Genomic DNA, 207,774 nt, shown 5'->3' on the forward strand with positions numbered 1-207,774 from the left:
GACACTTCAAGTGTGCAGGTTCCACCTGGATGCTGCAGAAAGGCAGGACTGGTGCCTTGCAAGCCAGCAAGAGGGGTCAGATGGGGGCGGGGTGCGGCCCTCCAACTGTGTGCTCCAGGGAACCCATTCCCCCAGAGGGTTTCCTCACTGGGAAAAGACTCAGCCACCTCAGGAGGTGCTGTGAGGTTTGAGGTAAAGTGAAAGGCAGAAGCGTTTACAATCAGAAACCACAAGACACGTGCACAATATCATGAGCCCCATTTATTGTAGCATGTAGAGCCCACCCATAGCCTATGTGTCCCAGAGACCCCAGGACACCGCCCAGCCCACACCTGGGAGCCATGATGGGTGCTGGCCCACAACCCGCCCACCTGCAGCAGCTCCCAGCATTCCTGAACCGCAGACTCACCAGGGCCCCCATGGGGCACTGTCCCTGAGGGACCTATGGTGGGGGGGTGCCAAAGATGGCCCCCACACCTTTTGACTATCAGGGTTTAAGAGGTTTTTCTCATTAGCTGCAAACAACTTGAAACTCGGGATAGTTCACATGAAAAATCTAGCTTCTTGGCTTCCCCAGACTTCTCCCATTAGACAGACCTACCTACATTCTCGCTGTACAGCCATTAGCTCCAACGGAAGGACAGATACCAATTTCAGGTGGGAATCTGTGGTTTGCCACAGTCCCCACCACCCCTTGATGTCACTCAAGGCCAGTTGCCCTTAGCGACTCAGACTCAATCATGCAAGTATTTCTCAGCACAAAGCAATGTCTCTCTATGTCCCATCTCCAGGAATAGTGGGAAAAATTAAGTCCCAAAGGCCTCACAACTCAAAGGCCTACTTTATTTTTATAACCCACCCGGCCCTGAGGGCATCTAAGTTAAGAGACTGGGCACTAGGCCAAACCTCTCCTTTGATTCACAAATACTCCACACATACCGCTTTGTGCATATCTGAGAACAGCAGCCAGGCTTCCCCAATCTGAGCCACTCTGCTCCTTTAGAAGCTTGTAAATTCCCTGAAACCCAAAGAACTAGTAAGCAGGGTGGACACACCAGGCACAGGGCTGTACTGGGTGGGGTTGTCCTAGGAAAGCCAGACCCAGGTAATGCTGTGTGGGCACGCCCTCTAGTGGTCAGGAGGCAACTCTACAGGCCACTGGGAAGATTTTGAACTGAATTCCAAGCGAGGCTAGGAGTCCTACCATCGGTGGCCCTCAAACAGGGCTCTCCCCATCCCCATGGATGACAAGCTCAGGCTTCCAGCTATGTCCTGTCCAAAACCTTCCTGATCTCCATCCCACCCTCTGGCCACTCTCCTGGGCACGGTGGCACCCATCTTGGCCCCCAGGAGGGCCAGACCCTTCCCAGGCTGCGGCCTCTTCGGGGCAGGCTCCAGCCTCCCCAATTCTTCACCATCCAGGCTTCGATCCAGGGTTGGCCCACAGCAGCCTTGCAGCATTTGCAGGGGAAAAACTTGCAGAAGTGGAGGAGGCCAACTCCCGGCCTCCAGGGTCAGGCAGGCAGGACACTTGGGTGAGAAGAACAAGCCAGGTGGGTCCCTCAGAGAACAGGAAGCGCACGTCCCAGGAGACGAAGCTATAGAAGAGCTGCTGTGGCCAGATGGCCATTCTTCACAAGATGCTGGGGATCTGGACTTTTACATGAAATATGCCAAGTTTTAAAGGTTGGCTCATCGTATGTACTACCCAGGCCAAGAAAACATGTTGGCAGGGTGGGTCCGGGTTGGGGCCCCAGGCGGACGGCACGGCTGAGGCCCTGCGGCCCATGGAACCTCTGAGATGGTGGGCGTAAGCCAGTGGTTTTCAAGGTTTTGTTTATTTGAGTAGTTTGTAGCCATCATCATGTTTGATCCTGAGAGGCAAACAAAGGAGAAAAAATTCTTGGACCCATTCTAAAGTCTGACACATTGAGGCCAAAGGGGGCTTCTGGCAGGGTCAAGGTCCCAGCTAGTAGAGAAGACAGCTCTGAAGCTGAGTGAGGCTGTGTCCCAGGCAACAGCCCGCCAAGCCTGCCCTAATAGCCAAGCACAAAGCAGTGTGTCCCAGCCTGGGCAGGGACAGGGCAGGCCCCTCCCACCCCACCCAGCCAGCACCCTCTTAGCTGCTTAGCTGTGCCATTCCTAGTTTCCTGGAGAGCCCGCCACCCCACGGCAGCCAAGATGGTGCTCCCTGTGCACATTCACAGACACACCCACCCTCCATGCACATAGCTCCAGGACAGGCAGCATGAGCAGAGGCACACAGCTGTCCCCATGGACGTACAGCGCACCCACACTCAAGCCCCTTGGACCCCTTGGTCGGGTCCAAGCAGAAACACCTGCAGCCTTGCCCATCATGGGTACGGTGGCAGGGGAAGTGGGGGTCCCTGGGTAGGCCAGGCAGGTAGCCATGGCCAGTGTGGCAGCCTCACCAGTTGGCCTTCACTGCCTTGATGTCACTCACAAGGTTCTGGGCCAGGCAGATACCAAAGATCTGTAGGGACAAAGGGGCAAAGTGAGGGAAGGTCTGCTGGCAGGGCAGGGGTGTAGGGGGCATGCTGGGCTGAGGCAGTACCTGGAGGAGAGCGATGCCCACAAAGACCCCAGCCACAACGATCAGGTTGTCCTGCAGCCACTTCTCAAACTGGCCCACACAGCCTTTGGTGTGTATGGAGCCCTGCTGCTCCAGCTCCTGGGGACAAACAGGCAAGGGGCTTGGCCCACCCACTCCCACAGGCCTCCTCTCAGTCCAGCTTGCTAGGCTCATCCCTGCCCCAGGGCCTGACATCTTAGCACCTGCTGCCTAGATGGAGCTCTACCACAGGGCCTTTGCATGACAGGCTCCTGCCAGTCATCAGGGTCTCAGAACGGATGTCCCCTCCTCCAAGAGGCCTTCCCTGACCACCCAGCCCCAATCCTATCACCTCCCTTACTTTATATTCTTCCAAGTTCTTGGTTGAAAATGTCACATTACTGTTCATGTGTGTTTATTTGGGAGCTCACTGTCTTTCTCCCTCTACTGGAGTGGGAGCTCCTTGAGAGCTGGGGCTCTGTCTGCCTATCTCCTAAGTGGGAATTCCCAGCATCCAGGGCTGCCAAGTGTGAGCACCAATGCGTGCTTGACAAAGAACTGAAATGAGCAAACACTGATGTGTCTGTGCCCACCAGTCCACTGTCCCCATGACTGGCAGTACCAAGCCGAAGGTGCCTGGATGGTTCCTAGGACTTAGCAGCCCTGCCCCCAACCACAGAATCCCTGAGGCCTTTCAGAGGAGCCTATGAGAGGCTAACCTTCCCTTCTCAGTGCCCCCAATTCTGTCCCCAACCCTCTCACCAGTTTGAGCCGGACATCATAGCCACACTGGGTGTTGAGGACATCTTCCTGAGAAAAAAAACAGGCCAATGAGTGACTTGGTGAGGGGGTACCCCACAGGGGCGCAAGGCGCCCAGCGCTGCAACGGTTCCTGCTTCTCAGGGGAAGGAGATGGAACCACGGACTCTGTCCATGCCCTGCACTGCTACATGAGGCTCACTGAGGCCCACGCACCTCTTTCCCTGGTGCCAGAACAATGTCAGCCTGAGCTGCCTCCTATTTAGAACTCCTGTCTGCTCATGTATTGTAAGAATGGGAAGAGTCCTGGCCCTCAGTGTTCCAGGTGAACTATGATGGGAGAGATGTCCCTGGGAGAAGTTTCTGCTCTGAAGAAAGCCATAAAAGGGTCAGAATCCCTATGCCCTGCCACTCCAGAATGGTGGCCCAGTGGTGTGGCAGCTGGCTCACCACCATTGAAAAGACAGGTTTGGCTGAAGGGTGTAGCCCCTCCCCCAGCAGGCCTCACTGCTGCCCACTGACACAAAGTCTACTTTGTGTCTACTAGGAGGACTTCCCCCAGCACCCGAGGCCCCCAGAGCGGGCCAAGCCCAGCCAGCCCTGTGGGGGATTTTTCCCCACGTGGCCCGTGCACTGCGATGTCCCCGCCCATCCCCACCAGGCCCCACTCACCGCAGGGTCCCTGACACAGCAGGAGAAGGGCACCCCGCAGCGCTCTCGGCTCGGGTTCAAGTCAGTGCAGTTGAAATAGATATTGAGGTTCCAGTCATTAGGCCCTCGGGCTCCGCAGCAAGACCACTAAGGAGCGAGAGGAGAGCCACAGGTGAGCCAGGCCCACACCAGGAGCCCCATCTGGCTGGGAGCCTGGGCTGCTGGAGACAGCATAGGGCCAGGCTGTGATGGGGGTCAGGAGGCCACTAGGCAGGGGGCTTCTGTGGAGAGGGGAGGTCTTGAACTCGAACACATTCAGAGGCCAAACAAAGAACATAAACAAGAGAAGAGGGCCGACGGGTATAAAGATACAGAATGGCAGAGACGATGGCAAACAGAGAGCCCCTGTACCAGCAAAGTGGACAGCAACATTGTAACCCCGGCCAACACGAGCAGTCCAGAGTTTCTTAGAAGGGGAAATCTGTATTTTTCTATCAAATTTCTTCCTTTAAATGTGTTGTAAACCCTGGCCTAGGAGCTGCCAGGTTGGAGCCTCCGGCTTCTGTACCCCAACACCGTGTTCCCACAGAACTAGGCACATCGAGGACCTACAAGGATCACAGAAGCTGGCTTCACCTCAGACAAGGGGTCTGGCCCTTTCCCCTGGGGTGTGAACACAGGAAGCTTGCTCTCTCCCACATCTGCCCAGCAGCAGACTCCCGTAGGTGGAGCCCGCTGGCGCAGGACTCACATATTCCTGAGCAAAGTCAATGAGGTTCTGGAGGTCAATGTCATCCCGATAGGCCTTGACGTTGTTGTTAATGAAGAAATTGAGCTGGTCTCGAATCCAGTCCTTGAATACGAAGGCCAGGATCCCTGTTGCCAGCTCCAGGAAGAAGATGAGGCCAAGGAACACTGAGAACTGGGGTGGGGGACACACAGACGGTTGGCGTCAGAGATGCAGGGCCTTGGGGGGAGCATGTGGCGGAGTTCCCCCCACCCCGCACCACCACCCCAAGACAGCCGAGAGAGTCCCCACCTTCTCTCTTATTAGTATTGTTTTATGATGGCAAATGACATCGCGGCTCTGACCTACCCACTCGTTCTGCTTCCGCAGGTAATCACCCTGGTGTCTTTGAGAAACCACGCCCCCACGTACACATTCAGCTCCTCAGGCCCAGCCATCTCCACCTCCTTTCCCATTCCTGATAGAGGACTGGGCATGCGCCGGAAGCCCACCAATCAGAGCACTACCTCTCCCGGGGCCACAGGGATTGATCCAGAAATAGCCGATCTGCCCACTGGTTGGGAAGAGAGCGCCTCAGCCTCGAGTGGGAGCCCCCACCCATTCGTGGGAATCCTTCCGTCCCACGGGGAATGGAGCCTACTGGAAGGACACACTAGAGAAACAGAGAGACCAGGCCAAGTGACACTGTGATGGCCCCTGGATCCAAATGTGTGGTCACCCAGCATACCCCTGGCCTTTCCTTGGTGAGCCCATAAATACCCTTTTATGCTTGGGACACAGGGTTTCAGGCATAACAGAAAGGATCCTATAATTACAGATAATACAATTCTGATTATTTTTTGTTATAATAACACAACAGTAATAAAATGGCCATTATTAAGTATGAACTATATGAAGAAGTCAGTGGGAGGAGGTTGGGATCCCCAGCGGATCTAGGTGGGGGGTACACTCACAAACTTGAGCAGGAAAGTGTTCTCCCGGAGGGCCCCGATGCAGCCAGCAAAGCCCAGCACCGACATGACGCCTCCAACCACTACAAACAGCCACACAGGGTCGAGGCCTCCCAGATCGGTCAGCGCAGAGATGTTGGAGAGAACACCCTGTGCCAGGGGAGCAGAGGCAAGTAGTCGGGCTGATGGTTCCATCGTCTCAACCTAGGGCAGCCCCATACCCGGCTCCACTGCCTTACCTTCTCACCCCAGGCCCACAGGCCGATGGCCAGGAACAGGGCTCCCAGCACCTGCAGAAGCAGCAGCAAAGAGTTAAGCATTGGAGTGTCAGCATCCTTCCCCACCCCCAGGAGAGTCCCTCACTGTCTAGTAGTAGGGGTCTTGGGAAAGGGGAGGGGTAAGGGAACTGGACTATAAATGGGGTCCCGGGTCCTTTCTACCTCCCCAAGAACACATTTCAGTCCTCACCCTAGCGCTTTCTGGAACTCAGCACTGCGGCAGAGGGTGGCCGGGACACTCCTGCCAAGCAGCAACAACAGTGATGTGCTGAGCCTCTCCTCCCACCAAGCCTGTTCTAGCTTCCGGGCTGCTAGCCTCCTTCCAGCCTCCTCCCAATCTGGCCATCCTGCTGCCCGGCAACTCTGTGAAGGCCGCCCTGCTCTGCTCTGTTTTCAACCCTCACAAGCAAAGACCCATGAATGACAAGGAATCCTGATGTGAGCAGGATCCAGCGGAGGGACCCCCATCTGGCAGAGGCTATGACCTTGAAAACATTTGGCCACAGTTCTGCCTGGACCTTCTAAGCACCACCCACCATCCTGCCTCAGGTCCTTACTGTGCAGAGTCCTGGATGTCCAGGCCATATGCTTGAGCCTGAGCAGGTCCCCAGATATCCAGTCTCACATGGAGAGTGGCCCTTCTGCCCCAGCACAAGGCCATGACCCCGCCTCTTCACACCTTCCCCACCCCCCCACTTTCCCAGGTTCCTTCCCCTTCCCCCACCAATTCCAGTCCATTCCACCATGACCACCCACTTTTAATGCTTTCCTCTCTCTGAAGACTCTTCTCGCTGCAGTACTCTTCTCGAAAAATGTCTTTCCTTCCCTCCCCCCACACTAGATCTGGGATGTGAAACCAAACATCACTGTTCCCACCTCATCCCACGGCATGGCCTTGCGCTAGGGCACACCTGCCTGAGGCAAACACCTCTGTGTTCCAGGCTCGGTTCCATGTGTGGGAACTACATCAGCAAACAGGACAAATGAGCTCTCTGCCCTCAAGGAGTTTACACTCCAGTGGGGAAAATCCACAGTGAGCAAACAACGAATTACAGATACCAATGGATCCTTTAAAGAAAAGCAAACAGTAATGTGGTGAGGAGTGACTGGGGGTGGTGGAGGTGTGCTTTCGTTAGGGAAAATGGGGACATTTTAGCTGAGCTCTGAATGATGAAGAAGTGTATCAAGGAGAAGAAAATTTCAGGTGGAGGGACTGCTGGAAGCCCAGGGGTAAGATGCAGTGTGGCGGTGCAAGGGACAGACTGAAGGGCAGCAGGGCCAGACCCCAGAGGGGACTAGAGATTGCTGGAGGAATCTGGACTATATTAATCGCTGAAAGGTTCTTAACAGCGTAACACCAGGGTCCATGTTCCATTAGAACAAACAAAAATCTCTGGCACCTCCCTCCAGCCACCTGGACCCAAGGTGACTTCCCTAAGGGGCCTAGTCCTGTCAATTCAGCCTCATAACTTCCCCTGGAGACTTCCTCACTCCCCACCCCCCCAGCTTCCCCCCAGCCCTCCTCCCTGGTCTCCCAACTTCCAGGCCCTCTGTATGTCCCCCCTCCCCCCAAAGAAGGCAGACAGATCTGCCTCCAATACAAAAGCCAAAACAGACCCATCACCTAGCAATGAAGCCCTCACTGCTTTACACTGTACTCAACGTGAAGCTCTAACACCGTCCCAGACCTGGGGCCTTTCCTGCTCTGGCTCCCCAACCGCACTCCCCTGCAAAAGTGGGTGTGCCTGGAACAATCCTGGGCTTCTCTCACCTGTCCCCCTTGGCATCCGGGGACTCACTCTTCTCCATGCTCTGCCTTACCCCACCCACTGCCCCCGGTTTGTACCTTGGCTCTACACTTAACTAGCCTTGTGACTCTCCGTTAAACGACTTAACCTGTCTGTGCCTATTCCCTCATCCATAAAATGTAGATAATAAATAACAAAGTAGCTGTGTGAATACAAGTTAGAATTCATTTAATCTGCCTAAAACCCCAAGGGGCAGGCTTTAGTATCACCCCTCCCAGGTAAGAAGGCCAGAGTCTTGCTGAACAAAACTGAATGGGCCTGGCATTTTGACTGAAGGCAGCAGGAACAGAGACTGTAGAGGCAGCAAGGAGCCATAGAGCTGGGATGCGGGAGGGAGAAGGGAAAGATGACTTGGCAGAGCCCTGGGGCAGGTGCTACTCTGGGAGGGCTCCACTAGCAGCTCCCTTTTCTGGCAGGGGCAGCACCGCCCCAAAGGCTCGGTTTTGTCAGCTGCGGAATGTTGAATTCTGTTCCTCCAGGGTCAGCTCCGGACGTCTCAACAGGGGAGATCTCCTGTCCCCAGCAGAGTAAACTAGAGCTACTGGCCCTGCCAGCCCGCAAGCTCTCAGTATGGAGCAGGCTGACCTACCCGCCACCCTCCCATCCGCCTTGCAGGAGCTTAAGGCTAGACGAGGGGATCCGGCCCTTCCTTCACTGAGACACTCCTCCCTGTGGACGAAACCAGGCGCGGAGCTCAGCGCACAACCACACTCTACACTCCAGGGTAGTAAAGGAGCTGGGCAGGAGACAGGTCCGTGGGACCTTCAAGGAAACACCTCCCCTTTTTCCACCAGGGCTAGAGAAGATACAGGGAGACTCCACCTCCATACCCTACCCCCACGGCGCCTGGGGCCCCGCCTCCAGCAATCCGGGCCTCCCCGGGGTTCCCTGGGGTGGTCCTGAGAGTGGGCGTGAAGGAGGGTGTGGGAAGAAGGTGGGGGGGTGACGGTCCCCAGCCCTTAAGGCAGGGAGTGGTCCCTCCACCATCACCACCAAGTAGGGAACTGAACCTCCTTCTCCCGCCACCCACAACACGGGGCCCGGAACCCACCCCGCTCTCACCCAGAAAACAATGTTGAAGCCAAACAGGAAGTATTTCCCGCAGCAGCCGACCTCGGGTTCCTGGAAGTGCTGGTGTTTGCCCGGCATGGTGAGCAGCCGCCCGCCGGCCCGGGAACCGGAACCGGAGCCGGGGCCGAGATCGGCCCTCCACGGGCCGCCCTGGGCTGGAGCCGCCCGGGGCCTAGCCCGGCGGCTGCGGCTTCATGCCCAGGGCCACACAGAGCGCCGATCCGGCCCCGCCCGCCCCGCAGGGACCGCCCCCGGCGACCCGCTCGCCCTGCTCTCCCCGCCCACACAGTCTCGTCGGAACCCCGCAGCCTCTAGGCCTGACTCCGCCCCTGCCCTGCTCCGTCCCCTCCGAGCCCCGCCCCCAGGCAGGCTCCGCCCCCTACTCGGAGCCCCGCCTCCAAGCCTGACCCACTCCGAGTGCTGGCAGCTGCGTAGAGCTCCCCAGCGTCCTGCGGACCTGCTTGCAAAGCCTGATGATGGCCCCGCAAGTCGCAGTCACGAAGCACCCCCAGTCACTCCTACCCTACAAGGCTCAGTACCAGAGCCACCCCAGTCCCCAACCTTGTTGTCGGAGTCCAGTCCAAGAGAGGAGTAACTGCTGCTCTAATGAGCAGATGGGGACGGTGATACGGTGTTTTTAAAACACGTGCCGTCCGCTTTATTACAGTGCAGTCGAATCAGATGCGCTTTTCACTCAATGGAAATTCATCTCGACCTCTCCTGGCTCAGACTCAGGCCAGAGGACAGTTGGGTCTTGTGAAGGCCGCGCCTGCTGCTCCCTGACACTCTGGCATTGCCAGGGGCATATATATACCCGACTCCTGGTCTCTAACCCCTCAAACATGGAAACCTGTCCCTCACTCTTCCCATCTTCCCTGCCTCTCCCCGTACTCGCTTGAACCTGATTGGGCCCCGGGGGTCTCACATGAGCCTCCTTAAGGCCGGACAGGTGATTATGGTTTGCGGGGGGCCCAAATCTTACTCCATTTTAGAACTCTCGAAAATAATTCTAATTTTATTCAAAAGTGTTTATTTAGAACAGGAACAGAAAAAGGGCTTAAACTCCATCACCTTTCAGCTAATCCACCTCAAGCAGAACCATGAGGGGACCTAACCACCGTTGTCCTCCATTCCTGGGCGAGGACCTCGTCTGCCTACCCACCTCTGCAGCCTGGCCCTGAGGCAGACAAGGCCCAGACACCCCGGACACAGCTGAGGACAGGGCAAGAGGGCACACTTGTCTCTCTGTGAGATAGAGGCTTGGAGGCAGAACCCCACTAACACTTGTGACCTCCCATATAGCCCTGCTCCAGGGACCCACCCACATCTGGTCAAGGGAAGGCGCAACATACAGTACAAATCTCATGAGAAGGCAAACACATAAAAAGGCTTGAAGTAGAGTGATTACAAAGACGAGAGCCCAACCCCAGGCCCTGTTCTTGAGCCCCAGCTCTCAGTGTCTGGGGCCTTGGGCCCTCTCCCCCAAAACAGAAGATTCACCCTCAGGCCACCCAGCCCTTTTCCCAGGAGTACCCAAAGTAAGTGCTGGACTGTAGGATTCTCTTGTCATCTTTCCACCCTCAGTTGAGCGCTGCTTCCCCCAGTGACTCACCCCAACCCACCCTCTGATGAAACAAAAACACCCACGGCTTTCCTCCACCTTTCCTGCGTCCTCAGGCTGGCTCCCTGACCACAGAGCTGTCCCCTAGGCCTGAGCCCCAACTCAGGCCTAGGGACATGCTCCTATTCACTCCAGGACATGGGAGTTCAAAGAATGATCATATTCACTCCAGGACATGGGAAAACCCAGTTGTCTACCTCCCAGTCTTGGCCAGCATCAGCACTGTAGCCCAGCAACACTTACACACACACACACACACACACACACACACACACACACACAGAGCGAGAGAGCAGGGAAGCTCAGGGACAGTTGAATGGAGAGGAGGGGAATGGAGGTCTCATCACACCACAAACTTATTCTTAGTTAGGGAGTTGCTCTTGGTGGCTGTGTCTGCGTGGGCTTGATACCCAATGACGATCTTTGTGGAGAGGCCCAGACGCTCTTTGTAGACCTGCCTGGATGATGCGTAGAAGAGAAAATGAGACAGAGTCACCAGCGAGCGGGTCGTGGAGATAACCTGGGACCCCGGGTCCTCTGCCCAGAGCTCCCACCCTGGTTCCAGTCACCCTTACTCTCTCTGCATCTTACCTACGTGGAAACCCCAGATAGCACTCTTTAATGCAAAAGAAGAGTCCTGTTAGAAATAGCTTGAAATATGGATTCCAAACCCCCATAACAGGTAGGTAAGGAAGGAGGAGAGGACACAGAAAGTTCCAGAGGTCTCCCTCACAGGCCAAGCCACCACCCATCACACACACTCACCTTCTCCCCTGGAACAGACCCTGTGCCAGAGCTACCCCTCACCCAATGTGCAGCACGCCCGCCTGGTTCTCTGCCTCCCTCGTCCACACGGCGATCTTGTCCCCCTTGGTTCGGATGTTGATGACAGCCCCACACACCTCCCGGCTGTGCTCCTCGAAGCTCTCCCCTATCAGGCACAGCAGCTGGGGCCCAAAAGGGAGGATGGTGAGACCTCTGAGTCACAGGGAGTGCTCCCACTATCCTGGAGACCACTGACACCACATCAGCCCAGCCTCTTCTAGTGGGGGACACTCCCCAGCCCTCCCTCCATCTCCCCATGGCCACTCACAGTCTCCAGCCACAGGCGGTCCAGCTCGCTGTGGCGCTGCTGCTTGGCGAGACTGACCAGCCAGCGGCCACCCCTCTTATTCCTGCTGTCCTCCCACATGGGCTCAATGCCATCCTAAGAGGTGGGATAATCAGTCAATAGCCTCCCTTTGGTCAAAGGGAAAGATGGGCCCAACCACCTTCCCAGGCCCTGCTCTGGCCCCTAAATCAGCCTCCATAGGCGAGGGTCCCTTTTGCCTCCAATTCCTGTGAACAAGCAGGTTCCACCACCAGCCACTCAGCCCCCCAGACCCTCCTATGGGCTCCCCAGGCCGCTGATACTCGACACTTGTCACCTTTTACAACCTTGTAGATATAAATATATGTTTGTCTCCTTTACCAAACTGAGTTCCTTGAGGCCAGGGTTCAAATGCCGGGGGCAGGGGGTATTAAGGAAGCCTCAGGGGCCACCGTAGTATGTACATAAATCATCTGGGGAGGTCTTTAAACACGGAGGGGAGGGTCCCACCATGCACACCTGCTGGGTCAAGACCTCCAGAGATGAACACTGATGAGGGCTTGGATATTGATGCAGAGTGTTCCCGGACAATTTTGAGGCATGGCCCTAGTTAAGGAGCCCGGCCAGAAACCTGGGCTTCTTCCAAATTCCCCTTATCCCCCATCCCCTTTCGGACACTTCAAGGTCCTACAAGGCACAGCTCTAGCCTGACACGCTGCCCAAGCTTCTGTATAGCATTTCCTTGGACTGGAAGTCACATCTCAGCTAAGGAAGGCTGTCTGTGGCCACCCCCATCCCCAAACCCTCCACGAGGGAGGAAGGCAGCAGAAGCTGAGAAGGATCAGCCCTCTTGGGGCCTGAAGGGTCCCCAAGTGGGGAAGGGAGAGGCAGAGCTTACCTTGAACAGGGCGTAGTCACAGCCGGAAGAGAGCTTACTGGCCAGTTGGATGTGACTGTACATTCTGGAGAGAACCCCCACCCCACCCCACCCCCAGGCTGAAAGTCCAGACTTTTTACGGCCTGGTTCCAACTTGCCTTGTCCCCCACAACTTCTCACCAGAATCCACTACTTTCCATCCACTCTTCAGGCCTCCAAGACTTTGCTCACACCCTCCCACCCCCTGCCTGGAATCCCATCTCTACTTACCCAGACCCTCAAATGCCACCTTCTCCCTGGAGCCTTCCCTAATCATCCAACTACCTGGGGAGGCTTTTAGAGCTCCCAGGGCTGGGTGGGAGAGGGGGAACAGGCACCCCTCCCCAGCTGAGCCCCAGACTCTCACCTGCCCCTCAGGTTTGTGTCACACCTTTCAGATTCCTTCCCTTGATCACCCACGGTCAGACCAGATGGTCAGAAGCAACCGGGCAGCCTAATCCTTCCTTTGTGGCTGAGACAAAGCTCAGAGAGGGAAAAGAACCTCCCCAGAGCCGCAAAGCCTTGGAGCTGCAGAGTCTGGGGCAACTCCTGGCTTCTCCCACCTCGTAGCCTCTCTCCCGAAGCCCCGAGAAGGTTTCGGGGGGGTCCATGTCCCAGCCCCCAGGGTCCCCACCCCCAAGCGGAACCCACCAAGCCCCAGCCCTCAGCAAATTTTGAGAGGTCCCAGGGAGAGCTGGGAGGAAAGAGCTCCATGGAGGGGTGGGGCCTGGGAAGGATCGCCCTCTCACAATCCTCTGGCTCTGGCCTCCCCAGCCAGGAGCAGACACTCACGCCCAGAAGTCCTCCACAGTGTCAAACTTGGTGACCAGATGCAGGTTGTCCTGCCAGGCTCGGCTGCGGTCATTCTTGAAGAACCACAGCGCCCACCTGTGGGGAGGGGAGGCCAGGAGGAAGCAGAGAGCCAGCCCTCTTGGGCCCATCACCAGCAGCACCTGTGCTGGCGGGGAAGTCATGCTCCTTCAGGGACAAATGATGAGATGGGATTTGGGCACAGGACACCCCCCTCCCAACCCCGCCACGGTGAAAGGCTGGGCAGGATGGGGGAATTTAACACAGAATCTTAGTTGGGTTAAGGCCAGAAGGGCCAATAGGGCCCAAGCCTTATGCCCACTCTGACCTTTCTTGGATGAGGAACCGGGGCTAAGAGAGGAAGGTCTAGTTTAAGGCCACAAGACCTGCCTTACCTGTTCAGCAGTGGGTGTAACTCCAACTTGACCCCCTGGGGGCCCCCATCCTGGGCCTTCCTCCTCTGGGACAGCAGGGCCCCGGAGGGATTCAGAGCCCCCTCTGCCATCAAGACCGGCCCTGCTGCCCCCTCTTTCTCTTCCTTTTTCTCCTCCTTCTCCCCGCACTTTCGGATTCCACCCTCAGCCTCTCTGGCCTGACCGAAGAAAGAAATCAGGGTGAGCAGCAAGACCCGCCCCCCCCATCCCCGTCCCTGCTGCATGAGGGGCCGGGAGCTGGACTTACAGGGCTGGTGGCGGTGGCGGCCATAAGGCAACCTGAGCTTCATTGCAGTTGGCCCCCAGCTGCCGGCTTTTAACCCACCAGCGCTGCCCCACCCCTCCCCCAGAGGACGGGATGGGGAGGAGCCGGAGTAGTGTGGCTGGCGCTCAGAGGGGAAAGGGCTTGCACTATGAGTTTCATCAGCAAGCATTTAGTGAGCACCTTTGCATGCAGGCAGGTGGGAGGGGGACAGGTGTGACCAGACAAACCCAGCCACCGCACACATGGCCATGGGCTGGCTGGGTCACAGAAGGTAAGGGTCAGTATTAGGGATCTGCCCTTTGTGCAATCACAACCCCTGGAGCATGGGCCTACAATGGGCGCAGTAGGGAGGGGGTGGGGTGGGAGAAGGAAAAGCTCTGGCTCTGGCTACCCTTCCCCTTCCTTCCCAACAACACTCTTTTCTGCAGGAGCTGAGGGCTCCCCAAATTTCTCACCCTCCTCTTGGCTACTTCTAGGGTCTGAGATCTATAAAGAGACTAGTCTCCTCCGCCTACACCCAGGGAAGCCCTTGACCACCTGGAGGCTGACAGTCAATCTGTCTCCAACCCACATGCCCTAAACTCCAGGTACCGGCCAGGCATGGGACTGGATGCCGGGAAGCACTGAGGGGTCAAAACTGAGTACTCCTGTGCTCTGCTCTATCAGGGGAAGCCAGAGAGCAGGGACTCTCACAAACACCTGTATAGTCACAGATTCAGACCTCGGAAGGAAGGGAGTTCGCAGATGGAGAAAGATAAGTACATGACCTGAACTGGGGGCTTTCGAGTGGCAGTTCTCCAGTGCATGGATCAGAACCACCTGCAGGCCTTGTTAAACAGGCTGCTGGGCGCTGCCCTCAGAATCTGATAGAACTGGCATTTCTAACAAGCTCCCTGAGGTTGCTGGTCAAGAAGCCCATTTTGAGAACCACTAGCTTAGAGGCAGTTCATGGATGAGGTGATGTTGGCGCTGATACCTAAGGCATGAATAAGAGTTAACTAGGTGGGTAGAAAAGGGCATCTCAGAGACTGGGAGCAGCATGTGCAAAGGCCCAGGGGCAAAGGGAACATGGGGCACTGGAGGAAAAAAAAAAAAACACTGGTGTGGCTGATGCCCAAAGGAGGAAAGGCTGGTAGGTCTTGATCTTGGGAAAATGGAGAGCCACTGAGGACTTCAAGTGGATACAGATGGGCTGGGGAGGTAATCAGATGGGCTTTCCAGCAAGTTCTTTGGGCTTCTCTGCAAGAAACAGACTCTGTGGTATCGAGAGGAGGAGATCTATTCATTTGCTAATATAGTTGTCCAGGTGGCAGATCTGGTGACAGGGAAGGAGGAGAGAACATGACAGATGTCAGAAGTGTTTGGAAGGAAGACTGTCTAGCCTCTGGTGATGGATTGGCTCTGGAGAGGTGGGCCACAGTGTCCCAACTACCTGTTGCCACATCACAAGCCACCCCAACCTTAATGGCTTAAAACACCAACAGTCCTCTGTTTGGCTCACCAATCTACAGTTCAGGTTGTGCTCACTAGGGACAGCTCAGCTTTGCTCCAAAGTGCTGTCAGTCAGAGTGGTGTATGGGCTGGGGCTAGAGTCATACGGTCCCTCCCTGGGACAGTTGATACCAGCAGTCAGCTGGACCTTCAGCTGGCAGTGTGGGCTGAGACAGCTCTATGTACCTCTCCATGTGGCTGCTTGGCCTCCTCACGGCATGGTGGCTAGGTTCCCAGAAGCAGCATCCCAAGAGACAGGAAGCAAGAGCTGCCAGCTTCTTAAGGCCTGGGCCCAAAACCTGGCACGGCATTGTGTCCGCTGTATTCTATTAGTGTCCCAGGGCCCACATTCAAAGACAGGGACATAATCCCACCCCCTGATTGGAAGAGTGTCCAAGAATTTTGGACAGAGGAAGCACTGGAGGAGGGCCAGGATTGGGGAGAGATCATGAATCTATATTTGATGGAGAAAAAAGGAAAAAGGACCTTCCCTGAGTGCCAGGCTTGGTCTTAGCTGCCTGAGAGTCCTGGCCCAGAGCCTGGCATAGAACGCCCCTGCCAGCCGCAGTGCCCCTTCCCACCTTCTTCCACACCTTCCTGCATGGTACAGCGTGTGGATTCTGGAGTTAGATCACTAAGGAAAGACCCTAGGAATAAACCTCTGACCTATGGGGTCCTGGTCCCTACTCAAAGCCCTCCCAAGTCTATCTATGGAGGACTTCTATTTTTTTTTTTAAGATTTTATTTATTTATTTGAGAGAGAGACAGTGAGAGAGAGCATGAGCAAGGAGAAGGTCAGAGGGAGAAGCAGACTCCCCGTGGAGCTGGGAGCCCGATGCGGGACTCGATCCCGAGACTCCCGGATCATGACCTGAGCCAAAGGCAGTCGTCGTCCAACCAACTGAGCCACCCAGGCGTCACTCTGTGGAGGACTTCTGCACAGTGGGCTTCTGCACCCCAATCCTACCATACTATTCCGAAAATATCTTGAATCTGCCCATTCCTCTGACTCCCCACTGCCCCCACTCTAGGCAAGCCTGCCATCTGTGGCCTGGACCACTGCCCAGGTCTCTCCTAACACTCTCCTTACTTCTACTTCCTCCTCCTTACAGAACATTCTCCACTTGCCTCAGAGGGCTCGTTTAAAATAATCTGACCACTTAAGTCCTCTATTTAAAACCCTCCAGGACACCCAGATTGTGACCCAAAGTCCAGGTTGTGGGCCTGCAGGTTTCTGCATGATCGAGGCTCACAGTGCTCCAAGCACACCGAGCCTCCAACAGGCCAGACTGGCTCTTGCCTCAGGGCCTTTGCACTTGCCATTTGCTCTTTGCGGGACTGACTTCTTGTCCTTTTGGACTGGGCTCAAATGTTGCCTTCTCAAAGAGGGCCTCCCAGTGTAGCCCCTCCTAACACACCATGCATTTCCCTTATTTATTTTACTCATCTGCCTTCCTCTACTAGAACAGAAGAACCATTCACAGCTGTGCTCTCTAGTACCTGTAGCTCTTAGCAAGGACTCGGAGGGCTAAGCGAGGAGGGAGGGTTGACCTTTAGATTTAGCAGGTGGACATCACTGATTTGGACACGAGCAGCACCATCTAAAACATCTCGTCTGGTCACTGGTTCATTGGCTGTCTATTGCTTCCTACTAGAATTTCAGTTTTAGAAGAGCAAGGACTTCATGGTTTTGTTTTCTGCTGTATCTCTGGTACTAGAACAGGGCCTGGCACCTGGTAGATAGATACTCAGGAGAAACTGACTGGAAAGAATAGATGCCAATGGCGGGTTATATGACTTCCCCTCTTTGGGTGTTGGCTCCCTCATCTGTAAGCGGCGGAGGGGACTGAAAATGCCTGTTTTCCAGGCTTGGTTTTAGGGATTAATACAATTAATACAACGGAGGCCATGCCTGCAATGTGCTAGGCGTGCGGTGAGCATCGTTCACTCCTCTCTCTGTTTTCAGTGCTCACCCTGCCTGCCGGCCTTCCTCCCCAACCTGAGGCCTCCGGACAGCAGGAATGTTGATAAATGTTTAATCACGCTGTCAGGCACCACACACAGATTTACAAAGACCCAGCTGGATTTTCAAAAAACCCAGGCAGGGCTGGGATCACCAGGATCTCCGTGATCCTCTTAAGAGAATACCCACCGCTCCCCAGCTGCTCCAGCCCCTCCAGCTGCTCCAGCCCCTCCAGCTGCTCCGCTGGGGATTTTCTCCCAACCCTTCCCCACATTCTCCCACTCTTCCCTCCCCCAAGCTCCCACAACCATTCTCAGTACATTCTTGGGAAGAGGGGAATGGAGAGCCCCATTTTCCTGGGGGAGAGAAAATGGAACCGAGGAGAGGTCCCGGAGAATTCACAGGATCAGGGCCTGGTCAGAAGGAGGCCCAGAGGGGCCTGGGCTCTGCCATCCTGTACCCTAAAGGGGAGAGAGGGAGGAGGTGGGCCGCAGTGTGACACAGGGTGAAGAATCTCTTGTGCTGGTAAGTGGTGGCCCAGTGGCCACGCAGCCTTCTTTCTGGAGACAGTACATAGAGAGGACAGTACATAGAGAGTCAAAGAAAGATGTAGCAGATGTTAACACCTGGTGAATCTAGCTGGAGAATATTCTGGTATTCATTACATTACAATTGCAACTCTTCCAGAGATTTTATTCGCTGTAGTGTGGTCCTCGCAAATTTTCTCTAGGTTTGAAGTTTTTAAAAATAAAAAAGCTGGGTGCAAAAAGAAATAGTGACAGCGATGCTAGTGGCCTTCTCAGTAACCATGCTCCCCCTCTCATACTTTGATTCTGGGAAGTCATAGGCCCAGTTAGATTGGCACACATTTCCAGCCTCCCTAAAGCAAGGCATAGCCTGGAGACATGCAGAAGTTGTTAGCTTCTGAAAACTCCTTGGGAAAGAGACAGAAAACTGGCAGCTGCCCTTTTACCCTACTTCCTCTCTTCCTGTCTTCTGCATAGATATGATAGCTGGAGCTGCAGCAGCTGTTTTGGACCATGAGATGACCTTGAAGGTAGAATTTGTGTACTAAGAATGATGGCACAGGTCCCACATCGGGCTCTCTGCTGGGCGGGAAGCCTGCTTCCTCCTCTGACTCTCCCTGCCTCTCTGCTTACTTAAGATCTCTGTCAAATAAATAAATAAAATCTTTAAAAAAAAAAAAAAAAAGAATGGTGGCACAGGAAGGTAGGAGTCTAGATTCCTGAGGAATGTGCAGTTGTCAAACCAGCTGTGGCCTGCCTACCACTAGGCTTCTTTAAGTGAAGGAATAAAAACCTGCTTTGCCTAAGCTTCTGTATTAGCAGCCAGATGAACTGTCTGCCTGATTCACAATGTAGCCCTGTCTTCTGCTCCCTTTTCACCCTGGACTTTTTCACCTGTTGAATCTTCTGCCAAGAATGTTCACCATCACTTGTGAGGTTCTTCTCATCTTTCAAAACCCAGCCTGAATATCACTTTCTCCTGGAGGCTTTCTGGAGGTGCCCCTTCCCTCCTAGGCTCCCATAACCCCTGTGCTACTGTTAATGTCCCTGACGGCCCACTTGCTGTGAATCTGAGGGCTCATTACTCCTTGTTGCTTTTGGCCCCTCTGCAGCATTTAACCAGCTGTCCTCTCATCCCCTTGGTTTCCCAGCTACCAATCTGTCCAGCTTCTCGTCTTCCCTGTGCTGCTCCTTCTCAGTCTCTTAGCCAGGTCCTCTGCCCCTGGCCACACATGAAGTTTGCAGTGCCTCAGGATTCTGTTCTGGACCCTCTCCTTGTCACTCTCCATGTTCTCCTGGGCAACCGCATTCCCTCCCACCACCACCACCACCCCCCGCCCCGCCATGACTCTAACCACCACCTGCATGCTAATGACTCCAAATCCAGTGGGATATTGGGCTGCCTTAGACCAGCTCATGAGAGCAATTATTACAGTTTCAGGAGTTTGTGAGCCAGGTATTAAGGTCATTATTAAAAATTAAGTTATATAAGCTTATGGTTATATAGATTATGTTTAAAACAGATGATAAATGCTCAAAAAATAGCTTTCTAGTTATTTTATTATTATCAGTGCTTTTAAGATTGTTCTTATTAAATTTATCTGTATGATGAAAATACTGTAAAAGGCCATACTGTGGCCCATCTCTTTCCAGTTCTCGCTCTGTGACATCACACTGACAGTGAAATCAATCACAAAGAGAGAATTCACACCATGGATGTGAGGAACTTCTACAAATCAAGGTATCTCCCTGCTTAAGAAATCCACACGTTAAAGAATTCCAAGTACACAGTGGCCCAAATAGATACCTGCAGCCAGCCCCAAGTGATGCCCTCAGCACCAGCTCAGATGTCCATCTGCTGGATACCTCCTTCAGTTTGTCTATCAGGCACTGCACAATGAGCTTTATTAAGCCTCAAACATGCTCTCCATCCCATCCACCCAACCCCAATCCTGGAAGCTGCCTCATCTCCTCTATTTTCTTTCTTTCTTTCTTTCTGATTTTATTTATTTATTTGACAGGGGGAAAACACAAGCATGGGGAACAGCAGGCAGAGGGAAAGGGAGAAGCAGGCTTCCTGCCAAGCAGGGATCCCGATGCAGGGCTGAGATCCCAGGACCCTGGGATCATGACCTGAGCTGAAGGCAAACACTTAACCAACTGAGCCACCCAGGTCTCGAGCCACCTCAATGTCTAATTCATTTTGCAACAGCATCTCTCACCTGCTGTCCTAGCCAGGAACCTGGGAATCTTCTCTCATCTCATCCCTCTGCCTCTTCCCCAACACATAATAGGTTACCTCCTAAACAACACCCAACTGTCCCTCCAAACCTGTTCCAGCCTCACTGAGGCTTTTCTGGTTCGGGCTCCACCATCAGTCCTGATGGATTCTGCCCCAGATTTCTCATGTGTCCCAAACCCTCCGACCATTCACCTCCATGTGGTCCCACAAAATGCAAATCTCATTTCAGTCTCTCTGGTGCTTAAAACCCTTCAGTGACCTCCCAGTCCCTACGACAGAAATACAACACCCTTCGTGTGGTCTTTCTCTCTTCCCCCCTCCCTCCTCTTTGCTTCTTCATCATCTATTTTGACATTCTGGGGTTCTTAGTTGAGAGTCACAAAAATCGTTTCTGGCTAATTTAAGCAGATAAGGTTTTTATTATCCAATACTGGGCAGCTCAGAAACTCTCCAGGAAGGCCAGAGAGTCCCCCTTGAAGACAGCGCATCCTGGATTAATGCTCCAAATGACACTGCCAAGCACACTCTAGAAGGTTCCCCCGGTGTTACAGCTGGGCATGGACAACGTGGTTGCGCTATTGGTGCTGGATGCACCCAGAAGCAGTATCACTGCTGTCCGTGGTCCCTAGTAGGACCTGCCACCACCAACACCACCAGCCCTCGCCAGAGCTAAGAGTCCTCCTTCCCTGCTAATTCATGTTCAAGGCTGGGGCTGAGGTGTCTGGGGCTGAGGTCACAAGTCTAGGCTTCGAGGAAGGCTAGGAAAGCACTTGTCAGCTCCCAGAGGGGGAGGTGGGCCCTGCCTCAGAATGTGGGGGACCTCCCCAAACATAAGAAGGAGACAGTTCCAATGCTGAGAGGCCAAAAACAATAAGAGACATCACCCATGATAGCTTTTAGCCTGCTTCCCCTCTCTCTCTCTCTGCCTGCCTCTCTGCCTACTTGTGATCTCTGTCAAATAAATAAATAAATAAAATCTTTAAAAATAAATAAATAAAAATAAAATACTATTCAAAGTAAAATAACCAAACAGCATAAGAAGGAAGGTGATAAAATGTAAAAAACTTCCCTCCTTGAGTGCTCTCAGCCCCATTTGCCAGGGGCAACTGCTATAACCCTATTTTGGAAGTCCTTGTTGGCATGATCTTTGTATATCTAGATGTAAGTATGTATATATGTGTGTATAAGGGGTCTTATGTAACTGTGTGTGTCTATGTATCAAAACTGACTAGTTCCCCACACTGCAGTTTAGTACCTCCCTCTCTCACTTCACACCATTTCTCCATACACTGCCATGTCAGTACACATGGGTCCTGCTCATCCATTCACCGGACAGATGTCCCACAATTAACTAGCCAGTCCCCTACAGATGGACATTTGCATTATTTTCAGTGCTGTAGTGAACATCCTTGTACAAACAGCTTTGTGCGCCTGTGTGAGCAGATCCAAGGAATGAATTCCTGGAAGGGGAACTGTTGGCTCAAAAGGAGCATGCATTTATGTTTTTGGTAAACATTGGCAGACTGCCTTCCAAAAACCATGCACCAGTTTGCAGCTATTCATCAGTGGCCTATGAACACTTTCCCTCCCAGGACCTTGCACTGTCTGGCTGCCTCCTCACCTCATCCCCTGTCATTTACCCACCCTGCATTTCCAGCCACAGTGCCTTTGCCCATGCTCTACCCATAGCCTAAAATGCCGTTCCAGCCTGTCTTCCAAGTAAAAACTTATCTCTCCCGTGAAACGTAGCACAGAGGTCACCTCCTCCGTTCAGACTTTCCTGATTCCCCTGATCTGCTGTAGTCCTCTTCCTCTGGGATCCCATAATTTCTTGGGCATAATTCTGTCGCTGCTCCAACTGAGCACCTATGTGTGCCTGGCATTCTATGGCCATTTGACAATCTCCACCATAACCACACATCAAAAAATGGTCTTGTCTAATCCTCATTCATGCCTGGCTATCCAGCTGTACTTCCTTTTATTTGTTCCTAAGCACAGTCCTGTCTCAGGACCTTTGTATGTGCAGCTGCCTCCCTATGGATCTTCCCCATATTGGCCAGGATGCCTCTCTGGGGTCTCTGCTCCCACTGGCCTTCCCTGGCCACTCTGTCTCAAGCACCCTCTTCTAGTCATTCTGTTACATCACCATTCCATTATCTTCATAACATTGCTCACAAGCTGAAACAACCTTGTTAGGTTTAAGTGCTGACACGTTTGTTTTCCCATCTCTGCACACACACAAACACATCGTTGTAAACTCCCCAAGGGCAGGGACCTTGGTTTCCTTTTCCACTGTCCCCAGCCTCAAACCTGCCTAGCATCTGTCTAAACGTTCAATCAACATTCGTTGAGCGAGTCATCTATTATTTTGCCGAAAAAGAAACTGGCGTTCAGATAGGAAGGCTGAGTAGCCCAAGGTCCCACAGTTAATAAGAAGCACCCCTGAGATTCAAACCCATTTGAACCCCAAAGCCAACTGCAGACAGTATGTCTTCCCTACTCTTGGCGCTCTGCATTGTCTCTCCTCCCCGATTAGACTCTCGGGGGCTGAATGCGGGTCTGACGCCCAGAGGTCCCCAGCGGCGCGTCGGGGGCCGGCCCCGGGAGGCTAGCGGGCTCCGCGGAGATGTCACCCTCCCCGCCCCCTGTCAGTCAGGCTGAGGGGGCGGCGCGGCCGCCAGAGGGGGCGCTGAGCTCAGAGCTGCCGCAGCGCCCGAGCGGGAGCCCGAGCCGGAACCGGAGCCGGAGCGTGCTGTCCCGCAGGGCGCAGGGCGCGATCCGCGGCTGGCGACGCACCGAAGGCCCGGGCATCGCTGCGCCCCGGCTCAGGGCCCGCGCCCCGCCTGCTGCCGACCGACCTGGGCACTTAGCGAGGCCCCGATTCCTCCATCCGCCCCAAGCCCACCCCAGCCCGGCCTAGCCGAGCCCCTGCGTCCGCTCGCCGCAGCCGCAGCCACTCCTCCATCCCCAGCCCGGGCCCAGCTTGCAGGTGAGGCCGCCGCGCTCCGGACGCCGGGGTCCGGGAAGGGGCTGGGGAAGGAGAGGGGACTGGGCGGGATGGGGAAGCGGCTGGGAGCGGAGACGGGGAACCCGCGCGAGAACGCAGAGAGGGTTCCGGTAGGTGCAGGTCGGTGTGCGCCCTGGGGTGTTTGTGTGACTGCTGCCCTGTGCCCGCAACTGGCTGGGTGGCCGTGTGGTCGTGCTTCCAGGCCCGTGTGTTCCTGTGTGTCAGGGCGTCCGTGCGCGTTTGAACGTCTGCGTGTCCTGTATGTGCACGTGAGCGTGTCGGTGGAGAATGTTTGTGTGTATGGTCGTGTGACTCTGTCGTGTATACAGGCAGGCCCCCGGACTTCGCGCCGAGCCCAGCACCCCGATTGCGCGGGGCTGCAGGTTGCAATGCCCCGAATAACCGAGGCAGTGGCTCCTCCCGCGTCCCCGGGTTTCAAGGACGCGGGACTTGTCGCGGTCCTGTGGCCTCCCGCTGGGGAGGGGGCATGACAAGGAGGGGGCCCGGCCTGGAAGGGCGCCGGGGTCTCAAGAGCGAAGGGAGGTTGGGTAACCAGCGTCCCAGAGGGAGGACTGGGGTGAGGGTGCGGGGCCAGCGCACCCGTGCCGGTGTGTTTGCCCTCCCCAGGCCGCCAGGATGGACGTGTTCATGAAGGGCCTGTCCATGGCCAAGGAGGGCGTCGTGGCCGCCGCGGAGAAAACCAAGCAGGGTGTCACCGAGGCCGCGGAGAAGACCAAGGAGGGCGTCCTCTACGTCGGTGGGCAAGGGGCAAGGCTTCTGGGGCTCTGCGGGGTTTGGGGGTCCTTCGAGGGAATGGGGCCAGGGTCCTTGGAAGGAGGGAGTTGTCCACGGAGGGGTCTGGGTGGGAGAATATGAGTCAGCAGATGGGGCGGGGTCAGTAGGGGTCACTGGGGACACAGCCAGCGGAAGGAAGGAAGCCTGGGTCAGTGATGAGACCTATGGGGAGAGGAAAATGGAGGGAAGAGTTGGGGAGAGTGGGGCTCAGCTGAAAGGCCGGGGACAGATGCATGGGTCAAAGCAGACAGCCTTGTTCTTACTCACATGATTACTAGTTCCTGGTGTTTAGCCCTTATTCTCTGCCGAGTACCCTGGGAAATGCCATAACATCCATTACCTCACGTGGTGCCCCTCACCCATTCCACAGACCAAGAAAAGTGGGCTTCCCAGAGGTTTAACTACAGTGCTCAAGGTCACACAGCTGCTGAAACCTGAAGCTGGAGTTGGAGCCAAGCCTCATAGACTCTAGAGCCCCTGTGTTATTGGGACTGCCCCTTAGCCCTCCTCTCCTGCGAGGTCCACCTCAGAGCCGCTGTTAGGGTCTTCCCGCCTCCCGATGCCAGGAGCTCCATCCTTGCCTCTGGGTCCCTCCTCTTTGCCGCTTCCAGCTGTGTGAAGAGAAAGGCCGAGTGATTAAAATCTCTCATCCTAAGTGTGAGAGGAGAGGGAGCCCGCAGGGGCATTTGCATAAGGGGATGCAAGGCCCCAAACTGACGATTAGCGAATTTCCGTGGTGATTCAGGGCTTACCGGTGTGTAGTAGGCAGAATGATCCTTTGTGTGGGCGGAAGAGGGCTGGTTAATTTGCCCATGGTTGTGGCAGATTTGGGATTGTGGCAATTTGAAAAATACCGACTTCTTACTACACGCTAGTAGGTGCCGACTCTCCTGATAGTGATACAGAGCACTCCAGTCGTGGGATCTGACATCCAGCGGCTGGGATGGGGACCACTGCAGTAGCGTAATCATAGAGGCTAGCATTTGAGCTGAACCCCAAAGAATAAGAAGCTGGCTGGAGAATGGGGAGTTGGAGGAAGCAGAAAAGGGCTGAAGGAGACAGGGTTAGAGAGCAGAGGGCAGGAAGCAGTGGTGGGGGTTGAGATCAGAAAACCCGGGGAGTGACAGCTCACAAGGGGGCCTTGATGCCCAGGCCAAAGGATCATTATGACCTGCCAGGAGAGATTGTAAGCTAGGGACTGACATGATCTGACTTCAGCGTAGAAAGTTTCCTTGGGTCTCTGCGGAGAGACCAAATGCAGGGAGGACTGGTGAAGGGTAGTGTAGCCAGCCGATGAGGGTGGCTGGAACTAGGGCACAGGTGATGGAGGTAAGTTGGAGGCTTGAGCCCACACCTGCCAGGCCCCAGCTCTGGCCGCCCTCCTCCTATGTATCTTGCCGCCCTTTCGCTCCTATGTATCCCTGGCACCCAGCTCGGTCTTCCTGCTAACAGACTTGAAGCACCCCCTTCCCCTTAGTTTGGCACCTCCTGCTCAGGAACCTGCCTGCCCAGGAACCTGCAATGGCCCCCAGTTCCTACACATTAAAGCCTCAGCTTCCTGCAGCCTGTAACTCAACGCCATTCTCGGTCCTGCCTCAGTCCGTGTGTCCATCTCTCCAGGCGCACAGATAGCACTGCTGGGCTCTGTGCAGCCCAGGTCTGTCTCTGTGCAGACACCTTTCTGTGCCCTATGGGTGGTTTCCTGTGCCTGAGATACCCTCCCCAGTCTCCTTTCTGCATATCCCCCTGCTCCCCATTTGTCAAGGCCCAGGCACTGCCCCTCCCCTACCATGTACCCCTTGGAGGCTGGATGGAAGTCCTTGCCCCACTACTTGAGGTCTAGGGTACCAAATCTCTTCTCTTACCCCATCTGATGGTGAGCCTTTGGCCTAGGACCTGGCACAGAGCAGGTGCCAACAAATGTTTGTGGGAGGAATGACGGGGTGCAATGCAGCACACCCCCCCCCACTGTCTCTGTCTGGCTGGCCAGAGCCTGGGGCATTCCTGCCTTCCTTCCCATGCCGTCCTCTGCTTCCACTAGCCTCAGCCCTCCCAGACACCCATTACCCATTTCAGGGTCTACCAGCTGTTGTCTGTATGGCTACATCCCCAGAATAGGAGACTCCCCACTACTCTGAAGCCTCCTGCCTACCTCCCTGCCCACGTCGGATCAGACCATCTTGCCTCTCCCAGCAGTTACCCTCCCGAGAAGACCCAGCCAGTGCCATGGGTGTCAGGCACCCTCGGACCCAGACCCATCACATACTTGAGAAGCTCCTCACTCTGGCCAGAAGAAGGAACTCACACCCCAGTTAGAAGAAATGGAGTGGGGGCTGGTGGGTGTGAGGGTCGATAGGTGGGATGTGGGCAGTCAGGCATCAAGGGCACCAGAGGAACCTTTCCAAATACACACCACTACTATCGCCACCCCCCCCCCCCGCTCCACCCCTACTCCCACCCTCACCTGCTCAAGGAGGCTGAGAGGTAAAGGAATGCGCTTTGAGCAGTGTTGGCTCCCAGGCAGCAAGCATCCCCCCAGAAGGCATGGAGCTCCTTTCAGGTGGAGGAGGGGCCGGCAGTGAGGGAGAACTCAGGGAGAACTCGAAGTCCTCAGGAAGTAGGTGTGGAGGGCTCAGTGCTGTGATGGGGGGGGGGGGCATCTGTGGGATTTGTGATGGCGCCAGGATGCCCACTGCTGACTGGGTCCCTCTGCCCACTCCATAACCACCACGCTTGCCAGAGGCTCTGTTCCCTCAGCTCAGAGTCCTGATGTGTGCTCCTTTTTGTCTCTGCAGGAAGCAAGACTCGAGAGGGGGTGGTTCAAGGAGTGGCTTCAGGTACCAGCCCAGCCCTGGCACAGCTCCCTTCCCTCACCTCGGGCCTGGGATCTGGCCGGGATCTGGAGGGGGGGTGGCAGTGGAAGAGGGCATCCCCAAGGATTCCTGAGAGTGTGCTCCATGAGGGAAGCCAGCTGGAACACCATGTGGGAGAGAGACGCATTTCTTTCTGCTTTACCTGGGCCCCCAACCCCCTTCCCCAATCGTCTCCCTGCTCCAGTGGCTGAAAAAACCAAGGAGCAGGCATCCCATCTGGGAGGAGCTGTGTTCTCCGGGGCTGGGAACATTGCCGCAGCCACGGGCCTGGTGAAGAAGGAGGAATTCCCCGCTGATCTGAAGGTGAGCTGTCCTCTCGCCATACACACGCACATGCACACACCCACGCGTGTATGCACACACATGGCAGGCACAACATAAACATGCCCCAGTCAGCCGGAGGCACACCTGACCTTACGTTCTACGGAGCTCTACGAGACTCGGCTCAGAATGAGTTCACAGGGTGGGTAGGGGTGCGGTAGTCCCTGTGACTGTGCCCCCAGTTCTGGCTGTATACTTGTATCCTGCTTCTGAGTGTGACCCGGACCACTTTGGGCCACGTCCGCATGTCACGGATTGTTTGTTCTTTCTTGTCTTCAACAAGTATCCATGCCAGAGAGGAATTATTCTAGAAGTTGCCATGGCGAATAAGTTCCTATGTTCAGGGAGCCGATGCTATAGTGGAAGAAGATAGATAACCAATGAATGAGATGGTTTTAGACGGGGCTAAGTGCTATGAAGAAAAGACAAAGATGATATGGTAGAGAGTCAAGGCGTAAAGAGACTGCTGTAGTTGGGAGGGCTTCTCTGTTGAGGTGACATTTGAGCTGACCCCCAAGGGATGAGGTGAGCCTTGTGAGAATTGTATTTCAGGCAATAGAACAGCATTGGCAAAGGCCCTGAGGCAGGCATCAGCAAGTGTGGGCCACGGGGGAGGGCTGTGTTGTCCATCGCATACTTGTGCAGACAGGAGAACAGTACCCCCACGTGCATGAAGGAAGACACCTTCATTGGGACCCACTATAGCATAAGACCTGTGAACTCTGAAACGCCAGAGTTGGATCCAAGTGCCACCTCCACTACGTCCTGATTCTGTGACCCTGGGCAGAGTCCATCACCTCTCTGAGCCGGCTTCTTTGCCTATAAGACAGAAGATGAATGCAAGAGGGCTTTTACACACATTAGGTATTTATCAGAGGTTCTCAAAACTTCTGTGTCCATCCAAATCAGCAGGAGGCCAGGTTAAAATACAGACCGTCTGCCGCCTCCCTAGAATTTCTGATTCAGTAGGTCTGAGGTGGGACCTGAGAGTTTGCATTTCAAACAGATGCCAGAGTGATGCTGGTACTACAGGTCCAAGGACCACCCTTCATCACAGGCCTTTACACATTGACCCTTTCGCCTGTCACTAGTCTGGGACCAGACTTGGAAGTTCTGGCTTAGGTCCCGTGTATGCGTTTTACCAGCTGTGTGACTCCCCATGTATTATTGTTCCAAGGATCCTTCCTGTTCACTGATCTCTTATGTGGGCAGGCAAGGTTCTAGACTCAGTACCTGGAGTAACTCACTGAATCTTTATATTCCCTGGGAAAAAGGTACTACAGCATGTCCATTTTACAGATGAAGGAGCCGAGGCCCAGAGAGGTGAAGTGACTTGCCTGCCTCTCTAAGAAGGTACTTGAGAGGAGAAGCTCAGGTTTACGGCAGTGAAGTTGCTGGTAGCCGCCTCAGGGCCAGGGTCCGTGCTGGGAGCTGGGGTGCAGAGAAAGCCAGATCTGAGCTCTCAACCTCGAGGGCCCTTTGCCCAGAACCATTTCTCTCAGGCCTCCTCTTCCTACCAGCACTTCTGACACCCCAAGCCTCTGCTCACAAGGGAGCTCAGGATCATGGACTTACTATTTAAACAGCAGCCCTTTGAGGCTACGAGGCATGTAGAACCCACGCAAGCCCAGGGTGCACATTTCCAAGTGTCCCCACCTCCCATTCTGCTTCGGTGCCTTACCATGCGACCCTCCCTGTCCCCCTACAGAGCAGACAGCACCATCGCATTTCCCATCTAAGGCAGCTGAGTCCAGAGGTGAAGTGACTGACCTAAGCTAATGAGTGGCCGGGCTAGGATGTTTTTAAAGTAAACTTTTTATTGAAGTACAACATACATACAAAAAGCACACAGCCCCAATAAATTTTCACAGAGCGAGCCCCCTGTGTAACCAGCACTTACATTAAGACACAGGACATCAGCCCCTCAGAAGTCTGCCTTAGGCCTTCTTCCAGTCCCTGACCCCCGGAACCAAGACAAGGGTAAGATGAGGGAGGATACTGGGGCCCAAAATTTGAGGGGGACACCCACTCTGGGGTCTCATGTGCTTGGCCCTACGAGTGGGGGCCTTCTTAAATGTGTACCCTAAGTGCCTTATTCACCTTCCCTTGGTCCTTGCACTGCCTCCCTCACCAAGGGTCATTGCTCCTTGACTTCCATCAGCACAGATGAGTTGGGTATGTTTAACCCCATTTCCTTGTTACCACAAAGCACACACTCTTCTCCTGGCTGCTCGTGCTCAACTGTGCAGCAATTCAGCTGGGCGTGATAGGTGCGGCCCTTCTCCCCTCTCGCTGTGCGCCATCCATCCCTGATGGGCCATACTGCCCACCTCCGTTCTGCTACTGCTGGACGTGTGGGTTGTTGCCAAGCGATGAGTTCCAGCTGGAATTTTTAATACTGGGTGACTTGGGGCAAACTTCCAATTCACCCACCTCCTAGGCCTTGATATACCCATCTGTACACTGCGGAAAATGAGCCAGGGCAGTAGCTGTAAACTCGGGTGCCCACGGGGCCCACCTCCACTGGCCACGTGAGGGAATTGAAGCTACCTGGATGGGGGTCAGGCAAGCCTTCTCTAGGCCAGCCCTCCAGGCTCCCAGGATTCTTATCTCTGCCCAATAGGGAGGGACAGTGGTTATATGTGGGGAACGGGGAGGTGGTATAACCTCCTACCTCCAGGGGCCCAGGAATGTGCCACCCACATGTGGCCGTGTGCAGCCGTGCATGGACCCCAGGTGATTGTGGGTGGGCGTGTGCAGCCAGCTCTGTCTCATATGTGTGCACACACGTGTGCTCACACACAGGTGGCTGGCCATGTGTCTGGCAGCCCCCCTGCTTGTGTGCCTGCTGGTCTGCACCCGTCTGGGCAGCAGATGCAGGGGGGAGGGGAGAGTCTTAGCTCACACATCCAAGCAACACCATGAGCTGTTGCTTCCAGCTTATCTTAAAATAGCAACAGCTGAAGAAACCAGGCCACACAGGACCCTGGGGGAGGGATGGATGGAAGGTGGCAGGGGAATGGCTCCAAGCTCCTGCCTGGCCCTGTCTCAGAGCTTCCATCTCCCTCCAGCCCAGAGGAGCCTCCAGGGTTCTCTCTGGGGTCCCGAGGCTCAGCAGAGCCTAACACAAGACAGGTAAGGATAAGTCGGTGATGGAGTATACTGTCTATCTCCCCATCCCATCCAGTCCAAATGATGGAAGGCTACCAGGCTACCAGGCTCTGGGGAGAGGTGTATGGACAGCCCCTCTTCTCACCACTCCCAGCTTCATGGTGATCTAGGGGGATTTCACCCCTCGTGCCTTAGTCCACTTCCAAGGCACTCCAAATAGACAATGGAATTCTGGTTATACAGCCAACGAAGCCTAGCCTTCCCCCAATCAGCCAAAAAAGGTTCCCAGGGTAGGAGAATTTAGGGGAGCATCTCCCAGCTGCCCTCATGGCCCTGTCCCTTCTCTGCCAGCAGCCAGAGGAAGTGGCCCAGGAAGCTGCTGAGGAGCCACTGATCGAGCCCCTGATGGAGCCAGAAGGCGAGAGTTATGAGGAACCGCCCCAGGTGAGTGGTGGCAGGGCTGGGTGGGGCTTTGGGCATCCCAGAAGATTGCCACCATTCCCAGCTGGGGTGGGAAGTCCCTGAGAGGATAGGGTTGGGCCAGGAAACTTCACACCCCCTTTTCTAGAACCCAGGCCCTAGGAGGTGGCAGCAGAGAGGGAGGACAGATGGGGCCAAGCACTGGGGCCCAGGCACCCCTGCCCAGGGAAGTCCCAGCTGTCCCAACTTCCAGGTTTTTCCCCTGCCCCAGGGAGAGGGGCATGCACTGTTCCTCCTTGAGGGGGAGGAGCCTCGGGGCCAGAACATGGCCACTTGGTCTCCAACCCCTTCCTCTTTTGCTCTTCCCCACTCCACCCCCATCCCTCTGATGCAGGAGGAGTATCAGGAGTATGAGCCAGAGGCGTAAGGGCCCAGGACGGCCCCCCACCAGCAGCACAATCCCTTCCCTGTCCCCTGCCCCATCCCCCAGAACCAGGGCTGTCCTTCTACCCCTTCCCCCCAAACACAAGATCTTCCTTTGCTCCAAGGGGCCCCCTTGGAGCCTGTGTTGGTGTCTGTCCATCTGTCTGTCCTACCCGCCCGCGTGGATCCCTGGGGCCTGGACAGGGCCGGGGCTGCAGCCGTGGCTGGTAGCTCCGCCCCACCTATGTTGCCTCCAACCCACCCTTCCCCGTCCAATGTCTGCGCGGATGTAGCATGTTCTATGTATTTTTAAAAGAAGATCAGAAAGCAACGGCTCCCCCACACACTCCCAACAGAGGCTCTCTGAGGGTCCTCTGGGCAGCCCCAGAGTCTCCCACCCGACTCCCACAACGACCCCAAGAACCTTTTTTTTTTAGCCAAACCAGGAGCCAGGCTGTGCCATGCCCCCTCCCTCAGCCAGCCCAGTCCGAACGCGGGCGTCGTGTGTCGTGATTGTGGCATGGAGAGCTCCCCAACCCCCGTGTGAGCGTGTCCTGGGTGGGCGGGCCCGGGTGCCTCCCCGCTCCGTGTGTCCACGAATAAAGCCAATCTGTCTGTAGCCGCCGCCGCTCGGGCAAGGCAGGGTTGGGCGGTGGGTGGGGGCGGCCGGCGGGCTTCCACGCCCCAGACTACTCCACGCCGCTCTTTGGTGCCTGGCACCTTCAGCCCAGGTACAAGACTGACCACTTCCGGCCTCAGTTTCCCCCACCCCGCCCGGGATGACTCAGGGGAGAGGGTCTACCCAGACTGGGAATCGGGGTTGGCAGGGAGGCGTGAAGGTGGCCTCGGGCGCCACCTGCTGGACTGTAAAGCGCCCGCTGGGGGTGCAAGGCCAAAGGAAGCCCCTCGCCACCGCAGCGCAGGGTGGACGGGCTCACGTCTCGGTACACGCAAAGCAGGGTCGCGGATGACAACGCACACGCAGACATGTGTGTGCGTACACTGGTCCTGGCGCGCCCGCCTGAGTGTACGCACCTTGGCAGGGGCACACGTGCAGACACGCATGCACGCTTGCTGACCAGCACGTGCGGACTCGCGTGCGCACTCAGTTACGCGAGCCGCCCAGGAGCCCTCGGAAACCAGGAGCACGGGCACTGAAAGAGCCTTTTACGCTCAGGCAGAACGTTTACAGGCGCTCAGCCCTGCGCACAACTGACCAACGCAGAAAGACCCGTCCAAGGGCAAGGGGAATGGACAGTTGCCCCAGAAGGAGGCAGAGCGCGGGCAACCGGCGCCCCATCCCTCTCGGAAAAGCGTTCGGAGGCTTGCGGCCTCCGCAAAGGTGGGCAAGGGTCCTCAGAAAGCTGGGACGCCGGTCCGAAGCCCTGAGCAGATAAGGATCAGCACTAGAGGGCCCCCAACACCGCTTAGGTGTGGGGAAGAAGGGGGCGGAGACGCCGCGGAGAGGCGCAAAGGCCCCGCCTCCGGCGAGGCGAAGGCTCTTCTCTGCTCAGCTTTGAGGCTCCCCACGCCGAAGCTCCGCCCCCGCTAGTGACAAGCCCCGCCCCCATCGGTGCGGCGCTCGGGCCTCGTTTGCCGCAGCGGCTCTCTAACCAGGCTTGTACGAGGCCCCACCCCCGCTCATGCGGAAGCCCCGCTCTGCTTTGCGGCAAGGGCCCCCACCAAGTCTGTGCAAGACGTCACCCTTTTTCTCCCGGGTGCGACCTCCTTTCCGACTTTAGCCCTGTTTCGCCCTTCAGCCCCAGGGCCGGAAGGAGCTTGCTCCATTTAATCAACCCCCGGGTGTTAGCGTTTCGTCCTTCCCTGAGTCGTTGGGGGCGAGAGATGGTGCCTGGGTAGGCCTTGAACCCTGCAGGAGGCCGGTCCACTCGGGTCACCTTGGCCTGCAGTGTGCAAGCCATTATTTCCGGAAGTAGGAGGCAGCTGGCGGACGTGCGTGTAGAGAACAAACCGGTGGGCTCAGATCCTCTGATTCAGCATGCAGGTGCCTGGATCTCAGATCCCTTTTGACTGAATTAAGACCCTATTTACAAACCCATTCTTCGCGGGGATTGCAAAGTCGTGGCCCTCGTGTTAAATTTGGCCTGTAGGGATGTTTGTGCTAGCCCAAAGTTTAAATTTTTCTCATTTGATTCCAGTTAGCGACAGCCCCTTTCCCTCCCTCTGGTCTTCATCTCATCCATTTTCCTCATTTTTATGAACTACCTGGCTGGTAAAGAATTTGAGTTTGCCACCTCCCCTCCCGCTACCAGCACCTGATTTCCATTTTTGGATGCTGAAACCAGGTTCACCATCTGGCTTGTGGGGAGGTTTATTCTTCCTTCCTGGGTGCCAAGCCATGCACCTGGTTTCCTGCTCAGAGACCCATGTTCTCATCTGCCAGGGTCACTTTAAATGCATTCCAGGCATCCCAGACGCATCCTCAGAAGATGCCAGCCAGCCCTGTGTCACAGGGCACTCCTGACTCTGGGTACACGTGTGAGAAGACACAGCTCATGGGTTTCTCTCTTATGAAAGGATGAAGCCATTTCTCAAGTGCCCAGTAGGTCCCCAGCATCCAACACTTGACTCCATTAATTTTATTTGAAACCATCCTCAAGGATTCCTTGTTATTCTAACTCCCCAATTTATGGAGGAGTGAATGGAGGCCAGAGGGGCGAAGCTGCCTTCTCTGGGTCACATTGCTGGGGAAGTGGCAAAGACCACATTTCAGTCGCATCTTTGAGTCTGAAGCTCACCTCCTTCGGAATTTTCCAAAACGGACTTGCTCTGAGAGAGACAAAGAACACCTACCATAGGGAAACTTGGAAGCGGTTGCAGCACAGAAATCACAGACACGCAATTTCACGGGCGTTGCAAGCGAGGAGGGGAGGGATGAGTTGGGGGTGATGCAGGTGTATCTGTGTCCACGCGTGTCTGTGGATGTTGCCCGAGTGTGTTGTGTGCTATTATTTAGTCCTTTGATGATGCCTGCCATGTCTGAAACACGAGGGGCTGCAGGCAACAGCTGTGACAGGACTCACATCCCACGGGTCAGCAAATACTTGGAACAAGATAATCTGGAGTTCCACGACCAACAGAAAACAGTGATGTGAGAGACGATGACAAGGAGGGGGTGATGACCAGTATTAAATTGGGGTGGTCAGGTCAGGTATCGGAGGAGGTGAGGTTGGAGCAGAAACGTGAACAAAAAGGGGGATCGCATGGGAAGATCTGGGGAGAAGAGCACTGCAGCAGAAGAAGGGCCCACCTCTCTGTGTCTGTGTCCATGGCGGGCGGACAGTCAGTGAGGCTGAGCCCGACCCAGCCTCCCAAGTCCAGCCCCACCTCACCTTCCCTTCTTGGGCCTGTGCTCTTTCTTCCACCTGGGTAGCTGCCCTCAACTGTGCCTGTCGAAATCCTTTCCTCCACTGATCTTCCCCTCCTTCTCCAACCACAAGTGATTTCTTATCACCCCATTCTGCTCAGCTGGGCACTCAAGGCCCCACCCCCCACCCCTGCACCGCCCCCATGTCAGCCCTGGCGGGCCTTTGCTGGCTGGCTCATCTGAAAATTGTCCTCTTCCCCTGACGAAGCGCTGAGGGCTGTCCTGGTGTTCCTCCCATTTGCCTGTCTCCCTCCCAGTCTCCCCCCCCCCCACCCCTAGTAATCTGGCTCCACAGCTTTCTCTGGAACTTTATTTTTGTTTTCTCCCTTCCCTATTTATAGCTCTCTCCCCTCCGAACCATCCCTGCATCCATCCCGTTGCCTAGAAACTGGCTCTGGGCTGAGGGTGGGGGAAGGCCAGGCCGAGCCCAGGCAGGGGGGAAGGAAGAGCTGTCACCCACACCCCACCCTCAGCACCACCCCCAGGCTCCCAGAAGCCCACCCCGCCCTCTGCCCAGCACCCATGGGTGTTTTTTAAAAGATAAAACAAAATGTGAAAAACAGCAGCTATGGTAAAGCCCTTCACAGCCGCTAAAGGGCAGGCTGCCTGTGATTTCACTTGGGCTTCTCAGTGGCCTACCCCCTAGAGGCCTGGACCCATTTTCTCAGATGAGAAAACTGAGGTTTCAGGAAGCAAAGACCCCACAGCTGAGGTCTTCTCAATAGCAACACCACGGCTCTGAATTGTTAGCTTTGGGATATTGGCCTGAGACACTGAAAAGGAAGATTTAACAGTATAAAAAATTCCATAACCGTGAGTTGCAGAGGGTAAAGAGAAACATTTTGTCGCGATCCTTCTGCACACTAAGGAACCGAGAATGCCTCTGCCATGCCCTCCACGGTGCTCCTTCATGCGGGTCCACCAGCACCCCCTTTTCTTTAGAGGGGGGAGGGGCAGAGAGAGACTCTTAAGCAAGCTCCACACCCAGCATGGGTGCCTGATGTGGGGCTCGATCTCACAAGGCTGAGATCATGGCTTCAGCCAAAATCAAGAGTCGGAGGCTTAGCCGACTGACCCACCCTGGCACTCCTACCATGCCCCTTTTGATGCCCCAACCAGGCCTTCACCATACCACACTGCTGTCCCCCTACCATGTTGCCCCTATACCCCACCATGTCCAGTTGTAGCTCTTCTCTAGCCCTGATGCTTATCTTCCACAGGCTGGACAGGGAATCCTGAGCTTGATTCCTGGCTCTGTCATTTCACCAACTGGGTGACCTCGAATAGTTCATGTAACCTCTCTGAACTTCAGTTTGCTCAGCTCAAAAGTAAGGATATGAATTTTCACCCCATAGCACTGATAAGAGAATTAAATAAGATACTGATGAAAAGGTGTTTTGCAAACTATAAAGGGCTGTACCATGTGAGTGATCAATTAGAATCGTAAATGTTGTTATTGTTGTCATCATCAGGGCCAAGAGATGGGGCAGAGCAACCAAAGTGGGCCCTCAGATCAGAGAAGGAGCCCATGCCCTGTGTTGGGGGAAGAAAGAGCTCCTTCCCTGGCAGAATAAAGGCCAAGGGTAGGGACTGCCTGAGAGCACCTGCAGGCCACTGAAGAGCAGAGTGTGCTCTTGTGCCTGATTCCTCTTTCTCAAGCACCCCTATTCCCTGTCCCCATCCCCTACTACCCCCTCTTCTTGTCCCCCACCCCATGGCCCACCTCTGCCTTCAAAATAGCCTCTTTGGGGAGAATGGGGGAGAGGGCTGCCAAGGAGCAGCTGGGCCATGATTCAGCCTGAGTCACCCATCCAAATCCTAGGGCCGCCCCCAGCTGGGCCAGGGCCTGCAGCTGCCAGAGGGAGGGGGGGTGTGGCAAGGGAGGGAGGGGGCCTATGTGGGCAGCAGATTTTGCTCAGAGGTGCCTAGTCTGGGGGCTCTCTGGAATATCAGGGCAGAGCTGGGAGGGCCTGGGAGTGATGCATACGAGGAGGTCAGGGTGGGGAAGGTCACCCCACAGACATCAGTTATCTGGGCTGACTGAGGAGGCAGGGTTTGTGTGTGTGTGTGTGTGTGTGTGTGTGTGTGTGTGTGTGTCTGCACAGGCACGGGGTGTCACAGGTATATGTGTTGTCACTTTCTAGCTCTGTGACCCTGGCAAGTTACTTAACCTCTCTCTGAACATCTGTTTCCTCACTTAGGAAATGGGAAACATATTATCAATCTCAGATGGTTTTCCTTAAGTATTAAATGTAATAAGATGACCTAGGCAGTCAGTCAGTGAACGGAACACCACTACCACCACCGCCATCATCTAGGGTAGAGTGGATTATATATTGCTTGTGTGAGAATGGATACATATCTGAGTGCTTGTATTCAGGGGCGTGGGTATAAGCCTCAGTGGGGAGAGGGTCTGGATGAGTGTTTCTTGAACTGGGTGAATGTATTCTGTGTGTATGTTTCTGAAGCACAGATAAGAATTCTTCAGAAAGTGGGTTTATGTGGCACTGTCTGCCATATGGTCCCACCCCTTCTCTCCCTCTCCCTACCCTTTCACACACATATATACACTCACACACACACACACTTCACACCTCCCTGAGAGGCCATGATTTGCTGAAATTCAGCCTAGACCAGGACCAGTGCTCAGGCAAAGGAGTTGAGAAACTGTGGACGCTGCTATATTGGCAATCTCAGACTTTCTTAAAAAGCCTTTAACCTCAAGCAAAGCTGGAATGAGTGTGAAAGGGGGAATGTGTGTGTTGGAGTGGATATGAACATGAGAGAGCATGAGCTCTGTGTGTGTGTGTGTGTGTGCATGCACACACGCGTGCACACAGGGGTGGAATTGGGGGGTGGCTGCATCTCTGCTCTGGTACAATCTGCTTGTCTCCATGGCGCCTGTTGCCACACACGCTTGCTTTTCAGAAAGTCACTGGGATTGTTTATTCCACCCCCAGCCTGGGTGCCAGCCAAGGAGCTGCAGGCACTTGTTTATCTTCTGGTGCGTAAGAGTGTGTATGGCTTCCCAGCAGCAGACCAACCCGAGATACGTGCGCACACACACTCACACGGGTGTGATGACCATGTTAGTTATCACAAGATGAACCTGAGCCCCAGGGTGAGCCACAACCCGGGCCTGGGCATATTTGCTCCACATGGGGACAAAGATGAACCCCCAGCAGCTCCACGTAGACACACCACCAATTTAGCAACCCCTAAAGGGCCAGGAAAGTGTGAGAGCCAGTTGCCCTGATTGTGGTCTTGGGCTCTAGCCCTACCCCCAGAACTAATCACTGCATGGTGGTTGGCCAGTCCTAGGTCACTGCCCACCCCTAGAGCTGACAGTGAGGCCCATCTGATGCCACCACATAGACTGGGGTGGGAAGGTAGCCCCCAAGGAAAATGGAGGTGCTGTGCTCAAAAAAGGGTGCACAGTATTGGCCTTGCCATAACCTTAACGTCTATTATGAGTGCTATGCTATGCTTGGTGCTTGGTGGCTTTATCTCTTCCTTTATCCTCTTCAGAGCTCTGAGAGCTGAGTTACATAGGATGAAGTTGAGGCTCAGACAGACCTCAATCAAGGTCACACAGCTAGTGCTGGCAAAGTCAGGATCTGAACCCACACTGCCTACTTCCATGCCCTTTTTGAGCTCCCACTGTGCTTTAGCAAGTGTTTTGTTGTCTGGAAATTTTCATTTTTAAACATGTTTATATCAATAAGTCCCCATGAAACAAACATGGTTGGAGAGTGTGACAAAGGGCGCAGATGGAAAGAGGCCCTGACTGTGCTCATGAGGCAGACACAGCTAGAGTTCTGACCACATCCCTTCAGAGGCCCTTACAATTTCTGCACCCACCAGCAAGACTCCCAACAGGTGGTCCCCGCACCTTTGTCAAAAATCTCCCCTTGGGCTTCGGAACCCACTTTACCCACATAAACTGTGTGCCATAAGTGCCTGGGAACTAACACATAGCTCCACGGACTGACCCTTCATCAGTGTCCGCCAGGTGCTGGGATATAAATATACCAGCTCCCGTACCCTCAGCCAGGGGAATTCTGAGGTGTACATTTACCCCATTTTCTAAACTTCCTGCAGGATTACACTTCACCCACCCACTGGGATAGCTGGCTTAACAACCACCTCTTACTGGATGCCTTCCCCTCCTGGGTCACCTTCCCAGTCCGCTGCTGACACCACCTAGGGAGGTGTCTCTGCACCTCCCAAGTAAACCACTTTCCCTCAATCTTCATCTCAGGATCTCTGGGCTGCCCCAGGGCTCTGGATCCCATCCTCTTCTTCCACCCTGAGCATCTGGGCCCAGCCATTGTGCTCTCCCTTTCTGGCATCTTCCCTTTCTCTCACTCCTGGCCGCTCTCATCAGAATTTAAATGCCTCCAAATCTCCTCAATTTAACCTTCCATCCCACGGTAGAGCTTATGATATTGCCTGTCTCCCTCCAAGCCCAAATCTACTGAGAGTCATATGCTTGCTCTCTTTACTTCTTTACTCCAATTTACTCATCAATTCCCCCGCCTCAAGTCTGCCTTCCACCCCCATCACTCAGCTCACTGCGTTTTCATCAAATTTCCACTACCTTCTCTGCAAAGTCCAGAGATCATCTCTCAGGCCATATCTTGTCATCCTGATGCAGTTGACCCTGTCTTCCTTCTGGAACATTATCTCCCCTTGGCTTCTAAGGCATCATTCTCCAAGTTTCTCCTGGTTTATCAGATTACCGTTTCTCACTCTTCCTTGCAGTCTTCTTTTCCCACCTGGTACCTTAATGTTGGCATTCCTCAGGATGTAAGATTCTTGTCTCACCTTCTTTGGTCTATACTCACCTTTCATGTACTGATACCCCTCTCATGGCTTCCATCACCCTTGTCTGTCTCCAGCCTAGTCACTCAGGAGCTCAGTTTTAGACTCAGACGTCTCAGCATGGAGATCCCACAAGCTCCTTCTTTCTCCAGGGCTCATCAGGTACCTGTCCTCCATATGCTCAGCTCTCCAAGTCAGAGCTTCAGACAGGCAACAGAATCCTCTCTCCCTTCACAGCCACAACCACCCATGACCAAGGCCTGTTGACTTTACCCTTAAATAGGTATCAAACCCAGCCCTTCCTCTATCCCAACAAACACTGCCATGTTGGACATCATCATCTCTCACCTGGACAACTTCATGGCACCCTAACGCATGCCCTGGTTCCACTCTTATCCACCCTCGTCCTGACCCAGGGGGAGCTTTTTAGATCACAGGTTGGTTCTTGCCAATTTTGATGTCTTGAGCCTCCCCAAGACTTGATGTCTTCATCTGTGTCATGGGGCCAATAATGTTTACCTGGAAGGATTGTAGGGGTAGTGGAATGAAACAATGAATGTAGAATAGGTGTGAAGCAAAGAGCTCTTGTGGGCAGCAATTGAGGAATTTTCAGGGCCTGAAACATTAGGAAGCATTCCTTATGTTGGTGTTGTCCATGGTGCTGAAAACTTGTTCTGCATCCTGAGGATGCTGGATGCTGGGAATCCCTGGGATACTGGTTCCCTGGGATGCTGGCTGAAGACGTTGGTCCGATAGATTTTCATTTGCTGCCTGGATTTTGAAAAGATCACGGTGATGTATGGTTCATCAGGTAAGTGGGAGGAATAGAAGTTAACGGTTTAGCGTGAGGTTTCAGGAGTTAGCTCCACTGTTAACTAGCTGTGTGAAAACGAAGTAACGCATCAGTATCTCAGTTTTCACACCTGAAAAATGGGGCAATAATAAATATTAATTCGCTCCTAAGTAACTGGAAATGAAATTTTGTGACACCTGTAACAAAAACTTAGCACGGTGTCTGACCCTAAATAAATGTTATATTAGTTGTTACCATTTTTAATAGGTGGCTTCACTGTACAGGTGAGAAGGTCATATCATCTCTTGGCAATTACAGAATTATTTGTTCAAATCTGGGAGGTCAAGGAGGATGGGACTATTTCTCTGAGAAGAAAGGTCCAGAGGGTGGTAGGTAAAAAGGCCTCATGTTCTTGGCAGTTCAGACTCAACTGGAAACCCCTGAACACCTACTTTGGGCTCCTTCATCTTTTCAAGACCACTGCGAGGTAATTAATGATAGTCCCATTTTACAGATTGGGAAACTGAGGCTCAGAAATGGGGGAATATCTTGCTCAAGGATACCCAGAGGGAAGAGAGCCAAGCTTTCATAGCCAGAGACTGGGCGGGCATCCTGGCTGGGGAGGCCCGTAGCGCGGGAATGGAAGGAGCCTCGCTCCCACCCTACTCGTGTCCCTTCAACTCGCGGGAGCGTGGGCGGTGGCGAGACAAAGAGGTGGGGGCGGGGCGGGGTGCTAGGAGAGAAGGCCGGAAGTGCGGCCAAGGCGGAGGCGGGAAATTTCCGTGCAGGGGGAGCTCGGAGATCGCGCCGACCTGCCTCCCTATACAGGCGCAGCGTGCCCTTGGACAAGTGGCTTTCCTTGTCTGAGTCCCAATTTCCTCCTCGGTGAAACTAGTAGAGGGAGTTCGCGGGGCTGGATTGAGTGAGATCTGACAGGCTACGCGCCCCGCCCGCAACAGGCGCCCAGCAAATGGGCAGGCGCTCCGCCCCTCAGTCTCCCTGTCTGTGAAATGGGAACCGGGTCGAGGAGGGCGGGGAACCCAGGAGTCCCCGGACCTTGGCGAGGAGCGCCAGGCGAGGGGCGCCCCTCCCTCCATCCACCCCTCCGGCCTCCTCTTCCTCACCGGCACCGCCCCCTCCCGGCTTCGGAGGCCTCCAGTCGGCCAGCGCGCATGCCCGGGGCGGGGCGCGAGGCGGGAGCGCGGAGCGCGGAGCGGGCGCGGGGGACGGCGGCGCGGAGTCCGCGGGTCCGCCCGCCAGCCCCGCCGGAGGCAGCCGAGGCCGCTCGGGCGGCGGCGGCAGCGGCGGGAGCCGGAGCGCAGCGCGCTAAGGAAACGGAGCGGCAGCACTGTCGGGTAAGCGCCTAGCCGGCACCTGCTGCCCGCTACGGGCGGGCTACATCGACCCCATTTCTCCGCTCAGGGCGGCCCCGGAGCCGCTGTCCAGGGTCCTCGAACCACCTGGGTGGCGGGGCTCGCGCACCATGCGTGGCGTGTGCCCAGCTTTCGCCCGGGGTGTATGTGTGCGCGCGCGGCCGGGGGCGGCGGGTGTCCATTTCCAGGCTCCTAGCCGGGGCGGGGCGGGGGCGGGTCCCGCAGCAGCGGGCCTGGCACTGGAGGGGCCCTGAGGGCCGGCCCGCCCTGTGTGTAGGACCCGGACCCCGCGCCCCGCCTCGCCGCGTGCGGCCGCATTGTTCCACAGGGCTGTGCGGGAGGGGGCGCTTCCCGCCACCGCGGGGAAGGGGGTCCGCCCGCGTTGATTCATTCCCCCCGCCCCGGAGAGAGCTCTGTGCTCGAGTGGCTCCCCTGGAACCACCGGCACCACTGAGCACACTCGCTGTCGCACACTCAGTGTGCCACACACTCTGGGGCACCATCACACACCCCATCACACACTTACCGCGTTCGCACACCAGTATCTCTCTCCTGGATGAGGCCACGATCTTCACACACACACACACACGCCCTTGGTCATTCCATCACACTCATACACACGGCCACCTGTACACCCACCCAGTACACCAAGTAGGAGCCTTGCGTATACACCCAGGCATAGCTACGCATTCATACCAGATATTGCCTATCACAGCACACTCAACAATATTCCCTTATCACATCACACTCCCAGCCACCCTGCTCTGGCTTGCTTTTCCCTATTCACACTTGCTCATGGTGTCCCTCTTGCAGCCCTAGACCCTGGAGTAGGCTGTGCACACACTTCCTCTCCCATACTCCCCATCTCTTAGCTTGCTGCCCTGCACTCCCTTAGCTCAAGTGTGCACACCCCTGCAAGTCTACTCTTGCCCTCCTGTGGATGAATGGATGGATGGTCTGAGGGCCACTTCTGGAAAAAGGTATGGGTATCACCCTTTGTTACACTCTTTCTCCCCTCCAGTCCCAGGCAGGAGGCTTTGCTGCACCAAGGCTGCTGGGAGCCAAGGGGCCAAGAGAGTGAGGGGCAGCAGACCAGGATTGTCAGAGACACACACAGGCACACACTCACACCTGCTGAAGCACTGCCAGCCTTTGTTGGTCTTGTCACATGGGAGGGGGTGTTTGCAGGTGCCTGGCAGCCTGGGCTTCTTATTGGGAAGAAATCCTAGAGAAGAAGGAAAGGGCTGGCGTGGTCCCGGGGCCAGAATAAACATCCACAGAGGCTCTTCTGCCTAGGAGTGGGGCACAAGGCCCTCTGTGTACATCCAGGTCAGCTCTCTGTGAGAGACCCTGAGGTCTCTCATGCTCACACCCACAGGGTCTAAGTGGCCCCCACAAGATGTAAATGCACAAGACATTCTGCATATATGAGTCGCATGTATACACACCAAGGTCTTCTTCAGCAGAATGCAGGAGCCAGGTCCTGGCTTTCCAGGCTAGCCTAAGCTGGCACGGACATCGACAAGCAGTCTTCACATTCCTCTGCATGCCAGGTGAGCTGGCCCACACACCTTGGGGATCATTTCAATCTTTTACCCGAATCAGGTCACGTAAGCGTGCAGGCTCATCTGTTCATCTTGGTGGTGTGTGCAAATGGGGACATTCATGCTTCCTCGGGTTCAGGGGATTGGGAAGACCCTTGGTCTGGCCCCAAAGAACAGAAAGGAGCTTTAAGAGCCAAGCATCAGTGTCCAAAATCTTAGCGGATACAAGCAGGAAGAACCCAGACTTCGGGTTCAGACACAGCAGGCTTTGAACTACAGCCTCCTGCACCAGCTGCGTACCCTTGTCGAGCCTTTTCTCCCTCTGACCTCAGTGTGCACATCTGTGAAATGGGATGATAATGCCCCTCCATAAAATCATGGTGGAGTCCAGATGACCAAATGAGCCTGAGAGTGCTGGGCCCATGGCTGAGCCCAGAGCGGAAGAGTGATGGAACTGGGTTCCAGTGGGAGGGCTGGGCACAAAGAGGGGGCACCCCAGGCCTGAGCTGCCTCTTGGAGAAGTGGCCTGAGGATACTGAGGATCCCTCGAGAGCCAGGAAGCACCCAGTAGAACTGTGAGCAGCAGAGTCTGAGAATGGTTTCTTGGCAGATCTTAAACCCAGGGCTGGGCCAACAATTCTAGATATAACTACATCCCTTCCCCCATTTCAGAGACTGAGGCCCAGACCATGGAAATACTCACTCAAATTCAAGGAGCAAGTCAATGACCAAACTGGTACCTGACCCCACCTCTTCCTTATGCCCTGGCCAGGCTCTTCATCCCTACCCCAGACCTCCTTCTGTGTCCGAGAACTGCACACTGGGAACCAAGAAGCCAACATTTTCTAGGGTGGTTTTCAAAGGAGACGTGTTACCAGCCAGGCCATACCTGCCTCTCAGTTTCCTCTTCTGGAAAATAACACAGCACCTGCCTGGCAGGTGGATGAGGTCTGCATAGAGTAAACGTACTAAAGGCTTGATGTGTGAGGTCACCACTCACCCTTCTCAGCATCTAAGTCAAGGGTCAAAACTCAGGGGGCTATAGGCCAGGCGGATGCCTATGGGAGGGGCTGGCTATAAGAAAAACGAGCCAGTGATAGAGAGCAATGTGAAATCTGCCCCGGCATCCAGGACACATAGGGAGGGGTGGAGATTGGGGCTAATTGGGGAGTACACCCCCATCCAAGAAGGCAGCCACTGCTTGGCTCCTGCTGACTGTTGCCACGCAGGAAGCATGCTCAGATTGCCAAATTTTAGTTTTCCAAGAGAATCTGGAAATCTGATTTTCACATGAAATCTTTGAATTTTTAAATGTTGACGGTTAACGCCTTTAAAAATTTCCTTTTAGCACTCTGGGTCAAACAAGCAGGTCTGAGGGCTAGATTCTGCCAGTTTGCACCTCTGCTGCAGGCTGTCCGTCCCCTGCCCCCTCTGGGGAGCACAGCTGGGCTCTGACAGGCTTGAGTAGATAAAAACAGGCCTTCCATGTACACAGCCCAGCCCTAAAGCGAGCAGAGCCCCACACACCCCTCATCTTCTCTAATCCTCACAGCAGCCTCGTGGGAGCAGGGGCGGCTTTCTCAGGGTCCCCAGTGAGGAGAAGAGACTTGTCGCAGCTCATAGAACTGCTAAGTAGGGAAATGCCGCATCTCTCTCCCCTTATCAACCTCACTCCAGCCACTCTGGCCTTTTCACGGCTGCCTCAGATGCTGGCTCCTCAGAGGGGCCTTCCTCAGCCAGGTGTGTAAGTCAGCTGCTCCCCACCCCCATAGTCCCACAAGTCCCTCGGCTTAATTTCCAAAGCCAGGTGCCCCATTGTCCTCTGCAAGGGGTAGACTGCTCCAACTCTAGTGTCCCCATATTGGTGATGACCCCCCTCCGCCCCAGTCCCATAAGCCCGAAGCCTGGGGGACACAGTAGTGAATAGTATCAGCTCAATCCCCATCGAGTGACTCAAGGTCTAGGCAGGGACCTGGAGGTCTAAAGGACAGAGTGGCATGTGTCTGGTTAGAGGAAGAACAAGAGGCCATAGGAACTCCTAGGAAGCTGGTGGGCAAAGAAAGCTCACTGGAACAGGAGACATTTAAACTGGGACCTGAAGGTTTAATGGGAGTCATGCAACTGTTTAGAGGCTGGGGTGAGAGAAACTGTGAAGCCACGGATGAGCCCAGAGAGGTTATCACACATGCAACACCTGTGTGTGCCCACACGTGTGTGCGTGTTTGTACCTACTTTGAAGAATGTGTCCTGAAAGATAAAGCTTAGCGGGTAAGTGAGTACATGGGGGCTTGGGAGCACATGATAGGATTGGACTTGACCCTAAAGGCAATAGGGAGTCTTTAAGGTTTCTCCCCCAACCCCCATTTAAAAAAAACAGAAGTAATATATGCACACATAACCACAATTTCATGCATTGCAAAGGGGCATACCAAAAAAAAAATTCTCTTCCACCTCCAGATCCCTGGTCTCACTTCCCAGAGGCAATTGCTACTAAGTTTTATGGGTTTCCTTCCAGAAATTTTCTCTTTATAAATAAACCCATATATGTGTATCTGTCCTTTTTTCTTGTCTGCATGCATGGAATCCCACCAGTCCTAGCTTTTTTCACTTAATTTATCTTAGACATCATTCCTTATCACTCCACACTTTCTGACAGCTGTGAGGGGGGATTCCGTGAGGCTGTCCCATATTTAATGAACTGGCTTCCTGTTTTTTTTCTCATCACCAGCCATGTTCTCGTGCACCCTTGGTGCACCATCCATCCATCTTCAAGACCGTTCCTGGAGGTGGGCTTGCTGATCTAAATGCCAAGTGCATTGTAAACTTCTATAGGAACTGACCAACGTCTTGCCAAAAAGATTACAGCTAATTTACTTCCCTAGCAAGAGCAAGGAGGAGTTGGAGACAAAGAGGGGCATGGTAGACCAACATCTTAAAAAGATCATTCAGTCATTCATTTAACAAATTATGTCTAGGGGACTACTTGCTTACTATATGCCAGTCATTGTTCTCAATCCTGAGTGTATATAAGTAAATATTACAACGTTCCCATCCTGCTGGAGCTGACAGTCTTTTTTTTTTTTAATTAAAAAAAATTTTTTAAAAGATTTTATTTATTTATTTGACAGAAAGAGAGAGACAGACACAAGTAGGCAGAGAGGCAGGCAGAGAGAGAGGGGGAAGCAGGCTCCCTGCTGAGCAGAGAGCCCGATGTGGGGCTCGATCCCAGGACCCTGGGATAATGACCTGAATGGAAGGCAGAGGCTCAACCCACTGTGCCACCCAGGCGCCCCTGGAGCTGACAGTCTAATGGGAGAGACAAACCATGTGTAATAAACAACGGTATGTAATATATCACTGGTGACGGGTTCTATGAAAAAAAGCTGAGCAAGGCAGGGGGGATGGAGAGTGCCAACCGGGGCTGGGGAGGAGGGGGTCAGGAAAAGCCACAGGGAGCAGACCATGCAGATTTTAGGAGGGTAAGCATTCCAGGCAGAGGAAAGAGCCAGTGCAAAAGCCCCAGGGCAGCGTGCATCCAAGGATCAGCAAGGCAGCCAGTGTGACTGAAGCAGCATGATCGAGAGAAAGTGGTGGGAGACAAGGCCAAGATCAGTGATGGGGCCAGAAGGTGCAGGGACATGTAAAGAGTTCACTTTTACTTGGCATGGCATGGGGAGCTACTGCATGGCTCTGAGCAGAGGAGAGATGGGCTACCTTGGGTCCTACTGAAACCCTTCCAGCCGCTGTGTTGAGGTTGAACCGTACGGGTTGAAGGAAGAAGCCAGGATAAGCCAGGAGGGAGACAGTCCAAGTTCAGCTCAGGAGAGTGGCCAGGTTCCGGCTGTATTTTGAAGGGAGATCTGTCATGTTTTGTTAATGGATGGGACGTGGGGTGTGCAAGAAAAGTCAAGGGTGATTCTAGGGCTTTTGGCCTGAGCACTAGTGAGATGGCTTTGGGAAGGAGGGTAGGTGGAGCAGGTTTGGGGGGAATCCAGCGCGCTGCTCACTCCGGCTGCCGGTGTGTAGTAGGGACGAAGTGGCTCACAGATCCAGCTGCCTGCTAGCCCCTCTTCCCAATGTTCCCCAGACACTGCACACCCAGCTTGTCTAAAACACAGCTCCCCATTTCCCCAGATTTCCTGCCTCACTCCCACCCCAACCCTGGCCAGAATCCCACAGGCCACCCCTACTGCCACCCTCTGCAGCCGGCTGGCTCCTGTCGGTTTTCCCCAGGATCTCTCAGTTCTGCCAACTCTCATCTCTTGGACCTTTACTGTGCCAGCTCTCATCTAGATTATTGCAGAGAAGGGCTGGATGAATGAAGGAAGAATTGGAAGAAGGGGAGATTAAAGAATGGTTGGCTAGCCCCTCTGGTCCCGCCTCCACACCATCCCAGAGCGGTCTTTGAAATCTCACATTTCAGACTATGTCCCTTCCCAACTATAAATCATCCACATCTTCCCAGGGCCTGCACAGACCAAAACTGCAGTCCACAGATATATTTTATTTGACCCACGTGGTGTTTTTCTTTTTTGATCTTGAATTAGGATATTTTACGTTGAAGTCCTGGATCTCCGGCTACTCACTGATACTACCGGGATGAATATGTCCGGAACAGTGATTGGCTAGCGGAGGAGTGGCTCCCGCCTTAGGGCATACCTTCTCTGCTTTGCAAACTTTCCCTGCCACTCCCTACTGTTCTCCACCCAGCCTGTTTCCCTCACTTAAATTACCCTCCTGGCCCCTATGGCATCAGAGTTTGTAACCTGCGTCCTAGAAGATAAAAGCGTCACTGCAGAGTAGCATGCCGAATGCGGCGGGCTGACAAGGAAGACAAAGGGTATCTGCTGCATGGGGTAAAGATTGATGACGATGACGTTGAAAAGTCAGACCATGAGGGCCCCTGGGTGGAACAGTCTGTTAAGTGTCCGACACGTGGTGTCAGCTCAGGTCGTGATCTCAGGGTCATGGGATCGAGCCCCCCATCAGGCTCCTAGCTCAGTGCAGAGTCTGTGTGAGGCTCGCTCTCTCTCTCTCCCTCTGCCCCCCTCCATGTTCTGTCTCCCTCTCTCCCTTAAATAAGCAAATTTTCTTTTAAAAAAGGAAAGAAGTTACACTGTGGCCAAGTTGTGAAGGGCCTTGAATGCCATTTTAGGAAGTTTGACCTTTATCTAGAGGGCCACGGGGAGCAGAGAAGCAGGGGAGTGATGGGGTGGGACAGAAGAGGACCAGATGGGGGCAGAGCACCCAGGGAGGAGGCCCAGCTGCTAGGAGAAGGGTGGGAGGGAGGAGATAGAGGCTCCTCGTCACGGGGTCTTCCCTGAGTCTGAGTCTGTTTTCTTTGTGTTTCAGAACCAGATAGAAGCCTGGGCCACAAGTACGGTTAGGAGGGCAGTTGGGCAGTGCTGAAGACCCAACCTGGCTCCAGCTTCTTTGGAAGAACTCCAGCCCCCCAGCACCTCAGCCCACAGCCCTCTGCTGCCCACAGGATGGGAGCCTGGGGGCTGGGAGCCCAGCCATGAGGGACTGCTGCCCCTCCCAGCAGAAGGCCAGCTCTGCACCCCCTAGGCACAACCCTGCCCCAAGCCCAGGCATGGACTCTAGACACAGCAGCTCCAGTGGGGCTGGGGAAGGGGCCTCTTGTTCTGAGGGCCCTGGTGGGAGCTTGGCCTGCATCCCTCCCCAAGAGGCAGCCAGCAAAGAGACACTGGGGGCACATGGAGCCTTGATCTCAGGGACACCAGACGCCAACTTCTCTGAGAAGCCAGAGCCTGTGTCCTCAGTGAAAACTGATCCCTCATCCTTGGAGAACAGAAATCCTTTGTTTTTGGAGAAGATGGAGTCCAAGTCTTCAAAGCAGGCAGATTCCACTTCCACAGGAAAGGAAGCTGCTGGGTCCTTGAGAACAGCAGATCCTGTGTTTATAGTAAAGACAGAGCCTGCAGTCTTGGGGAAAGGGGATCCTGTGGCTTCTGGAAGGATGGATCCTGTGGCCCCAAGAAAGGAGGATCCTGGATCCTTAGGGAAGGTAGATCCTGTGTACTCTGACAAGGTGGAACCAGTGTCCCCAGGAAAGGAAGCCCCTGTATCCTCTGCTACATCGGATCCTGAGTTCCCAACAAAGGAGGAGCCCTGGTGCTCAGGAAAAGAGCTTCCTGTGGCCTCAGAAGAGGGATCTGTGGGAAAGGGAGATCTTGTGTCCTTGGGAAAGAGAGTTCCTGGGCCCTCAGAAAAGATGGATCCTGGGTCCTTGGAAAACACAAATTCTGCAACTGCAGGAAAGCTAGATCCTGCCTCCTTGGCAACACCGACTCCAGGGCCATCAGGCAAAACTGGGCCTGTGTCTCCAGGAATAGTGGCTCTGGGGTCTTCAGGAAGGATGGAGCCTACTCACTTGGGGATGACAGATTCTCTATCTGTTGGAAGTGCAGAAACTGGGTCCTTGACAAAAGAGGACCCTCAGTTCCCGGGGAAGATGGAGCCTGCCTCCTCGGGAAAGGAAGATCCCATGTCGATGAGCGTGACAAAAACCATGTCTGCTGGGCAAGTGGATGCTGTATTTTCAGGAAAGATGGAACCCACATCTTTGAAAAATGTGGATCCTGTGTCTTCGGGCAAGGTGGGTCTGGTGTCTTTGGGAAAGATGGATCTCGTGTCCTCCGGAAAGCCAGAGCCCTTGTCTCCTGGGCAGGTGACAGAAACTGTCTCATCACGAAAGGAGGACCCAGTGCTCTCCACCAAGGTAGATCCCATTTCTGTGGGAAATACAAAAACATCATCTTCTGGAAAAGCGAATCCTGAATTGAAAGGAAGGTTAGACTCTGTGCCCTCAGGTCCAGGGAATCCCAAATTCTTGGGAACAGTGGGACCCTCATCCTCTGTCAAAGCTGACACAGTGACTGAGAGGAAAACAGAGCTGCTGTCCTCAGAGAAGGCAGGTCCTATGGGCTCTGGAATGGTGGGTCCCACAGCCTCAGGGAAGGCTGACGCCATGGCCTTGGGCAAGGCAGACACTGTGAGCAGAGGGAAGGCAGAAGGTGTTCTCCCTGGAGAAGTAGACTCTGTGTCTTCTGGAAAAGTGGCCCCTGTGTCTCTAGAAAAAACAGCCCCGGCACCCTTGGGAAAAGGAGAAGCTGTACCGGAGGGAAACATGGATCCTTTGCCCCCAGAGAAGGGGAATCCTATGAACTCCGCAAAGGTGGATCCCAGGGCCTCAGGGAAGGCAGATCTCAAGTCTGAGGGCAAAGCAGAAACAAAGCCCTTTGGGCAGGAGGGCCCTGCTTCATCGGGAAGGGCAGAGACTGCACCTCTGCGGAAGGAGAAGCCGCTGGCCTTGGAGAAAGGGGAGCCGGAAGCCTCAGGAAACGTAGACCCTATTGCCTCTGGGAAGGTGGGGCCTTTGATTCCAGGGAAGGCTGAGGCCGTGCCTTCAAGAAAGGCAGAGTTCCCCTCTTCCGGGAAGTTGGGTCCCCTGCCTGTGGAGAAGGCAGAGGCCTCCTCCTCCTCCAAGCAGTCAGATGGCAAACCCTGGGGCCCAGGCCCTTCTCCCGCGGGGACCGGGAATGGCGGAGGCCTCTTGGAGTCAGTGCCAGAGCCCAGCGCAGAGGCCTCCAGCCTAGGCCAGAAAGACCTGGCGGCCGCTGGGGTCGAGAGAAGCCCCGGCCCGGAGGCCATTGGGCCCCCACCCGGGCCGCGGACTCGCGACAACTTCACTAAGGCGCCGTCGTGGGAGGCGAGCGCCCCACCGCGCGAGGACGCGGGGACGCAGGCGGGCGCCCAGGCCTGCGTGTCGGTGGCCGTGAGCCCCATGTCTCCGCAGGACGGCGCGGGCGGCCCGGCCTTCAGCTTCCAGGCGGCGCCTCGCGCGCCCAGCCCCGCGCCCAGGCCACCCTCGCGCCGGGACGCGGGCCTGCAGGTGTCGCTGGGCGCCGCCGAGACGCGCTCCGTTGCCACGGGGCCCATGACGCCGCAGGCGGCTGCGCCGCCGGCAGCGCCGCCCGCCTTCCCCGAAGTGCGGGTGCGGCCCGGCTCGGCGCTGGCGGCTGCCGTGGCGCCCCAGGAGGCGGCCGAGCCGGTGCGCGACGTGAGCTGGGACGAAAAGGGCATGACGTGGGAGGTGTACGGCGCCGCCATGGAGGTGGAGGTCCTGGGCATGGCCATCCAGAAGCATCTGGAGCGACAGATCGAGGAGCACGGGCGCCAAGGGGCGCCCGCGCCGCCGCCCGCCGCCCGCCCAGGCCCTGGCCGTGCAGGCTCGGTGCGCGCTGCGCCCCCCGAGGGTCCCGCCAAGCGCCCGCCTGGCCTCTTCCGAGCGCTGCTGCAGAGTGTGCGCCGGCCCAGGTGCTGCTCCCGAGCCGGACCCACGGCTGAGTGATCTGCTCCCCTTTTGTACGCCCGGGTTTCCAACCTTTTCAGGCTCCCTTCTTGACCCCAAGGTCCTAGAAGGGAGCCCCCTCGACGGGCGGGAGGCCCCCCTGAGAGGTGGGCAGCCTCTAGGGCCTTCTCATCCTCTTCTTCCCCTGCCAAACTCACCAGTGAACCCTCTCTACCCGGCCCCCTCATGGTCATGGGACCACGAACTCAGCCCTGACACCCCCCTGTTCCCTTCCAGCCCTCATCACTCCCTCCCTCCCTGTCACAACTCGGGGATCTGCTCAGCAGGCCCAGCCCTGAGAGCTGAGGCAGGCTCCTGAGATGTCCAGACTGGTAGGCTGAAGTCTTCAGTGGCCACCAGGTCCCCAGAACTGGAGAGACTATATACAAAAGCTCCAAGTATGCAAGGATTGGTGTGTGAGACCCCTGAGTGTGCAAGGCTCCAAATATGGGGCCCCTGGAAGAGTGTGTGTGTCCATGCAGTGGGCTGGCCCCCATGGCCCGGGCATGTCTTGCATGCTGGTAGTCATCCCCAAATCCTGTCGCCCCCTCATCTGGCCCAGTCCCCAGCCCTATCCACCCTCCCTGGACACTGTTCACAATTCCTGACAGCAGGAAGGCAGCTGCAGGAATGCCCGGGGGGCACAGATGAAAGGAGAGTCTCAGACAGGTCTGGGAATCACAGTCAGAAGCTCATGGAAGGTCTTGAGTCCCAGGCAGCCTGGCAGCTGGTCTTGGGTATTGGGGGCAGGACAGAAAGCTCACTTTATAACCATAGTCCTCCTTTAAAGGCTGCCCTCTCTCCCTCGTCCCTGTGTGTTGTGAGCCCCACGAGTCCCTTGTGACCACTCAATACCCCTGTCCCCACCCCTCCAGCCACAGTTTTTGGCTACAAACTGTCACAATATACATTGGTAATAAAATTGTCCCCCAATTCTTGGCAGGTGTGATTGCCTACAAGCAGAAAGGGACAGAGTAGCATGATATATTAATGTATTCAGAGAGGGGTAGGTGTGGTTTGGGGTGACAAGACTTCTTCCGACGTAGATCACCATGTGGGGCTCTGCAGCAAAGGTCCTGTGGCAGGGACATCACAGGTCTGTGGTGTCCAGGCCAGCATTGGTGAAGGACAGCTCCTGCTGTCCACCTCTGTCCGTCTTCCTTCCTGACAGCACCATGCCCAGAGGCTCTGTATCTAGCTCCATCGGACTGTGTAGGGCTTCCTTCTGTGGGGAGAAGGAGGGAAGGTATGAAGGGTAGAGATGGGGTGATTTTCCCAGTCTGTAAGGGACTCTTCAACCCATGACAGATGGCTGCTTAACTGCACACCCACATGCTCTTCCTGGGGCCTGTTTCTTGGCTGTGTCCCAGAGGTGACCATGGTCACTAGTGGTGCAGATGGGCTCAGGTGAACAGGTGAAGGGGTGGGCCTGAGGGGGGAAGTCTCCTCTGGCCTTTGCCTGACCCACGGACACAGCAGGACTTCGGTGTTGTTCTCAGTCCTGAATAATAGCAGGCTCAGTGTCCTGTGCCAAGGAGTCAGTCCAATCCAGTTCCTGCCACCTGTACCCCAAGGCCAGCACTGTGCTGGGCGCAGCCCATGACCTGAAGTACCCACAGGGGACCCCTGAGGCAGGGATCCTGTACCCCACTTTACAGATGTGGAAACCGAGGCTCAGAGGGCTCTCATGGCCAGGAAGAGGCAGAGCAGGGTTTGGATCACTGGGTCTTGTTGGCCCTAAAGACTGTCCGTTGCTGCCCCTGGTTGAATCTGGCATCTCCCTATGCCACCCTCAAAGGGCCACATCACACCCAGGGTCCCACCTGCAGCTCATCACGGCACACTCTCATCTCCCTGCCTTTCCTCTTCCCCCTTCCCTTGCAACTTGCCCCAAACTCAAACCTCCTCACAAGGGCGCCCTCCTGTGAAGCCTCCCCCAGGCTCAGCTCCACCAACACAGAGACACCTCTGGGGGCAGAGCCCCTGCCACCATTCTCCCCAGGGCATTCCACGGGCTTTTTCTGGACTAGGGCTTTTCCAGTCCCTGATAAACGGGGAACATCCAAGGGGCCCCAGGAAGGACTAAACAGGGATCCCCTGAGTCCTCACCGTAGAGCCCCGGTGAGAGCCATTAGTGCAGTGCAGCCTAGGACAATTCAAACTGTCCTTGGAGACAGGAGACCTGAGTTCTGGTCTGCCCTTGCCTTGCAAGCTTTCTGACCTCAGGCAGGTCAGCCCCCAGAGCCTTCTGGCCTTGGTTGCTTGTGAAGGTTGCATTAGATCACCTCTCAGGTCTCTCAGACCTTCCACACAAACATTTACGGAGGTTTGGGGTGAGTTAGGGCACCAAGAGATCCTCAGAAAAAGGTCCCACCTGTGTTCCTCACCCAGAGACCACAGCGCCCACCCACTGTTGAAGGAGAGACGTAGAGTCTGGGCAGCTTCTCTGAGTTATAAAAACCTCTGTCATCCTAGGACGGTCTTGACTCTTTTCTGGCTTTTGAAGGCTCTCAGTGGCCCAACCTCCCCTTCTCTAGACTCATCTCTCAGGCTCCCTGCCCCTCCCAGCCCACAAGCCCAGCCCCACCGGGAACCTCCAATGACACTCCCCTATAGGGGTCTGCCTTGGCCTCCACCAGGGGCCACCAACCTGGCCACGAGTTCTCACCCACAAGACTGTTCTCTTCTTCCTCTGTTCCCCCCAGAAATATTCACTGAAGTTTTGGCCCCAAACCATCTTCAACCAGAGATGAACCGTCCACCCCAATACCTTCAGCGCTGCCTGGCCACCCGGATTACCATCTGTGACCTCCATCTTTGGGGGCCCATTTGGTGGCCTCCATGCTACAGCCAGATCCCTGTGCAACAACCCCCCCCCACACCCCACCTGCTGATCTCCTCCCTGGTTCTCTATCCTGCACATTAGAACTTCAAGAGCTTTAACAACACACTCAAGCATGTTGGATCCCCACCCACTGAAACAGAATCTCAACGTGGCTGTGACACCACGTTGGCATTTCTAAAGAGTTTCCTATGCGATTCTAGTTAGCAGCCCAGGCTGTGCGAACTCTTGATCTAATTGAACCATCTCCCCTACTGAACAAATAACAGCACTGCTATTTATTTGAGCCTCCCTTCTCTCCTTTACTAGTCTATGTCCACCTCTGGATTTCTTCCCTGCACCCCGCCAGCTTTCATACAAAGGTATGAACAGAAGGAACCAGATTTTTTAGGTCTTGCTTCATACCAGGTGGTTTTCATACCTGCTCTAACTTCACTCTCAAAAAGCCCTGCATGTTTAGTGTTCCAATCTCCATTTACAGAAGAGAAAACCGAGAACCAGAGGGAAATCACCCACCTCAAGTCTCAGTGAACCAGTAGAAAAGCAAGGGTTGGGTCCCATCAAAGGCTCTGGGCTTCTCAGGGCCTGGTGTGGAGACATTCATGTCAGCAGCAGGTCCTGCAGCTCTGTCCCGCACCCCACCCCTTCAGAGAAGGACCCCATGTCAAGAAGCCCCAGGCACCGACTCATCCCCCAGCTTGCCTTGATTATCTCCTTGTCCTTTTCCAGGTCAACAGAGTTGTCATCCAGGGAATTGAGACTGTGGGAGAGATGATGGAGCTCAGTCAGTAGCCCCAGTCTTCCCTGTCCATGGCCAAGAACCACCATTGCCTCCACCATCATCACCACATGACCGTCTCCATCTCCACCACCATCACCTCCACCTCCACCATTACCATCACCTCTACTACCAACACCACCACACCACCAGCACCACCAGCACCTCCACCACCAACACCTCCACCATTGCCACCACCACCTCCGTCACCTCCACCACCATCACCTCCATCACCACCACCATCACCATCACCACCACCATCACCACCATCACCAACAACACCACCATCACCACCGCCGCCGCCGCCACCACCACCACCACCACCGCCATCACTGACCAGCATGGCTGTGAGGGTCTCTGCTCACCTCATGTGGTCTAGGTCACTGGAGGAGGATTGGGAATTGAAGTTCAGGTCCTTGGTGGGGAGGTCCAGCATAGGGTTGGCCCTGGAGAGAAGGCTTATTCAAGCAGTTGTGAACCTCAGACTCCCCATGGAGCTTCTTACCCACTCTCTGACCCCCGCTCACCGCTCAGTGGTGTACATGTTCGTCCCAGGGATGGCAGAGGCCAAGGGCATTACCCCTGCCGCTGTCTTTTGGGCCTCCTTAGCAGCCTTCACAGCCCGAAGCTTCCGGTGGTAGCTGTGGAGAGCCAGGGGCTGGGAGAGTCACTACTTTGCCTGCATGCCCACTGTGTGCCCAGTGCAGGTACTGAGAGTGTGGCTTCACAACAACCCTGGCAGGTCAGAGGGTTAGTACCATAATACCGAGGGCACAAGTGAGAGCCAGGGAAAGGAAAGGACTCATCAAGGGCTGGCCAGTGGCAAGTCCTGGAGTCAAATCCAGATGTGGCTGCTGGCCCCAAACATATTGCAAAAGGAAAAAGAGGCAGCATTTATGAAAAGACTAGCATTTTCCTGCTTGCAGGATGCACGTTGCGTCCTTGTGCACCTTGAGGAATCTAGTGTTGTACTCATTCTACAAAGGAAACCGAGGCTCAGGGAGGGGAGTTGACCTATCTGAGTGATCACAACAGGTTTCAGGGGACTAAATACAGATATACTGGATGTCTAAAGCCAAGCTTTCTCTACCCACCAGATGTCTCAAAGGGTGGGAAACGTAGGGCTGGAGACACAGGGGCTGATGGGAGTAATACCTCTTCCGGATACACACGAGGGCCGTGGTCATGATCACGATGACCAACAGCAAAGCCACTCCCAATCCTGTGATGACACTGACGAGCAACTTTGGCAGGTCTGACTCCTGGCTCTCCTGGGAGCCCTGGAGAAGAGGTGGGAGGGAGGTTGTGGGTGGACCTTCCCCCTCCCTGCTCCCCTCATCATCTCCCCTGCGCTGACACTCACCAGTACCACCAGCCCCAGCTGCAGCAACTGCATCAGTGAGTCCTGGTCGTTCCGGATCATCCTGGCCACAGAGTCCCACTCAGACCCAAGGGATGTCGGCATCCCCCAGGGTTTTGCTCACCCTCCTGCCCACCCAAGGGGAGCCCCACTCACACACTCAGCTCATCAAGAGTCAGGGCTGTCCCGTTTGAGAAGACAAAATAGGCATCAAGGTAGGAACGGCCCCGGGCCCTGGAATGGGGCAGGGGTAAAGAGGAAACCGTCCAGAACCACCCAGCAGGCCCCTCATGCTGCTGCTTCTCATTTCACTCCAACCACTGAGCCTGTGGGCACTCACCGAGCTGTGGATTCCATGTCCTGAATGCTCACAACATAGACAGTAGTCCTGGTGGCCTGAGTGAGAACCCTGCAAAGGGGGCAGATGTCACTGAGGCATAGGGTAGGAGCCTTAGACCGGGTCTGTGGCCAGGACTCTGCCAGGGGAATTAGGAATTGTGTGAATTAGAAAGGGACACCTCCTCTGGACAGCTTCATTGGCTACTCAGGTAGCACCTCTGTGCAGATTAGACAGGGTAGCCCCTTCCTCTGGGGTTGGGCTTATGACTTAGTGAGCAGAATGCCCCTGTGCAGCACACAGCCTTCACAACCATACATGACGGTCCTATTTAGGCCTCTCTCTCCCCAGCCAACCCTATGCTTCTAGGAGCATTGAGAGAGGAAGTGCAGGTACAGGTACAGATCAAAGACAAGGACAAAATCAAGTGTAGGTCAGGGACAGGTTTGACCTACATTCTGTCCAGGTCTTGTCAGGGATCAGACTCTCGGGCCCTGTTCTTCCCCACAGCCCCCTATAGGTGTCCCAAACCTACGTGATAATCTTCTCCATGTTGGCGCCCACCTCCTCCTTGTTCATGGAGAACTGCAACCTGACACGATAACTTTGGTCCACAGTGAAGAGCTACAGGAGGAAGGAATGGGGAAGATGAAGCACAAGGGACCCAGGAGCTGGCAGAGGGTACCGGGGGCTAGAGGCAGGACCCAATACTCACATTCAGGGTGATTTTAGCTTCCTGAGCAGGACCCACTGAAGGTTTGTCCTGGGCCTGGACTGTTACTTGGTAGGTGCCTTGGAGAGTGGAATCAAGGTTGGTCACCAGCCTATTGAAGGTAGATGAGCATGGCTCAGTCTTGGAACCCAAACTGGAGTCTTCTGGAACTCACTGTCTTGAGGCCCCGTTGACTCCCGCCCATCCAGGGGCTGCCCACAGTTACTCAATGTTGCCAATGAACATGTCCGCCTCTAAGGTGGTAGTGACCCGGAAGTAGCCCTGGAAAGGGGTCGTGGCCCCATCCTTGGCGATGAAATCCACTTGGAGGATAGAGAAGAGGATGGCCCCGTTATTCCCTGAGTCATTGTCTCTGGCCTGGGAGAAAGAATGGACAACACCTAGGGGCCAGGCCAGACAACCCTTCACCCACAGCAGAGGTGAAGGGCTTCACTCTGACTGATGAACACTGAGCCATTGGCCAGCACAGAGAACCAGCAGGTGAGATGGCCTGGGCTGGTCCCAGTATTTCTATCAGCCTCCTCCAGGCCACCCCAACTAAGCAAACACCTTAAACAGTTGGCTTGCTCTGCAAATCCAGGTTTGGACAAGTCCCTGCTTCTGGCCCTCTAACTCAACAGGTTGCTGTCCAAAGTCTGTCCCATGTGGAAATCCTGTCCTGCTTTGCCCCAACCCAAAGCCACACACAAACACACACACACACACACGCACACATTTCCTGAACACCTACTATGTGCACCTTCCCTTAAATCCCTCATTTCAGTGTTCACTGACATGAATACAAATTCCCTTAGCAGACCATGAAATAATTGGAGCGCGGGGGCCCCACAAATGTTCTTATTCATTCTAGTGCCTTTTAGAGATATGTAGAGCCAACACATAGACCTGTGAGTCTACTGTTCAGAATGAGACCAAAGCTGGTGTTTAAGTTAAAAAAAAAAAAGTCAATTTAAAGAAAAGGGCTCCAGGCTACGGCCACTCATGACATTGGAATGTAATGAAAGATTGGAAGACTCTTTAGGGCTTGAAAGAAACTGGAGAGAGAATTACTATCCCTATTTTATAGAGGAAACTGCGGTGAGGACTCAGCTTGAAGCGGGGAATGCTGGCCTCTTTCCACAGCATATCACCCAACACACATATCACCCAACCTCTTCATCCCCACACATCACTGCCAGGAACTGCCAGCTTCTTCCAGGAGGGAAACTGAGCCCCAGAAAGGCAGGCAGCTCCCCAAGTCAGTTAAAGGGCCCACCAGAGCCCCAGTTCCTGGCCTGTGTGGGAGGCCTCGCTCGCCCATGTAACACACCCAGCACCCTCTAACAAACATACTCACATCCCACATCCCTTGTATAAAAATACACAGAAGTATTTTTATAATTTCACTCTGGAAATTATTTATCTGCAAGGAACTCATTTAATTTACAGCTGTTATGATTTGTCTGTATGACTCAAGAATTGTGGCATAGTGAAAAAAAATCTAGCCTGCAAATAGTTTTTATGATCATGAAATTTTTATGACAACAAAACGATAATTAATGGAGTTTAAATCCTACCAATTAGGCAAGTGCTCATCTCCATTCTGGGGTTTTCTTTTGATATGTTGGAGCCAATAAATGTCCTTTCTTGTGTTAAAACAGTCTGGGGGCGGCCAAAAGGCCTGAAGGCCTTAGTCCTGTGTCTCCTGGGGCTAATGTGATGGACAGAGGCAGGAATCGAGGGCTTACCTGGACAGAAGCCACCTGCTGGTTGGGGACCACAAGTTCTGGGATGATAACTACAAGTGTGAATGAGAAAGAGTCAGTGGGGTCAGGGCCAGTGCCCACCCAGCTGAGGGCTGATCCTAAGTCCAGCTCAGGACACAATCCTCCTCCAAATCTTTCTTCAACCTCTCTATCATCAAAATCCCCATTACAACAGCCTCTGTGCCATCAAATTAGCAACCCATCCACCTCTCATTGTGCAGATGAGGAAACTGAGGCCCAGAGGGGAGGGCCTGGCCCGGGGTCCGATATTATGAGTTGGGGCAGAGCTGGGCTGAAAACTCAGATCTCCCCACTTGTTGAAACTTTGGGGGAGAGGTGGATTGGAGGCCTTCCTTTCTCTCCACGGGCCAACCTGGGGTCGGAAGAGGGCCTATGGGAGCTGCCCGAAGGAAATCCTGGCAGAGTATGGAGGGAAAGGCTGGCCGCTTACCGAAAGTCTTATTTTCAGGCAGAAAATAGGGGGCGTTGTCATTCATGTCCTCGATGGTGATGGCAAGACTTCCTACAGGAATAAGTTTGGCTGGTTCTGGCCTCTGGGTCAAGGCCTGACCCAGAAGGCCTGGGCCTCAGCCATGCTTTCTGCTGCCTCCCTCCCACGCATCTCCCATACACACCCCCTCCCCTGCTCCTGCCCAGGGATGCCCACTCAGTTTCCTCTGGCCTTTGTGGCAGGAAGTATCCTCCCCATACTTCAGAGAGGGGAGCACTTGTCCAAGGTCATCCGGCAAGGACTGAGCCCGGCCGGGGAATGTCCCACCTCTTACTCGTTAGCTGTGTAAGCTAGGTTACTGGCACTGTGTGCCTCAGTTTCCTCATCTGTAAAATTGAACAGGGTCACCTAGCCTACCAGTAGTGTGGGAAGGACACACAGGAGGACTTTTATGGTGCCTGGCACAGCTCTCAGGGTCAGGACTGTCTCGGAGTAGGCTAGCTGTTAGTGCAGTTCCTCTAGCAACCACAGTCAGAGGTGGGCTATGAGCACGGTGACAGCTGCCCTCCCCTTCACCCTGCCTCACAAGTGGCTCTGGGCCAGGCACCATGCTAAATGCTTTACATGTGTCCTGGCCCCTGTGCAGCAGCCTCCTGGGCCCTGCAGGCTGGGCCACCTCACCGTTGTCACTGTGGGCCAGGAAGCGGGGGTCCGTGGTGATGTCCCAGGCCCGCACAACCAGCGTGACCAGGTCACAGGACTCATAGTCGATGGCCTCACTCTGACTGATGAACACTGAGCCATTGGCCAGCACGGAGAACCAGCCACGGCACAGGCTGCCCACGTTGACCCCGGCCTTGGTACAGATGACGTTCACAAGTTGTATCTCCAGCTGGGACAAGGTATCCACGTCCCAGGCCACCACCTGGGCCACCAGGCCATGCTGTGAGCCATTCTCAGAGACCCGGATGCCCTGGAGGGAGGCTGGGTCCAGAGTGGGGGGCTCATCGTTCACGTCCTCCACGGCCACAGAGACTCCTGCTGTGGCCTCTCTCCCGTGGGGGTCTGGGTTCTCAGCACTCACAGTCAGATTGTAGGAGGCCTGTGTCTCATAGTCCAGGCTCACATCTGAGGGCAGCCAGAGGCGGCCCTCAGCCCACCCGGACCCCAGCACTAAGCCACGCAGCACGAAGTTGTTGGCGCCGCTCCCCGACAGGAGGAAGCTGATGCGGTTGTTAGCTTCCGTCTGATCCGCGTCCCAGGCAGTCACCACACCCACCAGCTCGCCTGTGGAGGAGGGCAGACTGCACAGGGACCCCGGGCGCAGCCACCGGAGGCTTCCCCTGCCCTCGCCTCCCTCAAGTGCCCCCGGGAGGGATTCAACACCTCGCCTGACCCCTGCCCCAGTGCCCGGCCTGACCCAGAGAAGACTTACCTCGGTCCCTCTCCTTCACTGAGAAGGAGTAGACGGACTGGTTGAAGATGGGCAGGTTGTCATTAATGTCCTGCAGGCAAAGGAAATTCTGAGCACATGAACCTTAGGAGTCCCCACGGTTCGGTCTCCCCAGAGCCAGTCTGAGAAGCTCGTGTTTCCTCTGACCCAAGGCACAGACTCTCTGTCAGCATCTCCGCACTTCACCAGTGAGAAAAGTGCCTCTGAGAGGACAGAACCAGGCCAGGGCGCACACCTGGAGCTCACAGGCACAGCCTGCACCACCCCTGTGGGGTGGCCCCACTCCTCCCTGCTTCTCTGACCACGACTCAGAGCCATCTCAGACTCTGCTTTCCAGAAGGGGAGTTGAGCTCCTATCGGCGTCCCCGTCTGGCCCAGCCAGACAGTGTCAGTCTCTGTAGGTGTAGGTGGCCAGGGCCGGAGAGGGTAGGCAAGAATGGAAGACAGTGGGTGTCTAAGGCCAGGACCAGGCCTGAGCCTTGGCAGGCTCCTGGAGTTCAGCTCTGCCTGAGCACAGAGCAAGGGTCCTGGGGTCAGCTGAGCTCAGGAAGGATAGGCAAAAAGAGGGGACAAGGGAAAGCCTGGGCCATGGGCCTTTGTGGAAACAGTGAGACCAACAGAATAAATCCAAGACATGGTGAGTCAAGCTGGGCCAGACAGGGACATCCCAACCCAGTGACACACAGGGGTGCCCTGTGGGGTGGTGCAGGCTGTGCACTCCACAGGCCTAGGGGGCACCATCCACATCATAGACATTGGAGAGGCACACATTTGTTACAACACTTCTTTAGAGGAAGGTGCCCTGGGAGCTGGTGGCAGCCTAAGAACCAGACAGATCGGGTTCAAAACCCCATTCTGTGGCTCTAGGCAAGACTCTCACCCTCCGTGCCTCAGTTTCTTGGTCAATAAAATGGTATTCACCATCTCTATCTTGCAGGGCCAGGTATGCAGTAAACCCTGTAAATGCTGATTTTTCACCCCTTCTCTTTGCCTGTGAATGGTGGTGAGGCGATAGGAGAGTTTCAGTAGAACTTCGTGAATTATAGCTAGAACCAAGAGTAAATAGTTCCTGCTTCATCTGTGGGAGAAACGTTCCAAGACTCCCCAGCAGATGCCTGGAACCTGGTACTGAGCCCTATACGCGCTATTTTTTTTTTTTCCTGAGCAAACATACCCGTGATAAAGTTTAATTTACAAATTAGGCATAGGAAGAGATCAACAATAACTAATACTAAATAGAACAATGGTAACAATATACTGTGATAGCAGTCAGTGTGAATGTGGTCTCTCTCTCTCCTCTCTCAAAATATGTGATTGTCCTGCACTCATCCTACTTGTCATGCTGATGTGAGATGATGACATGCCCCCATACATGAAGAGAGGTGGACCACATGGGTGTTGTGACGTCACTAGGCTCCCGACCTTGTGATGACCTGATACATCATAAGGGGGATCATCTGTTCCCAGAACTCTGTTGACCGCAAGTGACCCAAACTGGGGAGAGTAAAACCATGGAATTAGGGGGCAAATGGAAACACTGAGGACCTCCCCTGGGTCCGGCACTCTGCAAAGCACCTTCCACTCGTTAACTCACTTTCTGGCATTTTTGTCACCATTTTACAGATGAGGAACTTGAGGACACAGAGAGGCTGAGTGGTTGCCTAAAGCCCCACAACAGAGCCAGAATCTTAACCCAAGAGGCCTGCTTCCAGAACTCTCTTGCCCACCCTACCACAAAGGGCAGAAATGTGACTCCAGCTGGAGGTGTGGGGGTGCCGGGCACCTGTTGGGAGCTCCCTAACACGGGGCCCATCCTGGCATCCTGCCCACAGCTGAGCCAGGCCTCACCTCCACGTTAATGGTGACGTTGACTTCAGTGCTGAGGACCGGCTTGCCGCAGTCAGACACAAGCACGGTCAGCACGATCCGGCCCCCCAGGGCAGGTTCAATGGCCTCTCGGTCCAGGGGCCCCAGGTTCCTGAGGATCCCTTTACCGGGGTCTACCGAGAAGTTATGGCTGTAGGCGCCGGGCAGCAGGCTGAAATGCAGACGGCTGTTGTTGTTGTGGGGCTGGTCATCGTCCCGAGCCTATGCGAGAACCAGCATCCAGCATCAGTTATTGGGGCTTCCCAGCTCCCCAGCGCCTCCCCTGCAGCCTGGCCTTCCCTTCCAGCACCGGCCCACAAGGACAGTAACCAGGCCTAAAGCCGGTGGGACACAGGCTCATCTCTCGGCCTCAGTGTCCCATCAAGGAGGGTCACATCAACAGCTTGCAGGATTCTGAGGTATTCAGCCCTGAGCTTGTTCCTCGATCCCACAGACATTTACTGCACACTCCCAGGTGTCCGGCCCCGTTCTAGACACTAGAGCCGTGATCAAGACAGTGCCCGTAGGGAGCTGAGGTCCTAGTGGACAGCAGGCGTGGGGCAGCATATCATAGATACTCAAAAGTCAAAAGCAAACAAGTGTAAACGGGGTGAAGTCCAACAAGATTCTGATTTTCCCACAACGACTACTTTAGTGCTGTAAAACAGCTAATTGATTCTTCACCCAACTCCTGTGTGTGTGTGTGTGTGTTCTTGTCCTGACAGCGTCCTGAACGTGTGCTTGGTTTGCCTTTGGGGTGACCCAGCATGAAGACTACAGCAGGTTCCATCATGCTCCCGGGCCTTTGCATAAGCCTTCCCCTCTATGCCTCTCTGCCTGACTCCGGGCCAGGCTGGTGATTCCCCTGGGCCTCCACTTCCCCTGAGCTATCTTCAGCACAACACAAGTGACACCCTTGGGTGACTCTCCAGCGCTCTTCCCCTAACTGAGAGTCCTGTGTGGTGGGCATTATGGTGGATTCGTCTCAGAGGACAGGGACCCAGCAGAGAGCCTAATGCATAGCAGGTTCTTCGGCAAACGTGGCTTTGAATCCGGAGCTGGGCTACTCTGACTTGGAACCTAGTCTTTTCCCTCCCCCATTCTTTCATCTCAGATCCTTTGGGATGTTGTTTATTAAATACCTCCCCTACAGACAGCCAGAGATGATTTTTCCAGTAGCCTGATCCTGTCTTTTCCCCTCTTAGCACTTTGAATTCAGGCCAGTTAATTCACCAAGCTCGTCTCAGGGCTCCTATTAGTTACAGCGGCAGATCTGAAATGCTCCTGCCCCAAGGAACCCACAGACCAGAGGAGCAAGAAGCAAAGGCCCAGGTTTCCCTGGCAGAAAGTTCTGTGCTCTGGTTTCAGGGCTGCCACCTATTGGCTATGCCACCCAAAAAAGTCGCTGAACTTCTCTGAGCCTCAGGGTTCCCCTTCTGTGACCTGGGGACCATCAGAGCACCTACTTCCCACGTCAATCAAGACACCAGAGATGGGAATGTGCTCTGGAAACCTCACAGCTCCAGGAGTGGGAGAGCGCTCTGTGGCCACATGATTGTCATTCTGAGCACCTGGTTTCTTTCCCACTTCTTCCAAGGCCCCCTTTTCAGATGACTCTGGGAGACACGTGTCTCTGATATGTCTTTGGAGCCAATCGTGGGTTTTTAATCTCATAGACTCTGCGAACCTGGCCGCTGTTATTTCCCTTTTTGCACTGGCCATCAGAAAGCTCAGAACTGAATGTTCAGCTGCCCTCCTGGCAGTAGCATGGTTCTCTGTTCTAACTTTACTTTTGTGCCCATTAGCAACACCGCTCTCATTTTCTCTTTTTCCTTATTTCTCCAATTTTTTTACCTGAATTTTTAATCAAAGTCACCTCAAATCCTTTCTGGAATGAGAGAGGGGCTGGAATTAAAGGGGCTAATATATTTTTGAGTGCGTGCTCTGTGCTGGGCTTTGTGCTGAACACTTTACACATATTATCTCATGGATCCCCAGTGACCCTGGGAACAAGGACCATGATTGTCCTCATTTTCCAAAGAGGAGACAGAGGCCCGGGAGATGGATTAACTTTCTCAGGAACCACAGAGGAGAGCCCAGATTCCAACCCAGGGCCGCCATGATCACAGAGCCCGTCCCTGTCCTATCCACACCTGGATGGTCACAAAGACGTCGCCCTCCTCCTCCTGCACAAAGATGTTGTAGGAGCCGCTGACCACAGGCCTGTTGTCGTTGATGTCCAGCAGGACAATGTGCAGCGTAGTGGAGGCTGACAAGTTCCCACCGTCCGTGGCCTGCAACGTCAGGTAGTACTCGGCCTGCTTCTCTCGGTCCAACGCCTCACCGTTCCTCACTGTCACTGTGCCTGAGCCCTGGTCCACCTCAAAGATGTCTGCCCTGTGCAGCGTGGCCAGAGGGAGGCAACAAAAATACAAGATGCCCACTTGAGTTAGAATCGCAGATAAACTGTCAAAAATATTGAAGTATGTCCCCTGCGATATTTGCCATCCACTTATACTAAACAGATTATCTGTTGTTTATCTGAAATTGAAATGGAACTGGGTGTCCTAGAGTTTGCCTGCACCCTAGCCCCATAGCAAGGCAGCGAGGCAGGCCCGGGCCCCACTCATCTGCCTGCTGCCCCCCCTCCGCCCACCCTGAGACCTTACCCGTTCCCTGGAAGCAGGCTGTAGGTGATGCGGCCCCCCTCTCCTGTGTCAGGGTCAAAGGCCTGTGGGGCAGAGAGTTAGACAATGGGACATGGTTTGGAAATGATGGTACTCGCTGCCAGCCAAGCGCTCGAAGGGGACAGGACTGTACTGCTTCCTGTCACAAAGGGAGAACGCCTGACACACTCCGATTTACAAATAGACACCCCCCACACACACGTGTGCATGCTGGCTTGAGCCTGAGGACATCAGATGATAGACATGGGCAGGGTCACGGTCCCCAGGTCCGTGTTTCTTCGTGTCTCACCGAGGCCAGCCCCACAGGGTCATCCTCACTCACATGAATGCTGTCGGTGACCACAGTGCCGTCTGCACTGTGCTCCCAGATACTGAGGTTGTAAAAGCTGTAGGGGAATGTGGGCCGGTGGTCATTAATGTCTCTAAGGTGGATGGTCACCAGGGCGATGGAGGCGTTCCCACTGACTGAGTCAGTAGCCACGACCTGAGGATAGAGGAAGAATCAGCAGTGTGGGGACCAGAGGGCCCATGGGCTGAGCTCCCTGCTGGCCCAGAACACCCCTCACCTGCACCAGCATCACTGTCTTATCCTCATAGTCCACCAGCTCGGGGGCTCTCACCAACACCTGCACGTCCGTGGAGCCTGCTGCCCGATCTGGGGAGACGCTGAAAGCTTCAGCATCAGGTCCCCCCACAGATAGCAGGAAGGTGCCATTGTTGCCCTGTGGAGATGGGTTTAAGGTATAGTAGAGACCCCAACCCCTGCAATGCACCACCCTGCCCCTTGCCCCTAATCCTGGCTGTAGGTGCATATGTCAGGAGGCCCTGCCTCTGAAGTCCCATGAGGGGAGGCTCTCAAGAGACTGCGGCAAGAGGAACCTGGGGAAGCGGGGCTGCTCACTGTTCCCTGCAAAGGTGGGCTCGTTAGAAGACATCTGCAGGTGACTGGGATCCTGGTTTGGGCTGGAAAGACAGAGCCTGGACACATTCCCCTCACTCCCAGAAGACATTCCTGGGTCTTCTTTACCAACCCCCACTCAACACAGTCAGCCACCATACCAACACCAACCACCAGCAACATCCAAAGTCACCCCATTACCCACATCACCCTCCATTCCACACCCTTTCCACTCCACTCAACGCCAACCACCAACTCAACACACCTACCCATCTACCACCACCCGACACCTCCTCCACCCACATACTGTACCAACTCAATATCACCAAATACTACCAAACATTGTCTATAGGTAGTCATTGTTCAATACCACCCAGACTGCCCACCACTCAGTATCAATGTCCACTTAAGAATACACCTCCAGGGGCGCCTGGGTGGCTCAGTGGGTTAAAGCCTCTGCCTTCAGCTCAGGTCATGTTCCCAGGATCCTGGGATCGAGCCGAGCCCCACATCGGGCTCTCTGCTCAGCAGGGAGCCTGCTTCCTCCTCTCTCTCTCTCTCTGCCTGCCTCCCTGCCTACTTGTGATCTCTGTCAAATAAATAAATAAAATCTTAAAAAAAAATAAAAATAAAAAATAAAAAGAATACACCTCCAACTTCATACCCACTTAGGCTACTTTATGCTCAACACTGCCACATCCCTCAACATCCCTCAACTTCACCAAGCACCCATCACCACCCTCTCCTCGACGCCACTCAACATTACCTAGCAAAATATCAACCCCCACTCAGTGTTGTCTTTCTGCTTACCAGCACCTAGCACCGCCCTGAGCACAAAACTACACATCGGTGTAACATCACCCAACATTTCCAAATGTCACCGAACAACTTCGATTTTCCACCGCCGCTCATGACCATTACCACCATCCCCCACCCTCCGCTCCCTCCCCACTTCACATCTGGGTACCTTGTCCTATGGGTCACTCCCCACCATCTCCCCTAGCCATCTCCCACCATGACCCTCACCCAGCCACCCCTTGCCTGGGCGCCCCTACCTTGTCTGGGTCGTAGACCACCATGGTGAGGCTGTCGATGGGGATGCGGGTGGAGGCATGCTCATCCACGTAGCCGGTGAAGTTGACTTGGGCCTCTTGGGGGGAGAAGGTGCAGGCCGGGAGGCTGCAGTTGTAGAACTCAGGTTTGTGGTCATTGACATCTGTCACCATCAGCGTGACCCATGTGCTCACCGTGGCATTTTGTCCATAGATGTTGGGGTGCATCTCGGTGGCCTGGGACCCGAGCAGAAGCCAGAAAGCAGAGGTCAGAGAACCAAGGCTCAGAGAGAACAGAGATCAAAGGTCAGAAGTTGAAGTTCGGGTACAAAAGAAGCAGTGGACCCCTCACTCACCGTGACCTGCACCTTCACCTCCTCATCCTCCTCCAGCAGCTGCTCACGGTCCAGGGAACCGGTGACCCTGATCACCCCATCCGGCCCGATGTCAAACCAGCCGGGCATTGTGGAGTCTGGAGAGAGGCAGTGGGAGCTGCTGCTTCCAGTAGCTCTGACAGAGCTCCCATCCCTTCCTCCACCTGGGGACACCCCCATTCTCACTGGAAATGCTGTAGGTCACCGGGTCATTAATGCCTTTGTCACTATCCACAGCCTCTACCTTCAGCACCGATTCTCCCTGTGCAGAGAACCAGCTGAATAAGAGTCCCAGGCCCTTTTTCTGCCTCTTTTTTTTTTTTAAAGATTTTATTTATTTATTTGACAGACAGAGATCACAAGTAGGCAGAGAGAGAGGAAGAAGCAGGCTCCCCGCTGAGCAGAGGGCCTAATGTGGGATTTGATTCCAGGACCCTGAGATCATGACCCGAGCCGAAGGCAGAGGCTTAACCCACTGAGCCACCCAGGCGCCCCCTTTCCCTGCCTCTTGTGTCCACCCAGACCCCCCCGGGTCCTCCGGCACACCTGGGGTGCATTCTCAGCCACAGAGGCTGAGTAAATCTCCCTGACAAACTGGGGGTCCAGGTCTGGCTCATCGACCACAGAGATGAACAGGAAGACATGTGAAGAGTTGCGGATGATGAAGGTGTTGTTGTATATGCCACCTGAGTCCTGTGGGGAAACAGGTCTCCGTAAGGCCAGGCCTCAGGTTGTGGGGCCCCTCCATCTGCTCCTCCACCCCCACTCACAGAGGCCTTCAGCTCCAACTGATAGAAGGCACTCTTGTTGTTGTAGCTGAGGCTGCCGTTGAGGATGATGGAGCCATTGGGTAAGATCTTGAAGAGGTGCTGGCTCTCCTCAGTGCTAGGGATGACCTAGGGCAGAGCACAGTCAAGCCAGAACCTCTTTCAGACAGACTGGGACTTGAACCCTAGCTCTGCTATTGATCAGCCCTGCCACCCTCACCAGGTCACATAACCTCTCTGAGCCTCAGTTTCCACCTCTGGGAAATGAGCTCAGATATGTCAGCAGCGGGTTGAGAGGAAAGTCAAATGGGGTAATGAATGTGCTAGGCTCATCATAGGCACTTGGGAGATAGGAGCTATAGCTAGCAAATATAGCTAGCAAACTTGTCTTCAGGAGAACTGGGGTCACAGCCCCCGCTGTCTGTGTGACCTTGGACAAGACACTGTACTTCTCAGTTTCCTCTTCTGTGTATCAGACACCTGGTGATGTCACACGAACCCAACAGGGATGCAGACAGTGCCCCAGGCAAAAGGGTGGGGAAGAAGGGAAGAAGGGCCCTGTCCACAGAAGGGACCCTTAGGTAGCTTGGCCAAGTGAAGTTCAGAGGGGGCCAGCAAAAGGTTTGGAAGCCGGGGCTGGGCCACCACTAAGACCCTGTCCTCACCCCAACACTCAAGGTTCCTGTAGGCTGTGTGTGACATGCTGCCCTCTGGTGGCCATGAGAGGCAGTGGGGCCCATATTCCCACAGGACTGGCCCATGCTCACCTTCTCTATGGAGTACACCACCACTCCTGCAGACCCCGTGTCTGGGTCCTTGGCCAGCACAGAGAATACCAGGGAGCCGACTGGCAGGGTCTGTAATGAGGAATTCCAATCCATCCCCTCCATGACCGAGCACTCATGTCCACCCCTCGAGCTTGTGTCCCCAGTTGTACCATAGACATAACACCTTCTAGAGCCTGAAACCCAGTGTTCCCCTTTCTTTCCCACCTGGGCTGGGCCTCTGGAGACAGTTTGGGGGAGAGAGGGCAGGGAACAGAGTACAGCCATTCCAGAACCAAGGATGTGCCACTGCCCAGCTCTTCCTGTGGGCTTTCTACAGCCTACAGCAGTACATTCCAGACAGCACTCTGCAGAGCTGGAAGGTTCTCTGGGGAAGCCTTTGCCCCCTGTGACCTGTCCACACTTTCAGTATTTCTACACAGTGGCCAACGTGATCTTTGAAAATCCTGAATCAGACCACATTACTCTTGTGCTAACCCCCCCGCAATGGTTCCCCAGAATGCACTCCACCCTGCTTCTATAGCCCTTTGAGGTCTAGGCCACTGGCTAATTCTCTGAGCTCACCTTCTCCTCACCTTCTACCCTCCATTCACACCAGCTTCCTGGCTATGCCTAGAACACTCCAAATTCATTCCCAGCTTGGAGCCATTGAATCTGCTGTTCCCCTGCCTGGAACATTCTTCCCCTGGAGCATCCCACAGCTGGCGCCTTCTTGCCATGTAGGTCTCTGTTCAGATGTCACCTACTCAGAAAAGCCTTTCCTGGTCGCTCAACCTGAGCCAGCCCCCTTCCATGTCACTTTCTTTCATTTTACCCTGTTTTATGCTCCTCGTGGAGCTTAATGCCACCTGAAATAATCCTGCTTATTTATTTATTTATTTTTAAAATTTTATTTATTTATTTGACAGAGAGAGATCACAAGTAGACAGAGAGGCAGGCAGAGAGAGAGAGGGAAGCAGGCTCCCTGCTGAGCAGAGAGCCAGATGCGGGACTCGATCCTAGGACCCTGAGATCATGACCTGAGCCGAAGGCAGTGGCTTAACCCACTGAGCAACCCAGCCACCCTAATCCTGCTTATTTAATGTTTCATTGATTATTGTCGATATTCTTCATTAGAATGCAAGCTACTGAGGGTGGTAAGACTAGGTCTGCCTTATTTACCGGGTAGTCTCAGCACCAAGGACAGTGCCTGGTATCCAGTGGGTGCTCCATCAAAGTCTGTCAAATGGCTGCCTGGACCTCACTGGTCTTATGCCTGACCTAGTGTGGGGCCCCACATCTCATACATCTTCAAAGCCATATGGTTATGAAGATCCAGGAGTGGTGTTGTGATTGCTGCTCAGGGACCACTGGGGAACCTCTTCCCCATGCAGGTGGTTCTAGTGGGCTTGCCCTCCCCTGCTAGGTGGGGGTGCCTCATGATGTAGACCTGGCCAAACAGAGTATTCTGAACCCCTAGGTTGATAGGCACATGACCCCAAATGGGCCAATGATAGTCAATCCTGGAGTTTTGGCCAGGACAATGGAGAAAGAGACAGTCTGTGTCCAACTTACAAAGAGTGGAGCTGCTCTCTTATCACCACAAGAGAGAATGGCCCTCTTACCCAAGGATGGAGGCAACAAGATAAGCAGAGCTGAGAAGTAGAGAGAAATCTCTTCTTTTTTTCCCCCCTTTTTTCTTTTTTTTAAAGATTTTATTTATTTATTTGACAGACAGAGATCACAAGTAGGCAGAGAGGCAGGCAGAGAGAGAGGGGAAGCAGGCTCCCTGCTTAGCAGAGAACCTGACGTGGGACTCGATCCCAGGACCCTGGGATCATGACCTGAGCTGAAGGCAGAGGCTTAACCCACTGAGCCACCCAGGTGCCCCGAGAAATCTCTTCTTGCTGGCATGGCTTGAGTACCTGGATTCATCATGCTTGAAGTTAGTATACCTCTAAATTTTTCAGATACATGAAAAAATAAATTCTCTTTGTTTTTCAAAAAAATTTGCTTTCATAACTGGAATCATTCTCATCCAGTCTTGTTGTTTGTAACATGTTGCTGTAAGTATTCCCTGGGGTTACATTCCCCTGAATTTGGTTCCTGCAGCTACCCCTTTTGAGGGGTGCTTTTCCCCGATCCTGGACCCCCCTGCTGGCTGTCTCTGGTCCTTTGCACCCTGAGAAGAGCTTCTGGGAAGCCTGCATCACACACACACACACACACACACACACACACACCCCTCTAGGGCAGATGTTACCTCATTGATGCTGGTGGAGAAGCCAGTATTCTGGAAAACAGGAGCATTGTCATTTCTATCCTCCACAATCACCTGCATTGGCCTCTGCACCTGCAGGTGAGAAACCTCAAGTGAGCCTGGAAAATGCAAGAGCTTGAGAAGACAAAAGGAGTGTCTGGCTGAGACTGCAAGTTGGCTTCGTTTCTCAAGCACTTTGGCAATAGTTGGGGTACTCTCGTTTTTGATACAATTTCAAACACCAGAATATATACACAAAACTCCCAAAACTCTTCACCCAGATTTAGCCATTGTTTGATCTCTCTCTCCACATGTTTACAGAACCATTTCAGAGGAAGTTGCAGACATAATTAGGTCATTTTGAAAAAATCTGCAATGTGTCTGTTCTTCTACAGGAATGTTCATTTCAGATGTGTTTGCCATAGTTTTAAGCTGCGGACAACCTAAGTGTCTGTCCAAGGAGACCAGCTAAAGCATCATGGTATGTCCCCAAATGGAAAATAGTACAAGAAACGGGCAGCTCATGAGGAGACACGGCAGAGCTCCAAAGCTGATTGTTGAATTGGACAGGGCAGTTCAAGATACTATGTTCAGTAGGATCCCATCTGGGTTTCAAGAAATGCACCAAAACTACAATCTTTCTTCCAGGGATGCATATATATGTAAATGCATAGTGAGGGGTGTGGCAGAACTGTGACTGGACGTTTTGGCTGGGAGCGGGCTGGAAAGGGTCTACCCAGGGGACTCAAGCTTGAGCTGCAGCTTTTGAGATGTTTACAAAGAGAATATATTCATGAATGTCCAAGTCATTAAAATGATTTTTCTTAATGGACAGGGCTTGGGGAGTGTATTTTAAAGACAAAATCCTCAACTTTCACAGATGTAAGGTACAGTGGTGTCAGTGTGTCATTTAGAAATCTGAGTGCTGACACGAACACGTTTAGCCCAGAGAGTTGAAAGTACTGCCTCGGAAGAGCTAAGAGAGGGAGGTATTTAGCACTTGTTTTTTATTAATATTTGTATTAACATAAATTAATACAATTAAACTTATGATGTAGGTGAGATCTTTATGTAACTAAAGTAAATTAATAATAATGTTAATATCTTGGTAATATTGTGTGGCCCAAAATGGATGAGTATAATTTAGATGAAAATAAACATTGAATTCAGTTTTTGTTAACTAGGGCCCTCTCTGCTTGCTTGAGGTAGCGGATGCAGGCCGGAGGGGCCTCTAGTGCCCTGCTCTCCGATTCCAGGGCCACCTCCCCTCCCCTCCCCACTTCCAACTAACTCACTGGCTTGTTGTGATGGTCGGTCACGGAGATGATGATGTGGAGCAAGTAGGCGGTCTGCAGCAGGTTGGGAGAAGAGATCCCAGGTGAGCCTCTGCTCAGGGTGAGGGCACAGGGAGGGCCCCCACCTCCCCATGCCCCTCCTGGGGTCTTCCAAGGCTGCTGCCGTTTACCTCATAGTCCAGAGGGTTAGCCAGCTTCACTTCCCCGGTGGTCGGAGTGACAGAGAAGACGGAGGCATCTGGGCCACTAATCCCATAGGTCAGTGTATCATTGTCCTGGTCCTGAGCGACCAACCAGAAGGCCTCGGCACCTGGAGGTGGGACAGGGAATGCCCACAGTCCATGGTCACCTCTTTCAGCACTGGCCTGGCTGAGCTGGGCTAGGGGGCCTGTCTTCTCTGTGTGCAGAAATCTGGGACCTCCCAGCCACCAGGGCTCTGGCCATGGTGGCCATAAACGTCAGGTTTGATTTTGTTGCTTGGCACCTGCACAATGGCTTTGATAACAACATGCTGATTTCCTCCAGGGGATGACCCCTTCTGCCCTGGACATGGCAGGGTGGGCTGCGATCCAGGCATCACCCTTTCTCCTGGCCCTGGAATTCCCTGCCTGGCATTTTTTGAGAGGAGACCAAAGACACCTGGAGGGGAAGTGTCTGGCGTGCAGCTGCTGGGGACATCCTTGGACAGGGGACTCCTGAAGTCCCTCTGGGGGTGCCTGGGTCACCTCAAAGCCCTCCCTTCACCCAGAGAGCTTGCTCAGAGCCTGCCAGAAACACCACTTGGTCCGGTGAGCATCTACTGCTAGCCAGGGGCCCCCATTCTTTCACTGTGCCCCAGAGGGCATGTCCCTGGGCAAGGCAGGGGCTTGGAGATATCGGGGGACTCGAAGATCCCAAGGCCATCGACTCTCCAATCTCAAAGAAACTTTTACAGATTCATCCAGCCCTGCTCCAAGACCTTACCTCCATTAATCCACCCAGCCTCTGCTCTGCCACCAAGAAACGTTACGCTCTTCTCAGCCACCTCCTTCCATTGTCAGACAACTGTCCCTTAGCAAGGGCTTTCTCCATTTCCCCAAAGTGTGTTTCCCTGTAAGTCCCAGCTGTGGGAACCCAAAGGCCTCATCTGTTCTGTCCATGAGGTATGGAACCCAGGGCCTATGAGACTTTTAGGAGACCTACAAGAATGTTTCATTTCTATCATAAAATATAATTTTAATATAGAGTCAGGGACCCATAAAGTTCAAAAGTGCCACAACAAATTCCATGGGACCCTGCGGCCCCATGCTCAGCCTGAGGGCCTCAGCGGACCAGCCCACCCCTCCTGTCCATAATAGCTCTTCAGCGACAGGTTCCATGCTGTGCCCCCAAGGCTGCTCTTCTCTGGCCCAACAGTCCCTCCCACAACAACTCAGAAAGCTTGATTAAAGTCCTTCCCCACCAAGACCCCCTCCTCTAGGAAGATCACCAAACCAACATTCTACAAAGATGATGTCGGTGTCTATTTTATGTTTCCTCAATTATGAGACACACTATCAATGTAATGACTGCTTCTGGGGGGAGAAAAGTCACTCTGTGTTAAATGACTACCTCAATGGTAAGATAAACCCGATTCAGTTAAAGTGCAAAAAGATGTGACCTTTATACCGAAGGAAATCCAGGAGGTGTGTGGATGGGCATAAACCCTTACGTGTATATATTTGACTGGGGGAATAGAAACATGCATCAGGGAGGAAATGCTCTTTTTTCTTTTTTTAAGATTTTTATTTATGTATTTGACAGAGAGGGAGAGCACAAGAGAGGGAACACAAGCAGGGAGAGTGGGAGAGGGAGAAGCAGGCTTCCCACTGAGCAGGGAGCCTGATTTGGGACTCAATCCCAGGACCCCGGGATCATGACCTGAGCCAAAGGCAGATGCTTAACTGACTGAGCCACCCAAGTGTCCCAGAAATGCTCTTTAAAAGTTGACCTGAAGGGGAGTTGGATGGGTCAGTCAATTAAGCCTCCAATTCTTGATTTCAGCTCAGGTTGTTGTCTTGGGGTTGCGGGATCTGGGTTGTGGGATCAAGCCCCAGGACTGGGCTTTGTGCTGAGTGTGGAATCTGCCCGAGAGCCTCTCTCTCCCTCTGCCCCTCCCAGCTGCTCACACACTCTCTAAATAAATAAATAAATAAAATCCTTTTTTAAAAAGTGGCCTAAAAAAATTAAATGTAGGGGTGCCTGGGTGGCTCAGTTACTAAACATCTGCCTTCCGCTCAGGCCATGATCTCAGGGTCCTGGGATTGAGCCCCACATCAGGCTCCCTGCTCGGTGGGGAGTCTGCTTCTCCCTCTCCCTCCTCTCCTGCTTGTGTTTCCTGTCTTACTGTCTCTCTCTGTCAACTAAATAAACAAAATATTTTTAAAAAATTAAATGTAATTTTTATTTTTAAAAAATTTAATGTAATTAAAATAAAATCTATAAAAATAAAAGACCTATATTAGGTCTCTGCATATTAAGAATTACATATGTTTGGGGCGTCCAGGTGGCTCAGTCACTTAAGCAGCTGTCTTCGGCTCAGGTCCTGATCCCAGGGTCCTGGGATTGAGTCTGCATCAGGCTCCCGGCCTACTGGAGAGCCTGCTTCTCCCTCTCCCTCTGCCTGCTGCTCTGCCTACTTGTGCTCTCTCTCTATCAAACAAATAAATAAAATCTTAAAAAAAATAAGAATTATGTATGTTTGTCACTAAACTAAACTTGGTACTTAAAACATCATAATTATATATTTTTTAATTTATTATCATTATTATTATTATTTAATTTTTTTAAGATTTTATTTATTTATTTGACAGGCAGAGATGACAAGCAGGCTGAGAGGCAGGCAGAGAGAGAGAAGGAGGAAGCAGGCTCCCTGCCGAGCAGAGAGACCGATGCGGGGCTCGATCCCAGGACCCTGGGATCATGACCTGAGCCGAAGGCAGAGGCCCCAATCTGCTGAGCCGTCCAGGCGCCCCTATATATATTTTTTAAAAGTCTGCCTGATGAAACAGATCTGTGGTACAGTGTTAGTGTCAGGAAAAGAAGTCTTGTGTAGGGAAGAAAGGACAGGAAGCGACCGAGGGACGAGAGAGGGGGACCTGGAGCTTTTGGCAACATTCTAGTTCCGGATCCAGTGGTTATTCCATGTGATTCAATGCACTTTCCTGCACATATATTATACTTCAAAATAGAAAGTCTAAATGGCATACTTGAAAAAAAAAATCTCACAGAAAGTGCTTTCCCATGGTAAGAGAGCTATAGAATTTATCTCAGGAAGAAGGAAATCGCCCTTTGGTTTAAGAAAGCCCAGAGCAAAGCCATGTGGTTATCAAAGATCCTCATTTGATCTGGCTCGGGGAGGGAGGTGCACTGCTCTGAACAATAAAGCTATTGGTTTTCTGTTTCAGGGGTGGGAGGGTTGCGGAGGGCAGAGTGTGCAGGAGCCCCAGGGCTGGGGAGTCGAGGAGACATCTTTCATTTCCGTTTCCCCAACCCATATCCTGCCTGCTGGGAATTAGGTCTTCAGTCCCTGCAGCTTCTTCCAAAACGATGCTTCCCAGATGTCATTCTCTCTTGTACGCTGCCGTGATCTTTACCATATCCAGTGTCTCGTTCTTTATGATCCTTTTTTTAATCGACTTAGCATTTCATGTAAATACATTTATATTAAATAAGCTTTAGGGATGCCCGGGTGGTTCAGTCAGTTAAGTGTCTGACTCTTGGTTTCAGCTCAGATCATGATCTCAGGGTTTCGGGGCCAAGCCCCACTTTGGGCTCCACACTCAGTATAGAGTCTGCTTGAGATTCTCTCTCCCTCTCCCTCTGCCCCTGTCCCCATGCGTGTTCTCTCTGTCTCTCAAATAAATGTTTAAGAATCTTTTCAAAAAAGAAAATAAAAGCAAGCTTTAGATTGTGGCTGTAAATAGAAATCCATTTCACTTGCCATAGATAGAAAGCAGCTCTGTGAACAAAGGCAATGGAAGTAAAACACAATATTCACTTCCGGTGAGAAGTCTGTGAAAGGCTTTGAGCCTGAGACCTGCTTCCTGTTTAGGGGGGAGAAAAGCAGAGAGTGGAGGGAGGTTAGCAAGTGTGAGAGGTGGGAGAGAAAGAACGGTCCCAGATGGATCCTCTCTCTTTGGGGCATCGGAAACACCAGCCAGAGATGGGAAACAGGAAGAATGTTCTCGTGCGGTGTCTTGGTTACTTGACGCCATGTGAGAGCCCTGACACAAAAGCTGAAGAGAAGAAAACAAATTCTAGAACAAACTCCCTCCAGGCCACCCTCGCCCCGTGATGAGCCACGGGGCTGCAGGATGGGAAGCAAGCCCATAAGGGAGACCCTGGGACCCTCTGTGGGTAAGGGCTTGGCACAGTCTGTGCACAGGGATGGTCACTCACCCACTGGTAGGTCCTCAGGCAAATTCACTCTTGACATGTTTCCTAAGAACACTGGGGCCGTGTTGGCTGTCACTGTAGAAACAGAGAGCACTTAGAACACTTGGATGCCCCTGTGAAGCCTGACCCCCTCTGGCCCTCTGTGGGAGACCATACCAGTCCCAGCTTCAGCTCAGCTCACCCGCCTGGGCCTGGACTCCTCCCTAGGCCTCCCCAGGGCCACCAAGCAGGGGTCTAGGTCATAGGAGCTGGGAATTTGCTGATGAGGCAGTGTCACTCTCTTCTAGAGGGTCTTGCCAAGGATCCGCAGGCTAGTGTTACTCTAGTGGGGGAGGGGAGGTACCCACCAGACACCACGAGGGTAAGAAGCAGGAGGCAGGACAGCCACGGCCATGCCATCATGTCTGGAGGACCTGAAGGAAGAAGGAACAAAGAAGGGGCTACTGTCCCAAGGCCTCCCTCCCTTTGGTGGACCCTCCCTCTGTCTGGGTCTGAGCTGAGCCCACCCCCCACTCCAACTCAGCAGTTCCCCAACCTCCAGGGCTCCTGTCACTCACAGCCCTTTTCCAGAAGTTCCAGAGTAGTGGGGGGGAAACCCACAGGGGTAGGCAGGGTAGCTGAGCCTGGTCCAGAATTCCAGCCTGAGAATGACCCCGAGCTTGACTCCAGAATTCAGCGTCCTGTGTAACAGGGACAGCTGTAAGCACATTGTATGTGTAATCTCGCTATCGTTGCAACTGTGAGGTGGCTGAGAGAGGAAAGGGCTTTCCTGAGGCCGCACAGGGCATCAATGACAAGACTTTGCTCTGAACACAGGAGTTTGGGACTCTAGAATTCATTCCCTCAACCACTAAACTACCCTGCCTATGTCAAGTGTCTAAGCTAATAGCATACTTCAAAATCAGGTACCTAAAGAGGGACTGTGACTTATTGAGGACAATCCAGATGTTCTATGGGTGGGCAAGTTCCCTTCTCCTACTTGCTGATTCATTTAATAGCCGCCTTGGCAGCCTTTCCCAAAGTGTGCTCCCTGGAACCCTGGCCCTGTAAGATGCCGCACAGTGGGAGGGTTCCCTAGTCAAGTCAGTTTGGGAAGGACTCCAAAGCCATGGGAGAACCAAGAGAAAATGACCCCAATCTATGGCTTATTCCAAAAGATGCGGGTCCTCCAAGGGGAAGAGAAAGAAACAGCAGAGCAAGAAGGGCTGCCACAGCTGAACCTTGACAAAGAAACTGCATCAAAACCCAGAAGTCTTCTCCCTCATGCCATGCTCCCCTCCTCCCAAGTTCCCGCCTCAGGAATGCACCCATTTGCCCAGGTCACCCTTGACTCCCCTTTTCTGGAGTGCCCCTATCCATCTCTGATGACCCCTGCATTTGTCTCCATCCCGCAGTGGCCACACTCACAGCCACCTTCCCCCCTCGCCTGGCTCAGCCCTCCTCCAGGCCTCCCTCCCTTCAGTCTCTAGTCCAGTCCGCTCAGCTCAAGTAATCCTTCCTCAACCCCTCTGATGACCTCCCTCCCCATTCCAAGCCTTTTTTTTTTTTTTTAGATTTTATTTATTTATTTGTGATAGAATGAGAGCAAGTGAGAGAGAGAGACAGAGCACAAGAAGGGGGAGCAGCAGAGGCAGAGGGAGAATCAGGCTCCCCACTGAGCAGGGAGCCCGATGTGGGACTCGATCCCAGGACCCTGAGATCATGACCTGAGCCAAAGGCAGGTGCTTAACCCACTGAGCCACCCAGGCACCCCCCATTCCAAGCCCTTTAATGGCTTCCCACCGCCTGAGTCCAAACGCCATAGAAGGGCTTTCATAGACCCTCCATGTCTGACTGCCACCTCCCTCCCCTGGGTCTTTTCTAACCATTTCTAACCATGCCCCGTTTCACCCCTCATGCCTCGCCAGGCCACAGGTACACCCCGTTTTCCTTCACTGCTGGGAAAACCACAGGCGTATCAGGAGGGTTGGCATCTTAAATATCTGCTGACATTTCCTGAGCACCTACCATGTTCTGGGTACCCTGATTCATTCATTCATTCATTCATTCATTCTTTCTTTCTTTTAATAATTATTTAGGGATGTCCATGGTCCCCTATGTGCTAGACCTTTTTCCCAGCACCGGGAGAATAATTACGAGCAAAAAGAGCCAAGGGGATGCCTTCATCGAGCCGACAGCTTAGTGAATAAGACAGACCCTAAACAGGTAAACAAGTCTAACTGCTTGCTGCCTTCCGTGCTATGAAGAAAGAGAACGAGGCTACTGTGAGAGCCTGAAGAAGGCTGCTACTTTAGGCAGATAAAGAGGGCCACAGACCTTCTGACTCTGCTCCCAGCAAGAGATGAGATGTTTTTACTTTCTCTGTTTATGAGGTTTTAATATCTCGGGGGCCTCACCATCCTTTCCCAGGGGAGCTAGTTCCTAGAGATGGCAAATGACTTGCCTGCAAACACTCCTCTCCTATACAAACCAACCAATCCAGAGCCCACACTCCAACTCCCTCCTTTGTTTAACTCACACACCAAGTCAGAATTGTTCCCTGCCCTGAGTCTCCCCAGGACTAAGCAATGGGTAACTAAGGACGACCCCTTCAAGAGCCAGTGCAAATTATTCCAACTGTTCGGTGCTCAGCTTGCTCTACTGGTTGACCTGCAACTTCCTTCCCACCTTCCTCCCCATGGAAAATGCATTAAGGCTCTAGATCATGCTTTCTCCGTTCTCCTTCTGCCTCCTGACCCAATGCTCCCCCCATGTGGCCGTGCATGGTATGGCAAGCCCCCTTCTCTAGAAAATCGAGACAAAAATCTCTCAATGGCCTTAGGCTTTCTTTGTTGTTACACAGCCATCTCCATAAATTAAAAATCCCACCGGTTGGGTGCCTGGGTGGCTCAGTCATTAAGCATCTGCCTTCGGCTCAGGTCATGATCCCAGGTCCCTGGGATGGAGCCCTGCTTTTCCCTCTCCCACTCCCCCTGCTTATGTTCCCTCTCTCGCTGTCTTTCTCTGTCAAATAAATAAATAAAAATTTTTAAAAATCCCACTGGTTTTATAATTAAGACCTCTGGGCAGCCGCCATGACTGATGGATACAATATGGCCCCAGAGACGCTGTGCCCTTTCCAGGGGCACAGAAAGAAAACCCCAGCAGTCTCTTGAAGAAACTCACGTGGACAAGAACCAAAGCCCCTGGCCAACAGCCCAGTTGAGCTCCCAGCGAATAGCCAACATCCACCCGTTTGAGTAAGCCGTGGGCATAAACCATCCCAAGATGGATGCTCTCCCTCCTAATGAGCCACCCATGCTGAGCAGATTTCTAGTCATAATAAACGACTGCTGCTGCTTACCAGTAAGTCTTGGGGTGGTGTGTTATGCGGCAGCAGCTAATGGGAGCATACAGGGCGGAGTCTCTGAGGAAGGGACATGTCTGAAGGGAAGAAGAGGGTATCCTGTGAGGAGTGGAGGAGGGAGCTTCCGGTTCAGCATGGAGGATTCAACATTTATCTCCACTTCCTCCCTCTCGAAACCTCATTAAAATGGTGGTAAAGATTTTAGAAGTTCAACAGAGTTGATAAGAGATGAGCAACTTTTCAAGCTAGTGACAGTTACAATTTTTTTTCTTTTAATGTACTCGACAGAGAGAGAGAGAGCACAAGCAGGCAGAGCGGCAGGCAGAGAGAGGGAGAAGTAGGCTTCCTGCCAAGCAGGGAGCCCGAGGCAGGGCTCCATCCCAGGACCCTGGGACCATGACCAAAGCCGAAGGCAGACCTTCAACCGACCAAGCCACCCAGGTGCCCCAAAGCTAGTGACAGTTAAAACTAGAGGGGGGGGCGCCTGGGTGGCTCAGTCAGTTAAGTATCCGACTCTTGTTTTCAGCTAAGGTCATGATCTCAGGGTTCTGGGATTGAACCCCGTGCTGGGCTCTGCACTCAGTGCGGAATCTGCTTGTCTCCCTCTCCCTCTGCTCCTCCCCCACCTCATAACAATTAAATAAACAAACAAACAAATATAAATAAATAAAACAAGGGTAGGGATGGCACCCACAGGAAGCCAGCTCAAAACCCTAGCAAAGCTGAAGTATTGAAGCTTCTAGAACCCTCTGAAAACAAAGGTGTGGGGTGGCCTAAAAGCAGGAAAATTGGTTAAAAGTATCCATGTGAGGCGCCTGGGTGGCTCAGTGGGTTGAGCCTCTGCCTTTGGCTCAGGTTATGATCCCAGGGTCCTGGGATGGAGCCCCATATCGGCTCTCTGCTTGGCGGGGAGCCTGCTTCCCTCTTTCTCTCTGCCTGCCTCTCTGCCTACTTGTGATCTCTCTCTGTCAAATAAATAAATAAAATCTTAAAAAAAAAAAAGTATCCATGTGAAGTCATTAGACTCCCAGATACCACTCCCCACTCCATGCAGTCAAGGGCTGACACCCTACCCCCCAACACTAGATAATGTACCTGGAGAGGCTGAATCAGAGAGCTCTGGACTCCAGGGCAGTAGGACTGGTGGAGGTGGGGCCCCACAGCAAAACAGGGGACTATGTGAAAGACTGCACAACAAATGGGGACACTCTCAGCCCCTCTCCCTGTCTCAGTCCTTAAAGCACTGACAGATGATAGGACATTTCCCCGTTGCGTCACCCTGGGAGGCTCAGTCAGTGAAGCATCTGCCTTCCCTCGGGTCATGATTCCAGGATCCTGGGATCCGTGTGGGGCTCCTTGCTCAGCGGGGATCCTGCTTTTCCCTCTGCTCCCAGCTCGTGTTCTCTCTCTCTCTATTGCTATCTCTATCTTTCTGTCAAATAAATAACATCTTTAAAAAAAAAAACAAAAATGGTAGGGGCACCTGGGTGGCTCAGTGGTTTAAAGCCTCTGCCTTCAGCTCAGGTCATGATCTCAGGGTCCTGGGATCGAGCCCTGCATCAGGCTCTCTGCTCAGCAGGGATCCTACCTCCTCCTCTCTCTCCCTCTCTCTGCCTGCCTCTCTGCCTACTTGTGATCTGCCTGTCAAATAAATAAATAATTTTAAAAATCTTAAAAACAAAACAAAACAAAAAAAAATGGACACCTCCCCAAACCACCAGAAAAAACAAAACAACAACAACAACAAAAACCAGATAAAATGGACCATTCAAGAGAAAAAAAAAAACACAGATTCTGAAACGTGGGGGCCTCCTTTGGATCACTTTATGAAGTGGCTTCCAAAAGACAAGCTCCCCCCCAACCCAGGGACATCACTGGACCCAGAGCCTTGTTCTTTATCATGAACAGGGAGCATCAGACACTGAGGGGAAGACGGTGCCATCACACACTAGAGCTGCTACTGAAAGCCGCCATAGCTTCAGGAAGTTTAGAAGCTGGTTGGCATTATGTTCATGGTTTGAAGTGAGCCCGGGTGGAAGCATTTCCACCATGGAAATAGGCAAAAAGAACACATCACAGAAACCTGAACACTAGGGACAGGTGCCAAAAAATCCAAACCAAATCAAACAAAAATGTGGGAAAAGCCAACTCAGAGGTGGATTGTCATTATAAATCTTGTAGTATTATTTAAATTTTTTAAAATTCAGTTCCCAGTGGGTAAAGCATGCGACTCTTAACGTGGGGGTTGTGAGTTCGAGTCCCATGATGGGTGTACAGAGTACTTAAAAATAAAATATTAAAAAAAAAAATTCAGTCCCAAGACACCTGGGTGACTCAGATGGTTGACCTTTTGCTTTCGACTCAGGTCATGATCTCCGTGTCCTGAGATCAAGCCCCCAGTGAGCAGGAAGTCTGCTTCTCCCTCTCCCTATGCCTCTCACCCTGCTTATGGGCTCTCTCTCTCTCTCTCTCTCTCTCTCTCTCTCTCTGTGTGTGTGTGTGTGTGTGTGTGTGTGTGTATCTCTGTCTCAAATGAATAAGTAAAATCTTTTTTAAAAATTCATTCCCATGTTACACTGCTAAAGCGAGCACTGTTACAAGGTTGCTCCGGGTAACTCTGCCAATATGAGAGATGGCCCCTGGCCAACTAAGAACCAGGTGTGTTCCAGAAATTGGAATATGGCTGGAGCAAAGGGAGAGAGGGGCAGGGAGAGAGGCGGGGATGGGGAGGCAGGCAGAGGCAGATCATGCCTGGCCCCATAAGACTCGGTGAGGACGGTCTGCTTTAGTCTAAGAAAAACAGAGGGTCATTTCAAGGTTTAAGCAGGGGAATGACAGAGACTAATTTGCTTTTCTAAAAGATCTTTCTAGCTGCTACGTGCTGGTGGATTGAAATGGTGGCAGCAGGGCTGGAGAGAAGAGGCAGGAATAGAAATGTGGAGAGATTTAGAGGCAGAACATTTGAAATTCACATAATTTAATCTCCCCAGGAACCCATTTTGCAGACAGAGAACTCAGAGGAGCTCACAGCTAGAAGGGAGAGGGACTCTCCCATACACAGAGGGAAGGGTGCAGCCCTCACCTTCCCCCAGGGCTCCAGCAGGAGAGGAAAACCCCACATAAGCTGTGAACCCCAAACCTTCAGAAGATTTGTCCTCTCTGACCTGGTAATCCAGCTAACCAAAAATAAGGAATCTCTTGCTGTGGCAAACTGTTCATCACAAGCAGTTATTTATAATCATGGAAAACAGAACTAAACTAAGCGTGGAAACACTAAGGAATGGTCAACAAAGCTGTCACCAAGGTGTCAGCGGATACGTGGCAGCTGTTAAGGGTCACGAAGGAGCAGCAATACCTGTCATAGAAGGAATGTCTACTTTGCGTCAGACACTGAGCTGGACACAACTTAACCAGAGAACACTGGAGATAAGCTCTACTAGATGATGAACGTGGAAAGACAGGTGGAGCTGTTGGAGGCTGCAGTGGGATGGTGGTGGGATGATGGCGTGAGCGCACGGCAAGCCCACAGATGTTAGACACCAGTGATGGTTCATCCATCGTGTGAGCAAACTCCAGGTCACCTTAACCCTGACTGGATGCAGCCAGCCCTGACGTCCTCTCTCTGTGCAATCTTGGACCTCACCTCTCACCTCTTTTGTTCCCCTCCTTCCCCTCCTTCAGAGGTGAGTCAGTCCCACAGGACAATTAGTCATTGAACATGATGCCACAGGCATGCAAAGTGTTCTCTTCACTATGACAAAGTGCAATTGGGAAAACAGGAAACTCCTGCCCTCAGGATCCAGTCCTCGAGTGGAAAAAATAGTCAGGATGAGCCAGGTGCTGTGACTGGCACACCCTGAGCCATTCAGCATTCTGCACACCATGGTCCAGGAGCAGAAGGGACATGATCCAGTCACTAATGGGATCAGAACCCAGAGCGGGAAGTCTGTGCTCTCTCTTTCCCACTTCCAGTTTGCTCTTCCTCATCAGCCAGACTTCCCCTAGACACGGAAGAACACCCTAGGGGAAGGTAGAGGGACAACAGCCTTAACAGGCAGCTTGGCCCTCCAGGGTCCCTGACGCCTCCACCTCCAGGCCCCCTCCCTAGAGCCAGCTACACTCATGGCTCATGGAAGCTTCTTCCAACTTCTCCCTTCCATTCTCACGGGCCTCTAGAAGCCTGATAATCCTTACTCGGGGCAAGAGTGATGACCCTCTACATTAGAGTAAGGCAGACCTGAAGTCTTTCCTCTGCATCTAGTCCAGACCATCCTCCTAGAAGGCAGAGGTGGCTGTCAATCCCCTTTATGCCTGAGCTGGGGGTGGATAAGGCTCCTGCCCCATGCCCCCAAGCCAGCTGGGGGCAAAGCTGGGATGCCGCCCCTCTGCCTCCCATACCTCCCAGCCCAGTGTTCTTTCTTGCTGTGGTCCTGCCTCTCCTCCCCACTTCATGCCTCCGAGCTCGGTTTCCCACAGTCTTGGCCCCTTGTTCAAGACTTTTTACACACACACAGACACACGCACTCATTTGATCATAATGAGGCCAAAGTTCTTCGGTCCAGAGTGTCACCTTTGGATTTGGTCATTTGAAAAAAATTCACAGGGCCTGTGTGAGCTAGAGAAGGAACAAGAATGAACCTGCCCCACCAGTGAGCCTTCCCACTCACTGGGCACAGCACAGACCTCTGCCAGGGCTCGGGCTGGCTGGGCGACACACTTCCTGCCCCTCAGCCTGGCGGGCTAAGTCCTCATAGGTCCTGACTCCTCTTCCCACACAAGCTCCTCCCCCTCCACCTTCTCCTGTGGTCCCGAGGCGTTGAATGCTCCCTTCTCAGTCCCCACCCTCTATTTTCCTCCCTCCAGACATTTGCATATGCCGTCCCCTCTGCCCAGAATGCGTTCCCTGGCCTTCTGCATCTGTGCAAATTTTCTCCATCCTCTGAGGCCAGGTCAGGTGCATTGACGGTCCCTCCTCTGGCCCCGAGGTTCCTGGCCTCCCAGCAGGAGCAGGGGACAGAGCAATTGCAGATGAATAAGACAGGAATGGAGCTGCCTATGGGCTGGGACTGGGGGAGATTTGGACGGTGCCCTGGCCAGCCCCCCTGCCCCAGGCTTCCACAGTGCCAACCCACCCGGGCTTTCCCTGGGCCGTCCACCCAGGGCCTCTGCTATGCCGGAGGTGGGGGGCCTGGGTGGGAAGGAGGCAAACTCACCCCATCCCCAATACCATGCAGCCACTCCCAGAGGCTCTTCGTTCCTCCTCTCCACCCCTCAGTTTGCCTTCCAAAAACTGGGACTATCTATATCCTAGAAATTCCAACTTCTTTCCCCCCACACTTACTCTCCTTACTCTCAAAAAGGGCTGCTTGGAGAAGCGTCAAGAAAGGACACAGAGGTGAATCGGGTGCTCCTGAACCCCTGGGGAGGCCCCTCAGGTTTGGCACAGGTGCACTCACCCTGGGCTTTGGCAGCACCGGTTCCTTGACCCCAGTGGGCCGAGGCACCAGCCACAGCCCCCAACAGCCCGGGGCTCCCAAACTTTCTCCCACACTGGGAGGACCCCAGGTGTGCCCAGGGCCTCTAGGACGGCCAGAGAGGGAAGGGCCTTCATCATCCACAGGCCACCAAAGAGTGAACTTGGCCACCAAGGCCGCTGCCGCCTCCAGCTCACCACATACTTTCACTTCCGCTCTGTTTCCTTCTCACAGCTGTGCCCCTGCTGAAGGCATTATCGTCCCAGGGCCCAGGTGAGAAACTGAGGCTCAGAGAAGCTTAGAGAGGGATGTCCAAGAACAAGGGACAGAACATTAGACCCGGACTAGCTCCAATTCCAGGAGTCCCTGGGTGAGCCTTGTTCAGAGCTCCACTGGACTCCATGGAGCCCTCTGTAAACCCACAAGGCAGACACCAGCCCACCCAGGGAGCACTGGTGCAAAGATGTGGACCCCAAGGGCACTGGGCTCCCTGCCATGGAACCCCTCCAGTGCCCATCACCCTGGCTGCCTCAGTGACAGACAGGTACTGGGGTCAAACGGCCCTGGTTCAGATTCCAGAATCTTTCTTACTCACTGTGCACCTCCCCTGCCCCCTACCACCAAACCCCAGGCAAGCCCTTACTCCCTCTGGGCCTCAGTTTCCCTACTGAGAAATGGGGTGACATTAAGAACTACATAGTCCACACACAGCTTTCCATCCATGATCCCACTATTCCCTGAGCCCGGGCGTCTGCTGCCCTAGCCTGGCTGTGCCTGCCTCAGGGAAGAGGCCCACCCTGCCCCTGGCTCTCAGCTGAGTCTCCACCTGGCACACCAGGCCTGGAATGAGCCAGAGCTGAGGGCCAGCCTACACTCAGTGCCAACCGGACACATCCTAGTGCTGGCTAAAGTGGCCGTCCATCCACGGTAGACCACTGGCCCACCTCTGCCTCCTGGTTCTCCAGTTTCCTTCCTGTGCTGGGATCAGCCTGCTTCTACAGATGTGGCAACAGAGGTCCAGAAGAATTCCAGAGCCCCCCAAAGCCAGGATGGATCTGGGATCTGGACCCAAGCAGTTGGGCTAGAGCCTCATTCTTTCTCCTTGAGCTCTGAGGCCCCCCAGCTCGGCCCCTCTGTCTTTAATCAACAGCCCCACCTGAAGATACAGACAGCCTGGAACTCAGCTCCAGATTCGCCCAACTCAGCACCAGCGCACCCACTCACCTGGGTGGGACCCCCTGGGTTCCCCTGGGCCCCTACTCCTGACCAGAAGACTCCCCAGCCCCTGCAGCAGCCAGGCTCTGCAGTCCCTACCTGGGCCCCAGAAGGGGCCGCGGATGCGGCAAATGGGCTCCGGCGGGCACCGTCTGGAGCCTGCCACAGCGCAGCAGCCGGCAGACTTTGGCACCATCTCCTCCTCCCTTGAACAATCATTAACGCTGCCAGAGACCACACCCCCCCAGGAGGGGAAGTATGGGGCCAACTCCTCAGCAGGTGCTGACCATGGCTGGTGAGGGGGCAGGAGGGCGGGATGGAGGCAGCCCGCCCCAGTACTCTCAGGACAGGATGCTCGGGCGCCAGGAGAGAACGCCCGGCAGAACCTGAGCCCAGAGGACCTGGGACCCAGGCCCAGCCCTGGAGCAGGCAGGAGGTGGGGAAGGGGACAACAGAAAGTCCTGACAGGCGGAAAGTGACACCTAGCCCCTTCATCCCCACCAGGCTATAAAGGGCCTCAGTGACAGGGAGCCTGTGGAGAAGGGGAGAGAGTGGTTAAGTCAGGAGAAGGAACTAATAAGCAATCAAATATGGAGATTCCAGAGGGCATCTGTGAGGTTTTCAGAGAAGCGTGATAGCAGTCCTGAACTTGGATAAAGCACTCTCCTGCCTATTGCTAACATTCCCCCTCCCTGAGGCCCTCAGAAGGTATCTCCCTTCCGCCAGGGGTTCATCCACACCCAGGCTGGCTTTATTTTTTTTAATTTTTAAAAAAGATTTCATTTATGTATTTGACAGAGAGAGAGAGAGACAGCAAGAGAGGGAACACAAGCAGATGGAGTGGGTGAGGGAGAATCAGACTTCCCACTGAGCAGGGAGCCCAATGCGGGGCTCAGTCCCAGGACCCAGGGATTGTGGCCTGAGCTGAAGGCAGAAGCCCAATGACTGAACCACCCAGGCGCCCCCAGGCTGGCTTTAAATACCATCCAGGTGCTCAGCAGGGTCTGAGCCCCCACATCCCCCCCCAGCCACACAGCCCCAACATCCCTGCATTGACACAGGAGAAAGGGGACCCCCGGTACAAGATCACCAGCCTCTTCTATGGTGGCCTCTCCTTATGGGTGGGAACCACTCCAGACTCAATAGAAACGGACCCGATGTTACTATGGGTCAGGGGCTTTCAGGGGGATGTTTGCTCACCATCCCCACCCCCACGCCCCCCAAATTTAAAGTAGATTATCAAAGTACACATGCTTTGTGTATACTCACGTTCGCAGCCTCCTTATTCTCATCAGCTAAAACGTAGAAACAACCCAGTGACCATTGACAGATGAACGGATAAACAACATGTGGTGTATACACACAACGGAGTTTATTCAGCCTTAAAAAGGAAGGACATTATCACACACGCTCAAACACGGATGAGCTTTGAGAACATTATGCTGAGTGGAAAAAACCAGTCACAGAAGGACAAATGCTGTATGATTGCACTTACATGTGGTATATAGTCAGATTCACAGGGACATAAGGTAGAATGATGGTCACAAGGGGCTGGGGGAGAGGGAAGAAGTTATTTAATGGGGACAGAGTTGCAGTTTCGCGAGAGGAAATGAGTTCTGTGATGAGTGCCCGGCATTATAAATGTGCTGAATACCTCTGAACTCTACACTTGAAAATAGGGAATTATGTGTTATGTGTATTTTAGCCCAACTAAAAAAGTGGAAAAAAAATATATGCTTCCACAAGCTTTAAAAAGGTGAAGAAACCAGGATGAAGGGAAAGGGTATACGAAACAAGGAGAATATAGGCCTGAAGGAAATCCATAAAATATTTAAATATTTGCCTTGGAGTTCTGGTTGCTTGTCAGAGGTGAGTCCTGAGTTGCACTCCGAGCGTCTTGGCAGGCAAAGGGAAGAGAAGAATATGATCTACTGATCCATTAAGCCCAGCATCCATCCACTAAATCACTCACACACACACACACACACACACACACACACACATACACACGGAGGGGTGCAGGGACAGGGGCAGGGGATGGCGGAGAACCTGCAAATGTCAGGATCTGGGAGCCAAGGCGATCGGAGTTCTGGTAACCGAGAGGTCCTTCCTTCTGTGCGACTCCTAGGAACGGATGCTGCCAAAGGTGGATGGCACTTGACACGACTATCACAAGATGGCTGTTGAGGGGGCACATCGCTGGCCCAGTGTGTAGAGCATGTGACTCTTAATCTTGGGGTTGCAAGTTCAAGCCTCCCATTGGGTGTGTGGATTACTTAAAAATAATAAAATCTTAACAAGGGGGCACCTGGGTGGCTCGGACACTTGGGCGTCCAACTTGATTTCGGATCAGATCGTGATCTCGGTGTCATGAGACGGAAGCCTGCATGGGGCTCTGAGCTCAGTGCCTAGTCTGCTGGAAATTCTCTCCCTCCACCCCTCCCCACACCCTCGGGCTCACTCTCTCTATCTCTTTTAAATAAGTAAGTAAAATCTTTAAAAAACAAAACAAAACAAGGTGGTCGTCTAGAGATTTGGCTCAGTGGCCAGAGAGCCAGGTTCAGTTGTGGTGGAGCAAGTTCCATCACCTCTGTAAGCCTCAGCTCCCCTGCCTGTAAGTCGTGGATAACGTAGGAGACCCATCTCAGAAGGGGGTGGGGAGGGTGAAATGAAGTTCTACATTTAAAGTCCCAAGCATGATCGTGGGATTGAGCCTCATGTCAGTCTCTGTGCTCAGTGCAGAATCTGCTGGAGATTCTCTCCCTCTCCCTCTGCCCCTCCCCACACTCATGCTCTAAACAGATAGATAGATAGACAGATAGATAGATGATAGATAGATAGATAGATAGATAGATAGATAAAATCTTTTAAAAAATAAAGTCCTGAGCACAGTATCCAACACAGGGTAAAATGTCAATGTTTCTGTTGTGATGTGGTGGGCTTTCTGGTAACCTAACTATTAAGAAGGCCAGGCAGCTCCCTGCAGGGCTCCAGGCTCCAGACCTGCCCCAGACCAAGGGAATCAAGGCTCCAGGTAGGGAAGGCCCCAAACCCAAGGCCCTGGTCTCTCTTCCTGCTGTGACACCAGGGGCCAACAGCTCTGAGTCATTGCTCCTGCCCCAAGAGGGCATATCCTGGGCTTCCAGACCTTTGGACAGCATCTAGATGGGCCAGGTGAGGCCTATTCGTGCCCTGCCCATCTCAAGCAGCACCTGTCTGCCTGCCACAGTGTGGACTGAGAAGCTCACTGAGCTCCAGTCTGTGAAAATCCTGTCTGTGAAAATCTGAGTAGGAGTCTAGGATCAGTTTTAGGGAAAGGCAGGCTGCCAGTCAAGGAGCGGGGCTAAGAGGCCAGGATGTGGATTCAGATGACTTGGGTCCTAACCCTGCCACCCACTGACCAGCTGGGGGCCTTGACTATCTTCCTGAACCTCAGTGTCCTCATCTGTAAAATGAGTGTAATGGCAGAACCCAACACAAAGGTTTATTATAAGGGTTAATCAGGTAGGTGCAGTTCTCTTGAGCTTACCCACTCTCATATCAGGAGAGTGTACTTTTTGGTTTCATAGACCTTCCCGCTTGTGTTACTCGTCCCCTATTTGGAAAAAAAAAAACAAAAACAAAAAACCCTCAGGGAATACAGGGAAGCACTTAACACAATAGCAAGAGATAGAGATGTGCACATGGTATAGTGATTCAGACACACACCAGGGCTCTGTCCTAGCCACTGTTCTAGGTGTGTGGGTTCTTTTTTTAAATTTTGTTCAGAAAAGCTTCCCATTGCCTGTCTTTGTTGGCAACCTACTGTCTGCACCCACTATGTGCCTGGAAATTGATCGAGTTGAAATCAAGTCCTCACTTGCCTCCAGCTAGCTGGATGACATTGGGCAAGTCACTCCTCTCAGACCTTCCCCTTGTTCATCTGCATCATGGAGACACCATACACCTCCCCTTCCCACCCCCCATCCCTGCCACATGGTATAACCTCAGGAGTTGAGCTGGAGAGCCTGAACTGGGAGTGTCCATTTGCTGTGGCTGTGTCCAAATCCTCCTCAACTTCCCAGTCATCCCTCTACGCTGCACACAGCTTTGCAGAGTACAAGATTTCTTCCTTCCTCCATTCTACAGCCCAAGAACAGCCCCTCGGTGTCAGAAACTCACAGCCTCCAACCCTAGAGAGAATTTAGGACCCAAGAAACCAGCTCCTCCCCAACCCCAGACCCCTGAGCCCCTTTCCCAGACACACATTCCCTCTAAAGTACCCTTTCCAAGTGGCTGCTTTGTCATGCTTGCATGCCTCCAGTGATGGGGAGCTCACCTGCTTACATGGCCTCCACTCCAAGACTCCAGCCATACATGTCTCACTGAGTTGAGAGCTTCCCTGACCACTTCCATCGGGTCCACCTTCTGAGAGTACCAGATCCTGCTTCCTGTCTTCCAGAGCTTTCCCTCTGGAGCTTTCCCAGGCCCCTCCAGCCTCTCCCCACTAACAACAGAGGCAGGAGTAGCGGCCATGCAGACCTAGGTTCACATTCCAGTTCTGTCCCTTTTCTGGCTGTGTGTCCTAAGGAAAGCCACTCTCCTCCTCTGAGCTTTATTTAGCTTCTGCATCAGGAAAATAAGGGAAACGAATCATGTGGCTATTTCCTTTCAGAAGTTTCACTAACCTCAGTTAGTGGAGTTCTGAGATGGAACATAACGCCTCTGAGCCCTCTAGGAATGTGACTTGATGCCTCATGGTCCTGCTGGGTCTCCTTGACACTTCGGTGTTCTTTCAACAGACAGGGATTGAACACTTGCTTTATGCCAGACACTGTGCTTGGTTGAAGGGGACCAGGTATTCCTGCCCCACAGAGGAATAATCTGAATGAGAGCAGAGTAGGCCAGGCCAAGAGGAAAAAAGGGAAGCCCAGGCACACAGAATAGGGTGTACAAAATCCCATTCCAGAAAGAGCCTGACCCTTGAGGGGAGCTGAAAGACCAAGACTGGAGCACAGAGGCCATTTGTTCAGAAGACTGGGTTTCAAAAACGATTGTACATTTATACAGAGGAATACTATTCAGTGACTTAGAAACATCTCTGTGTCCATGGCAGTATTATTCACAGTAGCTGAGACCTTGGGAAAAACCTAAGTGTCCATCAACAGATGAATGGATAGAGAAGATGTGGGATATATACACAGTGAAATAGTATTCAGCCATTAAGGGGCGCTTGGGTGGCTCAGTGGGTTAAACCTCTGCCTTAGGCTCAGGTCATGATCCCAAGGTCCTGGGATGGAGCCCTGAATCAAGCTCTCTGCTCAGCGGGGAGCCTCCTTCCTCCTCTCTCTCTGCCTGTCTCTCTGCCTACTTGTGATCTCTGTCTGTCAAGTAAATAAATAAATAAAATCTTTAAAAAAAATAAAAAATTAAAAGTTAAAAAAATGATTCCACATATTAATGACATGATGCAATATTTGTCTGTCTGGCTTGTTTGACTTAGCATGATGCCATCCAGGCCCATCCATGCTGTCACAAATGGCAGGATTTCCTTCCTTTTTTTTTTTTTTTTTTTAAAGATTTTATTTATTTATTTTTTTGGCAGACAGATCACAAGTAGGCAGAGAGGTAGGCAGAGAGACAGGCAGAGAAAGAGGAGGAAGCAGGCTCCCCGCTGAGCAGAGAGCTTGATCCGGGGCTCCATCCCAGGACCTTGGGATCATGACCTGAGCCTAAGGCAGAGGTTTAACCCACTGAACCACCCAGGCGCCCTAACTTTTAATTTTTTTAAAGCTTTTATTTATTTATTTTAGAGAGAGAGAGAGAGCACGAGCAGGAGGTGCAGACGGAGAGGGAGAGAGAGAGACAGACTCTCAAGCCAACTATGCACGTAGCAGAGCCTGATGCAGAACTCGATCCCAGGACCCTAAGTTCATGACCTAAGCCGAAACCAAGAGTCGGATCTTAACCCACTATGCCACCCTGGTGCCCCTATACGTGGAATCTTAAAACAAAACAAAACAAAACTGAATATGTAGAAACAGATTGTAGAATGTGGTTGCCAGGTGCCAAGGGCTGGGGCATCAGGGAAATTGGGTGATGTTGGTCAAAGTGTACAAACTTTCAGTTATAAGATGAGTAAGTTCCAGGGATTTAATGTACAACATGGTGACTACAATTAACAATACTGTATCTTATTTTTGAAAGCTGCTATGAGAGTACAGCTTTAATGTTCTCATCTTAACAACAACAAAATGGTAATTATATGAGGTAATGGATGCATCAACCAATGTTATTGTGGTAACATTTTGCAGTATATACATGTATCAAATCATCAAATTGTACACCTTGAACTTACACAATGTCCTATGTCAGATATATTTCAATAAAGCTGGAGGAATGATGGGAAGTATCAGACTACTCATACACACAATAGATAGGATCTCAAAAACATGAGGACCACTGAAAGGAGGCAGTATCTACAGAGCCAGCCATTCCATTGATCTGAAGTTCTAAACCCATGTAACTAATCTATAGTGACAGGAACCAGAGGAATAGTTATGTCTGGAGGGAAATGACTTGAAGTAGGTAAGAGGGACCTTTCTGGGGTGATGAAAATGTTCTCAATCTTGACTGGAGTTTTAGTTATACGGAGGCATACATTTATGAAAAGTTCACTAAGCTATACACATAAGGGCTTGTGCATTTTAGCGTTTATCTGTAAAATATATTCTAAATTACGCCTTACTGTAGATGTAGTTCTGATGAGGGAAAGGGGAAGGAAGAAACAGGTTTGTTAAAGGATGAACCGGAGTAAGGCAGAAAGCAGGCTCCAGGTGTCAGGAGTGAGTAGAAATCTTGGAGTCTGCCACTTCCTAGCAACATTTCTTCACCTCACTAATGCCTCGGTTTTCAAATCTATAGAACAGGGATAATAATAATTTTCTCTCTCTGAGTTGTTAGACTTTAAGGAATAACGAAGTTAATTCATGTTAAGCACTTAGAACATTGCTTTACACGTGATAGAAACTCAACAAATGGAAGCTTTAAAAAATAAGACGGCCTCCAAGCATCTGGCAGAGGAGCCCATCCCCGGATCGTGGGGCAGCCTCTGCCAGGCGAGGCCTGCAGGGACTACAACGGGATCGACCTGGCGGGCGCGGGGCAGGCTGGGAGTTGTAGCTGTAGTTCTCGCCCGGCTAAACCGCCCACGGACGCGGGGCCACCAGGATCAAGGATCCGCTCTGGGAGTGGGGAATGTCCGACCAGAGGAGGGGGCGGTCAGCTCTGCTCCGGGGTATCTCTAGCGATGGGCATATCCGTCCTATTGTCACTGGAGTCTCCTAACCTCTCGAAAAGGGAATCGGCGCTCGCAGTTCGAAGACGAGAAAACAGGCTTAGAGAAGGGACCAAAGCTGGGAACATCTACGGACAGCAGTCTTTACTCTGTATTACTGACCCTACCCCCCCCAATCCGAAGCCGGGGAGGGGGACAAACTCTCCGGGCAGCAAAGGTTCTTTGAACGGGCATGGAGTCGCGTTATGTTCTGCATTTCACAGACAAGACAGAGTCACTCGCTCGCCCAACATCACGCGGGTATTAAGTGAGCCGCTGGGATGCCAAGCCCTAGGTGCTTCGCCCTTGCACGCCCTTTGCCGCCGCACTCTGAGGGGCGTGGCCTAGAGGCGCCCCGCCTCCTCCACCCTCCGCTCTTGTGCACTTGGTGCGGTCCAGGTAGTTCCACACGCGCACAAGATTGGGGGTGAAGCTGCGCAGCCGCCGTAGGCCGCGCGCCCGGGTGGTGAGGTCTGCGGACGGTTCCACTGCACGGGGCCAGAGGGGGGGCCGCGGCAGGCGGCGCTCAGGCCGCAGCGGGACCCGGACCCCGGGCTGCAGCGGGAGCGACTCGCCGGCCGCCCGGTTGGGGTGGAGCCCAGCCGCGGTCCCAGGTAACGCCTGGCTGGGACCCTGCGCCATGCGCCTCAGGCTCGAGGCCAGCGAGGACGGAGCGATAGGGGGCGGTCGCGGGCTGACAGAGTAGCTCAGGGACTTCCAGCGAGGCCTCTGCCTGCGTCTGCAGTGCTGAGCTCGGTGTCCCGGGACCGGGAGCCGGAGGTGCTCCGCTCACCAGGGCGTCCGCCCGCCCGCTAGGTCCTAGTGCCCCCGTTTGGGGACAGCCCCCCACGAACTACGAGTCCCAGAGTGCCCTGCGCCCCGCACGTGACCCGACCGGCACCCACCCCACCCCCACCCCGCGCGGGTTCCGGCTCGCGCAGGGGCCCTGTTGTCAGGGAACAGGAACTAAAGTGGCGCCGCAGTCCTCCAGCTTCGTAACGTCCTTCCAAACATTTTACCAGCGCTCCTTGTGCCAGCCGCTGGGGAGCCAGAGCTTCCCGAGCCTTGCCCTGGAGCCTCTGCGGGTCCGAGGAACAGGCCACCACACCCCAGCGCCGTAGATACAGCTTTCAGAATGGCAGAATGAGGGGGCGGGGGCGGGGGCGGCGGTCCAGAGAGGGTGTGTGTCTTAGGCAAGGTCACACAGCTTCCGTTGCCTAAGGATCTCTAGACTCGAACTTGAAGGGCTGTCGGGGGTCAGGGCGGTGGTGTGAACAGGACGGGGTAGGAAGCCTGGCCCTCAGGAGAGAAACTTACATGGAGAGAAAGTGGGGAATCCAGTTGAACTCATTTCCTTGGGTCTGCCAGGTGCCGCACTCCTGCAGGCCCCCGGTTTTCATCTCTGGATGATGTGATAGTACCTGCTCCCACCTCTGCAGACCCCGGGAGTTACAGCGGCCAGAGCTGCAGCGGGGAGGGAATCAGAAAGGGGAACCCCTTCCAACACCGTGCCCACAAAACTCACACACTCAGGTGCAGACCCAGACTCAGAAAGTTGGGCAGGTCGGTCAAAGATGCGCACACAGTGGGAGAAACTGTTGACCCACTGAGGTAGGTACTGTCCCCTCCGTTTTACCCCTGGCCAAACAGCTGTAAAAAGGTGGTGACTTCCTCAAAATGACATAGCTAATAAGGGGCAGAGCCAGGCTCCAAACTCAGACAGGCTGACCAGAGGCTCTGTATTTAACCATCAGTGTGTGCCTGTCCTCAGTAGCCTGTAGGAGATGAATAATAGTGGTACACACTAAGTGCTCAGTAAATATCATGTGTCACTAGTGTTATTGTCTTGATTTTACAGATAAGACTAAGGTAGAGAAAAGCCAAATAACTCACCCAACTTAGAACTAAAAGTACCCCTGACCTGAGCCCCAGGCCCATGAACACCTTAATGGACGCCCTGCCCTACCCCCATATGCACAAACAGCCACTTCTTTTTAGGGGAGCCAAAGCTTGGAGCTCAGATGTGAAGGTGGTGTGTTCAGGCGTGTCCTGAGCAGAGAGGACTTGGCAGGGAGGCCATCAACCCCCAATGTGGGGTGTGTGAGGCTCTGGGCTCAGGTCCGCAATGCTCAGTGGTAGCTAGGAGGTCTTTGTCCCAGGCTGGCTCTACCAGGCTGTGCTGTGTGACCCTGGGTGATCCCTGCATCTGTAGAAGTTGAGGAGTCTTAGAAGAAAGGAGTGGGGTGCTTTCTGACCCTGAGGGAAAGGAGGCAGCGAGCTGTCCAAGTTCTTAGGAAGGGCAGGGCCCCAGCAGGAATCCATGACCACCCCCCTTTCTGCCAAAGTGGAATCCCTCCCATCTGAAGAGGAGGCTTGTGGGTGGAAGCTGGAATGTAACATCCAGGGCTTTGCCTTGGAGGGACTGGGATTTGAATCCTCTGCTGCTCATGCACAAGTCCTTGAGCCTCCATGGTCTATTTTTGCCTTGGTGTATCTGTTCTTTTTATTATTGAGCAACCCTTGGGGACTCTCTTTTGACATTTGTATTGCATGAACCAAACTTAATGTGAGATTAGAATGTGATCCCAGGTTTGCCCCTTGATGGCTAAGTCATTCCCCTCCTCACCCATTTCTTCATCTGCAAAATCCTGGTGCCTAGCTCTTTGGTCATCGGGAGGACCAGTGAGATGATCAGGATGGGACTTCCTTAGATTGTGCAGGAAACCCTAGAACCCGAATTTCTCCACAGAACCTCACTGCACGTGCTTGCATAAGAATGAGCCGCCCCCTCCTGTGGCCTCTGGAATCCACTGAGGCACAAGGAGAGGCACTTCCTGAACCACTTTCCTCATATGTGAGATGAAAACAGAACCAGAGGCACTTCCTGAACCACTTTCCTCATATGTGAGATGAAAACAGAACCTGTCTTCAAGTGGTGGGGGTGGAGTAGGGTGGATGCGAGTGGGGCACACAGTACATGTGCAGGCCATATCACCACGTTGGGGTTCCCAAGCAGACCTGTAGGTGAACCTGAGGGGATTTCACCGGAAAGCCCAGACTTCTGGCTTCTCTGGGAATCTGGTAAAATTGAGCCTCCTGCCCACTTGCTCCAGGGTGATTCTGCATGTGCCCAGGAAGGTTTTTCAGATCAGGAGGAGAAGTGTTACTGGCCTCTGGCCCTGGGGGCACCCTGGGGGTCTGTGGGTGCTTGCTTAGGGCCTCCCAGGGGAGTAAGCCAGAAGGTCATGCGTGAGAAAGGACAGAGCAGGGTTTTCCCAGCCCTGTAGCATCAGAGGTGAGAGTCAAACTCCAAGCCCCTTCCTTAAGCATCTGCTGCCCAGTGTGAGCCAGCACCTGCTGGGGTGGGGGAGCAGCCCCATGGAGACGGTTTTTCTGCCAACCTGGTGCAGTGTGGTAACAGCTGTGCTGTGCATTAAGGAAGCCAGGGCAGCTGACTGCAGAAAACAGGTCCAGGGAGGCCTCGCAAAAGCAGTCTTGGAGCTGAACCCCAAAGGCTGAGCAGGGTTCTGCTGGAGTTACAAGGTGGTGGGGAGGTTTTAATTAGAGTTGTACAGTCAGAGGTTTGGTGGCTTCAAAGTACCTGGCTTGATTGTGGCTGAAGAATTGCGTTCTGAGGGTGCAGGAGTGGTAAGGTAGTCTCTCTCCGGCAAGTCACTCTTGGGCAAGTCACTTCTTTCCTTGAGCCTCATATCCTCACCCATAAACTGAGCCCTTCTGGTGAAGGCTAGATGATAGTGCACTTAAAGATGATGAATTCCCTTAGGCCAGCTGGGGGTTATGGAGTGAGACATGAAGTGAAGTGACCGTGACAGGGCTACGTGCAAATCAGATGATATGAAGTGAAGACTGGGGTACGTCTAGCCCTGAGTTCAGAGATGGGGGAGGTTCAGTACATGCTGGAGACCCCAGAGCTTCCTATAAGAAGTGAGATGAGAACAGAGCCCTGAAGGACAGAGAGGAGAAATAGATTGGTAGCAAGGAGGAGAGAGGGCATCTGAGGGAGGCAGTCCATCTAAGCACAGGCAGGAAGATAGCAGGCAGGGAAGGCCAGTAGGTGCTCCATCGTGGCTGTGGGAGAACTGGGGAGAGGTGAGCCTGAAAGGCTAGGGGAAGCTGGTTAAGGACAGCACCAGGGGCAGACAGTAGGGAGCCATTGCAGGTTCTGTCCCTACACAGGCAAGCAGGGGGTGGTCTTAACAATGTGGCATCTTCCAATGAGGGGAGGATTTTCTAGTTGCTTTTACATAATGGGGAGAAATAAAAGGTCAGAAGGGACATAGGAGAAGGGAGAGTTGATGAAAAGGAGTTGCTTAGAGAAAGGCATCCCCTCTACACCCCCATTCATTCTCATGCACACATAATTAAAAGCATGGTTAGAGTTGGGCAGGTAACATCGACAGTACTGCATCATGAACTTGCTCTCCTGTGCTTAGATATCTGCAACGTGCCCCTGGGAACCATCTTCAGTCATTGCATTACTGGCTGCACATCCACTGTGCAAGTATAGATTGTGGCTGGTCTAAACAAAACTTGAATAAGTATCTCTGTTCCCCAAACTTCTGGGTTGTTTCCACTGGATAACTTTCCTGAAGGGGGATTTCTGGATTTCTTACTTTAAGGGAACAGAAGTTTTTATGGCTTAGAAGATTTTTAAAAAATACTCTTTCACAGTAATTTTTAAAAATTTAATTTTTAAAAAAATATTTTATTTGAGAGAGAGAAGGAACAAGCAAGGGACGTGTCACTCAATCCCAGAACCCTGGGATCATGACCTGAGCCAGGAGAGAGTCTTAAACTCCATGCTGAGCACCGAGCCCAACACAGGGCTCAGTCTCACCACCCTGAGATCACTACCTGAGCTGAAACCAAGAATTGGAGGTTTAACCGACTGTGCCACCTAGGCACCCCTGTGTAGTTTTTTGTTGTTGTTTTTTAAGAGCAAATGTACATAAGCATATACAATAAAAAGTCTTATCCTCCGGATCCCATACTCTCTTCCAGTTCTCCCTGAGGACAGTTGTTTCCTGTATCTTCCAGAAGTATTCTGTGCAGATATATATCTAGTTTTCAGGAAAATGGATACATTGTAACACCCTGTTCAAGCAAATTGCTTTCCATTTTTATTTTTAAATTTGGAGTTATGAAGTACACCAAAGCAGCATAGAATATGACACCACCCCACCCTCAGTAGTTCTACACACAGGCTTTAATAAATGTTAACATTTTGCATTGGCATCTTGTTTAGTGGGTAGCCCTATGTCAGTGCAGCCCCACGCGGAGCAGTCCGGTTATTGATCATATGCACATGATTCTTTTCAGCCTATGCCCAGCTCTTGGATATTTAGAGCATTACTGATTTTTTTTCTTAAATAATCGATGTGGAGGTAATACCCCACTTTGTATAATGTTGCCCCTGTATTAAGGCAGAGGAGAATGAGCTCGGCTGTGGTTTCGGTTCAAATACCTATTCGGCCACCCTTCATAGCTGTGTGAGTTGGGAGTGAGTGGGTAACGCCCCCCTTGACCCTCCTGACCCATCTGTAAAATCCTGTAGCAATCCTTCCTTCTCATCGTCGCTGGGAGGAGTGCAGTAGGAAACTGAAGACTTATTTGGGCTTAGTTTTCCAAAACTCTTAAGCAGGGAGCCCTCTATGGAAGAGACCAAGCTCTCCCAGCCACGCGCCGACTGCTACCGGAGCGCCGGACTAGAGCAGCTCCTGCTTCAAACTGTTCCCCGCCCCTTTCCCGGGCCACGCCGGGGGCGGGGCGGTTAAGTGTCTCTGTGGCGTCGGCGCACGCAGGACCAATCCCCTTGCCCTGCAGGCGTTAGCTCGTTTGTATGGGTCACCCGCTATTGGTCCGTTGGGCAACCCAGGTGTCCCAGCTTTTTAAAGCTGCCGCGTAGTATAAACAAGGAGATGCAGGGCGGCCAGGCCATGATGTCATCGCGGCGCGGTAGCTCTTGGGGCTGACGTCATCTCCGGGGAGGTTGCCGACCCAAGGCTGTTAGAGCCTTCCTAACCCAGTTGGGCTGGTTTAAGAGGCCCCTCCTGCCTCGTCGAAGGTCAGTCCCATTGCACTTCAGTATCCCAGGAAGCGCCCCGTCCCCGAAGAGAAGACCATGACACAGTAAGTCCGGGCTGCGGCTCTTCTAGGGGGACCCATTTCTCCGGCAGGGAAACTGAGCCTCAGAGGCGCGAGTGGTTCACGAGTTTGCATAGCAAGTTCGAGTTGCAGCTGGTTGGCCTTGCCCACGCCGGGGTCTCCCATATTTAGCTCAGGCCATGTGGCCCCGCCCCCTGCTTGTGATGAGGGCGGTCACTTTAAGTGCGAAGGTGGGGGCAAGGAGGAGGTTTTAAGAAAATCTGCCTTTCAAGATGGCGTCCCATTAATCACGTGCCGAGTCGCGGCGAGCGATTGGCTCTCATAGCCCCCGCGGGGCGGAGCTCTTGGCTGGGCTGCCGCGGGCAGCAGCCGGCTACTGTTTGCCGGAACCTCCCGGCGCGCCCCCGCGAGCCCCCCTCCCGCCCGGCGCGCGACCCCGCCGCTTCGAATGTTGTGAATCAAATGTGGGGTTTGTTACATTCCGCTGCCGCCGCGGACAGTTCTTAAAGGGCCAGCCGCCTGCAGCTGCGCAAACCCGGCTGCGTCCTGCGCCGCCTCCCGCTCCCGGAGGGCCTGGGCTGAGAGGCAGACCGCGCGTGGGCCTCGCGAGGCAGACGCCGGCGGACCGACAACAAAGAGAGAGCCCCGGAAGGAGCTGGACTGCCCCCGGACCGGGGGGGTGGGGAGGGGAGCACATTGTTCCGCAGGGCGGGGGCTCTTAAAGGGTCCAGCAGCCCCCCTCCCCTCTGTCCAGCTTGGCCGTCCTAGATCGGGAACAAAGGAGCCAACGTGTGGCCTGGCGGCCCAAGGTGAGTAGGGGCCAGAGCCCCAACTCCCTATTTCCGCATCCCTGGAACTCCTGTCCCTCTCCCCTGGGATTGGGGGCTGTGATCTAGCTGGCTCCGCAGGGGTTAATCACGGGCGGTCCAGAGGGGATAAGGAGAGACCTCTAGAATCAAGGAGGATCACCCCCCCAGCCCCCAAGGCCGGGTCGAGCCTCCCTTCTCTGGAGGCTGAGTGCTGCGGAGGCTGAGTGCTGCGGTTGGAAAGGAAGGAGCCGCCCCCTCCCCATGCCGCCGCCACTTCCTTTGTTGTTGCTTTTGTCTCACGCCGAGCACATGGTCCGGGAACCTCGGCTCTTAAAGTCACAGCGCTCTGGCCCCAACGCCGCAGTCCGGCCTCCCGCCCCCCATGTCCTTGCGAGCGCAGCACAAATGAGTGAGGGGGGACGTTGGGGGTCTCCTCGCCGGGCGGGTGTCTGTACCTTGGCCCCCCATCCCCGGGGAGGGGTGGATGAGGAAGCTCCCCGGAGCCCCTGCGCCTGGCCCGCGTTGAGGAGGGGCAGGTCCTTCAGGAACACTGGTTTCCTCCCCCGCTAATGTGACCACCTGGTTTCTTGCGTCTTGGTTCTTTTGGCTTTATTTAGGCGTTCTAGGAAGGAGAGATTTCCACCCCCATTTCACAGCTGTGACAACTGAGGCTTACAGAAGCAGAGAGATTTCCTTGACCAAGGTCACCTAGGGAACTTGGGCTATCCAAGGACTCCTAGCTCTGAGGCTGATGGTCCTACTCTCAGCTACCTCCAGGCAGCACACGTTCGGAGAGCTCTGCTTGCCTACCAGGCAGTAGTGGCTTAGCCTGCCCCTGGCGGGGAAGGGGGCTTCTCATCCTGCTTAAATCTACTCCGGCTCTCAGGCAGACATCCCCAGGGCAAATGAATTGGCAGGGGTTTCCTAGACTTGGACTGGAATAGCTGCATGGGGCACTGGAAGTAGGGAATTGGCTGCCTCCTGGGGAAAGAGGTGGCTGCAAAGTGTGGTGCCTGCTTCAGGCAAGATTGGGTTTAGGGATGGGACCCTGCAGACCCATTTATCCACACCTCATTGAAAGTGCAGCACCAAGGACTATGAAAAGACAGAAATTGGGGGTGGTCACCTGGCCACCCTTGCAGTTTGACCTTGAGCAAGTTGCTTCCTCCAACTCTGGGTCTCAACTTGCTTCATTCACCACAATAGTTAGTCGTGAGTGCCTAAAACAGAAAACTCTTGATCCCCTTTAGGTACTGAAATTAGTTGGGATTAGGTGGGTTTGGGGGCTACTGATGCTAATGAGAGTGTCAGGGGTTGGGGGGATCTGGGCCTTGGTGGCCAGCAAGGCAGAACTAGTTCTGTCTCTCTCTGGCTTTGTGGGCTAGAACAAGTTACTTCCTTTCTCTGGGTCTCAGTTTCCTCAACTGTGAAGTGGGTGTGTCCCTTCCGCACAACCTCTGTTCTTAGTAGGACTTCCAAGAACCAGGGGTCCTTCCCTTGCCAGCTGGGATTTCCCCTAGGGAGGCATATTTCCCAGTATCTCTTGCAGAGCTTGAAGTGGCACCTGTGAGGGTGAGAGTGGAGGTTAACCTCTCTTAATTTCTAATAGTGATCACTCACACATGCGCTTTAGAAATCACCTTTCCTTTGCACAGTCCTTGCCAGTCCACTTGCAGGTGGTTATCTGGCTGTTCCATCTTACAGGTGAAGAAGCTGAGGCTGAGAGGGGAAGTGATGTGCCCAATCCTCAGCCAGGACTGTGGCCAGAGTTGGGGTATCGTGTAGAAGAATGCAAGGGTTGACACTTAAAACTTTGGCACAATCATCTACAGCGGGAGGCCCTTTGGTCTGCTGGTTTGGTTTCTCAGCTCCTTGCCACTTCCCTTTCCTGAGGAATGGGTGTTTTTGAAGGGGCTGACCAGAGCAGATTCCCATGTGCCTGAGCGCCTATGCCATCCACATCCCACAGACTTCAGCAAGGCAACCTGGAGCCGTTAAAGATGCTGCCTGGGCCATATCCCAGTGTACTCCAGCTCTGGCTGATAAGACTCTGGACCTCACCTCACTGAGCCTTAGTGTCCTTACATCTGAGGGTTGCTATGAGGACTCAGGATGGCATGTGAGAAGTGTCATAGTCATTACTGTTACTATTCTTTATCAGCAGGACTGTCGGCTCCCAGGATCTCCGAGGTCAGTTAGAGCAGAGGTGCCCAAACCTGGCTGTGCCATAGAAACTGCTGGGGAATTTGGTAAAATATCTCAATGTCTTTGTTTCCCAACCCTCCAAAGATTCTGATCCAGAAGGTCTGGAGTGGCCTAGGAGTCTCTCATTTCAGATATTTAGCAGTATACTAGGAGTCTCTCTTGGCCTTTTTGCTAGGCTGGATTGTCAGCAAGAATCAGGAAGACTGTGGGTGTACACATGTGTGAAGGATGTACACTTGGCTCACCCCAGGGGTTACAGACCTAGTCACCTACGGTGGGCAGGTAGAGAATGGGCTTTCGGTGGTCTGGAGAGAAAGCTTCCGCTCCAGTGAGAGGAACCAAGCAGAAATGAAGGCCTAGTGGGACCAGATTTTCTGCTTTTTTTTCTCTCAGGAAGGAACAGATTTTTATGTAATCTCCCAATTTTTAATCATAGGCACCAATTTCCCTCCTGCCAAACTGTGTGATGGGCTCTCGAGTGTATTTACCACATCATTGCTGGACACAGGCCGGTCACTGGGCTCTGCCCTCCCTTCTGCCAAGTGCCAGAACCCAGGTTAAGCAGGAGAAATGTGAATTCCAGCTCTTACACGCCTGGCTGTGGCCATGCCAGGTGCTATCCTAGCAAGTGAAGAGCTTCCCCTGGACGCTGGCTATGAGAGTTAGGGCCCTGGTTTGTAAAGCCGAGCACAGAGGAGGTGTTCTTGCCACTGCTGGCAGGAGGGAATGAGGTATTGAGGGTATGATGCACTGGCTCCCCAGCTGTGTCAGCAGGGAGGGAACACTGAAAGCTGGGTGTCGGAGATGCATAGGATTTCTGTCAGATGGAGAAGGGGCGGTTGGAGGAGGCCTCCCCGTGGCAGGAACAGCAAAGGGCTGGTCCTATTTGATGCACCCTTCAGCTTTGCACGGCCTGACAGGTTCCAGAGTTTTCTCCGCCAGGGCCTCATCCCAACCTCTGGAGTTAATAAATGGTCCCCCCAGCTTATCCCACCTGGACCCCCCAACTCCTACCCAAGGGAGGACACCTGCCCCACCCCTTTCCCACTCAACTTCCTCCTTTAGGTTCTCACTTCCCCTTTTTTCTCAGCAAGCCCCACCGCCACTTGGGGGCTGTGTTAGGCCCCCAGAGCAAGGGCCTGGCTGTATGCCAGACGCACCCACCCACCAGTGGCCACTTGATCACCTCCTGCAGAGCACTTGGGCTGGACCCCTTCTTGCTAGCATCAGGGTGCCGTGAGAGGCTTGTGGCCAGCTCACCTCCCAGCTTTGACACTTGGCCAAGTCTCTTTCAATCTCATTGACCCTCAGTTTTCTAGTCTGTGAACTGGACCTTGAAGAGTAGATGAAGTCACATGTGGGTAGGCACTGTGGCAACTGGTTATGAAAAGAGAGAAAGCTGATTTGAATTGAGAACCCCTGAGGGCAAGAACTGGGTCAGAACCTCTTACCTGGCAATAGTGGAAAGAGAAGGCCTGATTGGAGTCCCCCTAGAGCCAACACAATGGAATGGAGGAAGCTGGAGTGCCCTCCCAAGGACCCCCTGCTTCCTGGAGGTTGAAGTTATGGACCACCACACCAGAACAGGGAGCCCTGGGGACTCCAGCTTGAGGGAACCTTATTGGAGACACCTGGCCTGGAAGCATGCTGGCCAGCCCTCTTAACTCACCTCTTAACTCACCATAACCCTGAAGGGGAACTTGATTCCATTTCATAGAGTAGGAAACTGAAACCTGGGCTCCCTGTCCCTGATCTGTCATCCTGGATCCCCAGTGCCCATGAAGGCGCCCAGACCCAGAGTGCACACTGCGAAATGGAGTACAGTGGCGTGGTGGACATAGTAGCCCTTAGAATCAGACTGCTGAGGTTTGATTCTGTCTCCACAATCCCTAATGGGGCAAGTGACTGGACTTCTGTGTGCCTGAGGTTGTTTATCTGTTTGCTTCCTAGGGTTGTGAGCCCTGGCCCAGCCCCTCCACCCCTCTGCCACCCCTGATGCGACCATGGGCTCTGGCAGTGACTAGGTGGCCACCCTCTGCCCCTGTGGGTCAGCGGCGATTCTCTGTAGGACCCGGCACTACCCCGGGCCAGCTCCGGGGAAGGTAGGAAGGAACCTCCTAGTCCTACAGAGCTTAGAACCCCTGGTACCAGCGCTGTCAGCTTGGGTTGGGGCATAGGGGCCAGGGGTGGCAGGGCACAGGGCCCTGAGCGGTCTTCCTTCCCTAGTGGGTAGTGACCTTGGCTTCTCTCCATGCTCTCTGAATGAGTGGCTCCCCTCAGTCCTACTGGGGCCTCCTCTCTGTGGTGCAGCCCCAGCCGCGAGGGCCCCCTGGCCAGCCTGCCTGCCCAGGATGAGCGCTTACCCTCCCAGCAGCCACCACCCCGACCACCACACCTCCCTGTAGAGGAGCACCGAGCCTCGGCTCCTGCCGGCAGGAGCCCCCGAATGCTGCACCCAGCCTCCCAACAGAGCCCGTTCATGGTTGATCTCCACGAGCAGGTAGGCAGAATACCCATCACCTCCGTTTCCCCACCCTGCTGGCCCCTCCCCACCAGCCTCTGGCAAGCCTGTCTGAGGACCAGAGGTAGCAGAACCCTGATTTCCCCTTGCTTTACTCATTGCATGTTCAGTGAAGCGTTATTAGCCCTGTTTTACAGGTTGGTAAATTAAGGCCCAGAGAAGGGAAGGGCCTTCCTTAGGAATACACAGTGGGTGAGTGGTAGAGTTGGAAGCCCCTCCCAGGTTCCCAGAGGGTTCTCTCTACCCTCTAGGGCTTGGGACAAGGAGTACCGGCAGGTGGGTACCTAGGTAGGCCCCAGCTAGAGAAGGGAAGGGAGGTGGCCCAGTAGGGCTTTCTCATTTGAGGGCAGCAACATGGCTATTTCTTCCTTACACTTCCCGGGTTTCTCTCTGCCCACAGGTGCACCAGGGACCTGTCCCTCTGTCCTACACAGTCACGACAGTGACGACCCAAGGCTTTCCCTTGCCTACAAGCCAACACATCCCTGGCTGCAGTGCCCAGCAGCTCCCAGCATGCTCCGTGATGTTCAGCGGGCAGCACTACCCCCTCTGCTGCCTCCCACCCCCGGTGAGTGAGTGCCTCCACCTCCTGCTCCATCCCCACTTCAGAGCCTCAGACAAGGCCAGCAGCAAAAGCAAACTGAGCTTATGACACCCATCCACACTATCAGAGCGCCTGCCTAGCTCTAGGCTTCCACCCTGCCCAGAAAGGCACGTGTATATTCGCAGATAGTGAGGGAGCACCTCAGGGTTCAGGGACCTTCCCAACCCAGTGCCTACCTTGTGGTTTGGAATTGTAACTGTGGGCCTTAAGAGTGTAGTGTCCTGCCTGGGTGGCCTCTGGCAGGGGTAGGAGGGGCCAGAAGGCTTCAGTGAGGTTACCTCTCAATGGGTGGAATGGCCCCTGGCCCTTGGCCCAGGCATAGGCGCAACCCAGAGCCTAGAACATTCTGCAGCCCCCTACCCCCTCCCTCTCTTGGCAGCTGATCCAGGCGTGTACCATGCAGCAGCTCCCCGTGCCCTATCAGGCCTACCCTCACCTCATCTCCAGTGACCACTACATCCTGCATCCCCCACCGCCAGCCCCACACCCCCAGCCTACCCACATGGCACCTCTTGGGCAGTTTGTATCGCTGCAGGCCCAGCACCCGCGGATGGTGAGTCTGGACAATGGGTTTGATGCTCTAGGGGATGGCATGGGGGCCACGGCTTCCCTTGTTAGTGAGTCTGGCTGCCCACCGCCCCCACCACCCCCCCTTCTTCTTCCAGCCTCTGCAGCGGCTTGACAACGATGTGGACCTGCGGGGGGACCAGCACCCCTTGGGGAGCTTCACCTACTCCACCTCTGCCCCAGGCCCAGCCCTGTCCCCATCTGTGCCCCTGCACTACCTGCCCCACGATCCACTGCACCAGGAGCTGTCCTTCGGTGTGGTAAGTACCGTCCCCAGCCAGACTCTAGAGTGATCAGGAGACAGGTCCACTGGGCTGATCTGCACCTGGCACCCCTCTCGTAGCCATATTCCCACGTGATGCCACGGAGACTGAGCACTCAGAGATACCGCCTGCAACAGCCGCTGCCCCCACCACCCCCACCGCCACCCCCGCCACCGTATTACCCCAGCTTCCTGCCCTACTTCCTGTAAGTACCAGTACATCTGCCCCAGAGCCATGGTGCTGTGGTCTCCTGGGGCCTCCAGTTGTTGGACCCAAACAAAGCCCCATGGGGTGCCTGGGGCCTCTGAAGCCATCTGGCATCTCCACCAAACCATATACATTCTCAACACTCACCAACTGGGTTCCTGGCCCTCCTACAATGTCCTGGGACAAACACTGGAGTCCCTGGTGTGAACGGTGCAGAGCTCTGGGCTTTGTTTCACAGAGGGAGTCGGGAGCAGCTCTGCACCCCCTACACCTACTGACCTTGACCCTGGGCCCCCCACACCTGTCTCCCCCTCCCCTAGCTCGATGCTGCCAATGTCACCAACAGCAATGGGGCCCACCATCAGCCTGGATCTCGATGTGGATGACGTGGAGATGGAGAACTATGAGGTCCCGTGGAACACTGTCCTGGGAGGTGGGAGCCTGGGGGACCTTCAGCCCTGAGTATTAATGACCTTCCCTTCCCGCCTGGATACAGGCCCTCTTGAACCTGGCAGAGCGGCTAGGAGATGCCAAGCCCCGAGGCCTCACCAAAGCGGACATCGAGCAGCTCCCATCGTACCGCTTTAACCCAGACAGCCATCAGTCAGAGCAGACACTGTGAGTGCTGTGCCCCTATCTCCTGTCCCCCTGTGAGCACAGGGAGACTACAAGGGGACCCCTTTCTCCGGGGGGTTTTGTACTATGTGATGAGCCTCCCCCTGCCATCAGTGACGCTCTGTGCCCCCTCCCAGGTGTGTTGTCTGCTTCAGTGACTTCGAGGCACGGCAGCTGCTGCGAGTCCTCCCCTGCAACCATGAGTTCCACACCAAGTGTGTTGACAAGTGGTTAAAGGTAATGCAACCCAGGCCAGATGCCAGATGTTCGTTATGTGGTAAGGGAGGGGGGTGGATGTTGGAGGGTTTCCCTTGTCATCATCTAGAAGTTCAGGCTCTTTTCAGGGATCAGATCCCAGAGGTAGAATAGACCCAGCTGGGGTGGGGGACAGGCAAGAGTGGAGCCTGATGTGTGGCTGCTCCCCCAGGCTAACCGGACGTGTCCCATTTGCCGGGCCGATGCCTCCGAGGTGCCCAGGGAGGCTGAGTGAGGCTCACAGCTGCCCAGGATAACCCTGCCCGAAGCTCTGGAAGCTTGGGTTGGGGGACCTGGGGAGGACGGGGAGGGAGTGGCCCAGGCCTGCCCCGTCACTCCCGCCTGCATCTCCAGAGCTGGTGCCAGGTCAGCCCCAAGAGAAGTCCCTGCAATAAGCCCCTGCATTTGCCAAGCTCCAAAGACTCCTGTCCCAATCTGCCTGCCAGTCTGCCCACCACGGAGCTGCCTGAGTTTCCTTCACTCAGTCTCCCTCCTGTTTGCCCTCAAGTCTGTCTCCTTTTCCTGCCAGCCCTGGGAGCCAGGAGTCCATCCCCTCACCCTCGACCCCAAGTGCATCTGGGGGAGATCCTCAGCCCCAGAATGGGCAAAGGGGGCTCCATCCTGGGTTGCCTGGTCTCTTGCACTGAAATGGTATGCTGCTTGCGGACAGAGGGTAGCATGAGGCCATTTCCCAGGCCTGGGTCCTCCTGCCTTCAGCCCAGACTCAGGCAGCCAGCCCTACCCAGGCTGCTGTGAGGGTTGGCTCCCTCAAGGACCCTCACCCCAGTCACAACATTCCAGCCCACCCCCAGGCTGGAGGGTATCAGGGCCAGCCTCCTGAGCAGATGGGAGACAGGCCCTGAGCTGGGGTGGCCTGTGACCTGAGAGGGCCTGGGCCATGCAGGGGAGACGTGACCTCCTGTGTTCCTGGCGGCCACCCCTTCCTGGCAGTGACGGCAGCCAGACACACGCCCAATCTCCCCTTTCTGTTGTTTTGCATGAACGTGAGGAGCAGCAGTTTTTGTTTATTCATTTGGCCCAAAATCGCGTGTAGGATTTGGGGGTGTGGATTTTTAAATAATTTGTTTCCTTTTGGTTTAATGGGGGATATAGGGACCAACCAGGACCAAGCGCCCAGGGGCCGGGAATGGTCTGGTGGTGCCACCTGGTCTGCATGCATGTGTGCGGCTGGGGCTGGGCTGGGCAGCTGGCAGTCAGGGCTGGGGTTGGGGGGTGGTCTGTGCTCAGCTGATAACTGCCATGCACTGTACTGCACACGTCCCCAGAGCCTACCGGGACCGTACGCTTTTCAGGGCATTTCTCCCTCCAGCCAGGGCCTGTCTCCCACCTGACGGGGCAAGTCTCCTCCAAGGAAGTCCCAGGAGGACAGGGACCAGGGAGGGCGTGGACCCCACCTCCAGGGGCCCCCTCCCAGCCTGAGCCCTGCCCTCCAAGGTCTGGAGGAGGTCCCCGGTAGGGTCTGGCTGAGCTCCCATCTTCTCTTTCCCTAGTCCCATTCCTTTCCTGTCCTACCCCCAGCTGGGGTTGCTGCCCCGAACGAACCGCGTGTGGGGCCGGCACATCCTAGCAGGCAGCCCCTGGCGCCTGCTGCCTCAGGGATGCTCCAACCACCCTCGTTCTCCCTGCAGCGGCCCTGGCTCCCTGCCTCCCCTCAGCCTGCCATGGGGCCCCATCAGCCTGGCCCCACCCCCATGGAGAACCCAAAGTCTTACTGTATATAACTCCAGGTGATGTTTCTATATTTATAGCAGTGTTGAAACCCCATGTGTTTTACAGAGAACCACCCTCTCCAAACCCCCCCTCCCTTTCCCACCCCGACAAAAGGTTTTCCAGATCCTCAAGGTTCCTGGGGCGGGCGGAAACAGGCTCACGGGTTGTGTGTTGGCTGCAGCAGTCATTCCGATGAGCAGCTTTGGGGGGGAATACAACATTTAAAAAAAAAAATCATTAAAAAAAAGATTTATAAAACAATTATTTAGGATGTTTGTGATTTGCCGACCTTGCTATAGATGCCATGTTACCAATGATTTCCTGTGGTGGGGGCTTGTCATTGTTTACTCTTTTATTTACCAACTTCTGGCCTAGGCATGACAGTGGGCACCATCCCCCAGCCCTGGCTGGGCCCAGCACCTGTGTTCTGTGTTAGAAAGGTGTTTTATGTATATGTGTGTGTGTGTACACACACACACACACACACACACACACACACACACACATATATATATAAAATTACATATATATATATAAAAATACATGTAATTTGGGGGGCCCTGTTCCTTGCACATTTTACAGTTACCTCATTTTTCCCATGTATGTATTTGAGAAAATGCTAATATATAGAGAAAAAAAATGGTTCTTAAAGCTTAAATGTGTGGTTTTTTCCATTCCATTGGATTCACATTGGTTTGTAGCATTTAACATAACTAGTATGTTGTATTATATATATGTGTATACTGATTGAAATTTTTAACAGATTTGTACTTTTTTTAAAATGAAAGTTGCTAGTTCTGCTTGACCAAGTAGTGCAATCATTATTTTTTTTAATATTGTTGCTGATTTCAGAGGGATATTCACTAATAAATGTATGATGTATATCAAGTATTGCCCAAGCTGCCTTTGGCTACCTGTGTTCTTTCTGTGGGAAGTAGGGGTAATGTCAGTCTGAGAGTGGGTAGGGGATAGGGATGAGGTGGGCAGAAAAGACTGTTCTCTGCTGTGGCACCTTGGGGGTACCTCCTGATCAAGAGGGTCTGCCAAGCCAGGTTAGTGATAACATTCTGGGCCATCTGCTTCACACTCAAATTAGGCAGGATTCTGTTGGCAAGTGGCAGGATTCCATGAAACTGGTTTTAGGCAACTGTCACTTGTTGGTCTCTCATTTCAATTCTGGAGGTAGGTTCTGCCTCAGGCGTGACTGGATTGGGCTCGGGCATGTTATAAACCAAGGTCTCCTGTCTCCTGTGTGGTGGTTCTTGGCAGCTCTAGTTCAGTTTCTTCTAGTTTAGCATCATTCATGGGAAAACCATTTTTTCCCCGAAATTCTAATGATATTTCTGGGATGGAGTCTTGTTAGACCTGGTTTGGATTGTGGGTGCATCCCTGAGCCATTCATTACCATATCAGGGAGCTACACCAGCATGATCAGCCTAACTTGCATTACACACCCTCCCACACCCAGGAGACTACCTGGACTTGAGTCCCTCATCTCCAGGCTCAGTGGGAACTAGGGGCCTGAGAACCTCCCAGGGGACCAGGTTGGTGACGCGATTATATAACCCTTAACCCATGATGGTGTATGGTGCTGCAAGAGTATCGGCTGATTGTTAGCATGTCAAAGCAACATGGTCTGGAGCAGGAGCAGTGGGCTGGGGTCAGGAAACCCAGGACCTGGTGTCTGTGTGATGCCACTGTCTAGCCTTGGTCAGGTCACTTCTCTTTCAGCCTCTGGATCAACTGCAAAATAAGGGACAATTAGTCGAGTGGTTCCCTGTGTCTCAGAGAAAGGGTTATGAGAGCATAAGGGGGGTTAAGAAGGGTTCTGTTAAACAAGTTTGGGAAATTCCACACTAAAGGTAATAGGAGCCGACTGGGTCTTGGCCAAGGTCACATAGCAGGAAGTGCCTGGTTCACTTTGTTCATATATTTTTTTTCTAACTCCAGGGCCCATTCTCTTAACTGCTCCACTATTTTCCTCTCCTTTGAACTACAGCTAGTTTTCCTCGTCAGCAAGGGGTAGCGAATGCCAAAGGTTTAAAAAGAAATTATGGGGGACGCCTGGGTGGCTCAGTTGGTTAAGCAGCTGCCTTCGGCTCAGGTCATGATCCCAGCGTTCTGGGATCGAGTCCCACATCAGGCTCCTTGCTCGGCGGGGAGCCTGCTTCTCCCTCTGCCTCTGCCTGTTATTCTGTCTGCCTGTGCTCGCTCTCTCCCCCTCTCTCTCTCTGATAAATAAATAAAATCTTTAAAAAATAAAAAATAAAAAGAAATTATGGGAGGAAAATTTTAAAAAACCCTCATCATTAACATATTTCCCCTGCAAATGAAGACATTAACATCATTCTGTTTTGTCAGAGGAACACCCAAGATTAGGAGTATAAAATGCATTTCACTGGGCTGCCTGGGTGGCTCAGTGGGTTAAGCTGCTGCCTTTGGCTCAGGTCATGATCTCAGGGTCCTGGGATCGAGCCCCGAATCGGGCTCTTTGCTCAGCAGGGAGCCTGCTTCCCTCTCTCTCTCTCTCTGCCTGCCTCTCTATCTACTTGTGATCTCTCTCGGTCAAATAAATATATAAATGATTTTTTAAAAATCATTTTAAAAAATGCATGAAAAATGCATTTTAAAAAAATTTTTTTAATGTATTTTTTAAAAAAATGCATTTCATTGCAGCAAGTTTTGAAGACCCCTGAGCCAGACAGAATGACATTTGGCATAGAATTCTCAGGTATATTCGTCTCCCCATGGGACAGGTATCCTTGCCTTCCCAACAAAAAAAAAAGGTAATAGGAGCCTATGCTGCAGGGCTTCTCTGAGCCATGGTTATGCTGATGAGTGTTACAAGCCTCTAGAAATGGATACTGTGAGCAGCAATTGCTATATTGGGCTTGTCTGGCTAAATGTAGTGCTCCAATTGCATTCTCTGGGGGCACACTGGGAAGTGCTGGACTAGACCAGTGATAGTGATGGAGTTCCAGGGCCCTAGTCTGAAGTCTAGGGAAGTCTCTAAGCTTTTTCCAGTATTTACAAAAAAAAAAAAACTTACAGGAAAGTTGATCTTATCAGTTGATTTAAAAAAAAAAAAAACTTGGCAAAATTGAACATTTATTCATGATAATAACTCAGCAAGCTAGAAATAAGAAGATAACTTCCTCAACTTGGTAAGTAACATTCTACAAAAAACTCAACAGCTAACAATATAATGGTGTGAAAGACTAGGTGCCTCACCCTTGAGATCAGGACAAGGCAAGAATATCCACTCTTACCACTCCTTTTCAATATCATATTGGAAGTCCTAGCGAGCACAATAAGATAAGGCAAAAAAAAGGAAATAAAATTAAACATAAGATACTGAAAAGAAAATTGTCCCTATTTATAAATTTGATGACCTATAAATTATCAAAATCCCATGAAGATTTTGAAAATCCCAAGGAATCTAAAAAAATGGAACTAAATGAGTTCATCAGGTCATAGGTCACAAGATGAATATACAAAAATTATAGTCTATATAGTAGCAATGAACACATGAAAATCAAAATTTAAAACTACAGAGTCACTCAAAAGGTGAAACCTAAATCTAACAAAATAAGATTTGTGTGTTAAAAATAAACACTGGATAAAAGAAATCAAAGACCTATATAAATGGAGAAACATGTCATGTTCTAGAATTAGAAGACTCAGCAATAGGTTAAGATGTGATTTCTTCCCATATTGATCTATGGATTTAATGTGATTCCTATCAAATTCTGGCAGGTTTTTGTGTGTGTGTGTGTGTGTGTGAGATGACATTCTTCAAAATTCATATGAAAAGGCAAAGAAACAAGCAGCTAAGATAACTTTGAAAAACAAGAAGAAAGAAGAATCACCATACCTGATTTTAAGAGTTACTGTAGATCTGCACTAAGACAACATGGCAGAGGAACAAACAAGTAGATCAACGGAACAGAAAAAAGATTCCAGAAAGAGACCCGCACAAGTAAGGCCAGCTAATTTTTGAGCATTCAATGAAAGATAGGCTTTTCAATAAATAATACTGGAGTAGCTGAACATCCACTAGAAAAATTAAAAAGAAACTTAAGTCACAATACAAAAAAGAACTCAAAACAGATCAAAGATTTAAAGGTAAAGCATAGGGGCACCTGGGTGGCTCATTCAGGTAAGCATCTGCCTTCAGCTCGGGTCATGATCTCAGAGTCCTGGGATCAAGTGCCTCAGCAGGGAGCCTGCTTCTCCCTCTCCCTCTCCCTGCTACTCCCCTTGCTTGTGCATGCTCTCTCTCTAATAAATAAATAAAGTCTTTTTTAAAAAAAAATAAAGGTAAAACATAAAAGTAGAAAACATTTAGAAGAAAACAAGTGAAAATCTTCTTTAGGACCTACAGTGAAGTGAAGAGATCTTAGACATGGCACTGAAAGCAATCCATAAAGGAGAAAAGTAATAAACTAGACTTCACCAGAAATTAAATGCTTAATTTGAAAGTCACATATATGAGAAATGACTCATGTCAGATAACAGAACTCTCAAAACTCAAGAAAAGATAGTCCAATGAGAATATGGGCAAAAGACATGAACACATTAAACAAAGAGGATATTTCATTTGTTCACCACCATAAGCTATTAGGGAAATGCAAATTCAACCACAATAAGATTATTACACACCTGTAAAAACAATGAAAATAACAAATAGTGTCAATATCAAATTCTGGTGAGGATGCATTGCATCCTCCTACATTGATTTCTCCTACATTGCCGACAGGAATACTAAATAGTACAGCCACTCTGGAATACAGTCTGGCAAGTGTTTGATACAATCTATGATAAATAAGTCAATAGAGGTTCCACTCTGCCACTGAAGCATCTGTGAAGAGCCCTGTACCATTCAACTGATAAGCATCTAAAGGATGTCCCATCTTTCATCCCAGCCACCACACACACCTTCCATGTTCCTGTCTATTAACTGCTTCCAAATCCAGATGACCAAATAGTTCTTTATCCCCTGAGTAAACTAAAAATGGTTGGCTACTCATTCCAGGATCTGCACCCCTCCTAAATCCCAGGCAAATCATGAGAGGTATAAGGTTCCAGGAGCTGGCAAACTGGCCCCCCTTGAAGGGATGCTGCAGCCTCTGCTTGGCCTCTTTGCTCAACTTCACCATCACGACAGCCTGGTAGTTTCCTCTAAAACTAAACATATACTTATTACATGACCCAGCACTCCTAGGCATTTATCCCCCAAAAATGAAAACATGTTCACACCAAAACACATACATAAATGTTTATAGCTCCTTTACTTATAATCACCCCAAAGAGAGAACAATGTACACATCCTTCAGTGAGCAAATGGTTGAATTGTGATCCATCCAGATCACAAAATACTACTTAGCAATAAAAAGGAACAAACTAGGGGTGCCTGGCTGGCATGCTCACTCAGTGAGCGTGCAACTCTTGAAGTCATGAGTTCAAACCCCACATCTGGTGTACAGTTCACTTAAAAAAAAGGAACTATTGATACATGCAACAACTTGGATGGATCTCAAGGCAATTATGGTGAGTGAAAAAAGCCAATCACAAAGGAGATTATATATATATATATATATATATATATATATATGACATTCTTCAAAATTCATATGAAAAGGCAAAGAAACAAGCAGCTAAGATAACTTTGAAAAACAAGAAGAAAGAAGAATCACCATACCTGATTTTAAGAGTTACTGTAGATCTGCACTAAGACAACATGGCAGAGGGACAAACAAGTAGATCAACGGAACAGAAAAAAGATATATATATATATATTTAAATATATATATATATATATTAAAATATATATATATATATATTCAATATTAGAGATGGAGAATAGATTAGTGGTTGCTAGGGGTTGGGGATGGTGGAACAAGGGTGTGTGTATGTGTGACTATAAAGGGGTAGCAGGGATAAGATCTTTGTGGCAATGCAGTGGTTCTGTATCTTGATTATAGTGTGGTTACATGAATTTATATAAGTAACGAAACTGACAATACAAATACACACAAATGGGTGGATGTAAAACTGGTGAAAACTGGATTATATCAATGTCAATTTTCTGGTTTTATGCAAAATATTATTGGTGGGGCGCCTGGGTGGCTCAATCAGTTAAGCGTCTCCCTTTGGCTCAGGTCATGATCTCGGGGTCCTGGGATCGAGCCCAGCATTGGGCTTTCTGCTCAGCAGGGAGCCTGCTTCCCCCTCTCTATGCCTGCCTCTCTGCCTACCTGAGATTTCTGTCAAATAAACTAATAAAATCTTTAAAAATAAAAATACATACATAAAAAGATGTACTCATTGGGTTATATAAGACATTTTTGTAATATTTTTACAAGTTCCTATAAATTTATATTTATTTCAAGTAAAAAATTTTTTTAAAAGCCTTTGGGAAATTGGGTAAAGGCTGACATTATGAATCAGATTAAAATCCTATCATTTTTATAAGATACACAGAAAATCCTAATGACTCCACCAAAAACCATTAAAAGTAATTAAAGAATCAAGTGGCAGGACATAAAATTAATGCCCAGAAATTGGTAGTGTTTCCATACACTAATAATGAAGTGGCTGAGAGAGAAATTAAAAAAAAAATCCTATTTACAGTTGTACCAAAAAGAATACCTAGGAATAATTAACCAAAGAGGTGAAAGAACTATACTCTGAAAACTATAAAACACTAATGAAAAAAACTGAAGATGACACAAACAAATGGAAAGATGCTCCATGCTAATTGTTTGGAAGAATTAATATTGTTAAAATTTCCATATAACCCAAAGCAAGCTACAGATTCAGTGCAATCCCTATCAAAATACCAACAGCATTTTTCAATGAACTAGAACAAAAAATACTAAAATTTGTATGGAAACTACAGAAGACCTACAGAAAATTTGATTAAGAACAAAAAAGCTGGAGGTATTCCAATACCAGATTTCAAGACATACTAAGAAGCTGCAGTAATGAAAACAGTATGGCACTGGCACAAAAATAGACACATAGATCCATGAAACAGAGAAAAGATCCCAAACATAAACTGACAATTATACGGTCAGTGGTCAGTTAATCTATGACAAAGAAGGAAAGAATACACAATAGGAAAAAGACACTCTTTAATAAATTGGTGTTGGGAAAACTGGACAGCTACATGTAAAAGAATGGAACTAGAATCACTAACACTATGTACAAAAATAAACTTGAAATGGATTCAAGGCCTAAATATGAGACCTAAGACCATAAAAATCCTAGAAGAGAGTACAGACAGTAATTTCTCTGACATCAGCTGTAGCAACACTTTTCTAGATGTGTCTCCTGAAGCAAGGGAAACAAAAGCAAAAATAAACTATTGAGACTACATAAAAATAAAAAGCTTTAGCACTGCAGAAGAAACCCTCAACAAAACAAAAAGACAACCTACGGAATGGGAAAAGATACCTGCAAATGATACATCTGATAAGGGGTTAATTTCCAAAATATATAAAGAACTTATAGGGACGCCTGGGTGGCTCAGTTGGTTAAGCAGCTGCCTTCGGCTTAGGTCATGATCCCAGCGTCCTGGGATCGAGTCCCACATTGGGCTCCTTGTTCAGCAGGGAGCCTGCTTCTCCCTCTGCCTCTGCCTGCCATTCTGTCTGCCTGTGCTCGCTCTCTCCGCACCCCCTCTGATAAATAAATAAAATCTTAAAAAAAAAAAAAAAGAACTTATACAACTCATCACCAAAAAACCCAATCTGATTAAAAAATGGGCAAAGGACCTGAACACATTTTTCCAAAGATGACATAGAGATAGACACAAACACATGAAAAGATGCTCAACTCAACATCACTAATTATTAAGGAAAGGCAGAGTAAATCTACAATGAGGTAGCACCTTACACCTATCAGAATGGCCAAAATCAAAATGACAAGAAACAACAGTATTGGCAAGGATGTGGAGAAAAAGCAACTATTGGTGGGAATGTAATGTAGTGTACAGCCAACTGTGGGAAACCTAGAAGGTATTATACTAAGTAAAATAAGTCAGACTGAGAAAGACAAATACCAAATGTTTCCACTCATAAGTGAAATATAAAAAATATATATATTAAACAAAAAGCAGAATCAGACCTATAAATACAGAGAATAAACTGATGGTTGCCATAGAGGGGGAGGTTCATGGGAGGATGAGCAAAATGGGTGCAGGTGAGTGGGAGATACAGGCTTCTAGCTATAGAATGAGTAAGTCATGGAAACAGAAGGCACAGCATAGGGAATATAGTCAATGATGATTGTAATGGCATTGTCTGGTGACACCAGCTACACTTGTAGTGAACATAGCATAATGGATAAACTTGTTAAATCACTGAGCTGTACACCTGAAACTAATGTAATATGGCATGTCAACTATACTCAAATAGAAAATAAGTTAAAAAAAATTTTTTTTTGTAAATCCTATCATCTTGGGACTCTTGGATGGCTCAGTTGGTAGAGCATGCGACTTTGGATCTCAGGGTTGTGAGTTAAAAAAATAAATATTTTAAAAAATCCTATCATCTTTGAGCTGTAGTTCTGTTACTTAAAGGTGTGTTGCGGGGTTGGGGGTGGGTAGAAGTTCATTCTGGTTAGCGCGCTCTTCTATCAGAAGCTCTGCCTGCCAGTAACTACAACTATGCCTGACCCATGGTAACCATTTCTTGAAGAATGAATGAAGTGGCAGTCAAGTGTGTCTTTACTTTAATAACGGTTGATAGAATTGGTAATATCTCACCAAGGGCTGCACACCACAGGTCCTCAGAGAGAAGAAGGTGGAGCTCCAGGAACAGATACTTTCTCTCCCCTTTGGCTGTGGTGCCTCAGCACCATTTGAACTCAGCCTGTATGCTCATGGGAAAGACTTTCACGGTTCTTCTCTGGGCACAGGTGTAAAAGCCTACATACTCTATAAGGGCTGTTTAACTGTCACTGAGTGCTCAGCACCTTGTGGGTTGCTTTGCATGTTGTTTGTGCTAAATAAAGTCATTCAACAGAACTGGCTGAGTGTTTCTGCCCAAAGTCATGCACTGTTCTAGGCAGTGGGGGAACTCCACTGAATGAGACAAAGTTCCTGCCTCCAGGAAGCTGGCATTCCAGGAGAGACAGACAATATATAAGTAAAGAATAACCTCAGATTATCACAAGGGTCATGAAAATGGGGCGGTCTCCCAGAGGCGACATTGAGATCAGTGAGGCCTGAATGATGAAAAGGAGCTACCTAGTCAGGAGAAAAGCATTCCAGGAGGAGGGAACAGAACATGCAGAGGCCCAGAGGCAAGAAAGAGTTTGGGCAAGAGCACAGGGTGAAGTTGAAGAGGTGGTCATGGGCCAGGACCCAGAGGGCCTTATAAACCATAGTGTTTCATTTGCTCTTCAGCTCCCTGAATTGAGGCATTATCATCTTTGGTTTCCCGCTGGAGGAGCTGCAGCTCAGAGAGGCCCCAGGCTAGCCCTAGGCCCACGTAGAAAATGGCAAGAATCAGGATAATCTGGTAGTCTTTCCACTTCTGCATTCTCCAAGTCAGAAAACCCACTTTTGAAAAACCCTAACAGAGGTCTTCAGTCCGTTTCCCTCCCCCCACTCCATGCTCCACTGCTACCTTACAGCCTCCTGGGATGCAACAGAAAATGGAAGTCCTCTGTCCCTTACGGGGTTTGTAGGGATGACAGCCACAGAAGGAGTGTTGTCTCCTCTTTTTTTATGAATGGGGAAACTGATTGCAGCCCTGAAGATAAACCCCCTTTGTCATTTCACTGGAAGATGGGTGATGTCAAAGAAATGGGGTTCCATACTTGTATTTTCCTCCTTTCCCCTGCCTCTCCAGCTTCCCTGTGGGAGGGAATGGAGGCAGTAGAACTATTATCACAATCTCGTCTCACTCTTGTCAGCCCCTGAGTCTCCCCTCCTTCCTTCAAGTCAGACCAGGTTCTCATGGTTTCCCCAACATGTTGTTTTTACCCATATTGTGCATGCTGGTCCCCCTGCTTGGAAGACCATTCACATTTCGTGAATGCCTACCATACTGCTGAGTTATCCTTCACGGAGTCCTTCTGTTTTCTTTACTGTAAAACTGTTACTACCTTCCTCATACTTCCTGCTGAGGAAAGGGAGGCCCAGGAATGGGAAAGGACTTGGCAAAGATCCCAGAGCCAATACACAGCAGAGCTGGGATCAAGGGCTCAAGACCAGGTCGGTCTACAACCCCTGAAGCCTTTGCCTTGAACCACACTATGTAGCCTCAAATGCCTTAATATTTCCAGGTAATCATGCTCCTTTCCCAAAGTCGAGTTTGAATGCCTCTCCTCAAGTGAACTTCCCCAGATCCCTCCCTCAAGCCAGAGCAGGCCACACTTCTACTCTGTTTCCACAGCCCACCATGCAGACAGCTTTCCCCCACACGTCTCACCTGTTATGATCAATCCAGTTGGCTGCCCATGTCTCTGCTTCACTAGACCAAGGGCCATCACAGTCACCATGTTCCCAGATCCTAGCAAAAGGGCATGGACACAGTAGACATCAGTGAGGGTTTTCTCAACAGGTGATTGAATAAGTGAACAAATAAGCTGCTGGGAGGGAAAGTATGTGGGAAGTTGACCCCAGCCCCAGGGCCCAGGTGTTTGCCCAGGCCCTGCCCTCTCTTCTTTCCATCGTCCCAGCATAGTAAATTAACTGTTATCTGTCCCGTATCCAATGATCTTTCTGTACGATGATGATTCCTCGAACCATCCCCTCCCTGGCCTCCAGAGTTCTGACAAGCTGAGGCAAACTCATTGGCCTCTGCTGTTATTTCAACCTCAGATCAAGCACACTAGGAAAGGCCTCTGAAAAACAGAGGGCTCACTGCTGGTCAGTGCCCAACACAATGGCAGGTTGCTCTATCAGAAATTAGCCACATGGGGCGCCTGGATGGCTCAGTGGGTTAAAGCCTCTGCCTTTGGCCTAGGTCATGATCCCAGGGTCCTGGGATGGAGCCCTGCTTCGGGCTCTCCGCTCGGCAGGGAGCCTGCTTCCCCTTCTCTCTCTGCCTACTTGTGATCTCTGTCAAGTAAATAAAATATTTAAAAAAAAAAATTAGCCACATCTGCTGAGCATGAAGGGATTTATTTTAGCAAATGTATAAAGATTTGATGCGATTTTAACCAAAGTATATCCGGCGGGGGGAAAAAAAGCTTGAAGCAAATATGCTAAAATATTAATAATTTGGGGTAGTAGAAATGTGAATCAGGGTTATTTTCTTTTTTATACTTTTCTGCAATTTTTAAAAAAGGCCCTGCCATATATGGGGTGAAACTAAGCACAGAAACCCCAATCTACTTGCCAATTATGTTCCTCCCTCCCAAAGGTGGGAGTCCTGACTTCCCAAGGGTATCTTCTACCTCTGACAACACCCTCCCACCAACCTACCCCTTCTGAAACCTGGACCTCACCCTTTCTGTGATCTGACTTTCAGTTCTGGGACCTACACCATGGTCTTTCAACACATCAGTTTTTCCCCTTAAATTAGCTACAGTGGGTTTCCTGTTTGTTACTTGCAACTAAAGATCTCTAATAGAGGCACCGAAAGGTAAGAGCTACCTGAAAAGATCCAGATGTATACAATTACTGTGTTCCTAAATTGGTATACCATGCTAATTATGATTTATATCTCCTCTCCTTGCTAGTACCTGTGTTATAGTAAGCCAGAGTCTTATAAACAGGATTCTGGAAGACCAGAATCATGTGGTCTAGGCACTGCCTGCTGGCCACCAGACGAGTTTGAGGAATTGACAGAGTGTCTTAAACCATTTCTCTTGTGGTGCCTGGGTGGCTCAGTGGGTTAAGCCTCTGCCTTCGGCTTTGGTCATGATCTCAGGATCCTGGGACTGAGCCCCACTTCGGGCTCTCTGCTCAGTGGGAAGCCTGTTTCCCCTTCCCCTCTCTGCCTACCTCTGCCTACTTGTGATCTCTGTCAAATAAATAAATGAAATCTTTAAAAAAAAAATAAACCATTTCTCCTGAGTGCCAGTTGTGTTAGTTTATCTTTAGGCAGGAAATGCACGGTATATTTAGGGAACAACCAAGAGATCCATAATCATTAGTTAGTGTGATCATGAACAGAAAAACAAAGCTATGAAGTTCTGCAAGGGCCCAGAGTTGAAGTCTCCAGCTCTAGGTTGAGGAGCTGGACTTTGACCTGGGACAAAGGAGGTGCTGAAAACTGAATGGCCGCATATGACCCATTTTCAGAAAGAAAATTGGCAGCAGGAAGGAAATAGACTGGTGACAGGGCCTGGCTTTTCGTGTCTTTCCCTACTATGTATTGTGGTTTGAGTCTCGCCTGGGCTGTTTTTCCAGAAAGCCACCTGTCTTCCTATACTCGGGCCTGCTCTCTAAAATGTCTATTTCAAATCTTCTTCAGTCCTCTTAGACATCTGACCTCATCAATCCCCACAACCTGACAGAACAGAGCCCATCACATGCACACACTCTCAACTTTTTGCCTTCAAATCTACAAATACCTTGACTTGTTCCCATCCTTCCTCCTAAGGCCAACCCTTCCCCCACCCCAGGGGCATCTTTCTGTTTTCCTCTCTCTGTGGATCTTCAACCTTTTCCTCTAAAATCTCATTGCTTTTAACATTTACACTTAATGAAGTCTCTCCCACCTTAAACAAATGACCTTTTCTCATTCACAGCTCCTCTCTGGCCTGTTCTATTTCCTCCAATACCTTCTACCTACAAAGTTCCCAAGAGCTACCTATACTTCATCTCCCATTCGTTATTTCTACCTTCCGATACTGTACTCCCCTGAAATAGCACCTGTGAAAGTCACCAGTGACTGTCTGTTCCTAAATGCAGTTGTCAGATCCTAGACATCACCCTCAATTTCTCAGTCCATCATCCTCCATATATTATCAGCCTCCAGGTCCTCTCTGGTCATTTTGCTTCCTAAATAGTTCTCATTTCCATCATTAACACCCCCACCATTCCCAAATCATTTCTGATTCAGGACTCTTATCATATCACCTCTTAGTCCTGGCTCCCTCCCATTCAGTCTCCCCAGTGACAGAATCAGCTTTCTAACACCCAAATCTGATGCATCTCCCTTGCTTAAAGCTCCTCAATGGCCCTCAAGATAAAGTGTGATTCCCTTACATAGTTCACATAATCTGACCCCCAATCTGTGGGCCAGAAACAAGGGGACACTTGAGTCTGTATAAGGTACCAACTGGGGAACTTTTATATTTACAGAGATCTTGTAAGAGATCAATTAGGCGGGTGCCTGGGTGGCTCAGTGGGTTGGGCCGCTGCCTTCGGCTCAGGTCATGATCTCAGGGTCCTGGGATTGAGTCCTGCATCGGGCTCTCTGCTCAGCAGGGGGCCTGCTTCCCTTCCTCTCTCTGCCTGCCTCTCTGCCTACTTGTGATCTCTGTCGAATAAATAAATAAAATCTTAAAAAAAAAAAGAGAGAGATCAGTTAGGAGGTTATAGCTGACCATAAGAGATGGTTAGTGGGGATGGAAGTTCAATCAAAAGGAGGTTAAGAAAGAAGTGGAAGCTGGTTGTGCAAGTCATCTTGGCAGGAAAGGAGGTAGGATGGTAACTTGTGGGTAAGTTTAAGGTTTTGCAAGGGAGGAGATGCCAAACATTTTTAAATGGAACATGAAAGGAGACTCAAGTGATTGAAAAGGGGATAGTTGTTAGTAAAGGTTCTGGCAATGCTGACACAAATGGGAGACTGAGCACACAGTGCTGGCAGAGTTTGCTGGCAGAAATATAACTTTTCTGCACTACAATTTGGAAATCAATCATTTAAAAAGCAAAATTCCATCCTTTTGTGACTCAGTAATTTTGCTTCGATTTCTTTTTTCCCCTGAGAAAACAAACATGGATGTGAACATTTATCACTACATGGATGCTTATTAAGTTATACATAGAAAAGCAAAAAAAAAAAAAAAAAGTTGAACAACCTAAAATGTCATAAGAGGATTTTTATTAGTTTATAGTTTATGGCACATCCATTCAGTGAAATGCTGTATAGTCATTTAAAAATATATAGAAGATGTGAAATTGAGATAATACAGTATTTACAATGCCATCCCCTTTTTTTTTTTTTGGCCATCCCATTTTTCTTTTCTTTTCTTTTTTTTTTTTAAAGATTTTATTTATTTATTTGACAGAGATCACAAGTAGGCAGAGAGGCAGGCAGAGAGAGAGAGAGGAGGAAGCAGGCTCCCCGCCAAGCAGAGAGCCCGATGTGGGACTCGATCCCAGGACCCTGAGATCATGACCTGAGCCGAAGGCAGTGGCTTAACCCACTGAGCCACCCAGGCGCCCCTGGCCATCCCATTTTTGTAGAAGAAAAAGTTTTTAATAGGTAACGTCTGGGAAGACATACACTGGAATATTAACGATAGATACCTCTGGACAATGTGGTATTATACATTTGTTTTATTGTTCCTTTGCACTTCCTTAAGTTTCCTATCATGAATAGGAATACTTGAATAAAGAAATCAATTGATGGGGCATCTGGCTGGCTCAGTCAGCTCAGTGATTCGATCTCAGGGTTGTGAGTTCAAGCCCCATGTTGGGTGTGAAGACTTATTAATTTAAAGAAAAAAAACCACACACACACAACAGGAGCACCTGACTCTTAAGCATATGACTCTTCATTTTAGCTCAGGTCATGATATCAGGATCATGAGATCAAGCCCTGTGTTGGACTCTGTGCTGGATGTGGAGCCTGCTTACAATTCTCTTTCTCCTTCTTCCCTTCCCTCCTCTCCCCCACCCCAATTCATGAGCTCTAAAAAAACAAAAACAATTTATAAAATCACACACACACACACACACAATGAGTCCATTCATATGAAGTTTAAGAACAAGCAAAACTTCTATGTAAAAGAAGCCAGAATAGCGGTTGTCTCTGAGGAGCTATAGACACACAAGGTAACTTTCTAGAGTGATTAAATATATTGCACCTTGATTTTGGTATACACATAAAGAAAAAATATAATCATGTTGTGGATTTAAGATTCGGGGATTTTATGGTGTTTTATCTCCTTCAGGAGAAAACAGACCTACAAGATAGAAAAGAGAGGAAACAGGTAACAACACAGAACCATTTGGAAGTGAAAAAGAGGATGGAGTTCTGTGACAAGAACTTGAATTTCTCAGTAAGTAGGTTGCTTAGCAGTGGACTTAGAGTGAAAAGGATGCATTAGGGCTTGGATTTGGGAAAGGGGACACACTAGAGCAATACTTATGAGGCAGAAACACATGGGGAGTTTCCCAGAGCTGGAGCACAGAAGTGGGCACCAACACCAAGGCTCCTCAGTTTACTGTGATATATAAGCTAGGACTTTGCAACTTAAGGAACAAGAGGAGAGAAATAAAATGGTTCATTTAATTTGGGGAATTGTGACAGCACTGGATTATAGTGGAGAGAGGAATGAAGCCAACAGAATTCTGGTAGGGAGAATTAAGAGGTGTAGAAAGGGACAGAAAGGCCTTATGGGCAGTGTTGGGACAATGGAACTGGAGCACTAAAGGCTATGGTCAGTAAGGGTTTGGTTCTGAGGTCTTGAGGGTGAAGCAGTTCACACTGAAGGCTAACCTCAAAGCACAGCACTGCTGGGACAAGAGCGAAGAAAGCAAACATTTACTAAGCATTCTTCCACCTACCACCAGGCACTTCACAGCAGTCCATTTAAAGAGCACCTAAACTTTGCAAGGATGCACTGCCTTGATGTTTATAGATGAGGAAACACCCTAGATTACTCAGCAAGGGGTAGTTTCAAATTCAGATTTGACTCAAAGCCTCTCTACTACATTCAGCAGCTGTATAAGTCAAATCAGGAGAAGGACCAAAATTTTAGGAAATTCACATATATAAGATAAGAGTCACCTAGGTTGCTGGTGGAGAAGAAAGTACCAGTTGCCAGTATCTGGGAGAATGTCCAGTAGCAATCAGAACAGTACAAAGTAGTCCAAGGAGATGGCATGTGCTTCAGGAACACCATCCTAGACAACAGTGGATCAAAGCAGCAGAAGAGAAATGCAGACCCATTTTCTGGTTTCTAGTTTTGAAGGAAAATGAACAGTCCCTGATTATGGGTTTTTCTGAAGTGGTATCTTCAAGAGAAAACCAGGTTTCAGCTTACCAGGGTTAAAACCTGGAAGTTTGGGGCATCATTCTGAGAGTTCCCAAGAAGGGCAGACAGAAAAGGGGAGAGTTAGAGCCATGAGAAGGAAGAAAGGCTCAGCACAGAGCTCACGGTCAGGAAGAAGAGACTTTGGGGCTGGTGGCTCCATCAGGGTAAAAATACATGGTGTTACAACACCGGAGGCATGGCAAGAAAAAAAGTGTTGGACATTATCCACCCCTAAGCAAAGCATCAACTTAACCCCTCCCCTTTTGCTCTCCTTCCTTTATCTGCATCTAGGATGGACTGTTAGCAGTGGGCAAGCTACAGACTGTGCTGCAAACAGTAATCAGAGCTATTCCTTAGTGAACACCTATTGTGTGCCAGGTCACTGCAGCAGCAATTCACTTTATCCTGACTGCAAGGCTACAACTGGCCCCATTTTACTGATGATGAAACTGAAACCTAGAGAGCTAAGGTCATTTGGCCAAAACCATGGCCACAACCAGGATTTGAAACAAAGTATATCTGGCATCAGAGTTCAAATCATCCTTTAATCTGTCAATCGATGGCAAAAATTTTACACATAACCTTCACAATCAATTGTGAAGTGTTCGTTTTTATTTATTTTTATTTTTAAATTCATCTTTAAAAGATTTTTATTTATTTGACAGAGAAGTAGGCAGAGAGGCAGGCAGAGAGAGGAGGTGGCAGGCTCCCCACTGAGCAGAGAGCCTGATGTGGGGCTTGATCCCAGAACCCTGGGATCATGGCCTGAGCTGAAGGCAGAGGCCTTAACTTAACCCACTGAGCCAGCCAGGCACCCCTATTTTTTAAAGATTTTTATTTATTTATTTGAGAAGAGAAGAGAGAGAGCATGAGAGGGGAGAAGGTCAGAGGCAGAAGCAGATACCCCGTGGAACTGGGAGCCCAACATGGGACTTGATCCTGAGACTCTGGGATCATGACCTGAGCCAAGAGCAGATGCTCAACCAACTGAGCCACCCACGCGCCCACAAAGTTTTTATTTTTAAAAGTGGATTCTGACCAAGGTGAACCAATGTTTCTTGCAGACTTACAAGACTGAGCAGAAGACATTCTAGTTTACACTTAAGATCTACATTTAAAAAAAACGAACAAGCAGTGCCTGGGTGGCTCAGTCGTTAAGCATCTGTGTTCAGCTCAGGTCATGGACCCAGAGTCCTGTGACTGAGCCTTGCATCAGGCTCCCTGCTCAGCAGGAAACCTGCTTCTTCTCCCTCTCCCTCTCCCCTGGCTTGTGTTCCCTTTCTTGCTGTCAAATACATAAAATCTTAAAAATAAAATAAAATACACTCACACACAAAACCAACAAAAAGGAAGCCCACATCTTCAGATAAGCAACAGGGTAGACTATGAAGATGACAAGAATTCATAGCTCACAGGAGTGAGTTCTTTGAGCAAGGTCAGAGAGTGGGGAAGAGAAAGGAAAAGAACCAAGGCTTGCATTTCCTCTCAGAAATTAAAAAACAAGCAAAAATACCTTAGGAGGGGAGTTCCAACAGTCCAGACTTTGTTAGATCAAAGATGACTCTTCTTTAGGCACTCATTCATTCACAAGGAAATGGGAGTGTTCTAGCAGGAGACATGGCATCCCTTTTGAAACTGACAGTTAAAACTGCAAGAAAATATTCCTTCAGAACACACTTCCATGGAGAAAAGGAACAATGACACCTGTGTTGGGCACTTCATATACATTTGACTAACCTACAAACCCATCTTGACACAGATGGTGTTAACTTCATTTATTGTTAGAGGCAACTAAAGAATTTGTCTGAGGTCAGAAAAGCCCACTCAAACCTGAATCTGTCTGCTTCTTCTGCTATACCACACTGTGTTGCCTCCTTTCACTGGAATACAGTATTTTAACTCCATAGTCTTCTTTGATTCTCTCTTGCTTTTCGGCAATGCAGTACCCTGTTCCAACCCCCATGGTTTCCCAAACTTTCCTTCACACATAGGAAAATACCTACCACATCTCTCCTGGACAGAAAGACCCACAACTTGTTTGGAGATTTTTGTTATAAAACATTTAATGTTAACCTACAATACAATGTAAACTTTTATGAAAAAAATTTAAAGTACACTAGATTTCTTCAGTAAATTATCACATAACTATTCAGGTGCAGTACAAGTTAGGGCACTGCGTCCTTTGTGGATGGATTTCCTGTTGCTGCATTCCTCACAAGTCCTAAAAAAACCAGTTGTAAAGTGGAGCTCCTTGTTCAAGCACCAGATAATACTCCCCTGATTTTGCATTCTGGGGGTTATCACTTCTTCCCACAGTCATTTTCTGAAACTCTTTCCTTGGCCTTGGCACCATTAGCAATTTTCATAATGACTGCTCAGTTGAAGATTCTAGGTTCCTTTTTTTTTTTTTTTTTAAAGAGACAAATATTATCCTCTGCTCATTTTTTTATCCAAACTCATAGTGGAAGAAAGCAAGGACAAAGAAGTATTTGCTGCAGGAAATTCTGTAGAAGTGGAAGAAAAGACCAGAAAGGCCCCACTGAGGCTGCAGAAATTCAACTGACTCCAACAGGTGTCTTGGTCATTTCCCATGGTTTTTCAGCTGAATCTACAACTTGTTTTGGGACTGCAGAACAAAAATTGAAACAAGTGTTTTTGTTAGGTTGATGACTTGCTGTTTGATAAACAGCTGAAATAGCCCAGAGGTGATCTGGAAATGAGCAAATCCTTGCAGGTACTTCTCAGTTATTTTCTCCCTTACAGGTCCCATTGAGTTCCCAGAGGTCCTTGGGAGTAACATACAGATTGTACTGGCTTTAAATGACAAAACGTGCATCCTTCACGGAAGAGGGAGATGGCACCTAGGCAGCAGCCCTAGGGTCAGCAAGGAGACAGGAATGGGGTCTGAGCAAAGCAGGCCCATTTCAACATGGACTAGGAAGGAACATGTGCTCCAGATAAAACCTCCTGAAACCTGAAGTAATGGGCAGGCCATTCCAAGAACTGTACCGACATAGACTTTTTCTTAATATTCTGGCATTTGACCTTCACTGAACAAGTTTTAAAAGGGCAAGAGACATAAAGTGCACATTGTAGAATAAGATGCAGACTGAATTAAGGAAAAAGTTTTACAACTTCCCAAAGAGGTGTGGGCAAGACACTTGGTACCCCAACCTAACGAAGGCCCTTAACATCCTCCCCTCTTGTGTACTGCCAGGGAAACAGCTGCAAGATCGACAGGTAAGGAGGCTCTGAGTTAAGCGGAAAAATTCCTCTTTGCATGGTTGTTATCAGGAAGCAGAATTCATATAAGGTTGGATGGAGAATATGCTTTATCTTGGTACTCACTCCAGATTCCTTTAAGGCCAACACAACAGTCAGACAGTGATTTCCCACTCCTGCTTGAGGAAGCAGGAAACAATGGAATAATAGGCAGTCAGGAGCAGAATTAAATTTTCCTAGAAACAGTGTTCTAGAAACCTGTGCTAAAGCTACTGGGAATTTCCTAGGCTTCCCAGGTGCTTTGTGTGAGGCTCCTTACTCTGTTCCTTGATGTTTACCCAACCCCTGAGGGCTGCAGAGAGTAGAAGACACATCACTGCTACCTAAAAGAGTGGCCCTTAGATTTTAGGAAGCAAGAGAGAAAGCCTTTGGAGGCTGGAAATCTATCATGTTTTATCTTGACGTGAACCCCTGGCCTCACAGCATGCTAAGAACTACAGTTACTTCAGTAGGTAGCAGTGTTACATGCCTGCACCAGTCTAGCTGTAGAACACTTTGGAGTATTTGCCAGCTCATGCTGGCATCTGTTAATACATGGCCTGACCCATGCACCCATTACCATAAACTCAACCAGAGAATAGATATTCAGAGGTTAAAAAACCCTATTACTTCAACACAGCAATAGAGAGGATTAAAAACTGCGTCTAGCAGATGGCTACATCAGAAACTAAATGTGCCTTCCAACAGTTTACACAGGCTGAGTGTTGGCTTGGCTCCCTTCAAGGTCTCTAGTTCTATCCTTAAACCACCACCACCACCACCACACTCCCACTGAGATAGGCAGGGAACTCTCATGGGGTTCCTTCTGGCTCTGCCACAGGTCCTGCCAGTCCTTTGGGAAAGCACCAAACTTGGCAATTCAGGAAAGCTCAAGGCTGGGCAGGAAGAGCATGCACATGTCAGAAGAGGAATGAAGAGCCGCTATCCTTTGGTTCAGATCCCATAACCACTTGGTACAGATTCCAAGGGAAAGTTGCAGTCATGTGTATACTCAGTATACGCAGAATTCACGCCATGTATATGGGTCTATCTGTATAGACTTTTTGGGGCAATGAACCCAGATTTCCTCCTAATATTCCCCAGTGGGGCACAGAGATGGCAAGAAAGGACAGCAAGAGTTGGACCAAAAAGAATCACCTCTCTGGGAATGTGAGAGGGAAAATGGCAGAAATAAGCATAAACCAGCCCAGGCCACCTTTATTACACTCTTGTGGGCTAAGGAGCCCAGGGCATGAACTCATGGGCTTAAGAATTGGCTCTCATCAAATAAAGTTGAGGAAAAAAAACGCCTATGTCAGCCTCATTCCTTTGGTCATTACAAAGCAACAGAAAACATTTAGAAGTTATTCATAAATTGTGGGAAGTTCAAGAACATCTCTGTTCTGTGCCTTCTCTTCCCTCTCTTCTCTGGTGGTGGGAGAAGCAAGTCCTCAGGAGATGCTGCAGTAGCTGGTTGATGGACGTCTTTTTCACTTTTATTTTCCATAAAAGCAAGAATGAATGAGAACTAGTGGGAATGTCCACCCTTCCCCAGTAGGGACAATGACTGGGTTGGAGGTGAAGAGTCTCCTTTTGTTGGAAGGTGCGTGGTGCAGAGGCAGTAGGAAAGGGTGGCCTTGCCAGCGGGAACGTTCAATGCTGACCTCGCACGCACACACAGGTGGTGACTCTTTTAGGCAGCATGGTTTCTGATCCTTCCTCAGGATGCAGCAGTCTTTTAAAAAAAATATCGTATTATAATAATAATAATATGAATTTCTCTCTTGTTTTTTTTTGTTTTTGTTTTTCCATTTCTTTTAGGGATTAGGGTAGGAGGGGGGGAGGAAGAGAAAATGTCATTCATCTGTTAGGTCCTGAACAAAGAGAACTTCTGTGTGGCTGAGTCCGGCCTCCTGCAGTGTTGGGGGGTTGGGCCACTCCTCTGAAGGGATGCAGGGCAGCACCCGCCGGGGAAAGTTGGCTTCAATCTGAAACTTTTCCGGGCTTTCTTTCAAGGAAAATAAGAAGTCATGGATTACCTGCAGATCATACAGAAAAAGGACAGTTAGAGCAAGTCACAGACAGACAACACAACTATGAAATCAAATATCCCCTTGCCAGCTCTCTCCAGGATGACTCGGAATATGAAGTCATCGCATGACACTGGAATTCTATTATGAGGTCCTTTGATTTCACAGAGCAAATACATAGGGCAGCTCTTAATTTTAAGAGATTACATTCCCCAATGCTAGTCCTACTTCTGAAGGAATTCATCTGTTTTCTTGACAACTTGATATAGAGCTAAAAATTTACTTAGAAATAATCAGAGTTATAGAACAGTGGGAAGTACAGAACATAAAATTTTTTTTCTTTGAACCAGCTGAGAATGAGCTGCCAGCCTGATGGCCCATCACCCCTAAAATACTTGTGTATGTCTTATAAACAGGACAATCTCCTACATAACCATGATATAGCCCTCAAAACACAGGAAATTTAACTGGCACATTAATGCTGTAACAATACATATTAAATCATTATCAAAGTTTTCAGGTTTTGCTAGTTTCCTTTCTTAGCAAAAGCATCTAGTTAGAATTATGTGTTTCATTTCACATCTATATCTGAACTTCCTTATATATATGTACACAGAAAAACCATGAGTTCATTTCCCCCTCCTTACCCAGTTCTGGCTTTAACATCCTACACCCCACACCACACCAGAGGCCACTCGGGCTCTGACTCTGTGCACTAGGCAGTCCTCACATCTAGACCCTCTCCTTAATTTGGTCAAGATCTGACATTCTTCCTGCAGACCTCTCTTCTATGAGAATGCCCTTCTCACCCTGCTCTGGCTCTGACAGAATAAAGGTAAATTCTTAATGAGAAGTAAGATGACATCAAGAAAACTCCCATTACTAACACTTAAAATGTGAGGTACTATGAATAGGCCACCTTTACTGTTCCCTGTCTCTTGACACCACACATTAAGTACTGGCATACTGGATCTATTCTATGGCCCTCTTCAGCCGGCATGCTACTTCTACCAAAGAGTCTGAAGGATATGTTGTGAGGGGCAGTGCTAATCTCTTTCAGGTCAATCCCGAAGATCAGGAACGTAACACTCAAGTTACCCTATTTGGAGGGAATCTATTTTCTTTTTGTTCTACCTCTCATAAGTTTAGTCCCCTTTGTGTAAGCACTCCTTTTTCATTTGTCTTAAATTTACCTCTTTAGAGCTTTTAAGAGGCTACATATGACTCCAGAATTTAAGAAGTAAATCCACGCTCCTCTTCCCTAAATCCATTCATGATTTTATAAATTCATATACTTTAATCTATCAACCTCAATCATTTACAGTTCCTGTCTCTCTGTGCAATTTCCATTAATATTATTTTCCTTATGCTGAGATGCATCAATTAGACTTGCAACAAATACTACTGGTATGAACCCAACACAGACCTTAAACAATATTTTGTTTCCTTTTTAATCTTGTTGAAAATATTCAACCCTGGTATAAAACTGGCATCTTCTGTTTACCACTGACACTGCACATCACCTTCAGAGGTCACTTTTGGTTCCTAACAGATAGAAAAATGATTTGGAGTCTCTCTAACATGCATTCATTTAACAGAAAGTCAGCTGCCACTTTTCTGCCCACTCATGAAACCTGGAGATTTTTTTCTACAGTTTATTCTTTTTTATCTTAGCATTTTACTACTATCAAGAGCTGAGCTTTGTGCAAATTGAGTATTCCACTGCACATTCACTTTTTGGGATTATTTACAAAGAGGAGATCTTACAGGAAGATGATACAAAGTCTGCAAGAACATGAAAAACTATTAATTTCTACTCAGTTATATGTATAAACTCCATGGATGTTAAAGGCCCAAAGCATCACTACACTTTACATTTCTTTCCCGTCTCTGAGCTTTGTCCCCACTTATGATCAAGTATTTCAGTCAGAGGTTTGTTTTTTTAAAAACTGAGAACCTATTTAAGAGTTAAAGGACTGGGGAGGTCTGGGTGGCTCAGTTAATTAAGCAGCTGCCTTTAGCTTAGGTCATAATCTCGGGATCCTGGGATGGAGCCCCACATTGGGCTCCCTGCTCAGCTTGTCTCTCTCCCTCTACCCTCCCCCCCCCCCAACTTACACACTCTCTCTCAAATGAATAAATAAAATCTTAAAAACAAACAAAAAAAGTCTTTAAGGATTAAATAGCTAACAGATGGGCTGGTTCCCCTTAGGCCAGAAGCCTATTCTGTTCCACAATTCTAATAGATTTTTCTTCTGAAACTCTCAAGAGAGTCTATTTTTGTTAGGTTTTTCACATTCACAGTTAGAGTTTAGGGAGTAGAAGCTCCATAAAGCTCAGGTATACTTTGATGTGAAACTGTTAGTGAACATGGTTGCAAGCTAAAATCCAATGCAAACCTCCGTAGTTAGGAGGGGAAGGGAATGAACATTTAGTAACTACCTACTACAATGGTATATACTATTGAGGCTCATTCATGTTATCCCAATTTAAGAATCCAAAGTTAGGAATGTGAACATTTCACTCTAAAAGAAATAAATGCATAAATGGGAGATAAATAAAATGAGAAAGCTACTCACTTTTCTCTCCCCAGGATTCCTCACAACTTTTTACTTTGTATTAACTCTGAGTCGTACATTCCCTACTGACCGTAAGTTGCATGAATGCCAGATCCATGTCTCACTTATCTGTATAACCCCTAGAGTGCCTAGCGCAGTGCCTGAGGTATCTTCAGTTTACATTTATCAAAGGGCAGATTATATCTCCATTTAATTGATGAAGTATCTGAGGCCCTGTAAAAGACTCTACAACTTGTCCAATGTTCTTTACTTAAACAGGAGAAGTAATAAATGTGCCACCTGGCCTCACCTGACTGCAGTGCATACTCATTTCTATTATGCAGTTTACTCTGTTTTCAGTTATCAGGGAAATGGCATAATCTACTATAGTTGGTAAATTTTTTTTTTTTAAGATTTTATTTATTTATTTATTTATTTGACAGAGAGAGAGAGAGATCACAAGTAGGCAGAGAGGCAGGCAGAGAGAGAGAGAGAGGAGGAAGCAGGCTCCCCGCTGAGCAGAGAGCCCGATGCGGGACTCGATCCCAGGACCCTGAGATCATGACCTGAGCCGAAGGCAGTGGCTTAACCCACTGAGCCACCCAGGCGCCCTATAGTTGGTAAATTTAAAAAGATAACACACTATCAATATAAACAGAAATTTCCTTTTGGTTATAAATACCAAAAGCAACAGTTAGCATGTGAGTGCTTACTATGAGCCAGGTGCAATGTTGAATACTTTATGTCTGAACTTAATCCCGACAACAATCCTATCAGGGAGTACCTATTATGATATCCATTTTACAGATGAAGAAACTTGAGTCAAAAAGTACACTGATCAAGAAAACGAATCCATTAATCTTAGAATGAAAATCTGATCCCCAGTTTTTAAAAAATTTATTTATTTAAGAGAGAGACAGAGAGAATGTGCACAAGTGGGGGAGAGGCAGAGGGAGAGGAAGAAGCAGATTCCCCGCTGAGCAAGAGGCCTAACAGAGTCCCGATCCCAGCACTCAGGGATCATGACCTGAGCCAAAGGCAGAGGCTTAACCAACTGAGCCACCCAGGAGCCTCATCATTCTGGGGGAATCTAAGAGACTCTGCTTTTAACTATTTCCCTATGGAATGACAAATACTATTTAGTTCTAGATACCAAATACAAAAGGTAGCCCCACAAAGTGGGGATTCTTATGGGCTAAATGGATAGAAACAAAGAGTGACAACTGCATGCAAACTGTACATGCATTTATATTCAGATGTGTAATTCTGATGCTTTTAGGTCAGTGGAGACAGAGTGTGCTATGGAGACAGAGCAAGGGGTTCTGCTGGGATTCTGAAGCCAATGTGAGCTGAGCAGCATGGAAGAGCCTCCCACCTTAAATACCCAAGTCTTCTGTGGAGCTTCCTGGTGAGGAACACTTCAGAACTCAAACACGATGAAAGAAAACCTTAGCAGCTCCTTTGAGTTGGCAGCTGAAGGAACCTCACGGTTCATTGCACTCCTCTCTCTGCCCACCCCTTCCTGTTCATCAGAGCAACAGATACACCAACAACACTTTCAAGAGTCCTTAAAAGCTTCCAAATCTATAGCCCAGACCCTACATACACTTCACACAACTTAGGGGGTCCTTACTGTTAGAGACTGTGAAAAGTGGAATCGTCTCTCTACTCGAGAATCATTAGGTAATTTGAAAATGATCTTGACACTTTCAGGGTCATCAGGGGAAGGCTCCGGGGGCAGGCACTCCAACTTCCTTTCCTTTTCCTCTTGTAAATTCTGTACAGACACAAAACAAAGTTGAGACTATGGTTCCAACAGGGAAACAGGACTACTATCATCACGTAGGTTTACTGTGCAGCCAGAAGGAAAATGAATGACAGCTATCATAAGAAAAACTTCTTGGCAAGAATCAGAAACACCCTAATTCAAAGTGCTACTGCATTACATGTATTATTTATTGACGATGTTATGGTATTTACCTGTCAGGAAAAAAAAGGAAGGGCTAAAAGACATCGGCTATAATCAAGTAGCAATACGTGATGAAAGATCATGAATGAAATGCAAAATTAGCTAACACTGATTAGTGCTAAGAAATAAAACATATTGCTATGAATTCTCAACTGCCTGTTACCCATTTACACTTGCTTTTCATGGAACAGAGTTGTTTTGTCTGACTTTTGCTCAGTGATGTATTTGTTCTTAATAAAAAATTGAAAAAAAAATTTTAAATTACTTTTTGTAGTAAACATAAAAATGGCAAGGAGGGGGCAGCTGGCTGCCTCAGTCAGTAGGGCATACAACTCTTGATCATAAGTTCAAGTCCCACACTGGGCACAGAACTTACTTTAAAAAAAAAATGGCAAGGAATTAAAACACCCACAAATCCCATCATTTTCAAGTTTTTTCCTTTCACACTTAAGATCAGTTTGGGAATCACAAGGAGGAAAATATGGGCTCATTACCCGCCGACGTCTCTCCTCTGCTAACTTTTGCTGCTGCACCTCCTCTTCCTTCCGCCGCTTCCGTTCCCGCTCCTCCCGTTTCTTCCTTTCTTTCTCCTGGTCAGCCCTGAGAGAGGCCAGGTAGGCCTCATCCTGCTGTTGTCTCAACACTTGGGTCTGGTTTCGTTCTTCCCTGTGGCCAGACCAAAAAGGAGAGAAGGAAAAAAAACAATCTCTTTTTTTCTCATACTGAAACTTCTGGGGAGGTAAAAAGGTTGACAATCTTGACAGATGAGTATTTCATTCTACCATGAAGGATTCCAAAGCAAAGCATGGCAGAATTTGAATGAGCTTTCTTCTCAGTTTAATCTGGCAGAAAAATAAATGGCAAGCCTCTCCTTTACCTTTTAACTTTACAAACAGAACTATCCTTTTCTCAATTCTAACAAAAGTAACAATATTACTGCCAAAAAGTGATCATCAAGATCACGTTTTACATTTAAATACCCTTTTGGGTTACTGCATTTTTGTACATATTGCTTTCATAAAACTAAAAACCACATACATGCCTTTTAGAAGATTTGGAAAATGGAAAAATATCTTGTTCAGAATCCTACTAACCAAAGAGAAAATACTGTAACATTCTGGTGTACTTCCAATTTTCTCTCAAAAAAAAAAAAAAGTGTGCATGTATACGTAGGAGTGAGTGAATAAAAGATATTGTGTATCTATAAAATAAAGTACACCAGAATATCAAAAGTTGTAGTTAAAAGATATTGTGTATCTATAAAATAAAGTACACCAGAATATCAAAAATTGTAGTAGGACTGTGGGTGATTTTTAATTTTCTTTTTTGTGCTTTTCTGTGTTTTCAACATTTTCTACAATTAATGTACACCACTTAATGTAATGGGGGAAGAGTTCTAACGATTCCACATTTTTTACATGGTTCAAGTATTCTAAATGACATGACATATACATTCTTGAGCACAAAGCCTTGTCTTTATTTTGATTCACATCTCCAAGAACAGATGACCTGAAGAGAGAATTCAGTCAATGTACATAAATATTTTAACACTAAATGCATAAGGTTTTCAAAATTGCCCGACACAGAGTAAGTCAGGATCTTTGAAGCCCTGGGTTAGCCACTCAAATCTGTAGCTGGTCTCTCTGTTCCAGAAAGGAACTCTCCTGTACCTTTCAAGGCGTTCTGACACCAGGTAAGTCTGGTTTGCATCCATGATAAATGTAAGCTGGTTAATGAGGTCATCGGGTTGAATGAGGCCTTCTAGCCGTCCCACCACAGTCATTCTCCGATCCTTCAGCATAATCATGGCCAGGAATGGGTAGGTGTTCTCTCGTAAAGCCTGTGAGACTGACAGAAAGAAGAGCCAATAGGTGAAGTGCAGCCCTAGGGATGAATCAGATCAGCTCTTCGACTTTTCACAATGAGCAAGAGAGAAAGGTTTTAATCCCACTTGGGAAAGAAAGGAGGTCTCACTTATTCTCTAAGTACCTTTTTTTCATCCTAGTTTCTTAATCTTTGCTGTTGTTGTTTTATTTTTGTGTCTCTATTCCCAGGTAATTTGATTAGAATGGAACAGGCTTTTCTGGTAGAAGGTGGCTGTCATAAGGATGCTATGGAAGACTGCAGGGGTCAAGGACAATGTCTTTTTGATAAGAAAGGATCTATAAAAAAAATCTGACTAAGCATGATTTTTTCCCTATGTGGGGTGTCAAGCCTAAAGGAAATAAGGCTGCAAATCTCAGCCTTGTATCACTGGTGATGAGCTCCACCACTGTCTTCTGCCTTTTCTTCCTCTTATTCAGTCCCTTCCTTATCCCCTTTTTTAAGTCTCCCCCACATCACCCTCAAACAAAAGAGGTAGTTTTTCTGTTTTAAAGGAGTTTCAGAAAGTTGGTTTTCCGAATAACCAAGGTTTTACCATAATGGAGTTTTACTTGTTTTCCTTATGGTTTGAAAGAAGAGATTTTATATGCTTCTATAAAAAATATCCTTAGTCTCACTCTATCCACTACCCTCCAATCCCAAAGCCATATCTGAATGGCAGAATGCACACTGTACAAACTTATCAGATGCTTAAAAACCAATTAGGAGTAAAGATTCAGATGTTAAGATGTAGGCAAAACATCTCAATTCTTAGGATCTAGCATAGTGCCTAGTATGCTAGTATATACTCAAGTTGCTGAACAGAAGTAGCTGCAAAGTAACTATATTTTTCTTCACTGGTTACCTTTGTATGTTATACTGAGTTCTAACAATACTTATCTCCAGTGAAGAGTTATTGTCAGCAAAGATTTGAACTTTCTGAATCCCTCTCAGCATTCAAGGTACTCAAATGATCTGTTAAAATTGCTGATGACAAGAGTAAACTCCTCTGTAAAAAGCCATTTAGATTAAAAGTAAGTTGCTGGACAGGACTGGGTGTTTTAAAACTCAAACAGGTCCTGGCAGTGGTTACCTATAAAGAATGGACTGAGTCTAAAAGACCTGAGCTTGCTAACTGTATGATCTTGGGCCAGTCTCTAAAATTCTGAGCCTGTTTCCTAAACCATAAAGTGGAGATGATACAACCCCCATCTCAGGACTACTGAGAGGATTAAATAAGATAATGTATAGTCCCTAGCACTGTGTCTCACACGGAAAAATCATGCACTAAATGGCACATTTTCCACTTATTTCAAGGATATTTCACCAATCTCAATGAGGAAAAAGAACTACAACTCACCCCTGTAGCCCTCAGGTTTATTTGTGGAACACGCCCAGAACAGCATCCTAGTGTTAATCAGAGAAATAACTTCCGGTGAACAGAGTGTGTTGCTATGGAGAGGGATGAAAAGGACATGAACAGAACTTGATTACTACAGAATATCAGCAGATCAAAAAAATTAAATAACAAATGATTAATCTACTTACCGACAGAACTCATCAGAGTCCTGGTGATCATCTCCATGAAGATAAACCAAAAGGAAGCGAAGCTCCCGCTTGGCATCATTAAGTGCCTGTGGAAAACAGAAGATAACTAATTATTACGATGACTGTGCCTTGAGCTTTTAATTAGGCTAAAGGAACAAAAGGAGAAATGAGGAAAAAAGGTGAACAAGAAATCAGATTCTGGGCTCCTACCTTCATATCCCTGGCATTTTTCTCCCTATAAAAAGTCCACACTAACAAGCTTTAATGAAAAGGTTTTAGTGTTGTTAGGATTTAAACTGTATTAGGCACATGAGAGTAGACAGGCTGACAAAGAAAGGTCCCCAACAAATCACAGAAAAGTCAGCTGTTCCCAAGTCTAAAGGAAGATAAAAACAGGAGAATCTGACTGGGTGAAAGGGAGATGAGAATTTTGCCTCTTTACAGCTACACCATCTTTGTCCATAAAAAAATACTGCAAACATGAGCCTGACCCCAGGGATGAAAGACTGGGGGACCCAAATGCATTCCAAAGAGCAAAGGGTTTAAAAGATCTTTCAAGACAAAGCCAGTGTCCAAGATTCCTATGTATACTTTTGCATTTCCAAAATCCTTAGCACATTACAATTCAATTAAGATTTCCTGAATGACCAATGGCAGTCTACCCTCAGGATCATAGCAAGGAGGGTGCATGAAAGGTAACCATCTCATTCACGTCTGCATCTCCAGCACTGAGCACACCATCCAGCATACAGTGGGAGCTTAATGCTTATTGAGTAAGGTGGCAGCAGAGCCACTGAGACCAACTATGAGAAAAAGCTGATATCGGAGAATCAAAGCAGGAAGCAAGAGTAAGCATTTTTCTTTTTTACCAGATAGATTCAGGAATACAAAAACCTGAAACAAAACCATCCTTTGGACTATGTTCAGTGTTATTTCTATATTTTTCTCTGGCAAACTAGAGATATGCCTAACACCCACAAAACTCTTAATCTTCACCCCGAGAGTTAACAGTTCAAAGGCCTGTGTGGCTTGGGTTGAGTAAGATGTGCTGCCTTGAGTCTATGGTCTATGCCCTTATTCAATTCTGTGAGGGATCAAAGATAACTTGGGCTTTGCCTTCGAGGGGATTACTCTCTGATACAGGAGATAAAACATGAACACAATCAACCATAATATAAGGAAGAATGTGAAACTGCTGTAAGTTTTCCCCCCAAAAAGCTATGAAAGCACAGAAGGAAAGACTACTATTTTAGATTGCAAGCTAGGCCAAGTAGGGCACATCAAACAGAAAGGGTATAGGGAAGGGAGTGATATGACCTAGTTGAAGGATGGGCAAGGTTCCATTTAGCAAAAATGTGAGGAAGGCATTCCAGGTAGAGGGAAAAGCAAAAGCAAAGGCACAGAGGTGAAAAAAGTAGAGTATGTTCAGGAAATGGTTTAGCTGGAACCTAGGGTATGGAGAAACAAGTTATATAAGAAAAACCTCAAAAGGAAGTTGGGATTAGATTAAGTAGGGCTGGCTTTCTTTTTCTGTAAGCAGTGAAGAGGTATTTAAGGTTCCTGAGTAAAGGAATGACATGATCAGTGCTGGGCTACGCTTTCCTTTGTGGATAGAACCATATCAATAAATTGGCATCTATATGGTTTGTGGCACTGACCTGGCTGTACGTTCCCTGGTAGAAGACAGGGTGTGCCCTCCCATATTTCTCTTCAAAAGAGTGCATAAATGAAACAATGTCCCCAACGGGGTCAGTGACCCGGCTGCGAGGGTCAGGCCGTATAAAACGAAGAGCAAACCTGGGGAGGAAGGAATAAATATCACATGAATCGGCTTATTGTAGTGCATATGGAGTGGGCCAGTTCGTAAAGATTCCTACAACAGAGCCAGAGGCATGGCAGCAAAAGGAGGTGAATGGTCTATGAATGGACCATCAAATCTGAGAGTAGAGTCTGGCTCAAAAGCTGCAAAGTAGCAAGTGTTTTTCCATTGCCCCTTCAAGACAAATGTAAACTACTAGGATTATAAATTCCAACAATGGCCTAAACAAATCCTGAGTGTTTTTTTGCAGAAAAATTCAGGACTAGAAAAATTGTAAAAGGAAGACACAGTCCAAAAAGATCATAGGTCAGACTGTGCCCCCAGACTCCCTAGAATGGCACTGTCTAATAAGGCAGCCACTAGACACATGGGGCTAAGTTTAAATTAACTAAATAAAATACAAAATGAAATTCAGTTCCTCAGTTGCTCTCACCACATTAAGTACTCAATAGTCACATGAGGTTAGTGGCTTCCACACTGGACAGCGAAGATACAGAATGTTTCCATTATCACAGAAAATTCTATTGCATAGAATTGCTCTAGAATAGAGTTCTGTCTCTTTTTCGGTTGTCCTACTTGCCTCTCCCTCTCCTTTCTATTGTCCTGGGATTTTGAATTTCCAGAGCATACTCCCAAGTTATTCAAATTATGGAAAGGCTTCAACCCGAACTTGTGGACATGATTTACTTGCTTTTCAAGGAGGCAAATAAAATTCTGCTAAATGGCTGGCGGTTAATCGCATCCATGAAGGAAGTTTTAAAACTGACCTAGAGTACACTGGTAGATTTGGAGACCTGGCAGCTTTGTCAAGTTAAGGATGATACCACACATCTGTTTCTTAAAAGCCTATCTTCTATTTGTATTGCACAACTTATTTACCCTTTGGGTTTCCACAGAAGGCAATGGACAGAGTTTTGACAAGTCAATGAGCTACATAACATTAAATAAGTTGTCTGGATGATACAGTTGCATTAAAATTAGTCAGACATGCCATGCATACTCTTTTTCCAAGGAAAGCACACAATACTCACGTACTTGAGGCATTTTCAGCACAGAAAAGTTGACTAAACTATGACACTGTCCTTTCCAAATACTGAGCCAATTCCTTAGCCTCTCAAATTCCCCACGTGTATACAATTTCACTTAGAAATTCTCCTAAGTAATCAAATCAAATTCACTGACACAAACATTGCAGAGGAAATTAAAAACAAATGTAAGAAGTTGTATATGTGGGGAGTGGTTAGAAATCATTTAGAAAATTGATTTTGGTAACTTTCTTGGAAATTAAGGATTTAAGACTATTTTATTATTCTCTTAAGTTTTCAAATTTTGATGAGCAAATGGATAAAGGCTGTAACTTTTCTTTCTAATTACAATACATTCCCATGGCTTAAATAATTCAGGACAATCAGCTTTTTTTTTTTTTTTAAAGATCTCAATTCAGTCTTTGTTATGATTTTAACAGTTTATATGTGCCCATTTTAAAATTAAACAGGATGGAAAAAGTACCAATTGATTAACTGGTAACCAATAAGAACTTTGCTAAAGCTAAGAAGTCATGAAACAGGCAACTCCTAAAACAACCAAGTAGTCAAGGTAAAAGGTATTACCTGATCCTTGCACTTTTACACCGCTGGGTCCTCACCTTCAAAGCCTCTGCTCTCTAGAGCAAGGCAAAGTTTTTCCATATATGGGGGGGAATATAGGTTGCCATGTATACAAGGCCCAGACCACATATTCTAGCTCCATCTGTTGGCCTGGATGCCCATACAACATGTTAGTTCCCCATAAAGCCTAAGTATGGGTTCATTTACTACTCAGCTCTAGACCAGATGCCCCAAGACCAATATGCCAGAAACTTGGTCCCCTTTGACTTTTCTAGCCCAGGCCCCTCTTTGTCTTCCAGTGCTGAGCTCTCTGAATGGTACATGAAGGAGGCAAGAAGAAAAGTGAAAGTATGAATCAAGAGGGTAGACATAAGGAAGGATGACAGTGTCAGCAACCTATGGGTTGCCAGTACAAAGGAGAATGTACAGCAGTGTCTGAGAGGTAAAACTGTTGTGGGAGAGAGAAATATAGGTAATCTCAGAGCAAGACAGTTTGTTGGGATTAGAAGTAGTCAGATGAAGTTAGATGGTTTAGGGTAAAAGTTATAAGGAGTGTATGAGATAATGGTGGTTAGAAAGAAAAGGGTGTGAAGATTAACTAGGGAATGTAGAGGTGACAAACAACGTGGGCAGAAGGAGGATAATGATAAATGTAGGTAGACTGACCTTCAGAACAACAGGCAAGATTACTTTACAGGGTCAATTTAAAACAGTTCCATTTCACAACATTTGTTATGTTTGATCAATTTAAAATCTTGTCATACTACGTTAAAAGATTGTTCAGGAAGACTCTTCAATGTGATGACAAACTGGCAAGTCAAAACCGACAGCAAAAACCTTATTATTTTGGTCTATGTTTCAGCTCCAAAGTCTGCCCTATTGCTACTGACGCATAAATACAAAGGTACATACCTAAATATATCAAGTATTGTGTAATAGGTAAACCGGAATGGAAGCATTATCAAGTAATAACCCCATCCAAGCAGCCCCTGAAATTCCAAAAACAAAGTTAGACACCATTCTCTCAATCCCTAATACCCTGCAAAAATGACTAGTTCAGATTTTCACTCTCCTTTTGTTCTGAATTTCATATGATTCCTCCCTCTACAATATGGTTCCCTCTTCCCTGGCCACCCTTTTCTTTCCTATCCTTCCTAAAGACCTACTGCCTTTCATCTCATTTCATCTGATACTATCATATTTTCCCTTATCACATAATTATTGTATTAAATCTGCTTCAGCACTTTCTGCAGTTACTTATACTAGTAGTCAAATTTAATTACAAGTATGCCTCCCAACATTGTAAATATTCATTCTTTCCTTTTCAGATTTCACATTACACATTAAAATATGGTATACAGAAGTAACAAGAAAGATAACCACCTTGGGACATTTGATTATAAATTTGTATATAAATGACAGATAATTATATTAACCACAATTATAAATCCCAAATGGCTGCCAATATTAATATTAATAAATATTAAAATAAAAGAAAATAAATAATAATAAAATAATAATAATTACTATTATTTTAGCAATGCTAATTACTACTGCTGTTATTATTAACTAGAATATATAAGGGGCTCCATAGTTTACAAAGCATTTCTTCTATGTCACAACGTGTTACTGTGATACCTTCCCTGTGTCTATGGCCAGGGGGCTCTGAAGCCCCATGGCTGACGATAGGGTCCCAAACACTGAATCAAGCCCAAAACAAACTGAGGAAATATTAGGCATATACAGAATTTCTGGAGTCATATAATTGCTCTAGGAATCTGTTTTCTTCTACTTAAGAATACCCTACAACAACTAGTTAAAAACACTGTTTTTAAAACGTTGTCAAGTACTCCATAAACAAAAGTATGATAATGGAGTAAATTCTAACTGCTGGAAGGTTAAAGAGAGTGCTTTCTTGGAATTTTAAGCCTGGATGGTTCAGTTGGTAAGCATGTGTGTCTGGCTCAGGTCACCATCCTGGGATCCTGGGATCAAGACCCACACTCGGCTCCTTGCTGAGCAGAAAGCTTGCTTCTCCTTCTCCTTCTGCCTGTGGCAACCCCTCCTTGTCTTCTCTATGTGTCAAATAAATAAAAAACTTAAAAAAAAAAAAAAGTCCTCTGGAGTTCATTTATTAGTATACATTATCTGACTTTCCTAATTAGACTAAAAGAGCAATTTGAAGGGGGAGAACTGGCTCTTTATTCATATCTGGATCACCAACAGCAAAATACCAGATACAATAGAGCACCCTTAAATGCCTGCTGAATTTAAAGGAACCACCATCACCTCCCTGCTACTAGCTATTCAAGACAAATTTCAAACATATGACCAAAGACTCCACAAAGATTCCAAGTACTTCCCCAGAAGTAGCTGAAAATTAAGTAAAATGAAGTAACCAAGAACTAAGTAAACATTCTAACTTAAAAATGAAAGTGAAAGACCTAGGGGTGCCTGGCTCAAGTGGCAGAACATGTACTCTTGATTTCATGATTGTGAGTCTGAGCCCCACACTGGGGAGATTATGTAAAAAAATAAAATCTTGGGGTGCCTGGGTGGCTCAGTGGGTTAAAGCCTCTGCCTTCAGCTCAGGTCATGATCCCAGGGTCCTGGGATTGAGCCCCGCATCGGGCTCTCTGCTCCGTGGAGAGCCTGCTTCCTCCTCTCTCTCTGCCTACTTGTGATCTCTGTCTGTCAAATAAATAAATAAAATGTTAAAAAAAAAAATCTTGGGGCACTTGGGTGGCTCAGTGGGTTAAAGTCTCTGCCTTCAGCTCAGGTCATGATCCCAGATCCTGGGATCGAGCCCTGCATTGGCCTCTCTGCTCAGCAGGGAGCCTGCTTCTGCCTCTTTCTCTGCCTGCCTCTCTGCTTACTTGTGATCTCTCTGTGTCAAATAAATAAAATCTTTAAAAAAAAAAAAATCTTGGGGAAAAAAGTGGAAGATCTATTTAATATGTAGCAAACATTTTTAGACATGTAAATAAAACTGTGTACTCAAAACAAGGTACAAAAAACTCCTAAAAAAAACTAGCAAAAGGGGGAAAAAAAAGGATAGTTATCAATTCATTGAGGAATAAATCAACCAGAGAGCCAGGTCTAGCTAAGGCTCCCATTCTGATTATTTCCTTATTCCTGTCATACAGAGATCAATACAACCTAGTGAATGGACTTATAAAATAAGGGGGAAATTCCAGCTACAAATAACTTGCCCTTGGTTGTGGTCTTGAGACAACATAGCTGTAGATCCTGTGGTCAGCTGTATTAACTTGCAGGGGTCGGGATGGAGGTGGGTTGAAAACACTTGGTACACCTTCTTGCTCATTCAGTCGGTCCTGTACAGCAGCCTGAGAAGGAAAAAAGAGCATTAAGAGTTTCAGTGATACTCAATTCAACCCAAAAGAAAAGATGAGGCAACCACTGCTTGGTGTTTCAAAAAGGATTACTTGAGGAGTATACCTTTATAGACATTTAACGCACTATGCTGGGAGTCAGTGTGTGGTGATAGCTCCAGAATTCACAGAAGTCCAAGAAGCTTATCTGGAAGCTCCATTAATGCGGCAAACACAACTGCTTTTATCCAAACGGTATGTGTTATTAAGGGTGGCTGGGATCCAAGGTGCTTCACTGTAGGAAGGAAAGCCATCCACAGAGAATACCTATAGACATGCAATGGAGCAGTCATGATGAGCAGTGTTTGATGGAGGGCTTGGCTTTGGAACAGAGAAACTTAGGTCTGAATCTTAGCTCTATCACTCAGAAGTCGATTGGCTTATGAGCCTCAGTTTCCTCACATGTAAAACAAAAGAATACTATTTTCAGGGTTAATTTGAAAATTTAATAGGATGTCTATATAAGATCCTAATATAATTTTTTAAAGATTTTATTTTTAAGATTTTATTTATTTGAGAGAAAGAGAGTGAGTGAGACAGCCAAGCAGGGGGAGTGGCAGGCAGAGAGAGAGGGAGAAGCAGACTCACTGCTGAGCAAGCAGTCTGACGCAGGGCTCGATCCCAGAACCCTGGGACCATGACCTGAGCCAAAGGTAGATGCTTAACCAACTGAGCCACCCAGGTGCCTCAAGATCCTAATATAATTCTTGATAGAATATTCAATAAAAAAACCTTATTCTCTTTTTTAAATAAAGATTATTTATTTATTAGAGAGACAGCAAGTGCGTGTGAGTGGGGGGAGGGGCAGAGGGAGAGAATCTTAAGCAGACTCCCCACCGAGTGTGGAGCCCCATACAGGACTCAATCTCATGACTCCAAGATCATGATCTGAGCCAGAACCAAGAGTTGGACGTTTAACCAACTGAGCCAGTTTTTGGGTGTCCCTCAAAACTTTACTCTCTTCTTAACTTTGCCCCAGAAAATGAGTATTTGTCACTGTCATAAAAAATCTGGCCCTACCCAAAGAGAGATCTAGGTTTTTGGTTTTGGATTCTGGGAGATAATCTCTGATAGGAGTGTCTTTGTTACCAGATCTCAGGGCAAAAATGGCCATCCCGGAAAGACCAACCATATGTTTTAGGGTGGGGACTTTGTGTAATGAGTATCAGTTGATCTGGAGACTGAGCTCAATAGTAGGCAACCAATCAATTCAATCATGACCATGTAATGAAGCCCCAGTGAAAACTCTGGACACAGAAGCTGAGATGAGCTTCCTTGGTTGGCAATACTTCATGAATAATGTCATAAATCTTTGATTCCATTAAAGAGGAATATGGAAGCTTTGTGTTTAGAAGTCAAGATTCTGCCCTATATGTCTTTTCCTTTAGCTGATTTTAGTCTGTATTCTTTCCATGTAATAAACTGTCACCCAAGTATAATAGCTTTTAGAGAACTCTTCTCATGAATTATCAAACCTGAGGGTGGTTTTGGGAAATTCCCAAACCTGCAGTTACTGTCAGAAGTGAAGGTGGTGGGGCGCCTGGGTGGCTCAGTGGGTTAAAACCTCTGCCTTCGGCTCGGGTCGTGGTCCCAGGGTCCTGGGATCAAACCCCGCATCGGGCTCTCTGCTCAGCAGGGAGCCTGCTTCCCTTCCTCTCTCTGCCTACTTGTGATCTCTGTCTGTCAAATAAATAAATAAAATCTTTAAAAAAAAAAAAAAAAAGAAGAAGAAGAAGTGAAGGTGGTCTTTTACGAACTTGTGTGTGCTAACCATGATAGTTGGCTTTAAACTTTGTGAGGTGGCTAACTTCATCAGGTAGTTCTCTAAGTTTTCATATTTTTGAGTATTATGGCATAACAATGTGGAAAGAGCATTCTTCAACAAATGATGCTGGGACAACTTACTGACATGCAAAAGAATGAACTTGAACTCCTAAATCACATTATATGCAAAAATTTACTCAAAATACATCAAAGACCTAAAGAGCTGAAATTATACAACTTGTAAAAGAAAAATTAAAATCTTCATGACCTTGTATTAGGCAACTGTTCCTTAGATATGACACTAAAAGCACAAACAAAAAAAGAAAAAAATTAGATAAAATGGACTTTTCACCAAAACTGAAAACTTCTGTGCATCAAAGGGAAACTACCAACAGAATCAAAAGACAGCCCACAGAATCAAAGAAAAGATTTACATATATCTTTAAGAGTGTGGTATCAAGGGGCGCCTGGGTGGCTCAGTGGTTTGGGCTGCTGCCTTCAGCTCGGGTCATGATCTCAGGGTCCTGGGATCGAGCCCCGCATCGGGCTCCCTGCTCCGCAGGAAGCCTGCTTCCCTCTCTCTCTCTCTCTCTCTGCCTGCCTCTCTGCCTACTTGTGATCTCTGTCTGTCAAATAAATAAATAAAATCTTTAAAAAAAAAAAAGAGTGTGGTATCAAGAAAACATTAAAAACTTATGTTTTTAGAACTCATCATCAAAAACATAATAACCCAATTTAAAAGTGGACAAATAGACATTTCTCCACTGATATATAAATAACCAACAAGCACAAAAATGTTCTATATAATTAGCCATCAGAAAAACGCAAATCAACAGCACAAGAAAATATTTCACATCCACAAAAAGACTATAATATAAAAGATTAACAAATGTTAGTAAGGATGTGGAGAAATCGGAACCTTCATACACTACTGCTGGGAATGTAAAATAGTGTAGCCTCTTTGGAAACAGTCTGGCAGTTCTTCAAAAGGTTAAACACAGAGTTGTCACAAGACTCAGCAACTCCACTCCTAGATATACATCCAAGAGAAATGAAATAATCTCCACAAAAATTTGTATACTACTGTTCACTGCAACATTACTGATAATGGAAAAAGTGGAAACACCCAAGCATTTATCAACTGTGGTATATTCATACAAGGGAATGTGATTTGACAATAAAAAGGAATGAAGTATTGATACATATTATGACATACATAAATCTTGAAAACAACATGCTAAGTGAAGTAAGCCAGACATAAATGGACAAATACAGTCTGATGCCACTTATAAGAGGTATTTAGAATAGCCAAATTCTATAGAGACAAAAAATGCAATTATGGTTACCAGAGGCAGGGGAAGAAGATAATGGAAAATAATTGTTCAAATTTAATAGGTACAGAGTTTCAGTGTGGGACTATGAAAAAGTTCTGAAGATGGACAGTATTACCATTATCACAACAATATAATTGTACTTAATGTAACAAAATTGTAAACTTAAAAATGGTTAAAATGGTAAGTTTTTATGTTTATTTTACCACAACACAAAAAAAGGAATGCAGTGCTGATACATGCGAACATGGATGAACCTTGAAAATATCGAGTGAAAGCAGCCAGTCACAAAAGACCATATACAATTCCACTCACATGGAAGTCCAGAAAAGGAAAATCTATAAACAGAAAGTAGGTTAGTAGTTGCTTAGGAACAGGGAGGGATAGAAGTAGGTGGGTAATAGCTAAAGGGTATGGGGTTTTTGGTGTGTGGGGGGTCAGGGTCTCAATATTCTAAAACATTTTTGGGAAAATGTTTTAAAACTGATGGTGGTAATGGCTGCACAACTTTGTGAATATACTAAAATCTGCTGAATTTCACATTTTAAATGGGTGAACCGTTTGGTATGTGAATTACGTATCAATAATAAAGCTGTCATTTAAAACCCACAACTGAAAGCAATTACTGTCAATGATAAATTAGAGCTTCTAGGCAAAAATTAGAATTTTAGAAAACTTGTATTTGCCATTGTAAACTTGGTGATTTCCTAACGCCTTTTAAAAGCTTTTCTGATTAGTATGGTGGTGCTATTAACACATGAAATTATAGGGGCGCCTGGGTGGCTCAGTGGGTTAAAGCCTCTGCCTTGAGCTAGGTCATGATCTCAGGGTCCTGGGATCCAGGCCCGCATCGGGCTCTCTGCTCAGCAGGGAGCCTGCTTCCCTCTCTCTCTCTGCCTGCCTCTCTGCCTACTTGTGATCTCTGTCTGTCAAATAAATAAATAAAATCTTAAAAAAATAATAAATATAAATAAATAAAAATAAAAAGGACATTTATGGGGCACCTGGGTGGCTCAGTCAGCTGAGCATCCAACTGTTGATTTCAATTGGGTTCATGATCTCAGGGTTGTGGGATCAAGCTCCAAAAGAGGTCGACGCTCAGTGTGGAGTCGTCTTGTCCCTCCCCCTCTGCTCCTTACCCTAGCTAACATATGCACTCTCGCTCTAAAATAAATAAATAAACCTTAAAAAAAAAATCATTCATAAGAACTAAACAACAACAACAACAAGTGCAAGAAAGATCAATAGATTTCAATGTAAAAGAGTGGAAAGTTCCTTCATATGGTTTCAAATTCCATATCACAGCTAATAAGAAACTGCCATGTATCAGAGAACAACCATGGTTATATGGAAAGGTTACTGAAGTATTTTTCTCATTTTCAACTATAATTGGGTGAAACTAGATTTTCTTCACATACTTCAACTAAAGCGATGTATCAAAACAGATTAAAGGTAACGCAGATGAAAATCCAGATTTTTTTCTCTATTAAGCTAGACATTTAAGAGATTTGCAAAAATTTATGTTAACATGTAATGGATTTATTTTTAAAATGAGCTAAAAATTTTTTTGGTTTTAATTTGTAATACAGTAATAAGTATCAATTGATAAAAGCCAGTATAAACAAGCTCTATGGAGGTTCTCAAATTCTTAAGTGTAAACAGTGGCATGAAAAAGTTCAAGAACCTCTGGATTATTTGGGGGAAATATATACATAAATTTTTAGATAGGCATAAAAATATCTGGAAACATTTAATATTATTTTATTAGGGGTTTAGGATTAAAAGATTGTAATAGAAATGTGATCTGAATGGGATTTTTTTCATATTTCATTTTAGGCTTTAAACTTTTTAAAGCCAGGATTATTTTAATGTATTTCATGTGTTATTTTTATGAGTTACTAAAATAGATTAAGGTGAAAAAAACTGTAAAGATGGCATAATCCCACTAGTGTAGCAAGAAAATTATATTTCAATCTACAGTCATATAAATAAATATAAAAAGTCCAAAAGGACATACACTAAAACTTAATGCCAGTAGTAGAATTAAGGGAGAGGGTTTTCTTCTTTATGCTTTTCGGAATTCTTTATCTGTGTGGGTATGCACATGTACACAGGTATTTTGCAACAAGCTTTTAATATTATAATAAGTCATTTCCTATTAAAGGATGGTCAACATTATGCCAGGTAATTAAAAAATCAATAAAGAAAAGCAGGCACAACAATATTAATATATCAAGGTAGAATTTAAAGCAAAAAGTATCATCTGATAATAAGAGATATTACAAGAAAGCTCTAACAGGCACTTGTTTTTCTGTGTCAAATATTCAAACTGTAAAATTAGAAAAGTGTCTCCCTAAGAATAAAGCATAGTATTTTTTTTTTTTTTAAGATTTTATTTATTGGGCGCCTGGATGGCTCAGTGGCTTAAGCCGCTGCCTTCGGCTCAGGTCATGATCTCGGGGTCCCGGGATCAAGTCCCGCATGGGGCTCTCTGCTAAGCAGGGAACCTGCTTCCTCCTCTCTCTCTCTCTCTGCCTGCCTCTCGGCCTACTTGTGATCTCTGTCTGTCAAATAAATAAATAAAATCTTTAAAAAAAAAAAAAGATTTTATTTATTTATTGGACACAGAGAGAGAGAGATCCCAAGTAGGAGAGAGGCAGGCAGAGAGAGAGGAGGAAGCAGGCTCCCCACTGAGCAGAGAGCCAGATGCGGGCCTCGACCCCGGACCCTGACACCATGCAGAGGCTTAACCCACTGAGCCACCCAGGAGCCCTAAAACATAAAATTTATTAATACAGTTTATCTGCACCATGGCCTGCCTTTCCACAGCATGTACTAAAGATTAGAATTTCTTTGACATATTTGTTATTAACACTGGAAAAATATATACATATATTATCAGTACACTAAGCCGAGTTACATATATATGAAGATCTGGAAGAACATACACTAAAACATCAAATATGGTTATCTTAAATGTGATTACCAAGAACTTTTACTTTATTTATTTATTTTTAAGATTTTATTAATTTGAGAGAGAGAAAGCACTGATGAGCAGGGAGCCTGGCATGGGGCTCAATCCCAGGACCCTGAGATCATAACCTGAGCTGAAAGCAGATGCTTAACCAACCAACTGAGCCATCTAGGGCCCCTAAGCAAATAGTCTTAAATTGCAACAGTTAAATTAGATGTCATTGGACACTGCCTAGTTTTTTTTAAAAAAAATCTTTTTTAGAGAGCGTGAACACATGACTGGGAGCAGGCAGAGGCAGACTCTCAAGCAGGCTCCAGGCCCAGGGTGGGGCTCAATCCCACACCCCAAGATAATGACCTGAGTCGAAATCACAGCCTGATGCTCTACCAACTGAGCCACTCAGGCACCCCAAGAACTTTCACTTTAAACTTTATCAACTCTGTATCTTAAATTTGGGGTAGACATGTACTGTTTTTGTAATTAGAAAAAAAGACATCACCAGTGAGAAACAAATCCAATGTGGAGCTCAATCCCAGAACCCCAAGATCATGACCTGAGCCAAAACTAAGAGCTGGATGCTAAACGGACGTACCACTCAGGCGCCTCAGGAAACAGCAGATTTTAATTATACAGTTAAATAAGCTTGATTGAATACAGACACCAAATCTTTATCCAACAAAAAACACATTCCTTGATAACCACCTAGTTGTCAACAGCGATTACTTCTTAAAAAAGAAGGAAAAGAAAGGAGGTGCGGGTGTTGGAGAGGAATGACATGCAAGCAACTTACATGGGGTGTGATTTTACCCATATGTGTTTATTTTACTAGTTTTTCATTTATATTTTTATATACACATTTTTTTTCTTTTCAAATTTTTATTTTAATTCCAGTTAGTTACTATACAGTGCAATATTAGTTTCAGGAATAGAATTCAGTGATTCAGCACTTACATGTAACACCCAATGCTCATCACAAATGCCCTCCCTTAATGCCCTTCACCCATCTAGATCATCCCCCACCCACCTCCCTCTAGCAACCCTCAGTTTGTTTTCAGCCATTAAGAGTCTCGTATGGATTGTTTCCCTCTCTCTAATTTTGCCCCTTCCACATGTTCATCCGTTTTTTTCCTTAAATTCCACATGTGAGTGAAATCATATGATATCTATCATTCTCTGACTTACTTTGCTTAACGTAAAATATTCTAGTCTCATCCACATCATTGCTAATGGCAAGATTTCATTCCTTTTGTTGGCTGAGCAATATTCCACTGTGTATGTGTCTGTGTGTGTGTGTGTGTGTGTGTACACACACACACATACATCTTCTTTATCCATTCATCAGCTGATGGCCATTTGGGCTACTGTTGATAATTCTGCCATATATATACAATGCTGCTATAAACACTGGGGTGCATGTACTCCATGGAATCTGTATTTTTTTTTTTAAGATTATTTATTTATTTATTTGACAGGCAGAGATTACAAGTAGGCAGAGAGGCAGGCAGAGAGAGAGGAGGAAGCAGGCTCCCCACTGAGCAGAGAGCCCGACGTGGGGCTCGATCCCAGGACCCTGGGATCATGACCCGAGCCGAAGGCAGAGGCTTCAACCCAATGAGCCACCCAGGCGCCCTGGAATCTGTATTTTTGTATCCTTCAGGTAAATACCTAATAGTGTAACTGCTAAATTGCAGGGTAGTTCTACTTTTAACTTTATGAGGACTCTCCATGATTTTCCACAGTGGCTGCACCACTTTGCATTCCCATCCAACAGTGCAACAGGGTTCCTCTTTCTCTGTATGCCCACCAACACCTGTTCTTTCTTGTTGTTCATTTTAGCCCTTCTGACAGGTGTGATGTGGTATCTCATCGTGGTTTTGACTTGATGAATGATGTTGAGCATCTTTTCATGTGTCTGTTAGCCATCTGGATGTCTTCTGTCCATTTCTTAAGTGGATTATTTGGTTTCTGAGTGCTAAGTTTGACAAATTCTTTATAGATTTTGGGTACTGACCCTTTATCAGATACACTGTTTGCAAATATCTTCTCCTATTCCTTTTAGTTTTGTTGATAGTTTTATCCATATTTGTTTAAAAAAAGTTTAAAACAAGGATTGCAAAATGCCTGGGTATCAGGAGCTGGATGGTAGGTACATGGCTTTTCACCTTATCTCTACATTTTTCTCTAAATTTAAAGTATTAAGTTAAAAATATATCTTGGTGCACCTGGGTGGCTCAGTTGGTTAAATGTCTGCCTTTGGCTCAGGTCAAGAACTCAGGGTCCTGGGATGGAGTCCCATGTTGGGCTCCCTGGTCAGCAGGGAGTCTGCTTTTCCCTCTCCCTCTGACCTTCCCCTTTCCCCTCTCCCTCTGCTCTTCCTCTGTCTCTAACTTTCTCTTTCCCAAATAAAAAAAATCTTTAAAAAAATTTTTTAAAAACTTAAAAATACACCTCATAATATTAATGGAACATTATTAAGCCACAAGGACCTCAATACATGTCTATATGAAATAAAATGAAAGATTAATATGAAAAGGATAAACAAAAAACAAAAAAACAAGCTACTAAAAATTCCAAATATGTTCCTAAATAACTTCTGGGTCAAAGAAAAAAATCTAAACTTTAAAAGGCTATTTTCAGAAGAAAATTCATAGCCTTAAATGCAAGAAAGAACATAAATAAACCAAGCTATAAAAATCAAATCAAGATGCTAAGTAAAAGAATATAAATATACAAAAATGTGTAGATTTCTTTTTTCTTTTTAAAAAAGATTTTATTATTTGAGAGAGAGAGTGTGTGAATAGCTAGGGAGAGTGGCAGAGAGAGAGGGAGAAGCAGGCTCCCCACTGAGCAGGGAGCCAGATCTGGGGCTCAATCCAAGGACCCTGGAATCAGGATCTGAGCAGAAGGCAGATGCATAACTGACTGAGCCACATAGGCACTCCAGATTTTTCTTAAATAAAAAAACAAAACCAAAACAAACAAAACCAGAAAGAACTGATAAATACAAAAGCTTTTTATAAACCAAACAAATAATAAAATAAACCAATCTCTACCAAGTCTCCTTTTTTAAAAAGGAAAACAATAAAAACAATGAGGGTTTCCTGGGTGGCTCAGGTCTCTGCCCTCTGCTCAGGTCATGATATTGGTGTCCTGGGATCAAGGCCAGCACTGGGCTCTCTGCTCAGTGGGGAGTTTGCTTCACTCTCTCCTTTTGCCCACCTGTTTGTGCTCAAGAGCTCTCTCTTACTCTCTCTCAAATAAATAAAAAAATAAACAAATGAAATCTTAAACAAACAAACAAACAAAAAACAATGGGGTGACTCAGTCGGTTAACCGTCTGCCTTCAGCTCAGGTCATGATCCCAGGGTCAAGTCCTGCATCAGGCTCCTTGCTCAGAGGGGAGTCTGCTTCTCCTTCTCCCTCTGTCTGCCACTCCCCCTGCTTGTGTGCGCATGCACACGCGCTCTCTCCCTCTCTGACAAAAAGAAAAAAAAAAAAGAACCAACAATGAGAAGAGGGGCGCACAGAACAAAGAGAGAGAAAAGATATGCTACTTTGTACAGCCTAAGCTAAAAAAAAATTTGAAAATCTCTAAGAAAAAAGCATCTCCTAAGTAAGCTTATGAAGAAAGATGTAGCAACCTCACACCAGTCAGAATGGCTAAAATTAACAAGTCAGGAAATGATAGATGTTGGCGAAGAGAACATGCAGAGAAAGGGGAATCCTCTTATTCTGTTGTGGGAATGCAAGCTGGTGCAGCTACTCTGGAAAATAGTATAGAGTTGAAAGTTGAAAATAGAGCTGCCTTTATGATCCTATAACTGCACGACTGGGTATTTACCCCAAAGACACAAATGTAGTGATCTGAAGGGGTACCTGCACCCCAATGTTTATAGCAACAATGTCCACAACAGCTGAACTACAAAAAGAGGCCAGATGCCAGATATCCATCAACAGATGAATGGATAAAGAAGTAGCATATGTATGTGTGTGTGTATATATATATAATTCATATATTTTATATATATATAATGGAATACTACTTAGCCATCAAAAAATACAAAATCTTGCCTTTTGTAATGATGAGGATGGAAGTAGAGGGTATTATGCTAAGCAAAATAAGTCAATCAGAGAAATACGATTTCACTCATACGTGGAATTTACGAAACAAAACAGTGACTTATAGGGGAAGAGAGGGAAAAATAAAAAGACAAAATCAGAGAGGGAGACAAACCATAAGAGACTCAATCATAGGAAACAAACTGAGGATTGCTGGAAGGGAGGAAGGCAGGAGGATGGGTTAACTGCAGGATGGACATGAAGGAGGGCGCATGACATCATGAGCCCTGGTATTACATAAGGCTAATGAATCACTGATCTCTACCTCTGAAATCAATAATACTTTATGCGTTAATTAACTGAATTTAAATAAACTAAAAAAAAAAGAAAGATGTAGCAAAGAAATTATGGATGGGGAAAACATGAAAAAGTTAATAGAGAACTGACAGAAACAAATTTTGAAGTACTTTCTTTCAAATCTATGCTATGTACCATTCCTGATTCATCTTATCAAGACAGTCATCTTACAAAGTCAGCACGTACTTGAAATAAAAATTTTAACAAGGAAATAGCACAAAATTATACAGAGCAACATCATTTCTTCAGCCTAAAATGCATTCTCTGCCCCAAATGTTCACATTCACCATCCCTTTTCATCATTCAGGTGTCAACTCAAATATAGCCACCTCAGAAACGCCTTACTTCACCACCCTATTTAAAAAAACTCAAGAGTTCCTGTGACATTTCCTACTCATTCACAGCATTTATTACGAATTATAATTATCTAGAATTAAGCTCCCTGAGAGTAGGATTTTAGTCTTATTCTTTGGTATAGTAACAGAGCCTAGAACTTCATTGCTTAAAAATGTGCTAAATAACTAAATATCATTTAGGAATATATTTTCATAAATCTAGAACACTATTCAAATAACATACTATAATTAAAATGTAATCTCAACAGAGATCTTCTGAATAGACTAAGATTGGAAGATAGTAGGCAGATATTTATTGACAGCCTATGACATGCTATAATTTTTTTAAAGATTTTATTTATTTGACAGAGAGACAGTGAGAGCAGGAACACAAGTGGGGGGAGTGGGAGAGGGAGAAGGAGGCTTCTAGCTGAGCAGAGAGCCTGATGTGGGGCTCGATCCCAGGATCCTCGGATCATAACCTAAGCCAAAGGCAGACACTTAACGACTGTGCCACCCAGGCACCCCTCTAGAATGTTTCAGAAGACGGCAGTCAGCAAAACCAAAAGCTCTCATGGAGCTTAATTTCTAGTGACTTAGGTCAAAACAACATCACACTCGATAACAAAACATTAGAGGCATTATAGTGAGGACAATGTTTACTATTACCATTATTAAGTGACACTGTTTATGAAGTTCTAGAAATTCAATGATCAAGTAGAAGAAACAGAAGATCTATATATGGAAAAAAAAAATCACTGAGATGCAGATGACAGAGCTACCTAGAAAATCCAAAAGAATAAGCTATAAAATATGTAATAAGAAAGTTCATATTAAGGTATTTGGTTACAAACCAAATATATAAAAATCGAGTTTTCCTGAAGAGTCACTGAAAAATTGAGAAGGGCACTATACAGAGGGATCTCATCACCATCTTATAAAAGATTGTAACAGACTTTGATCATAATTTTTACCTTTCCCAACACATTTATTTTTAAACACTAAAGAGTTGTAAATTAAAACAAAACAAAACAAAACTATGAGGAGAAAGGACTCCTGCTGTGAAAAAATACATGTCTTTGGTTCATTATCAAACCAGGAGAAAAGAAATAAGCTCAGAATGAATCTTACTATACCTCTATGTTCCAGTTATGCTGTTCCAAGGTATGGCGACATTGATCCATAGATTCTATGCCAGTCAGATCCTGAAAAGAAGGAAAAACCAAAAAGTTACTTAGGGAGAAACCAACAGTAAATATATATTTTTACCTTTTATACTTAATGAATGCTGCTGGGAAACTACACTGGAAAGTATTGAAGACAGATGTTCAAGTATGGTAAAAATGTCACTATTCAGAATTTATCTAGGGGGCACTTGGGTGGCTCAGTGGGTTAAAGCCTCTGCCTTTGGCTCAGGTCATGATCCCAGGGTCCTGGGATTGAGCCCCACATAGGGCTCTCTGCTCAGCAGGGAGCCTGCTTCCCCCCCCCCTCTGCCTACTTGTGATCTCTCTGTGTCAAATAAATAAATAAAAATCTTTTTTAAAAATTTATCTAGTCTTTTATAGCAGGTGTTACTCCCATAGGAAAATAAAAAAAGGAAAGTTTCTTACCCTTTAAAACTTCAGGGCTTTCAATTAAATGACTACTGATTAAAATCAGTTTCTCCTCTCAAACTGAAGTTTAAAAAATTAAAGATTCCTTCAACCACTGGGTCCAGCAAAATATTCTTTAATGTTCAACAACAGTTCTGCTTATAATACATAATAAAAAAATAACATAGGTTTCCTGCAAAATGTAATGCCTTCCAATAACTTACATCATTTTACCTACTGGCATATAACCTAGCTTATAATATGAACTGTGTAAAACTGAATCTGTTATTCACAGGTTTCCCTATGATAAGTATTTTCCCTTCTCCTTGGACTGTTCTCCGATTTCACTTTGTTCCTTCTCTGGCTCCTCTTCTGCCACCCCTCTAAATGGCATTTCCCTAAAGATGCATCCCTGGTTTTCATCTCTCTATACCTACCCCACCCTGGCAATCTCATTTAAAGATTTTATCTTATTTTACTTTATGTTTGTTTATTTTACTTACTTACAGAGAGATAACAGGGGAGGAAAAGGGAGAGAGAATCTGAAGCAGACCCCATGCTGAGCACAGAGCCCGACATGGGGCTCAATCTCATGACCCTGAAATCATTACCTAAACCCAAACCACAAGTCAGACACTTAACCAACTAAGCCACCCAGGTGTTCCACTGGCAATCTCATTTGATCCTTAGTCGTCAACCACCCTTTCTACTTAGATGACTCCTAATTTATTTATTTATTTATTTTTTAAAAAGATTTTATTTATTTGACAGAGATCACAAGCAGGCAGAGAGGCAGGCAGAGAGAGAGGGGGAAGCAGGCTCCCTGCTGAGAAGAGAGCCCAATGCGGGGCCCAATCCCAGGACCCTGACCTGAGCTCAAGGCAGAGGCTTTAACCCACTGAGACACCCAGGTGCCCCAGATGACTCCTAATTTAATCGCTGGGCCTGCCATCTCTTCTGAAGTTCAGAAGCATACTTCCAATAGCCTATTCAACACACCCACCAAGCTGTGGCATCAGTATCTCACATGCATCATTTAAAACCACTACATGATAGGGGCGCCTGGGTGGCTCAGTGGGTTAAAGCCTCTGCCTTTGGCTCAGGTCATGATCCCAGGGTCCTGGGCTCAAGCCCCGGATTGGGCTCTCTGCTCAGCAGGGAGCCTGCTTTCCTCTCTGCCTACTTCTCTGCCTACTTGTGATCTCTGTCTGTCAAATTAAAAATAAAACATAAAACCACTACATGTATTAATGTCATCACCCTCCAAAATATACAGGTGGGGTGCCTGGGTCAGTTAAGCACCTGCCTTCAGCTCAAGGTCATGATCCTGTCCTAAGATTGAGCCCCACATCAGGCTCCCTGCTCAGTGGGGAGTCTGCTTTTCTCTCTCCCTCTGCCCCTTCCCCTGCTCCTTCTCTCAATTTCTCTCAGATATATAAAACTTAAGAAAAAAATATATATATGTATGTATGTATATATATATATATATATACACACACACACATATACACATGCGCACGCACACACACACACCCATACATTCACACAGGCAAAGATGACCTTGGGAACCTCAGCCTCATTTTTGAGTACTCTATGTCTTAACTCCACACTTTGTCAGCAATCAAGTTCTAACCATTTTCTGTATTATATCTATAACCACATTTCTATTCTCAGATCCAGCATCTTTAATCAAGCTCTTATAACCCTTCAACTGAACTGTCAAATCATTTTCTCTCTCCTTCTAACTCTGCCTGTATGTGTGTGCACATGTACATGCATGTATGTGTATTACTCCTCTGCTCAAAACTTTTCAGTTGATTGCATAGTAAATTCCAAAACGCTAAACCTGCCATTCAAGTGTTTGTATTACACGGCCCCAGCCTAGCTTTCTAGGTTATCTTCTATTTCCCTTTAGATGTGCCAATACTTAATAAATCTAACAGTTCATATGTTCTAATGACCAGAATTTCCAGCGGGCTAAATCCTAGACTTCCTTTGAGGTCTAATACAAAAGCCAAATCCATCTATCCATCCATCCTTTCACATAACAAATGTCTATTGCTATTATCTATTCTCTGTACTACTTACTATGCCCAAGAGATACAGAGTCTCTATTTTTTTTTTTAGTAACATTTTTTTTTTAAGATTATTATTTATTTATTTGACAGAGAGAGATCACAAGCAGGCAAAGAGGCAGGCAGAGAGAAAGGAAGGGAAGCAGGCCCCCTGCTGAGCAGAGAGACCGATGCGGGACTCGATCCCAGGACCCTGAGATCATGACCTGAGCTGAAGGCAGCGGCTCAACCCACTGAGTCACCCAGGCGCCCCAGAGTCTCTATTCTAAAGAAATTTCTCTTAACAACCAGCAAGCAGCAGGAGAAAGAGACTGATCTCAACCTCACAATAACGTGGTAATATGGACTCCTGAACGAGCCTGAGGTTCTTGCCTTGATGCTGTACCCTGTAAAAATGGACCAGACACATTTTAACTCTTTAGGATTTAATTCTAAAAGATTTTAGCTTCTTTTATGCGCACCATAAGGGGCTTAATTTGGACTGGTTGTCCTTTCTAGACCTTAAAAAAAAAACACAAAAAACCCCTTGGACACCTGGGTGGCTCAGTCATTAAGCATCTGCCTTTGGCTCAGGTCATGATCTCAGGGTCCTGGGATTGAGCCCCGCATTATACTCCCTGCTCAGTAGGAAGCCTGCTTCTCCCTCTTCCACTCCCCCTGCTTGTGTTCCCTTGCTTGCTGTTTCTGTCAAATAAATAAATAAATCTTATAAAAAACAAATAAATAAAAAACCTAAGTCTGAATTATTTAGTTATGCAGTTGTTTAAAAAAAAAAAACCCACTACTATATAAATTTTGATAAGAAAAAGTGTTTATGGTTGTGGTTCCAAGTCCTGGGATCAAGCTCTGCATTGGGCTCTCGGCTCAGCCAAGAGCCTGCTTCCTCCTCTCTCTCTGCCTGCCTCTCTGCGTACTTGTGATCTCTGTCAAAAAAATAAAATACTATACAAGTTTCAAAATTAAAATTGTTAAGTTCTGTTAATTACTATAAAGCTCTATTAACAAGATCCAGTGGTTGAGGGATGCCTGGGTGGCTCAGTTGCTTTAGAGTCCAACTCAGATCATAAGATTGAGCCCGGCCATCAGACTCCGCCCTGGGTGTGGAGCGTTAAACTTAAGATTCTCTCTCCCTCTGCCCCCATGTGCCCTCTTCAAAAACAAACAAAGAAACACTGACTTTGACAGCTCTAACAGTCTAGCCTTTAGTTTCTGACCATTCTAGGCCTTTCATCAATTTGGCTACTGCCTTCTTTAAAAAAAAAAAAAAAATACACACACACACACACACACACACACACTTATTTATTTATTTATTTATTTATTTCAGAGAGAGAGAGAGAGAGAGAGAAAATGAGCAGGGGGAGGGGCAGAGGGAGAAGTGGGCTGCCTGCTGAGTAGAAAGCCTGATGCATCTCATCTATCCCAGGACCCTGAGATCATTACCTGAGCTGAAGGCAGACGACCAACCAACTAAGCCACCCAGGTGCCCCTGCCTACTGACTTTTAATAGGCTCCCCCTTAACTTCCAATTTCCTCAAGACCTTCTGCAGGAGACTGGGATATCCAGGGTTTTCCCTCCTCTGTATACACTGTCATTAAAAATGAAACTCCACTTTCACCTTCTTCTCTGGGTGAATGGCCAAGCTGCCTTTATTTAAAGAAGATTTTATTTATTTACTTGAGAGAGAGAATAAAAGAGGGAGTGAGAGAGCAGGAGAGGGGGCAGGGTCAGAGGGAGAAGCAGATTTCCCACTGAGTCTGGAGACTAATGTGGGACTCTATCCTGGGACTTTAGGATCATGACCTGAGCCAAAGGCAGACACTTAACCAACTGAGCCACCCAGGTGCCCCAGTCACTGCTTTAAATTGTTTCCTATCTCTCTTATCTACATATTATTTTCTGCCTTCTATTATGATTATTTATACTCACTTTATTGCCTTATTAGAACATACAGATGCTTTGAGAGCAGTGTCTGGAATGTATCTATAGCACACAGTAAGAATTTAAAAAGTTACAGAAGTAGTTACTTAGGACACAGTAAGGACCTAAAAAGTTACAGAAAAAGTTAGTCTAAATTAAAAAGACCGGGATGCCTGGGTGGCTCAGTGGGTTAAGCTTCTGCCTTCGGCCCAGGTCATGATCTCAGGGTCCTGGGATCCAGTCCCGCATTAGGCTCTCTGCTCAGCAGGGAGCCTGCTCCCCCCACCCCTGCCTGCCTCTCTGCCTACTTGTGATCTGTCAGTCAAATAAATAAATAAAATCTTTTAAAATTAATTAATTAATTATTTAAAAAGACCTTTTTGTATACGCTTTGATGACTAGCTATAAGCTGAAATCCTCCAGACAGTCTCACCAGATCTCATTGTATTAATACCCTAGGGCTTTAAAATCCCCAAAACTTCTGACTAGATGCTAAGCTGGGTGTTAAAAACATAAATGTGCAGACTTTTCCTGAAGGTAGGTCAGATGTCAAGTCTGGGAATTTTTTTTTTTTTTTAAAGCTTCTTAATGAATTCTAATATACACTGGGCTGGGCAATTCATGGTACTGTACAGTGCTACAAACAACGAGAGATTATACTGTATGTCACTTACTAATTTAAAAAAAGAGTTATAGACATTATAGGAGAGAAAAGTCAAGAGTTATAGACATTATAGGAGAGAAAAAAAATGCACATCTTCGATATACTGAAATACTTAACCTAATCTGCAAGCAAAACTCTTTCGTAAGTAGTGAATCAGGGTGAACTGGAAGCCCAACTGAATAAGCCTGCTTTTCCATAACTACTAATGAGTACTAAAGCCATGCACTAGGAACAAGCAATGTGGACACACCTAGGACAGGACTACTTATTCATCTATCAACAAATGTTCACCACCCCAATATTGTAGATATCCAGTATACAAATACAGTTCAAATACAGTTCCTTTTTTCATTAAGTTTATATCCTACCAGAGGCAGACTGAACAAAACAAACCACACACATAGAGCAAATAAAATGAACACTTTTCTAGGTTAGGAGATTCCTCTGGATTGAGTGTTCAAGGAAAGCCTCCACAAGCGCTAACATTTCAGCAGAAAACTGATGAAAGATAAGGGTCCAGTCATGGAAAACATGCAGGAAGAGTATTCTAGGCAGGACAACAAATGTAAAAACTCTGACAAATGGATACGTGACACTATGCATTTGTTAAAAGCCATGGAACTTCATAGCAGAGTGAATCTTAATGCATGAAGTTAAAAAGATCATTTAAAAGTTCAGAGGATCCTAGGATGGAACACCAATTACAATGAAAGAATCTAATTGTATTATAAATATATGAAACAACCTCACTGAAGGTGAAGAAAGGGAAAGGTGTGGACCTACATAGCTGCGGAAATGAGTGGAGTCTATTAAGACTAAAGGCAAAAGAAACTGCACGTAAGTGCTGTTCTCCAGGTGATAAAGGTGTTTGCCATAGGGTGTTAATTCTGAAGCCACTAAATCTATCAACATATACAGGAACTGAACAACTAAGTAAACAGATGAGGGGAAGTCAGTTTCCTCAGTGTTTGAAGCAGGAAGTTACAGGAAACCAAGGGGAGAAGGCTAGAATGATCCATGTGGAAATGGATTAGAGTTGGAGACATCTGAATCAACTCTTGTTTAGCTTAATATAGAATGGTTAGAGAGAGAAACTCTTTGTATATACATATGTATACCCCTGCTCCATCAACTGAGAGGACCTAGAAGCAACAACACACACCCCAGTAGCAAGCACCCATTAACATCCAGATTTTGGTTGCTAACATCATTCTCCAAAAAAAAGGAACCACGTACCCTGGAAAAATGGGTGATCCTAGGACTAGGGCAGGAAATATATAAGGTAAGCCTAGAGAATCTCCTAGCGCCAGAAAGTAAGGAAGTGCCCCCAAAGAACCCCACAATGATGGGGGTATATCAAGAGGAGTCAACTCAAAGAGCTACCAGTAACCAAAGATAGTACAATTTGAGTAACAAAATAGTCATGGATTATACTACAAAATAAACATCCATGAGTCCACATAAATACATAAATGAATAAATGGGGGAGAACAAATATCCTGTGCAAAACAACACCAAATAATTGTGTAGATAACTATGCCTTCAAGGAGATATAACATAACCCTGTATTCCTTAAGTGTGAGCTGCGCACAGTGGCTTTCTTCCAAAGAGTACAGTATGGAAAAGGAGGTGAAAAGATTAATTATACAGCTGGGAAACCCAACACTACCACAACCAGGTAATCAAGTCAATGTCAATGGTGATAAATTGTGTTCACATTATTACATCTTATCAAGGGTACATAAACAAAGCACTTTCCCTCTGTGGTCTTCCTTCCAAAAATTAGTAACTCTTGTCTAATCATGAAAAAACCATCAGACAAATCCTAGCTGAGGGACATTCTACAAAATACCTGACTAATACTCCCCAAACTGTCAAGATCATACAAAACAAGGAAAGTCTGAGAAACAGTGACGGCCAAGAGGAGCCCAAGGAAACTCAGCTACTAAGTGTAATGTGGTACCCTAGATGGGATCCTGAAACAGAAAAAAGAACATTAAAACTAAAGAACTAAAAACTAAGGAAATCTGATTAAAGTACGAACTTTAGTTAATAATAAATACACCATAATAATAATACTGATTCATTAACTATAACAAAAGTACCAAATTAATAATGTAACATGTTAATAAGAAACACTGAGTGCAAGAGACACGGGAGGTTTGTGTACTATTTTTCCAACTTCTCCATAAATCTAATTCTGAAGTAGAAAGTTTACTCGAAAGTGAAAAACTGGGGCGCCTGGGTGGCTCAGTGGGTTAAAGCCTCTGCCTTTGGCTCAGTCGTGATCTCAGGGTCTGGGATCGAGCCTCACATCGGGCTCTCTGCTTGGCAGGGAGCCTGCTTCCTCCTCTCTCTCTGCCTGCCTCTTTGCCTACTTGTGATCTCTGTCAAATAAATAAATAAAATCTTAAAAAAAAAAAAAAGAAAAGAAAGTGAAAAACCAAAAGTAGGGGGGGAACTTCTGAGGCAGAACAAATCTGGCAAGCTGGCAGATAAGGTCTGAGAAGAAGGCAGGGGAGAGAACATTAATCTAGGGTAGTTTTCTGAGAAGACCGTGTTATTTACTCAGAATGAGGAAAACAGCTGAAAAAATTTTTGCAGAACTGTGAGAAAAATTTACCTTTGGTAAAAAAGCAAGTGGTTTTTAAAAAGACTTATTTATTTATTTTAGAGAGAGAGAGAGCACACGTGAGTGATGGGGAGATACAGAGGGAAAGAGAGGAAGAAAAGCAGATTCCCCACTAAGTACAGAGTCTGACACAGGGTGAAGACCCTGACTGAGATCTTGACTTGAGCCAAAATCAAGAGTTAGATGCTTAACTGAGTCACCCAGGCGCCCCTGAATTTGGGGTTTTGATTCAATCTCCATCCAAACTTTTAATTATAGAAGGAACTGGTTAAAGGGCTTTGCTTCTCTTTCCCAGACTACAAGCATCTTGAGAAGAATCTATCTACTTTTGCTTTCTGATCTTTGTAAGACTCTTCTGGTATTTTCTCACCTAGCTTGGGAACCAATCCCTCTACCCCTCCTCCCTTTCCACTAACCAGTCCTCCCCCCCACCTCCCACATCACTGCTTACAGTCACCAGGTGAGAAGCTTTCTGTATTTTCTCTCCCCTGTGAGACTCCTCTTTCCTTGATACATACAATTTTGAGCACTCTTACTTAATACACTAAGTAACTATTAGTTATATAATATTCCAATTGGCCAAAACAATTTACATATAGATGTTACAATTGCTTCTGATTTTCCACTATTAAAATAGCACTTTGATGAATATTTTTGCTTGTAAAGTTTCTTTGCATTTAGAATTTCTCCCTTTAGGGTTCAATTAAAATTATGAGCCAAGGAATACACCTAATTTTTAAAGTTCTTGATACATATTGCCAAAATGCACTTTGAAAGGACTATTTCAATTTACACTAAACAGGGCTGGTTTCAATGTGAGTCAAAAGCTAAATATCTGGGGCGCCTGGGTGGCTCAGTGGGTTAAGCTGCTGCTTTCAGCTCAGGTCATGATCTCAGGGTCCTGGGATCCAGTCCCGCATCGGGCTCTCTGCTCAGCAGGGAGCCTGCTTCCTCCTCTCTCTCTCTGCCTGCCTGTGATCTCTCTCTGTCAAATAAATAAATAAAATCTAAAAAAAAAAAAGCTAAATATGTCTCAAGCCAGTATTCATTCTCACCTGGTGCCAAAGGGAGTTCTGCAACACTAGCTTTGTTCGAACAAAAAATGTAGCAGTTTTGGCTACAGATATTACATTAGCTTGCAACCAATTCTTTCCTTCTCAAGAACATAATGTTTGGCTACTGACACTTAATGAAAACAGGTAAAACAGAGAACTTAGAAAATGTTGGGCTTAATAACCTTAGTCACTGGTTTCCAGCTTCTCCAAAATTAATTTATTTCAATTAAAAGGAACTTTTAATTTAAAATTAAAAACTTTTTAACTTGCAAAGGAACTTTTAAAAGGAACTTTAAAAAAATATATATGTTCTATGCCCAATGAGGGGCTTGAACTCATGACCCCCAGATCAAGAGTCACACTCTCTATGCACTGAGCCAGCCAGGTGTCCCTCTTTTCCCCCACCCCGCCTGCACTCAAAGGAACTTTCTTTTTCATATAACACCACATATTAACTGTACTGGAATTTAAAACTTTAAAAGGGGGGCGGACCTGAATGGCTCAGTCAGTAAAGCATCTGCCTTCAGTTGGGGTCATGATCCCAGGGTTGGCTGTGCTCTCCCTCTAAGTCAAATAAAATCTTTAAAAACAATAAAAATAAAATTTTAAAAAGGGAACATTCTTTTGTAGAGAGAACCCATTTATTTATATTATCTTCAAGATGCAGTGAAGTGCCTCAGCAAATAGCAGAAAATATTTGAACAAGGGTGACTGGGTGGCACAGCAGGTTTAGCATCTGCTTCAGCTCAGGTCATGATCTCACAGCCCTGGGATCAAGCTCCACATTGGGCTCTCTGCTCAGTGGCAAGTCTGCTTCTCCCCCTCGCCCCACTGCTACCACCATGATCTATCTTGTTTTCACTCTCTCAAATAAATAAAATCTGAAGAAGAAGAAGAAGAAGAAGAAGAAAGAAGAAAGAAAGAAGAAAGAAGAAAGAAGGAAGAAGAAGAAGAAGAAAAAGAGGAGGAGGAGGAGAAGGAGGAGGAGGAGGAGGAGAAAATGTTTGAACAAATGAATCCTGTTCCTTTGCCAATAATTGACTTTATCCCTGTTTTTTTTTTCCTTTAAATATTTATTCATTTGAGACAGCGAGCCAGAGAGAGCAGGGGGAGGGGCTGAGGGAGAAGCAGATTCTGCACTAAGTGTGCAGCTCGACTTGGGGCTTGATTTCACAGCCCCAAGATCATGATCCAAGAAGCTTACCCAATTGAGCCACCCAGGTGCCCCTAAAGATTTTTATTTTCAAGCAATCTCTACACGATGTGGGACTTGAACTCCAAAGTGAAGAGTTGTAGACTCCACTGACTGAGCCAGCCAAGCACCCCATCTCTCTAGTTTTTAAGTATTTTTAAAATATTTAATTTTAAATATTGTTCTTCTCATTATCACATACTCCTACTTTGCGTCAGGCTACTAGCCATCTTTACTACATTTTCCCCAACAATCCTATGAGACAGATATTACCATCATACCCATCAGCAGTTGAGAATACTAAGACTCTAAAAAGAATTATGTGCATGTACCCCACACCAAGTCAGGTAGCACCGTAAGTGCTCAAAAAAGTTCAGCTAAATCTGCTAACCTTTATCTCCTACCTGGCTTGCTTTTCAGAACTCTGGTTTACATTTAGATCTACTAACATCTGAAGTGGCTTGAGATGGCACTGGATAAAACAGCTGCCATGGAAATAAAAGTTAATTTTAGCACCTGTACATTAACATTGGGACCTCTTTCTCCCTCTAATCTCCCAGGGCCAGCATCTAATGTCAACTGCTATTATAAATCCCCTACTGGGAAGGTGCATCCAGGTCTGTCTTACAGAGAAATATCCCTTGCTCTGAGACAGAGAAATATCCCTTGCTCTGAGATGATCTTTCCTTCCCTTCTCCTCCTCTCAGAGATAACTCCTCTTCCATTAATTGCTCTCCTAAGGATTTAGGATACTACTGCATTAATTACAACAATTTACACAAAAGTGTAATTGATCTATAGCAATAGTAGGAGAAAGGTATATATCTTTAGAGCAAAAAATACCCTGAACCCCAACCAATCTCTAATTAGCAAAATGCACTGGGGAAACTGGAGGGAAGTGTGTGGACTATTCTATATCCTTCTCCTTTTCCATCCTTGGTCTAACTTCCTCCTCTCCCAAGAGGAGGAAAGTGTGTGGACTGTTCTATAACCTTCTGGATATAGAACATAGAACTAGAGGATATAGAATACAGATACAGAATATAGAACTAGAGGAATGTGTGTGGACTATTCTACATCTTTCTCCTATTCCATCCTTTGTCTAACTTCCTCCTCTCAGAAGACAAGAGCACAGCAACACCACTTGACAACCCACTTCCAAAATACTGAAATCCTTGACCTATCTCAAGTATGATTCAAGGAAGGTATTATAAACAATAAATGGTGTAGTGTTTTACCTAGATGTCTCATTCAACTACTTGGATAGGGCTTAGGTAACACTCTAGATTACCCAAGTGTAATCACTAGAGTGCTTTCCTAAGAAGTGTTTCTCTTCCTACACCTCATCTGTTTAATCTAACAGACACTGTAGGAAGGAGGCTGATGTGAAATCTCAGTTGAAATTTAAGTACTCTCTAAATTCCAATTGGAGTGTTGGCTCTAAGTTGCTGGGGATGGATATAACTTGTTTTCAGTTACTCCCAGAGAGAAATTTGACAAAAACCAGTGATTTTTGTTCCCTCCTACTACACAGATACCTTTGCTGTATGCAATAAGCAATATGCCCTCTCTAGTAGTAGCAAGAGAAATGGAATTTGAGGTCCTTTCAGGAAGCAATCACATACAGCCTCTATCTATTACTAAAACTCTTATATTCAGATCTTTATTATTTGTAATTACTGGGCTCCCCTAAATTAAACAGCAGCAGATGGGGTGCCTGGGTGGCTCAGTCAGTCGAGGGCCTATCTTCAGCTCGGGTCATGTTCCCCGTGTCCTGGGATGGAGCCCCATGTTGGGCTCTCTGCTCAGCAAGGAGCCTGCTTCTCCTTCTCCATCTGCCTGCCACTCCTCCTGCTTGTGCTCTTTTTCTGTCAAATTAATTAAATCTTTAAAAAAAATTTAAATACTAGCAGCTTCCATTTCCTAAGCACCTAATACTATGTAATAGGCATTATAAGTAATAAAGCCCTCATTTTCACCACTGAGAAAGCCAACGGATTCAAGAGGTTAGGTAACCTAAGAATATCCTTGTCTAGGAATAACAAGAAGTGGTAGAGCTGAGACTGAAACCTAGAATAACTATATCCAAAGTCCAGTTTCCTTCCTATGCCATACTGCTTCCCAATATAATTTAATTCCTATTAGAAGACAAGTTTTAAAAAATTCTCAATTCAGAAAAATTTAAAAAAAAACAAACTTTTTTTTGTTTGAGAATACCTGGAATGTTTCTAATTTTCCCATTAAGGATTAAAGATAAGTCGGAAAGAGCAGGGACGCCTGGGTGGTTCAGTAGGTTAAACATCTTGCCTTCAGCTTGAGTCATGATCCCAGAGTCCCGAAGAGAGTAAATCAACCCCTCATTTTGCACAAAAGGCTTAGTGATGTGAAAAAGCTTTCCCAAGTTACAGAGCGTCTGGATGGCAAAACTGTCTGGTCTTTGTATTCCTGGTTACTGCTTTCTTCCTTCCCTTCTCTCTCCCCCCCCCCACCTTTTTTTTTAAAAGATTTTATTTTTTAAGTAACCTCTACACCCAACATGGGCCTCAAACTCACAAGCCTGAAATCAAGAGTCACAGGTTTTACAGACCCAGGCAGCCAGATACCCAAGGTTCCTTCCTCCTTACCTACACTTACTGGTAGCTAACTACCAGCTCACAGATGTATACAAAATTGTTCTCCTTTATGCCTAGATTCAACAATTTATTGGTATAGTTTTGCTCTATGAACAAAGGGTTTGGTGTTAAATAAGCCTAGAAAATGCTGCATATAAAAATCCCTTTTGGAAATTCCCAATACATCTTTTAAATGTCTTCCTTTTAGGTAAAAAGAAAATTAACTTCACAACTGCACAAAGGAAAAGGTCTATTTTAAAAGAATACTATTAATATCCATTGAGGAGCTATCCCATAGAACTGACCTTGGAACCACAGATTAGAGATCATCACTGGATGTTATAAACCAAATGGTCCATGTGAATCAAGAGATAATCCTACCCACCTGTGTAGATTCTTAAATATTTGAAAAGTGACTGGAAACAACAACAGTATGTAGGATATTTTATGCGCAAGTATTTGAATCTACATTATTTTTTGTTAAGATTTTGTTTAATTATTTGACAGACAGAGATCACAAGTAGGTAGAGAGGCAGGCAGAGAAAGAGGGAAAGCAGGCTCCCTGCCGAGCAGAGAGCCAGATGTGGGGCTCGATCCCAGGACCCTGAGATCATGACCTGTACCAAAGGCAGAGGTTTAACCCACTGAGATACCCAGATGCCCCTTGAATCTACATTAAAATGCCACATGGAGGGGTGCCTGGGTGGCTCAGTCCTTAAGCACCTGCCTTTAGCTCAGGTCATGATCCCAGAGTCCTGGGATTGATGCCTTCGGGAAGCCTGCCTCTCCCTCACCCTCTATGGGACTCAATCCCAGGACTCATGACCTGCCTGAGCTGAAGGCAGACTGAGCCACCCAGGCGCCCCAAGTGGTTGATCTTTGCTGGAAAATTAGAGGAGACCAGAGTCTTCAATAATGCTTCATTCTAACTCTACTGCTAACTGGCTTGGGCATGAGTCTGAGGTTCAGTTTATGTCTTAGTAAAACATAAATAAAAACAGTGACTCATTGATTGAGCTGTAAAGATTAAGTATACAATACTCAATACAGCTATTATTACAAAGAAACATGGAGGAAACATTAAAAATGAGAATGTTAGGACTTTCCTCTTTACCATGCTGCAAAGATGAGAATATGACTAACTAGATTTTTTTGTTTTCCCCTTTCTCCTAAAAATGGAATACCTAATACTATTGGAAATACTTCAATAAAAGGGAGGGAGAGAGAAAAAAAACATTAAGAACAATTGGAACAAACCCCCTCTGGTTAAGTGAGATTTCTGGTGAATTACTCAACTCATTCAAAAAATATTAATTCAGCAACTGTCCTGCAGCAAGTACATCAAAGAAATCAAAGTCCCAATCCCCAGTAATTTTGTGGAGTAAAATGACATATACATGACTGTATTGACAACACACCAGTGCTAAAATAATCCTTAAATCTTTCAGGGGACTAGGGGAAAATGCAAAGGAAGACACAAAATTCCAAACTGAAAATTAGCAGAAGATAGTGTTTCAGAGCAAGAGATGATTAGGTATGGAGGTACCTGAAAAAGAATGTTACATTAGGGGAACTAGAAAGTCTACAAAGTATCATTGGAATAGAAAAGGAAAAGGATATGCGGCAGTTTAGCTAGCTCAATGGGTAAAGCATGCAACTCTTGATCTCAGGGTTGTAAATTCAAGTCCCGCATCAGGTGTAGAGATTACTTAAAAATAAAATCTTTTAGGGGTGCCTGGGTGGCTCAGTGGGTTAAGCCTCTGCCTTCAGCTCAGGTCATGGTCTCAGGGTCTGGGATTGAGCCCCATACACCAGGCTCTCTGCTCAGCAGGGAGCCCGCTTCCCCTCCTCTCTCTCTGCCTGCCTCTCTACCTACTTGTGATCTCTCTCTGTCAAATATATAAAATCTTAAAAAATAATAAATAAATAAAATCTTTAATTATCGGGTTGGACAGTAAAGTATGGGTCAGCTCAGGAGATTTAAAGATTTATGCAGGGCGCCTAGGTGGCTCAGTCGTTGGGCGTCTGCCTTTGGCTCGCGCCCAGTGCCCTGGGATTGCGAGGCCCATATCAGGCTCCCTGCTCAGTGGGAAACCTGCTTCTCCCTCTCCTAGTGTTCCCTGTGTTGCTCTTTATCAAATAAATAGAATCTTAAAAAAAAAAAATTGATTTATGCAGTTTTGATCAATGCAAAGCGAATAAAAAAGTCTTAAGAGAGTGACATGAAATGTTTGTTAAAAAATTGTTCTGGAAAAAGTAGGAAAGCTGAAGTTGAAAAAGAGATCTGAAACTAAGGGCACCAATATAACGTTACTGAAATATCCAAAGGAAAAATAGAGTGTACACTAGGGTAGAGGCAATGCAGATATATTAGAGGGTTAACTGAGGATAGTGGATTTTTTTGTTTGACTTCTCTGTAATTTTTTTTTTTAGTACTTAGTTCCTTTTATTTATTTATTCTGAAGAATAGCTGACACACAATTTAACATTAGTTTCAGGTGCATAAGATAGTGATTCAACAAGTCTATACATTCTCCTATGCTCACCACAAGTGTAGCTACCATCCATCACCATACTACCATACAAGAGTACAATTCTAATGACTATATTCCCTATGCTGTAGTTTTGATCCCTGTGATATTTCTTTAATTTCAATAGGAACTTACACATACTCAAATACTTTTTTTTTTTTTAAGATTTTATTTATTTGACAGAGAGAGAGACAGCAGAAGAGGGAACACAAGCAGAGAGAATGGAAGAGGGGAAAACAGGCTTCCCACTGAACAGGGAGCCCAATGTGGGGCTCAATCCCAGGACCCTGGGATCATGACCTGAGCCAAAGACAGACACTTAACAACTGAGCCACCCAGGTGCCCCTAAAATAAAGACTTAAAAAAAATCCCCAAAGGGCACCTTTATTTGAGAGGGTTTTATTATGTTTTTAAACAAACATTTTGGGATGCCTGGGTATCTCAGTCAGTTAAGCGTCTGTCATCAGCTCAGGTCATGAGCCCAGGGTCGTGGAATAGAGTTCCGCATTGGGCTCCTTACTTGGCAGGGAGTCTGCTTCCCCCTCTGCCTGCTGCTCCCCCTGCTGGGCACTCTCTCTTTGACAAATAAATAATCTTTAAAAAATTTAAAAACAGGCATTTAAAAAAAGATTTATTTGAGACAGAGAGAGAGAGAATGAGAGAGTGCACACAAGCAGGGAGGACGGTCAGAGGGAGAGGGAGAGGCAGACTCTCTGCTGATCAGGGAGCCTGATGTGGTGGGCTCAATCTCAGGACCCTGAGATCATGAGCTGAGCCTAAGGCAGATGCTTAACTGACTAAGCTAGCCAGGCACCCCACAGACATTATTTCTTAAAAGGTTTACAGAAATACTCGAAGTATAGCCCCCACTCTGCCCCAAAACCTTGTGTATGGCAATAAATACCATATGCAAAGTGAAAGACCTAGGAATAATATTGATAATTTATTTCACAGACAGGTTAATATTCTTAACATAGTTTATAAAGATAGATAAGAAAAAGGACAACAAACTGACAGAAAACAAAAACTATACAGAGTTTGACAACACACTGTTGGTAAGGCTCTTAGGGGCCTCATACATTGTTCATGGGAGCACAAAATAGTACAACCCTCATAGAGGAAAATCTGACAAAATCTAACAGTTACATGTTCAGATATACACACATAAGCATCTAACCTTTGAGCCAGAAAGCTTTCCAGGAAGCTATCCCATAGATGCATTAGCAAAAACATAATGTCATGCATAACAGTACTTATTGCCCTACTATTTGTAACAGGTAAAGATAAGAAATAACCCAAAGATCCATCAACAGGGGGCCAAATCATGGTATATCCATATAACAGAGTATCACACGGCTATAAATATGAAAGAGAAGTAATTCCCTACAATGCTATGCAAGAACTACCAGGAGATAATAGGTATAAAAATAAGATGGAGAATGGCAGGCAGTGGGGGGGGTGCACGCAGTAACTGTTAACAGACCCTCTGTTGGTTTCAGCTTGTGATCTGAGGGTCATGAGATCGAGTACCCCCACATCAGACTGGACTCCATGTTCAGAGGGCAGTCTGCTTAAGATTCTAGCTTCCTTTTCTTGTGCCCCCCCTCCTCATATACACGTGTTCTTGCTCCCCCACCCAAAAAAATATTAAACATCTTGAGGCCCCTGGGTGGCTCAATGGGTTAAGTGACTGACTCTTGATTTCTGCTCACGTTGTAATCTTAGGGTCATGGGATCGATCCCCATATGGGGCTCCATGCTCAGCGTGGAGTCTGCTTGTCCCTCTCCCTCCCCCAGCTTGTACTCTCCCTCAAACAAATAAATAAAATATCTTAAAAAAAAAGAAAGAGGAATAGAAGCTAGATTTCTTTATGAGCATATTCATAGGGAATCTGGGTGGCTCAGTTGGTTAAGTGACTTCCTTCAGCTCAGGTTATGATCCTGGAGTCCCAGGACTGAGTTCCATAATGGGGCTCCCTCCTCAGAGGGGAGTCTGCTTGAGTCTGCTTCTCCCTCTGACTCCTCCCCTTTCTTGTGTTCTTGCCCTCTCTCAAGTAAATAAAATCTTTTAAAAAAACATATTCATAAATCTATATTTATTTTACATATTTATAATATGTAAATATTTATAAGACAAATTTTAAAAAGCAGCAGCAATCCCTAAACACAAGATTTTAAGTCAAAGACTATAATAAGAGATGAGGAAGAACACTATATCATACACAAAGGGTCTGTCCAACAAGAAGATCTAACAATTTTAAATATCTATGCCCCTAATGTGGGAGCAGCCAACTATATAAACCAATTAATAACAAAATCAAAGAAACACATCAACAATAATACAATAATAGTAGGGGACTTTAACACTCCCCTCACTGAAATGGACAGATCATCCAAGCAAAAGATCAACAAGGAAATAAAGGCCTTAAATGACACACTGGACCAGATGGACATCACAGATATATTCAGAACATTTCATCCCAAAGCAAGAGAATACACATTCTTCTCTAGTGCACATGGAACATTCTCCAGAACAGATCACATCCTCGGTCCTAAATCAGGTCTCAACCAGTATCAAAAGACTGGGATCATTCCCTGCATATTTTCAGACCACAATGCCCTGAAGTTAGAACTCAGTCACAAGAGGAAATTTGGAAAGAACCCAAATACATGGAGACTAAACAGCATCCTTCTAAAGAATGAATGGGTCAACCAGGAAATTAAAGAAGAATTGAAAAAATTCATGGAAACAAATGATAATGAAAACACAACGGTTCAAAATCTGTGGGACACAACAAAGGCCATCCTGAGAGGAAAATATATAGCGGTACAAGCCTTTCTCAAGAAACAAGAAATGTCTCAAGTACACAACCTAACTCTACACGTAAAGGAGCCAGAGAAACAACAAGAAAGAAAGAAACCCTAAACCCAACAGAAGAAGAGAAATCATAAAGATCAGAACAGAAATCAATGAAATAGAAACCAAAAAAACAAAAGAACAAATCAACGAAACTAGGAGCTGGTTCTTTGAAAGAATTAATAAGACTGATAAACCACTGGCCAGACTTATCAAAAAGAAAAGAGAAAGAACCCAAATAAATAAAATCATGAATGAAAGAGGAGAGATCCCAACTAACACCAAAGAAATACAGACAATTATAAGAACATACTATGAGCAACTCTACGCCAATAAATTTGACAATCTGGAAGAAATGGATGCATTCCTAGAGACATATCAACTACCACAACCGAACCAGGAAGAAATAGAAAACCTGAACAGACCCATAACCAGTAAGGAGATTGAAACAGTCATCAAAAACCTCCAAACAAATAAAAGCCCAGGGCCAGATGGCTTCCCGGAGGATTTCCACCAAACATTTAAAGAAGAACTAATTCCTATTTTCCTGAAACTGTTCCAAAAAATAGAAATGGAAGGAAAACTTCCAAACTCATTTTATGAGGCCAGCATCACCTTGATCCCAAAACCAGAAAAGGATCCCATCAAAAAAAGAGAACTATAGACCAATACCCTTGATGAACACAGATGCGAAAATTCTCACCAAAATACTAGCCAATAGGATTCAACAGTACATTAAAAGGATTATTCACCTCGACCAAGGGGGATTTATTCCAGGGCTGCAAGGCTGGTTCAACATCCGCAAATCAATCAATGTGATACAACACATTAATAAAAGAAAGAACAAGAACCATATGATACTCTCAATAGATGCTGAAAAAACATTTGACAAAGTACAGCATCCCTTCCTGATCAAAACTCTTCAAAGTGTAGGGATAGAGGGCACATACTTAAATACTGTCAAAACCATCTATGAAAAACCCACCGCAAATATCATTCCCAATGGAGAAAAACTGAAAGCTTTTCCGCTAAGGTCAGGAACATGGCAGGGATGTCCATTATCACCACTACTATTCAACATAGTACTAGAAGTCCTAGCCTCAGCAATCAGACAACAAAAGGAAATTAAACGCATCCAAATCGGCAAAGATGTCAAACTATCACTCTTTGCAGATGATATGATACTATATGTGGAAAACCCAAAAGACTCCACTCCAAAACTACTAACTCATACAGGAATTCAGTAAAGTGTCAGGATATAAAATCAATGCACAGAAATCAGTTGAATTTCTCTACACCAACAAGACAGAAGAAAGAGAAATTAAGGAGTCAATCCCATTTACAACTGCACCCAAAACTATAAGATACCTAGGAATAAACCTAACCAAAGAGGCTAAGAATCTATACTCAGAAAACTGTAAAGTACTCATAAAAGAAACTGAGGAAGACACAAAGAAATGGAAAAATGTTCCATGCTCCTGGATTAGAAGAATAAATATTGTGAAAATGTCTATGCTACCTAAAGCATTCTACACATTTAATGCAATTCCTATCAAAATACCATCCATTTTTTTCAAAGAAATGGAACAAATAATCCTAAAATTTATATGGAACCAGAAAAGACCTCAAATAGCCAAAGGAATATTGAAAAAAAAAAGCCAAAGTTGGTGGCATCACAATTCCGGACTTCAAGCTCTATTACAAAGCTGTCATCATCAAGAGAGCATGGTACTGGCACAAAAACAGACACACAGATCAATGGAACAGAATAGAGAGCCCAGAAATAGACCCTCAACTCTATGGTCAACTAATCTTTGACAAAGCAGGAAAGAATGTCCAATGGAAAAAAGACAGCCACTTCAATAAATGGTGCTGGGAAAATTGGACAGCCACATGCAGAAAAATGAAATTGGACCATTTCCTTACACCACACGCGAAAATAGACTCAAAATGGATGAAGGACCTCAATGTCAGAAAGGAATCTATCAAAATCCTTGAGGAGAACACAGGCAGTAACCTCTCTGACCTCAGCCACAGCAACATCTTCCTAGGAACATCGCCAAAGGCAAGGGAAGCAAGGGCAAAAATGAACTACTGGGATTTCATCAAGATCAAAAGCTTTTGCACAGCAAAGGAAACGGTTAACAAAACCAAAAGACAACTGACAGAATGGGAGAAGATATTTGCAAATGACATATCAGATAAAGGGCTAGTGTCCAAAATCTATAAAGAACTTACCAAACTCAACACCCAAAGAACAAATAATCCAATCAAGAAATGGGCAGAAGACATGAACAGACATTTCTGCAAAGACATCCAGATGGCCAACAGACACATGAAAAAGTGCTACTTATCACTCGGCATCACGGAAATACAAATCAAAACCACAATGAGATATCACCTCACACTAGTCAGAATGGCTAAAATTAACAAGTCAGGAAATGACAGATGCAGGAGAGGATGCAGAGAGAGGGAACCCTCCTACACTGTTGGTGGGAATGCAAGCTTGTGCAACCACTCTAGAAAACAGCATGGAGGTTCCTCAAAATGTTGAAAATAGAACTACCCTAGGACCCAGCAATTGCACTACTGGGTATTTACCCTAAAGATACAAACGTAGTGACCCAAAGGGGCATGTGCATTCGAATGTTTATAGCAGCAATGTCTACAATAGCCAAACTATGGAAAGAACCTAGATGTCCATCAACAGATAAGAGAAATTAAGGATAAAGAAGGATAAAGAAGATGTGGTATATATACACAATGGAATACTATGCAGCCATCAAAAGAAATGAAATCTTGCCATTTGCGACAATGTGGATGGAACTAGAGGGTATCACGCTTAGCAAAATAAGTCAATCAGAGAAAGCCAACTATCATATGATCTCCCTGATATGAAGAAGTGGAGATGCAACATGGGGGGTTAAGAGGGTAGGAGAAGAATAAATGAAACAAGATGGGATAGGGAGGGAGACAAACCATAAGTGACTCTTAATCTCACAAAACAAACTGAGGGTTGCTGGGGGAGGAGGGTTGGGAGAGGGGGTAGGGTTATGGACACTGGGGAGGGTATGTGCTATGTGAGTGTTGTGAAGTGTGTAAACCTGGCGATTCACAGACCTGTACGCCTGGGGATAAAAATATATTATATGTTTATAAAAAATAAAAAATAAAAATACAATTAAATAAATTTAAAAAAAGGCTACAGCATGGGATGCCTGGGTGGCTCAGTCGGTTAAGCTACTGCCTTTGGCTCAGTCATGATCCCAGGGTTCTGGGATTGAGTCCCACATCGGGCTCCTTGCTCCACAGGGAGCCGGAATCTCTCTCCGCCTCTGCCTGCCACTCTGCCTGTTTGTGCACTTGCTCTCTCTCTCTCTCCCTCTGACAAATAAATAAATAAATAAATAAAATCTTAAAAAAAAAAAAAAGCTACAACATGGATGAATCTTGTGACTGTTAATAGGCACAGTTTTCTGATGGGTATGATAAAAATGACTGAGAAGTAAATACTGGTAATGGTTGCACAACTCTGTAAATATACTAAAAATTACTGAACTGTGTATTTTAAAAGGGTTAATTTATGGTATGTGAATTATTGCTCAATAAAATTGTTATTTTTTTTTTAAGATTTTATTTATTTATTTGACAGACAGAGATCACAAGTAGGCAGAGAAGCAGGCAGAGAGAGAGAGGGAAGCAGGCTCCCCGCTGAGCAGAGAGCCCAATGAGGGGCTCGATCCCAGGACCCTGAGATCATGACCTGAGCCGAAGGCAGAGGCTTTAACCCACTGAGCTACCCAGGCACCCCTAAAATTGTTATTTTAATAAAAGAGCCCAAGAGATCAAATTAGAAAACTATTAGTAATGATCAGAAAACATGACAAGAAATTAGATAAAAGAACCAAAAACTTAAGATAAATGTGCAAAATGTGCAAAATTCAACAGCACTGAATATCTACTGAATATCACTGAATATCTATCAGTAACCATTTAGAATAAAGGAATGTTCTATTTACAAGGATGACCAAAACTATAAAATACCTATGACTAAATTTAATAAGGAACATACAAAATCTAGATGAAGAAATTTACAAAAAAACATTTTAAAGGATATGTGACACATCTGAATAAAGAGATGTACCCGTTCCTGAATGTCAACCAGCTCCAAATTAATATACACATTTTAGGCCATTCCAATAATCCAGCAACAGCACAAAATGACTCTTAAATGTATATAAAGAGGAACCTGGGTGGCACAGTCAGTTAAGCATCCAGACTCTTGATTTTGGCTCAGGTCCTGATCTCAGGGTCATGAGATCGAGTCCCATGTCTGGCTCCACATTTAGCACAGAGTCTACTTAAGACTCTCTCTATCCCTCCCCCTTTACCCCTCCATGTGCTCTCTCTAAAAATAAGTAACTCTTTTAAAAAAAAAGTATATAAAAAACCTTGTAAGAATTACCAATAATTTGTCAAAAAATAAATAAATAGGAAGGAATCCTATCCTATCAGATATTAAAACTTAGTGAAAGCCCACTGTTATTAATCAAGTAATGGTACCAGCAGACAAATTAGTGAAACAGAATACAGTATGATAAAGAGGACTACTCACAGTGGGGGAAGGGATGGATTATTCAGCTAACCTATAATCTCCAGTGGAAGAAAGTAAAGTTAGGTTCTTATATATACAAAAGATAAAGTTCCACATGGATTAAAGATCTGATTTTAAAAAAAAAACCATGGGATGCCTGCGTGGCTCAGTTGGTTGGACTGCCTTTGGCTCAGGTCATGATCCCGGAGTCCAGGGATTGAATCCCACATCCAGCTCCCAGCTCCACGGGGAGTCTGCTTCTCTCTCTGACCTTCTCCTCGCTCATGTTCTCTCTCACTGTCTCTCTCTCAAATAAATAAATAAAAATCTTAAAAAAAAAGAAAAAGAAAAAGAAAACTATGGGGGCACCTAGGTAGCTCAGTGGGTTAAAGCCTCTGCCTTCAGCTCAGGTCATGATCCCAGGGTCCTGGGATAGAGCCCCACATCGGGCTCTCTGCCCAGCGGGCCGCCTGCCTGCTTCCTCCTCTCTCTCTGCCTGCTTCTCTGCCTACTTGTGGTCTCTGTCTGTCAAATAAATAAATAAAATCTTGAGAAAAAAAAAAAAGGAAGAAAGAAAACCATGAAACATTTTGAAGAAAGCAAAAGAGAACGTTTGTATAACTTCATTAAGTGCAAGCATTCTTAAAAAGAACCGAAAAACCAAAAGCCATAAGGAAAAGAAATGTCAACTTGGTAACAATTTAAACAAATGTAAAGATAACAAAATAAAAGATGAAAGAGATCATGAAAAATATTTGCAGTATGTGACCAATATGCCTTTTTATATAAAGAACTACAAACTGATAATAAAATGTCAAATAATCCAACAGTAAATGAAGAAAGGATAAGCAGGCAATTTACACAGTAAGTGTAAATAACCAGAAGAAGCTCAATCTAGGGGTGCCTGGGTGGCTCAGTGGGTTAAAGCCTCTGCCTTCGGCTCAGGTCATGATCCCAGAGTCCTGGGATCAAGCCCCGCATTGGTCTCTCTGCTCAGCAGGAAGCCTGCTTCCCCCTCTCTCTCTGCCTGCCTCTCTGCCTACTTGTGATCTCTGCCTGTCAAATAAATAAATAAATAATCTTTACAAAATTAAAAAAAAAAAAAGATCAATCTATCAGTAATCAGAAGTTTATGGAATGGGATTCAATCTTCAAATAAGCATTTTTACTCTACAAACCTCTCATTCACCTAGGGACACTGACATTATCTCTTAAACAATAGAGACTGGGGGACACCTGGGTGGCTCAGGCCATTAAGGGTCAGCCTTCGGCTCAGGTCATGATCTTAGGTCCTAGGATTGAGTCCTATATCAGGCTCCTTTCTCAGTGGGGAGCCTGCTTTCTTCCTCTGCCTGCTGCTCCCCCTGCTTCTGCTCTGACAAATAAATAAAATCTTTAAAAAAAAAAAGAGGCCAAAAAGCCAATCCCTGCCCTGAAGTTCCTTATTCTCTCCTAATTTTCCTATTAGAAATAGCTTAAAACAAGTGTTTGCATTAGTCATTTAAACTTGACTGAAAACCAAAACCAAAATCTGCAACCACCACTACCACTAAAAGTGCAAAATTAAAACAAGAACTTTAGGGACACCTGGGTGGCTCAGTTGGTTAAGCAGCTGCCTTCGGCTCAGGTCAGGATCCCAGCGTCCTGGGATCGAGTCCCACATCGGGCTCCTTGCTCGGCGGGGAGCCTGCTTCTCCCTCTGCCTCTGCCTACCATTCTGTCTGCCTGTGCTCGCTCTCTCCCCTCTCTCTCTCTGATAAATAAATAAAATCTTTAAAAAAAAATAAAAATAAAACAAGAACTTTAAAAATTTAATCATACTGACAAAAATTCAAAAAGCTACCATCCAATGCGGGCAAGGGTATGGGGAAACAGGTCCTCTCAAAACTCTCTGGAAAACAGTCTGACAGGAGCTACCAAAACATACAAAGTACATTTGTTTTGAACCAGTAGCACCAGGATTCTGTTCTACAGAAATAAAAGGTCTGCTATACCAGCAATATCCCCTATATCCATAACTATGTCTCCGAACATTTCCTTCACTTTCATTGTCTAACTGAAACCTGGCTTTTCTCTGAAGATACTTCTTCCTTTGAAGTCTTCTATCATTTTCTCTCTCAGATCTGTAAGTATGGGAGTGGGAAAACTGTCCTCTTCATTCATTTCCACTTTTGAGATTCTTCTTTCTTTCTGGTTAACAAGTCCACTTTTATCCTGAGTGATGATATCCAGAATTAGTACCATATTTTTGACTTGCTTTGCTGTGTTTGCTTTCTTAATACTACCACAGAGCAAAGGTTAAGTGGCTGACTCTTGATATCAGCTCATGATCTCAGGGTGATGGGATCGAGCCCCATGTCTAGCCCTGCACTCAGTTTGGAGTCTGCCTGAGCTTCTCTCTCCATCTCCCTCTACCCCTCCCACCACTGCACACAAACTCTCTCTCAGATCAAGAAATCTTAAGAAAAACAAAAACAAAAACAAAAAACCCTACCACATAGCTATTGTTATTGGTCCTAGTCATTTACCTGTAGTTGAAAACAAATCAATACCTAATGCTGGAGAGGCAATGCTAGGAAAGAGGAGGAAAGAATCCAGAGTTCTAGATTCAAATCTAAGCTTGTTGCTACTAACCTTAGGTAAATTAAGTATTAATTTTACTTTACTCACCAATATCAGAACCTACACCATTTATTTTTTGAGAGTAATCAATAACACAATGGATCTACAGCACTGTGGACAGAATACAGTAAACACCTGAACAACATGGAAGTGAGGAGCACTGAGTTCCATGCAGCTGAAAATCAAGTATGACTTTTGACTCCCCAAACTTACCTACTAATAGCCTACTATTGAACAGAAGCCTTACTGATAACACAGTTGGTTAACATGTATTCTGTAGGTTTGTATTATATACTCTTAAAATAAAGTAAGCTAGAGAAGGCAAATGTTATTAAGAAAATGGTAAGAGAAAATATATTTACAGTGCTGTATTTATTAGGGAAAAAACCACTTTTAAGTTCAAACCCATGTTGTTCAAGGGTCAACTGTAAACACTCAATAAATAAGTGACCACATAATATCAAAAATACCTTCAAATCTCAAAATTTCTTTATGTATTCTTACTCTACAGATGACTTCAAACAGTTTCAGGGCTTTAAATATTTTCTACATACAGATGATTTCCAAATTTATATTGCTAGCCTAGATTATTCTCCTGCCCTCAGTACTAGTATATACAGTTAGACATCTTCACTTGATGTCTAACAGAAACCTCAAACTTTACATGACCAAAACTGAGTTACTCATCTCGCCCCCACACCCAAACGTGGTCCTCCCATAGCCCTCCTTATCCCAGTTAATGACTCTTCCATTTCTAGTTACTTAAGTCAAAAAGCTGAGATATCTTTACTTTCTTCCTTTCTCTCTCCATTCACATACAACCCCTTAGGAAAATCCCATCCACTTTATCTTCAAAATATATTCAGAATCCAACTACTCCTCATGATTACTTTCCTACTTCATCCTGGTTCAAGCAGTCTTGCATCACTGCAAAGATCTCCTAACTGATCTCCCTACTCCTCCCTTACCTTCCTTGAGGGTATCTTCAAGAAAACAGCCAGAATGACCCTAATAAATCATAAATCCTGTCATCACTCAAAATCCACCTTGCTTCAGAGTTAAAGCCAAAATCCTTACAATAGCCTACAAGGCCATTTGTGAATTAGCCCTGCCTTTAACTCCCTAACCCTGTCTCCTACTACTTTCTTCCTTCCTCCCTCCCTTCCTTGGTACTAGCCACACTGTCCTCCTTGCCATTCCTGGACAAGGTCCCTTGAGGCTATGCTTTAGGACTCTTACATGCTTTATTCCCTCTATCTGGAATCCTCTTCCCCTAAGCACTCACATGATTTCTTTGGTACTTAACCTTTAGGTTTTCACATAACTGATACACTCTCCTCGAGGCCTTTCCTTGATAATCCTATTTAAAATTAAACACCCCACTATCCCACTCCCCAGGCCCTTGGGTGGCTCAATTGATTAAGCTGATTAAGTGGCCAGCTCTTGAATTCAGCTCAGGTCATGATCTCAGGGTCCTGGGATGGAGCCCCAACTCTGGCTCCAGGTTCAGCAGGGAGTCAATGCTTAAGTTTCTCTCTCTCTCTCCCTCTGTCCCTCCCCTGCTCAGGCAGCATGATCTCTACCTCTCTCCCTCCCTCTTTCTAAAATAAATAAATCTTTTTAAAAAAAGATTTTATTTATTTAAGAGATAGTGAGAGAGATCACAGAAGAAGAGAGAGAAGCAGACTCACCGCTGAGCTGGGAGCCTGATGCGGGGCTCGATCCCAGAACCCTGAGATCATGACCCAAGCCCAAAGCAGACGCTTAAATGACTGAGCCTCCAAGGTGCCCAATAAATAAATCTTTAAAAAAAAAAAAAAAGTTAAACACCCCCCCTCAAAATTCTGTTTATTTCTCTCCATAGCATTTATCACCATCTAACACAGCCTATATTCATTCCATTTATTTAGACTCTTTGTCTCTCCCACTAGAATGTTAACTCTACAAGTGTAGGAACTATATTTAATATTCCCTTATATCCTGTGCCTAAAACTATACTAGCACATAACAGGTCCTGAAAAAGTTTATTGAGAATGGGATAAATGTTTGTGGACAAGAATATTCACTGTGACATTAGCTGTATGAAACCAAAAAATGAAAACAACGTGATTGTCCCTTAATTTTTTTAAAACCAAAAAGTAATAACTACAATAATGTTTAACATTCAAGCACTTAATATTTGCCAGGGCTTTATATATATTAACATTAATTACTGAAACAACACCTTGCAGTAGGTAATATAGCTAGCAACTGCACACATGAAGAAACTAAAGTAGAAAGGCTAAGTAACTTGCCCAAGGTGACAAAGTTATTAACTGGAGAAGCTAGGATTCAAAACTAGGCTGTCTTACTTCACAGCCTGTCTTCATGACAACTTACTATGCTAACTTTAATAATTATATGATCCTACCTCTATTAAGACAGAGACAGCAGAAGCTCTTATCCAATGAAAATAAGACTTACTAGTCAATTAATTTAAAAAGTCACTTAAGGGTGCCTGGGTGGCTCAGTGGGTTAAGCCTCTGTCTTCAGCTCAGGTCATGATCTCGGGATCATCGGGCTCTCTGCTTGGCAGGGAGCCTGCATCCCTCTCTCTCTCTCTCTCTCTGCCTGCCTCTCTATCTACTTGTGATCTCTCTCTCTCTTTCTCTCAAACAAACAAATAAACAAATAAATAAAAATCTTTAAAAAAATAAAATAAGGGACGCCTGGGTGGCTCAGTTGGTTAAGCAGCTGCCTTCGGCTCAGGTCATGATCCCAGCGTCCTGGGATCGAGTCCCACATCGGGCTCCTTGCTTGGCCGGGAGCCTGCCTCTCCATCTGCCTCTACCTGCCATTCTGTCTGCCTGTGCTCGCTCTCTTTCCCTCTCTCTGACAAATAAATAAAATCTTTAAAAAAAAAAAAAAATTAAAAAAAATAAAAAAAATAAAATAAAATAAAAAGTCACTTAAAGTGAGGAATAAAAACATTTCATACACATATATTTCATTTAAAACATAAAGCATACACATCTATGCAGCAATTTTTTGATGAAAGCCTACCCTTTCTTAAGGGCATGGGTCCACCAGCATTCTTTGGAGTCTTTCTAGCATAAACCATATCCATAAGACACTGATTTAATTTCTTGGAGTGGAACAACTCCAAACACTTGACAAGAATTAAGTGCACAATACTGAATCTCAATGATTTTTTCCCCAAAGTTATCTATGTATCTATCTTGCCCACACCTAACTGAACAATATTCTAACAACTTGACCCTATAGATCTTTCCCAAAGCATTTACTTTAGCTTTCAGATTAAAAAAAAAAAAACCTCTCACACTGATGCTTAAATTGTTTATGAATTATATTTTTATGACAAATATAACCAGCACACAATGATTTGGGAGCAAATACAACTGACTTTTGAGGTGCCTGGATGGTTCAGTTGGTTAAGCATCTGCCTTCGGCTCAGGTCATGATCCTGGGGTCCCGGGACTGAGCCCCATGTGGGGCTCCCTGCTCAGTAGGGAGCCTGCTTCTCCCTCTCCCTCTGTTGTTCCCCCTGCCTGCATGTGCTCGCATGCGCACACGCGCTCTCTCATAAATAAATAAATATAATCTTGAAAAAATTTTTAAAAATAAAACTGACTTTTGTCAAGAGTACAACTCCACTGGTGAAAGCAAAACTACTTGGACATATTACAGAGTAGATCTTAAGAAATAGAAGCCACATGCTTCAACTAATCAGCCAAGTGAAGGGTAAGAGAGCTTATACATTAATTATGTGTATCTGTATATGCAGAAGAAAAAAGTATACAATGACACACAACAAACTGGGAATGAGGAAAGGGGAATAAGATTAAATTTAATTACACTTTTATGATTTTATGTTACTGACTTCCATAAAGTATGCATTACTTGGTAGTTTTGGGTTTTTTTTTTTACGCAAAAAAAACCACAAAAACCACTGTGAACTAAGTAATAGTATCCCCATTTTATAGGGGAGGAAAGATTCAAGAAAATGGGAACATGCCCAAGGTCACAGGACTCAAGAGAAGCTAAGCTGAAAGGCTAATTCAGGTTTGCCCCAAGTTTCAAAGCTCATGGTTTTCCTACAATACGAAGTTCCTGGTCAAAAACTTCACACAGATCACTCTGATTTTTTGTAAATACATGAACAAAGAGCATTGTGTTATTCTTTTTCTTTTAGGTAATAAAAGAGTCAGATGAAGCCAAAAAGATTTTCCAAGTGTATTATAAGCTTGATTCTACAGGCCAGAGTTCAGAGTTAACTTTCTATAATTTAAAAGAATAAAGATCATATACCCTAATATTCATTTAAAAGAAAAGAAATTTCTTACACCTGTACAAAAGTAGAAAGGGATAATTTCTTCCTCCACTGGCCACACATATAGCTCCTTTAGCCCCTTCTCTCTGTCCATGTCATCTTTCTCCAGGGGTTTAAACAGCAACCTAGAAGCAGTAAACCAAGGCACTAGGGGAATCTGTTATATTTGGAAATTTGAGAAAATGGATTTCTGTAAAAGTAACCTTACCCATACCTGCATTAATTCTTCTTTCTTTTTTAAAGATTCTATTTATTTACTTGAGTGAGAGAGAAAGCATGAGTGGGAGAGAGGGGCCAAAGGAGAGAGAGAAGCAGACTCCCAGCTGAGCAAGAAGCCTGATGTGGGGCTCAATCCAAGGACCCTGAGACCATGACTTGAGCTGAAGGCAGACACAACCAACTGAGCCACCTAGGCATCCCCCTGCATTAATTTTTTTTCCTTAAAGATTTTACCTACTTATTTGTCAGAGAGGGAGCACATTCGCGCACAAGCAGGGGGAACGTCACGCAGAGGGAGAAGCAAGCTCCCCACTGAGCAAGGAGCTCAAAGCAGAACTCCATCCCAGGACCTTGGGATCATAACCTGAGCTAAAGGCAGACACTTAAGCAACTGAGCCACCAAGGCGACCCTGCATTAACTCTAAAGACCTATTCTCCTCCATTTGAAACAGCTTAAAACAAATGTGTGCATTTGCTATTCATACTCAATTGATTCCAAAACAAACAGGAGAAAAGGATAACTAAAAAAAATCTTAGAAAACAGCAAATGGACTGGTAAGTGTGATAAATCTACTCTAGGGAGTTCCAGTCAAATCACATATCACAAAAAACATGACAGAGGAAACCTAAGATTTCTAAAAATATTTCACTTTTGCTAGTTTCAATGTATCAAATGAAGCAACATACTGAGAACTAGTTCCTAGCAGTATCGCCCAGTTCTGTCGCGACTCCTAGGGATATTCCAAGCACACACTCCATACGGTTAGTGAAGCAAACCTGAAACCTACTGTTATGTTACTCTCTAGTGGGAAAAAAACTGATGGCTCCCTATGTGTACAGATCAAATTTTAAACCGTTCTGCACAGCTTTGAAAGGCCTCCAAAATCTGGCTCTAATTTACCTATCCAATCTTATTTTCCACTTCCAATTCTCTAAATCCATCACAACACGCCATACTATTCCATCTTCATACATTGCTCAAGCCATTTCCTCAGCTTTGAGCATCCTTCTGCCTACCAACTGCTCAAATTCTATTCCTCCTTCAAAACTAGCAAAGTACAGTGGGAAGAGCTGAACCTTCAAGCCTGACCCAGACCCATGCCCACCAGGTTTCTAAATATAATTCCATTCTCACTATTTAATAACTTAATGAACTTAGGCAAATACTTCAATAGATCTGTTTCACCACTTAAGAGTAGCTATATCATCTACGGCACTTTACAAGTCTACTGGGAGAATTAAGCTTAACAGTTATCAACTACCTATCTAGCACCATGCCTAAGGTATAGTAGATACTTAATAAATGGTTAACTCCTAGGTCATCCTTCTCTCTTCTCTCCTCTTCCCACCTCCATGGATACTCCTGTTTCTCCCTAAATTCCTATAGCACTTTGTTTACACCATGGGCACTAATATACTGCAGGATACTCATTATTCACGTATGTATGTATCTTGCTTCTCCAATAGGTTATAGCTAAGACGGTTATGGGTATGGATTTCTAAATCTCTGCCACTTAACTAGTGTGAATTATTTGACCTCTCAGAACCTGCTTCTTTAACAAAATGAATGAGGGTTAATTCCTTACAATGTTATTAAGAGGTTTAAAGGAGTTAAGGTACATTAAATACCTGGTATAATGCTTGACACCTACTAAGTTTCAAAGAATTTTCAATGGCAACTGAATGGTGAACCTCATCCAGCAACTGCTTAAGGAACACAAAAATGCATTTGCCTTGGTAAATCCAGTTTCATAGAGCAATCTGCTTTTTTGGTTTTTGTTTTGTTTTGTTTTGTTTTGAATTTTACACCCAGTGTGGGGCCTGAACTCACAACCCTAAGATAAGGAGTCACATGCTCTACTGACTGAGTCACCCAAGCATCCCTCACAAAGAAATCTTAATGCAACTTTAAATAACCTACCACTCACCCCTTACTGATAAAAATGCCCAACGAGGGCACCTGGGTGGCTCAGTGGGTTAAAGCCTCTGCCTTCGGCTCAGGTCATGATCCCAGGGTCCTGGGATCGAGCCCCGAATCCGGCTCTCTGCTCAGCAGGGAGCCTGCTTCCTCCTCTCTCTCTGCCTGTCTCTCTGCCTCCTTGTGATCTCTGTCAAATAAATAAATAAAATCTTAAAAAAAAAAATGCCCAACGAAGACAAAAGAGAGGTACCCATGAACTTTACCTCAGAAATACTACCACAAATTCATGCCTTCCCAGTATCGGACTAAGTACATCATGACATATAACTCACATCACCTTGTAACACTTACTCTCGGAGCTTACCTTAAAGAGCTGTGTAAGGGGTAAAATGGCCTGTCAAATTAAACAAATTCTGAAATAAGGGGTCTACCAGGGAGAGAAGGCTGGTTGTCTGATATTCATTCACTCTGATCCTAATTTGCTGTCTTCAATTTCTCTACTCAAAACTCCAAACAAATGTCAACTGTTTCTATAATAGCACTTTTCCATTAACACACTTCCAACCCACTGCTCAATTTAAAGAAAAATTAACCTCAAATTATAGTGAAATCTAATAAAGGAATGTGCAGAAAAGTGATAATTTGTTTAAAAAAAAAAAGACATACCACAACATTTGCATTCCACTCTCAGCTGTACACTGATATTTACACAAGTGGTACAGCACACAAGAGCTCAGGAAAAGTTCTGGAAAGATGGACCTGGCTTTAAATCTGCTACCACCACTTACTGGGTGTGTAAACTAAATATGTTACTTCTTAAGCTTCATATTCCTCATCTGTAAAATAGGGATTGTAATAGCATGAGTCTCATACAGTTGTTGTATTAAATGCGATCATGTGGGGCACCTGGGTGGCTCAGTGGATTAAGCCTCTGCCTTCGGCTCAGGTCATGATCTCAGGGTCCTGGGATCCAGCCCCACATTAGGCTCTCTGCATGGCTGGGAGTCTGCTTCCCCCTCTCTCTCTCTGCCCACTTGTGATCTCTCTGTCAAATAAATAAATAAAATCTTTAAAAACAAAAAATTAAAAAATTAAAGCGATCATGTACACCATGTGTTTAGCCAAGTACTTACAACATTGTAAGTACTCAATAAATGGCATCCGAACTAGCAGTGCCTGAGCACTAAAGTTCTTGGTAAATAACGCTGAATTAATGAATGTTCTGTACACTTTATATTAGGAAATAAGTGTACCACTAACTTTAATTCTATCCTAAGTTAATGATTAATGGTAGCGATACTGCTTGGGAACCAACATTTCAGTTTACAAGCCCTTCATACATCCAAAAACTCATTTGATCTCCACAATATCCTTAGGGGGGGTAGACATTTTTAAAGAGAAGTATTTTAGAATTAAGGAAACTGGCATCCATAGAGTAATAAACAGCCAAGGTTACCCACCCTAGTGGTCTCCTTCAACCATATTCTCCAACTCGGAAATTAAGAGCTTAGTGCCAAAAGTTTTTAACATGACAACCACCACCAAGGAAGCAGATTTCTGCAAGTTACCACCCACCTCAAGAACTGTCAAGAACGTGAGTCCAGGAATAAGCCCAGGGTAAAAAACCCCCGTCAGACGCCACTGATGACACTTATAATTGTTGCATTGTTTCCTTATGTGGTGTCCTCCCACACCTTTAGGGTGGGGGCCAAGTATGCCCCCTCCCCCACCACAGCGCCCAATACAGGACACCAGGCACCCAAGAAGCCATCAATAAATATTTGTAGAAATAGCGTGGGATGCTGGTAGATTTCCCAGAGACCCGAAACGAGGCCAGCTACGCGGTAGGGATTAAGCATCTCGGTAGATCTAGAGTCGAAAGGCGGAGAAGGTCTGAGGGGTAACCGGATTGGGAAGAATGGTTGAGGACGGGTACCGCTAAAGGAAACCAGGGAAGCTGACCCGCTGAGGGAAGAGGAGAGGGCCGCAACCCTGGCTAGAAGGCCAGGGACCAACAGAGGCTCGGGGGCCGGGAGCAGCAGGGCAGTTGGCGTCTGGGGGGGAGGGGGCTGCCGCTGGTCTGAGAAGAATCTCGGGCCCAATCTGAGGAGGGTTCTGGGCTCCTCCAGGGGCCCACTCCCCAGCCCGTGGCGGCATTTGCTGCACCGAGTACTCGCTGCTACCTGAAACTGCAGCAGCTTCTCTGTCTGCTCCTGGGTTAGATCCCGCTCCTCAGGCGCCGCCATTTTGCCGCCGCCTCTACGCTTCTGACCCGTCCGCACCGTCACCCGCCGGAAGTGACCTCAGCAGCAACCACGTCCGGTCTGAACGGCCGCCAGCGTGCAACTGCGTCTGCGCATACTGGTGCAGCCGGGCGCTGCTGGTGGTGACAGTTCCCGCCGTCAGAGGGCGCCACTCTCGGGCCAATACCGAACACTTCCGGAAATTGCCGAGGGACTGTTGGCATCAGTCGCCCTCACGGTTTAGGCCACAAATGGGTCTGCAGAGACCCAAGACTCCTGAATAGATCCTGAAGAGGCGAGAGCTCTCGTGTGCTCCTCGAGAAGCTCCGGAAATTTTCGAATGCCAATTCGCAGATTTAGCCTGCTTCCTAACCGTTTTTCCATAGTCTCCAATATTTCAGAATATATCTTAGGACACTGTGGCCCTTCCAAAATATCAGCCGTTTGATGTTTAATTCCTTCCGTGACGTTTCCGAAAGCGCCTGAGCATCTCTCAGAAGATTCCGAAAGTCCCTGAATAGCGGATGCTATTTCTGATGCTGCCCTGAGCTAGAAGTTGTGAAAGGCCTCACAATGTGAAAATCGGGGCTACAAAGTCGTTTGCTAGGATTGTTTGGACTTGGCTACTTGAGTCTTTGATGGTTAATGGCGCTGCCAGCCTTGGGCAGAATTTCCATCCACTCGGGTGGCAACTCTGCTCCTACCTGCCTCAGGCCCATTGGCCCGATGACCCGGTGATAGACCGAAGGAAGTTCCTGGATTCTTGGGCTCAGGGTCTAGTGCCCACCTGGCAAAGTGCTGGACGTCCTTGGGCAAACCACCCCCCTCCCGGGCTCCATTTTGCCATTGGTGGAATGAGATTCCCCCAAAAGCCACTGACACACCACCTCAGCTTATTCTCCTTGGAGGGAGGCTCTTACCCTTTCCACTGTCTAATTTCCACCCTTCGCTGACTTCCTTCGCACTTTGTCCCTTCAAACTGCCCCCTCTGTTTAGAACTCTCTTTCTCAATTCCACTTTTGTTCTCCTGCCATCACCCTCAGAAAACCTCCAGAAGACAAAGGGGTCTGGGTCTGCTGTATGCTTTTACCAGACTACCTGTGTACCTTGGAAATCACTCTGCCTCCCCCACCTGTGGAATTCCACTCATTTTCACAGGATTGATCAGGCAAGACAGGACAGGTGCTTTGAAAGCTGAAGTTCTGTGAAGACTATATTAAAGGATGGAAGGGCACTACTTGCAGGCTGTATCATGTAGGTCTTAACCAGGTCTGCACAAAAAGCATAACAATACCTTGGAACTTTTCTTAGATCTTTAAGATAAATCTGTGGAAGCAAACAGATGTGACTTTACATCAACTCAAACCTCGAAGGAGACCTGGTACTATTCAATATCTTCGATAATGTTGGAACAAGACAAACTAGATGAGAGATTGCAAAATCATACAGTCTGGAATTATTGCATAATTCTGATTTAAGATCTATTCCTTCAACAGACAAACTCTGTAGCTGTATTACACACCATAGAACGTTCTTCACGTAAAGAAATATACAACCTCTTGGTCTACTTTTCTGTTTTATTTGAATTAAGACATGGTTACAAGAAATATTTTGCTTTTCTTCCTTAAAACTCTACTGGTAAGAATTTGTCTCATTGTAGAGAATACGGTATGGCAAATTGGAGAGTCCATTCTCTGTCCAAAGGTGGTTTCTGCTTTTTAGCTGTAGCTGATGGCTTCCATATAAGACCAATATTGCTAGAACTTCCCATTTCTTTTTATAGGTAATACCTTTATTTTATTTTATTTTTTTAAGTGAGCCTTTCACCCACCTTGGGGCTTGAGCTCATGACCCCTGCGATCAAGAGTCACATGCTCTACTGATGGAGCCAACCAGTCAACTAGAACTTCTTAATTTTTTTTTAATTTTTGAAAAGATGTATTTACTTATTTGAGAGAGACAGTGGAGAGGGTCAGAAAGAGAGGGAGAGAGAAACTCCAAGCCGACTCTGCACTGAGTTGAGCTTCTTCTCACAACCCTGAGATCGTGACCTGAGCTGAAACCAAGAGTTGGACACTTAACAGACTACACCACCCAGGTGCCCCAAGAAGTTCCCATTTTTAAAAGAATAGCTACAAATCCATCAACTGATGAATAGATAAAGAAGATGTTGTGTATGCATGTGTATACATATATGTACACATGTGTGTACATGTGTGTACATATATGTATACACATACACTATGGAATATCATTCAGCCACCAAAAAAATGAAATCTTGAAATTTGAAATGATGTGGATTGAGCTAGAATGTATTATGCTAAGTGAAACAAGTCAGAGAAAAGACAAATACCATATGATCTTAGTCATATGTGTAATTTAAGAAAGAAAACAGAGGAACATATGGTAAGGAGGAAAAGAAAAGAGAGAGGGAAACAAGCCATAAGAGACTCTTAATGACAGGGGCACCTGGGTAGCTCCTAAGTGTCTGCCTTCAGCTCAGGTCATGATCCCAGCATCCTGGGATTCCTCTCCCCGCCGCCCCCCACCCTGCTCTGCACTGGACTCCCTGCTCTGTAGGGAGCTTGCTTCTCCCTCTCCCACTTCCCCTGCTTGTGTTCCCTCTCTTGCTGTGTCTCTCTCTGTCAAATAAATAAATAAAATCTTTTTTAAAAAATCGAGAGAAACTCTTAAGGACAAAGAACAAACAGGGTTGATAGAGGTGGTTGGGGGATGGGCTAGATGGGTGATTATTAAAGAGAGCACTTGAGATGAGCTCTAGGTGTTGTATGATGAATCACTGAACTCTACTCCGGAAGCCAATATTGCACCGTATGTTAACTACCTAAAATTTAAATTAAAGAAAAAAGAGTGCCTACAAATTTGGAGCTGCATATGAAATTTCCCCATTTTAAAATGATAACTTACTCAGTTTTTAAGAAAATTACTCTGTCAACCATAATTACAGCCACATTCTTTTTTTTTTAAGATTTTTTTTATTCATTTGACAGAGATCACATGTAGGCAGAGAGGCAGGCAGAGAGAGAGAGGAGGAAGCAGACTCCCTGCTGAGCAGAAAGTCCGATGCTTTGCGGGGCTTGATGCGGGGCTTGATATGGGGCTTGATGTGGGGCTTAATGTGGGGCTTGATGTGCGACTTGATCCCAGGACGCCGGGATCATGACCTGAGCCGAAGGCAGAGGCTTAACCCACTGAGCCACCCAGGCGCCCCAGCAGCCACATTCTTCCCTATGAGCTGTCAGTCAGCCCCCTCTGACCTAGATAGAATCCTGATGTGCTCTGTTTGCCATGAAAGAAAGTGGCCTTGGAAAAAACCTTTGATCTCTTGATATAGTCAAGGTGAAACCTATAGAAAGTGTAATTAATTAATTAATGGCTTGCCCTCTCCTTTAAGAACAATTTTTCCACCTGAAATTTATTCTGCCTTTTGTAGCAGTGCTGTCCAATCAAAATATAATGTAAGTCACATGTATAATTCTAAATAATCTAGCAGTCACAGTTAACACAGGTGAACTTACATTTAGTAGTGTATTTTATTTAACACAATATATCCAAAATATTCTTTTTAAAACGTTTTAAGTCTTTAAAATCTGATGTGTATTTTACATCAGATTTACATCAATTATCCCACATCTTTATTTGGACTAGTCACTTTTCAAGTATTGAGTTGTCACATGTGGATAATGACTACTGTATTGGATAGTGACGTTCTAGAACATTCTAAAGATCTTTTTAATAGATTTACTAATTATACTAGTCTCTAGATTTTAGGAATTCATTCAGCAAATATTTATTGAGTGCTTATGTTGAGCCAGACTCTGGACAACATACTGCACACAGTTTAATGGTCAATTAAATGGATTTCATCATTTTCTGGAAGGATTGTGTGCATGTGTGTGCGTGTGTGTGTGTGTGTGTGTGAGATAGGTTCTTGAGTCCTGGTTTTATGCCACATACTAGGATTTGTAACTGAGAGTTACTTTAGAGAATCTAAAGAATATATGTGTTTCTCTAATCACAGTAATAGGCCTTTGTTAATACATTACCATTTTGTTCCTGATAAAGGACAAATTCTGTCCTGCCAAGTCATGGAAATCCTAGAACAAGCCCTCAATTTCTAAGTGGCTGGAACATAAGATATTTTCTACCAGTTGGGGACACAGTATCTTGATTGCTGAGTAAAGCAGACTATTGAGATGCCAGCAACAGTTTTTTGTTTGTTTGGTCTCCTGCCCCATCAAATTAATGAGAAAGGTAATACCTGCACCCTCTAGTATATTATAGATCTTCAGGCTTCTGCTGGGGTTATTTGGACTGATGAAACAAATTAGGCTTGGAGGCAAAGTTTTGCCTTACATAAGTCACAAATACATCCATCTCATGCTCTCCAGGGAGGCCTGAGTACAAACTGATGCCACCATCAATTGACTGTGTGACTTTGGCAGTTTGCTCATCTCTCAGCTCTAAGCAAACTAATAGTCCCTATCTTACAAGGTCATGGCAAGTATTAAAGAGGGCATGTAAAGTCCATGGCCTAATCATAGCTACCTTGCAGATTTGAGAAAAGAATGGGATGAAATAATGGATTAAGAAAAGGCTTTGTCAGAGCACCTGAGTGGCTCAGTCGGTTAAGCATCAGACTCTTTTTACATCTGCAAAATGTTTTTGGCTCAGGTCATGGTCTCAGGGTCATGAGATAGAGCGCCCTGTGTCTAGCCGTGCTCTCAGTGTGGAGAGTTTACTTCTCTCTGCCTTTCTACCGCTTGCATATGCATGTGTACACTCTCTCTCTCTCTCTCACTCTGTAAAATAAACCTTAAAAAGAAAAAGAAGTGCTTTGTCAGTGCTAAAGTCCTTTGCAGAAATTACCACTTTAGATTGATTCAACACACATTTGTTACTGTCTTACAGTTGCTTAATTCTCAGGATGACCTGGTATTAGGTAGGAATCTCCTAGTCTAGCGGGAAGTTAACTGCAGTATCAGGCAGGAAGTGATAAGAGACCCAGAAGTATATAGTTGGTAGTGGACTGTATCAGTAACATAGGCCCTATGAGCTCCCATCTCATCTCTCACCTGATCACTGTAGGTACCTATTAACCTACTGGTCTCCTTGATTTTACTCTTACCCCTCTCTAATTCAGTCTCATCACAGTTGCCAGAGAATCTTTTCCTTCTCTTCTCTTCTCTTCTTTTTCTCTTCCCTTCCCTTCTCTCCTTTCCTTCCTTTCCTTTTCTTAGGAGGCCCCATGCCCAGCATGGAGCCCAAAGCAGGGCTTCAATTCACAACAATGAGATCAAGACCTGAGCTGAGATAAAAAGCTGGACTGTACAAGTTCAACCAACTGGGCCGCCCTGGTGCCCCAGGAATCTTTTTACAAATGTAAATCAGATCCTATTGTTCCCTGACTCAAAACCTTCTATTGGCTTCCCATTGTCCTTGGAATGGAATCAAGCTCCTTAATGTGGCCTACAAGGCCCTTTGTGATCTGGCTCCTACTGGTTCTCTGACCTCATTACTGGGAACTTATTACTTTCAAACTTCCACCTCATTATTCTCATGTATACCTCAGGGATTTTTCATTTGCAGTGCCTGCTGCCTGGAACACTCTCCTTGAGTCCTCACATGGCTGGCCCCTTTTGACGTTCCAATCTCAGCACATGTGTGCTGTATCCTCAGTGAAGACCTAAATATATTCTGTTTCCTCTGAAGCACTTATCACTAGATGCTCTTATCTTGTTTACCTGTTTATTTTTTTTTTCCCAGCTCTGCATTCCATGAGGGTGACAGAGGCCAGGTTGACTTGAGCCACCACTAAGTCTGTAGTGCTGAGAATTGCGGTTGGCATGGAGTACAAGATCTGTAAATATTTGGCACAGGCCAGATCCTTAGAGCAGGGCCTCACGGATGGTGGGGGGGGGGCGCTTATGGGATTAAAGTCATGAGAACTAAATGTGAAAATTAAGTGACTGTCTGTAGCATATAAAGGGATGGTCTTTAATTAGAGCATCTTAAATCAAAAGACAAAAGAGGGACCACATCAATTTTGGGCGATGGGAGAAAAGAGTGCTGATAACAGGTGACCTTTAAAACAGAGATATTTATTGCTCATTTAAAACCCCCATGCCCATAAAAAATTACATGATTTGTGAACTGTGAACAAGTTCAAATAACACCTCAGCTGGCAGAATGGAAAAGGGAGGAAAGCAGGAGACCTATTTACAGATGATTTAAATAACCCAGATGCATTTAAATTGTCCCTACAATCAGACTCTGTCTGATTCAGAGAGGAGGAGCATGTTTCTCAGGGGACAGAGTGTGGGTTTCACTGAACTGGGTACTCCGATTACCATCTGGACACCTTGGGGTCCTTATGCCTGTGAACCTGGAGATGGTGGAGCTACCATATTGGCCAGCTAATGCCCCTGATTACAATGAGGGGCCAGTGTTCCTGATATGCACAATGGAGTCATGAAGAATATGCCTGGAGTCCAGGGGATTCACTGGAACATCTCTGGGTACTCCCATACCCAATGATAACAGAAGATAAGCAATTGTAACAACTACGATTTGACAAGGGAAAGGCAACTAAAGGCTCAGACCCTTCAGAAATGAAAGCCTGGCTTAGTACACTGGAAAACAATCAGGCCAACTGAAGTATTAAGACAATAATGAGGGAATCTAGAATAAGTAATGGAGGAAAGAGATGCTATGATTATAATTTACAGCCTTGGGGACAGCTGTGGCATCAAAGAACTGTAGTTTATTTCCTTAACTCACTTGCCTTATGTCTTCACAGAGATTGTGGCTGGTTACTACATTAAAGGGACTTCTGTAAGTGATTGGACTTCCACAGTTCCTCTTGGGAGGAGTGAAGGCATTTTGTCCCCATGATGGGAGAGAACCCATATTGTAGTATGGGACTGGACATGTGAGGGGAAGGAGCATCACTGAACAGTACAAGGAGGGTGACTGTCTCTAACACCTCTTAGATTTTACCTCCGATCGGGGTGCCTGGATGGCTCAGTCGTTAAGCATCTGCCTTCAGCTCAGGTCATGATCCCAGGACCCTGGGTTCGAGCCCAGCATTAGGCTCCCTGTTTGGCAGGAAGCCTGCTTCTCCTTCTCCCACTGTCCTTGCTTGTGTTCCCTCTCTTGCTGTCTCTCTCTCTCTCTCTCTCTCTGTTAAATAAATAGATTTTACCTCCGATCTTTGCACTCAGCTGTCTCTGGGGCTCTTGGCCACTTGTTTTACTTCAGCCACTTCTATGGTAACCAACTCTACATAGATTCTGTCTGGCCACCACCCTGGTGACCAGCTTACCCAGACACAACCCATCAACACCTCACCACATGCACGTACCACAAGCTTCCTGCCTTCTACCCTACAGCTTGCCTATTGCGACTAAAGCACAAGACACCACAGGCCAGCACAATCGCCATACATGCAAAACTCAGAAGTGCAGGGGAATTAATGTCCCGAGGGAGCAAAACCCTGACAAATAAGAAATGGGATCCAGCAAATAAGAGCCCATTTCCGGCCCCATAATGAGCGATCTTGAGATGCAGTCATTCAAGTGGGCTTTCTGGGATGGAGCAACACACTTGCTACCAAACAGTAGCCAGCCCCTTGTACTTGCCCTCCATCTTTCCCTGCCCTTTCCCTGCCCTATTCCCGCCGGTTCTGTCATGCTTGATTCCCTGGGATTGCACTCCCCAGTAAATAAGAAAGCTTTTGATTCAGTCTATGTTTTCTATGAAACCTGGGCTATGACACTATATATGAACTTAGTGGCTCAACTACAAGGAAAAATAACAATTTCAGGTGAATTTAAAACACATAATTTGCTTATATATTTCCTATAGGTTTTATTCTAAAAACACAAAGATTAGCAAAGAAATCTTAAATGATACTCAGTAATCAGTGTCAATAGTAATATTGATATTGTGGTTTTTTAATAGATTTTATTCATGTATTTGATAGGCAGAGATCACAAGTAGGCAGAGAGGCAGGCAGAGAGAGAGGAAGGGAAGCAGGCTCCCTGCTAAGCAGGGAGCCGGATGTGGGGCTTGATCCCAGGACCCTGGGATCATGGATCTGAGCCGAAGGCAGAGGGTTTAACCCACTGAGCCACCAGGTGCCCCTGATATTGTTATTTTAAAACTATACATATATGGAGGTGCCTGGGTGGCTCAGTGGGCTAAAGCCTCTGCTTTCAGCTTGGATCATGATTCGGGGTCCTGGGATCAAGCCCCGTGTTGAGCTCTCTGTTCAGTGGGGAGCCTGCTTCCCCCTCTCTCTTTCTGCCTGCCTCTCTGCCTACTTGTGTTCTCTGTCTGTCAAATAAATAAATAAAATCTTTAAAAAATAAATAAATGAAAAAAAATAAAACTATACATATATGTAAATAGAGCAAAAAAGTGTATGTTATGCATTAGGACAAAGATTTTCCAGAGGAAGGGAAAATGCATCTAAAATCAAAGAGATCAAGTAAAAACATTGTACTATTAAATTTGAATTAGAAATATTAGTTGAGGGGCACCTGGGTGGCTCAGTGGGTTAAAGCCTCTGCCTTTGGCTCAGGACATGATCTCAGGGTTGTGGGATTGAGCCCCATATCGGGCTCTCTGCTCGGCGGGGAGCCTGCTTCCTCCTCTCTCTCTGCCTGCCTCTCTGCCTGCTTGTGATCTCTCTCTGTCAAATGAATAAATAAAATCTTTGAAAAAAAAAAAAGAGAGAAAAAGAAATATTAGTCGAGGCACCTGGCTGGTTCAGTTGGTAGAGCGTGCAACTCTTGATCTCAGGGTTGTGGGTTTGAGCCCCATGTTGGGAGTAGAGATTACTCAAAACCACAATCTTTAATAAATAAATAAATAAATATTGGTAAAAACACAGTGCATTTTTCTTTTTCAAAAAAAAAAAAAAGTGTTTCCTAGATCTGTTGACTAAAGAGGACTATAAGAAGTATTTAACTACTAAGGGGCGCTGACAATAGTTTCCAAATATTTCCCCCACTAAAAGGTTGTAGAACTCTTTGAAGAAATGACTGATTCCAGTCTGGGACAGGAAACGTACATGATGAGCCATGAACACCTAGATTACCAAAAAGCAAAGAAGCTATCAAATTGTTACAAGGGGATGAAGATGGGAAAGTTTAAGCATCAAAAAGTCCAAGGATTGGATATGTTTATTATCTTTTTATTATTATTATTATTACTATTATTATTATCTTTATCACAGTGTGGGTTTCCTCAGTTATGCATATGTTGAAGTGTATCAAATTGGAAACGTAACATAGGGGAAGTTTATTGCATGTCAATTATACCTAAAAAAAGGTATTAAAGGGGCGCCTGGGTGGCTTAGTGGGTTAAAGCCTCTGCCTTCGGCTCAGGTCATGATTCCAGGGTCCTGGGATTGAGCCCCACATGGAGCTCTCTGCTCAGCAGGGAGCCTGCTTCCTCCTCTCTCTCTGTCTCTCTGCCTGCTTGTGATCTCTCTCTGTCAAATAAATAAATAAAATCTTTAAAAAAAAAGGTATTAAAAAGTATAATACCTACATTTGATTTTGGAACTCAAACACCGTGCTTGAAGAAACCACAGGGAGAAAGAAAGAAGAAACCACCACAGGAAGAAGTTATGGGGGGGAGAGGGCAGGCCATCAGACCCAGCGGAAGTTCCAGCAGCCAGCCAGCCTCGGTTGCCAGGAATAAGACATGCTCAGATGACCTCAGCTTGAGTTGGAACACATCAAATATGTACAGGAGTTCATTATGATACCCAAACAACAACAACAACAACAAACCCAAACCCAAAAAACAAACAAACAAAAAATATAACCCAACAACAACCCCAAAACAAATAGCTCATTAATCACTTTTGAAGACTGTTAGCATATTAAGTCTTTTTTTTTTTTTTTTTCTGAAAGCTGGTGCATTAAGAGAAGTAGTCAAGCATTTTACTCATCCTCTATGAACTCTATACCTCTGGGTAACCAAACTGATAATGAATGAAAGTTCTTCAAAAATTTCTAGTCAATGACAAAGATATACCCCCTCACACCTGTCAGAAGGAATAAAATAAAAAACACAGAAAACAAGTGTCAGCGAGGATGTGGAGAAAAAAGAACCCTCTTACACTTTTGGTGGAAATACAAGCTGGTGCAGCCACTCTGAAAAACAGTATGGAGTTTCCTCAAAAAGTTAAAAATGGAACGGCTCTACAATCCAGTAATTGCTCTACTGGGTATCTACCCCCAAAATACAAAAACACAGGCCCCTAGGTAGCACAGTTGGTTGGACGACCGATTCTTGCTTTCAGCTCAGGTTGTGATCTCAGAATCTTGAGAGTGAGTCTCACATGGAGCTCCACAAGCAGTGCAGAGTGGGCTTGGAGTTTCTCTCTTCTTCTCCCTCTGCCCCTCACCACTGCAATTTCTCGCTCTCTCCCTCTAAAATAAAAAAAATAAATACATCTTTATTCTGTTAAAGATTATTTATTTATTTATTTATTTGAGAGAGAGTGAGTAAGAAAAAGCAAGAGCCCGAGCAGGGGGCGGGCAGAAGGAGGAGGATAAGCAGGCTCCCCGCTGAGCAGGGAGCCCAATGCAGGACTCCATCCCAGGATCCTGGGATCATGACCTGAGCTGAAAGCGGATGCTTAATCGGCTGAGCGACCTTGGCACCCCAATAAATACATCTTTAAAAAACAGAAAAACATTAATTCGAAGGCACACATTCATCCCTACATTTATAGCAACATTATTTACAATATCCAAATTATGGGAGCAGTCCGAGTGTCCATTAACAAATGAGTGGATAAAGAAGATGTGGTACAGGAGCACCAGGGTGGCTCAGTCATTAAGTGTCTGCCTTGGGCTCAGCTCATGATTCCAGAGTCCTGGTATCGAGCCTCACATCAGGCTCCCTGCTCAGCGGGAAGCCTGCTTCTCCCTCTCACACTCTCCCTGCTTGTGTTCCTTCTCTCACTGTGTCTCTCTCTGTCAAATAAATAAATAAAATTTAAAAAAAGAAGATGTGGCACATTGGTATGTACACACACACACACACACACACAGGAATATTACTCAGCCATAAAAAAATTGAAGTACTGCCATTTGCAATGACATGGATGGAACTACAGAGTAAAGCACTAAGCGAAACAGGTCAGGCAGAGAAAGACAAATTCCATTTGATTTCACTCATACGTGGAATTTAAAAAACAAAACAAATGAACAAAGGAGAAAGAGAGATAGAGGAAAAACTAAGAAACAGACTTTTAACTATGGAGAACAAACTGATGGTTACCAGAGGGGAGGCGGGTAGGGGGATAGGTGAAATAAGGAGAAATAAAGGGATTGGGAATAAGGAAGGCACTTGTTACAGTGAGCTCTGGGAATGGAATTGTATAGAATTGTTGAATGTGAACTACACTGGAATTAAAATGAAAACTTCATTAAAAATTTTTCTAGCTAATGCAGAGATGTTGACAAAAGTAGGATCACACAATTTTTTAAAAAGATTTTATTTATTTATTTGGCAGACAGAGATCACAAGTAAGCAGAGAGGCAGGCAGAGAGAGGGGAGGAAGCAGGCTCCCCGCCCAGCAGAGAGTCTGATGTGGGGCTCGATCCCAGGACCCCGGGATCATGACCTGAGTTGAAGGCAGAGGCTTCAACCCACTGAGCCACTCAGGAGCCCCATGATCACACAATTTTTAAGCCTCAAATAAAGTAATTGATTTAGATGAAGATCACAAAGGCTGAAAAAACCTGAGGGGAAAAGCTGATCTGGAGCTTTGCTATTGATGGATCAGGCTGACAACACTTAAATCTGCTGATCGATCTTAGTGTCACTAGGAGGTAACTAGATGTGCCATAATGCAATTGGGTTTCCCAACACTAAATATGAAATAGGCTTGTAAAAAAAAAAAATGATGTGGAATCCGATCAAGTCTCTAAATCAGGGTTTCAACTTGGGTATTACTGACATTTTAAGTTGGGTAATTCTTTTTTTGTGTGGGGGCTGATCCATGCATTGCAAGATGTCTAGTAGCGTCCCTGGCCTCTTCTCACGATGTTAGTGGCACCTCTGCAAGTTGTGACAATGAGAGAAGTATCCAGATATTGCCATATGGTCCCTGGGAGGTGGGGAGCGGAGTGGGGAGAAAGTGGAAATCAACCTTGGTTTAAGTGAGGGAAATCTATTTTGGGGTAGTAAAGAAGCTGAAAGTCAGGAGAACAAGAAAGGCAGTTGCAGATCTTGGAGGAGAAAATGTCAGCATAAGGAGAGAGTCTCAGCACAGGCAGATCCTTCGGTTGGATATCCCTGCAGCCTTCATGTGGCTCTGAATTTTCTAGGCAGAAACAGGCAGTTCAGAAACAAGGATGAGACAGGAAAACTGTGAAATTCCAAGACCAACAACTGTGGTCGAGGATTCCTCCTTCCCTGCCCCCTTAGGACCCTGTGCCCCATCTAGAACCTGCCAGGATGCACCAAAAGTGCCAGGACTTCAGAATGCTCTCTGCCATCCCTGGGGATGTGTGTTTCATCGTCAACCAGAAAGCTGTCCTCGAACTCCTTTGGAGAAGAAAATTTTGTTCAAAAAAAAAAATGTCTCTGTCTAGTTTCAGCAACTCCACTAACTCTCACACATCCTCTAAGAAGAATTAACTCTGCTCTTCATAAACAATGATGTTAATCCTTTACAAACACATTTGGGGTTTTTTTCCCATTTAAAAAAAAAAAAGAAAGACTTAAGAGGAGATAGCTACTTTTCCACACTGACCATGAAGGAATAAAAAGGTTCAAAGTTACTTTCCCACTGTAAACAACTGGAAAACTGGACAAACTATGTGTAGAATTGTTTTTAAGATATTCACAAGAGATAGCACAGAACTGTGATCCCTGCAAGAAGAGAAGCAAAGATGAGCCCTGTGATTTTTCAAGCTTTCTCCCTGAAGGAATTTCTAAACTGTTGGGTAAGAAAGGGGAACTAGGGGCGCCTGGGTGGCTCAGTGGGTTAAGCCGCTGCCTTCGGCTCGGGTCATGATCCCAGGGTCCTGGGATAGAGCCCTGCATCGGGCTCTCTGCTCAGCAGGGAGCCTGCTTCCTCCTCTCTCTCTGCCTGCCTCTCCACCTGCTTGTCATCTCTCTCTGTCAAAAAAAAAAAAAAAAAAAATCTTTAAAAAAAAAAAAAAGAAAGGGGAACTAAAAGACAGGCCTGTGGTCTCAAGAGTCAAGGAGACAGAGATAAAGAGTTTGGGAAGGATAAAGTACCTATGGTTTACAAGGCAGAGTACTGGGAAGAGGGAGCGAGGCAGAGCAAGTATCCAGAAATATGCATGGATGGTCCCCATGAATCCTTGGCTAAATAATAATCTGCTTGCAATGATGTGATCTTATATGTAAAAAACCCTAAAGATCACACACACACACACACACACACACGCGCGCGCGCGCACGCGCGTGCTCACATGGTTACAACTAATACATGAATTCAAAAGGTAGAAAGATACAAAGTCAACACATTAGTTCATTCGTATTTCTTTTACTAACCACAAACAATCTGAAAAAGAAATTAGGAATAATTAGCATCAAAGAGACTAAAAGGGGCGCCTGGGTGGCTCAGTTGGTTAAACGTCTGATTCTTGATTTCAGTTAAGTCATGATCTAAGGGTTGTGAGATTGAGTCCTGCATTGGGCTCCACACTGGACATAGAGCCTGCTTAAGATTCTCTCTCTCCCTCTCTCTCTGCCTCTTCCCCACTGCCTAAAGAGAGAGAGAGAGAGAGAGAGAATAAAATACTTGGAAATTAACTTAATCAAGGAAGAGAAAGACTACTTACGATGAAAAATACAAAACACTGCTGAAAGAAATTAAAGAAATCCTATATAAGTGGAAAGACATCCAATGTTCATAGATTGGAAAACTTAACAGTGTTAAAATAGCAATGCCACCCAAAGCAATCTACAGGTTCAACGTAAATTCAGTTCCTATCAAAATCCCGATGGTATTTTTGGCAGAAATAGAAAAGAACCATGACAAGAAAAAAATTTCTAAAATCAATATGGACTCTCAAGGGGTCTTGTACAGCCAAAACAATCTTGAAAAACTGGAGGACTCACACCTCCTGACTTTAAAACTTACAGCAAAATTAAAATAATCAAAACAGAGTGATACCAGCATAAAGAGACATATAGACAAATGGAATAGAATATACAACCCAGAAATAAACCTTCTGCATATATATTCAAATGATTTTTGACAAGGGTGACAAGAGGCAAAAAAGTAGGGAAAAAAAATCTTTCAACAAATGGTCCTGGGAAAACTGGACATTCCCATATAAAAGAATAAAGTGGGGGCACCTGGGTGTTTCAGTGGTTTAAGCCTCTGCCTTCAGCCCAGGTCATGATCTGAAGGTCCTGGGATTGAGCCCCGAGTCGGGCTTTCTGCTCAGCGGGGAGCCTGCTTCCCCCTCTTTATGCCTGCCTCACTGCCTACTTGTGATATCTCTCTCTGTCAAATAAATAAATAAAATCTTTAAAAAAGAAAAGAATAAAGTGTGACCCTTATCTAACACCATATGTAAAATTTAACTCAAAATGGATCTAATGGATCCAAGACCTAAAACAATAAAACTCCTAAGGGAAAATATAGCATAAAAGCCTCCTGACATCAGATTTCGTAATGATTTCTTGGATATGACACCAAAGGCACAAGCAACAACAAAAAAGGCAGACAAATTGGACTTCATAAAAATTTTAAAATTTGTGCATCAGGGGTGCCTAGGTGGCTCAGTGGGTTGAACTTCTGCCTTCAGCTTGGGTCATGATCTCAGGATCCTGGGATTGAGCCCCACATCGGGCTCTCTGCTCAGTGAG

General features: G+C 47.6%; 7 protein-coding genes across 25 annotated transcripts; 3 read left to right on the top strand and 4 right to left on the bottom strand.

Annotated features, from left to right (window-relative positions):
• Positions 1-239: 239 nt before the first annotated feature.
• On the bottom strand, positions 240-9,110 carry TSPAN17 (tetraspanin 17). Its single transcript, XM_004737523.3, has 9 exons — positions 8,829-9,110; positions 5,920-5,970; positions 5,684-5,830; positions 4,734-4,904; positions 4,004-4,129; positions 3,335-3,382; positions 2,576-2,692; positions 2,433-2,494; positions 240-1,874 (listed from the first exon to the last, which is right to left on the bottom strand). The coding sequence occupies exons 1-9, from the start codon at positions 8,913-8,915 to the stop codon at positions 1,838-1,840; spliced, it is 846 nt and encodes a 281-aa protein (XP_004737580.1). The 5' UTR covers positions 8,916-9,110; the 3' UTR covers positions 240-1,837.
• A 740-nt stretch (positions 9,111-9,850) lies between these two features.
• Positions 9,851-13,979, bottom strand: EIF4E1B (eukaryotic translation initiation factor 4E family member 1B). Its single transcript, XM_004737528.3, has 7 exons — positions 13,956-13,979; positions 13,670-13,866; positions 13,257-13,352; positions 12,447-12,510; positions 11,552-11,665; positions 11,266-11,405; positions 9,851-10,916 (listed from the first exon to the last, which is right to left on the bottom strand). The coding sequence occupies exons 1-7, from the start codon at positions 13,977-13,979 to the stop codon at positions 10,802-10,804; spliced, it is 750 nt and encodes a 249-aa protein (XP_004737585.1). The 3' UTR covers positions 9,851-10,801.
• Positions 13,980-22,865: 8,886 nt separating this feature from the next.
• SNCB (synuclein beta) lies at positions 22,866-31,765 on the top strand. 2 transcript variants are annotated; one of them, XM_004737529.3, is made up of 6 exons: positions 22,866-23,185; positions 23,831-23,960; positions 26,794-26,835; positions 27,056-27,174; positions 30,655-30,747; positions 31,118-31,765. In XM_004737529.3, exons 2-6 carry the CDS (start codon positions 23,840-23,842, stop codon positions 31,148-31,150), a joined length of 408 nt encoding a protein of 135 aa, XP_004737586.1. In that variant the 5' UTR covers positions 22,866-23,185; positions 23,831-23,839; the 3' UTR covers positions 31,151-31,765. The 2 variants fall into 2 exon arrangements, with proteins under 2 accessions (XP_004737586.1, XP_004737587.1); XM_004737530.3 differs by having other exon boundaries at positions 30,658-30,747.
• A 9,558-nt stretch (positions 31,766-41,323) lies between these two features.
• On the top strand, positions 41,324-52,376 carry GPRIN1 (G protein regulated inducer of neurite outgrowth 1). The gene is made up of 2 exons (XM_045075227.1): positions 41,324-41,506; positions 48,431-52,376. The coding sequence occupies exons 1-2, from the start codon at positions 41,324-41,326 to the stop codon at positions 51,440-51,442; spliced, it is 3,195 nt and encodes a 1,064-aa protein (XP_044931162.1). The 3' UTR covers positions 51,443-52,376.
• Positions 52,377-52,417: 41 nt separating this feature from the next.
• CDHR2 (cadherin related family member 2) lies at positions 52,418-87,746 on the bottom strand. Of its 5 annotated transcripts, none has more exons than XM_004737535.3 (35): positions 87,655-87,716; positions 80,864-80,943; positions 78,121-78,200; positions 77,868-77,933; positions 77,524-77,595; positions 73,275-73,414; positions 73,105-73,158; positions 71,813-71,902; positions 69,553-69,642; positions 68,789-68,914; positions 68,565-68,711; positions 68,205-68,280; positions 68,001-68,116; positions 67,648-67,881; positions 66,261-66,416; positions 66,017-66,178; positions 65,677-65,738; positions 65,161-65,404; positions 62,990-63,229; positions 61,124-61,193; positions 60,370-60,975; positions 59,689-59,760; positions 59,220-59,269; positions 57,698-57,849; positions 57,475-57,583; positions 57,295-57,383; positions 56,763-56,831; positions 56,579-56,656; positions 56,426-56,486; positions 56,218-56,342; positions 55,590-55,703; positions 55,428-55,508; positions 54,987-55,044; positions 54,801-54,869; positions 52,418-52,667 (listed from the first exon to the last, which is right to left on the bottom strand). In XM_004737535.3, exons 4-35 carry the CDS (start codon positions 77,920-77,922, stop codon positions 52,533-52,535), a joined length of 4,002 nt encoding a protein of 1,333 aa, XP_004737592.1. In that variant the 5' UTR covers positions 77,923-77,933; positions 78,121-78,200; positions 80,864-80,943; positions 87,655-87,716; the 3' UTR covers positions 52,418-52,532. The 5 variants fall into 5 exon arrangements, with proteins under 5 accessions (XP_004737592.1, XP_004737589.1, XP_004737597.1 ...); XM_004737532.3 differs by having other exon boundaries at positions 78,078-78,200; XM_004737540.3 differs by lacking the exon at positions 80,864-80,943 and having other exon boundaries at positions 87,655-87,718.
• Positions 87,747-95,353: 7,607 nt separating this feature from the next.
• On the top strand, positions 95,354-111,672 carry RNF44 (ring finger protein 44). 12 transcript variants are annotated; one of them, XM_004737548.3, is made up of 12 exons: positions 95,359-95,484; positions 103,967-104,054; positions 105,961-106,112; positions 106,291-106,510; positions 106,932-107,099; positions 107,515-107,688; positions 107,801-107,962; positions 108,046-108,170; positions 108,493-108,580; positions 108,669-108,790; positions 108,925-109,024; positions 109,215-111,672. In XM_004737548.3, the coding sequence occupies exons 3-12, from the start codon at positions 106,006-106,008 to the stop codon at positions 109,275-109,277; spliced, it is 1,329 nt and encodes a 442-aa protein (XP_004737605.1). In that variant the 5' UTR covers positions 95,359-95,484; positions 103,967-104,054; positions 105,961-106,005; the 3' UTR covers positions 109,278-111,672. The 12 variants fall into 12 exon arrangements, with proteins under 12 accessions (XP_004737607.1, XP_004737605.1, XP_044931519.1 ...); XM_045075584.1 differs by lacking the exons at positions 95,359-95,484; positions 103,967-104,054 and adding exons at positions 100,688-101,020; positions 101,751-101,805; XM_004737545.3 differs by lacking the exon at positions 95,359-95,484 and adding an exon at positions 100,689-101,020.
• A 17,316-nt stretch (positions 111,673-128,988) lies between these two features.
• FAF2 (Fas associated factor family member 2) lies at positions 128,989-192,945 on the bottom strand. 3 transcript variants are annotated; one of them, XM_004737551.3, is made up of 11 exons: positions 192,814-192,945; positions 158,947-159,015; positions 146,811-146,945; positions 144,511-144,587; positions 141,831-141,969; positions 140,173-140,258; positions 139,985-140,076; positions 138,432-138,609; positions 137,256-137,427; positions 136,426-136,569; positions 128,989-132,243 (listed from the first exon to the last, which is right to left on the bottom strand). In XM_004737551.3, the coding sequence occupies exons 1-11, from the start codon at positions 192,874-192,876 to the stop codon at positions 132,061-132,063; spliced, it is 1,338 nt and encodes a 445-aa protein (XP_004737608.1). In that variant the 5' UTR covers positions 192,877-192,945; the 3' UTR covers positions 128,989-132,060. The 3 variants fall into 3 exon arrangements, with proteins under 3 accessions (XP_004737608.1, XP_044931523.1, XP_012914756.1); XM_045075588.1 differs by lacking the exon at positions 192,814-192,945 and adding an exon at positions 188,506-188,629; XM_013059302.2 differs by lacking the exons at positions 158,947-159,015; positions 192,814-192,945 and adding an exon at positions 147,058-147,386.
• Between the last annotated feature and the right edge of the window lie 14,829 nt (positions 192,946-207,774).

Source organism: Mustela putorius, unplaced genomic scaffold, assembly GCF_011764305.1.
Source record: "Mustela putorius furo isolate JIRA1106 unplaced genomic scaffold, ASM1176430v1.1 tig00000145_pilon_pilon_pilon, whole genome shotgun sequence".
Classification (NCBI taxonomy): domain Eukaryota; kingdom Metazoa; phylum Chordata; class Mammalia; order Carnivora; family Mustelidae; genus Mustela; species Mustela putorius.

Coding starts and splice junctions, on each gene's coding strand:
- GPRIN1 (XM_045075227.1), top strand. CDS start 41,324: ATGCCCGGGGCGGGGCGCGAGGCGGGAGCGCGGAGCGCGGAGCGGGCG. Junction 41,507..48,430: donor CGGAGCGGCAGCACTGTCGG/GTAAGCGCCTAG, acceptor AGAACCAGATAG/AAGCCTGGGCCACAAGTACG.
- RNF44 (XM_045075584.1), top strand. Junction 106,511..106,931: donor TGGTTGATCTCCACGAGCAG/GTAGGCAGAATA, acceptor CTCTGCCCACAG/GTGCACCAGGGACCTGTCCC. Junction 107,963..108,045: donor AGGAGCTGTCCTTCGGTGTG/GTAAGTACCGTC, acceptor CCCCTCTCGTAG/CCATATTCCCACGTGATGCC.
- CDHR2 (XM_004737531.3), bottom strand. CDS start 77,922: ATGATGGCATGGCCGTGGCTGTCCTGCCTCCTGCTTCTTACCCTCGTG. Junction 68,281..68,564: donor TGGCTGAGAATGCACCCCAG/GTGTGCCGGAGG, acceptor TTCTCTGCACAG/GGAGAATCGGTGCTGAAGGT. Junction 57,384..57,474: donor AAGCTAAAATCACCCTGAAT/GTGAGTATTGGG, acceptor TTCCTCCTGTAG/CTCTTCACTGTGGACCAAAG.
- SNCB (XM_004737529.3), top strand. CDS start 23,840: ATGGACGTGTTCATGAAGGGCCTGTCCATGGCCAAGGAGGGCGTCGTG. Junction 23,961..26,793: donor GGAGGGCGTCCTCTACGTCG/GTGGGCAAGGGG, acceptor TTGTCTCTGCAG/GAAGCAAGACTCGAGAGGGG. Junction 30,748..31,117: donor GTTATGAGGAACCGCCCCAG/GTGAGTGGTGGC, acceptor CCTCTGATGCAG/GAGGAGTATCAGGAGTATGA.
- EIF4E1B (XM_004737528.3), bottom strand. CDS start 13,979: ATGGCCGCCACCGCCACCAGCCCT. Junction 13,353..13,669: donor TTACACCCACTGCTGAACAG/GTAAGGCAGGTC, acceptor CCCTCCCCACAG/GTGGGCGCTGTGGTTCTTCA. Junction 11,406..11,551: donor ACCGCCTGTGGCTGGAGACT/GTGAGTGGCCAT, acceptor TTTGGGCCCCAG/CTGCTGTGCCTGATAGGGGA.
- TSPAN17 (XM_004737523.3), bottom strand. CDS start 8,915: ATGCCGGGCAAACACCAGCACTTCCAGGAACCCGAGGTCGGCTGCTGC. Junction 5,971..8,828: donor GCTTCAACATTGTTTTCTGG/GTGAGAGCGGGG, acceptor CTGCTTCTGCAG/GTGCTGGGAGCCCTGTTCCT. Junction 3,383..4,003: donor GCTGTGTCAGGGACCCTGCG/GTGAGTGGGGCC, acceptor TTTTTTTCTCAG/GAAGATGTCCTCAACACCCA.
- FAF2 (XM_004737551.3), bottom strand. CDS start 192,876: ATGGCGGCGCCTGAGGAGCGGGATCTAACCCAGGAGCAGACAGAGAAG. Junction 144,588..146,810: donor TCTCAAGACCACAACCAAGG/GCAAGTTATTTG, acceptor TTGGAATTTCAG/GGGCTGCTTGGATGGGGTTA. Junction 132,244..136,425: donor ACTTTTCACAGTCTCTAACA/GTAAGGACCCCC, acceptor TATGATCTGCAG/GTAATCCATGACTTCTTATT.